Raw genomic sequence first — 215,242 nt, forward strand, 5'->3', positions numbered from 1 at the left:
AACTTACACAAATGCTTGTCTAGCTTTGGCTGTAAAGCATATTTTGAAAATCTGAGATGACAGGGTGATTAACAAAAGGCTAAGCTGTGTCACAATATATTTCACTTGTGATTTTCATGAATAGGAATATTTTCTAGGAATATTTATGTCCGTTGCGTTATGCTAATTAGTGTCAGTCAATGATTATGCTCCCGGACCCGGGATGGGGAATTACTAGAGGAGGTACCACGTTCATCTGTACAAACAATAGTACGCAAGTATAAACAACATGTGACCACGCAGCCGTCATACCGCTCAGGAAGGAGATGCGTTCTGTCTCCTAGAGTTGAACGTACTTTGGTGCGTTAAGTGCAAATCAATCCCGACTACGTGCAGACTAAGGTTTGCAACTGCACATGGGGACAAAGTCTCATAGCAAAAGGTCTGAATACCTATCAAAATAAGTAATCGCTTTTAGATTTTTAATAAATGTGCAAACATTTCTAAAACCCTGTTTTCGCTTTGTCATTATGGGGTATTGTGTGTAGATTGATGATTATTTTAAATCAATTTTAGAATAAGGCTGTAAAGTAACAAAATGTGGAAAAAGTCAAGGGGTCAGAATACTTTCCAAATGCACTGTATATTTCCCTAATCTAGTCCAAATAGAACAATAGGTTTTTCTCTGGGTCTAAATGGGACAGTGCCAGTCTACATACATCCTCTCAGGACAGACCATCTGCTACACCTGCAGCTCAGTAGATTCACTGGAGTATGCTAGTATTCAATGTCACTTGTTAAATCTACTTTTCTCCTCAATGTCTTCACGGACACAATTATTAAGTTATCGAACTTCCCTCAATCAGCCAGTGGTTCACGCCTCTCCACTACAGTCAATGTATCCACCTAGACCAAATCACACACAAATAATTACACTTGGTGATCAATTGGCAATAAAATAAAGAGCCACCGCGTACTGCAGGGTTCCTCAACTGGCGGCCCGCAGATGATTTTATTTGGCTTTTATTTATTTAGTTTTCTGAGCAATTTTTAGATTTATTTTGGAAATCTGTTCCAAAGTATTGTCACGCATAATATATACGCTTAGTCTACAAAACATTAGGAACACCTGCTCTTTCCATGAAATAGACTGACCAGGTGAATCCAGGTGAAAGCTATGATCCCTTATTGATGTCACTTGTTAAATCTACTTCAAATCAGTGTAGCTGAAGAGGAGACAGGTTATTAAAGAAGAATTTTAAAGCCTTGAGACAATTTAGACATTAATTGGGTATATGTGCCATTCAGAGGGAGAATGGTCAAGACAAAAGACTGAAGTGCCTTTGAACAGGGTATGGTCGTAGGTGCCAGACGGACCGGTTTGTGTGTGTCAGGAACTGGCAAGGCTGCTGTGTTTGTCACCGTCATCAGTTTCCTGTGTGTATCAAGAACGGTCCACCACCTAAAGGACGTCCAGCCAACTTGACATGGGAAACTATGGGAAGCATTGGAGTCAACATTGGTCAGCATCCCTGTGGAACGCCTTCTACACCTTGTAAATGCCATGCCCCGACAAACTGAGGCTGTTCCGTAGGTGGAGGGAGCAACTCAATATTAGGAAGGTGTTCCTAATGCTTTTTACACTCACTATATGTGGTTATATGCAAATGTAGGCAAGGTAAAAAAAAATGATTGTGTTTAGTAAAATATCTGTTTGGGCTTCTTGCGGTCAATTTGCAATCTCCAAATGTTTTATAATTATGTTCCGGTCCCCTGACCAGCCGCTCAAGGAAAACAAATCTGGGGAAAATATACATAGTTGATGATCCCTGGCATACTGTATGGCTGGGTAGTGGAATATTTCTGACAGGGCTTTACTACCCCTAGTGGTAAAATATTAAAGTACAGTACCATCACTCCTCCAGCCCTGCATGCAGTATAATAAATAATCCCCCAAGGACCTGTCTCACTGAACTGATTTTTCTGGAGTTGCTTTTTATTGGAGATGAATTTAGATCTGGGGAAACCAGGTACAGATGGGTTCCCAATTCCAAATAGATGCCAAGCTTGGCTTAGCTAAAGCAGAACACGGACCCCCAGTGAGGACAGGGTCAGGTTTAGCTTGAGCATCGCTGTGAACTACCTGTAGCTAACTTTCTGTCTTTTGACCATTAACAGCTGTGCTGGTGTGCATTGGGACAGGAGAGGCTGCAGCAGTCCTATTAGCCTTGGAACAGGCCCAAGCCCCTTTATGACAGGGCAGGTGGGCTATTGAGAGGTTTTTAGGAGGAATGGAGGAGAGGATGATTCAGTGTCTGTTTGGGGAGCGAGTCATGACAGCAAAGCCCGGCCCCGGAGCATTTTTATGGGGTACTTACTTACCCTCCCGGGCAGTAAAGATAGATCATGTATTTCTACATCATTACTGTACCCCACTCCCCATGCATGTCAAAGTGACAGGATCATTAATTATGCTATTAAAGCACTATTAGTGGGTGGATGAGAACAGGAGGATAATATAGATGCTTTGACAAGATTCAATTCTGCTCGCTTGTGCCTGCCATCCAAATGTAAGTCTTCATCTGGGAGTGGATTTGAGTCATGCCTGCTGTGCTATTGAAGGATATAATTACCGCATACTTCTCCAGATCTGGTCTGTGGAATAACATGGATAATTGAATAAAGTTGAATAGTGTCATTAGCAACTTCCTAAAAATCTGAGTATTATTGCAGGAAAGTAACAATTCACATTGCTGAGGGGGTTTCCTACATTGAAACGTGCAACCGACTATTTGATTATATCAACAGACATTCTACTAACCGGTGGTCATGAATGTCAGTTCACTCCATTCCAAGTCCACCAGAACGAAGTCATCCAATTAATTGCAGTACAAAGAGTGCCACACAATCAATAATGTTTAATAAGGACCTACTACTGGCAGATGGAAGTCTCACAGCAGGAAAGACACAGTACTGTACACAGAATGTCTGGCTAAACAGTGCCACAGCCATAGAGTGTCTAAGGTATGGAGGGATTTTAGGGTATTGGTAGCTGGGTTTCTCAATTCCACGGTACGTACAGTGCCTAGAGAAAGTATTCACACCCTTTTACTTTTTCATATTTGGTTGTGTTAGAGCCTACATCTAAAATGGATTCATTGAGATTGTGTCATTGGAATTATGTATTTAGAAATACTTACAAATTAAATTAAACTGAACAAAAATATAAATGCAACATGTAAAGTGTAAAGTCCCATGTTCCATGAGCTGAAATAAAAAGATCCCAGAAATATTCCATACGCATGAAAATCATATTTCTGTCAAATGATTTGCTTTTCTCTTTTCCCAAGATAATCCATCCACCTGAAAGGTATGGTGTCTGAAGAAGCTGAAACAGCATGATCATTACACAGGTGCATGTTGTGCTGGGGACAATAAACAGCCAAATGTGCAGTTCTCTCACACAACACAATGCCACCGATGTCTCAACTTTTTAGGGAGTATGCAATTAGCATGCTGACTGCAAGAATGTCAACCAGAGCTGTATCCACAGAATTGAATGTTAATTTCTCTACCATAAGCCTCCTTCAGTACGTTCAACCGACCTCACAACCGCAGACCATTTCTAACGCGCCTTCCCAGAACCTCCACAGCCGGCTTATTCCCCTGTGACCAGCCAGGTGTGGGTTTGCACAACCAAACATTTCTGCACAAACTATCAGAAATAGTCTCAAGGAAGCACATCTGCATGCTCGTTGTTCTCACCAGAGTCTTAACCTGACTGCAGTTCGGCATCATAACCAACTTCAGTGGGCAAATGCTCACCTTCGATGGCCACTGGTACGTTGGAGAATTCTGCTCTTCAAGGATGAATCCCGGTTTCAACTGTACGGCGGGGCGTGTGGGTGAGCAGTTTGCTGATGTCAACGTTGTGAACAGAGTGCCCCATGGTGGTGGTGGGGTTTTGGTATGGGCAGGCATAAGCTAGACAACAAACATAATTGCATTTTATAGATGGCAATTAGGATGCACAGAGATACTGTGACAAGATCCTGAGACCCATTGTAGTGCGATTCATCCACCACCATCACCTCATGCTTCAGGATGATAATGCATGGCCCCATGTCACAAGGATCTGTACACTATTCCATGAAACTGAAAATGTTCTTCAATGGCCTGCATACTCACCAGACATGTCACCCATTGAGCATGTGTGGGATGCTCTGGATCGATGTGTACAACAGCGGGTTCCAGTTTCCGGAAATATCCAGCAATTTCGCACAGACATTGAAGAGGAGTGGGACAACATTTCACAGGCTGCAATCAACAGACTGATCAACTCTATGTGAAGGAGATGTGTCACGCTGCATGAGGCAAATGGTGGTCACACCAGATACTGACTGGTTTTCTGATCCACGTTTCTTTTTTAGGCATCTGTGACCAACAGATGCATATCTGTATTAACAGTCAAGTGAAATCCATAGATTGACCTAATGCATTTATTTCAATTGAAATTATTTTAATTCCTTATATGAACTGTAACTCAGCAAAACCTTTGAAATTGTTGCATGTTGAGTTTATATTTTTGTTCAGTGTAATAAAAAAATGGAAAAGCTGAAACGTCTTAAGTCAATAAGTATTCAACCCCTTTGTTATGGCAAGCTTAAATAAGTTCATGTGTAAAAATGTGATTAACAAGTTACATAACTTGCATGGACTCACTGTGTGCAATACTAGTGTTTTAACATTAATTTTTGAATGACTCCCTAATTTCTGTACCCCACACATACAATTATCGGTAAGGTCACTCAGTCGAGCAGTGAATTTCAAACACAGATTTAACCACAAAGACCAGAGAGGACTTCCAATGCCCTGCAAAGAATGGCACATATTGGTAGATTGGTAAAAATAAAAACGCCAACACTGAATATCCATTTGAGCACAGTGACATTATTAATTACACTTTGGATGGTGTATTAACACACCCAGTCACTACAAAGATACAGGCGTCCTTACTAACTCGGTTCCCGGAGAGGAAAGAAACAACTCTGGGATATTAACATGAAGCCAACGGTGACTTTAAAACAGTTAGAGTTTAATGGCAGTGATAGGAGAACACTGAGGATGGATCAACAACATTGTCATTTAGGTTAGTTTTGTGGAGTACCTACAGAGTGGAAAGAATGAAGCCTGTACAGAATAACAAATATTCCAAAACATGCACCCTGTTTGCAATGAGGCACTAAAGTAAAACTGTATAAAATGTGGCAAAGAAATGAACTTTATGTCCTGAATACAAAGCATTATGTTTGTGGCAAATCCAACACATCACTGAGTACCACTCTTCATATTGCCAAGCATGATGGTGGCTGCATCATGCTCGTCACCTGCAAGGACTAGGGAGTTTTTTTAGGATAAAAAGAAACAGAATAGAGCTCAGCACAGGCAAAATCCTAGATGAAAATCTGGTTCAGTCTGCGTTCCAACAGACGCTGGGAGACAAATCCTCTTTCAGCAGGACTATAACCTAAAACACAAGGCCAAATATACATTGGAGTTGCTTAGCAAGAAGATTTTGAATGTTCTCGAGTGGCCTAGTTCCAGTTTTGGAAGGAATTGGCTTGAAAATGTATGGCAAGACCTGAAAATGGCAGGCTAGCAATAATTAACAGCCAACTTGACAGAGCTTGAAGAATTCTTTAAAGACTAATGCAAATATTGTACAATCCATGTGTGCAAAGCTCTTAAGAGATTTACCAAGAAAGATGCACAGCTGTAATCACTGTCAAAGGTAATTATAATTTGCAGGGGCATCGATACACTGTAAGGGTTAAGAACTTACATTCTTAAAAGTATCAACTGACAGCGACTCGATGGAGTCGGAGGTTCAGTCCGCCCACCATCATCTCCTCAACTCCATGGAAAAAACTTGAGAACTTTGATATAGGAATAAGGGTTAGACAAGAAAACATATGTTGACCTAGTGGAGGAGCTTTAAAGAACCGGACACCTTTACCCCACCTCCAAAAAAAAAAAATCAACAAGTTGTAGCAACAGAAAGAATAGTTTGGCATGCTAGGGTCCACTGTACACACCTGCTGTCCCTACAGTACGCCTATAACCGGTGAACATGAAATGGCACAAATACAATACAAACATTAAGTTAACTTAAGACTTGAACCTCACAAGAACATTCATATATGTATTTGGGATGAATATATGAACTCAAATGTATTGAAGGTTCACAAAAGACATACTTGTTTGCACTTGCATCGCCATCTGTTGGGGAATTTGAGAAAAGCAGTACCTGTGATATGTCAAATATATACTGAAGAAAAATATAAAACATGCAACAATTTCAAAGATTTTGCAGAGTTACCATTCATATAAGGAAATCAGCCAATTGAAATAACTTAATTAGGCCTTTATCTATTGATTTCCCGTGACTGGGCAGGAGCGCAGCAAGGGGTGTGCCTGGGAGGGAGGGCATAGGCAAGCTCACCCACTTGGGAGCCAGGCCCAGCCAATTAGAATGAGTTTTTCCACACAAAACAGCTTTATTACAGACTGAAATATTTCCACACCCAGACAATCCCGCAGGTGAAGAAGCCAGATGTGGAGGAGGTCCTAGGCTGGTGTGGTTACATGTGGTCAGCACCTGAGGCCGGTTGGACATACTGCCAAATTCTCTAAAGCGTGACATTGGAGGCGACTTATGGTAGAAAAATTAACATTCAATTCTCTGGCAACAGTTTGTGGATATTCCCGCAGTCAGCATGCCAACACTTGAGACATCTGTGGCATTGTCAAAACTGCATATTTTAGTGGGCTTTTGTCCCCAGCACAAGGTGCACCTGTGTAATGACCATGCTGTTTAATCATCTTCTTGATATGCCACACCTGTCAGGTGCATGAATTATCTTGACAAAGAATAAAATGCTCACTAACAGATGTAAACAAATGTGTGCACAACATTGAGAAATAAGCTTTGGAATTTCAGGAATCTTTTATTTCAATTCATGAAACATGGGACCAACACTTTACATGTTGAGTCTATTTTTTTTCAGTTTAGATGTTTAGACATAAGCCTGCACACATGCTGTGTCATTGTGATAATGTTAGCTCTTACAAAAAGGGACCCCAGTAAAGCAGTGGATTACAGGATATGACCTACAGTATATAGCATTGGAGAAGTAACTCTGAAAATATAGTTATCAGAAAATATACCAAGCACTTCACACTGGAAGAAGCTAAGGTACACTAAAGCTACCCTTAATACAAATATAGTTTAGTTAACTAAAGAAAGTGACTTTGAAAAAGTAGTTCAATACATTCAAACTACTTTGATATATTGACCATCTAAATCTGAAATTTCAGACTACAAAATGCAAGTTCACTCTGGAGTCAGTGGTTAAGTGAATGTGTCATTTAGCCTATTATACACTACGTATGTTTCCAGTGATTAGGCAGGTCTGATGAAAGAAACAAAATGCTTGGCTACTTTAAATACATTTTATTTCTTGCAAAAAAAAAAGTATTGTGTAGTTCCATTAGTTAACTACACCACTATATAGCAAACAAGTAATGAAAACACTAAAAACACTACCAAGATTTGAATTTAGTTCAACTACCACCAAGCTACTGCAAAATGTAGTTAAATTACTAGTTGAACTACATGGAGTTCACTACTCCTTACCACTACCTATACATATCTTGCCTTTCCCATGACTTTAGTCTATTGGCCTAGTTGTGAAATGCACCCCCTCACACAAAAAAACATTGTAAAATTTTTAGACTTGAGACAATTTCTATTTCGATAATATGCAATCGGATATAGACAACGAGACGGATGTTTTGAAATAACTCAATATGTTACATTCAAACTAAAACGTATTGGTCTGTTTAATTGAAAATAATGGTGTTTTTCTGTATTAGATTGAACTAGTATTGAGACCTTCTGTAATAACCACCTATTCATTCTGTAATAACCACCTATTCATTCTGTAATAACCACCTATTCGTACTGTAATAACCACCTATTCGTTCTGTAATAACCACCTATTCATTCTGTAATAACCACCTATTCATTCTGTAATAACCACCTATTCATTCTGTAATAACCACCTATTCATTCTGTAATAACCACCTATTCAGCCTTTTCTTCTTCTGTATTCCTCATACAATTCACTTCCAACAAGCACCATACATCTTAAGCAAGACCCTCTTTCAAACCTGGTACAAAACATACTTTACTTTCTCCCTTTGGTTATCAATATAGCAAGGCACTGTTCGCCCGGGTTACCACTGTTAACACAGACTCCTCAAGTTAAACCACATGCTGTTGAAGAACTAATGAAAGACTCTTTAAAAAGGCACCAATATAGAACCATTGCACTTTGTTTAGGGACCTCATCTGGTCCTATGAAAAGTGAAGGATAATAACGTATTTACTGAGACCAACTAAGGGGCTTGTACTCGCAAAAACCCCAAAAAACTTTCATAACCATAATACATAGTTTCAATATTTTTATTAAAAACAATGAATATCCAAAATGTTAGGACTAAAGCAGACTAGAAGTTGAGGCAACGAGAATTTCATTAAGAACTTAACAGTGCTCTGCAAGGTAAGGTTGTCCGTGCACTGTAACAGCAAGACATATAGAATCTAAAAGTAATAAACATACCCACACTGTGGGTGGTTACTTGTTTGTGATGAAGCCACGGTTACACAGTCAGTGAATGGACGCAAATACTGTACAATGCCGCTAGTGAAGACGTGTTAGTCAGCGGTTTTACAGAAAACATTTAATAAACCCCAATTAAACAAGAATTACAAGATGTGACCAAGTTAGAATGGAAATATTATTTTCAGAGATTGTGGTAGAATGAATTTACAGGTTTATAAGCTTGTTAACAACAGTTGAAGCTAATTTACAATGGCACTGTAGTCTTTCACCTTACAATAAACAGTCTGATCTTGTCCTCACAACCAAGTGCTTCAATAACCCTTCGGAAATGTTACCAAAAGTAAAGCCTAAATGCTCGTCTTTACTCTGTAGGTTTCATTCAACCTTTTGACAGAGACCATGCACCTGAACACTTGGTCACTCAGACTTTTTAGTTGGAAAACAGCACATTTCATACCATCTTAGTTGAAATATAGTCTTCCAGCAGGAGGTTTTTGAAGCAACATGTCCGTCACACATTTGGCTAGTACTATGTCTGCAATGAATGAATGCACCAATGAGCCTTTACAACAGTGTGATGCCAAATAGTCAAATGGCAAAAGAGATCTAACATTTTTTAACAAGTTAATGTTCACATACAGGGATGTACATTGTTGTCTCCAAGTACAGGAAATAGCCATCATGTGATACGCATGTGTCACGTCATCCAATCTCTTCTGTCTTGTTAAATTCTCCTTTTCCAGCACTGTATATATAAAGTTACTTCTTTGAGAGAGACAGCGGAGTTGAAGAGCTGCTCCTTTTTTTTTGGGGGGGGGGGGGGGAAGAGAGATCTGGAATGTGTGTGTGTGTGTGTGTGTTTGTCTAGGTTGGGGATGGCAGTGACCATTTCCATGGTTTGCCTACGTAAAGTCATGGAGTACTTTGGGGGCAATGGAGGCAGTGAAAGAGGAGTTAAGCTGTGAAACCTTTGCTCTTAACTGCCTGAGCTCTCCCCCCTCAACATCATCATATATTCTTCATTAGAAACAAGGTAGCTACACAACAACACAAAATGTAAATGTTACCGTTGTTAACAAGACTAAGCATGTTAAAAGTTGTAAGAATAATAAAATCAGAAATCCGTCCTTAATGGCGTCTGGCGCTCTTGGCGGACCCCTACTCCCGAAGGCTTAGCAATGGTTTAACACTTGTGCTTCATGGCCAGCTGTGGAGAGGGGAGGGAGAGAGAGAGGGGACAAAAAGTAGGCTACATGTCAACAATAGTAAGCTGTGGGGATATATAAACATTATACAGTGACTAAACCAAATGAGAAAGCTATTTAACTAAACATTTCTTCAACTGCCCCTCTGAATAGATGTCTTGGTGTTGCCACAAATCATTCAAAAATATGCCTAAAAAAGTATCAAAACAAAGTGAGATGCAAAATCTATTAATCCGTCAATTAACCAGTCAATTCTTAAGTTAGCTAGCACATTCAAAACCAACCACCAACTAAGTCAAATAATCTAATTGATGCCGCTTTGTTTTCCCAACTCGTGGAAGCAACATGGTTGGCATGGTGAGTAAAACAACAGGATCTATTCTCTAGGCAGAGAGGAATGATAGCTATTAGAGTGGTGCTATTCCTCAGGCTTGGTAAGAGGCCCAGGCCCCAGTGTTTTCATCACCCTGGCTCATTAACAAGGGTTCTAATAGGCCTGGCTGGAGGTTCATTAGAGAAAAGGCCAGGGCCACCAATCTAATTCAAACACAGAGACGTGCGCGCGCGCACACACACACACACACACACACACACTTTACTCGCCTACAGTTAAAAATAGAGGTGGTTGAAATCCCCAGAGCTAACAAGTGGGGGCAGCAGAGCTGCAGCACAGACCAGACAGCCGTGCTGTGGGGATGGTGAGAGCACAACAGTGCTGCAATTGGGACTGTCACAGAGCCTAAGCAGGTGGGAGACACTGCAGAGACGGACTAACAGAACCTGCAGTGCGGTTTCTTGCTCCAGGTCACCTTGACACAGAACTTCTTCCTTGTTACGAAGTCCTGCACAAGATACCGTATGGTCTCAGCTTCAACCAAAAGAAAACTGGATCACAGGTAGAAATGATATCTTGTTCAATGGCATGACAAGGGGGAAAGGTTTACAAGATTCTAACAGCAAACCTGCCTTCTTAATGTACAATAGTTGGCAGATATACAACGTTCCCAACTCTTACTTAACATCAAGACTCAAGAGGGGGAAAGATTATTTACTTCATGTTTTGAAGGATTTTAGTTTAAAGTTATCCCCAGGCAGAAAAGACATTGCAGAATGCATTTACTGTAGCTAGCTAACACCAAATGACAGTTGTTATCATAAGTATAGGGCTGCAATTTAACAAAGTCACATACTGTACATGCTTAAGTGAGTCTTAACTTTTCAAAAAAGTGCAAGACAACCAATTAATTAAATAGCCCGTACAATTAAACATCTAATAGCGGGAGCCGAATAGGGAAGTGGATGACTGGGCCTGTATGGCATGGGGAGTTAAAGGGCCATTCTCTGAGTTAAAGAGTGTTCCCATGAGCTTGATTCATTTCACACCACAGGGTCTTTATCTGTTAACAGTGAGAGGCTGACCATGACCCATCAAATGGCTTTCAATTAGACCGCCATTGCAGTAATGTGTTCAAAATTTTATAAAGAAATGAATTGGCGTTCCAGTCCAGAGTGGATAGAACAGTGGGTCAACCGAAGTGGGAAGAATCCGTTTTTACAGGAGATGACAGAAGCAGGCTCGAAAAAAATGCTAGCTACTTAAAAAGTTATTGGAATTGATCACAGTCGTGGGCGCGTGCTAGAAGCAGAGAATGATTCATTTCTCATTATATTTCTGCCTCCCGTTTTTGTAGCAAAACCATATTATGCTGCAACATTAAGCAGCAGGTGATTTGTTTTACTTGTGTGAGGGATACAGTTGGATGGAGAGGATGAGAGAAGCCCATGGAGAAGAGCTGGGATGGACAGAATAGAGGAACGCACTGTGGAGAGGGGGACTCCTAACAAGAACATCAAGCTATAGTGAACCAGAAGCAACAAACACCACTTCAACTGAATCACCTCAAGAAGTAGAACACCGTTAGATCTTTCTTCTACAGAGTTTACATTTTCATGATAGATGGGATGAATTGTTAGTCAAATACAAATTGGGAAATGTGGGTTACATGGTATCACTATGTGGTAATGTTTGATTATGTTTTAGCAATGTTATAGCGTATACCTACTGTAGGGCCTACATTTGATCTGTTCAGTTCATGTGGTGAGGAAAAATTCCCCAAGCCCTTGTAATGATCTGATGTGACGTGTGTCACCTTGTGTGCGGTGACTGAGAACTGCTCAGCACTGTTCTTCATCTCCCCTGTTTTCTCCTCCGCCCGGCTTAACCGCTCCCCTCGCTCGTTCAGAGCCTGGCTGGCCTTCTGTACAGCACTGGTCACACTGTCTGCTGCAGAGTGGAGTATACTGTTACCTGGAGGAGAGAGAAATGGGGAGCAGGGGGGAGAAGAAATGGGAGAAATATAATAAATTATACCGTGCCTTGGTAGAGAAGAGGGTGAGGTGCCGCAGTTGCAACAGAGTATGAATCACTATCAACAAAATAACTCAATGCAGCAGTGACATGAGCCTTACAGAAATGCTCTGCATTAGTAGTTAATGTTAATGTTTCATTCAGCATCCCTGGCCGGACTTTGATTATTGACAAGGAACAGGTGAAAAACAGGGTTACTCCAATCAGGGACGTTCTAGGAAGCCAGCGAATGAGTTTTTCATTACAGAGGTTGGTTTCCTGTAAGAAATGAGCCAATGAAATAAACGTGTCACACTCCTCGTTTACCAAGCTTAGATCTGTCTATCACGCCATTTCTCTCAAATGAAATGAAACAACCAACTCGCTAACTAAAAGCATTCCAAATAGCTCCAGGTGTTTCAAGGGTTATTATTCTGATTTTCTTTAGTAAAACTTTAGTGGCAGCTTCTCTTTTCCTCTTCTCAGACGGTGTGATAATAGCAGAGCGGGAACGAGTGTTCGACTTTGAACCCCTTGCGCTGGCGGCACAGCTGTGTGGATGAGAGGAAATAACAGAACACAGTCTTCCTCCGATAGCACCGACCCTGCGGATGTTTCAAACTGGCAAGCTATTCATCTACGGCTTTGGGGAGCGCCGCCTGCCGTCGACTAGCACTACGCTAACAATCCTTGCTTTAGGTTGGGGACCGCCGTCTGCCCAAAACTTTCACTTCAGAGCCATTACCCTGGCGCAGTGCCAGTACTTTATAATCATTGCTTTATGTGGCGATATATCCAAGGGCAGCGTGCCACTTTGAATAGTTTTGAGCATTGCTTTTCCTTTGAAGTGTCTAATGTTGACCTGGCTGGGGTTATTTGGTTGCCTGGGAAAGAAGACAATGGGGAGGTTTTTCGATCAGTTGTTCCAAAGTTGTGAACAAACCATTCTTTCAACGAAACTGGGGACTGGTACTGCAATTTTCTGTATGAACAATGGACAACAAAAAGGCAAAAAAAAAAGAGAGTTGATAATGTGCTCCTCTCAACTGGCAAGTTGTGGAAGGAATAAGAAGTAGAGCGGAACTCAATGTAAATGAGGCCTTCAGTGTTAGATGAGAAATATGGGGTTAGAGTTCAGTTCCAAACAGCCCATGAGATCAAAGCCAATCATAAACAAATCAAAGAGCCAGTTCTATAACGGGGCTTTAACAATATAACAAATCATCCAATATGTCCCCTTTCCCCACTTCTTTGAAGGGTCTCTAGTTAGAAGACTATTGCTTCCATTTCTTCTTTGAGATAATTGAATAGGAAGACCGAGGACATCCAGGTTCTGCTGCAGGAGTGTGAAGACACTAAAGATATTGAACACAGCCAGTCATTTTAACATGTCCTCCCAAAGGGAATCCATACTGTAGAGTGTAGGCTATGCGGTGCTGTCCTGTGGCGCCCAGGCAGGTACGCTGACTGATAAATAATTGGAGTTGTGGCGCAGCGGGTTAAATGACAGCCCGAAGCAGACGGGATGCCAGCTGGTGTTCCTCTTCTCCTCTGCTTTCCTTCAAAGGAAGTTAACTTGATCAAGTAAAATCCATTTCATGCAAAGCTAGCTAGTGGTAAAGCAACACATTGGATTCCACAACACTTCCGGTAGATACTCACCCCAAAGCTAGATGCCACATTTTCATGGATAATGGAATAAATTAGGCGTACAGAGACTCTACACATTTGAGCCAAACCCAGCGCCATCACCGCAGTTCCAACATTTTTCCATGGAAACGTTTCAACTTGTAGAAGATCTCCAAGTCGAAAGGTTTTTGGCTAGGCTCTGGGTTTAACAGTGTAGGGAAGGAGAAGTGTGTTTCATCTATCTTTGCTGTGGCCTCCATCTTCTTCACAGTATTGAAATAAAGACTTGTATTGGGACACAAGTGACATGTCTCCCTCTAAGTCACCCTTTCCATCCTTTAATAAGTAAAACCCCCTCCTTCCCCTGAGAGCAGAGATGGGATGAGACCTCTTCACCCCCGTCCACATCCCTTTAATCCCCTCTCTCCGCTAAGAGAGGGCCCAGAGATCAACACTCCCCTCATCCCACACACTCTTCCCTCTTTCCCGACTCTCACTCCTGGGCTGGGCAATATCAGCCAGCTGCTGGTTGAGTCCCCTCCAATGGTGAATGTAATTTTAAAAAAAGAGTAGCAGGGAGGCAGGTTGTGTGGTCACAAAGGCCCTGGGTCTTTACTCTGTAGAGTTGATGAAGGTGCAGTCATTCTGTAACTGAGATTTGGAAGGAGTGACGGAGCGCATGGTGATTCAACTCTCTGTCCTCTGGTGGTTCTATTGAGGTTTCTCTTTACAAGAACATGGGGGAGTGATGTCTTGCTTTTAACAAGCACCTCTGGGTTGGTTTTTCAGGAAACCAAAGAAATCTCTGCTCAGAGAAAAATGTAACATCAGTGTTACAAAAAGGGTTGAGAGCTGGCACATTCTTGGGGGGAGAAATTTGTTACGATCACGTATGTGTTTGGCTGGTGAGTTTTTCCTGAAATGGTTCGCAGACTATCCCTGTAAAGGAATCTAACCTTCCTGAAGCTGTGTCCTATGACCAGGGAACTCCTACTTCAACAATGGAGGGAGAATGCGTTTCTACATCCCCATGATATCAATATAGTCAGGGCGCGCCTGTAAAACAAAAAAGGCAAAACCTTGTTTCTGCAACTAAAGTTAAAAGAAAAGTGAAATGACCCACAATGAACCCAGTAGAGAGAAAGATGATCCAAAAACACGATTCCAGGGTGATTCTATTCCTTGAGCCTTTGACCTCAATAATGAAGTGACCACAAGTCAGGCAGACACAATGTAATGTTGTGGTTGTGAACATTTTGAATGTGCAGGAACATGACGATGACTGTCAATCGACACTTTCTCTCAAAGCCTGCTTGATTGGTTATGCCACTCAGAGCTTCCCAAACTCTGTCCTAGCCCCCACCATCTCACCTCAGGTGCACGTTTTGGTTTTTGCTCAAACACCACACAGTTGATTCAAATAATCAAAGCTTGATAAGTTAGTTATATGAATCAGCTGTATAGTGCTAGGGCAAAAAAAAACAAAAAGGTGCACCCAGGGGAGGTCCCAGGACAGAGTTTGGGAAAACCGGACTGGAAATCACCCAATTAATACATCTACACTCAGACCAATGCAAGCATACACTCAGGCATACATTCTTAGAGGCACATGCATGCTTGCTAGCACAAACACACCCTTGCATAGGCCAGCTATCTTAAAGAGGTAAGCTCAAGCGGAGTCAATTACCATCCAGTATGAATAGTGTACCAGTATGCTGCCCCGAGGCAGTCTCTGTGTGGGTGTGGTAGGACAGGGGGTAGAGACCAGAGATGGGTTCTATATCTATGGTAGAGAGACTCTCCTGTAGAGTACAGCCCCACCTACTAATCTGTACATTACACATTTCATCAAAAGCTTTCCATATTAGTTATGACCAAAGGGCCTTTGTTGTTCCCCTTAAAGCAGAGTTACTGGAAAATGGAACAGCTGTAGCATTGTGTAGCTACAGTAACTCACTCCCCTGTCATCCTTAGTTTGTCAGTAAGAATTTCACACCCTGCAGCTCAACATGGTGCTGCACATGCTGTGCACAGCGACAGGGATGGGGAGAGGAGGAGAGACGAGAGTTGAGAGAGCTGTAGTGCTCAAGAGAAGGCAAAACAGATAGTGAGAAAGGGAGAGTGAGAAGGATACACAGCAGTCAATAGAGACTGACGTAGGCAACACAGGATGAACTCAATATGTCACCCACCCAGAGCTCCCCAAAAGGATGGCATCACACCGGGCATACTGCTGTACCCACCGACTCCCCCCCCCCCCAAGGAGACAAATCCATTGAACGTTCCCCAACTCCCCCCTCCACTTTTCTGCTGTCTAATTCATGCAAATCTTGACATTAACTTCTAACCTAAGCCCCCGTTTTCTTCTTAATACAGTGTTAATCCACTTTTTTAAAGTCATTAGGAGAAAGGGTAATATTCTTCTGACATTCTCAGCATGGTTACAGTAGAGTTGTGCATTCATTTTGGCACTTCTCTGCTAATAGGGTTGCAGCAGTCAGGGAGTGGGGATGCTAATGGAGACAAACATGGAACATTCTGTCCCTGACCCCAAGAGACACTGTAGGTCTAATGGAGCAAATTGCTACTAGGTATTCAAGTACCGTACCTTCCATGAAAGTTTAAAGAGATAAACGTCAGGGTTGCATATTATACTGAAAAACCATAACCCTGTTCATAATAATGGCCTTGTTTATATTAGTTCAAGGAGAGTTTGAGGATGAATCGGTATTGAGGTGACTATTGTAGGTAATGCTCATTTTGTCATTTACTGTCCTTGTGCTTGAGGTGGAGAGAAGGTAAGACTTAAAGTTGATGACATGGTTCCTCGGAGTCAATGAGCTGGTTTAATCTGAAAGGCTGTCAGTGAGGTGATCGTCCATCTACACAACTCACATAAGCTGTGCATCTTAAAGGGGAGTCCTTTATGTACACCGGTCCCTCAAAATGACAGTATCACACTTGGAAGTCTACTCTGTGTGCATACAGATGTTCTAGAACACACACTGTACATTCTCTAAGCCATCAAATGTTATATAATACATTGAAGATCGAAGATTTAGGAGCTTAACTGCCTTGTTAGTAAAATGATGAATTATTTTAGTTGAATGTAAAATTTGTTTCCTGCTTACCTTCTAAGAGTAGCCGGCGACCTTGGCGTCGACTGTTTAAAACAACTTCTTTCCTCATTCTGCTCAAAAAGACCTTGCAACGGAAAACGACTGAATCTACAGTTTCATCGTCTGTGACAAGAGGAAAAGGAATGTCTTCATTTGGGTTTGTTTTTGTTATTTTATCTGTTAGACAGAATACATGACTATGTTGGATAATACTTATTACAACACACTACAGTTTGTTCTAATATGGTCATTTTTGTTAACTTTGGTTAAATAATGTAATAGACTTACTGTTTTACGATATTAAAAGGGTTATTAAAAGGGTTTTGTTCAAACAGTGAAGTAGGAAAGAAATCAAATATTTTAATTTGGGGTAACTGGAATAGATTAGGGAAGTTAAGGTACCGTTCAAGTAGAAATGAAGCATTGTTTGTTATTAACTTGATGAAAGGTAGCCTATATTCTAACACGTTTTCACTTGAGTTGGGGCGGCAGGGTAGCCTAGTGGTTAGAGCGTTGGACTAGTAACCGGAAGGTTGCAAGTTCAAACCCCCGAGCTGACAAGGTACAAATCTGTCGTTCTGCCCCTGAACAGGCAGTTAATCCACTGTTCCTAGGCAGTCATTGAAAATAAGAATTTGTTCTTAACTGACATGCCTAGTTAAATAAATGTAAAAAAAATTGACTGCATAATCAGGTAATCTATTTCCCATAAGAAATCTCACAACAGTTTAAAATGGTGTAAAGAAGTCTTCTTGAAGTGCCCTCCTGACAGTAAGCATTTGCATGATAGTTTCCAAAATGATTCAATAGCTCATAAAAAGGAGTGTATAATAGCATTTAGCATCCTAGAATTCAAAAACTGATGAAAGCAAGCAACCAATATTTTATACTCCCTCTCACTATTCTAAGACACGCTCTGCCACTTAAGCAGAGGTCCATGAGAGTCTGTGGGGAAGAGTGCGTGCTGCAGCCTCAGTCGATCCTGATAACATGGCATTAACAAAATGAGTCCAGCAACGCTGCTTTAATCAGGCCCTATTACACGGCCCATCAGGTATCACTACACAGGTTCCTGGCTGCACATCTCCTCCACACGGCTCTAAAGGGAGTTCACAGTCTCTGGATGAGGGATGCTTTTCGTGCATCACCTACACATAACTAGTGAGGCGACAACCAAAAGACATGACCAAGATGGAAGTCTGATGAGAAAATAATGATTGTCATTATTTAACCACATGCATTAAAAAAAGGTGCACTCCGTAGTTTAACATTTCAGTCAATAAAGGATAGGACCAGGTGTCCTACTTATGTGTATTTCGGTCTAAACCTCCATTATGTGGAATTCATACCGTTACCACAAGGGGAAGTACAGCAATGGAGAGTGCCTTCACCCTCACCTTAAAGCCCACCTCTGTATTATAATTCCAGACCTTTCTTCAGATGAAGTAGATCTGCCAGAGTGAACCGGCAGTCCTCTTCAATAAAGGATGAATAAAGTTTGCATAAGCTAACAGAATCCACAGTAAGCCTGACGACCTTGTCCTGTCAAACCTTTACAATCTCTCAACGCATAAGAACAACCGTCCCGGAGTCCGGCCTGCCAATTAATATCATGTTCTCTAACACAGAACTCTGCCTCACTAAAACGGTGGCAAAGTGACAAGCCATTTCTTTGTGTTTGCCCAGCTAACAAAGATGAGCTCTTGTGTAGAATAGATAATTGCCTGTCAGGGTGACCCAGCGTAGAGTAAGCGCCTCTGTTCTGTGTTAAAGGCAAATCTAACCAGCAAGAAAGGGCAATATCCCAGAATCCTCGTGGGTCATTAGGCCCTGTGTGTTCTAGCAGTGTAGTAAAAAGTATGTTATCAAAGGCACCTCAATTACGACAACTGGTCTATTAAAGCCTTCAACACACAAACACAGCCACCACAATAGTGATAGTGTCAACCACAACAAGGTAGTGTGTAAACAACATGGTTTCTGACCCTTTGACTCAATGTGTTCTTGGTGACAGTTCAACGGGACAAACCATGTTCATTGTTACATTGACAGCAGGATGTTATTTTTATCTGGGAAGTTAACGAGTCCAGTAAAGCATTACAATACTGTACATTGTGGTTACACTAAAGACATTCAAGCTATATCTATAACAAACTATCTAATAGTGTATGTGACTTTTGAATAGGGTCCTATACTCCAGAGGTAGTTGCTTCGTCATCCCTATTCCCCATGCTGGTCAGTCAGAAGAGGGGCGACCCACACAGTTATTGTCCCACACCGGAGCAGCGTCATGATATTTGTTTTGCACTGGTGTGAGACTTAAACTGGAGGGGACAGTGGTGGCAGCACTCTGACATTCTCTTCTTTCTACCGTCACTAGGTCTCTGGCTGTGTGGTGATTGAACAGGCATGGCGTTGACAGGTCAATGTCTTTCTATGGTCTATATCCAATCTAAGTCTATTAGATTGAAAGCATTAGCAGATTTGGGGATTGGATATGGATAGTAAAACTAATATTTTGAGTCAATTACTGTTTGAGCTGGTGGTAACATAAATAAACTAAAAACTGATGCCAAAATACTGGAATAAAGCGTGCTTTGTGTTGGTGTTTAAGTATGTATGTGTGTTGTTGCATAAGTGAGACACTACACAACATCCCATTACACCCAGTATGCAGATGACCATTTATCTGGAGGTGTCTGAGAGTGAATGAGAGTTAGGCCACAGATGTTCTCTGTTTTGTCATATTCTTCAGCCCCCTGGAGGACAATACAATAACCTCTGCCCACACTATAACACCAGCCCAGCCAGCAATACACTACTGTATTTGTCAGGGGTTACACTGTACAAGTTAAATAAGGAAGAAAAACATACAAGCTGTGGTTTATGATGTAGGAGGGAGACGATCAGGGCAGAGGCATATAGCAATGAGGAGGAGAGGGAACCTTAACAGCAGGAGTAGCTGGGAAAGGAAAGGAACTGTCCTCCACTCAATAGAAATTGGCTAATACAGCTTTTTCTATAGAGGGAATGATCTATTTTTAAATGCATTGTTACAATAATGATCAAGCAGTACTACGTCTATAAAGAAAAAATGATCAGTGTGCAATATTCCTCTCAAAGTAGCTGTTTATGAATGTTAATACAAAAAGCTTTTCTGGAGTACGCCCTTTGAATCACATTTGATCAAACACATCTCTCCACGATAGCTCCCCTCTCAGGTCTCTAGAACAGGTTTACAGCTGATTAAGAACAGGGTTTCCACAACCCACTCTCTGGCTCAGGAACACAGAGGAAGCCTTCCCTCTCTACCAGTAGGCTACCTACTACCTCCCCTGTAAGGATAACATGCTACAACATGGAAATTACATCATATTGCTTACCTAGGTGACCAATTCATATAGGAATTGGTTGTGTTGTGAACGTGTGTTATTTTGAATAGAAGCTTGTGTATATTGTTTAGTTAGAGTGTGGGAGTGAGTTAATATTCCTTATGACTAAAGGTTAGTTCTCAGTGGACTGGTTCTTCCAACATCTCAGGAGTAACTGGATTAAATGATGTATCAGTACAGTTAAATATCATTAGGTAGGTTTAATGATGTATCAGTACAGTTAAAAATCATTAGGTAGGTTTAATGATGTATCAGTACAGTTAAATATCATTAGGTAGGTTTAATGATGTATCAGTACAGTTAAATATCATTAGGTAGGTTTAATGATGTATCAGTACAGTTAAATATCAATATGTATGTTTAATGATGTATCAGTACAGTTAAATATCATTAGGTAGGTTTAATGATGTATCAGTACAGTTACATATCATTAGGTAGGTTTAATGATGTATCAGTACAGTTAAATATCATTAGGTAGGTTTAATGATGTATCAGTACAGTTAAATATCATTGGGTAGATTTAATGATGTATCAGTACAGTTAAATATCATTAGGTAGGTTTAATGATGTATCAGTACAGTTAAATATCATTAGGTAGATTTAATGAGGTTGTATCAGTACAGTTAAATATCATTAGGTAGATTTAATGATGTATCATAGTACAGTTAAACATCATTAGGTAGATTTAATGAGGTTGTATCAGTACAGTTAAATATCATTAGGTAGATTTAATGATGTTGTATCAGTACAGTTAAATATCATTAGGTAGGTTTAATGATGTATCAGTACAGTTACATATCATTAGGTAGGTTTAATGATGTATCAGTACAGTTAAATATCATTAGGTAGGTTTAATGATGTATCAGTACAGTTAAATATCATTAGGTAGGTTTAATGATGTATCAGTACAGTTAAATATCATTAGGTAGATTTAATGAGGTTGTATCAGTACAGTTAAATATCATTAGGTAGATTTAATGATGTATCATAGTACAGTTAAACATCATTAGGTAGATTTAATGAGGTTGTATCAGTACAGTTAAATATCATTAGGTAGATTTAATGATGTTGTATCAGTACAGTTAAATATCATTAGGTAGATTTAATGATGTTGTATCAGTACAGTTAAATATCATTAGGTAGATTTAATGATGATGTATCATAGTACAGTTAAATATCATTAGGTAGATTTAATGATGATGTATCAGTACAGTTAAATATCATTAGGTAGATTTAATGATGTATCATAGTACAGTTAAATATATTTAGGTATATTTAATGGTGTATCATAGTACAGTTAAATATCATTAGGTAGATTTAATGATGTATCAGCAGAGTTAAATATAATTAGGTACATTTAATGATAATGTATCATAGTACAGTTAAATATCATTAGGTAGGTTTAATGATGTATCAGCAGAGTTAAATATAATTAGGTACATTTAATGATAATGTATCATAGTACAGTTAAATATCATTAGGTAGGTTTAATGATGTATCAGTACAGTTAAATATCATTAGGTAGATTTAATGAGGTTGTATCAGTACAGTTAAATATCATTAGGTAGATTTAATGATGTTGTATCAGTACAGTTAAATATCATTAGGTAGATTTAATGATGTTGTATCAGTACAGTTAAATATCATTAGGTAGATTTAATGATGTTGTATCAGTACAGTTAAACATCATTAGGTAGATTTAATGATAATGTATCATAGTACAGTTAAATATCATGAGGTAGATTTAATGATGTATCATAGTACAGTTAAATATCATGAGGTAGATTTGATGTATCAGTACAGTTAAATATCATTAAGTAGATTTAATGATGTATCATAGTACAGTTAAATATCATTAGGTAGATTTAATGTTGTATCAGTACAGTTAAATATCATTAGGTAGATTTAATGATAATGTATCATAGTACAGTTAAATATCATTAGGTAGATTTAATGATGATGTATCATAGTACAGTTAAATATCATTAGGTAGATTTAATGATGATGTATCAGTACAGTTAAATATCATTAGGTAGATTTAATGATGTATCATAGTACAGTTAAATATATTTAGGTATATTTAATGATGGTGTATCATAGTACAGTTAAATATCATTAGGTAGATTTAATGATGTATCAGCAGAGTTAAATATAATTAGGTACATTTAATGATAATGTATCATAGTACAGTTAAATATCATTAGGTAGATTTAATGATGTATCATATGATATTTAACTGTACTTAGGTAGATTTAATGATGGTGTATCATAGTACAGTTAAATATCATTAGGTAGATTTAATGATAATGTATCATAGTACAGTTAAACATCATTAGGAAGGTTTAATGATGTATCACCACAGTTAAATATCATTAGGTACATTTAATGATGATGTATCATAGTACAGTTAAATATCATTAGGTAGATTTAAAGATGCCTTTAGGGAGGGCAATCCTTAAAATGAAAAGTCCTCAAAGTAAATGGGAATAATAACTCAGTCTCATTATACAACCAATCAGATCTGAACATGTAAGTGCCATTCTCGACATACAGAATGAAGGACTTTTCAGTTGAAAGACAAAACAGACCTTGGAGTGAGAACACTAGATCTGACTAAGAGCTTTTTCTGGATCAAAAGGGGGCTTAGGTGGTGGGCGTGGCCAATGGTGCAGTCGCAGTGACAAAACGTCACTGGCTAATTTCCTGCAATTATATTCATTTTGCCATGTGGTGGAGATGCAATTTTGCAGTTTTAATGCAAATATACTGAAATTCTACACATTATTGTTCCTATTTTCACCCCTTTTTCGTGGTATCCAATTGGTAATTAGAGTCTTGTCTCATCGCTGCAAGTCCCGTACGGACTCGGGACAGGCAAAGGTCGAGAGCCATACGTCCTCCGAAACACAACCAAACCAAGCCACACTGCTTCTTGACACAATGCCCACTTAACCCAGATGCACCAACCAACGCGTCGGGGGAAACACCGTATACCTGGCAACCTTGTCAGCGTGCACTGTGCCTGGCCCGCCACAGGAGTCGCTAGTGCGTGATGGGACAACATCCCTGCCGGCCAAACCCTCCCCTAACCCTGACGACCCTGGGCCAATTGTGCGCTGCCCCATGTGTCTCGCGGCCGGCTGTGACAGAGCCTGGACTTGAACCAAGATCTCTAGTGGCACAGCTAGCACTGTGATGCAGTCTTAGACCACTGCACCACTCGGGAGGCCCCCACATTATCTTTCCTACATACTTAATACCTGGTTTTAGTCGTTTAAATTATTGTTTGGACATAGGCGGCATGAAAAAAACGGAAAAGGCAGAAAAAAACCCAGACTTTCATACAGTTGATGAGAGCAAGAGAGAGAGGTGGTGTGTCTTGTCACTGTGTCTCTTACCTCCCAGCAGTTTGGACTGACAGTTGACAAATTCTGGCTTGCTCTGAGAGCTGTAGCGCTGGCAGGTGTGGTGGAGGATCTGGATAAAGGTGCACTTTTCACCGGCCGAGCCAGCCACCCACTGGTCAAAGGCATTGTCAAATGCCAAGTCAAACTCTGGACAGTCCTTATAGAGAGAGATACAGAAACAGAGCAAGAGAGAGAACAAGCATGACCCAGGCAGTAGGTGTTGATATGGGATTTGCCCTAATGAAATGGGTCAGGTCATGTAGGTCAGGAAAAACTCAGCCCTCGGCAGGGAGGTTCAGTGAACTGTAAACTCACTTTGTTGGGGTCACAGCCGTTGACCTGTCTCAGCTGGTCGATGGTCCACATTGACCTCTTGGCGAAGGACGATGAACCTGGGAACTGCTTCACCTTGGTGATGGACACATGGGAAGGCTTCTTATTAGTCACTGGGGAGAAGAAATGAAGTAACATTTAGTTCAAAACTAAAATAAACGATCTGTTAACAATAGTAAGGGATTCAACTTAAATTGAACAAAGTTAAGATGCCAAATGTTCATATAATGAAGGTGTTTTATTTTGAACAGACAATGTGAGAACACACTACGGTCACCACAAGCAATGAGAGTGACAAGCTTCCTCCATAGCAGCTGTGTTCAGGAATACAGAGGTCATTGGTGCCAAAAAACAACATAGGCTTATCAGCAAAAGCAACAGAAAATAAAAAGCATTTTTTTCCTGAGAGACAGCCTGGCCTAATGTTGACCAGACCTCCCTGTGGCCGGCCTTAGACATAGTTATCCAGTCAAAATATGCCTACTAATCTTTAATTTACTTCCAATGGGAGCTATCGTCTTTAACCCAACCACAGTGTCTGACAGTACGATAAGGTGCAGTGTGACAAAGAAAATTAAAAGTTGACTTCATTGGTCTTGTCAGAGTCTGCGGTTATGGCACCTTTTACACTTCACCAGATGCAATTCGCACAAAAGAAAAGCACCCGTTTGTATTGATAAAGATGATGCTTTGCATCCAGTCCTCTGTCGACTAAATCTAAGTGAATATCAAGAACGGCTAAAGCCTTGTGGTAGATAATCTACTCTCAGTATCTGGAGGAAGAGGGAAAGTATAAATCAACATGTGTGGTTGAACCAAAGAGGAGCACTCATATTAGTGAGTATGGCCTGAGGCCTACTGTAGTATCTAGTATCCACATCCTGCCCTGTGACATCACCAGAATATCACCACACCTCCCTGTAGCCCAGACTCTTTCCATGGATCAAAGCGCTGTGTTTACAGATCATCCTGTTCAGGGTTCCGTCATGTGTCAGAACCACTGCATGCATGCACAGCTGGATCCAGGCACGCCAATATCTTTTGGAAGGGCCAACGTGCTCCTGTGTTGTTTCTGCTGGCTCAAATACCAGGCCACTGTTTCTGCCGTTATGTCTTTCTGGATAGACAGATAGGCATTGTGTAGGTCACTCGTATTCTGTTCCGAGTTAGATTTCCAAAACACAGTCCCATCTGGGCAGGTTGTTATCAGTTACCGACATGTTTTTGAGGCCTAGTGTCCGACCAAGCCCTTCTCGTTTTTCACATTCTTTTTAATAACATAGGTAGGGCTACATCCCTGACTGTTTTTTTGCATCATCCTGTTTGTTGTGATTGTATCTCTTTGGCGAGGGGAGATGTTTTGATATATTGTACATTTATACAGCTGTATCTAACAGCGGAAGTTGTTGACTTTGATCTCAGGATGTGACAGTCAGGGGCTTGGTGTGAAGAGTCCCGTTTTCTACCTGAGCCGCGTGGTGCTTCTGGTAAGATCTACTCTGTTCATTTTGATATTACAGACGTCCAGTGAGCACTGGAAGCCCTTTCTGTTTAACCAGTAAAATTACGCATCTACAAAGTGGAAATGGTTCTTCTTGACTAGCACGCCTACAGAGAACAGCGAGAACGAGTCAGTCAGCCATGACAGGAGGCATGAAGGGATCCGATGACAGCAATGACCGCGACTCGTCAGTGAAGAGCACTTTTTGCCAGTCCTGTCAGGTCCAGTGACAGTGTGTTTGTGCCCATAGGCAACATTGTTGCCAGTGATGTCTGGTGAGGACCTGCCTTATGACAGGCCTACAAGTCCTCAGTCCAGCCTCTCTCAGCCTATTGCAGACAGTCTGAGCACTGATGGAGGGATTGTGCATTTCTGGTGTAACTCGGGAAGTTGCCATCCTGTACCCATCCCGCAGGTGCGATGTTCGGATGTACCGATCCTGTGCAGGTGTTGTTACACGTGGTCTGCAACTGTGAGGACGATCAGCTGTCCATCCTGTCTCCCCGTAGCACTGTCTTAGGCGTCTCACAGTATGGAGATTGCAATTTATTGTCCTGGACACATCTGCAGTCCTCATGCCTCCTTGCATCTTTCTGCTGGATTTTTTCAGAGTCAGTAGAAAGGCCTCTTTAGTGTCGTAAGTTTTCAAAACTGATCTTAATTGCTTACAATCTGTAAGGTGTTAATGTCTTCATGACTGTTCCACAGGTGCATGTTAAAACCCTTTGCAAAGAAGATCTGTGAAATTATTTGGATTTTTACAAATTATCTGAAAGACAGGGACCTGAAAAAGGGCTGTTTCTTTTTTTCCCTCCTGAGTTTAGGTATTTGAAGTTGTCCACATATTGTATGGCATTGAAGCTCGTCTGGAGGTTTGTTAACATAGTGTCCAAAGATGGACCAGAAGTATACAGAATGGTGTCGTCTGAGTAGAGGTGAATCAGAGAATAACCAGCAGCAAGAGCGACATCACTGATGTTTACAGAGAAAATAGTTGGTCCGAGAATTGAGCCCTGTGAACCTGGCGAGGCAGTCATTTGAGAAACCAAGGCTGTTTAGTCTGCTGATAAGAATGCTGTGATTGACAGAGTCGAAAGCCTTGGCCAGGTCGATGAATACGGCTGCACAGTATTGTCTTTTATCAATGGCGGTTATGATATCGTTTAGGACCTTGAGCGTGGCTGAGGTGCACCCATGACCAGCTCGGAAACCAGATTGTGGAGAAGGTACGGTGGGATTCTAAATGGTAGGTGATCTGTTTGTTAACTTGGCTTTCGAAAGACATTAGAAAGGCAGGGCAGAATAGATATGTCTAACATACAATGCCGACCGCAAAGCAATTCTCCCAAAATGGATTAAACAGCCAAATGGTTCTACTGTACAGTGGTTCTCCTGCAAGTTGGGAGAGGCGGTGGAGAAGGAGTGTCTTCTACAAAATATCCGAGAGTGAGAGAGTAGACTACTCTGCTGAGACCATAATATTGAATTGCCATCATCCCAACCCTATCTTCCCCATCCCTTTGGCACCGATGCCAAATGAAAAGTGTGAGCTGCCTGCTGATCATAAGACAATACCAAACTGTATACAGAAATTAAGAGGCAGAAATAAAAAATGGACCTGTAAGTAAAGTAAGAGCTCTATAGAATGAAGTACTGTAGGCCTGGTTTTAAAGAATCACTTAGGAAGAGAGGCTGCGGTAAGATAAGTTTGACATTTTATGTCATCGCTCAAAATAACGGTGCGTGCAAATCAATAAAGTCATGGAGATTGACAACAAGAAGTGTTATGATTCTTCCCCTTTGGGACCGAACAGCCTTGACTAACAAATCCATCATTAGCATATTCCTCTGCTCAATGGGAAGGCAGCAAATTACAGGCTTCGTGGAGAGCTCGCTCTCAAAACAATCTGCTTGATGCCAGAATGGTGAATAACAGTTATGTAAAGCTTGGGGAAACAACGGGAGAAATGCATCTGAAATGATCCGTTACAGAAGTGAAGTAAAAATACACCTAGAACTGTTTGGGGAAGACATGTTTGTTTTGCTCTTTCGTTGGAGAAATATGATTGGCATTGTCTCAAGAAATAGGATGGGTTTCTCTGTTAGAGGACAAGGCTCATCAGTTAATGAGTGCTAAAATCTCAGGGCCACTCGGCTGTACTCTCAACACTCTGAATTAAACAAGCAGACATCTGAGCTGATCCAATCAGTTTCTTATGTTGCTGTTGACTCCTACCTTGTAGTAATTGTCTGAAGACATGGAGACAAACTCAGACATTCCATCAGAGACCTTGGCTCCAATGTCAGAGAAAGGATTGTGAGAAAACAAAGGTGTCCCTCAAAGGAAGTTCACACTGTAATCATGATTCTGTTTTCACTCACTCGAGACTCTAGGGTGTTCCAGTAGATAATGAACATTTGAGATAATGGTTAACATTATATGCAGTAAATACCCATTTCAAAGTAGAATTAAGAAGAAGCAACTCAGACATTCGTGTAAATCATTACTTGAAGTCAATGGCAGACTCTCAAAGACCTATCTGTACCATGAATGAATGAGCATACGTACACACGCATGCATGCACACAGCCACGCCAGGAGGTTCTGAAACATGATTACCCCTCATGCCTGGACCAGAGACCCCTTCAGAACTTAATATCACTTCACATTATAGGTGTGGACACTTCTGTAGCTCCGCATTTGTCCACCCTCTTTCCATAAAGCACTAAAGTGGATGGGAAAATAAAGCACTCATCAAGCTTGGAAGATGTAAGAGCTTTTTGACGTGCACCGTTTGACTCACTCTTCCTCTATATGATCAATTTCAAAGCTTTCTCCAGAACAGGTGGGTGAAACCCTGTTAAGAATTAAAATCCTTCAGTCAGATCTGTTCGGCCAGAGTGGCACCGTGGAGAGAGGGAGAGTTACCATGGCAATCTAATCTGCATGGTACAAAAACTACTGATTTCACAGGAGGGGTGCCATCTGTAGCCGGTTAATTTAGGGCAGCGGTGTCACTCATTAGGCCCTGGGGGCCGCATTGGGTCCGGAGGGTTGCCCTTAAAATGTGTTATATTGCCTCCTGAGTGGCGCAGCGTTCTAAGGCACTGCATCACATTGCTAAAGGTGTCACTACAGAGTGAGCCAAGGTCATCCGACAATAGACACTGATATCAAGGCCATCCCTGTAGAGATTGCATGTTAAGGTAAATTCTGCAGATAGTTTGGACTCATTCACTTGGCACGGACCCACGTTCTTGTAGGCTAGTTAACATGGTCCGCTGTGATGTTTAAACAGAATGAAAAAGTGAAAGTTCAGAAACAGTGTGGTGAGTGTGGTCAAATGAATTTCAAAAATGTCTATGGCCAATCACAGCTTTAAAAGGTAGGCTAATGTTTCAAGACTCAAACAGCTCTTTTGATTCACTGGAAACCATGTATACAGAGGGATAAACAAACAAGCGAGCTGACTGGTTTCTGAGTCAGTGAAGAAGAGATGCCTTCACCATGCTCTAACTTGTCATTACAGTGCTGGAACGACCCATCTAACGCTGCTCTCTGTCTGGGCCTACTGCATCATTACTGGTCTATTTAAACCTGCCCCGCTCAGGCTGAACTGGAACACATTGTTACACTCCAACAGAGCCTGTCACTGTGACATGCGCTAGGCTAATACTGGCTAGACAGACCACAGCAGCCCACAACAATCCCGTCCACAGTCAATTCATGGGCTCAGGGACAAGGACCTGCTGTGTGGCCCATGTTAGTGCAGAGTGGAGGCCATGCCATGGCCAGACACTGTGGTAGTGTGGAGAGGACACACCATGGTACCTAACAACTGAGCAATGGAGCGCAGCTTGGTTCAATGCTATGTGAGACGCTTAATCAATCACCCAGCAGATGCAGAAGACATCATTTATTTACACGTGGGAGAAACAGAGAAGTGATCGTCTGTGTTGTCATGTGCATTCTCTTAAACAGTGAAATCTTTATCATGCCAAAGACAATGTTGAAGTGGTTATTGTGCAAGCTCTGTCGGCTCAAATCAAATAAAGTTTGATGTGTCACATGCTTTGTAAACAGGTGTAGACTAACAGTGAAATGCTTACTTAAAGGCCCTTCCCAACAATGAAGAGAAACAATTTGAAGTAATAGAAAAATATTAACAACAAATACACATTCAGTAATGATAACTTGGCTATATACACGGTGTACCAGTACCGAGTCGATGTGTATGGGTATGAGGTAATTGAGGTAGATATGTACATATAGGTAGGGATAAAAGTAACTAAGCAACAGAATAGATAATATATAGTAGCAGCAGCATATGTGATGACTCAAAAGAATTAGTGCAAAAACGGTCAATGCAGATAGTTAAAGGGATAATCCACCACAAACCACTAATTCCTATTATTAACCATGTTAAGTAACACTAAAAGTGAAAACATTGTAATAACAAGACAAACATGGGAAAATAATTTAAGGAAATCCATTGCATCTCAAGTCTACTACAAAACTCACAATGCAATGTTCTCCATTTCCCTGGGCTGGCTGGTTAGCTAAGTAGCTTGCCACAAAACATAGCTACACACAATCACACCAAACTCACAATCATACCAAACTCAATATCAACATGTGGAGTAGCTAGCTAGCTGTAAAATCGCCTAAACATACTGCGCTGTCAATTTAGGAGTCTCTCACAGAGTTCAACTTGCAGCTCGTCTCTGCCACTGAGCTATAAATGGCGTCTCTGCCCAGAGCGAGAGCAGCATTATGTTGCTTTCCCACAGAGCTAATTTTGAGATGGGAAACGTCATTAGAATCGGATTGTGTGACGATTAGCTTAGCAACCAAGTGACGCAGCATGACATGTGAATGCAATTGGTCGACAGTCAGTTGGGTGGGGCATTTATCCATTAATTGCCCAATGGGATTGCCATATCCTTCTTTCTCTAATATATCTGTTTCCTACAGACACGGTGCATTACAACATGGTACTTGAAGGAGAAACGGTTGTTAATAATTTGGTAGACTGTTTAGACTGAGCACATCTATGTGAAATCTGTACTTAGTCATGACGATATAAACAGATGAATGTGTTATAGACAAGTATGACCATACCATCTATTGGCGATCTAGTGTATGTATGTCATTGTTTTAAAAGCGTTATGAAATGTGATAGGGGATTACACTAATCTCCAGTGACAAGAATTGTATACCAATTCCTACACAATTTGCTATTTTACCCACTGATAGAACATAGGCTTTCACCAAATTGACAGGAGTATCATGATTTTTATTTCTGGGGGTGGATTATACCTTTAAATCAAATAGCTACCTGTACTAACTGTTTAGCACTTTTATGGCTTGGGGATAGAAGCTGTTCAAAGTTCTGTTAGTTCCAGAGTTGGTGCATCGGTACCGCTTGCCGTGTGGTAGCAGAGAGAACCGCCTATGACTTGGGTGGCTGGAGTCTTTGAAAATATTTATGGCCTTCCTCTGACACCGCCTGGTATAGAGGTCCTGGATGGCAGGGAGCTCGGCCCCAGCGATGAACTGGGCCGTACTCACTATCCTCTGTAGCGTCTTGCAGTCGGATAGTACGCGGTGATGCAGCCAGTCAAGATGTTGTCAATGGTCCAGCTGTATAACTTTGAGGATCCAAGGGCCAAATCTTTTCAGCCTCCTGAGGGGGAAGAGTCGTTGTTGTGCCTTCTCCCCCACTGTATTAGTGTGTGGGGACCATAATTCCTTAGTGATGTTGACACCGAGGAACTTGTTCACGACCCACTCCACTACAGCCCCCTCAGGTCCCCATAGTCCATCAGCTTCTTTGTCTTGCTGATGTTGAGGGAGAGGTTGTTGTCCTGTCACACAATTTCTGGACAGAGTTTGAATACATGAAACTCCTGTTCTTTGAGAGTTTACACCCTTCCATTTTTATATCTCAATGACAGGGATAAATCCCAGGCAGTTTTTCTTTTAAATGGGTTGTAGATATTTTTCATCTCCCTTTAATCCCATATTCAGAGAGTATTTTCATAATATGAAAGGGTCTTTGCTGTGGAGGGGAAAAGAACAGTCTGATCAATGAAAAATGGAGATTAGCTGACAGAAGACGACCAAAATTCCTTTTCATCTGCCGACAGTAACACTTCCCTTTGTAATTTAAATCAGGGACACATCACTACCCAGAACACAGTATCTGTGCATTCTGAAAAGAGATACAATTATTCTCTGCTTCAATATTTGAACAGCTCCAACTATCTGGGTGGACAAGGATGAAATAAAACCCTTTGAAACAGGACACTGGAGAGAGAAAAAGTTATTCATGTCAGTTTGACAGTTGGATGGAGAAATAGGGATACTATTTTCTTTCCAGTCACTTTTTCCAGGTGTTTTTAGCCATGTTTGAATATATTTTGAATTTAACGTCTCATTACCTTCAAGCACAACATCAATTCCGCTGTGATGCAAATGGCTCTGAGTGTGTAGCATATGCGCATGGGGTAACCTAATGATCATTACTATGACAACACCACAAAATGAGGATGGATTGTCATGGCATGTTTACTCGAACTGTGTGAGAAGTTAGATAGGCTGATGTTACTCCCAACATTGGGAGTAATTCAACATATTTTAAAGACAACTACACAAGAGACTTGCACTTTTTATTAGCATTAAATGGTCAGAGGCTTTTGGATAATGAAAACATATGTTCTACCTAGTGCTGGGAGGGGGTTGTTTATTAAACAGCTAATTGACCAATATTGGTTCAGTTACTTCAATTATTTTTTAAGTTCCTTTTTTTGTGAGCCCAGAGGCATTTTTTTTTAGCTCGGCAACACCCTTAAGCAGACAAGCCTAGCTAAATAGGATGACTAAAGTCATCAAATAAAAAAGTAGTAATACACAAGTAAAATATTTTATTCTGTCAGTCATTTCCTATCGATGTGTACCCAATGTGGACCTAACAGACAACGGACTATTGGCAGTTGAATGTTCACTATTTTTGGCTTTGGAATTTGCATTAAAAAGCTCTAAAATCATTTCACATCGTTATTTCCTAATGCATTTAATTTTTTTTAAATAATTGAAACCTGAAATAAAAAAAATAAAATAAAAAAACTTTTTCAATAATCCTCAACCTCAAAAGCACTAATCGCTCAGCCCTAGTTCTACCTTATCAATGGGAGTTCTAGGCCTATCTCCTAGCCAAATTATTGCCACAAACTTCAAGCTTGCCTTTATATTTTTTTAATTCAACATTTATGTAACTAGGCTAGTCAGCTAAGAACAAATTCTTATTAACAATGACGGCCTACCGCGGTCAAACCCAGACGACGCTGGGCCAATTGTGCACCGCCCTATGGTACTCCCAATCACGGCCGGATGTGATACTGCCTGGATTCGAACCAGGGACTGTAGTGACGCCTCTTGTGCTGGGATGCAGTGCCTTAGACCGCTGTGTCACTCGGGAGCCAGCCCATTCCTCTTCCATGTTCTGAAGGTAATTTCTTCTCTTCTTCTGTCCTTGTGATGCTGAATGTTTTACACCCTAATGAGCGATTTAAAATAAAAGCTCCCCTTGCCTTCAGTCACTTCTGTAATACATTCCATCTAAAACACTCGGCAAGAGACCGCTAAATCGGGCGGTAGGATGCCTTATTAAAACAGGAAGGTCCCTACATGCATTACTGGGAGTACAGCAATTTATTGAAAGATGTGGAAGTTAATTTGTCTGGATTCTGCTGACAGTTTGTAATAGTGCCAGGGAGATGTTGCTGATTAGTGGTTAAATGAGAGATGAAGAGGATGGGAGTCAGTACGCTGTTCCCCACAGACATGAGTGATGAGAAGATTTGACAACAGACATAACGGTCATAATGAGGGTCGTTTGGAAGAGTAAAGTTATTGTGTGAGAGAGAAAGTAAAGAGTGAGTAAGAGAGAGTGAGAGATCTTTTCTTATGACCGACATATCAGGTCAAAGATATTGAGAACACTATTCTGAATGGTGTAACTGCATAGAGTACAAGAAGAGTTTCAGAGTTGTAGCCAGTTAGAGAGGAAAGGGACATTCAGAAGAAGTGGGACGAAGTCACAATCTCTCACGGAAGGAAACCAGGAACACATTCATCACCAAATACAGGGGAAATAAAATACTTCCAGCCTCCATATAGTGGCATCTCATTCCTTCCCTTCTCATTTCTCCTACCGGTCAAGGGGAATTGGAGAGGGTGTGCTGTGAGGCCCTGACTACACACTCTGAGCCCCTCTGCTCATTTACCACACTGAGCTCTGTTAATGACATTCTCCAGCCCATTCAGCCTGGGCCCTGCTGTGCACATACTAAGAATTCCTCAGGAGCCGGAGGAGTAAGAGAAGTCTTTAATTACACAGGGGCAGAGACCTGGTACCTGCCAAGGGGCTTCTCTCCTATTGACTATGTGGTGGAGTGGACCTGGTCTGCTCTGCTATCTGATGAAGTCGGAAGTTTACATACACCTTAGCCCAAGTACATTTGAACTCAGTGTTACACATTTCCTGACATTTAATCCCTGTAAAAAATTCCCTGTTTTAGGATCACCAATTTATTTAAGAATGTGAAATGTCAGAAAGTTGAGTGATTTCTTTCATCACATTTGCAGTGGGTCAGAAGTTTACATACACTCAATTAGTATTTGGTAGCATTGCCTTTAAATTGTTTGGGTCAAACGTTTTGGATAGCCTTCCACAAGCTTCCCACAATAAGTTGGGTGAATTGTGGCCCATTCCTCCTGACAGAGCTGGTGTAACTGAGTCAGATTTGTAGGTCTCCTTGCTCACACTCACACTTTTTCAGTTCTGCTCACAAATTTTCTATAGGATTGAGGTTGGGGCTGTGTGATGGCCACTCCAAAGGCTTTTTTATGGCGGGTTTGAAGCAGTGGCTTCTTCCTTGCTGAGCGGCCTTTCAGGTTATGTGGATATAGGACTAATTTTATGGTGGAAAGATACTTCTGTACCCGTTTCCTCGAGCATCTTCACAAGGTCCTTTGTTGTTGTTCTGGGATTGATTTGCACTTTTCGCACCAAACTACGTTCATCTCTAGGAGACAGAACACGTCTCCTTCCTGAGCAGTATGATGGCTGCGTGGTCCCATGGTGTTTATATTGGCGTACTATTGTTTGTGCAGAAGAAGGTACCTTCAGGCATTTGGAAATGGCTCCCAAGGATGAACCAGACTTGGAGGTCTACAATTTTTTTTTCCTGAAGTCTTGGCTGATTTCTTTTGATTATCCCATGATGTCAAGCAAAGAGGCACTGATTTTGAAGGTAGACCTTGAAATACATCAACAGGTACACCTCCAATTGACTCAAATGATGTCAATTAGCCTATCAGAAACTTCTAAGGCCATGACATAATTTTCTGGAATTTTCCAAGCTGTTTAAAGGCACAATCAACTTAGTGTATGTAAACGTCTGACCCACTGGAATTGTGATAGTGAAATAATCTGTATCACAATCAAAAAGTGAAATAATCTGTCTGTAAACAATTGTTGGAAAATGACTTGTCATGCAAAGTAGATGTCCTAACCGACTTGCCAAAACTATAGTTTGTTATCAAGAAATTTGTGGAGTGGTTGAAAAACGAGTTAACCTGTTGGTACTAGGGAGCAGTATTTTCATTTTTGGAAAAATAACGTTCCCAAATTAAACAGGATATTTTGTCAGGACAAGATGCTAGAATATGCATATAATTGACAGCTTAGGATAGAAAACACTAAAGTTTCCAAAACTGTAAAAATATTGTCTGTGAGTATAACAGAACTGGTGTTGCAGGCGAAAGCCCGAGAAAAATCCAATCCGGAAGTGACTCATCTTTAGAAAGCCCTGCGTTCCGATGCATCCCTATTGAGCTGTGAATGCCCTTTCAACCAGATTACGCGTTCTACGTATTCCCCAAGGTGTCTACAACATTGTGACGTAGTTTTACGCATTTATGTTGAAGAATACCCGTAGGCAGCTTCATTGCGCAAGTGGTCACCTGATGCTCCCAGAGAAATTCTCGCGTAAAATACAGTGTTAGCCATTATTTCAATCACTTCTACTGAGAAACCAATTGTCCCGGTTGATATATTATCGAATAGAAATTTGAAAAACACCTTGAGGATTGATAATAAACAACGTTTGCCATGTTTGACGATATTATGGAGCTAATTTGGAATATTTTTTGGCGTTGTCGTGACAGCAATTTCCGGTTGATTTCTTAGCCACACGTGAAGAACAAACAGAGCTATTTCGCCTACAAAAATAATCTTTTGGGAAAAAATTTACTTTGGCTATCTACCTGGGAGTCTCGTGAGTGAAAACAGCCGAAGTTCAAAGGTAAATGATTTAATTTGATTGCTTTTCTGATTTGTGACAAGGTTGCCTGCTGCTAGCAAGGCATAATGCTATGCTAGGCTATCGATAAACTTACACAAATGCTTGTCTAGCTTTGGCTGTAAAGTATATTTTGAAAATCTGAGATGACAGGGTGATTAACAAAAGGCTAAGCTGTGTTCCAATATATTTCACTTGTGATTTTCATGAATAGGAATATTTTCTAGGAAGATTTATGTCCGTTGCGTTATGGTAATTTGTGTCAGATGATGACAACGGTCCCGTTCACGGGATGGGGTGTCACTCGAGGTTAATGACTCCAACCTAAGTGTATGTAAACTTCTGACTTCAACTGTATGTTAGCACAGCTGAAAACTTGTAATGATTAAAGTTTTGACTTCAACTGTAATTGCAGAAGGGTTTTCTAATGATCAATTAGCCTTTTTAAAATTCTAAACTTGCCATTGGAACACAGAAGTGATGGTTGCTGATAATGGGCCTCTGTACACTGACGTAGATATTCCATTTATTTATTTTTAAAATCAGCCGTTTCCAGCTACAAGTCATTTACAACATTAACAATGTCTACACTGTATTTCTGAACAATTGAATGTTATTTTAAAATGGTCCAAAAAGGTGTTTCTTTAAAAAACAAGGACATTTCCTTTTTTTGTATTTTATTAAAATTTTACCTGCTTTTCTCCCCAATTTCGTGGTATCCAATTATTAGTAGTTACCATCTTGTCTCATCGCTACAACTCCCGTACGGGATCGGGAGAGACGAACGCCGAAAGCCATGCGTCCTCCGAAACACAACCCAACCAAGCCGCACTGCTTCTTAACACAGCGTGCATCCAACCCGGAAGCCAGCCACAATGTGTCCGAGGAAACACCGCGCCTGGTTAGCATGCACTGCACCCGGCCTGCCACAGGAGTCGCTAGTGCGCGATGAGAACGATATCCCTACCGGCCAAACCCTCCTGAACCCGGATGACGCTAGGCCAATTGTGCATCGCCCAACGGACCTCCCGGTCACGGCAGGCTGCGACAGAGCCTGGGTGCAAACCCAGAGTCTCTGGTGGCACAGCTAGCACTGCGATGCAGTGCCCTAGACCACTGCACCACCTGGAAGGCCCTACAAGAACATTTCTAAAGTGACCCCAAACTTTTGAAGGGGTGGTGTACATTTAGGAAAATTAGACAATTAATTGGCAACAGCCTCTATATCCTCCCACCTATCCATTTCCTGTCTCAGGTAGCCCACAAAAGTCAGCATGGATAGAACTTAAGAATTGACAAATATTTGCCATATTCTAATAAATCTCATGTGCCAACATATGGCCACAGTCTGTGGTGAAATCTGAAATCCTTTAGATCTGGGAAGGGATCACTACCGCTAACTCACTTTCCAACCAAGGTGCATGAATTGAGGAGGAAACAGATTCAGCAACACTTGAAGGACAAATGGAATTAAATACAAAAAAAGCTTCTTTATTGCAAAGCGTAGAAACGCCGCATTTTGGCCTTCAGGGTCTTCTAAAGTAATTGGATGGAGAGTAATTGTATCTGAAATAATTGGATGGTGAAACTTGCTTCCAGCCAAGGTGGCCAACCAGAAAAGCAAGAAGAAAACATTCTTTAGCTGAAAAATAGATTTAGCAAGAAGTAGGCATTTAGAATTAAATGCGGTTAAACTCAGATACTGCCTGCCTCTAAGAAAAGTCAGAAATCTCACCAATTCAATATTTGGCGAAGTTCTGAAGAAGGCATCTCAGTATGAAAACATCTCTGTGATCACCCTGTTCCATTAGTATTCTGTCAGGGACTCCATTCCACTCTTGCCCAGTCTGGAGACATTATTTCCACTTTCCCTAAAAGATAAAATGAGTACTTTGTCATCAGCAATCCTGTCATTGTTGTTTTCTCTATGATTCATTGTTGTTCTATGATGGGGACAAGGATAACTTGACTTTTGTCTTGGAGGATAATGTTTGTTTTCCGTTATCGTCACAACTACTTTTGAGAATGCGGGGCATGACAAGTGTAATCCTCCCTCATGCTAAGGCATTGTTTTCCATGACCAGACAGGATAAGAGCCCAATTTGAAATACCTTCAGGATTTCAAAGAAGAAGGTAGACATTTCAGGTGAGGATAATACAACAGAGACAACAGAAAAACAACTCCATGGGGAATTGAGTGCATGGTTAGGTAACTTGATAAGGTTGGATCTCAACTTACTCCTCCAATACTCCACATCTAACAGGTATAGTAAACAGAGCCTTATGTGTTGAGATTTTCAACTTAAACATTTAGGTACCAATCACTCAATCATTCATGCTTCACCGTATCTTGCATCACACAACAAAACACTCGCATGTCTGTAAACTAACGTCAACTTTAGTCCATTAAGAATTCATCACATTTCAGGTGCATAGCATCTTAAACTCGTCCACCTTTGACCATTCTCCTCCTTCCTACAGAGTAAATGATGGATGGTCTCTCTGTTAAATAGCATCAATGGATCTCCCCTCCTCACATCTAGTCAATCAGAAAGGTACCGGGGTCGGTCGGTGGCATTGTGTGGAATCCATCTTTAGAAAGGACTGATGGAGCCTAGGAGTTGTTAAACAAGCACTTAAAAACGATATCTCAGATGGTTCTCCTACACCTGGGACAAAGTGGACTATAATTAGAACCCAATGGGCAGTCATTTCAGAGGATATCCTGCATGAAATCCATCTATCAGAATCAAAGCCCGTTTCACAGATTGGATCAGTGTTCACGAGGAGAGCTTATACAAAATCATTACTAGTTAATACATTATACCTTATAAAAATTATGACAATATAGCCAATTTTGACTGCAGCTGGCATATCTAAGGGGAAAACAAAGTTAGCCTTGTAAACCTATAGTTTATTTGTCGTCATTAAAGAGGGGGTCTGGGATCACTCAATGACAGACTCAAGCAGGGGTCTATAAATATTGAACACGTTTGTAAAGGAATATATACACACACACAGAACAAAAATATAAACGCAACATGCAACAATTTAAAATATTTGACAAAATTACAGTTCATAAGGAAATCAGTCATTTGAAATACATTCATTATGCCCTAATCTATGGATTTCACACATCAGAAATAGATGCATCTGTTGGGCACAGAAGATCAGTATCTGGTGTGAGCTCCATTTGCCTCATGCATCGTGATAGAGTTGACCAGCATAGAGATGATCAGGCTGTTCATTGTGGCTTGTGGAATGTTGTCCCACTCCTCTTCAATGGCTGTGCAGAGTTTCTGGATATTGGCGGAAACTGGAACACGTAGACCCAGAACATCCCAAATGTGCTCAATGGGTGACATGTCTGGTGAGTATGCAGGACATGGAAGAACTTGGACATTTTCAGCTTCCAGGAATTGTATACAGATCCTTGCGACATGGGGCCGTGCATTATCATTTTTGATTTAACCACTGTTTTACCAGGTAAGTTGACAGAACACATTCTCATTTACAGCAATGACCTGGAGAATAGTTATAGGGGAGAGGTGTGGGGATGAATGAGCCAATGGGATGATTAGGTGGCCATGATGGTATGAAGTCAGATTGGGAATTGAGCCAGGACATGGGGGTTAAAACCCCTACTCTTACAATAAGTACCATGAGCTCATCAGGTCAACCGTTTAACATCCCATGCTGAAACATGAGATGGAGTGGAGGAATGGCAAGGCAATGGGCCTCAGGATCTCATCATGGTATCTCTGTGGATTCAAATAGCAAATCAATGAAATGCAAGTGTGTACGTTGTCTGTAGCTTATGCCTGCCCTATATGTCTCCTAGAGATGAACGTACTTTGGTGTGAAAAGTGCTTATTTCATCTTTATTTAACCAGGTAGAGTAGAAAAAATAAAACAAAAAGTCTACATACAGTGAGTGCAAATGAGGTAAGATAAGGAAGTTAAGGCAATAAATAGGCCATGGTCACGAAGTAATTACATTATAGCAATTAAACACTGGAATGGTAGATGTGCAGAAGATGAATCTGCAAGTAGAGATACTGGGGTGCAAAGGAGCAAGATAATAAAAAAATACAGTATGGGGATGAGGTAGATAGATGGGCTGTTTACAGATGGGCTATGTACAGGTGCAGTGATCTGCTCTGACAGCTGGTACTTAAAGCCAGTGAGGGAGATATGAGTCTCTAGCTTCAGTGATTTTTGCAGTTCGTTCCAGCCATTCGCAGCAGAGAACTGGAAGGAAAAGCGAACAAAGTAGGAATTGGCTTTGGGGGTGACCAGTGAGATATACCTGCTGGAGTTCGTGTGCTGAGATAAGGCGGGACTTTACCTAACAGAGACTTGTAGATAGCCAGTGGGTTTGACGACGCCTATGAAGCGAGGGCCAACCAACGAGAGCATACAGGTCGCAGGGGTGGGTAGTGTATGGGGCTTTGGTGACAAAACAGATGGCACTGTGATAGACTGCATCCAATTTGTTGAGTAGTGTTGGAGGCTGTTTTATAGACGACATCTCCGAAGTCGAGGATCAGTAGGGTGGTCAGTTTTACAAGGGTATATTTGGCAGCATGAGTGAAGGATGCTTTGTTGTGATATAGGAAGCTGATTCTAAATTTTATTTTGGATTGGAGATGCTTAATGTGAGTCTGGAAGGAGAGTTTAGTCTAACCAGACACCTAGGTCAGAACCGTCCAGAGTAATGATGCTAGTCGGGCCGGAGGGTGTAGGCAGCAATCGGTTGAAGAGCATGCATTTAGTTTTACTAGCAGTTGGAGGAAGGAGTGCTGTATGGCCTTGAAGCTCATTGGAGGTATGTTAGCACAGTGTCCAAAGAAGGGCCAGATGTATACAGAATGGTGTCGTCTGCGTAGAGGTGGATCAGAGAATCACTAGCAGCAAGAGCGACATCATTGATATATACAGAGAAAAGTTGCACACAGTGGCCATACACACAGCCCCGTCTCCTCTGCTAAGTTTTCAGGATAAAAACTTTTAACTTGATGGATAGACAGCGTGGTGATGAGTGAGATCAGGCCAGGGGTTATAAAGGTTAGACAGGATGAGGACTGGCATCTTGGTATGTCTCTCTCCAGGCATCTCCTCTCTGAATGGGCTTGGTGACAGGGCTCTCTGCTGGAAAGCAGGCAGGGAGCAGGCAGGGGCTTCATCTGTGTCCCTGTGTGGGTTCCGCTGTGGTATTTGTCTTAAGGGTCATGGAATGGCACTCCTGCCGATTGCCTGACAGCACACACCCACACACAAAGCACTTGCACTCATACAGAACACACACATCAGCTGGAAGAGGAGATTACGTTTTTGATCATTTTGAAATGAATTTCACTCATTTCAAATTGCTGTAGAAAATGATACATCTATTTGTCTCACACTCCAAAAAGAACTCAAAACAGGAATTTATGTTCTGATCTTTAAGGCTCTGTTTCAATCCCAGGATGGAAAACCATATTGCTTCATATCATTCAGGGCTCAACAATTAATGCTTGTCCTCTTGTCTGGAACAAGTTTAAAAAAAAAGTTGGACAAGAAGAATATAGATTTGTTAAATATATGCTAAATGCCAGTCATGTTTGCCAAACATATTGAAGGATAATTAACATGAACATCTAAAGTCTTGATTCTGTCGAAGTACTCGGCATCGTTCGTTCAGATCAAAATGGTCACAAGACCGGCGAGTGAAGGACCGTGCCTGTTGCGCACAGCACATCATCCACCATGAATCTGAGTGGAGGCGCTCAGCATTTTTAAACTATTTAACTATTTATATTTATTACTCTTCCTGGGGCCCAAACACATTAAAGCACTTACATCACACATAAAACTGAACATTATTACACCACTACATATCCATACAACAATATTACAATGTACGTGTGTGCAGAGTGCTCACACATAAAACTGAACATTATTACACCACTACATATCCATACAACAATATTACAATGTACGTGTGTGCAGAGTGCGTGTGCTAGCGTGTGTGCATATGCATGCATCTATTCCTCTGTGTGTGTGTGTGTCTCTTCACAGTCCCCGCTGTTCCATAAGGTTATTTGTATCTGTTCCTTAAAGTATTCCGCATACATAGACGCACTGGCTTTACTCAAAGGAGAATGTCATTAGTATAGATTGAAAAAAGTAAAGGGCCTCGACAGCTGCCCTGGGGAATTCCTGGATTATGTTGGAGGCTTCCATTAAAAAGACACCCTCATAGCAGGGTGTGTAAAGTCATAACACAAGTTTTACCAGCAGCAGACGATGATCAATAATGTCAAAAGCCGCACTGAAGTCTAACAAAAATCCCCCCCAATCTTTTTACCATCAACTTCTCTCAGCCAATCAGTCATTTATGTATGTGCCATGCTTGTTGAAAGAGCAGGCAGCTTGATGAAAGCCAGTCAATATTTAAATCACTCAGAAAATATACATCTTTGTTGATATCACATACATTATCAAGCATATCACACGTTATCCAGATACTGACTGTTAGCACTCGGTGGTCTATAGCAACTTCACACAAGAATGGGCTTCAGGTGAGGCAGGTGAACCTGTAGCCATATTACTTCAACATTCTATCTCCTCTTAAGCTTTACAGGAATGTAATTCTGAATAAACAGCAACACCTTCACCATTGGCAGTTCTGTCTTTTCTGTAGATGGTATAACCATGTATTTCTTCTGCTATCATCAACAGTATTATCTAAGTGAGTTTCAGAATTTGAATGTCATCTGTTACTAAAAAGTTATTGATTTCATGAACCTTGTTTCTTAAACTACATATGTTAACGTGGGCTGTTTTTAGCACTTCTGGGATGCTTGATTGTTTTCATTGTTTTACTGGGAAGCTTAGCAGAAGTAGACATGCTCTTGTTATTTATGTTAGCTGCACACAGTGCACTTCCTACTAGGGCACACCACCTCAGTGCTAACAGTACAACTCCAGATCATAGGCACATGATTACTGCATACAATATCTGTCGGATCAGTAGAGGCATGCAGGTCAGTTAGAGGGAGATATATTAGGTTACTTACATTGTCTGCTAACGCCCCTGGGATAATGTACATCTGCTGAAGCAATATGACAACTCAGCAACACAATGGTAGGGGTTAACTGAGCTGGGCTTGGGTCATTGATAAGTCATTGTCTCAACGCAGCATTATAAGGCCGTGAGAGGATCCAGGAACACAAATAAAATATTTTATTTCCAAAATGTATCAAAATTGTCAACAAAAGCTACACCCATTGAGCTGCAATAATCACATAGCCAATTGTGAAGCGTAAGAATCCTGCTAAAGCGTTCAATGCCACGATTCAGAAGGCATAGGGCCAGATATGGGTATTTTATTAGTGTCTAGCAGAGAATCAAGCAGTTTTTAAAATTCAGTGTCAACAGTTCAGAGCTGCCCTTCATAATGTCCTTAAAACCAAACTGGACTACGATAGAATCGATTCCATGTCCTTGTGTAGAACATTAGGGAGAAGCTTAGTAATGTATCATACTCAAACTCTGGGATAGCACAGTGTTTTTGCACCAGGAACGGGGACATTTCTTACAACGGAGCTGCCCAAAATTATGGCTGACGAGAAGGAAATCCATCCACTCGCACGCATCACAGGATTCGGAGAACTCTTTAAGGATGGGCGAGAGTCAAGATAGTTTGAGCCAGTAGCTCCCGGCGTCTGGTGCAGGCCTCCGACAGATGGAGAAGCCCCGCCTGATCCAGAGAAGGGATGAAAGGTTGTCGACTTCGAAATCGAAGGGGAAGGAGTAGGCACAGCGGCCGCAGACACAGGTACCCCCAGCGACGAAGGTGCAGGAAGATCTGGATCCAGGGAGGGGATGTTTTCATCTCTGTCACATGAAACCGCTTGCATGTGCGCTGCACTTTTGAGAACAATGTTTTCCCGCTAATTGCATTTTGGAAAATTCAAGCATAGCCTACAGCTATGTGCGGATAGTTGAGTTTTAAGAAATCATTTTAAGAAATAAAACCTCCAACATTAAGCTAAACTGTCTGGTCTGTTGCATCAGCTCATTGCTTTAAAAAAAATATATCTGCCGTGGTTATATGAATTTTGGATATTTTGTCCCAGAATCTGTTTTGATTCTTAGACACATTTTTTTTCGTCCCAGGGACGACAGGACTCCCTTAATTTTGATCCCTGGAGGGAATTATTTTATAAAGACACAAAAGTGTCTGGTTATAATTTTGCAATATTTTCTAGGCTACTAAGGGGCTATCCGCTGGCTCTCACTCCATAATCATTACACTGCAACTGACTGATCTACAGGGGCTGAGCTAATGTCTGAGGGGAAAAGAGAGAGAGTTTGCAGAGTAGATGCTGGAATGTGTGTCTGAGTGATTGCCAGACTAATGGTGAGTGGGTATCCTGTCCTTATCAGCAGGCCCTTTGTGTGGGATTCAGATGGATAGACATGCCAGACTGTGGGTGTTTGTGTACACCTGTTTTTCCTCTGACCTTGGTGATAAGACTAGAAATACCTGTGTGTGTAGTATCGAGGATGGCAGGCTCAAACATTGTGGCCCATGGAGGGACTGTAGAGGAGGATAAATAGATATCTTATACCTCTAAATAAGCTTTGTTGTATAATTAAAGGTAAAATACACTGCATTTAAAACAGTCTGCGATAATGTAATGTAATTTACAAAATAGCCTCCAATACACTACTCTCCAAATTGGATGCAGTCTATCACAGTGCCATCCGTTTTGTCACCAAAGCCCCATATACTACCCATCACTGCGACCTGTACGCTCTCGTTGGCTGGCCCTCGCATCATACTCGTGGCCAAACCCACTGGCTCCAGGTCATCTACAAGACCCTGCTAGGTAAAGCCCTGCCTTATCTCAGTTCGCTGGTCACTATAGTAGCACCCACCTGTAGCACGCGCTCCAGCAGGTATATCACTCTGGGCACCCCCAAAACCAATTCTTCCTTTGGCCGCCTCTCCTTCCAGTTCTCTGCTGCCAATGATTGGAACGAAGCACAACAATCTCTGAAACTGGAGACTCATATCTCGCTCACTGGCTTTAAGTACCAGCTGTCAGAGCAGCACACAGATTACTGCACCTGTACACAGCCCATCTATAATTTAGCCCAAACAACTACCTCTCCCCCTACTGTATTTATTTATTTTGCTCGTTTGCACCCCATTATTTCTCTCTACTTTGCACTTTCTTAACTTGCACTTTCTTCCATTGTAAATCTACCATTCCAGTGTTTTACTTGCTACATTTGATTCACTTCGCCACCATGGCCTTTTTTTTGTTGCCTTTACCTCCCTTCTCACTTCATTTGCTCACATTGTATATAGACTTATTTTTCTACTGTATTATTGACTGTATGTTTTACTCTATGTGTAACTCTGTTGTCGTATGTGTCGAACTGCTTTGCTTTATCTTGGCCAGGTCGCAATTGTAAATGAGAACTTGGTCTCAACTTGCCTACCTGGTTAAATAAAAGGTGAAATAAAATAAAATAAATGAATTCAAAGCTTGGTAAATGATACCTTGGCTGAATATATGCCTTCCACAAACCATAAGACCACTAATAATTTAACCACTAATAAAATAATTCAATTATCAAAATAGTTGTACCTGCTTTTTTGTTGTTGTTGCAATAATTACTGGTCTGGTTTTCAGGTCTGTCTATAAAAATGCCCTTTTTTGTTACAAATGTAACCAGAACTGCACAATGCGCATTCACTAATAATGCAGCAGGCATTATTGAAAACAAACAATCACTCAAGCCCACCTGCTAGTGAGTAGTCAGCTAATATTTATATTTCAAGTTTAGCAAATTTCACAAGCTATAAATTAAGCTAACAAGGCAAAAGTTCAATTGTCATGAACATAACCTTTAGTCCGTCTCCAACTGTTTGAACAGCATGCCAGCCTGTCCACTTTGTTCAGATGTTGGATTAAAAAGAGCCAATTTCTTATATAAAATAGTTTGATGCTTATCGCACATTTTATACAGTTGAAGTAGGAAGCCTTCCACAAGCTTCCCAAAATAACTTAGGAGGAATGGGCCTAAATTCACCCTGACAGAGCTGGTGTAATTGAGTCAGGTTTGTTGCTCGCACACGCCTTTTCAGTTCTGCCCACACATTTTCTATAGGATTGAGGTCAGGGCTTTGTGATGGCCACTCCAATACCTGGACTTTGAAAATGTCCTTAAGCCACTTTGCAAGTATGCTTGGGGTCATTGTCCATTTGGAAGACCCATTTGTGACCAAGCTTTAACTTCCTGACTGATGTCTTGAGATGTTGCTTCAATATATCCACATCATTTTCCTACCTCATGATGCCATCTATTATGTGAAGAGCACCAGACCCTTCTGCAACAAAGCACCCCCACAACATGATGCTGCCACCCCTGTGCTTAACGGTTGGGATGGTGTTCTTCGGGCTTGCAAGCCTCCTCCTTTTTTCTCCAAATATAACGGTCATTATGGCTAAACAATTCTATTTTTGTTTCATCAGAACAGAGGACATTTCTCCAAAAAGTATGATCTTTGTCCCCATGTGCAGTTGCAAACAGTGGTCTGGCTTTTTTAATGGAGGTTTTGGAGCAGTGGCTTCTTCCTTGCTGAGCGGCCTTTAAGGTTATGTCGATATAGGACTCGCTTTACTGTGGATATAGATACTTTTGTACCGGTTTCCTCCAGCATCTTCACAAGGTCCTTTGCTGTTCTGGGATTTATTTGCACTTGTCGAACCAAAGTACATTCATCTCGAGGAGACAGAATGCGTCTCCTTCCTGAGCGGTATGACGGCTGTGTGGTCCCATGGTGTTTATACTTGCATACTACTGTTTGTACAGTTGAACGTGGAACCTTCAGGCATTTGGAAACTGCTCCTAAGGATGAAACAAACTTGGAGGTCAACAATTTATTTTCTGAAGTCTTGGCTGATTTCTTTTGATCTCCCCATGATGTCAAGCAAAGAGGCACTGAGTTTGAAGGTAGGCCTTGAAATACATCCACAGGTACACCTCCAATTGACTCAAATGTCAATTAGCCTATCAGACGCTTCTAAAGCCATGACAATTTCTGGAATTTTCCAAGCTGTTTAAAGGCACAGTTAACTTAGTGTATGTAAACTTCTGACCCACTGGAATTGTGATAGTGAATTATAAGTGAAATAATCTGTCTGTAAACAATGGTTAGGAAAATAACTTGTCATACACAAAGCCGATGTCCTAACCGAATAGCAAAAACTATAGTTTGTTAATTAATAAGATATTTGTGGAGTGGTTGAAAAAGTTAATGACTCCAACCTAAGTGTATGTAAACCGCCGACTTCAACTAAAGCACACCCGACTACCTCATCCCCATATTATTACTTACACTCTTGCTCTTTTTCACCCCAGTATCTCTACTTGCACATCATCATCTGCACATCTATCACTCCAGTATTAATGCTAAATTGTAATTATTTGCACCTCTAGGGCCTATTTATTGCCTAACCTCACTACATTTGCACACACTGTACACAGATTTTTCTATTTTTCCTTTCTGTTATTGACTGTACGTTTGTTTATGTGTATCTCTGTGTTGTTTGTGTCGCAATGCTTTGCTCCATCTTGGCCAAGTCGCAGTTGTAAATGAGAACTTGTTCTCAACTGGCCTACCTGGTTAAATAAAGGTTAAATAAAAATAAATATTTTTTTAAACTTGTGCAAATAATGATCCACGTGTATGGTTGACTTTTGCTGTAAACTGAGCATCACTATTCACTATTAGTAAATTCTCTAGGTTCTCCTGTATTCAGAGTTGGGGTCAGGGTTGCTGTAATGCAGTGTGGGTGGGGTAATGGGTGTGGGTGGTTGAGGGGTGGGGTCATTCCATATGCATTCCATTCTGCCCCACCACTGATTTCAACCTTTCCTTCACCCAAAATGAAGGCTGTGTGCCCTGCAGTTTCATAACAAATCCATGCGCTTTGTGTGAAAGGTCTTTGTTCTCATATCAATGTATCATAATAGAATGCTTGTTTGAATCTCAATGATTCAGGCAGTGGGAAAAAAAACAAGAGTATCTATTTAGAGGTGAATAATGTTGTTTTCAAGAGTTCTAAATACTTGCAGAGCTATGGTAATGAGTATGCAGTAGAAACAAACTAATCCTTGTAGTTTTGTGTTGGAGTATTTTCTACGGGCACGGGGTGTTCACTCCTCTCACTTTCCTAGAGCCTGGAGGGTCTTTCAAAGTAGAGGTACTGTGAAAGGTGATGGGTGGGGAGCATTTGGTGGTTTGCAGGGTCCTGGTGAGACCCATACGGCAGGTCCGTACTCCTGCAGTGTGTGTTGTGGGGACAGGGAGAGGGACTCCAGCTGCTCCTTGGGGTGACCTTCATTAGCACGTGTGTCACTCAGAGACTGACTGTGCTGGGTATGATACTGTACTGCAGCCTTGCAGTGGAAGATCCGTGCTGGATAGGCTTAATGTGCTGGCCTTCAGAATTTCCCTGACCATATTAGCGTGTATGGACAATTGACTGTCGTATTGCCCTGCTGCAGAGGCAGTGCAGGGGAGATCTTCAGGTTATAAAAGCATACCAACTACTCTGAAGGACACACGGTTATTTAGTTGACCTGGCTGACTGATTAAAGAGATGACAGAGAAATCACTCCACCACCCACAAAAGTGTGAATGTGTACACAATAAGCATATCTAAACGCAGCACTAACACAGCAGATTCAGCTAATCAAAGTCATGATAATTAGTTGACTGAATTGGAATTCTGCACAGAAAATGGGCAATTTCCCATTTGTGAATTAAATCCAATTCCACGTCTTAAAATACTGAGCTGAGACGGAATGGACACCAACCCATTGTCTGAATAGAGCAATCCTCAATCTTCTTCCAGTAACCTCCTCCCACACCAGTAACCCCTGATAGGAAAACTATCACACTCTGGATCACATTACAGCTAATGAGCACTTTATTCAGTCCCTTTGGTTGGAGATTAGTCTGGGGGCTAATCGATTCCTCTCCATGCTTAGAAAGAAAAACCAAGAGGCCAAGCAAGGTGAGCAAGGCTGAGACCATCATCTCCCTGCTCTAATCTGGTCTAGTAGAACACAATCTTTGTCTTCTGCATCTAAACAGGTCCCTGGGGAAGAAGCAGGGAACACAAAAACACAGGGCAGCCTAACTGGGAAGTGAAAGGAGCCGGATCTGTTTTTTATTTTACTAGGCAAGTCAGTTTTCAATGACGGCCTAGGAACAGTGGGTTAACTGCCTGTTCAGGGGCAGAACGACAGATATGAACTTGCAACCTTTCGGTTACTAGTCCAATGCTCTAACCACTAGGCTACCCTGCCACCCTGTAACGTCAGAACAGAGCAGATGTATTGGCCGTAGTGATGTCACGATATCAACACTTACTTCAATACCAGGTTCAGTACCACGGTACTTGATAGCAAAACAATATAATCCAGTCACAGAATGCCACTTAATTCAGACAGATCTTTTGAGGTCAATATTATTACATAAATGTAAGCTTTTTGAATGTATGCATTCATTAATCAATACAATCATTTAAATCAATTTGACGAAGTTTTTTACCAACCTAACTACATAAAATAATGGTAATCATTTATTTGAACATAAATATCTATTGATAAACTGGGTAAATCAAGATGTAGTCTAGGCCTATTCACAATATAGGTGAATGCATATTCAATAGGAGTGTGTGCGTGCAGAGTAATCAAGCTGGTTTTGGCTGATTTCATAAGACTACAGACAAAAAACAATCTTTCACTTTGATTTGAGACTAATGTTATTGTACTGATCAACAAGATTAACATAGAAGCAATCTCTTTTATAAAAGTAAGCGCCGTCTAAGTCTCATAACATCATTCACACACTCAGTTCGAGGCTCGAGCAAAGATGATCTCGACTGGGAGAAACACGAGGTAGGGAAGACGAAGTAAATTAATAACGTTTTTGGTGACAATCAGATTTGAAATAAGCAATAGTTTCCATTGCGATTTGCATATTATCACAAACGAGGTACTAGGGTAGTGAATTGATGTTGGCTTCGCCTTCAGCCGTAAGCTAGCAAGGAAAGTTAGCCTTCCAAGCTGAAAGCTACCAGTATCTTCATGCATTGTGAAGTGTTTTAGTCTTTAATGGACATTGTTTTCCAAACAGTAATTAACAGTTTCAACATTTCTAAATACTGTACATACCGTATTGCATTATTGATGTGTGTTCCATTTGTGCAGCATAAGTGGTGATGCAGCCCAGACTCCCAGTGAGTGCAGTGGCTCCTCTGGACAGGTTAGAGCTGGCAATGAGTAAGTGGAGCAGGCGAGGAGCAGACACGGCGGAGGCGCGGAGCAGACACGGCGGAGGCGCGGAGCAGACACGGCGGAGACAGAGCAGACACGGCGGAGACAGAGCAGACACGGCGGAGACAGAGCAGACACGGCGGAGACAGAGCAGACACGGCGGAGACAGAGCAGACACGGCGGAGACAGAGCAGACACGGCGGAGACACGGAGCAGACACGGCAGAGACAGAGCAGACACGGCAGAGACAGAGCAGACACGGCGGAGACACGGCAGAGACACGGAGCAGGCACGGAGCAGACACGGCGGAGACACGGCGGAGACACAGTGGAGACACAGTGGAGGCAGTGAGGCACAGAGCACGGTTGTTTAGCCAACAAAAGGCAGGCATTATATGCATAGAAATAGTGCATTTAAAATAAGGCCATTGCAAATAACTGCAAGCATCAGGTCTTTGGTTCCCTGCGTTTGTTTTTTATGCAAATGACAATAGATTTCTCAGTGGAGTAAATTATCCAAATGGTTTGCCACAAGGTCAGACAATACACCGTTTCCACATAGCGTACAGTGTTCGTATTCCACAATGTCTTGACCTGCACTGAGCTCTATTGAAATGCACTTGGCTGCGGAGCCAGAGTACTGCAGAACTGTTTGTTACTGTAGAGAGTAGCTTGACATCCTGACAAGCAGAGCACTTAAAAGAATTAAGTGGAAGGCTTAATTCTGCCTGGCTTTCAGAGGTCTAAGGAAAATAAACTGATGGCTCAGGTTGAATATTCATAGAAAGTTCATTCCATAATCAGTGGGAATGCAATTATAAAATGACAGAGTAATATGAAGAGGACTTAAGCAGTAACACTGTAGCATTGCGAGGTGAAAAACAGATTGTCATTTCTAATCATTCTTGTTTTCCAAAATTTTGGCAAGTATATTTGACAAATAATTGAGAGATGTTTCAATGTGCATTGCAAGCTGTAGTGTAGAATTCCTTTCCCCAAAGTCATAGAAGACAAGCCATGATCAGAGAGAAAGAGAGAGAGATCAGACGCATTTCATAACTTCTACTCAGCCTTTGTCAGCTTGATAATCTTCACGCCACCATCAATAGAGACACCACTAGACTCACACAAATGCACGTACAAACCCACTTTCACTCCCCCATAAATTCAGAGTCCTTCACTGTGCCCCTCATCCAGGGCTGCACTTCCTGTAATGGAAGCAGCATTTATCTTCCTCACCCCTGCTATTCATCATTCTAGAGCAGCCTGGCACTGAAGAGGAAGAATGAAGAAAATAGTTTGTTTTCTTCTGTTTCCTCATGTGTCCCACTTATAGCAGAGGACCATTCACATTGAGTCTTCTGAAAATCCTCAAAGGCCAGTTCATATCAGTGCAATGGCAAAATACATGATTAGAACATGTTCTTCACATCATCTCTCTCTCCCTCAATCCAAAGCACAAGACATTGTTTTCATATAACAGTGTGATGAGGATGTCCTGTACAGGAAAACACATACTAGAACACCTACATCTTGGCCAATATTTTGATACAGCCCCGCTCTCAATTATTTTGAGAGGTCACATTGTTTTCTACTGTATCAAACGCCTCATGAGGTCGTGACTCAAGGGAGATTGTTGTTAGAGTCTGAATCATCTCTGAATATTACTCCTTTTTAGCAATAACCAGATCGTCCTAGGTACCAGTGGGAGTAGTGATGGACGGTATATTCTCGGAATCGCCTTTCACTGATCTGCAGTCAGCTAATAATCACATTCTCTACAGTGGAGACGCTAGGGGCAAGAGAGGTCACTGTCAGGTAAACATATTCCAAAGATGGCCTGTCTGCACCAGGGTTTCCATTAGCTGGATTTTAGCGCATATATATATATATATATATATATATATATATATATATATATATATATATATATATATATATATATATATATATATATATATATATATATATATATATATATATATATATATATATATATGTGTGTGTGTATGTGTGTGTATGTATGTATATATTTTTTTTTTAAAGCCAATGAATAAAATTGCCAATTGTCCGGGAGAAGAAGGAAAAATTCCATTGCGAAATAAAGCTTTTTAGCCTAGCCATTGATGGGAATACCAGTCCATGTAAATAGATTTAACTGGTCAAGCTTATCGTCTATAGGTTAATTTGCATAATTTAGTGGAATTAAATTGGTGTGTACAGTATATTCGTTATGTAGGCTCTTATTTATCACATCGTACAGCATACAGATACAGAGCCTTTGAGGGGAAATCTATCAAACAGCGCGAGAGCTGCTGCTACAGCATCTCAAACAGCAAATGCACAGGGAACTGAAGGCAGGCTTCATCAGCACGTCACACACCACTTTGCAATGAGCTGGAGGCATTATGCATTTTGAAAACATGCACTTCATTGTTTGAGCGCTGAATGTTTTGCTATATATGAGGGATGTCTTACCTTGCTTCAACATAGCCTAGCCAAAATCCAACCAGAGGCAATTATTTTATTATATCAATTATAAATCGCCCCTTTTTCTAAATTTCTAATAGATATTTTCATCTGTTAAATAAAACCGCTGGCATCTGCTGACAGTGTTTTCCGCTAATTGCATTATGGAACAAACATCCGCGCGTAACCTACTACCTTGCGCACATTGCTGCGCTTATAATGTGAATAATTTGCTGTTTAACTTATTTTTTTATATATACACTGCTCAAAAAAATAAAGGGAACACTAAAATAACACATCCTAGATCTGAATGAATGAAATATTTTTATTAAATACTTTTTCTTTACATAGTTGAATGTGCTGACAACAAAATCACACAAAAATGATCAAGGGACATCACATTTATCAACCTATGGAGGTCTGGATTTGGAGTCACACAAAATTTAAATGGAAAACCACACTACAGGCTGATCCAACTTTGATGTAATGTCCTTAAAACAAGTCAAAATGAGGCTCAGTAGTGTGGCCTCCACGTGCCTGTATGACCTCCCTACAAAGACTGGGCATGCTCCTGATGGTCTCCTGAGGGATCTCCTTCCAGACCTGGCCTAAAGCATCCGCCAACTCCTGGACAGTCTGTGGTGCAACGTGGCATTGGTGGATGAGTGAGACATGATGTCCCAGATGTGCTCAATTGGATTCAGGTCTGGGGAACGGGCGGGCCAGTCCATAGCGTCAATGCCTTCCTCTTGCAGGAACTGCTGACACACTCCAGCCACATGAGGTCTAGCATCGTCTTGCATTAGCAGGAACCCAGGGCCAACCACACGAGCATATGGTCTGACAAGGGGTCTGAGGATCTCATCTCGGTACCTAATGGCAGTCAGGCTACCTCTGGCGAGCACATGGAGGGCTGTGCGGCCCCCCAAAGAAATGCCACACCACACCATGACTGACCCACCGCTAAACCGGTCATGCTGGAGGATGTTGCAGGCAGCAGAATGTTCACCAAGGCATCTCCAGATTGTCACGTCTTTCACATGCTCAGTGTGAACCTGCTTTCATCTGTGAAGAGCACAGGGCACCAGTGGCAAATTTGCCAATCTTGGTGTTCTCTGGCAAATGCCAAACGTCCTGCACGGTGTTGGGCTGTAAGCACAACCCCCACCTGTGGACATCGGGCCCTCATACCACCCTCATGGAGTCTGTTTCTGATCGTTTGAGCAGACACATGCACATTTGTGGCCTGCTGGAGGTCATTTTGCAGGGCTCTGGCAGTGCTCCTCCTTCTCTTCCTTGCAAAGGCGGAGGTAGCGGTCCTGCTGCTGGGTTGTTGCCCTCCTACGGCCTCCTCCACGTCTCCTGATGTACTGGCCTGTCTCTTGATAGCGCCTCCCATGCTCTGGACACTACGCTGACAGACACAGCAAACCTTCTTGCCACAGCTCGCATTGATGTCCCATCCTGGATGAGCTGCACTACCTGAGCCACTTGTGTGGGTTGCAGACTCCATCTCATGCTACCACTAGAGTGAAAGCACCGCCAGCATTCAAAAGTGACCAAAACATCAGCCAGGAAGCATAGGAACTGAGAAGTGGTCTGTGGTCACCCCCTGCAGAACCACTCCTTTATTGGGGGTGTCTTGCTAATTGCCTATAAATTTCCACCTGAATTTTGGATCTATCGTCCCACAACTGTCCCAGAGTCTATTTGGAATAGGCCATTTCTTTCTCGACAAACTGAGCAATAAAATAGGTAAACGTCTCTACTATGGGGGATAGTAGATTGACATAGGCTAGTGATTTTGCTGTTCGTTACTAGTCTTGTTGGATGAGGAATAGTACATCTGTTAATATGAATTACCATAATCTATAATGAACAAAAATATAAAACGCAACCATTAACAATTTTACTGAGTTACAGTTCATAAGGAAATCAGTCAATTGAAATAAATGTATTAAGCCCTAACCTATGGATTTCACATGACTGGGCAGGGGCGCAGCCATGGGAGGGCATAGGCCCACCCACTGGGGAGTCTGGCCCAGCCAATCAGATTGAGTTTTTCCACACAAAGGAACTTTATTACAGGCAGAAATACTCCTCAGTTTCATCAGTTGTCTGGGTGGCTGGTCTCAAACAATCCTGCAGGTAAAGAAGCTGGATATGGAGGTCCCGGGTTAGCATAGTTACACACGTTCTGTGGTTGAGGCTGGTTGGACATACTGCCAAAATATCTGAAATGACGTTGAGGCGGCTTATGGTAGAGAATTAACATTTAATTGTCAGTTGGCGAATTGCATGCTCCCTCAACTTGGAGACATCGGTGTCATTGTGTTGTGACAAAACTGCACAATTTAGACTGGCCTTTTATTGTCCCCAGCACAAAGTACATCTGTGTAATGATCATGCTGTTTAATCAGCTTCTTGATATGCCACATCTGTCAGGTGGATGGGTTATCTTGGCAAAGGAGAAATACTCACTAACAGGGATGTAAACAAATTTGTGCACAACATTTGAGAGAAATGTTTTTTTGTGCACGTGGATATACTCAGGGAACTTTTATTTCAGCTCATGAAACCAACACTTTACATGTTGCGTTAATATTTTTTTGTATAAATGTGATTTCTGTCATTCTGAGCACCGTGGGTGGACGCCCTAATCAGGTTACGCACCCAAAGCATCTCGGTCTGATACATTTTTCAAAATGTTTGGAAAATTAAAATGCTGCCAGTCAAATGTCAGGCACTATATTTTCCTAAAGGGAACCCTGATCTGGTAGACAGACCTGCGCACACATTCTCTAAATAGTAGGGTCAAAATATTATTAATACAATGGAGAGAAGTCAGTCAACAGAGGCCTTCTCTAAACCACACACACATATACTGTAGTAGCCTAAAAGCCCACGGACATTGAGAGTGACATACAGCCATAACACTTACTGTATTGTCATTCTCTGACGTCAGTGCTTAGAATTAGTGTCTGATCCATGTTACAATTGATATTGATGATGAATAAGAAACTTCTGTTTCTAATTAGGTTTCTCAATGCTTACTCATTGTTCCTTTCAGATGTAGATCAGCTGCTAGAAAATGGCAAAAGAGGTTCATAAAGGAAACCACGTAGAAATATGTTTAACCATTTATTAATCTTTAAGAGTCCAAGCAGTTGGGGGGGATCATTTAGCTATTTGATTTGGAATTTTAGGACACCTTAAAGTGTGTATGTGTACACGCACAACCAGTCAAAAGTTGACACACTCAAGGGTTTTTATTTACTTACTATTTTCTAGTAAAAATATAATTTTAGATTCTTCACAAAGTAAGAACCACACAAGCAGAGATCATCCGTTCACGTACTCTGCGTCAGACATGCCGGTTGGAACCAAAAATCTAAAATTTTGACTCAGCAGACCAAAGGACAGATTTCCACCAGTCGAATGTCCAGTGCTTGTGTTACTTGGTCCACGCAAGTTCTCTTCTTATTGGTGTTTTATTTGTGGTTTCTTTGCAGCAGATCGACCAGAGGGCTGATTCACGCAGCCTCCTCTGAACAGTTGATATGTGTCTGTTACTTGAACTCTGAAGCATTTATTTGGGCTGCAATTTCTGAGGTTGGTAACTCTAATGAACTTATCTTCTGCAGCAGAGGTAATGCAGGGTATTTCTTTCCTGTGACAGTCCTCGTCAGAGCCAGTTTCATCCTAACTCTTGATGGTTTTTGCAAGAAATTGCCAATAAACTGAAGATCTCGTACAGCGCTGTGTACTACTCACTTCACAGAACAGCGCAAACTGTCTATCACCAGAATAGAAGGAGTGGGAGGCCCCGGTGCACAACTGAGCAAGAGGACCAGTACATGAGTGTGTCTTGTTTGAGAAACAGACGCCTCACAAATCCTCAACTGGCAGCTTCATTAAATAGTACCCACAAAACACCAGTCTCAACGTCAAAAGTGAAGACGCGACTCCGGGATGCTGGCCTTCTAGGCAGATTTACAAAGAAAAAGACATCTCAGACTGGCCAATAAAAAGAAAAGATTAAGATGGGCAAAAGAACACGGAAACTGGAAAGAGGAACTCTGCCTAGATTGCCAGCATCCCGGAGTCACCTCTTCACTGTTGACGTTGAGACTGGTGTTTTGCGGGTACTATTTAAAGAAGCTGCCATTCACTCCATATTTCCAGCTACAATAGTCATTTACAATATGTACACATTTCTAAGAAATTTGATTTTATTTGGACAAATAAAAGTGCTTTTCTTTCAAAATCAAGGACGTGACTAACTTTTGAATGGTAGTGTGTGTATGCATGCACGTATGCATGTATGTATATATTTTTTTTTTTATGATTTGATTGAATATTGAATTTGGCCTAATATTCATAAACGGTAAAAAATTGTCAAAAACAAAATCATAAGGAATAAGGTTTTGAATGGTCTGTCCTATCTCTAGGAGATATAATTATTTGTTTCCCGAAGAGCAAAAAGGAGAACACCATCATGTTTGTGACAGTTTCATCTTTCCATAGAGTGCTCATTATAGTCAAACTGTTTGGATGCTACAGAAGACCAATTTTTGGGATGTCTAATGGTCTGACAACCACCGCTCTCGCTCTACCACCTTTCACCGCAGATGCCGAAGTGCAACATCTGTGGATGCGGTGGATTGAGACGCATTCAATACAACAAAAAACATCTCTAGCTTGAACTGATGGGGATTTTTTATTATGTTACTTGGACTAACACACCGGTTCATCAATCGACTCCTGGGGGTTAACGAATGAATAATGCAAGTCTTGGCAATACAGGCTCTGCAAACACACATGAGCAGTAGTAGCAAAAAGCAGCAGGATGAGTGAGCAGAACAGGTCATCTTAAATAGGCCGCCAAATAAGGTAAGCATGATAATTACTAGCATCTAATTGGTGCAATCTAAGCTGATGCGTCAGCTGAGGCGGGCAGTCGGGGTTCCCTTTCTGAACTGGATTCACTTTATTAAGAGAACAATGAAGAGAAACAAGCAAGACAAACAGGGTTAACTTAGGTAAAACTAGAATAACTACAAAATAGGAAAACATGTTGCAAAAACAACAGGTTAGACACTGAAACAAAATAAAAGGGCAGGAGCTTAAGTGGTTAACGTTTTCCTGTCAAATATCACATTTGACAAAAAAAATCCATGAAAACATTTGACAGACGAAGTGTCCACCTGTGACATCACAGCGCTCTCTGGCAAGAGCTTCTCATACTGTAAGGCCCTTAATCTGACTACCTTGACGCTGCACAATATTTCCAAATAATACTTTTTCATAAAAACCTCACCCAAAAGACCATTGACTCCAGCCTCAATGAGCATTTGAGGGGCTTTTTTGATCTTATAACCATAATAATGAGTACTGTGATGCAATTATTATATTTTCCAAAGGGGCTATACATTTGGGTGAGTTTTTCCCCCACCCGAGTAGCCTCGTTTCACTGCCAAAAACAAAATAAAACCATCTAGTGTTCAGAAAATTAACAATGTCAAATACAGGTAACCTACTCAAATAATGAACATCCTATCACATTAACCGTTACTCTTTCGCGGGAATTCCACTAGCAGTCCGTATGTAGCCAAAACATAGCTGCTGCTCATGTTGGTATCTGTACTGATGGCGCAAAAGCCATGACAGGGAGACATAGTGGAGTGGTAATGCGAGTGCAAGCAGTTGGGTACACAGCAGCATCCACCGAGAGTCTTCCTGCCAAGGGAATGCCTGACAGCTTGAAAGACTGGACACGACAGTGAAAGTGGTTAACTTTGTTAAAGCAAGGCCCCTGAACTCTCGTGTATATTCTGCACTATGCAATGATATGGGCAACGACCATGTAACTATTTTACAACATACAGAAGAAGTTCGCTGGTCATGGGGGAAAGTAGACACTTTTTACTGACCATAATTTTGACCGCTTGCATGATGAGTTTCTCATACGACTGGTCTATCTGGGTGACGTTTTTTCTCACCTTAATTATCTGATTCTTGGAATAGGGGATTCTCCAACTATATTCAATGTGCAGGACAAAATTGAGGCTATGATTAAGAAATTGGAGCTCTTCTCTGTCTGTATTAACAAGGACAACCACAGGTATTTCCATCATTGTAGGATTTTTTTTGTGTGCAAATGAACTCAAGCTACCGGACAATGTCAAATGTGATATAGCGAAACACCTGAGTGAGTTGGGTGCGCAATTACGCAGGTACTTTCCCAAAATGGACGACAAACTGGATTCGTTATCCCTTTCAAGCCCTGCCTCCAGTGCACTTACCGATGTCTGAACAAGAGAGCCTCATCAAAATTGCAACAAGTGCTTCGGTGTAAATTTAATTGAATTACATGCCACTGCCGGATTTGTGGATGGGCTGTGCTCAGAGTACCTGCCATGGCAAATCGCGCTGTTAAGACACTGATGCCCTTTGCAACCACGTACCTATGTGAGAGTGGATTCTTGGCCCTCACTAGTATGAAAACTAAATACAGGCACAGACTGGAAAATTATTTAAGCCAGACTCTCTCCAACATAACCCAACATTTGCAGAGTCATGTGAATTATGTGCATGCATTTCAAGCACCTCCTTCTCGTTAACCTGTGGTGGGTTATTCACCATTTTGATGAATAGATAAGGTTATAGATGTAAGATGGTTAAATAAAGACAAAAATTCTATTATTATTTGTGCCCTGGTCCTATAAGAGCTCTTTGCCACTTCCCACGAGCCAGGTTGTGACAAACTCTCACTCAATCTTATGTTTAATAAATGTATCGTATAGTGTGTGTGTGTGGGTGGCGGGGGGGGCTTACAATGATGGCAAAAAACAACATTTGAGAGTACACTAACCCTGGTGCTTGAGGGGGTACGCAGATAGAGGTTGAATGTTTGAAGGGGTACTGGACTAAAAAAGAGTTTGGAGGGGGGGTTATAAAGTGAGAGTCTAAAACAGGGATCTAGAGGCTTGTTTGGAACCCTGCCCAGCTCCAAATGTAAGCACTAACGTTTTCGGAGGGGTGGCTCCTGTAGGTTTATCCAAGAGTGCAGGAATCTATGGGAACAGAAACACTTCCATTCTTTACCTCACCAAAAGATGCAGCCTATTGCAAGTCCTATATTAATGAATCAGCTTAATAAAACCTCTTAGTGTTCCATAGGGATAACTTTAAAAAAAGATGTTTTTTTAAATAAGCTGAACCAGTCTTTATCCGAGGCTGTGAAGATCTTGATTAATTCACTCTTGCAAATGATAGTTTACTCCAGAAGCACTAGACTCCGTCAAATCTGTGCACCTTCAAAAATCAATACGGCTTTAAAAATGATAATGCTAGCGCGCTGGCACATCAGGCTGGAATCAGATATGTTGGGAATTCATTAAGTCTGTAGATATCGGTCGTGGTGCGGCTTGTTAGAACATTCCCTCTGAAGCCGCTCCCTCAGTCCTCCTAAATATCTGTCATCTCAAACAGCTGCAGTCTGGCAGGTCGTTGACAGGGAAGGTGAGGGAACGACATTAAAAAGTCAATTGAAATTGCTAGGGATATATCAATGCTAGAGGAGTCCTCTTAGTGATGAAGCGATAGGCCTAAGCACAGGAAACAAGTGCTGGACTCTAGAGTGGGGCCACCAGGTTAGGCATGTTTTATGGACTATTGCATATGCGTAATGTAGCCCATTTGGTGTGTGTGACTTCAGTGTTTTCACGCCAAGTAAGTAGACTCCGAGAGAAACAAATATACTTTGTCAAACTTGCGTCATCACAACATTAACGGTTCATGAACATTTATCCCAATGAGTGTAAAGGACTTACTATCGTTTATCCCAATGAGTGTAAAGGACTTAGTCTATCGTTGATTGACTGTATTTTGGCCCAATGACCACTGATCATCTTGAAATCTAGCTTGGAAGATTGCCAATGAGCTGAGCTAAACGGCAATATGTAAATGGTTATACGTTCAAAGACCAGCCTTTGTCGTAAACTCTGGCGTAAAAAAGGTTAATTCGCCATTGCAAATCCTAGTTGACGGAGCCACAAGTGTTACGCATAGCAGTACTTTTTCAACAGCATTTTCAACAAGTTTATATATTTAAATTATGGCAAATAAATCAGGAAAAGCTAAAACAAAGTCTAGGTATACAGATTTAACCCAAATTAGAGGAAATTGATCGAGACAGTTTCTTCAGGAAGATGAATCTTGACTCTCAGGCGGAAGTAATGTTTCTGCACGCCGAGGATGCCATGCTGGATTGGTAAATTCTAATGCTAATGTCATTGTTTGAAATTAATATGAAATATTATTCATTTGAGATTGTTTTGAATTTTCATATTTTATTTGCAATATATAAAAATATCATCTGTAATGAAATGTGTAAAGAACACATTGGCAATACTGTGTGTGTGATATATTTTTTAAATTCATTTTACACAAACTTGGAATGGAACAGCACTTCACCATAGTGATTATGTTCCCTGTACTCTATATACATGTATATCTGTTTATTTTACGTGTTGATACAGGGCTCATACGTGAAAGTATTGTTACTGATTTTTTAAAATCTTTCACAGTGACAGTGATTCTGATTGAGCCGCCAATGTCTAGGTGTCAATCTCCCTCTAAAGCTGGTTCATCCAGCCGGACCCCCGCTGTCTCCGGCTCCACACCTAACCGGCCGTCTAGAGTTGAAGTCAGTGACAAAGAAGAAGTGGGGAAGAGAGAAACCTGCAGACAGAGGGCCAGAGGGTTGTTGGCACTCTGTGTTAGAAGATGATATGGAACCAAATCCACCAGTTTTTAGACCCAAAAAGGCAGCCAGGACCTCAACTAGACATGACTGCCAAGTACAGCCCCTTTCAACTTTTTTCAACTGTTTTTCACCTCGTCAGTTGTTGATTCCCTGGTGGCGAACACCAATAAGTATGGGACTAAGAAGCAGGCAGGAAAGAAAGAGGCATGGAAGACCATTTCCATGTTAGACATTTTCAGCTACTTTTCAATGGTCATTTACATGGGGCTGGTGAAGTTGAAAACTCTAAGGGACTACTGGAAAACGTCAGCTCTCTATCAACTGCCTTTCATGTCTTGTAAGAGGCTTCTGACTATCTCACGGGCGCTTCACATGAGTGACCCAGAAGTTGATGGGGAGAATGACAAGAAGAGAGGCACACCAAGGTTTGATAGGCTATGTAAAATAAAACCTCTACCCCAGCATCGTTGATGCCTGCAAGACTTATTTTCAGCCCGCCCAGAACCTGTCCATTGATGAGGGGATGGTAGCCTCAAAGGCCAGAATCAGCCTCAAACAATACATGTGTAACAAACCAACCAAATGGGGTTGCAAGCTGTTTGTTTTGGCTGATTCTGTGTGTACACTTGCAATTTTTTTGTTTGAAGGGAAATACAGTTTTGCTACCGGTAATGGACCGAGTTATGATTCCGTTATGGAGTTATTGGATTTTCAACTGCTGGGGAAGGGCTACAAACTGTTTGTGGACAACTTCTACAAAGCCCTACCCTGTTTACAGAGCTGAGGAAGCCGGAGGTGTCGGCTTGTGGCACCATTCGTACCAACAGGATGGGATTTCCAAAGACAAAGGTGAACAACATGCTTAAACGAGCTGAGCGGGGTACCATGCGATGGATCCGTGAAGATGGTCTGCTGTTTGTGAAGTGGATGGATACCAGAGAAGTGGTGTGCTCCAGTATCCACAAGTCCTTCAGTGGAGATCGCGTCGTCAGGCATGTGAAGGATGGTGAAGGGGCATGGACCACAAAAAATGTCCCCATTCCAGCTGCTGTAAATGACTACAACAAGAGCATGGGAGGTGTGGACCTGTCAGATGCACTGATAGGATACTACAATGTTCTTCACAAGACCATGAAATGGTACAAAACATTTTTCTATCATTTCATTGACATTGGTGTAGTGAATTCCTTCATCCTCCAGAAGGAAAATGGCCAAGAGCTGTGGACAGCCCCCCCATCTCACAGCTAGCCTTCAGGGACTGCTCATCTAGGAGCTTGCTAGCTACAGCAAGTCCACTGCAGCACCTTCTGCTCCAACCAGTGGTGTTCACCTGCCCAGATTCATCTCTGCAGGCATGAATGTGCCACAGGGCAAAAAGGGCACAGTAGGGAGACGTCGTTGTGCCCTTTGTCACAGGAAACGCTCCATTACCTGCACCACCTGTTCAGTAAGCCTCTGCTTTACAGCAGAATGAGACTGCTATGGGCCATGGCACCAGCAGCACAATATTGTGTAGAGGACTGAGGGTTTTCACAATATTGTAAATAGAAAATGTGTAAATAGTTACCCTTGTTATTTGTTTGTTTATTATTATTTATTTTTGTAATTATTTTCTTCATATATATATAAATAAATAATTTTGGGGGTGTTTGTTAGTAAAGCATTTATGTATATTGTTCTTTCCTTCAAAATGTATCACTCTACCAATTCAGCCACTTGGGTACATTGTGTGGGACACCTGGGTGACTTCATGCTCAATATCATGTAGTTCGCTCATTTTTGAAGTTCAGTCTAAAACTTTGCTCAGCTATTGTTGCCATCTTATGTTCTTCATTCAAACTATCCCCAGCATCCTATCTGTATGTTTGGCTGTTCTTGGTCATTTGAAAGATGCAGCAACAATAACAGAAAATTGTGTTTATTTCCTTGCATTTTCTTCTACCAGATCTATTGTGTTATATTATCCTACATTCAATTCACATTTCCACAAAATTCAGAGTGTTTCCTTTCAAATGATACCAAGAATATGCATATCCTTGCCTCTGGGCCTGAGCTACAGGCAGTTAGATTAGGGTATGTCTTTAGGCGGAAACTGAGAAGAAGCGGGGGATACCCCAAAGATTAAAGTTGATCTGCGCTTTCTTTCCTAACAGTAGTCAAGCACCCAAGCTAACTGGCTAACGTTGGCTAGCTTGCTAGCTACTTCCAGACACAAATGAGAGAACAGCTCACTGACCATTTTACTCGCCCTCGCAGAGTTGGTTAGGATGTTATTTATTCAGAGCATTGGTGACTGCAACTGTGCTGCTGGAAACAATGAAATCGAAGTAGATAGACGTAGCTGGTAAATTCGCTCTTGCTATCAACAGTTGTCGCAGTGACATTCTATTGAAATGGGAACCTGCATAGTGGAGTCTGTTAAGAAATGTAGCTAGCTAGCTAGGTAAACAATGAACCATAATCCCAACTCATGATGTTACTACCCTAGCTAACCAACCAGGTTCAATGTTAGCTAGCTAACATTAGGTTGTAACAATCAAAGCAAATGGCTCCGATACAAATATCATAAACGTAACGTTAGCTAGCGAGTCAGGTAACGTCAGCTAGCTAGTTAACAGTACACTAACTTGAAAAGGAAGATAGCTTTGTCAAAATTAGAAGTGTGACATATTTGAAAACGTAGCTAGCTAGACTATCTTACCCGTGCTCTGAAATTGAAGTAGATAGCCAGAAAGAATTTACCAGCTACATCGATCAGCAGTTGTTGCAGTGACATTCTATTGAAATGGATACTTGCATAGTGGAGTCTTTTGTGAAGACATGTAGCTAGCTAGTTAAAGAATCAACCATAATCCAAACTCATGACTTTACTACCCTGCATGAATCTGCAGGTAGCTAACCAACCAGGTACAATGTTAACATTCGGCTATAATGAAGTCACTGAAACCCTTAACAAAGCTGTTGCAGTCTGTTTTAGAATCGGTGGCCAGTAATAGACTGGTCCTGAACATGTCTAAAACTAAGAGCATTGTATTTGGTACAAATCATTCCTTAAGTTCTAGTCCCCAACTGAATCTGGTAATGAATGGTGTAGCTGTTGAACAAGTTGAGCAAACTAAATTACTTGGTGTAACCTTAGATTGTAAACTGTCATGGTCAAAACATATAGATTCAATGGTTGTAAAGATGGAGGTCTGGCTGTAATAAAGACATGCTCTGCTTTTTTGACACCACACTCCAAAAAGCAAGTTCTGCAGGCTCTGGTTTTGTCTAATCTTGATTATTGTCCAATTGTGTGGTCCAGTGCTGCAAGGAAATACCTATTTAAGCTGCAGCTGGCCCAGAACAGAGTGGCACATTCTGCTCTTAATTGTAATCAGAGGGCTGATGTAAATACTATGCATGCCAGTCTCTCTTGGCAAAGAATTGAGGAGAGTGTCACTTCTTTTCAGAAGAAACATTATGTTGAAATTCCTCAATTGTTTGCATAGTCAACTTACACACAGCTCTGACACACACACACACACACACTTGTCCCACTAGACATCCCACCAGGGGTCTTTTCCACAGTCCCTAAATCCAGAACAAATTCAAGAAAGCTTACAGTATTATATAAAGCTCTTATTGCATGGAACTTCCTTCTCATATTGCTCAAATAAACAGCAAATCTGGTTTCAAAAAACAGAATAAAGCAACACCTCATGTCACAATGCCTCTCCCTTATTTGACTAGATAGTTTGTGTGTATGCATTGATATGTAAGCTAGGTGTGCCTTATTTAAATGTATGTAGTTCGGTCCTTGAGCTGTTCTTGTCTATTGATGTTCTGTATCATGGCATTCTGTATTATGTTTAGTGTTTTGCGTGGACCCCAGGAGTAGCTGCTGCTTTTGCAACAGCTAATGGGGATCCTAATAAGATACCAATACCAAACTAGCTAGATAGGAATAATAAGATCATACACGTAACGTTAGCTAGCTAACAGTACACTAACTTGAACTTTAAACGTCTGTCAAAATTAGAAACGTGTAATATCGTAAAATGTAGTAAACTAGATTATCTTACCCGTATACATAATTGATGGACGTCTCTCCCTGTCAGAGACCATGGTTGCCCTTAATTTGAAGATGTATCCGGATACAGGTGTTTCTCTCCTTAGCTATCATACTCGAATTCCACTGATTTCAAAACTCGGTCCTCCAGAAAGTGGAAAGCAACACTTAACGATAAAACATTTTTTTAAAGCAGCGTTAGACAGGATTACTTACAGTGCACATACTGACCATCTCAAATAGATGCGTGCTATATGGCAGACCATACCAAACTCATCTCTTGGCATGCCCACCCCTCTCATGATCTCAGCCAATCATGGTTAGCGGGAAGGTTGCTGTTTTTGCTGTGGGCAAACCAACTAGGCTCGTAATTTAACAATTTTATTCGTATTTACAGATGGCATACAAGTCTGTTGTTATCAAGGCACATGAAAGTTCACATGTTCCAGAAGGCATTTCTGCCCCCCAAAAAGTTGACGTTCAAATTGCTCTCCTATGACGCAGTGACCCAAGACATAAGCCTAGTTTCCTGAAACAAGTCACAAATTATATACAGAAATATAATTTACATAAGTATTCACACCCCGGAGTCATGTCAAAATCCCCTTTAGCAGCGATTACAGTTGAGTATTTCTGGTTAGGTCTCTAAGAGCTTTGCACACCTGGATTGTACACTATTTGCACATGATCATTTTTAAAATGATTCAAGCTCAGTTTAGTTGGTTGTTGATCATTGCTAGACAGCCATGTTCAAATCTTGCAATACATTTTCAAGCCGATTTAAGTGAACTGTAACACCACTCCAGAACATTCAACGAAGCCTTGGTAAACAACTCCAGTGTATATTTGGCCTTGTGTTTTAAGTAATTGTCCTGCTGAAAGGTGAATTAATCTCCCAGTGTCTGTTGGAAAGCAGACTGAACCAGGTTTTTCCTCTAGGATTTTGCCTGTGCTTAGCTCTATTCTGTTTATTTTTATCCCCCAAAAACGCCCTGATCCTTGCCGATGACCACCATACCCATACGATGATGCAGTCACCACTATCCTTGAAAATATGAAGAGCGGTACACAGTGATGTGTTGGATTTGCCCCAAACATAACACTTTCTATTCAGGACAAGTTAATTTGCCAATTCTTTTTGCAGTTTTACTCTAGTGCCTTATTGCAAACAGGATGCATGTTTTGGAATATTTGTATTCTGTACCGGCTTCCCTTTTTTTCACTCTGTCATTTAAGTTTGTATTGTGGAGTAACTACAATGTTGTTGATCCAACCTCAGCTTTCTCCCATCACTGCCATTAAACTTTAAAATAGTTCAAGGTCACCATTTGCCTCGTGGTGAAATCCCTGAGCGGTTTCCTTACTCTCCGGCATCTGAGTTAGGAAGGACGCCTTTATTTTTAGTGACTGGGTGTATTGATACACCATCCAAAGCGTAATTAAGAACTTCACCATGCTCAAAGGGATATTCAATGTTGCTTTTTAAATTTTTTTAACCCATCTACCAATAGGTGCCCTTCTTTGCAAGGCCTTGGAAAACCTCACTGGTCTTTGTGGTCGAGTCTGTTTAAAACTCACTGCTGACTGAGGGACGTTACCGATCATTGTGTGTGTGGGGTACAGGTGAGGTAGTCATTCAAAAATAATTTTCAAACACTGGCTAAATTTGTACTCCTGAACTTAGTCTTGCCATAACAAAGAGGTTGCATACTTACTGACTCAAGATATTTCAGCATTCCATTTCAATACATTTGTAAAAATGTATAAAAATATATATATAATTCCACTTTAACGTTATTGGCCAGTGGCACAAAATCTCAATTGAATCAATTTTAATTTCGGTCTGTAACAAAATGTGGGTAAAGTTGAGGGGTGTGAATACTCTGAAGGCACTGTATATGTAAGTGTGTTTGCTACATTTACACAGGCCCTTGGGCTAGATGCTATGTGCATTCCTCATTGAGCATGTCACCCGTGTGAAAGTGTGGATTATTCACGGTATACCGCACTCAGAGATGACAAATGAAAGCAATAAACGTGCAGCATTCACTTAAAATCGCCCCCCTTTCAGAAATAATCTTCAATGAATATGCAGTGAAGGGAAGTGGACTCCTGAAGACCATTCTCCCTCCATGCAATAAGATGAATGTGTATAGGCAGACTGAGCATACTGCAAGACTACGTTGAGGGATTGCGGCTGAGAAACTCCTTTGGCAGTTTAGGGTAATAAAATGGACAGGAACCAACGACCTATGAGTTTGAGGAATGTCATTAATCCAAAATTACTTTAGGGGCAAATGCTGCTCCTGCTGTAGAGTGGGAGCAAATGGATCAAGTGCCAAAGATAAAATGTGACAGGCAAGAGGAATACACCTTGATGTGTGAAAATGGAAATGAGTAACGAGACAACGCCACCAATCTGAAGGTTCCAAAAGTGCATCTTTATTTATGTGCCAGGGTAAAGGAGCATTGTATTTGTTATTCCCCGTTACCAACCCACAAGGCCGGAGAGAGAGCAGAACAAATATTTGCTTTTGCGAAAGAGAAAAGTGCAGACTGTTCTGCAAAAAGCTGATCGATAATTCTCTGACACTGACAATAAGTTACAACCTGCCAATGAGCCAATTCATCGTCCTGAGGAATTGGCTTGGGTTGACAACGACCCTAAGCAACATTTTGTTAAGACAGATAGGGTAGTTTTCCCCCCAATGTAATCTATATTCAGAGGCACTAGGAGACCATACTCGTGGGACTGGTTCAGCGGACTTTGGTTGCAGTGCAAACGGAAGAGAGTGTAAAGGGGCAAAACCCTCACTGAAAGAAAGGAAAGCATGAGGGCTGAATTCCATTTAATCATTCTTAGTGTATCATGAAGAAACTTCATTTCAAATCAATCATTCTAGTTTCCAATGACGTTATTCCCTCATGGGGAAACCAGTGGGGTGAAGATGCTGATACTGAGAGGAGTACTACATCAGAAAACACCCTGCCACTTTGGCCTAGTAAGACAAGAGCACAATATCACTACAAAAGGGCTTCTCTGTGGGTCAGTGAAATGTATATATTCCTGAGTCCTTTGTACCAGAGAGACACAGATTTTTGTAGGGAGATAGTAGCCTCCTGCCTACTGCCTCTGTAGTGTGACAGACAGTTCAATCTGAGATCTATTGCGTGGCGGAAACTAGATCTGCCTCAACTGGGAGCATCCGAAAGCAACAGAGGCTTCTCTAAAACAGGCAGGAGGCACTGAGAAACATGAGCCCTGGAGCGATCCCAAAGAGAGGGAAAGACAGGGACAGCACCGGGAGCCATAATCATCCAGAGGTTGTGACTAATTCATGATGGCGTCTCTCTCAATGTTTTATTAATGCAGCACTGGGGGTCTCGGATGGCACCCCTCTGTTGGACAAGGGGGGGGGGGTGTATATCAGTCCACGGCACAAATTACACTCCCACCGCCGCTTGGGAAGATTGAGAGCCATATATGAGTGTGTGTGTGGAATTAAGAGTTGTGGAATAAGCATTTGGCTCATGTAACATCCTGAGATAGGGCAAACTTTGTGATTTACTGTGAGCTGGATCCACAGTCTTTGTTTTGCATTGTTCCTAGCATGGCATATTCATGCACAGCATGGCTTAAAATTATAAACCTATTTGAAAACAGGGGGAACTTGAGCTGCTGCCTCAATGACCTTTCTGCTCCTACTGGAAATAAATTTAAAATGTGTTAATGCTTACACTATGTAGTACAGTCAAAAAAAAGTTGAGTTTGGAACGATAGAAGTCATGGCGTTGTCTTTTACCATATAGCCAACTCTGAAGGCTACGCCTTAAAAAATTAACTCTGAAGGCTATAGAATACGAAATCTGTATCAATATTTGTAATGTAACATTATATATATTCTCTCCTCAAATGGTCAGGATTTTGTAAAAACCAAAGACCTATTAAAAGCGTTTGGGTAAACCACACCACTCATTTTCCACATCTTCGAAGCCTCTTTTTCCAGTAAGGCCTATCAGATGCTAAGTCCCTGGAAAACTCCCTCTCCAAAGACATCCTCCTATCCTGCAGGAGCATGGAATTGTCACTAAGCATACCAGACAAATGAATGAACCAGACCCAAACCATTCAGACCGCATGGCTGTGGTCTCCTGTTGTTTTTTTATTTTTAGAAAGACCAAATCAAGGGCAGGGAAACTTTAAAACCTCTACAGGATCGGTGTCCCTATAATGGGACGGTTAAGCTCACATGCGCTAATGTGATTAGCATGATTTTGTAAGTAACAGAAAACTTCCCAGGACATAGACATGTCTTACTTGGGCAGAAAGCTTAAATCTGTGCTAATCTAACTGCACTGTCCAACTAACAGTAGCTATTACAAAGAAAAGATACCATGCTATTGTTTGAGGAGAGTGTACAACAACTAAAAAGATTTATCATGGCAACTGGTTTGATACATTCACCTCTGAAGTTAAATAATGTACTTACATTCAGTAATGTTGCTCTAATTTGTCACCCTGAGGATCCGGGAAATAAAATGTAGCATAGTTTGATAAAAATCCCATTTTATATACAAATGTACAGTTTAATGCGTTGAAGTCTCTGGCTCTACACACAACCCGCACAGCCATTTAGATGTGTGAAAGTTAGAGTATAAGCAAATGATCCAGCATGTACGACATTCCTAGGAGTGTGTAAACTTTTAAAAAATATATATGGTAATACAAAATATATGTTCTCTATAGTTACGCACTTGAAAATGTATCAATTGATTAACATTTGGGCAGACTTGATACAAAATATTGTTCAGTATTGCAATGCTTCACTGGATCAATCTGAAACTTTGCACACACACTGCTGCCATTTAATGTGCAAAATCTAAATTGCACCTAAACTGCAATATTATATTAAAGGACTTTCTCTAGCATTTCAAAGATGGAAAAAAATTAAAAAAAATTTGTATCATCTTTTTCCAGCTCTAATGTGTTACATTCTCCTACATTAATTTCACATTTCCACAAACTTCAAAGTGTATCCTTTCAAATGGTATCAAGAATATACATATCCTTGCTTCAGGTCCTGAGCTACATGCAGTTAGATATGGGTATGTCATTTTAGGCAAAAATGTAAAAAATGGGTCTGATCCCAAGGTTTAAATAAGACATTGGTTTTGTTGGCTTATTTTGAGTGGACTCGAGGGAAAGGGTCACTATGATTACTACATTCTACAACAGTCTCACGTAGCACTAGATACTTTGCTCTAGAATATTAATATGAACTAATGAATGAATAAATAAAAATACTACATGTGGTCAAAAGCTGGCATTAAATATTGGTCCATCATTGGCCAGCCTTAATTCTCAAAATTATATTTCCAAACATCTGAGGCAGTTTAATACTGCTGAAGTAGAAAGTGGTTGGAAGTAACTGAGAAGCTGTAAATAAAGCAGGCTATTAAGTGTTAAGTGTTAAGTCATGAAGGCTTTCCGTTTGACAAGTACAGGGCACTGGCCAATTATATGCATGGCTGCCTTTTACAACAGCCACTACAGAGACTTTGTATAGGACTGTTTTTTTCATCCTCCCTACATTTTCAATGCTGTCAGTTTATTTTAACCCACTGCACACCTCACAGATGAAGCTCTGGTACCACCAAACAGCCGAAAACATCCTGAGGACTGCTATGTCAGTTTCAAATGCAAAGAGGAAATGTACCTTTGGTTCAACTCTGGTCATGATACAGCACTTTGGCTGAGCGGTTGCCCTTATGTATCTAACTATCCAATCACATCATTGTTATCCTCTGTGCCGGTGTCCCCTAAGAGCATCAGCTCAACACAAGCTGTGAAACATTAACCACCATGACGTTCAATCATTTAGAAAGTAACTACATATCTCAGCAGAGAAAAGACATCCAAACTCGAGTTTGTCTGGCTCCAAACGCCTCCGTCAGATGCATCCTCTGCTACATGTTAAGAGTTTGGAATCAGCCGACTCCACTTGTTGTTACTGTAAGTCAAACATGGGCATTGGTGAGCACTCCAAAGCTACAGGACATGAGGGAAAAGGGGATACCTAGTCAGTTGTCCAACAATGTATTCACCTAAAATGTGTCTTCCGCATTTAACCCAACCCCTCTAAATCAGAGGTGCGGCAGGCTACCTTAATCAACATCCACGTCTTTGGCGCCCAGGGAACAGTTGCTGCCTTGCTCAGGGGCAGAACGACAATTTTCCCTTGTCAGCTCGGGGATTCGGCCAAAACACTCTAACCACTAGGCTATCTGCCTCCCCAGGAGCTTGTTTACTAGTCTCATGGAGAAGATTGTGAACATATTCTTATTTGGCCTTGAGCCAAGCTGTTAAAAGCCTCACTCAGACTTGGGTGCAATAAAACGTATACAATTCATTTTTGTGGCATCTACAAGAAAGCATGCTGAGTTTTCCACTGCAGTGAAGACAAGCAACAAACATCCTCATGGCATCAAGAATTTTACATTTTGTAAACATAAGCTTATTAGCTCTGATCCATTACACCACACAAGTACACAACATTGGCACACTAACTCAAATATATAGCAGTATGCCATCTCCAGATCATTTGTCTGATGCATAGATATTCAATAAAAGTCTGCCCCATTATAGATTTAAAATCTTGGAAGGAACTCAAAGCACTAACTCCTTGTCCAAATATCCCCTCTCCTCTGTTCCCCTCCAGTGTGAGAAGAGACCCTCACAGGCTCCATGCAGCCTTAAATCAGGAGCTGAGGAGAGGTAGCAGCCAAAGGGCAAGGTGGGGAGGAGAGAGGAATGTAAAAGAAAAAAATCTAAATAACACACCACCTCCTCTTCTCCTCAACTATCAGAGTTCAAGTCATAAAGAGATGGGATCCCTACTGCTAAACAAAAACATGTTACTTCTACACAGCCAAAGAAATGACCACAGTAAAGTCACTGGGCTGCCAAGTGGCTCGAGCTGTAATGGAGGAGTTTATATACATGTCAAACTAACCCGAATTCAGATGACCATACTACCCATGCTAGATTACAGACACATCATTTGGGGTGGCAGGGTAGCCTAGTGGTTAGAGCATTCGACTTGTAACCGGAAGGTTGCAAGTTCAAACCCCCGAGCTGAAAAGGTACAAATCTGTTGTTCTGCCCTTCAACAGGAAGTTAACCCACTGTTCCTAGGCCGTCATTGAAAATAAGAATTTGTTCTTAACTGACTTGCCTGGTAAAATAAAGAAATAAAAATTTATAGATCGGCAGATAAGGGTGCTCTCGAGTGGCTAGATGTTTTTTTTTACCATTCGGCCACCAATGCTCCTTACAGGACACATAACTGCACTCTATACTCCTCTGTAAACGGGTTCTCTCTGTATTCGTCACAACACCTACTGGTTGATGCTTATTTATAAAACCCTCTTAGGTCTCACTCCCCCCTATCTGAGATACCTACTGCAGTCCTCATCCTCCACATACAACACCCATTCTGCAAGTCACATTCTGTTAAATGTCCCCAAAGCACACACATCCCTGGATCGCTCCTCTTTTCAGTTCGCTGCAGCTAGCGACTGGAAACAAACTGCGACAAACACTCAAACTGGACAGTTTTATCTCAATCTCTTCATTCAAAGACTCAATCGTGGACAGTCTTGAGAGTTGTGGCTGCTTTGTGTGATGTATTGTTGTCTCTACCTTCTTGCTCCTTGTGACATTTCGGTCATGCAGTGTATAAACGTGACATGGAATTTTGTCACAGAAAATAGGTTTGCAGTATGGATCAGATGAAATGGAGGTCATTACCACTAAATAAATTCATAGAGAAGTTTTAGGTGTGCCACAGAATGTTATATCCCATCAAGTTGTGCAACTGTTCAAAAAAAGGTTGGCAACCACTGGTGCATACAAATCTAACTAGACCCAGTTACTGGCATTGGCACACACTAAGCTTGGGCAGTATCCAGATTTTCATTACTGTCCTTCACTCATCCCAGGATTTATGGTATTTATATATTTATATATATTTATATATTTACCGGTATAGCACACAAGGGGGTACTAAAAACACAAGTAAAGGCCTTTATTACCAGAACGCTAACAGAATTAGCATAAAATAGTGAAATCACATCGACGATGTTCTAAAAAAATTAAGCTACAACAAACTAATTGCAGACAGGCAAATCCAGCTCATAAAGTTATCCAAGCATAGCTAGTAGCTACCCAATGTCATTTCAGTGAGTGTGGACATTTACAAGCGAAAGGGATTGAGATTTTTTTTTTTAAAGGAACAAAGTTGTGATGAATGTTTTTTTCCAAAGGAAGAGCAGGACGCGTACACTGAGCAGAGGGGAGAAGAATGGAGGGAAAAACTGCTAATAGGAAGCACAGGAAAAAAATACTAATAGGAAGCACAGGAAAAAAATACTAATAGGAAGCACAGGAAAAAAATACTAATAGGAAGCACAGGAAAAAAATACTAATAGGAAGCACAGGAAAAAAATACTAATAGGAAGCACAGGAAAAAAAACTCATCCAGAGCTCTTTGACTTTGAGCAGAAAGCCATAAGATATCTGATGTTAGTAGTGAATTGCATATAAGTGTAACTTAATCACTTCATGTGCACCGCACAACGGAGACTCTCCAATAGTTATAGAACACTATAGACTCACCAGCTCCTGCTTCCTCCCGTTGTGCTATTTACGAACACGTGACTGTTCTGGGGAACTACGCTAAGCTTCACAATGTGACAGGTGAAATGAAGAAGAACGCAATATGCTTCAGCTAACATATTGCACAAATTGACTGCAGGTATTAACTTAAGTAGCTACAAATATTCAAATCTATTGAAAAACTTCAAAACTATTTCTTTTGAAGGTATTTACAGTATTGAGAAACCATCCTATTGCTTTTTCCAAATACCCCGGTATACGGTATACCGCCCAAGCCTAGCTTGCACACACATACAGGCACATACAGTCCTACACACAGACACCATCCTGCTGATGTGGCTGACGGAGTCCTGCACTTTCTCTCCACTCTAAATACTGAAAGCAAAGTGCCGCATCAATCTGCAGTGGCTTACTGAATCATCAGCCTTGAGAAGAATACAGAACATTCCTCAAAACCAAGACCAGACCAACCAAGTCGCACCTCCACAAACACTTATTTGTCAAGACTTTGAGAACATTGTGACTGCATTTCAAGCTAAACACTCAGGAACATTTCTCAAATACTGGCAAAGAAATGTAAATCCAAGTTTGACTTTCTCGTCACGACTACTTTCCCGAGGTAAGATGCCTGAAAACACTTTCATACAGCAACGACCTGGGAGAGAGTTAGAGAGGAGAAGTACAATGATCCAATATTTCTTAAGTTAACTATATGCGACTTTGAAGTGCTGAGAGATTCCGTGTAACCTTTCCTGATGGATACCTGCCTTTAAAAGCACTGTCATCCATCTTGTAGCGCAGATGGTGTCAATGCTTTTCATCTCTCTCTCTCTAAATAAATATGCATCCATCCTCGTTCCATCTGGACCGTGTGGGTTACACTGACCTCTCTGCAAAATCACATGTGAATACATAATCATGGTGGGGAGGATTTCTGCTGTGATTCAGACTTGATAACTAAGTTCAGACAGCTTTCTTGACCTACCTATTCACTACAGCTAAGAAGCTTAGTCTACAAATATGCCTGTGGGGCTACACACCAATCCATCTCCCTACATAATAAATCATCTATGAAGGTGAAGGGGGAGGCGGCTAACGTTCATAAAATCAGTGACAGATTGGTCCCAATTCAAGTTTGAGATCAATTCGTTCATGTTTGTCAGGCCTTCTTTTCTTGGTGGAGTATTTATTTATTTTATTTCACCTTTATTTAACCAGGTAGGCAAGTTGAGAACAAGTTCTCATTTACAATTGCGACCTGGCCAGGATAAAGCAAAGCAGTTCGACACATACAACGACACAGAGTTACACATGGAGCAAAACAAACATACAGTCAATAATACAGTATAAACAAGTCTATATACGATGTGAGCAAATGAGGTAAGGGAGGTAAAGGCAAAAAAAGGCCATGGTGGCAAAGTAAATACAATATGGCAAGTAAAACACTGGAATGGTAGATTTGCAATGGAAGAATGTGCAAAGTAGAAATAAAAATAATGGGGTGCAAAGGAGCAAACTAAATTAATTAATTAAATACAGTAGGGAAAGAGGTAGTTGTTTGGGCTGAAATATAGGTGGGCTATGTACAGGTGCAGTAATCTGTGAGCTGCTCTGACAGTTGGTGCTTAAAGCTAGTGAGGGAGATAAGTGTTTCCAGTTTCAGTGCTTTTTGTAGTTCGTTCCAGTCATTGGCAGCAGAGAACTGGAAGGAGAGGCGGCCAAAGAAAGAATTGGTTTTGGGGGTGACTAGAGATATACCTGCTGGAGCGTGTGCTACAGGTGGGAGATGCTATGGTGACCAGCGAGCTGAGATAAGGGGGGACTTTACCTAGCAGGGTCTTGTAGATGACATGGAGCCAGTGGGTTTGGCGACGAGTATGAAGCGAGGGCCAGCCAACGAGAGCGTACAGGTCGCAATGGTGGGTAGTATATGGGGCTTTGGTGACAAAACGGATTGCACTGTGATAGACTGCATCCAATTTGTTGAGTAGGGTATTGGAGGCCATTTTGTAAATGACATCGCCAAAGTCGAGGATTGGTAGGATGGTCAGTTTTACAAGGGTATGTTTGGCAGCATGAGTGAAGGATGCTTTGTTGCGAAATAGGAAGCCAATTCTAGATTTAACTTTGGATTGGAGATGTTTGATATGGGTCTGGAAGGAGAGTTTACAGTCTAACCAGACACCTAAGTATTTGTAGTTGTCCACATATTCTAAGTCAGAGCCGTCCAGAGTAGTGATGTTGGACAGGCGGGCAGGTGAGGGTAGCGATCGGTTGAAGAGCATGCATTTAGTTTTACTTGTATTTAAGAGCAATTGGAGGCCACGGAAGGAGAGTTGAATGGCATTGAAGCTTGCCTGGAGGGTTGTTAACACAGTGTCCAAAGGGCCAGAAGTATACAGAATGGTGTCGTCTGCGTAGAGGTGGATCAGAGACTCACCAGCAGCAAGAGCGACCTCATTGATGTATACGGAGAAGAGAGTCGGTCCAAGAATTGAACCCTGTGGCACCCACATAGAGACTGCCAGAGGTCCGGACAGCAGACCCTCCGATTTGACACACTGAACTCTTTCAGAGAAGTAGTTGGTGAACCAGGCGAGGCAATCATTTGAGAACACAAGGCTGTCGAGTCTGCCGATGAGGATGTGGTGATTGACAGAGTCGAAAGCCTTGGCCAGATCAATGAACACGGCTGCACAGTAATGTTTCCTATCGATGGCGGTTAAGATATCGTTTAGGACCTTGAGCGTGGCTGAGGTGCACCCATGACCAGCTCTGAAACCAGATTGCATAGCAGAGAAGGTATGGTGAGATTCGAAATGGTCGGTAATCTATTTGTTGACTTGGCTTTCGAAGACCTTAGAAAGGCATGGTAGGATAGATATGTCTGTAGCAGTTTGGGTCAAGAGTGTCCCCCCCTTTGAAGAGGGGGATGACCGCAGCTGCTTTCCAATCTTTGGGAATCTCAGACGAAACGAAAGAGAGGTTGAACATGCTAGTAATAGGGGTGGCAACAATTTCGGGCAGATAATTTTAGAAAGGAAGGGTCCAGATTGTCTAGCCCGGCTGATTTGTAGGGGTCCAGATTTTGCAGCTCTTTCAGAACATCAGCTGAACGGATTTGGGAGAAGGAGAAATGGGGAAGGTTTGGGCGAGTTGCTGTGGGGGGTGCAGTGCTGTTGACCGGGGTAGGAGTAGCCAGGTGGAAAGCATGGCCAGCCGTAGAAAAATGCTTATTGAAATTCTCAATTATGGTGGATTTATCAGTGGTGAGTGTTTCCCATCTTCAGTGCAGTGGGCAGCTGGGAGGAGGTGTTCTTGTTCTCCATGGACTTTACAGTGTCCGACAACTTTTGAGTTAGTGTTGCAGGAAGCAAATTTCTGCTTGAAAAAGCTAACCTTGGCTTTTCTAAATGCCTGTGTATAATGGTTTCTAGCTTCCCTGAACAGCTGCATATCACGGCGGCTGTTCGATGCTAATGCAGAACGCCATAGGATGTTTTTGTGTTGGTTAAGGGCAGTCAGGTCTGGGGAGAACCAAGGGCTATCTGTTCCTGGTTCTAAATTTCTTGAATGGGGCATGTTTATTTCAAATGGTTAGGAAGGCATTTAAAAAAAATATCCAGGCATCCTCTACTGACGGGATGAGATCAATATCCTTCCAGGATACCCCGGCCAGGTCGATTAGAAAGGCCTGCTCGCTGAAGTGTTTCAGGGAGCGTTTTACAGTGATGAGTGGAGGTCGTTTGACCGCTGACCCATTACGGATGCAGGCAATGATCGCTAAGATCTTGGTTGAAGATAGCAGAGGTGTATTTAGAGGGCAAGTTGGTTAGGATGATATCTATGAGGGTGCCCGTGTTTAAGGCTTTGGGGAGGTACCTGGTAGGTTCATTGATAATTTGTGTGAGATTGAGGGCATCAAGTTTAGATTGTAGGATGGTTGGGGTGTTAAGCATGTTCCAGTTTAGGTCGCCTAGCAGCACGAGCTCTGAAGATAGATGGGGGGGGGGGGGCAATCAGTTCACATATGGTGTCCAGAGCACAGCTGGGGGCAGAGGGTGGTCTATAGCAGGCTGCAACGGTGAGAGACTTGTTTTTAGAGAGGTGGATTTTTAAAAGTAGAAGTTCAAATTGTTTGGGTACAGACCTGGATAGTAGGACAGAACTCTGCAGGCTATCTTTGCAGTAGATTGCAACACCGCCCCCTTTGGCAGTTTTATCTTGACTGAAAATGTTGTAGTTTGGAATTAAAACGTCAGAATTTTTGGTAGTCTTCCTAAGCCAGGATTCAGACACAGCTAGAACATCCGGGTTGGCAGAGTGTGCTAAAGCAGTGAATAGAACAAACTAACGGAGGAGGCTTCTAATGTTAACATGCATGAAACCAAGGCTATTATGGTTACAGAAGTCGTCAAAAGAGAGCGCCTGGGAAACAGGAGTGGAGCTGGGCACTGTAGGGCCTGGATTCACCTCTACATCGCCAGAGGAACAGTAGAATAAGGGTGCGGCTAAAAGCAATAAGAATTGGTCGTCTAGAACAGAGAGTAAAAGGCGGTTTCTGGGGGCGATAAAATAGCATCAAGATATAATGTACAGACAAAGGTATGGTAGGATGTGAATACAGTGGAGGTAAACCTAGGTATTGAGTGATGAAGAGAGTTATTGTCTCTAGAAATATAATTGAAACCAGGAGATGTCATTGCATGTGTGGGTGGTGGAACTAATAGGTTGGATAAGGTATAGTGAGCAGGACGAGAGGCTCTACAGTGAAATAAGCCAATAAACACTAACCAGAACAGCAATGGATAAGGCATATGGACATTAAGGAGAGGCATGCTTAGTCGAGTGATCAAAAGGGTCTGGAGAGTGGAGAGGTTGGTTGGGGTCACGGCGATTTAGACAGCTAGCCAGGCCATCGGTAGCAAGCTAGCATAGGATGGACGTCTGTTATTAGCCACCTCTTGCGTTCCGTCAGTAGATTAGTGGGGTTCCGTGTGGTAGAGGGGATTAATCCAAATCACACAACAACAAAAATAAAAACAATAGATATAGTTAGAGGCCCAAGAAGAAAAAATAATGAATAATAAAAAATAAATAAATTGTCCGATTGTCTATTCAGATAGCAGCCGATAAGACAGCTAACGGTTCGCAGGCCGCAGATGGGCGTTCAGGTAACGTTGCGACGGAGGATGTCTCAGGTTCACATATACCTACAGGGAGATAGGCTGCTGGAATGTCAACACACACAAAGAGAGACACACACAGAGACCCTTTACACATGCAACCATGGTCATCCACACCAGGGTTAACACACAAGCACATGCATACAAAAGCATGTGCTCCCACACACAAACGTACACCTGCATAAGCACTTAGCATACAAAACACACAAAAAAAACACAGATTTGTTAGTGTGACATGACATGGTCTTGCTGTGTATTGATCAGACAGGAACGGCTCCATATCACTGCCTGCTCCTCATTTCCTGCTATTAACTCCCTTAAGCCCTGACCAGCCTCCGACACACAGACAGACAAACGGGCAAACGATACAAGAACATCCAAAACTGCAAAGGTGCTGGTTTACCCTTTGTTTATACTGTACTTTGTCAATATAGTCTTCAACACTTGTTTAGCTGTCCTGCCCAGTGTAAAAGCCCTGAGATTCAGTACTGGAGAGAGACAAACATGGGAACACAGCGATCAAAGTCTGATCCCACTGACTTGGCCCTGCCTGGGTTCCTGGCACTGCGCCAGCACTTTCCTTCTCTCTCATACGGAGTACGAAGCCCTGATGCACTATCCTTTAGGTTTGTGTTTGTGTGAGTGACAGAGACTGAGATCAATGTCCTTTTATACAAGCTTATAGAGCACACACACAGCAACAACAGCATCCACTGTACCACTGTTTATGTCCCAACTTCCTTCCAATGTCTGACTACATTTCCACCAATTCAAACCCATTTTATAAAAAGCAGTGCAAGAGTTTCCAGACATTAATCCAACAGTGTATACATTACACCCTGTTTAATGCATTCCTATAACACTGACAGTGCAGCGATAGTACATTTTAATAGCCAGCCCATTGATTTGAGGAAAATAATGCTCCAGGAAATGCCCTGTAGTGGAGTCATTTAAGTAACACTATTCTACTTGATGATCCCAGAGTACACTGACTCACTTGCTAGTTATGGCCCTCCTGGCCAAACAGTCAAGTCAGCGAGCGTTCGTGTGGTTCCTGCCGAGACAGAAGTGAAAGACAACAAGGAGAAGTGCAGTCGCAGCATCTTGTCCAGGCCTATAGGGTTCAGTGAAGAATGCACCGACCGCACATCTCCCTGAGAACAACAGAACATCCATCCCATTCACACCCACAACTCCCACTCAGTGAACAAAACACACACCTTTAAACTTTTAGCTTTCTTGTTGCTAGAAGTCAATTGTACAAAATCATGGCCTTGAGCGTGAATTGATTTAAGATCAACGCTGTAAAGAACACCTTGTCAAGACCAACATTGGCAGTAATTTAATTTCACTGTGCATTGAGCACCAATAAATTAAAATCAGGCTACTTGGTGACATTTATTCAATAACGGTTATGTGTCATGATAAAGTGCATTGTATGCAAACGTAACGAGACCATTCATGACAATGTTCTTTGAGAGATCTCTATGAAATGTAAATATAGTCTGAATGAAAGGATGCTCTACTCTCTGCTTGAGTAAAGACATGCAGTAGGGCATTATACCAGTAATGGACTGACTGGACCGATCTGAACGGCATCCATCTTGCCTGGGGTCACTGGCTGTAGCGGTACACTACGTTCAGTGGCCAGAGAAAGTGAAGTACAGTAGAGCGCTCTGGGCTCACTGATCCTAGGTCAGTATGGTGGCCATGTCAACACAGTAGCCTTACTGTACCAAAGGCGTGTCAATAGCTTCTTACATAATAAAAGTGCCTCTGTATTTTGATGGGCCTCACTGCCTACTGTTCTGTACCACTGGAGCAGCAGTCATGGGATTGTCAAATCATCCTTGAGGTTTTCCCACACACAAGGACGCACAGAAGTATGGCTGTCAATGACAACAAAAGAAATCATAAATGGTGGTCGACCAAGAATCAGCTGTTCTTTCGATTGGTCGTCATTTTCAACAACAAAAAATCCGGCTGTTGAAATCAGGTTCATTTTCAGTTCTGAATGAAAGTTGAAAACAAGTCATTTATAGAGGTCAAAGTTTGGACCAAATCAAGTCTGGTCCTGACAACAGCTAAACCAAACATAAACATCGATCATTGGTTCAGATTTGGTCTGGACCAATGTCCGTGGAGGTGACAGCCAAAAGGCAGCGGTCCGTGCGGACTGTGCTTACACAACGGAATTTTATGAATGCCCATCCACGTGGTAACCGACTGTTTGTAAAACAGGCCATTGCACTGGCTTAATTAGTCCTGATACCTATGACTAATAAAGTTGGCTATTTAAGCACTGAATATCAGCTACCCAACCTTATCAGGAGTTATCGTGAGTCTATTTGCAATGTGTTTACACAGCTGGAAAAGCAGAAGTATTTTATTTTTCACTATGATGAGCTTTTCAATTGTTTTTACAGATACAAACATGAAACCACTGATCAGGACAATGGGGTGAAACTCCTTCTCCAATCCATAAAGTCCATTTAGGATATTTGATCGGAGAAACCTGCATTATGTAAAAAATGTCTGTCGAATTACATTGTCATACAGTTTATCTCCAGCCTGTCGATTACAGAAAAGGCCACTTTCTACCTATCCTATATCTGCTACTTGAGTTATGTTAGTTTATTTTATTGACCGAACGTTGGTGGAGCGCCAATCTGAAGTGGTAGATTGCCGAGTATCAACTGCAAGATAAAGAATGGTTGGCTGTTTTTACCTTCACCGTGGACATCATGGTCCCCATGAATGAACTGATCAGCCTCATCAGCCTTGTCAAAACCTTCAAGGGAAAATTAATCCTCCTGACCAGCTAAGTAGAAGCCAACAATCTCACCCACCTTCCGACACTACTAGTCTGTTCCCTATCAGGTGACCAGCGGGAGAAGTATACATCGCTAAGTAGAAGCCAACAATCTCACCCACCTTCCGACACTACTAGTCTGTTCCCTATCAGGTGACCAGCGGGAGAAGTATACATCGCTGCTGCGTGCTTTGAACAGCGAGTTTCCTCGTCGTTTTGAGGATTTCAAAGTCTTGGAAAATGACCAGCTGTTGGTTTCCTCTCCTTTCACCTTCAATGTGGACAACGCTCCCACTGATCTGCAACTTGAGGTTCGATCGTCAGTCTGATGCAGTGTATGGAGAACTATTTAAACTATTTAAAACAATTTAAAACAATGTCACTGACGAGGTTCTATGCATCTCTTGATGAAAAAAAAGAGAGTCATGCCCAGACTCTGTTTGTACTGTTTGGGTCAACCTATGTATGTGAACAGACATGTTCAGTGATGAAATATAACAAGTCAAGGCACAGATCATCTCTTACTGACTCACCACTCAGCAATCCTGCTCATAGCGACGTCAGAAACTATACCCGATTTCACCGATCTAGTCAATGCCCATCAGAGACTTCACTCCTCACACTGAGTAGTTTAAATTTAAATGTTGAGCTCTTGGTGTTTTTGTTCATACCCAATAACAAGAGCTCTGTCCGTGGTGCTGAATGCAGTGTACATTTCCCTCTGTGTAGTTCATTGCATGTTTAATAATGAAATTACCAACAAAAATCAGAACATGGGTGTGGTTTATATATGTGCATGTTAAAAAAGTAAAATAAGCAGCATATCTGGATGTGATTTACAGTAGATATATCTGTCAACAGTCATACACATGACGTATAGTCCCGTAATATGATCCTGGCACCCGATGGCAAAAATATATTCTTATGTGGCCCTCCATGGAAAATTATTGCCTAGTCGGTAGTGAATGTGTACAGCTCCTACAAGCTGATGAGCCATATAGAGGGACAGAATCTGTGCTGTCCCACAAAGCACAACCCTTACAAGATGTAGTAGTAGACCTACATGTACAAGGAACCCAGAATGGAATTGTGAATGTGCATCCATTCACATAGCAGTCAGTGGGACAAACGGAGGATTCTTCTTCCCCATCCAACAAATTCCACCAACAGTCTTTGCATCACAAATTTACAGTGATATTTAAAGCGACGCTATAGAGGTTTTGAATAATTTCAGCCAGTAGTTTTGAAAGTAGTGTTCACAAGCCAAAATGTCTTATTTCTTCCACTCGATGTTGGAACATTGTTGAGGGGATTTGCATCCATTTAGCCACAAGAACATTAGTGAGGTTGGGCACTGATGTTGGGCGATTCATTCCGAGGGTGTTAAATGGGGTTGAGGTCAGGGCTCTGTACAGGCCAGTCAAGTTCTTACACACCGATCGACAAACCATTTCTGTATGGACCTCGCTTTGTGCACAGGGGCATAGTCATGCTGAAACGGGAAAGGGCTTTACCCAAACTCCAGCCCCAGACCATTATTCCTCCTCCGCCAAACTTTACAGTTAGCACTACGCAGTCGGGCAGGTAGCGTTCTCCTGGCATTCACCAAACCCAGATTCATCCGTTGGACTGCCAGATGGTTAAGTGTGATTCATCACTCAAGAGAACGTGCTTCCACTGCTCTAGAGTCCAACTGTGGCGAGCTTTACACCACTCCAGCTGACACTTGGCATTACTCTTGGTGATCTTAGGCTTGTGCCCTGCTGCTTGGCCAGTTCTTGTGCTGACGTTGCTTCCAGAGGAACTTTGGAACGAGGTAGTGAGTGTTGCAACTGAGGACAGACGATTTTCAGCAATCAGCGGCCCCGTTCTGTGAGCTTGTGTGGCCTACCACTTTGCGGCTCAAACATTGTTGCTCCTAGACGTTTCTATTTCACAATAACAGCACTTACAGTTGACCAGGACAACTCTAGCAGAGCAGAAATGTGACGAACTGACTTGTTGTAAAGGTGGCATCTTATGACAGTGCCATGTTGAAAGTCACTGAGCGCTTCAGTAAGTCCATTCTACTGCCAATGTTTGTCTATGGAGATTGCATGGCTGCATATATCAATATTTATTTTTCTTCTTGCAATTCGTATATGTTACAAATCCACTTCGTACAACATGTTACGAATTTGTAGGTGCTTTAAGTTCTAAGAAAAAGGTGCACAAGAATTTAAAAAATAATAATAATCTGACCAATATGGAAATGGTGAAGAGGAGTGCTGTGCAGTACTACAGACATCAGGGTAAAAAGAGTGTCAACTGTCATATTGCACCATGTTGTAATTACTTACTGGAAGACTACACTGAGTCTTGACGCGGTGGCACCAGCAAGGTAGTTTTGGCCTTCAAGGTTAAGGTTTACAGCAGTAAACAGGCTCTTCAGAGAGCGTATTAGTAGGTGAATTGAAGGGGACGTGTGTTGCAATGTGGCTGTGGTCTCTCTAGCATGTTACCTCAAGTCCAGGCTGATAACACTGACAGTGAGGATAATCACTCTGGGCACACGTTGGATCAGATGCAGTACAGCCCCCTCTAGTTGGTCCACCAACACACACACACCCATACAAATAAACACACACACACACACACTCATACCACTGCCATCTAGAAACCTGTCAATAGCAGGGACAATAGCACAGACAATGCTACAGGGAAACCTGTCAGTCTGGAGTAGTCATCAGCAGAGGAGCCCCAGCACTCACAGATATGAAGAGAGGAAAGGAACACAAGACTGTAAAGAGAGGAACGGCAAAACAACGAGAGAAAAAAACTAGGAAAGGTTAGGAGGTAAAAAGAGGAAAGACAAATAAATGAAAAAGGTGAAAAATGAAGGTTGTAGTACCCGAAAGGCAGATGAAGGTCATGTAGTCTCCCTGTCCTCCAGTAGCCAGGAAGGGGATCTTCTTCTTGGTCCTCCTCTTCACCTGCACGGCTGCAAGCATCTTCTCATCGTGGGGCGTGAACACCACCTTGTTGATGGCTGACTTGGCACTCATCTTGGGGAGGGGGAGAGTCGCAGAGAGAGAGAGGGTAGATGGAGAGGAGTTCGTCAGCTCTCCTCTGTGGATGGAAAGAGATAAGATCATTGGTGAGTGTTACTTTGGTGGAAGGGGTTAGGTTATAGGGTTTAATATTTTCCCAGTATTTTACAAATGTTGCATCCTGAGAATAAACCTCTTCTCCCGGGTAGCCCGGTATTTCCTGACAAAACCAGAAGTGTAATTCAAAACTATATGAAGCATATAAATATATATATATTTTTTAAATCAAGCCTGATGCTTCCTGAGCCTGATAAGCTATACATTATATAGTGGGGCAAAAAAGTATTTAGTCAGCCACCAATTGTGCAAGTCCTCCCAATAAATAAGATGAGGCCTGTAATTTTCACAGGTACACTTCAACTACGACAGACAAAATGAGAAGAATAAAAAAAAAAAATCACATTGTAGAATTTTTAATGAATTTATTTTCAAATTATGGTGGAAAATAAGTATTTGGTCAATAACAAAAGTTTCTCAATACTTTGTTTTATACCCTTTGATGGCAATGACAGAGGTCAAACGTTTTCTGTAAGTCTTCACACACTGTTGCGGGTATTTTGGCCCATTCCTCCATGCAGATCTCCTCTAGAGTAGTGATGTTTTGGGGCTGTTGCTGGAAAACACGGACTTTCAACTCCCTCCAAAGATCTATGGGTTTGAGAACTTCAGACGGGCCTGGACATGTACTGGCTTAAGCAGGGGGACACGTCTGGCACTGCAGGATTTGAGTCCCTGGCGGAGTAGTGTGTTACTGATGGTAACTACACGTTTTGACCGCACGGGGTGAGATCTTGTGTGGAGCCCCAGATCGAGGGAGATTATCAGTGGTCTTGTATGTCTTCCATTTCCTAATAATTGCTCCCACAGTTGATTTCTTCAAACCAAGCTGCTTACCTATTGCAGATTCAGTCTTCCAAGCCTGGTGCAGGTCTACAATTTTGTTTCTAGTGTCTATAATTTGCAAATAAATTCAGTAAAAATCCTACAATGTGATTTCTGGATTTTCTCTCTCATTTTGTCCGTCATAGTTGAAGTGGACCTATGATAAAAAGATGAGGCCTGTCATTTTCAAGTAGGAGAACTTGCACAATTGGTGGCTGACTAAATACTTTTTTGCCCCACTGTACATTTTATGAACCCAAGCCCCCCCAAAAAACTAAATGATTGTGTCATTATCCAATACATATGATTCATAGGCTTTATAGGCCAGATATGCTTTACGCACATCATAAAAACATAAAAGCCCATAGATGTAGCTAGCTATATGCTCTCTTGGGTAAATAAATGAAACAAGCTCCAGTTGGCTAATCTTTTTGAGTGTGAACTGTATTACATGGACTGGAATTATGCACCTCCAACTCATGATGAAGCTGGGACAGAACTTTCTGGTGCATCACGTGGATTCTGGTGCATTACATACGGCCTACAAAGTTAGAAGTATAGGCTAGAGAATTTGATTTTAAAATATAATAGGGCCTATTTGTATTAGTAGGGGACTGACTCATACATACATTTTATAATATATCCCCTAATGTTATAGCCTACCTCTTTCTATTGTTGCTTCATTCTTTCCTCACAACAGTTAAGTTACATTGTCCTCATTCATTATTTTAATGACATGCTTGTATAATAGGACTATAATTAGATTCAGACGGCTTTCACGAAGATTGAATTGTTATATGTCTGAATAAATAAATGCTATAGCCTACCGCCATTGCGTGTTCTCGCTTCTTTCAAATGACCCGTGAGTTCTATTGTCTGCAGTAATTAACAGTCAGCAAAGTCTATTGCTATGAGAAATACACACAAAAAAGTCCAGCAAACTATTCTAGTATAGCTTTCCTTGCATGGGACCCCAAGAGCTAAGGAGATTTTTTTAAGGAGAGAGGCCAGAGGAGCACAGGTGTGTGCATATTGCACAAGAGACAGAGGCTATAAGTTAGAAGCTTATTATGCATAACCCATCATTAATTAGCTAAATAGAAGGCTGCTTTGAATGCATTACCTGAAAGAGGTAAGCTAGGACATCTATATATGCATATATCAATCTTGAACAGGATGATCTATTTTGGATGCAATTTGTATCTAATTGAGAAAGACTGCGAGAGTGCTTGCGCATGCATTGATTTAATGCAACAACATCCGAGTGATAGGCTGTTTTAAAACTCTGCAGGTGCAAAAAAATACATCTTCACATTCTTCCAGAATCTCCCATAAGTGTTCAATTGGGTTGAGATCTGGTGACAGTCAGTCATGGCATATGGTTGACATTATGTTCATGCTCATCAAACCATTCAGTGACCACTCGTACCCTGTGGATGGGGGCATTGTCATCTTGTTGGGGCATAGCCATTGTAGCCAAAAGAATTCACTGCCCAGCATTTTTACAATTGACCCGAAGCACGATAGGATGCTAATTGCTTGATTAACTCAGGAACTCCACCTGTCTGGAAGCACCTGCTTTCAATATACTTTGTAGCCCTCATTTACTTAAGTGTTTCCATTATTTTGGCAGTTACCTGTAGCTCTCACTTTCACATAACTCATGCTTTGTCAATGAAAACTTTATCCAGAGCATTCTATCCTAAATCAAATCAGTCCAGCCAATATCACAGAATTATTCTTATAATGAAGGGAGGAAAAGACACACTGGTAGAAACAATGTCTTTGTTACATGTCAGAAGAAATCACATACCCAGAAATCACATTGCGAAAGCAGTGAGATCAGTCCCGGAAAAAATAAAATAAAAATGGCCATTACATCCGACAGCTCTGTGCTTTTCCAGTCCCCAGCGTCAGAAAGATCACTCCAATCTCATTTCAGAAACATTCTGCTCCCCAAAATAAATGGCCCTATAAAAGAATGTAATGACAGAATGAGTGACTGCCTCCAATATGGAAGACAGGCCATAGTTTGTGGAGTGGTGCAAATATCGACATCTCTTAATATTACACAGGCAATTTTCCTTCCAACATCTGCTGCAAAATTTTAATGACTTCAGTTAGGAAACTCTTCAGAAACATCTCATTGCCATTGAACAGTCATCCCATTTGACATTATTTGAAATACATATTTTAAATTTAACTTAGTTCACATTATAAACTGTCAGCTCCTCATCGAATGAGACAAAACACCCAGGTCCACAAACACAATGTGCTTTGCTGATCGTGTCAGTGCTGAGGCAGTGCAAATGTGGTTACAATAATGGAGGAGGTAGTCATAAACAATAGCGTTTAATTGTGTCCAAATGCTCTCCAGGGAACTATGGAGTTTAATCATTGTCTCAGCCAGACACACACACGGAGGTGGTGCACTGGTGATACAAAAATATAACTGTCCGTCACAAAAAATGGTACATGAATTAGGCGACTCAGAGGAGGCATAGCAACAATGCCATCGTCAATTTGGATTTCTAATAAGCAGGCCCAAAATACTTGTTTTTCCACACTGCATTGAGCTTCAGATAAGTGTTTGGCAGTTGAGGAGGAGAAGCAAGGAAACAAAATAGTTTCACAGAAACATAATCCGCAGCGTTCGAAGCAATGCCAAGACAAATTAATTGTAGGGAAAACACTAACAGCTTTTTGAAGTTTTGATGGAGCAAGAACAGTTGACTTATTAAACCAGATAAGCAAACTACTGTACATCAAGGTTAAGCTTCCAACACTGAGGATTATATTTGTGAAACTATTTTGTTTCTCCTACTCAACTGCCAAACACTTATTTGAAGCTCTGTTAGGAGAAACACTGAACACCCATGTCTCTTCATCTTCAACAGTCCAGCGAGAAAAACATTCTGGCCTTTCTTTGAGAACAATAAATACAACAGGTAATACGAAACGTCAAGAGACATCGAGATTCCATCCAGAAAAGCCAGGATTGTTTACTTTCAGACATTTTGATTTCTGAATCATGAATGGTGCTGCATCTGGCGAGATTAAGTTCTAAGCATTGGCACATTCACTGTTTCTACTGCTAGGTACACCTATCCACAGGGTAACGTTAGGTCACAGTGAACACTATGGGAGAGCACAATTCAACTAGCTTAAAAACCAAACAGTAAAACAATCCAGCTCAACAAATGGTATTTCAAAATATCAGCAGACTAGGCTCTAAAACAAATCTCAGAGTCTATCTCAGAGTATACATACAAGCCAAGATTTCTTCAAGAGCAATTAGCCAACAAAAATGTATTTCCTTGTAGTGTTTAAAACATCCAACACCTAAATCTACAGACATGTGCATACAGCAGTGGAAGCTACCCAGATGAGGAAAGGGAGGACCATCCTCCTCAGTGAATTTCATAAAAATCTGAATAGTTAAAGGTAAAAATAAATAAAACTATACTACATATTCACGTTAAATAATCAATAAAAACACATTTGAAGGTATACAGTAGCCTCAACAGCACTCCCTGGGGTAGCACCACGGGGTAGTGGGAGGACAGCTAGTTTCGGTCTTCCTCTGAGTACATTGAGCGAAATGTTTGTGCTTCTAGTTCCGACAATGCAGTAACAACTACCTTATACAAACACAAGTGTAAAGGGATGAAGAATATGTACATAAAGATGTATGAATGCGTGATGGTACAGAACGGCATAGGCAAGATGCAGTAGATGGTATCGAGTACAGTATATACATATGAGATGAGTAATGTTGGGTATGTAAACATATAAAAGTGGCATTGTTTAAATTGGCTAGTGATACATGTTTTACATAAAGATGGCAAGATGCAGTAGATGGAGGCTCATGGTTCTCACCCCCTTCCATAGACTTACACAGTAATTATGACAACTTCAGGAGGGTGCCCTCTTTGAAGCAAGAGCATTGTATTTTTCACTTACACAGCTAGCAAATGCAGCTAGCTAGTTTAGCCTACTCAAATAGAGAGGGATGCCTTGTTAGCTAGCTGGCTAAGGCTACCAAACACTGGAACTGGTTTTATTACATTTATTGCCACCGGGGCCACAAGTGTAACTGCTTACCTGTTTGCTGTACTGCATGATTGTAGTGAGTTTACTAACACGTTAGTTCTAGTAGCTATGTTGACTATGACTAGCTAATATGGTGACAACGATGTAAGCCGTGTGTAGCGGTTATCGGTTATAGTATGAAGGTTTGGCTTGGAAAGGTTTTGCCTGGTCACAGACAGCTGTTGTGTTGGGCACTGAAGTCCACAAGCAAAGAGAAAAGGAGAGGAGTGCGTGTAGATGCAATAACCTATTGATGTTACATTGAGCTGGGTGAATGAAATATGAATGACAGTCATTCAATATGCTGAAATAGAAATAAGGCCATGTTGGGGCCTCCCGAGTGGTGCAGCGGTCTACGGCACTGCATCGCTGGGATGTCCTTGTCCCATCGTGCTCTAGCAACTCCTTGTGACTTCAGTCGCCAGGTGTATGGTGTTTCCTCTGACACATTGGTGCGACTTGCTTCCGCGTAAATGAGCAGTGTGTCAAGGAGCAGTGTGGCTTGGCAGGGTTGTGTTTCGGAGGATGCGTGGCTCTCGACCTTCGCCTCTACAGAGTCAGTACGGGAGTTGCAGCTTTGGGACAAGGCTAACTACTGATTGGATATCACAAAATTGTGGAGAAAAATAAAATACAAATAATACTACCTTCAAAAAATAAAAGCCATGCTCATAAAAGTGCATTCTTTCATCACATGTGCAGTGCACTCTTCCATCACATGCACAGTTGATTCTCAAGAGCTTCCACACTAATGAGATGCTATTGAGGCTAGAGGTCGACCGATTAATCAGAATGGCCGACGAATTGGGGCCGATTTCAAGTTTTCATAACCGTAAATCGGTATTTTTGAGCGACGATGTGCCAATTTTTTTTTATATACCTTTATTTAACTAGGCAAGTCAGTTAAGGACCCATTCTTATTTTCAATGACGGCCTAGGAACGATGGGTTAACTGCCTCGTTCAGGGGTAGAACGACAGATTTTCACCTTGTCAGCTCGGGGGACCCATTCTTGCAACCTTACAGTTGACTAGTCTAACGCAATAACGACCTGCCTCTCTCTCGTTGCACTCCACAAGGAGACTGCCTGTTACGCGAATGCAGTAAGCCAAGGTAAGTTGCTAGCTAGCATTAAACTTGACTGAGCGGTGGTAGGCAGAAGCAGGCGCGTAAACATTCATTCAAATAGCACTTTTGTGCTTTTTGCCAGCAGCTCTTCGTTGTGCATCAAGCATTGCGCTGTTTATGACTTCAAGCCTATCAACTCCTGAGATGAGGCTGGTGTAACCGAAGTGAAATGGCTAGCTAGTTAGCGCGCGCTAATAGAGTTCCTAACATCACTCGATCTGAGTCTTCTAGTAGTTGTTCCCCTTGCTCTGCATGGGTAACGCTGCTTCGATGGTGGCTGTTGTCATTGTGTTGCTGGTTCGAGCCCAGGGAGGAGCGAGAAGAGGGACGGAAGCTATACTGTTACACTGGCAATACTAAAGTGCCTATAAGAACATCCAATAGTCAAAGGTTAAATGAAGTACAAATGGTATAGAGGGAAATAGTCCTATAATAACTACAACCTAAAGCTTCTTACCTGGGTATATTGAAGACTCACGTTAAAGGGAACCACCAGCTTTCAAATGTTCTCATGTTCTGAGCAAGGAACTGAAACATATTGCACTTTTACTTTCTTCTCCAACACTTTGTTTTTGCATTACTTAAACCAAAGTGAACATTTTTCATTATTTATTTTAGGCTAAATTGATTTTATTGATGTATTATATTAAGTTAAAATAAGTGTTCATTCAGTATTGTTGTAATTGTCATTATTACAAATAAATACGTTTTTATTTGTATTTTATAAAATAGCTTTTTTATATATTTAATTATTAGTAGTTAAAAAAGGTTTTATTTTTATTAAATCGGCCGATTAATCGGTATCGGCTTTTTTGGTCCTCCAATAAAATCGGTGTTGAAAAATCATAATCGGTCAACCTCTAATTGAGGCCACACTACTACAATGTCTGAGCCAAGGACTACATGCTTTCTGATAAGTTTTGATTACAATACTGGGTTGGGTGAATCTATTGCATATGACATACATGATTTATTGTCAACTAACAAATAGTAGCCTACAGCAAAGTGTGTTAAATCATTTCTAACTTGTTAATTTCTGCTAGTTAGTTTTTACCATGTGGGTTTTAGCTTGTTGAGCCTCCTACTGAAGAGTGTTAACTTCTTGCGTCGAGCAATCCCGGATCTGGGATTCTATTTATAGCCTCAACCTCATTAGCATAACGCAACGTTAACTATTCATGAAAATCGCAAATGAAATGAATATATTTGCTCTCAAGCTTAGACTTTTGTTAACAACACTGTCATCTCAGATTTTCAAAATATGCTTATGAACCATAGCAAATCAAGCTTTTGTGTATGAGTATTGCAAGCTAGCTTAGCATTTTGCGCAGCATTTAGCACGCAACATTTTCACAAAAACCAGAACCAAATAAATAAAATCATTTACCTTTGAAGAACTTCGGATGTTTTCAATGAGGAGACTCAGTTACATAGCAAATGTTCAGTTTTTCCTGAAAGAATCTTTGTGTAGGAGAAATCGCTTCGTTTTGTACATCACATTTGGCTACCGAAACGAACCGAAAATTCAGTCACCAAAACGTCAAACTTTTTCCGAATTAACTCCATAATATCGACCGAAACATGGCAAATGTTGTTTAGAATCAATCCTCAAGGTGTTTTTTCACATATCTCTTCATTGATATGCCGTTCGTGGAAGCCTGCTTTCCCCTCAGAATCCCATGGAAAAATACCAGCAGCTGAAAATGACGCACCAATTTCGACGGAGGACACCGGGCGGACACCTGGAAAATGTAGTCTCTTATGGTCAATCTTCCAATGATATGCCTACAAATACGTCACAATGCTGCAGACACCTTGGGGAAACGATAGATAAGGCAGGCTCATTCCTGTCGCATTCACAGCCATATAAGGAGACAATGGAAAACAGAGCCTCAAAAATCCTGCTCATTTCCTGGTTGCCGTTTCATCTTGGTTTTGCCTGTAGCTCCTGTTCTAGGGCACTCACAGACAATATCTTTGCAGTTCTGGAAAATTCAGAGTGTTTTCTTTCCAAAGCTATCAATTATATGCATAGTCGAGCATCTTTTTGTGACAAAATATCTCGTTTAAAACGGGAACGTTTTTCATCCAAAAATGAAATAGCGCCCCCAGAGTTTCAAGAGGTTAATTCACCGTTTTCCATACGTTTCATTTTAAAACATCTTACAAAATGAGTTGTTTAATCTGACTGCTTAACTAATCGTTACAAGAAAATGCCACGGGCACAATCTGATATGTGGAGACATTTCACATGGAGACATATACCACAATCTACCTCACCAAGCAGAGTGAGAAGAATAAGAGCACCACATCGAAGCTGCCCAGCAATACCAGTTGGGGTGGTGTTGTCATCATGTTTGACAGTCTCCTGGAGGGAAGGAGTCTCTCCAAGAAATGGCCATATCACAGTCTGCCGATATGGACAACCCCATCAAGAGGATCCTCCTGGATGATGTATCTTGGGAGAGAATGGTAAGCAGCCTGAAACCTATAGCAGTAGCCATTGCACGGATTGAGGGAGACAATGCCATTCTGTCTGATGTTCAGACTGCTTGCAGATGTAAGAGAAGAAATCCATACTGCCCTGCCCACTTCACTGTTACTCCAAGCAGAATTATGTCTACTTATTATAAGGTAAAAGGTTTGTCTCCATATGATATGGTAAATATATCCAATGCAAAAAACATCTACATTTAAATGCTATTAATAGTAATTCCCATGTATTCCCGTTAATTCCCACCTCTGAATATTCCCCAAAATGTGCAACCCTCGTCCTACTTAATCTTAAAATGGCACAGGCGTATACACAAACGGATAGGGCCGTGTTCAGTTTCCTATGAAAAACAGAAACACTTTGTTCTTCCACCATTTCAGCCCAGTGGTGCCCACCAATCTCTGTACAAATGATTCTCTAGTAATTCAGAACGTCGATGAAATTAATTGAAGTGGGAATAATACGTTTCATTATGCACCTACGCGTATGAATAAAACATACGAAAACCTCGATTTTGTTGAGAGATTGCCTCAAACACAAATCATATGAAGACACTAGTAAACCTGAACATCAAATGTCAATGGTCCTACTGTCACCTTAAGAAGGGGGTAGAGAGGCATAGAGAGAGGGAGAGAGATAGTAGCCCTAATCCTGGGTGTCCCTACCGATCCACTATCATCCTCCAGCTGAGCGAGAAGGCTCCACGTGTCTCTCAAAGCTGTCGGCAGATAGTGGTGAGTCTATATCCTGCCTCAGGTGGGCAACTGAAGCGTAAGGGATGGAAGGGAGGACCTTGGAGATTGAGGGTGGATTTCACTTTTCAGTGATGGTTTGAATTACATCAGCCTCACATTCCAACACTGCCTGGCAATGGTGAAAACAACCAGCTGTGGAAAAAGTACCCAATTGTCATACTATAGAAAAAGTAAATACATGTTAACAGAAAATGACTAAAGTAAAAGTCACTCAGTAAAATACTACTTGAGTAAAAGTCTAAAAGTATTTGGTTTTAAATATACTTAAGTAAATGTAATTGCTATAATATACTTCCTTATATTAAGCAAACCAGATGGCACCATTTTCATACATACATGAAGAGAGGGGCACACTCCTACACTAATTTACAAACAAAACATTTGTTTTTAGTGAGTCCGCCAGATCAAATCAAATTGTATTGGTCACACACACATGGTTAGCAGATGTTAATGTGAGTGTAGCGAAATGCTTGTGCTTTGAGTTCCGACTATGCAGTAAAATCTAACAAGTAATCTAACAAATTCACAACAACTACCTTATACACACAAATGTAAAGGGATGATTAATATGGACATATAAATATGAGAAATGGCAAGCGGCATAGGCAAGATGCAGTAGATGGTGTAGAATAAAGTATATACATATGAGTAATGTAGGATACGTAAACATTAAAGTGTCGTTATTTAAAGTGACTAGTGATACCTTTATTAAGTCTGTATTTAAGTGGCCGGAGATATGAGTCCGTTGGCAGCAGACTCTCTATGTTAGTGATGGCTGTTTAGAGGCAGTAGGGATGACCAGGGATGTTATCTTGATAAGTGTGTGAATTGGACCATTTTCCTATCCTGCTAAGCATTCAAAATATAGTGAGTACTTTTGGGTCTTAGGGAAAATGTATTATTTTCTTTAAAAACTTATGGCTGGGGGCAGTATTGAGAAGCTTGGATGAATAAGGTGCCCAGAGTAAACTGCCTGCTACTCAGTCCCAGTTGCTAATATATGCATATTATTAGTATATTTGGATAGAAAACACTGACGTTTCTAAAACGGTTTGAATTATGTCTGAGTATAACAGAACCTATATGGCAGGCAAAAACCTGAGAAAAAATCCAACCAGGAAATGGGAAATCTGAGGTTGGTTGTTTATCAACTCATTCCCTATTGAAGAAACAGTGGTATATTGGTCATGTTGCACTTCCTAAGGCTTCCACTCGATGTCAATAGTCTTTAGAACCTTGTTTGATGCTTCTACTGTGAAGTGGGGGCGAATGAGAGGGGAATGAGTCAGAGGTCTGCCAGAATGCCTTGAGCTCGTTACGCTCATTCACGCGAGAGCGAGCTCTGTTCCATTGCAATTCTACAGACAAAGGAATTCTCCGGTTGGAATATTATTGAAGATTTGTTAACATCCGAAAGATTGATTCTATACTTTGCTTGACATGTTTCTGCGGACTGTAACGGAACTTTTTGACTTTGTCTGCTCCTAATGAACGCGCTTTGTGAGTTTGTTTACCAAACGCGCTAACAAAAGGAGCTATTTGGACATAAATGGCAGACATCGAACAAAACAAACATTTATTGTGGAACTGGGATTCCTGGGAGTGCATTCTGATGAAGATCAAAGGTAAGTGAATATTTATAATGTTATTTCTGACTTCTGTTGACTGCACAATATGGCGGATATCTTTTTGGCTTGTTTGGGCTCTGAGCGCCGTACTCAGACTATTGCATGGTTTGCTTTTTTCGTAAAGCTTTTTTGAAATCTGACACAGCGGTTGCATTAAGGAGAAGTGTATCTAAAGTTCAATGTATAACACTTGTATTTTCATCAACATTTATGATGAGTATTTCTGTAAATTGATGTGGCTCTCTGCAAAATGACCGGAGGTTTTTGGAACTAGTGAACATAACGCGCCAATGTATATTGAGATTTTTTAAATATAAATATGAACTTTATCAAACAAAACATACATGTATTGTGTAACATGAAGTCCTATGAGTGTCATCTGATAAATTAATCACTAACCTTTGATCTTCATCTCAATTTCTTCTTTTTGTGACTCCTCTCTTTGGCTGGAAAAATGGCTGTGTTTTTTTGTGACTTGGCTCTGACCTAACAATCGTTTGTGGTGCTTTCGCCGTAAAGCCTATTTGAAATCGGACACTGGTGGGATTAACAAGAAGTGTATCATTAAAATGGTGTAAAATACTTGTATGTTTGAGGAATTTTAATTATGGGAATTCTGTCGTTTTGAATTTGGCGCCCTGCACTTTCACTGGCTGTTGTCATCAATTCCATTAGCGGGACCTCAGCCCTAAGAAGTTATTATGGAATGTAGTGAAGTAAAAGTTGTAAAAAATAAAGTAGATACTTTAAAGTACTAAAGTATTTTTGGGGGGTATTTTTACATAAATACTTTACAACACTGAAACTGAGACTCACGTTGTAACCCTGTTCGTCACCCCATTTTCCAGTGACAATCCCTCCCTTCCCAGAACACTTAATTCACTGTACCTCGCCAAGCGGTGAACGGAGGGAGCAGTGCCGAGTGCAGTCTCTCCTTTCGCTCAGCGTGTTAACGTGAAATCTGTTCAGCCAGAGCACACGGCTCTCAAGAGGCCTCTTGAGTAAGGGTGCTTTGCTTTAACCTACAGCCAAAACTTTCAGCACTCCCCACCACTCCTTTCCCTGCTTACTTCTTTACACAGGCCAATAGAATTCTGGCACAACAGCCAGGCTGAGAGAGCTTCACAACGATAGGACAGGTGCAGGATTTGCAAAAGCGTAGGCTACCACAAAGCCAATTCAATTAGTTTGACATCTTCCAGAATTGTCAAACACTGATTAAAAAAACCCAGAAAAATCAAGAAACAACTGATTCCTGATTGTTTATGTTTAATCTTTGGTAGAGTGAGAAATTTGGAATGCTGTTGTTACAGCTACTTTCCTCTGACATTTACAGTTAATGGTTAACAACCCTTTGAAGAATCCTTCAGAAAACAGAGGATCTGAAATAGGCTTGGGCGATATACCGGGGTATTTCGAAATACTGACGGTATGATATGGCAATGCTTATGACTATAAATTAAGTGTAACTACAAGAAATGTAGGAGGGGCCAAATAAAGTATATACACACAGCTCAGGACTCCAGTTATCCATTTGTTTTGCTAACTTGCTAGCGAAGTGGCTAAATCAAGCTTTTTGGTTACAGCAGAGACAGTCTAGCCTAAGTAAGAGTCTCTTTAGCTAACATTCCACTCCGAACCACTCCTCGTCATTGCCAAAGAAACTGGCCTGTCTGTCATCTTCAAATATGAACATTCAATCATTAATGAGCGGGGAGAACTGATGAGTTGATAACCCTCACAGGTTATCCTCCAATTACAACAATTATCCAAATATTGGAACTCACTTTTTTTCTCCACAGAATACGCTGGTATCCGGTTGCTAAGCAACTGTTTGTCCAGATGAAACTAATCTGTCAAGTTGCTTGCTCAGTCTAAATACATACGGCAAGTCCAACCACAAAACCTCTGCTTTGATTTTAAGCCTCAAAATACAATAACTTGCCTAGCTAACAGTTAAATGTTTTGACTTTGTCATAGTTCTAATTCTATATTCAAGGCTCCATGTTGTCGTGGAACATATTCATGTTATTTCCAACAACCAACGAGCAACTCCGCCTTAAATCCAGCTGCATATTGAACATTGAGACTGCTGAAAGGCCAGTCTCTTTGGCAATGAGATGGAGTGGCAAAGACTGGTACCAGACTACAGACATTCAATCTTCAATACCCTCCTGGATCAAGATCCCTGTTGCCTGAATTGTTTTGTGCGGTATGGTACAGAAACGGTATGAAAATCTAGATACCGCCCAACACTAATCTGTGCGCTAACCAACCCACAGTTGGAACACCGTGCCTGGTGTGATGCCAAGGTGTTATGTTTAACTTTCTTTGTGCCACATCCAGTGTTTTCAGATGGCAGTGTGCAGATTGAGCCAGCGATAAGCAGGGGGAAAGAAAATCATTCCTGGGGCTTATCTTCCATTCACATTCCTTAGAGAACGCTCCACACTCAACAGGAATAACAGCTACACTTCAGCTTTGCTCGAGTGTGAGTTTGTAGAGGGGTGGCCTCTAACAGAGTAGAATGCAGGGAGGATGATGAGAGGGAGCCTGCTCTGAAACAGCTTTCTTTCAGGGGAGGAATGAGAATCTTCATATTGGGAAAAATACTATTTCTAAAGGAATACAGTTGCATGGCGTATGGCAGGGAAAACACTGTGCTTGAAATGGATGCAGTATGGAGAAGATAGACTTACATTAAGTTGAAATGTTCCACAACAGGTGCACGAAAATTGTTCCAGAGGATTACTTACAGCAGAGAGATTGTACAATGGTCTCACTGTCTGCACAATGTTTTTAAAAAACGAGGTGACAACGTTCTTTATGCTATATTTATTTAAGGATCTAGGCCTAAGGTGAGAAATACAATGCAGAATAAAACATTCACTGAAAACAGTGGCATAGTTCCACATAAAACCAACAAGGTATTGTAGCAAACAATGAATAGAATGGACTTTGAACCTCTAACCCTGGCAATTTGACTGGTTATCTTACGTGTATACTGGCAATAGCTGCTTGGTATTATGATGCAATCATTTCCATGCCAATGTAGAATGTAAATTCAAATGATAACTGATATGGCTCATGCAATGGATTTTTTGTAATGTAAATGGAGTTGAATCAACAAAAATCACAGCACATATTGATGGGTACAATTCCTGCTTTGCACTAATGGGTACACTCGCAATGGCTGCCAGTCCACCCATTATGCCATCATTGACTTGAATGCGGACGCCCTTTCTATTCATTCTATTGAAGTGCCTTCAGAAAGTCCTGACTTATCCCACATTTTGTTGTGTTACAGCTTGAATTCAAAATGGATTAAATAGGTTTCTCTCTCACACACACACACTTTTAGAAAGGTGTAATAGTTTGTAGAAGCACCTTGGGCAACTATTACCTTTGAGTCGTGTTTTGTATGTCTATCAGCTTTGCAAATCTGGATTTGGGGATTTTTTTACTCATTCTTCCTTGAGGATTTTCAAGCTTTGTTAAGTTAGATGGGAAGTGGTGGTGAACAGCCATCTTCAAGTCTTTCCACAGATTTTCAATGGGATTGAAGTCTGGGCCACTCAAGGACTTTCACATTCTTCTTCTGAAGCCATTCCAGCTTTGCTTTGGTTGTATGCTTGGGGTCATTGTCTTGTTGGAATGTAAATCACACCCCCAGTCAAAGGTTGTTTACACTCTTTGGCAGGTTCTCATTAAGCATTTGCCTGTATTTGGCGCCATTCATTGTCCCCTCTAGCCTTACCAGTCCCTGCTGCTGAAAAGCATCCCCATAGCATGATGCTGCCACCACCATGCTTCACGGTAGGGATGGTGTTAGAAGGGTGATGAGTTGTGCCTGGTTTCCTCCAGACATTACACTTTGCATTCAGGCCAAATAGTTACATTTCTCTCAGACCACAGAATCTTTCACGTGCCTTTTTGAAAATTCCAGGCATGCTTTCATGAGCCTTTTTTTCTCAGGAATGGCTTCCATCTGGCACCTCTCCCATAAAGGACAGATTGGTGAAGTGCTGTAGAGACTTGTCCTTTTGGCAGGTTCTCCCATATTAGCCAATTAACTCTTTAGTACTGTCAGCGTGGTCATTGGGTTGTTGGTCACCTCCCTGATACAGGGCCTTCTTGCCTAGTTGCTCAGTTTAGTTGGTCAGCCAAGCTCTATGCAGAGTCTGGTTAGTTCCATATTTTCTCCATTTCCCAATGATAGACCACTGTGTTCTTGGAAACTTTCAAAACAAAATGTTTTATACATTTCCCCAGATATACCTCATGACAATTATATCTCTGAGATCTACAGACAGTTCCTTGGACTTGACGGTATAGTTTCTGCTCTGACATGCACCGTCAATTGTGGGACCTTATATTGACAGGTGTGTTGATTTCTAAATCATGTCCAAAGATTTTAATGTGGTTTCCTTCTGGCCACTCTACCATAAAGGCCTCATTGGTGGAGCGCTGCAGAGATGGGAGAACCTTCTAGAAGGACAACCATCTCAGTAGAGGAACTCTGGAGATCTGTCAGAATGACCATCGGGTTTTTGGTCACCTCACTGACCAAGGCCCTTCAACCTCAATTGCTCAGTTTGGCCGGGCCACCAGCTCTAGGAAGAGTCTTGATGGTTCCGAACTTCTTCCATTTAAGAATGGAAGCCATTGTGTTCTTGGGGACCTTCAATGCTGCAGAAATGTTTTGGTACCAGTCCATAGATCTTTGCCTCAGCACAATCTTGTCTTGGAGCTCCATGGACAATTCCATCCGCCTCTTGGCTTGTTTTTTGCTCTGACATGCATAATCAACTGTGGGACCTTATTGACAGGTGTGTGTGCCTTTCCAAATCATGTCCAATCAAGTGAATTTACCACAGGTGGACTCCAATGAATAATGAATAATGGAAACAGGATGCACTTGAGCTCAATTTCGAGTCTCATAGCAAAGGGTCTGAATAATTGTGTAAATAAGATATGTTTTCAATTTCCTAAAATGTCTAAAAACCTGTTTTTGCTTTGTCATTATGGGGTACTGTGAGTAGGTTGATGAGTCAAGAAGTTAATTTAATCAATTTTAGAATAAGGCAGTAACGTAACATAATGTGGGAAAGGGGTCTGAATACTTTCCAAATGCATTGCAAGTATTACAAGCAAAGTTACATAGTGTCAATAGATCCTCCTTACCTGTAAAACAAACAGATCCAAACTAGCTGAAGTATAACAAATTGGAAACCTGTTATTTAAGTATCACTTAACATGTCATGGCTGCAATCCCCCTATCAGGATAATTGTCATCAACAACCTCTGAATAGCATAGCGCTACATACAATAAATATTACTATAAATATTTCTATTCATGAAATCACAAGTGCAATATAGGAAAACACAGCTTAGCCTTTTGTTAATCCACCTGTCATGTCAGAGTTTGAAATTATGCTTTACAGTGAAAGCAATCCAGGCGTGTGTAAGTTTATCGATCGCACGATAAAACGTTAAGTACACTTAGCATCAGGTAGCTTGGTCACGAAAATCAGAAAAGCAATCAAATTAATCATTTACCTTTGATGATCTTCGGATGTTTTCACTCACGAGACTCCCAGTTACACAACAAATGTTCCGTTTGTTCCATAAAGATGATTTTTATATCCAAAATACCTCAGTTTGTTTGTTGCGTTATGTTCAGAAATACACAGGAAAGAGCGGTCACGACAACGCAGACGAAATTTCCAAATAGATTCCATAATGTCCACAGAAACATGTCAAACGTTTTTTTTATAATCAATCCTCAGGTTGTTTTTAAAATATATAATCGATAATATATCAACCGCAAATGTCTTTCACAGTAGGAGAGGGGAAAACAATGGCTGTCCAAATTCTGTTGCGCAAGCAAAACTCATGTGACCACTTGACGCGATGTTATCGTTCTGGCTCATTTTTCAAAATAAAAGCCTGAAACTATGTCTGAAGACTTGACACCTTGAGGAAGCGATAGGAAAAGGAATCTGGTTCATATCCCTTTAAATCCAGCAAAGGGAAGCAATGGAATATGGGGTTTTCAAAATAGAAGCCACTTGTTTTGATTTTCCTCAGGGTTTCACTTGCAATATCAGTTCTGTTATACTCACAGACAATATTTTCACAGTTTGGGAAACTTTAGTGTTTTCTATCCAATACTACTAATAATATGCATATATTAGCAACTGAGACTGAAGAGCTGTCCATTTACAATGGGCACATTTTCATCCAAGCTACTCAATACTGCCCCTGCAGCCATATGAAGTTAAAATTCCCTTAGCGGTGTTGGTTTGGCATGAATATGCTTTGTAATTTGTATAAAGTGTGTTAAGGTTGTTTGCCCATACACACTTGCCGAGTGATGTCATTTCATGTGTGCATCCTCCAGCCAAGTGGTGGGATGGGACAGTGTGTTCCCATGTTGAAGCTTCATCGGAAACTAGCAAGGATGTTTTTTTCTCCACTCTCCATTATATGAGCCACAGAAGACAGGAAACTGGCCTCGTTAGTTCGGCTATCTTCTCATTGCACAAAAAAGGAGTGTCTCCACTTTCCCTTCCAGCAAGCATGGCAGTGGACATTCAGAGAAAACCCAGTCAAAATCATCACACCATGTGTAATAGGTTAGATTTCATGGTGTACTCGAGCAGCCTAAATGTTGCAATTATATACTTCATGGGAGTGTGGTGTGCATTTGGAGTTAATTGGGTTGGTCAACAGCTAGGAGATAAGAAGTAGTATTAAGGAGAGCAAGAGATGAGGTGAATAAGGTGGAAACAGCAGCCCTGCATGGCCCCAACCTGTCAGAGACTTGGCAATGCAGAGATAGGATTTATCTGCAATGAGCAATTACCACCCAGCTAAAATGTATTGCATTTTCCAAATGGCTTTTTCCACCCTTTGGCTCCAATACAAACTCAAGCTCAGCATTGTAGCTTGCCTAAACACTATGGAACTGAGAAAAATAACAATGTTCAAAAATGTATTATTAACAGCCTGATTTTAGTGGGGTCACACCTTACATTACCTTCCACTCATGCCATTTCAGTAACCCTGAAGGCTACTGTAATTACCCTAGTAACAAAACAAACATGTTGTTAGACTTGTTACAATCATTTGGGGCTAGCCTAATTGCTTTGCAATGACATAAAATTAAGAGGTTTTTGATATTACTCAAGTCCAATATCAAAGCCACTAAGTTATGACAGAGTAATATTGTAGGTTAGCAAGGTTACAGCAACATGCACATTTGCATGAACTAATAACCAATGAATTGCTTTGATATGGTTTTGGAGTAGGGCCAATAGCCCTGCAAAATGATACAGTTTCCACAAGGGCTTCACTTCAGAACATGTGTTCCATAGATTCAGCAAGCCATGTCTTCCGCTGCGTTCTACATTCTCCTTCTTGTAATGTTCCATAGGATCACGTGGTACACGATTGTATTTATTAAAGTGAAAATGTGGAAAATGTTCTCTCTGTGTGCAGGTGTGAGAGAGCAGAAGTCAAGTACTAACCCCTTTTTAAATCAGCTGTCTGAGCATTGCATTGTTACACATACAGTAGTATCTGGCCATTAGCCTGGTAAATATTTATTTTTTCTCATGGAAAACCACCTTCCATTAGAGTTACTGCTTTCAACAAGAGTTTCATATGAACAGGACATCCTGGGTTTTTATAAACCATAAAAGTCCAACAAACTTATGATCAATGATAGTCATGTGACGTTTCCTTATTGCTGGGTGTGGTATTCAAACATCAAATCCCACGAATATAAATGACTTTCTCAATAGCCTGACCAATGACTATTTATGAATGGAAATTGATCACGTAATACAATTCGTTCCTATGAGAACACCAAATAGTGCATTTGAAGCCAAGGAAATCTTAAAATGTCGTTTCATGTTGGAGATTTACGTAGACATAACATGAGCAGCTTGAGCTACTCCAGGTAGTGACGTTGCAGGCTAGCTAAGTGCTGCCCCCTCTCATTGAGTATTTCAAGCAGCATTCCGACCGGGGTACTGCAGGCTGCCAATAGCTACTCCAGCGATTTCAGAATAACCGGTTCAAGGACATACATCAAGTGTAATATAAAATTGCCATTTTCCCATTCCCTATAAATGGGAGATCCGTTTTTTTTGCAAAGAATGCCTGCAGTACCGTGCTCGGCCTTGAACGTCGTGGCTTCAATGAGAGGGGTCAGTCGTTCTCCCCTGAGCCTGACTGACATTTTCTATTAAGTTCAACCCACAGTTAATGTCTTAATATACAGATGAGCACATAATAATGAGCTTCAGGTTATGAAAATGTAGCTCTTACAATAAAGCATCCTTATATGAAACTAGCAGGATGTATTATTATTATTATTAGGAGCATAGATGAAATATTTGCCATTCTATGAAGCTTGTGAGAAAATCCTCCCTGAAATCAGATCGGGGGCTATTTGAAGTTTGAACAATGTCTAGCTAGTGTTCAAAAACCATAGTCTCAGTTTGAAAATTATGAGCATGGGAAAAATCAGACTTCAAAATTAGGCGGCGTGGTTGCTGTGTAGTGTGAGTTGCGTGCCTTTGAAATACATATTTTGCAATAGTCGAATGTTCTGTACAATTTGAACAAACTTTACTTTCACAGTGTAGCACTGAAATGAACTTGGTGTCAGACTTAAATGACTTGTTTTGCATACATTTTACAAGATGTAAGTCTTCAAATCCTGAATAATCGATTGAAGGAATGTTTTGACGTGTGCAATAGGTCGTAAACTAATGTATAGCCTTTAACAGTAGCAACGTCGATGGGATATTTAGCTGAATCTTGCTACAGGCACCGTGAAGACAGAGTGACACAAACAGGACTCTGCGCTATAATGTTAATTGTTGAACGAAAGTCCAGTACAAACGTAGATAACTAACTCGTCACACAATTTGAACTTGCTATTGTGTGTATAACATTTTTCATAATGTGAAAAACTGAGAGTAAACAGAACAGTTAATATAAAAGTAACTCACTTCTTGTTAGGCGACTGTTTCACGTGTGGTTCAAGCGTCAAAGCCTCAAAGGATATCAACGTGAGTCCATGAACTTTCACTTGCAAAGTCGTTCCTGTTATCCAATCAAAGTAAAAGGTAGCATGTCCTTTTTGACATAGAAGTAGCCTAATTTCGTTCAACAGTCGTATTTCAAAGAAAGACAGAGCGCCTCAAACTCTCGCAGTACTAGACTACTAGCGCGCCACAGCTGCTGTCTCGATAGAAGAGCAGTAGCAGGTCCTCACAGCAACTTTTCCAAACCGCCAGTCACGTGGAGTAGGCGCTACGTAAACGCAATCTGGATTTTATTTGACTCTCAAAAACACTCCTCCAAAATAACAAGTATGTTTGCCATGATTTACAGTTGTTTCCTTCGAATGAGAAGGATTTATAGTTGTTGTCCTCTATATTTTCTTACTTTGCTTGCTATCAAATCTTAAATAGGCCTATGCATCCATGATAATGCATTCAATCTTTATTTTGGTTGGCCAACCAAAATTGTTTTTCAATTGTTGGCTATAAAGGTTCATGAAGCCAATATTTGCAACACATTTAATTGCCTGGAATTATTGCTTGGAAACGTACAGTATGTATATTTCCTTGATTAACTGCACAAAGTTCTGCACTAATTGACTAGTAGCCTATTGGGCTAAATAAATGTTGTCAATGTACACACCACATGCCTGCTGTTGCCACCCTTGCCTGCCAGTGTGTTCATTCCCATAGCCATGCCAACAGTGTGCTGTTCCATAGGAATTCCCACAGACTGTGCCCAGTTTAAGAAATCATAGACCTCATGACTTTGTTTTTTTTTATAGCGCCCCCCAGACCATAATTCCACCCACGGGATTTCTTGGGGGGCTGGGTCTGAAAATAAATCTGCCTTTTAAAAATGCATTTCATGCAATTCCACCTCATTTACATGATGGAAGACATTAGCTGAATCTTTTTTAATACCACACAAATGACTGAAACGAGTGGCTACTCTGACACTGACAAACTGAGATTAAACAGGTTTTGACTTCAAACCAACAATAGCCCAGGCCAATGAAATGACACACAGATTGTACAATATTAGGAGGAGTATATTATAGGCTACAGTAAGCTACTAATGATGAAGATGAAGCCATAGGCTACTCATGGTGATGGCCGATGTGCTTGTTGTGGCAATAGCTTACCAAATCTACACCAATGTGCCGGAGGAAACACAGTTCAACTGATGACTGAAGTCAGCCTGCAGGTGCCCGGCCCACCACAATGAGTCGCTAGAGTGCGATGAGCCAAGTAAAGCCACCCCCAGAAAAAACGTTCTATTTGTTCTACAGACAGCAGTGAGCATTTGCTTTCCAAACTGAATTTTTTTTCCGCGATTGTGTTTTGAAATCTGCAAAAAGCAAACCTACAGCCGCAACCAACCATGGAAATATAATCCATAGATGGCAGTTCCCATTCAAGTCAGGGCTGGCACCCACTGCTAGTTTACCCATGAGTTTAACAGTCACATTGCAAGGGTAAGAGGCTCCAAAACCTTTCTATGGATTATATGTCTATGGCCACAACGCAAAAAGCTGTATATTTTGCATGCATGCCGCCAAAACTGCGGACTCCCGACTGTAAGTACAGTTGAAGTCGGAAGTTTACATACACCTTAGCCAAATACATTTAAACTCACAATTCCTGACATTTAATCCTAGTAAAAATCCCTGTTTTAGGTCTCTAAGGATCACCACTTTGTTTTAAGAATGTGAAATGCCATAATAATAGTAGAGAGAATTATTTATTTCAGCTTTTATTTCTTTCATCACATTCGCAGTGGGTCAGAAGTTTACATACACTCAATTAGCATTTGGTAGCATTGCCTTTAAATTGTTTAACATGGGTCAAATATTTCAGGGAGCCTTCCACAATCTTCCCACAATGTGTTGGGTGAATTATGGCCCATTCCTCCTGACAGAGCTGGTGTAACAGAGTCAGGAATGTAGGCCTCCTTGCTCGCATGCGCTTTTTCAGTTCTGCCCACAAATTTTCTATAGGATTGAGGTCAGACTTTGTTGTCCTTAAGCCATTTTGCCACAACTTTGGAAGTATGCTTGGGGTCATTGTCCATTTGGAAGACCCATTTGCGACCAAGCTTTAACTTCCTGACTGTTGTCTTGAGATGTTGCTTCAATATATCCACATAATTTTCCTCCCTCATGATGCCACATATTTTGTGAAGTGCACCAGTCCCTCCTGCAGCAAAGCAGTCCCTCCTGCAGCAAAGCACCCCCACAACATGATGCTGCCACCCCCATGCTTCACAGTTGGGATGGTGTTCTACGGGTTGCAAGCCTCCCCCTTTTTCCTCCAAACATAATGAAGGTCATTATGGCCAAAAAGTTATATTTTTGTTTTAAATCAGTCCAGAGGACATTTCTCCAAAAACTGCGGTCTTTGTCCCCATGTGCAGTTGCAAACTGTAGTCTGGCTTATTTATGGTGTTTTTGGAGCAGTGGCTTCTTCCTTGCTGAGCGGTCTTTCAGGTTATGTCGATATAGGACTTGTTTTACTGTGGATATTGATACTTTTGTAGCTGTTTCCTCCAGCATCTTCACAAGGTCCTTTGCTGTTGTTCTGGGATTGATATGCACTTGTCGAACCAAAGTAAGTTCATCTCTAGGAGACAGAACGCGTCTCCTTCTTGAGCAGTTTGACGGCTGCGTGGTCCCATGGTGTTTATATTTGTGTACTATTGTTTGTTTGTACAGATGAACGTTGGTACCTTCAGGCATTTGGAAATTGCTCCCAGGGATGAACCAGACTTGTTGGGGTCTACAGTTTTTTTTCTGAGGTCTTGGCTGATTTCTTTTGATTTTCCCATGATGTCAAGGCACTGAGTTTGAAGGTAGGCCTTGAAATACATCCACAGGTACACCTCCAATTGACTCAAAAGATGTCAATTAACCTATCAGAAGCTTCTAAAGCCACAACATAATTTTCTAGAATTTTCCAAGCTGTTTAAAGTCACAGCGAACTTAGTGTATGTAAACTTCTGATCCACTGGAACTGTGATACAGTGAATTATAAGTGAAATAATCTGTCTGTAAACAATTGTTGGAAAAATGACTTGTGTCATGCACAAAGTAGATGTCCTAACCGGCTTAACAAGAAATTTGTGGAGTGGTTGAAAAACGAGTTTTAATGACTCCAACCTAAGTGTATGTAAACTTCCAACTTCAACTTCAACTGTATACTGTTAACTGCCAAAATAAAGGAAACACTTGAGTAAATGATGGTTATGGTGTGTGTTATGTTATGGTGTGAGGTGCATTTTCCTGGTATTGTTTAGGTCCACTTGTAGAATCTATGCCGAGGCGCATTGAAGCTGTTCTAGCAACTTGTGGGGGCCTAACACCCTTTTAAGACACTTTGTGTTAGTGTTTCCTTTATTTTGGCAATTACCTGTATGTGCTTGTGATAAAACTTCATCCACTGCTCATAATAATGTCTGGAACGGAGCAGATGGAATGGCATCAAACACCTGGAAACCATGTGTTTGCTGTATTTGATACCATTCCACTGGTTCCACTCCAGTCATTACCATCAGCCCATTCTCCCCAATTAAGGTGCCACCAACCTCCTGTGATCCACAGTAATTATTTTTTAGAAACTATTGATCCTCTGTGGATAAATTATGCTCTCTGGTGTGTTTTGAACATTGAGAACATTCCTGTGATTGGCAAAAAAAGTATCTTATTTGTATATGTATTTTTGGGGGGCCCAGCCCCTGAATGACACAATTGACCAGTCACATTTATTTGTTATGCAGTTTATCTTTATTTTTCTATGAATCAGTTACCCAATCAAGGCAGGGCCACCCACTTATCCATGTGGACCCCCTACCTTCTCTCCTCTCCCATCTGACAATTAGCATAGCAGCAGGCAGCAGCAGGCTATCCACACTCATTGTGGTTGGCAGTTGCAGTAAATATATATACACACACAAAAATATATATATACACATATATAATCTATACTGTATTTTTTTTTTTTTTTTTACTTTTTAGATCCAACGCCGATAAGCCCTGCATTAATCAGACCCTGAGTGTGCTGTGTCCAGTTTTCTGCTTGGTTGTGTGTGAGTCATCCAGTTTCTTTAGATACCTCTAACTCTTGTCCTGGCAGAGTTTCTCTTTTATACACCAAACACAGGGAGAACAGGTTTAATATGTCTCAGTAGTTTTAAAAAGGTTCTCCTCCTTTTCTTCTTTCATGACTGGTCACGAGGAAAATAAACTAGCAAACAAAATAATTGAAGACTATTTGGACATTATTGGGACACTTGGATGGGGATATGACAATGGTGATCCATGATTTTTGAATAAGAGATTATAAATCCTCTCGCTATCTATCACCTATTTTCTTGTTGCAGAAAGTACTGCACCAGCCATTGCTTCCTTGCTTTTGAGAAAACACTACACTCTTTGTAGTCCTGATGACTTGATCATAACATCAACCACTGGCATGAATCCACCATTCTGGAGAATTAGGGGTAAGGTCAGTTTAATTGCCCCATGAATATGAGTCATTTGGAGATCAGTATAAAATTCCCTAAGCACAAGCACTGATAGTCCAAGATATACAGTAGATTATGTTGGCAGTCATAGAAAATAGAACTGTTTCTCTGACCTTCAAAACTTCCTCTGGACCAATTTCCAATAGTTTGTGAAGTTCTGTGTTGTGTTTTCAATATCTCAAACCATGCAAGCATCTAGTTCAACATGTGGAGAGCGTTCATTGAAAGAATTTACATTTTGACTGTGATTCTTGGGACTCTTCTGGGACATACTTTTTTCCCCGTACCTCTGCAATGTGATTTACTGGGGCTTTATTATTGCTAGTACATTTGAACCTGTATGTTGTATGGTAGCAGTTTGCTGCTCTTACCAAGAGCCAACTGGGACAGGACAAGGTGGAGGCAGGGATTTCGTAGCATTACCGTCTCTACGGTACCCCACTCTGACAAACAGACTCAAACTAATGTCATATTTCCTCTTCAGTAGTTCCATGTGGAATGTGTGTGTGTGTGTGTGTGTGTGTGAGTGAGAGAGAGAAACAGAGAGGGTGAGAGAGAATCCAGGGGGTTAGAGAGGGCCATCAGGTATTTCCTGCCGGCTTGTCTGGGAATTTAGGCAGCTGTGTCTCTCTGAGGAGAGACTGGGAATTTGAGAAGCGGAGACGATGAAAGAAACTAAACGTTCAGCATGAAACTGAGTCAAGGTTACAAAGGCTCAACTCACCTCTCAAACTGCAGGAAAGGATTGCTCAATAAGTGGAAAAACAGAGTAGTTATTGCTCAATTCTGTAAGATCTTGTAAATAGGTGTTTTGTATACCACAGAGACTAGACAGATGCCACATATTCAGTTGGGCAGAAGAGGCTATGTGGACGTGCCAGATGGGTGGAACACTTTTTTTATGGTTGTTATCTACCTATGTATCTATCTACAGTGCCTGTCAAAAGTTTGGTCACACCTACTCATTCAAGGGTTTTCTTTATTTTTACTTTTTTCTACATTGTTGCATAATAGTGAAGACATCAACATTGTGAAATAACATATGGAATCATGTAGTAACCAAAAAAGTGTTCAACAAAACAAAATTTGAGATTCTTCATAGTAGCCACCCTTGATGAAAGCTTTGCACACTCTTGGCATTCTCTCAACCAGCTTCATGAGGCAGTCACCTGGAATGCATTTCAATTAACAGGTATACCTTGTTAAAAGTTCATTTGTGGAATTTCTTTCCTTCTTAATGTGTTTGAACCAATCAGTTGTGTTGTGATAAGGTAGGGGTGGTATACAGACGATAGCCCTATTTGGTAAAATATCAAGTCCATATTATGGCAAGAACAGCTCAAATAAGCAAAGAGAAACGGCAGTCCATCATTACGTTTAAGACATGAAGGTCAGTCAATGCGGAAATTTTCAAGAACTTTGAAAGTTTCTTCAAGTGCAGTCGCAAAAAACATTAAGCTCTAAGATGAAACTGGCTCTCATGAGGACCGCCACAGGAAAATAAGACCCAGAGTTACCTCTGCTGCGGAGGATAAGTTCATTGGAGTTACCAAATATTGTAGGCCAAATAAATGCTTTACAGAGTTCACAGCATTCTGACAGTACACAGCACTCTGTAGCAATAAGACATCCTATCTGGTATGCGCTTAATGGGACTATCATTTGTTTTTCAACAAGACAACGACCCAACACACCTCCAGGCTGTATAAGGGCTATTTGACCAAGGAGGAGAGTGATGGGAGTGCTGCATCAGATGACCTGGCCTCCACAATCACCCGAGCTTAACCCAATTGAGATGGTTTGGGATGAGTTGGACTGCAGAGTGAAGGAAAAGCAGCCAACAAGTGCTCAGCATATGTGAGAACTCCTTCAAGACTGTTGGAAAAGCATTTCAGGTTAAGCTGGTTGAGAGAATGCCAAGAGTGTGCAAAGCTGTCATCAAGGCAAAGGGTGGCTACTTTGAAGAATCTAAAATCTAAAATATTTTAATTTGTTTAACACTTTTTTGGTTACTACATGATTCAGTAAGTTATTTCATAGTTTTGATGTCTTCACTATTACTCTACAATGTAGAAAATAATAAAAATAGAGAAAAACCCTAGAATGAGTAGGTGTGTCCAAACTTTTGACTTGAACTGTATCTACACCGTATCTATCTATCTAATATAACTTTGTGATTGGTTGAGGAGCATTATTGCAGACCCTAGCACTCCCTCTCTCTGAGTTCCATCACCCTGAGGGCTGCTTTCACCCCTTCCAACCCTTGCAACACACACACACCTCTCGCAGTGGAAAACATAAACATCATTCCTGCCCATGACATCACTGTGGTGGAGCTGGAGTTGGGCTCCAGGAGAGGAGGGAGTGAGAACAAGGCGCCCTAGTCCCTGTGTAGAGAATAGGCAAAACAGGGGGATGAGAGGGGAGCGGAACGGCAAGGCCGGATCCTCTGCTCTTCTCCTAGCGCGGGCCGCTTCTCCTCCCCCCACGCGGACAGATGGCTGCCTCCTCTGATTCAGAGGGGTTGGGTTAAATGCGGAAGACACATTTCTGTTGAATGCATTCAGTTGTGCAACTGACTAGGTATCCCCCTTCCCTTCCTCTGACTGATCAAACACTCCTTTCAAACAGGGCATTCATGTAGCTTGTTTATGCAAATCAGTATGTTGAAGAGTTCATGCCCTGGTCATTACAGTGAAATAGGATTACATGAGAAATGTAGGAGAGAATTGGTCTTTTATTATCTGATGGGTGGGAAAGCAGGGCATGAGATCTGCATGTAAGATTAATATACATGTGTATAGTTTATAGAGGAGGACAAGGCTTCATTTCTAGCGTGTGTGTTTGGTTGTGTATCTCCTTGAACCAAACAGTGGGAGTAAATCAAACAACAAAGAGCATGTTTTATATTCTTTCATCAGAGTGATTTACTGGCTCTTGTTAAATCTTGTCTTATTTTTCAAATCAAACAAATGTTATTGGTCACATACACATTTTGCAGATGTTATTGCGGGTGTAGTGAAATGCTTGTGTTCCTAGCTCCAACAGTGCAGTAGTATCTTACAATTCACAACAAAACATACAAATCTAAAGTAAAATAATTGAATAAAGAAAATATATAAATATTAGGATAAGCAATGTCAAAGTAACATTGACTAAAATACAGTAGAATAGAATACAGTATATACATATGAAATGAGTAAAGCAGTATGTAAACATTAAAGTGATTAGTGATTCCATGTCTATGTATATGGAGCAGCAGCCTCGAAGATGCAGGGTTGAGTAAACGGGTTGTAGCCGGCAAACAATGGCTATTTAACAGTCTGATGGTCTTGAGATAGCTGTTCTTCAGTCTCTCTGTCCCAGCTTTGATGCACCTCTGCTGACCTCGACTTCTGGATGCTAGCGGGGTGAACAGGCCGTGGCTCGGGTGGTTGATATCCTAGATGAACTTTCTGGCCTTCCTGTGACATCGGGTTCTGTAGGTGTCCTGGAGGGCAGGCAGTGTGCCCCCAGTGATGCGTTGGGCAGACCGCACCAATAGTGGACATCTTGAAGCAAGTGGGGACAGTGCATACCCAAATTATTTTGTTCCAATTCGAGTAGATGTGTGAAGTCAAATGCTAATCGTCATTCATCTCACAACCTTTTATTAAACGTTAGACAGGAGAGGCAGGCTGAATTTCTGTGACACGTCACCCATAGCCAAACCATTTATTTGAGTCACACAGTTGGGTCGTGTCCTGACTCGCATTATAAATACCCTAACTTTTCTTGTGTTCTGCTTTATGTCTCCCGATTCCCTTGTTCAATTAAGTTGCTCTGCTCGAGTGTATCTCAGTTTAATACCTAATCATGCTTTATTCTACCACAATGCTCCACACAAGCGGAAGTAATTAAGCTCTGTTGAACATTCCGAATTGGATCAGATTCACTATGGTAATACGACTGAACATTTCTAAAGAAAACAATGAAACAGTGTTGAGAGTGAAGGTGCAGTATGCTTTATAATTCCAACTACTACTTCCTTGATGAGGTTCGGTCAGGCATAACGGATCGTCTTTAGAAAGACTTTCTCTGCTGTTGAACAATGTGTCACGTGACTAGGATTGTTCAACGACCTTTCAATCACAAGGTGAAAGCAGATCCACTCTACACTACAGCCTGGCCTGTGGTATACACCAGGAAGAAAAAAAAGAGTAGCCTGTACACAAACATACACTTGTTTTGTGCTTTCTGTATTTCCTTACAACACTTCCCGTTCAACAAATATGTTTGAACAACACAGTACTATGCAATTATTTCATCTCAGGGAACCCTAATTGAGTATTGCTGTGAATACATTATTTCCTATCCCGATATGTTATATAATGTTTATCAGCAAAGAAGAAGAATCTGCGCTCCAATATAAACTCATAAATTAGTTGGAACATTATCACAATAAACACAAGGGAGAATTGACATGTATTGCAGAGCAATTATATACTAAATAGTAGGCCGCCAACGATGCACTCTAGAACTGATGTTAAACTGGAAGGAAGCTTTACATGTTGCCAGTGCCTTTTATATGGAGTCTTCCCTGAGAAGCCATTTCAGCAGGAAAATATAATTGAAAAGACATTTACAGCATTTTGAATTTCTATATAAACTCTATAAAATCACTTTGATTAGACTTTGAGGCAATAAGTATGAATCAATTAAGGGCTTTCAAGCAGTCACAAGTAATGGATTTCGTGTCAAAATAAATAGTACTTGTACTGGGGCGGTAGGTAGCCTAGCGGTTAGAGCACTAGGCCAGTAACCAAAAGGTTGCTGGTTCAAATACCCGAGCTGACTGCGTGAAAATCTGACGATATGCCCTTGAGCAAGGCTCGTAACCCTTGCTCCAGGGGTGCTGTACTGCTTGCTATGACTGACCTGGTAAAACAACACATTACACTTAACCTCCCCAGTGTGTGACAATATGAAGTGCATTGTGCTAACACTGAGAAAACATTTCATCTCGCTCTTTGCCTAAAGGCAGCATCTTAACTTAGATGTGAAAGCAGGAATTTCAGAGGAATCCCTGTCTCAGTTAATATTCAGCCATGTGGAGTATGACTGCTACAATGCTAACTAAATGGGCTGTGATGCATCCAACATTAGTCATCACTAGGACCCTGACCAAGAAAAAAAAAACTGGCCATTAGTTATAGTTTATACAGCCAATATAGAACCTACAGTATAGCTTGGGTCTTTCTTCATCAGAACATTTCACACCACCTCACTTATCAGCACAACGCACTCTGCGAACAAGAAATAATGCATTATCACGGTCTGGGACAAATGAGATCCTTAGTGCAGTCTTCTATCTTTACATATACACTACAGTTCATATCATAGCTTCTCCTGTATCAACTGCAGAGACCTCATCTTCAACACATCCCACCCTTGTCTCCCCATGTCCCCAGCAGGCAGTAACCCAATCAGTGCCGACTCTTTGTTTTCCTGTCAGATAACTGTCAGCCGGCCAGCTAAATTAGCCAATCAATGGCCGGACAGCCCCTGGGTATGACAAGCAGCTGAGGATCCAATTCTATTTTCCAAAGTCCAATTTGGGCTTGAATACAGTCAGAGTGTCACATCGGGAAGTTCTCATATCTATACTGTAGAGGGCTTAATGTGGCGACATGTCGGCTGTCGGATCCCGGGGATGAATGGTGGAGACGGAGCTTATTGCCTATTACATTTCTATGGTGGGGGGTGTTAGAGATGTGAAGCAGCAGATATGGAATCAATAGATACCTGGAAACGGATGAGCTTACTTAGAAGAGGGTAGATTTGGACCCGGTGGGCGGCTCCTGTCACAGTGATCTGCCAAGGATAAGATCATTGATAATAATACATTTATAATTGATTGTGTTGAGGCGATGTCATTTGGCAACACGAGAGATCTCGCTGAGACCTCTCAGACAAGGCGGTTTCTTCCAAACATAACGAAATAGGCTACTGTATGTAATTCATTTGCATACATTTTTATTCCTCCCATGGCTATCGTTCTCAGTGGTTAAGTGTTGAGATTGATGTTTTTTTACAACTCTTACACAACATGTAATGTAGGCCTATGTCAATGGAGCACTTCTCCCACAACCCCCTTAGGACATGCAAGCCCCAGCACCCCTGACTTATTGTTGATCCTCACACCCGTTTCCCATGTTCTTAAATAAGGTCAATGCTCCAGACTGCATTAGCAGTCGTGTGAGAAACAAGATTTTACTGAATTAAAGAGGCTTTCGGGGGCGACGGTAATGCAAATGAGCCAATTTTGAGTCAGAATGCCTGAAGCTGCAACCTACCCTGGGAGAGAGGATTATACCTTGAGAGGTTCTGACTAAACACAACTAGAGAGATAATAAAATGTTTACCAAGATGTAGATTTGACTTGGGAAATTATATTTAAAATGTGATTATTTTGTGATTTGATCAAAATAAAAAAAATTGCAATATCCTTTGGGAGTGTGTAGAGGGATGTTCACAGTGTGCCTGTGCCTGTGAAAGTAACGACTGGCCGCAAATTATACAAACTTTGTTGGCTCCCATTACAGACACAGCTCATCTCTATAAAAACCATCTGACCTCATCAGAGAGGACACCCTTAAATCATGTGCCAAAGTCTTGATGACGTACAAGCTTCACACTTAAGGCGCATGCCCTGGCCCCAGCCAACAGGTCCATCACTGACATCTGTACATTGGTACGTATCAATGGTCCTTGCTAATCAAACAAGGCTGAGGACATTCAATACAAGTTGAGTGTTTAATGATTGACTTGACATGATTTGATGTGCGTGCACTAATGTACCTTAACCATGTGCGCCCCCATAGCACCTGAGGAAACGAGTACCCTCACAGGCAAGGAGAAATCCTACAAGGTGGACATAATACATCCATTGTCCAGAATGCAATCACTGGATTTACTAAGGCAGCATTTGAACACAAAGACAAACATGTTTCCCCAGTATGGGAAGATGCCTTAGTCCCGAAATAAATAAATATCCAGCTCCAGAGAATGACTGTTTAATTGCCCATTAGTTTATAGCCTATTGTGGTCTGCTTTCCTGGACAGCATTACACTATTCCAATGTGTAACATTCACTTTTCCGATAGACTGGGAGTATAGAGTTGCCTGCCAAATACAGTTGGCCTTTGATGCAGTCATGAGGAAATGTAAGCAGTGCACACATTTTAAACATCAATCTCAATGAGGATGAATGTGTACACGTACACACACACACACACACCAAACATTAGGAGCACCTTCCTAATAGTTGCACCCCCACTAACAAACAAAAATCCTCATTCAACCAATCAAGTTCAAATTAATCAACCCTCAGTTCCATTACCTTAACTAGGTATGAGGAAGACGAGGAAATATGCTTCCTAGAAATTAAAGCACTGTGGAAGACAGCTGGCACTTCAGTAGTTACAGGTGGTGTCAGATACCTTCCGTGTAATGCATGTCATTTAATTAAATCAGTTGAAACGCAATGTAATTCTATTCAAACTCAACGGGGTGGATTTTCTTTGAAGAGTTCTACTCCTTCTGCTCACATCTTGGTGGACGTCACCCTGTTGTACCATGAGGTCACAGGAATTCTGTGACACTAGGTGGAGTGGCGACGGGTTGAGGACAGGCACTTCCCCACTTCCCAGTCAGCATCACACACACAATGGGAATATTCCCTCTGGAGAAGACCCCGGGAAGGGAACGTGGGGAAAGGATGTGGCTGGCTGTGAGATGAGGAACTGACACAAAAGCACACTGAGGATACACACACACAGCTTTAGTTGGTTGAGTGACATCCTCCATGCAGATAGACATGTCTGAACCACTACCCCTAATAAAAATAAGGGTGTTTTACTGTGTAAATGCTACTGCAGAAGAATGCCTCGTTTTGAAGGGCAGGGTGTTTCTTGTAGATTTCATTGTACCCAGAGCTACACGACTAACACCTCATCTGACCTCAGGACAGGACTGGACTGAGGGTGGAGACGAGTGGACAAGCACTGAGTTCTATTCACATAGAGGGATACTGAATGTAATTGCCCAAGGCAGTAATCTTAAATAATCCTACATGCTCAGATGTCTCTGCGATTCCATGTACATGAATAGATTATACTACCCATTTTGTTTTCTAAACTGCACTGTGATGTGCATGTCAACATTTTCTCTCAGATAATGTAGCTATGATCACATATGTATAATCCAAAGAGACAGAATAAATCCAACTGTCTACACCTCTGACACACCTGCTGAGCATCCCTCCCATGACCCCCCCCCCCACCTCTGTCGCCTGTCTGAGTCACACCCCACCACCTCACCCTACAGGATGCAAAGACACTGCGGGCACCAGGTGGCCCGAGTGCCATCATTATGGCACCTCCACACCATAGCTGCTCCACAGGTGACAGACGGACGGTTGCCATGGCAGGACGGGGAGCCTGTAAACGAAGACGGTTGGTAACTCTGAGCTCATTTTAACTCCCCATCAATCTGCCACTCTGTTTGACAGATGCCAGATAACTTTGGAAGCTGCTTCAAGAACAGTGAGTGACCTTTAGAGAAGTTTGGATCCAGTCCTGGATATGATGTGAGTGCAGCAGTGGGTGGAAGATGGAGTGGTTACGTACTGCCCTCTGGTGGAGACAGGGTGGAATCACCCAAATTTCAATTGCAGATACAGAAAATTACACATTTTAGCTTTAAAGCGGTATCCTGAATGATTTCTGGTCCTCAGTAATCATTACTGCCTCGATGTTTGAATAAGTAGGAATATAATATTATAACTCAAACCTTAAATAAAAAGTATTTTTATTTTTTAAAATAAATGCATTTCTTTGCAGTCTGAAAACAGCAGGCCATGCACTGCTGCTCTGGACATTGGGGGCAAACAAAAAACATTATAGTAGGAAAAAAATAGGCTAAGCTTCCTTCTCTTCAGTTAATTTATGCTCGTTTGTCTCAAACACTAGGTTCCATCTCAACTAAAAGGGTCTCCTTCATACCAAAAACATTGTTCAAAGAAAAGCTATAATGGTGATCAAATCTGAAAATTAAGTGATATATTTTTTAAAGGCACTGAACAGAGTAAGAGTTTGATAGCCTAGGGAGGTGTCATTGGTGAAATTTTACAGAGCTAGAGCAGAAATTCAGTGCCAAAAAAAGGCAAGAATAGAAATTAGCAATGTAATTCTGCTTATAGGAGAGGCAAGAAGAAAAAAGTACATTGAAAAGCCTTTTTATCAATGTTTCTGAGTATAATAATAATAATAATAATAAGTAGTGTGAGACAAATCTTCATTAACTTTCTACCAACCTGGAGTTTGAGACTAGTGTTCTCTTCATATATAGATCATGTTAACTCAATAAGACCGTAACATTGGCAGGCACAAATCTTCATACTACACAATGTTGACTAATGCTCTTATCTGGAAGCAAAATACACCCCCCCCCCCTCAAAAAAAAAGCAGCAACAAAAGAACAACTGTACAATTCAATTAAACCTGTGTTTTTACATAAGTTACAAAAAACGAATACTTCATTTAATGTTCCTTCATACCGAGGAAAAAAGAAACCCGGACTTTGCATAATTCATTCTTCAAACTTGGTGACCTATTGCTGGTGCGTAACAACGAAAACGGTACTGAATAATAGTAATACTATACGGTGTAAGATAAAGAACGTCGATAACAGAAAGGAGGCGGCTGCATTTGGGAACGCTGTTATTGGTAATATCCCTCCAGCTGTACTATACATGCACAATGCAATGGCAAGGGTCGGAGTCTCAAGGCAGAGCTGAGGCCTTTCCTACATGCTGTGGGCATCTGACAACCCTATGTGGCTGGCAGCATGTACCTGAGCCACATCATTTGGCCAACAAGCCTTCATGGCACCACATGTTCCATGACAATAACATACTCATTCGCATTTTCAGTAATTACCTCAGGACTTGTCAACATAACCAGAAAAATAACTTCTCAAACAGAGTATCCTTGAGTGACCCCTTCTAGATGATGAAGCACCACACTGACATATTTTAGCTGTAAGAACTAGGCATGGTTATTCAGGTGTTTACAGAACACATTGTAGGACATTCACCCTGGTTGAGCTCTGTGTATATTCAGAACCGGTTTTTCTGACATACTAACTAATCAAGACAACAGGAAAACACGACTGTAGGTGTGCACCAAGGCTTGTTCCAACTCTTCAAGCACACTACTGAACACAGGGGAGAGGACACTGCCACTGGAGGTATGCTCAGAAAGAAAACACCATAATAAAAAACATTCATTTAACTACTACAGCTTATTCATAAAGGGATCATATGTACACTGGAGAAGTGCTTACATGTGACTTCATATGGACTAGTTAGATCAAATGAAAATCCTTCATTGGGTGGAGAGGACAGTCTCTCCATGAGCTATGCGTTCCTCAGCCTTTCCTTAATGACGGAAGGAAATTACCCCACATCACTTCCTGTCTCTGCCGAGGAAGTAAAAGTGTGTCGCCGTTTTGCTGATACTCTTACTTTGGTGATTGCTACTGCCTATATTGATACTAAAGGGAGTAAATATGTAGGTGTACAATACGTGAGAGTAAAGTGGCACTCCGCAGCATAAATTAGACAGAGTATCATATCACAGGAGTAGCATGTGAGGCAAACCACTGGCCACTTCAAAAACTAAGTTGAGCACCACATCTTACTAAAATGCCAGATTAAAACAGGAAAACAAAACATGGATAAATAAATAATGTGATTCTTCATTAACACATGATTTTGTGGTCTGGTCGGATTACGACGACGTAGTGGAGTTGCTGACGGGCCAATTTGATCAGTTCCTTCAGGTGAGTCGAAGTACAAGGGGGGAGATGTAGAAAAGGTATTTGTGAGGGAGAGGTCTCCTGACATGTGATACGTTCTCATGGACATAGCTTAGTGATAGCTGCTTGAGGAAGTAGACGATGTCCCCTGTGCATTGGAGAATGATGGGGGAGCCACAGGCAGGGTTTGGAGTTCAGAGATCATCTGGGCTGCAGCATTGCTCAAAATATTAGTGTTTACAAATACCTTTGTCAGCATTAACGCAACAAAAAATAAAGGGTGTCAGCTTCTTAACAGCAATAACGATAGTGGGCGGCCGTGTGAGCCTCTTCAGCACAGCTCCAAAATAAAACCAGCAAAAATATATAACAAATAAAATAAACTGATAAGATCTAGTCCCCACCCTCCCTCCCCTCTTGACCCCTAATCTCTGACCCCTGGCATAGGGTAGTCAGACTCAGACCCAGCCGCTGGTCAGCTTGTAGAACATCTCCTCATCCAGAGACTCGTTCTGGTCCTTGGCTCGTGTGGACAAGAAGATGTAGCCTCCGATGAACTCATGTACCACCTTACAGTCCACCTCCGCACAGATGAAGGCCAGGCTGGGCTCATCTGCAAACTCCACCGTCACCTAGGGCACAGGGTGATCACACAGTCAAAACCATAGGACTTTACTGAAAATTCATTTAGTAAAGATGTGAAAGATTTACATGTGAAATGGCATGTTAAGATGGTAAAGCGAAAACAAACTGACGGTGACTCTGTTTAGATTATTGAATGCGTCGTCTCAAACTGTTAATTTCGTGGTCTATAAACTGAAATTTGTACCATCTTGATCTCCCAGTTGACGTTCCACTGCTTCATGTTGGCGAACCTCCAAGTCTTGATGGCGTCTCCGGTGTTGGCGTCCATCCGGATCAGACGGTTGTAAGTGATGCCGATCAGCTCATCCCGCTTCCCACCCTGGAATCTGGGAATGACAGAGAATTCCAAGTGAGCACACTGCTTGGGATGTGGTTCTTGGAAGTAATATGATTATTGGATTTCAACCATGCATCTTTGTATCTGACAATAACATCTCTGTTAGCCATAAAACAACAAGTCCAAAAACACACAGACACAGAGAGGCAGACAGAGAGACATAGACTTGGGGAAAATGTCTATTATTTTCTGTATGAAGAAGAAGAGCGAGGGACTCACTTGGCCAGGAAGTGAGTGATGCCAAACTCGGGCAGGGACTGCCAAGCCTGGATGAAGCGCATCTTGGCCTCGATCAGACTCATCTGGGCCACGTTCTGGTGGGCCTCCAGGATCCGGGCTGAAATCTGATTAACACACATTGAAAGGCTGTTGAACACGTGACACACCAACACCACCTCCACTCTGAAACCAAGCCCCAGACCAGGGCTGTTCAATATTTGTCCTGGAGGGCTGAAACACTGGTTTTCATCCTCCCTTTTTAATAAGGGACTAATTCAGACATGGGACAGGTGAGTGCAATTAACTACCAGGTAGAAAAACAAAACAAAAGATGTTTTTCAGCCCTCTGGGACCTGAATTGAACAGCCCTGCCCTAGACACAAAGACATTGGGGTCTACTGTGCACACATGGCCCCACCCTCACCACACAAAAACCACGTTATAAACCCCTAAACCCAAAGACACCTTCCCGTAAATACAGGAAGGCACACAAGGTCACCGAACTAAAGTATGAACCAACAGTTGAGATCCCCAGAGGCCAGTCTAAGTGTAATGACCCATGAAGTGCCTCCCCGCCCCGGCGCGAGTGTATTTCTGTACAGCCCTAAAGTTGAGTTCGAAGCAGAGCAGCCCAAACCCATGGCGTATGAGTCAGTGGGAAGAGGAGTAGGACAGATGCTGACCTAGGTCTTCAGGACAGACTCACCACTTGACCATATTACTATCCCATTCAAAGAGTGTGTGTAGGAGAAATGGGGAAATGAGGCTTGAACAAAACTCAGTTAGCAATCACCCTTAGACTGGGAATTTTCAGTTTTGCTAAGACTAAAGGTGAAACAAACTAGCTATTGAGACTGTTAAACAACTACTACTATGGTAAATCAACCACGACCCCAAGACAAAGCCATTTCCACTTACCAGGTCCCTGATATAGCCTGGCTGAAGAGGGAGGGAGGGAGGTAGGGAAGAAGAGTGCAAAAGGAGGGGAGGTAGAGAGAAAACGGAAAGAAAGGAAGAAAGAAAAACAAGCAGGTGAGAACAAGGCCATCGAGCAAAGAAAATAGCTCCAAAACAAAGCAGCAGAATCCGAATCAGAACAGGGTAAATAAACAGGAGAGTTGAGGTCTGAATGATCATGCAGCAGTCTCCACGTGGAGAGAAAGCAGCAGCAGTCACAGTACAGTATCTGTCAGGGCAAGCAGAGGGTTTAGTTATTTGGACACAAATGATTACAAACTGATTTAATTGATTTACAAGTTTGAAACATTTAATTGGAGTAATTATTTCTTGAAAACACCTGGGTGACAGTTGAATATTATATTTTACAATTAACTAGCTTGAGTACTGTACTATAGGGCAGGCCAGTAGCCTTGTGTACGCAATTCCCATTATGTCCACAAGGTGGCAATACCTACCAAGGCATCACACAGCTGTAGTATAGAGAGCTCCAGCTCTCTGGATTTGCAGCAAAATCTAGCAAAATTCTAGCAAAATTCTGGTGTTTGTTATCTGGCTTCTGCAGTTTGCTTTCTCTTATGTAAAACTGTATGTTTGGCTAGGAAGTTAAGAAACCATCTAGCCCAACACTCTGCAATCCAAATTCCTGTGCGTATCTGCCGGGATTGGAGCACGAAATCCCTTGGGGAGGGGGGTTGAGAAGAGGAAGTCCAGTTTGGGGGGGGGGCAATACCCTGAAAACATCTCTCCCACAGCACAACTAGCTGACTGTCAGAGTGGCTTTTCTCAGCCTAGCTTCCCATTCTGCATTCCCAGGCAGAACTAATTTCCTCAAACTCCCCTCCCAAACACACACAAAAACTACAGAACAAATTCACAAAAAGCACACAATGCTCTTCAAAACTTCCCTTGCTAATCCCCCTACCAGTAGCCCTGTCCAGCCAGAGATGAAAGGAGTGTTTCATGAGGTGCCTTTGGGCCATCCCTTGCTTGCCTAGCTGGGCTCGGTTGGGTTAGAGCTCAGAGCCTCACACTGAGACAGAGACTGGAGACGGGCCAGGACCACAGCCCCGGGTAAAGAGGCTAGGAGGGGTGAGAATTTGAATGAGATCTGAGTAGGAGGCCCATCACACTACAGACTATACACACACTCCAATCCTGTTTTTAGGCAGCAATGCCAAATAAACAAGTTTGGCCTTTTCTCATTCCTTTTTTTAGAACAAAAACACAATTTCAATGTGATTCAGTGGACACAGTAATGACTGTTTTAGGATGTCCACCCAGGATAGACATTTCCTGTTTGATGAGCTCTCCCCTCCTCCCTTCTCACTCACACATCAGGAGTGGTCTTTCCCCATGCTCTTTTCCTAGACGACCCAGTAACACGCCAGGCTGAAGCTATGGTTACAGTCCAAACCCAGACTAGTATGGAGTCATCACTTAACCACCGAAACACACACACCCACACCAAAATAACGTCCCACTTTTCCTATACAGCTTAATCAGAACCACATTGAGTGAGTCAGCGAGGGAAGGCCACTCCCCCTCCCATCTGTGGAGGCATGTGCTCTGCAGGTCTAATGTACAGTATATACATCAGCCTGTTATTTACATGGGAATTTGCTAAGTACAGAGCACAATTATACTGCCCCTTAAACAAGTTAATCTAATGCATAAATGTGACTTATCATTGGTTGGCTTTTGGTGGTTTGCCTCCGAGTTCTCAGTGAGACAACTCCTTTAGGTTGTCTGGCTTTCTCTGGCTGCGTCTCTCAATAGTCTTCAGTATTATATTATTTCCTCTTCTCCTTTCCTTTCCTCCTTTCCTTGAGCACAGATCTGGCAGGGCATGGATGGGTGAAATTAACATTTTGGACCTCTTTCCAGTCAACTAGCTTCCTTGCTAGTCACCTTTCAGTTATAATTACAGAAAGGAGACGAGGGAAGGAAGCTAGTTTAGAGTAAGGAGATCGCCTTAGAGCTTCACTTGTGGTAATCCTCCCTTTTAGACTGCTGAGTGCATGGTCCGTTGTCCTGGGTTCCTCCTAGAGGGAAGGTGGGAGCGAGAGAGGGAGGGAGGTTGCATTCCTGTGCAGGACAACCCAGACGCCAGGAGGCGCCCAGCTGGGGTGCATCGGGTAGGGGGTAAACAACAAACTCCCCCTGGAACAATTATTTCCCCATTATCTCGCCAGGGTTGCTTTCTGCTGCTATAGCTTTGTCTGTTCACTTGCAGTGCATGTATCCACCTGCATGCATATTTGAATCCATGGCCATTCAGCTGTAGGCTACATAAATGGGGTCTCCTCTCCACACAGACCCTTGTTATTCCAGTTACCTGCTTGTTCTTGTACTTCTTCAGGTAGCGTGGAGACACCAGGCACTCAGAGTTGATGTCGTTGGTGACGGCTGGCTCCGCAATGAACTGGGGGTCAGGGTTCATGTGCTGCATCTTGAGGAAGGACAGAATGTTGTGGACCTCCAGATTGTAGGAGCTGTCTGCCATGGTCTTCCCCTTAGAGGCCAGGCGGCACGCTGCCATCCAGTGGGCATACTGCTTCTCCTGCATGGGGAGGGAGTAGACAGAGAGAAGGATGGTGGTTATGATTATAAGATGACTATATGGACTGCATTCACAGTATCAGTGTTTCCCCTGGGGGGGGCCAAAGAGCCGTACTCACAGCGTCACACCGCAGCCAGATCTCGTTCATGCCGTCAGCTACCGGGATAAGTAACTTGATGTTGAATTTCTGAGCGGAGATGTTGACATCTGGTGTCACCTCGCAACCTACAAAAACACGAACAGTTCAGAGAGAAAGGGGGCGGAGGTGGTCAAAGCCATCCATCACACACCATTGGGGATCACACAGACTCAGGTCATAAAGGAACTGTTGAATTCTTTAGTGTGTGTGTGTACCTCTTAGATTCATTTGGAGAGAGGGTGTCCCATGAGCCTCCTCTTTGCTCTTATAGCAGGAAATTGTGATGTCCTTGAACGTGCACCAGTACTGCTTGTAGCCTTTCAGTGTCAGTTTCTTTGGTCTGGAAAACACATAGAATAGAGAAAAAGAGCGACGGGGGGGTAAGTCAGTTCTGCTTGAATCACAAAACACATAGCTTAGCAACGCTAACCCAACCCCAGACACCAAGAGGAGAGCCGTCAAGCCACATAAAAAAGGGGGTGCTTTTTTCCACTTGAGAGGGGCCAAGTCTAACAGAAAAAAGACGAGAGAAAGAGACAGCGAGAGCTTTCTCAGCCTCCTTCTGTGGTCCATAACAGAGTCAGTAGCATGAATGGGAGAGGAGCCAACGTTGGACATGAGTTTTAATGGAGGACAATTACTGTGGAAATACCTCTCAGTAATAGACTACAGCTTATATTTTTACAACATTATTTAAGCTGCAAGAGCTACCTGCTTGTCAGCACGGCCTGTGGCCAAAAGGCTTTTATGACTAGAGCCAGGGGTTTTACTCACCACCTGACCAGACCAGGAAAAACTTTGTGTGCCTAGCTATGTATAAGATATTGCTCTGTGCCCTAGTTAGAGCCTATACTATAATACTAATATAACATATGCCATTTAGCTGATGCTTTTGTCAAAAGCAACTAATTAATGCGTGCATAGATTTTATTTATTGGTGGTTTCTTGAATCGAACCCACTATCCCGGTGTTACAAGGGCCATGCTCTACCAACTGAGCTACTGAGGACCACTATAACCCGCCATGAGCTAAAGAGGACCATTATAACTGGTCCTAGTCCTAACGTAACCCGAATCACTGCAGTAATCAGTGTTTTTGATACATCCTGAGCCCCACCAATAAGCTGGTCCTGGGAACAAGCCAGCCCACAAACCCAATCCATACAGACAAGTTTGATACTGAACAGACAACAGCTCTCCAATTTAGGCCCAAACCTTGTTTCCTGCTCCCATAGTATTAGATTTAACATCCCAGGGACAATGCTTTCTTTAAACGCGCATGGCCAGTCATTAGCAAACATCAAGAAAGGGCTAAAATGAATCAACGGAGGCAGTCTGGAGAGTTAGGAGGAACTGGCTAGTTGGCTCTTTGCCACTATTCTAAGGTCAGTTTAGAATTTCGCCATAATGGATTTCGGGATGATACACTGATCCTAGATCTGTGATTAAGACAACTTCTACCACCGAAGCAGTTGTTGAACTTACTTGAAGACTTTGACGTAGTCAGCCAGTTCGGGAATGGACGTGATATCACCCTGAGAGGAAGAGAGGAACAAACATGTTTAGTGCTGGTTGAATGGTTATTATTGAGAAAGCACAAGGACAGGATTATAAAGCACAACTTTAACAATGACCTCAAGTTTGACTTTCTATGTTTGCAATGTCATCGCTCAGAGTTGCATTATAAAAGAAACAGTTAATCAAGCTTCAACTTCCTCAGATAAGCTGTATAAACTTCAGTTGGTTGGGGCAGACAGTTTTAACAATGGCCAAATCATGTGATACCCACAACCCATACAGAATTGACCAATAATTTATATATATACACTAGATAACAGACAGGGGGTGCTGTTTTTAAGCCACCGTACCTCCATCTTGGCACTTCCCCACCGTTGTAAAAAACTATTTTGGAAGCTGTAGAAATGTCTACATGTGTTTATACCACATTTATTATATTACAGACACCTAATGCATACTTTTACATTATATGTGAGCTAAACGTATAAATAATATATATACATTCAAATATATAACATTCACTACAACAACAAAATACTTAAATACACGTAATTTTGTCCTTTAAATATTTAATTGAAATACTGTAGAATTCCATTCATTCTTGTGGAGGACCGCTATTACTGGGGAGTGCCAACATGGCTGACCGGTGGCTTCAAAGCCTCTCACTGACCAACACATAGCATCAGCATTCTAGCCTTTATATACATCATTAGAACGTACACCTTCTGAAGTAGCTTTTTGGCTTGCAGTGAAGTTCTCACCCAGACCCTAGTCAAACTTTTAAAAAAAAGTTAAGTGAGAAGTAGGCATTGGCCTGAAGCCGAAAAAGGAAATGTACACCACAATGTACTTCACCGATGCTCTAAGGTTTTCCAGCACACAGCTTTGACCTAATGTACTATAGTAGCTATGCTGGTCTATTGTACTACAAATAATGTGTAGGCAGGTTGCTTAGGATTCAAACCTTCTCATACAACCTGACTAATTGCCATGGTTTTTACACCAGAAGGTGCTTATACAACACTATTTCACAACATTATAATACAGCAAAACATAGCAATAAAAGTAAAGTAAAAGTACACAATAATGACAAATGGCAACTGAAATAATGTAGTTATTAGTATTTATTTTATATTAACAGCTGATTTTCCAGAGGGAAGCGAAAAACCAGAAACCCGTTTAAGCTAATATATGGTAGAAACTGAATTATTTTTCACTGATCTCTTGTAACAATAAAAACGAGAAAGCTACTGGAAAATACACAAAATAATCAACATGTACCTATTAACATGAAAATGTACTTTAAAGTCTACTGAAGAAAGGCCTAGTAGGATACTACATTACCTGTAAACAATATCGAGTTATTACAAAATATACAATACAGTATATTCATCAGATATAGTTCAGGGATGGCCATAATTGCTCTTTAAGCGCTACGGGGTTATGCAGGATTTATTGTTCAAGCACAGTTCTACCACACCTGACTGTACTATTCAAGGTCTCGATGAACAGCTGAGGTCTTGATCAACAGCAGAGCAGTAAAATCAGGTGTGGTAGCACGGGGCTTGAACAAAAAAAGCCTGTGGCTTGTCAATAGCAATCTTGGTAACTCCTGATACAAACACTGTGGCAAACTGCTGAGAAATACCTGTAAAATACAAAGTCAATAGACAAGAACAAAACACTTTTAAGAACACATATTTACAAATCTGACATTGGATAGGCACGCTAAATCTTTTAGCTTACAAATGCTCTTAACGGCAGTAAAAGAGCACACATTTGTAAATGGCAGTATAAATATGAAAACAGATGGGAGTACTCATTTGGAAGAGAACATAGGCTGCTTAAGTACTACTGATAGTGTACAATATGCTTCAGCTCCACCCAGGACAGCTTGGCAAATTTCTTAGCTTCTCAAAAGAAAGTGGCGTCAGAAAAGGAAACGTTTACAACCTGTGCAATTGATTGTGTGCATTTGTACTGTAGGGATGGAGTGTTCGTGTTTTGGGAAAGGGAGGGGGGTGTCAATCTATACACGACAGAGAATGGTCAAAATATCCCCTCCGGTAGGTGAACCCAGGACCTTCAAATCCCAGGGCAGTGATGCCAACCGTTATGCTACGAACCCTGTTATAGATCAACTTAACACTATTTAAATGGATATCCAGGTTCCCAGGTCAGCAGTTTACACAGATGATTTCAGCCATATGAAAAACCCTCCATAGCAAAATATACCTAGCTACCTTCCTTTTGCTTCTCATCCAACTGGTGTAAGCTAGCTAACTAGCTACAGCTGCTAGCTTTCTACTAGTCAAGTTGTCTATGTATATGAGATATATTATTATTCACCTACTGTATGATAGCTATCAAATTAAATAACGTTAGCCTGCCTAGCTGGAACTTCTGAAGAAGGAAAATGTTTTATTTCTACAATTTCCAAAAGTTTTCAAAAAATATATATTTACGCGACGTGTTTGTGCCGTCATGTGCATTAGTAGCACAATTTCAAACTTATTTGCATTCGTTTTTACTTACACTTGTAACGTAAACACACCCCATTCCGTGCAACTGCAACATTCAAACGAGGCTACAAAGAAAACTAATGGGACTGTAGCGACTGTGTTGACTTCAAAATCGGGGGTGTGAACTAGGTTTCTATTCAAGGGGTGATTGACATGGTAATGGCTCTAAAGTATTGGAGAAAAGTTGAAAAAAACTGACCCTCCGTTGCATCGTGACGTGTCATGTCGTAACGTACAGCACACACAAAGGAACTATTTCTGTCTTACAATCTCTCTCCACCAGGTGTAGAACTTCTATCATCCTTTAAAAAACAAGAAATGAACAGTGACGGTTGTAAGGGGGGGATACCTAGTAATTTATTTTGTCATCATTGCATGCGATCATCATTCTCAAAGCCGCTGTTAACTTCAAAGATCACTTAACCACCCTAAAAAACCCATTGAAATTCGACACAAACCTTCAAATAGGTATGTAATGACACATTATATAAACTCTTTGTGTTTTATTTACATTTTAGAGGCGATAAGATGATCATTTGGACAGATCGAGTGAAAAAAAACATACATCTCTCCTTCTCACTATCACGCATTAGTTTCGCTTCCCCACCTGCCATTTAAAAAAAAGGCCCGACGGGGCTCATTGCCTGTTTGAATTATGCAGAAATGGGCAGCGTTTAGGTCATGTAATTGATTCTGTTGGAAAGGGGAGAAATTGTGCTTTACAATGGTATGGACATTACCGTTGATCTGAAAGTATTACGTTTTGGGGTGCTAAAATAAGGGCAATTGTACGAGTTTACAGTATGTTGACTTCTCCATTGATGTTGTTTTTAAGCTTTCTGAGACTTTCCTTAGCGGATGTACAATCGTCGCAAATTGAATTATGGGGAGTTTCAGGCCCCGGAGTGAACATAATTGTACACTCACAAAGCCGACTAAAAACGAGGGCTGAGGGACTTACGTTGCAAACTTCCCTTGCTTGTCTAATCATTTGGACCACCCTCCAAGATGGCAACGGCAATTCCCCAAGGGCATAAGGAGGGTAAGTGGACGAGGGTGTGTCTTCTAAGTGTTTTGACCGCAGCCCGGTTTTAGAACTGAGATTTGGCAAAAAAATATTAGCATTGTCAGAAATGAATTGTCAGAAAAAAAGGTAGCACATTGATTTTTATTGGGCAGAAATGCGCATGTAGTGCCAATTAACTTATCCAGTCTAAATGGATCTAAGTCTAATGGTCACCATATGGACGCTGTAGCCTCGTTTTAATCTGACGTCTAGAATTTGAGCTAGGTTTGGGCAAAAATAATTCTGACAACCGTAATACGAACAAGACCCCGTCAACAATCCAGTATAGTGGCTCTCGGTAACGGCCGGATGGATTATGACGAGAGGTGTGTTGTATACCTCAAATTTTCATCTACATTGGCGTCATATTGGCATAAATATGATGGTTGAGAGATTTGAATGTAACATTCCGATTCAACCATAATATGCCACTCTGGATGTGACCAATAACATTTGCTCTAATTGAATGTACCACTAGAGTAGCAGTGAGGTAAAGTACAGTAAATTGCATAACTAGTGTGTTTTACGGTAAAGTGCAGTAATGGTACCAGTGTATTGAGGTCTTGCCTCCCTCCAGGGTGATCTCCAGGTCTGACAGGGTTGGGGTTAGTATAGGACAGTAAGGTGTAGTACCAGGGTGATCTCCAGGTCTGACAGGGTTAGGGTTAGTATAGGACAGTAAGGTGTAGTACCAGGGTGATCTCCAGGTCTGACAGAGTTACGGTTAGTATAGGACAGTAAGGTGTAGTACCAGAGTGTTGGAGGTCTTGCCTCCCTCCAGGGTGATCTCCAGGTCTGACAGGGTTAGGGTTAGTATAGGACAGTAAGGTGTAGTACCAGGGTGATCTCCAGGTCTGACAGGGTTAGGGTTAGTATAGGACAGTAAGGTGTAGTACCAGGGTGATCTCCAGGTCTGACAGGATTAGGGTTAGTATAGGACAGTAAGGTGTAGTACCAGGGTGATCTCCAGGTCTGACAGGGTTAGGGTTAGTATAGGACAGTAAGGTGTAGTACCAGGGTGTTCTCCAGGTCTGACAGGGTTAGGGTTAGTATAGGACAGTAAGGTGTAGTACCAGGGTGTTCTCCAGGTCTGACAGGGTTAGGGTTAGTATAGGACAGTAAGGTGTAGTACCAGAGTGTTGGAGGTCTTGCCTCCCTCCAGGGTGATCTCCAGGTCTGACAGGGCAGCGTCCACCTCGTCCACCTCCTTCTCACTGTTGTTCATGTGGTTGTCTGACGACATGATGGACAGCTTGTTGATGTGGTACTGGGGGAGAGAGATAGAGAAAAGGACTAATGTTGAGCCAACAGTCCTTTACATTATATGCCATGACTGTGAATAATGTGTCAACACCAGTCTCCTGTTTGATATTGTGAATGTCATTACTGGTAATGTAACTTTTCTGGTTTGCCCCACTGGCGTCCGTTTCTGTGTACATTGGTAGTGGTTTCCTCGTCCCTTTCATAGCATATAAAGTGGTAAAAACACTTTGGGTGTTGTAGAAGTGAGTACCATGAAGCACTAACTGTTGATTAACAACAATTACTTTGAATTCTTTGAAATTATTAAAGGGGGGGAGGGGGAGTATTTAGTTGGTGAAATTAGTGACTGTAAATGTGTCTTTACTTGGAGCACATGTGAGTAGTACAGACTTGGGACATTGTGTGCAGCATTTCTGCATTGATTCACAATGGAAATACCATCTAGTCTGGTCAGAATCCTATTTGTTATATTGGGACGAGTCTCTGGCCTGGCCATTCATTCACACTATCCTCTGGACCAACAGAGCCAGTCTCACCATGTTATATTCTGGTCTACCCCCCCTATGCCTCAACAACACTAAGACCAACTTGTTGACAAACTGTATTTATACTGTCAACCCCCCCACCTTCTACTCCTCCTCCTCAATATGAATGAACAGCTGCCTAGAGGGAGTGAGTGAGTTAGAGAGACAGTGTGGGGGTGAGAGAGAGAGGTAGAGGGAGAGGAAAAGAGGCATATTTCAGGACACACTGCACTTCTGTGGCCATAACCAGCTAGGGTTTCAGAATGTAGGACAAAGGCTTCTCCCTTCATGTCACCATCTCTGACGCCCACGCTCTACTGACACTGGGGAGAGGGGGATGGTGTGTGTGTGTGTTTCTGGTGCGTACGTGTGTATTTCTAGCGCATATGTTTTGTATGTGTAGGGTTGGAGTTGGGGGTAGTGGGCTAACAGGCATGCCCTGGGCCTTTATCCCCCAAATACAGTCATGTTTACTGTGCTGAACATGGCAGGCTAATCGCTATACTTAGCCACACGGACATATCCGGGTGATAGGCAGAATCCCTGGACACAGAGACCATTCAACTCTCACTGTAATAAACCCACCCCTTCTCTTCCTGCCTGATCTCCTCAGTGACACCTTAGCCATGACTGTCACAGCTACCATAAACTTGCAAGAGATAACGATAGATAGTGGTGCAAACAGACAGGTAGCGACATGCTAGCTGCTAATCCAAACACACTACAGATTAGCATCTTGAGCATCTCTTCGGTGGGGGATGAACCACTAAACCGACAACCAATGATGTATTAATAAACACCTCGGCTCCTGTTGAAGACCCTAGCAGTGTCACCTTTCAGTGTAATTGGGGATATTGAGTAATGTGTAGGAGATTACAGGTTGGGTTGGAGTGATCCCTCCAGTGGGGTGAGTCCGGTAGCTACTCTATAATTACCCGTTGGGGAGAGGACACACTGGCGTCCCCATGTCCTGTCCCTCAGGCTTTACAAGGATCAGAAATAGCAGGGCTCCCCTGGTCTCAGGGGGCAACCCAAAGGGACACAAGAGACTTGGATCCCCACACCCCCCAAAAATCATACCTTCACTGTCCTTCCCGCTCTTCACTATTCCTCTTATATTACACAACTTGTATAAAAGAAGCAGTGACATAATCAATACGTCCACAGCAGTTAACTATGGTGTTGAACAGCACTTGAACAAGTCTAAAGTGTCAGTGACGTGTCTAGTCTAACCATCTTCAATGACAGGTATCTGGAATGGGTTGTTTCTAGAGTCAAGGCATCACAGACAGGATCAGTTGGTTTAATTGTAGTTGCTCCATGCAAGCATACAGCCTTGCATACAGTTATCAGGGGGACCATGTTTCTGTGTACTGCTGCAAAGGTAGAAAGTTTTAAGTTTCTCAGTATACACATCACAGACACACTGAAATGGTCCACCCACACAGGGTGTTGAAGGAGGAGCAACAGTGCCTCTTCAACCTCAAGAGGCTGAAGACATTTGGCTTGTCACCTAAAACCCTCAAACTTTTACAGATGCACAATTGAGAGCATCCTGTCGGGCTGGTATGGCAACTGCACCGCCCACAACTGCAAGGCTCTCAAGAGGGTGGTGCAGTCAGCACAACGCATCACCGGGGGCAAACTACCTGATCTCCTGGACACCTACAGCACTCGATGTCACAGGAAGGCCAAAAAGAAAACAACCACCCGAGTCACTGCCTGTTCACCCCGCGACCATCCAGAAGGCGAGGTGGTCAGTACAGGTGCCTCAAAGCTGGGACCTTCTATCTCAAGGACATCAGACTGTTAAACAGCCATCACTGACACAGAGGCTGCTGCCTATATACAGGTCTCAAAATCATTGGCCACTTTAATAAATGGATCACTAGTCACTTTAATAATGTTTACATATCTTGCATTACTCATCTCATAAGTATATACTGTATTCTATACCATTTTGCCTATGCCGCTCGGTCATCCCTCATCCATATATTTATATGTACATATTCTTATTCCATCCCTTTAATTAAACTGGTCTGTATTAGGTAGTTGTTGTGGAATTGTTAGATTACCTGTTAGATATTACTGCACTGCACTGTCACCCACCACGTCAGTGTCAACACTGGACAACACGCCCATTCAAATAATTTGCTGTTCTTCTGTTCATCAAGCAGTGAGACCATGGAGAAGATAACTCCTGCAGTCCTCAATCAGGCCAATTAACATGATCCCTACACACACGCACAAACAGACAAACATACATTACAAAGGTCTCACCTGCAGGGCAGCAAACATCATCATCTCCTCCTCGGTGCACTCTATTTCCTCCAGCAGGATGGCCCACTTGGCCTGCTCATAGAGCTGGTTCACCCGGATGGCATCATACTGCAGGGGGAGAACAAATACTGTTAGCCCTGGCACCAAGCCTGTCTCTGCACAAGCACAGATCCACACACAAAGCACTCCGAGACAGTCCAGCTGAGAAAACAGGACAGCCCAGAGGGGTACTTCCTCCTCTCCACACCCCCCAAAATCTGTCAGCTGCAGATGCTGAAGGCTGGTGGGGAGTTGTGTGTGTGTGTGTGCGCGCATGTTTAAATGTGGCATTAACATGTTTTAACCACTCCTATAAAACAATTGTAGACTATCAGATACTCAGCAAGAAGCTATGATTTCTCCATTACTGAAACAGGACCCAGATGGTAAATATAAAGATCCAGTCAACCTAAAAAAGAAACTGGAGACACCTTACACTTGTGTTGTGATGCCAAACTCCTAGGAAAATGCATGGCGTATAGAATTAAAGGTATTGTCGGATATTATTAATCTATTGGACAGTTTCTTTTTTTTTTTTTTTACATGACAGTACATTGGAGATAATATACGACAAGTACCGGAAACAATAGAACACTATGAAAAATCTGTGAAACCAGGCCTGGTATTCAAAGCTGACTTTGAAAAGGCCTTTGATGAGGTATGACTGGAATTTATATATAAATGCCAGGACTATTTTAATTTTGGAGAATCTCTTATGCAATGGGTTAAAGTTATGTATAGTAACTCTAGGTGTAAAATAGTAAATAATGGCTACTTCTCAGAAAGTATCAAATTGTCAAGAGGAGTAAAACAAGGCTGTCCGCTAATCTATTTATTATGGCTATCGAATTTTTAGCTATTAAAATCAGATCCAACAATAATATCAAGGGACTAGAAGGCAGGGTTTAAAAACAAAAGGTGTCATTGTATGCTGACGATTCATTTTCTATTTTAAATCCCCAATTTGGATCCCAACACAGCCTCATTGAGGATCTAGATCATTTTCAAACCTCTGGATTAAAACCCAATTAACATAAATGCACCACATTACGTATTGTATCTAAAAAAATAAATACAACTTTGACATTACCGTGTAGTTTACCAATAAAATGGTCCGACGATGAAGTGGGCATACTTGGTATAAATATCCCAAAATAAGTAAATTCTCATTACAATAAATTTTTAAGAGCTTCTGGTCAGCGGGGTGGTGGCACCGGGATCCTCATCTCTCCTAAGTGGTCATTCTCTCTCTCTCCCCTTACCCATCTATCTATCGCCTCCTTTGAATTCCATGCTGTCACAGTTACCAGCCCTTTCAAGCTTAACATTCTTATCATTTATCGCCCTCCAGGTTCCCTCGGAGAGTTCATCAATGAGCTTGATGCCTTGATAAGCTCCTTTCCTGAGGACGGCTCACCTCTCACAGTCCTGGGCGACTTTAACCTCCCCACGTCTACCTTTGACTCATTCCTCTCTGCCTCCTTCTTTCCACTCCTCTCCTCTTTTGACCTCACCCTCTCACCTTCCCCCCTACTCACAAGGCAGGCAATACGCTCGACCTCATCTTTACTAGATGCTGTTCTTCCACTAACCTCACTGCAACTCCCCTCCAAGTCTCCGACCACTACCTTGTATCCTTTTCCCTCTCGCTCTCATCCAACACTTCCCACACTGCCCCTACTCGGATGGTATCGCGCCGTCCCAACCTTCGCTCTCTCTCCCCCGCTACTCTTTCCTCTTCCATCCTATCATCTCTTCCCTCTGCTCATACCTTCTCCAACCTTTCTCCTGACTCTGCCTCCTCAACCCTCCTCTCTTCCCTTTCTGCATCCTTTGACTCTCTATGTCCCCTATCCTCCAGGCCGGCTCGGTCCTCCCCTCCCGCTCCGTGGCTCGACGACTCATTGCGAGCTCACAGAACAGAGCTCCGGGCAGCCGAGCGGAAATGGAGGAAAACTCGCCTCCCTGCGGACCTGGCATCCTTTCACTCCCTCCTCTCTACATTTTCCTCCTCTGTCTCTGCTGCTAAAGCCACTTTCTACCACTCTAAATTCCAAGCATCTGCCTCTAACCCTAGGAAGCTCTTTGCCACCTTCTCCTCCCTCCTGAATCCTCCTCCCCCCCCCCCCTCCTCCTCCCTCTCTGCAGATGACTTCGTCAACCATTTTGAAAAGAAGGTCGACGACATCCGATCCTCGTTTGCTAAGTCAAACGACACCGCTGGTTCTGCTCACACTGCCCTACCCTGTGCTCTGACCTCTTTCTCCCCTCTCTCTCCAGATGAAATCTCGCTTCTTGTGACGGCCGGCCGCCCAACAACCTGCCCGCTCGACCCTATCCCCTCCTCTCTCCTCCAGACCATTTCCGGGGACCTTCTCCCTTACCTCACCTCGCTCATCAACTCATCCCTGACCGCTGGCTACGTCCCTTCCGTCTTCAAGAGAGCGAGAGTTGCACCCCTTCTGAAAAAACCTACACTCGATCCCTCCGATGTCAACAACTACAGACCAGTATCCCTTCTTTCTTTTCTCTCCAAAACTCTTGAACGTGCCGTCCTTGGCCAGCTCTCCCGCTATCTCTCTCAGAATGACCTTCTTGATCCAAATCAGTCAGGTTTCAAGACTAGTCATTCAACTGAGACTGCTCTTCTCTGTATCACGGAGGCGCTCCGCACTGCTAAAGCTAACTCTCTCTCCTCTGCTCTCATCCTTCTAGACCTATCGGCTGCCTTCGATACTGTGAACCATCAGATCCTCCTCTCCACCCTCACCGAGTTGAGCATCTCCGGCGCGGCCCACGCTTGGATTGCGTCCTACCTGACAGGTCGCTCCTACCAGGTGGCGTGGCGAGAATCTGTCTCCTCGCCACGCGCTCTCACCACTGGTGTCCCCCAGGGCTCTGTTCTAGGCCCTCTCCTATTCTCGCTATACACCAAGTCACTTGGCTCTGTCATAACCTCACATGGTCTCTCCTATCATTGCTATGCAGACGACACACAATTAATCTTCTCCTTTCCCCCTTCTGATGACCAGGTGGCGAATCGCATCTCTGCATGTCTGGCAGACATATCAGTGTGGATGACGGATCACCACCTCAAGCTGAACCTCGGCAAGACGGAGCTGCTCTTCCTCCCGGGGAAGGACTGCCCGTTCCATGATCTCGCCATCACGGTTGACAACTCCATTGTGTCCTCCTCCCAGAGCGCTAAGAACCTTGGCGTGATCCTGGACAACACCCTGTCGTTCTCAACCAACATCATGGCGGTGGCCCGTTCCTGTAGGTTCATGCTCTACAACATCCGCAGAGTACGACCCTGCCTCACACAGGAAGCGGCGCAGGTCCTAATCCAGGCACTTGTCATCTCCCGTCTGGATTACTGCAACTCGCTGTTGGCTGGACTCCCTGCCTGTGCCATTAAACCCCTACAACTCATCCAGAACGCCGCAGCCCGTCTGGTGTTCAACCTTCCCAAGTTCTCTCACGTCCCTCCGCTCTCTCCACTGGCTTCCAGTTGAAGCTCGCATCCGCTACAAGACCATGGTGCTTGCCTACGGAGCTGTGAGGGGAACGGCACCGCAGTACCTCCAGGCTCTGATCAGGCCCTACACCCAAGCAAGGGCACTGCGTTCATCCACCTCTGGCCTGCTCGCCTCCCTACCATTGAGGAAGTACAGTTCCCGCTCAGCCCAGTCAAAACTGTTCGCTGCTCTGGCCCCCCAATGGTGGAACAAACTCCCTCACGACGCCAGGACAGCGGAGTCAATCACCACCTTCCGGAGACACCTGAAACCCCACCTCTTCAAGGAATACCTAGGATAGGATAAGTAATCCTTCTCACCACCCCCCCTTAATGATTTAGATGCACTATTGTAAAGTGGCTGTTCCACTGGATGTCAGAAGGTGAATTCACCAATTTGTAAGTCGCTCTGGATAAGAGCGTCTGCTAAATGACTTAAATGTAAAATGTAAATGTAATAGAAAGTTAGCCAATTGGCTACCATGGAAAGGACAACACCTGTCTATTTGTGGAAAAACCACCCTGATTAATGATTTAGTCATATTTACTTTTGGCCCTGCCTACACCTAACGACCTGTCACATTTCTATTTTTTACAGTGAATTCATTAAGTATTCAGACCACTTTGCTTTATCCACAGCCTTATTCTAAAATGGACTTAAATTGCTTTCCCCTCTGATCCATCTCCACACAATACCCCATAATAAGAACACAAAAACAGATTTTTAGAAGTGTGCAATTTTTTATATGAAATATCACATTTACATAAGTATTGAGACCCTTTAATCAGTACTTTGTTGAAACACCTTTGGCAGCAATTACAGCCTTGGGTCTTCTTGGGTATGAAGCTACAATTTTGGCACACCTGTATTGGGGGAGTTTCTTCCATTCTTCTCTGCAGATCCTCTCAAGCTCTGCGAGGTTAAATGGGGAGCGTCGCTGCACAGCTATTTTCAGGTCACTCCAGAGATGTTTGATCAGGTTCAAATCCGGGCTCTGGGTGGGCCACTAAGGGACATTCAGACTTGTCCCGAAGCCACTCCTGCATTGTCTTGGCTGTGTGCTCAGGGTCATTGGCCTGTTGGAAGGAGAACCGTCACCCCAGTCTGAGGTCCTGAGTGCTCTGGAGCAGGTTTTCATCAAGGAGCTCGCTGTACTTTGCTCCGTGATGTGGTGTCCACATCACCAACGTACTATCAAGGGCCCAACACACCAACACAGTCGTAAAGAGGGCACGACAAAACCTTTTCCCCCTCAGGAGACAGAAAAGATTTGGCATGATCTTCAAAAAGTTCTACTGCACCATCGAGAGCATCCTGACAGGTTGCATCACCGCCTGGAATGGCAACTGCTCGGTATCCCCAAGCCATAAGACTGAGGAACAATTAATCAAATGGCCACTGGCCTTTTCACATTGACCCCCCCCCCCATTTGTTTTGTACACTGCTGCTACTCGCTGTTTAATATCTATGCAGTCACTTCACCCCTACCTACATGTACAAATTACCTTAACCAGTAACCCCACACTGACTCCGTACCCCCTGTATATAGCCTCTGTATTGTTATTTTATTGTGTTACTTTGTATAATTTCTTTTACTTTATTTGGTAAATATTTTCTTAACCAGCAGTACAGTTCAAGAAGAGTTAAGGGCTTGTAAGTAAGCATTTCACGGTAACTTCCCCACTTGTATTCAGCACATGTGACAAATAATTTGTCACATGGATAAGAGCGTCTGCTAAATGACTTAAATGTTAAATGTTAAATAAAGTTTGATTTGCTGCAGAGATGGTTCTTCTGGAAGGTTCTCCCATCTCCACAGAGGAACTCTTGTCAGAGTGATCATAGGGTTCTCGGTCACCTGCCTGACCAAGGCCCTTCTCCCGATTGCGCAGTTTGGCCGGGGGGCCAGCTCTAGGAAGAGTCTTGGTGGTTTCAAACTTCTTCCATTTAAGAATGATGGAGCCACTGTGTTCTTGAGGACTTTCAATGCTCCAGACATTTTTTGGCATTTTGGTACCCTTCCCCTGATCTGTTCCTCCACACAATCCTGCTCTCTGAGCTCTACGGACCATTCCCTCGACCACATGGCTTGGTTTTTGCTCCGACATCCACTGTCAACTGTGGGACCTTATATAGACAGGTGTGTGCCTTTCCAAATCATGTCAAATCAATTGACCACAGGTGGACTCCAGTCAAGTTGTAGAAACATCTGAAGGGTGATCAATGGAACCAGGATGCACATGAGCTCAATTTCGAGGTATAGGGTGTATGTTTTTCTAAAAACCTGTTAATGCTTTGTCATTATGGGGTATAGTGTGTAGATTGATGAGGGAAAACATGTATTTAATCAATTTTAAAATAATGCTGTAACATAACAATGCGGAAAAAGGGGTATGAATACTTTCCCGAATGGGGGATTGGAAATGATGCAGACAATTCCGTTGATAGAAGCCACAATCTACCCCCTAAACATTTTTTAATAAAAGACTCATTTGACGGGAAGAACGGGCCACATACTGTACCTTGGGGTTGAGGTCGAAGAAGCTATGGTATTTAAACCGCAGGAGGAGCACCTCATTCTCCTTGACATCCTGCTCCATCAGAGACCTGGATGAGTCCATCCAGCCCTGGTTAATCTTGGCCTTGTCCAGGAGGGATTGGGGCTTGTAGAGCTTGGCCAGGATATCGGGCGAGGAGATTGGCTGGCTGACAGCGAGGATGCTGGGATTGCCCTCGGACAGGGGGCTGTCTCCAAACCAGGCGGTAGTGGGGGATAAGGGGCTTCCGTCTCTGGAGTCATAAGTGGGAGTCATGGTCTTACTGTACAGGCCGGGACTGGAGTAGATGCTCCCTGCAAACCAGACAACACATGTTTAGTACCCTGGGGTAGACTGAGGAACATTGGGCTCAATTCCATTTCAGTTTGGGAGATTAAATGAAATTCCAATTTTAAAAAACTGAAAAGCACGATTCATTTTTATTTTTTATTCTTAGACTGGGATTTCAATTAACTTCCTGAATTGAAATTGATCCCAACTGTGTGACTGAGGTCCATGAAGACAAAGACATCACCATACCTGCAAAATATTGATCATGATTAAAAAACATGCTCACAATACTGTCCACTGCAAAACAATCTACAAGACACACATTTGGTACCAAGCACAAGAACCTCCAAAAATTAAGTGAACATGGTTCCACAACACACATTTGCAGCCTGCAATTGACAGCAATGTGTCTGGTAGCACCACCTATCTGATAGGCGGTCTTGATGCTCTGCTGTTGCTGCTGGGGAATTATGATGCGCTTTAGCATGCAGATGTTGCACACGATCGTGGTCACATGGTCCACAACCTGCGAGGTGCACATGGCAAACTATACAGCACAACCAGCAGCATATAGGGAGAGATATGGGAATAGGGATGGGGCAGTGGAGGGCAGTACACCAAAGTGAGACAGCATGGTACCAAAAGCTAGCGTTGCTCTGCTTTGTTTGTGTTCCATTTTTGGAGAAAAAGGTGGATGTGTTTGGAGGGAGGAGTGTAGAGGAGTGTATTCACGTGGATGTATGGTTGGGGAGTGTGTGTAGAGAGAGATGTGTATGTATGCAAAATGTTGTTCTATTCGGATTTAAGCCATTGCCAAAAAACAAACAAATAACCAATCTGAAACCATGAAATGTCCTGTTGGCTGGCTTTGGCCAGTATATTAGGGCATAGTAACAGTCCACACATTATGTAAGTCTATAAGTGACTTAATTCAGCCTTATATTCTAAACAGGCAAATGACAAATCAATATAATGTTTGCAATATCTATTCCTAAATGGGTATGCATATTTTGTGACAAAATTCTAATTTAAAAAGTTAATATATTGCATTATTATTTTCATGATTGAGTATGCATGACACCTGACAATTTGAAAAAGAAATAGCAGTGTGTTTAATATTTAATTTCCAATATACTGTCCAGTACAACACTAACACATTTAAAAATCAAATGTAAATGCTTAAAATGACAAATCATTACTCATGTTTGCCATTTCATTTCCTTGTCGTGACAAAAATAAAATTTCTTCTCAGTTGCTATTGGCAATTCTTTTCCATACTCTGGGTGGTTTAAGACTGTCAAAATTCTAATTATCAATATAATTTGATAAATCAATCGCATTGCTTCATTTTGCCATTTCGTTGCGCCTTTATTTTCGATATGTAGGTGTAACATATCGAAAATAAAAACAAAGGCTCAACGAAATAGCAAAAGTGTTTAATTTTTCAATGTGAGGTGGAAGAAAAAAGTGAAAAAATAATAATTACACACATAAAACATTAAGAACAGCAGCTCATTGCATGACAGACTGACCAGGTGAAAGCTGATGCCCGATGTCACTTGTTAAAGCCACTTCAAATCAGTGTAGATGAAGTGGAGGAGATAGGTTAAAGAAGTAATTTAAAGCCTTGAGACATGGATTGTGTATCTGTGCCATTCAGAGGGAGATTTAAGTGCCTTTGAACGGGGTATGGTAGTAGGTGCCAGTCGCACCTGTTTGTGTCAAGAACTGCAACGCTGCTGGGTTTTTCACGCTCAACAGTTGCCGTGTGAATCACCAACGGTCCACCACCCAAAAGACATCCAGCCAGCTTGACAACTGTGGGAATCATTGGAGTCAACATGGGCCAGCATCCCTGTGGAACGCTTTTGACACCTTGTAGAGTCCATGCCACGACCAATTGTGGCTGTTCGGAGGGCAAAAAGAAAAGGGGTGAAATTCAATATGAGGAAGGCATTCCTAATGTTTGGTATACTCAGTGTATATATTTTGAAGTTTGATTTTGTCACACTGCTTTGGCCAGGTCGCAGTTGTAAAATAGAACTTGTTCTCAACTAGCCTATCTGGTTGAATAAAGGTGAAAAAATGTTTAGGCCATTAGGGTAAATGCAGATAGACTTTGCTGCATCAGTCGGGCTCCAGGTGATAATGTTTATTGCTAATAGCATACCTGGTAATATGGACCATGCATAGGCTATATACATGGCCCAATCTGTTAAAATAATTGTAACAAATGTGTTATTGGGTTCATTCTGGAGGTGGAAACTATATTTGAGATGGTGCCCGCACAGTTGTAGTCGGAAGTTTACATACACCTTAGCCAAAAACATTTAAACTCAGTTTTTCACAATTCCTGCCATTTTAATCCTAGTAAAATGTACCCGTCTTAGGTCAGTTAGGATCACCACATTATTTTAAGAATGTGAAATGTCAGAATAATAGTAGAAATAATTATTTCTATCATCACATTCCCAGTGGGTCAAAAGTTTACAAACTCAATTAGTATTTGGTAGCATGGCTTTAAAATTGTTTAACTTGGGTCAAACGTTTTGGGTAGCATGGGTAGCCTGAGTCAGGATTGTAGGCCTCCTTGCACGAACACATTTTCTATGGGATTGATGTCAGGGATTTGCGATGGCCACTCCAATAACTTGATTTTGTTGTCCATAAGCCATTTTGCCACAACTTTGGAAGTATGCTTGGGGTCATTGTCCATTTGGAAGACCCATTTGCGACCAAGCTTTAACTTCCTGACTGATGTCTTGAGATGTTGCTTCAATATATCCACAGAGAATCATGAGGAAGGAAAATTATGTATTTTGTGAAGTGCACCAGTGCTCATGATGCCATCTCGATTGTGAAGTGCGCCAGTCCCTCCTAGAGCAAAGCACCCCCACAACATGATGCTGTCACCCCCGTGCTTCGCGGTTGGGATGGTGTTCTTCTTCGGCTTGCAAGCTTCCCCCTTTTCCCTCCAAACGTAACGATGGTCATTATGGCCAAACAGTTATATTTTTTGTTTCATCAGACCAGAGGACATTTCTTCAAAAAGTACAATATTTGTCCCCATGTGCAGATGCAAACTGCAGTCTGGCTTTTTTATGGCAGTTTTGGGGCAGTGGCTTCATCCTTGCTGAGCAGTCTTTCAGGTTATGTCAATATAGGACTCGTTTTACTGTGGATATAGATACTTTTGTACCCGTTTCCTCCAGCATCTTCTCAAGATCCGTTGCTGTTGTTCTGGGATTGATTTGCACTTGTCGCACCAAAATACATTCATCTCTAGGAGACAGAACGCGTCTCCTTCCTGAGCGGTATGACGGCTGCGTCATCCCATGGTGTTTATACTTGCATAATATTGTTTGTACAGATGAACGTGGTACCTTCAGGCATTTGGAATTTGCGCCCAAGGATGAACCAGACTTGTGGAAGTCTGCACATTATTTTCTGAGGTCTTGGCTGATTTCTTTTGATTTTCCCATGATGTCAAGCAAAGAGGCACTGAGTTTGAAGGTAGGCCTTGAAATACATCCACAGGTACACCTTCAATTGACTCAAGTGATATCAATTGGGGCGGCAGTGTAGCCTAGTGGTTAGAGCATTGGACTAGTAACTGAAAGGTTGCAAGTTCAAATCCCCGAGCTGACAAGGTACAAAATCTGTTGTTCTGCCCCTGAACAGGCAGTAAACCCACTGTTCCTAGGCAGTAAACCCACTGTTCCTAGGCTGTCATTGAAAATAAGAATTTGTTCTTAACTGACTTGCCTAGTAAAATAAAGGTTAAAAAAAAGAAAATTGCCTATCAGAAGCTTCTAAAGCTATGACATAAATTTCTGGAATTTTCCAAGCTGTTTAAAAGGCACAGTCAACTTAGTGTATGTAAACTTCTGACCCACTGGAATTGTGATACAGTGAATTATAAGCAAAATAATCTGTAAACAATTGTTGGAAAAATTACTTGTGTCATGAACAAAGTAGATGTCCTAACCGACTTGCCAAAACTATAGATGGTTAACAAGAAATATGTGGAGTGGTTGAAAAACGAGTTTTAAAGACTCCAACCGAAGTGTATGTAAACTTCAGACTTCAACTGTACATACATTTATTTATTTATTTTCATTCAGTTTGGAGTAGAATGTCCTTTTAGTGATGATAGTGATGTTTATTTCAATGGGCAAGGGAGTAATAACTTGTAGTATTGGTCACCATCTGGATTTGGTCACCATCTCCAATTTGTTCCATCCCACTTGATTTTATTTAGAGTCGGACAGCAGCCTTCACCATAAATAACTTGTAATATTGGTAGTAACCATGTGGATGTCATCGTGATACAGTCTACACTGCTCAATGGGGAGAACTTGCGCAGCAAGTTTAAAATATTTTCTGAAGTTTCTAGCCACAAGCATAAACTAGCTAGCTGGGAAGGGCTCATCAGAACGACTGACTAGCCTGAACCCATTCGTCTCCACATGTCCATGTAGCCTCCCCTGTTGTCAGGAAGCACAGACAACCTCTTACGCCTCACGTTACCGAAAACCCACCCATAATGGATCGACAATCAACATGTCGAAAACGATAACGCAAATGAGGAAATGAAATTGCAAAATAAAGAATTAGAATTGATTTATTGAATTTGCATTTTGACAGTCAACCACACAGAGTATGGAAAAGCATTGTCAATTGAGAATTTGTCACAATTCATACTAACACAACAAGGTAATTAAATGGCAAACATGAGAAATTATCATTAAGGATTTACATTTGATTTTTAAATGTGGTAGTGTTGCACTGGATGAAATATCAAACACTTGCTATTTATTTTTCAAAGTGGCAGATATTATGCATACTCAAACATGAAAATGATATTGCATTATCTTTTTTTGCATTTCAATTAGAATGTCAAAAAATGCACACCCATTTATGAAAAGGAATTGCAAACATGATACTGATTTATTATTGTACAAATTGCTTTTCCAGTAGATTTTCGGCAGCTAAATACTTCCATAACACACTGACCAGTCCCCACTGGCCTAAAAAAAGCAGGCAGGCCAAACCACTAACCAAAATCCAAACAGGAAATGGTGTGTGTAATACAGTAGAGGTCATGAGAACAGGGACCAGGCCACAACAACCCATCCCTAAGGGTTTATGGAGAGTTTCTTGAAGGGAGGGAGAAAAATAAGGTCAGCTTGAGTGCTGCTCTCCCATATGGTCGCAGGAGACATCCCAAATATCTAGAGAAAGCTGATTACAGCTTACCCCCATCTCCTCTAGAGAAGAAAAAGAGTCGTGCAGCCTCGTGTTTACTCCCAGCCTTTGACTTTCAGTGGGATAGTACCTTCCACAGGCTGGAAGGCACCGACTATGTTAACGTTTCCTAATCCCCTTTCACTGGGTTCTGGTATGGTCTGAACGGCTAGACCACCCTGCACTTTGTCGCCTAGATGTAAACTAGGAGGGCTCATTACCATATAAAAAAGTGTCACCACATGGCTTCTGTGTAGGTTTGGGATGGAGGCGGAGGTCCATCTGAAATGAGGTGAATGTGTTGTAGACATAGAATCCCCCTAATAGCCATTTATTCTGTTCCATTTTGATTCTTTAGGGCAGCGTTTCTCAAAGTTGGTCCTGGACATTTTGGTTTTTATCCTAACACTACACAGCTGATTCAAATGATCAAAGATTGATGATGAGTTGGTTATTTGAGTCAGCTGTGTAGTGCTAGGACAAAACTATACGTGCACCCAGGGGAGGTCCCAGGACAGACTTTGGGAAACCCTACTTTAGGGTACCTGTTGAGCAAAATGTGAACAGCTGAGCTTTCCAGCAGAACAAATACATAGTGTGCAAAGCTTTTTTATATTTTTCAAAAAAAGACAGGAGCGAGTTTGGTCCTGTTGGAGTGGGGCAAAGCCTATCACGTGACCTGAGTCAGCAGATATCCTCAAGTGACAAGGGCAGCAGCTGGCTTCCTTGGGATACAGCCTAGGCAGGTGACCAGAACATCACTCCAGCTGAGGGGTGAGTGGGTAAGGGAATGGGGAAGCAGCAAGAAAGGGGAGAGGAAGCAGTGCAGGAAGAGGGAGGACAGAAGACCAGGAGAAACCTTACCTTTGACCGGCCCGATGTAAATTATCTCAGAGGCTGGAGTGGAAAATGAGAAAGAGGGAGGGAAGGAAAGCAGAGGAAAAATAACAAAAACCAGAGGACAGATTAAAGAAATATTAAACGATAGATATTAAAAAGACGAGGGATAGGAGGGAGTAGGAGTTTTTTTTTAAAGAAAATGGACGAGAATGAGAACCAGGGAAGGGCTGTGCCAGTGTGCCAACCTAACCAACCCAAGATTAGATGAGTCACTTTGCCCTCTCAGCGACGGGAAAAGAAACATGGCATGACAAGCCCTGGTCAGTTCCCATCCATGCGCCCATTCATCAGGATCCAATGTCATTTCTAATTGAACAGCCAGGCAGGGTGTTGGTTGGAATGACCCAGCACTGCATAACAGTTCTAGTGAAATTAAAGTTATGGACAAATCAACTTTCCACCATGAGAATCCCATAGAGATAATTATCTGAGAGGAACAGTTCAGCAGAGTAGCAGACCCAATGGCCCTGAAGGAGTAGACAGGGCCATGGTCCTAGTTGTTATTCGTAGGCTACGGTTTGTAATATGGGCTATTCCATAGTAAACGACATGCATGTTTCTCTTAATGGAATGTGGGTGGGGGTCTGGGATTTCCCAGACATGTGGGTGGAAGTAGGTTGTGGTTTTAGACTCAGAAAAAGACTGATTCTAATCTAAAACACTTCTAACTGGACTTAGAGCACAGATCAAGCCCCCACATCCTCTTGGTCTTGGGTGAACTTCTAAACTAAAATCTTGCCAACTCAACCTCAGTATTGACCCGATACCCAGTTTCCCCTGTGGTCCAGTGAGTGTGTAAGGAAGGAGGTGAAGACTTATCAAGGGTTGACTCAGAGGCCACAGAGGGCCACATTCAGCAGGGTGGAATGGACTGAACTGTAGGGAGAGGCTGTGGCTGAGCCCCATACAGATTGCATCAAGTGTTAGGGAGAGGCTGTGTGTGTGTGTGTGTGTGTGTGTATGCGCGTGCGTGCAGACTGCAGCATATGCCCTTGTGAGTACCATCAGGCGGTGTGGTGCTGGAGACCCCAGCCTTTCCCTAGAGGGGAGGTAACACAACATCAGGAATAACTCCCAGCAGCTTGGCCGTGAAACACTGCACATTAAATACTCACTCCTACCTTGTGAGCTGGGGGAGGTGTGTGCAACTTCTGCACATTTATTATTTGTGCACTGTACACAACTTTATTATCTTAAAGCGATTCCGAATATTTGTACAGAGTTATGACTTGGCCTAATTTATTTTAGAAACCCCTGGTCAACAGCTCATTAGGATAACAAAGTGTGGATGTAGTTGGAGCAATACCAGTCATACATAAGGGTGTAACTCATGGAATTAGGGAAACTCTGGCTTTGTTCTAATAATCAGAAAGACTCCCAGCATTCCCATGGAGTCAAATGGCAATGGGAACCAACAAGCATATAATTGTCATAACATTGACGAGGGAGCCAAGAGTCAGAGCTGCTTGGCTTAATGTCCCTTCTCACACTCTCCCCTTTCCTGCCTCTCTACCCTTCTCACACTTTTCCCTTTCCTGCCTCTCTCTCCCTTCTCACATTCTCCCCCTCCTCACACACTCCCCTTTTCCCCTTTCCTGCCTCTCCCCCCCCACATCTGTCCCCTTCTCACACTCTCCCCTTTTCCCCTTTCCTGCCTCTCTACCCTTCTCACACTTTTCCCTTTCCTGCCTCTCTCCCCTTTCTCACACTCTCCCCCTTTTCCCTTTCCTGCCTCTCCCCCTTTTCCCTTTCCTCCCCCTCCACACACACTCCCCTTTTCCCCTTTCCTGCCTCTCCCCCCCCCCTTCTGTCCCCTTCTCACACTCTCCCCTTTTTCCCTTTCCTGCCCCCCCGAGCCTAAAGACTGTTTGCGTGTGTGCGTGATGCCGGGCCAAGTAGCTACAGGGTTGGGCTGGGTCTTTAGGACAATGAGGACCATTCACAGCGCCTTAGCTTTAGCGATTTTGGCTAACTAACGCTGCATAGATACCACAGCATGGCCCCAAGTGTTCCTCCTCCCTCACATCAGTGTAGCTAATTTATTGACAAGACTAGCAGGCGGGAGGAAGAGGGGCTGGTGTAGCTCAAGCTCTGCAGCCTGGTTTGGATATAAAATGGCATGGTGACCAACTACGCAAGGAATCCCAACCATTCCCTCTCTCCCTCCCTGAGTAAGGAGCCCAGAGTCCGCAAATCATATCATACCGCTGCTCCTCACTCACATTCTTATTTGGGCACATACAAAAACAATTGTTTTGGCACTGTCTCGACTTGTTTTTAAAACCCTATGGGCGGATATTGACAGAAGGGTAGATACAGTGGGGAGAACAAGTATTTGATAACCTGCAAAATTGGCAGTGTTTCCTACTAACAAAGCATGTGGAGGTCTATAATTTTTAATCATCGGTACACTTCAACTGTTGAGAGACGGAATCTAAAACAAAAATCCAGAAAATCACATTGTATGATTTTTAAGTAATTAATTTGCATTTTATTGCATGACATAAGTATTTGATACATCAGAAAAGCAGAACATAATATTTGGTACAGAAACCTTTGTTTGCAATTACAGAGATCATACGTTTCTTGTAGTTCTTGACCAGGTTTGCACACACTGCAGCAGGGATTTTGGCCCACTCCTCCATACAGACCTTCTCCAGATCCTTCAGGTTTCGGGTCTGTCGCTGGGCAATACGGACTTTCAGCTCCCTCCAAAGATGTTCTATTGGGTTTAGGTCTGGAGACTGGCTAGGCCACTCCAGGACCTTGAGATGCTTCTTACGGAGCCACTCCTTAGTTGCCCTGGATTTGTGTTTCGGGTCGTTGTCATGCTGGAAGACCCAGCCACGACCCATCTTCAATGCTCTTACTGAGGGAAGGAGGTTGTTGGCCAAGATCTCGCGATACATGGCCCCATCCATCCTCCCCTCAATACGGTGCAGTCGTCCTGTCCCCTTTGCAGAAAAGCATCCCCAAAGAATGATGTTTCCACCTCCATGCTTCACGATTGGAATGGTGTTCTTGCAGTTGTACTCATCCTTCTTCCTCCAAACACTGCGAGTGGAGTTTAGACCAAAAAGCTCTATTTTTGTCTCATCAGACCACATGACCTTCTCCCATTCTTCCTCTGGATCATCCAGATGGTCATTGGCAAACTTCAGACGGGCCTGGACATGCGCTGGCTAGAGCAGGGGGACCTTGCGTGCGTTGCAGGATTTTAATCCATGAGACGGCGTAGTGTGTTACAAATGTTTTTCTTTGAGACTGTGGTCCCAGCTCTCTTCAGGTCATTGACCAGGTCCTGTTGTGTAGTTCTGGGTGGATCTCTCACCTTCCTCATGATCATTGATGCCCCACGAGGTGAGATCTTGCATGGAGCCCCAGACTGAGGGTGAATGACCGTCATCTTGAACTTCTTCCATTTTCTAATAATTGCGCTAACAGTTGTTGCCTTCTCACCAAGCTGCTTGTCTTTGTCCTGTAGCCAATCCCAGCCTTGTGCAGGTCTACAATTGTATCCCCGATGTCCTTACACAGCTCTCTGGTCTTGGCCATTGTGGAAAGGTTGGAGTCTGTTTGAGTGTGTGGACAGGTGTCTTTTATACAGGTAATGAGTTCAAACGGGTGCAGTTAATACAGATCATGAGTGGAGAACAGGAGGGCTTCTTAAAGAAAAACTAACAGGTCTGTGAGAGCCGGAATTCTTACTGGTTGGTAGGTGATCAAATACTTATGTCATGCAATAAAATGCAAATTAATTACTATTGGACCGGGAAGAAGTTATGGCACCTTGGACATTCCAGGAGTAGAAGTGTTAACAGAATTCTCCAGAAGGCTCTTGGAGATGGGGTTCAGGGTAGGACTGCAAGGGGTGACTGAGTTTGAGGTAAATGAGTGGAACTTACTACCTGATCCTGGGGTGAGTAGTGGCCCCTCCAGCTCCAGAGCCTCCTCCTCAGCCTCTTCTAGCTTTTTCTTCTTCTTCTTGGGGTCGCGGGGCTTACGGAGTAGAGATGCCTCCTCTGGATGACGGATATCTGGAGAAAGAGAGAAAAGGGGGAGAGGGGAAGAGAGAGGGAGATGAGGGGGGAGAGGGAGTCAAGGAGTTGTCACATAATCCCAACACAGTGTAGCCCAACACTAACCAAACCCAGGGACCCCATGGAGAGGAAGACGGTGAGCAAGAGAGAGAACAAAAGATGGGGGAAAGTCAGAAATATAGTGAGAGAAAGAGGGGTAGAGAAACTGTAAAAGACAGCCCAAGAGTCAAGGGGGTTGTGAGAGTTCATCTTAAAAATCACTAAAATAAAACAGACTAGCAACTAGGCTAACCTAACCCTGACCCCAAGAGATGTGCTATTGTCTTGGTTTGCAGTTAGGAGTCTTTCAACTACAGACCTCACATAAACCACATTCATTCACCCTAACGCCTAGTTTAAAGAATTTGAATGTGGGAGAAGGCAAACCCAGTCAAAAGATGTGATGGAGAGACAGAGGCAGAGAGAAAGATCGAGAGGCGAAACAATGATAAACAGCGGTGCACATGCAAGGTGGAAAATGTATTATCCCATTTCTCAGGTCACCAAAACCCCCTCCCCCAACAACCCCCTCCCTAAACCGCCCTAACCCTCTCCTAACCCCCTCCCAACGAGAGGGGTGTGTGGTCGACTTAGTACACACACTAAATATTTCTGCAGAGTAACAGCTCCTCTGATACCACACAGTGTGTGTTTAGCTGCAGTCACTAAACAATGAGCTAGTGGTAATAACAAATACTGTATCTGTCATAACACCCTAGCGCCTCTTCACAACACACTGGATGAGAGACAAGCCTCTAACCTAGCGCTTCTTCACAACACACTGGATGAGAGACAAGCTTCTAACCTTGCGCTTCTTCACAACACACTGGATAAGACAAGCCTCTAACCTAGCACTTCTTCACAACACACTGGATGAAACACAAGCCTCTAACCTAGCGCCTCTTCACAACACACTGGATGAGAGACAAGCCTCTAACCTAGCGCTTCTTCACAACACACTGGATGAGAGACAAGCTTCTAACCTTGCGCTTCTTCACAACACACTGGATAAGACAAGCCTCTAACCTAGCACTTCTTCACAACACACTGGATGAAACACAAGCCTCTAACCTAGCGCCTCTTCACAACACACTGGATGAGAGAATAGCCTCTAACCTAGCGCCTCTTCACAGCACACTGGATGAGAGACTAGCCTCTAACCTAGCGCTTCTTCACAACACACTGGATGAGACACACACCTCTAAACTAGCACTTCTTCACAACACAATGGATGAGAGACTGGCGGAGTTGCAGCAGATGGCATAAACAACTACACATCAGCACCAATCTACACATAACCCATAATGACAAAATGTAGACTATACAAATGTATTGAAAATGAAATACCGAAATTTAATTCACACCCGAGTCAATACCTTGTAGAAGCACCTGTGTCAGCAATTACAGAGGTGAGTCTTTCTGAAATTCACTGCTTGACTTAGGGAGCTTACAGATAATTGTATTTGTGAGTCTAGTTGCGCACATTTTTACTCCTGACCTTTAGGTTTGCCATAACAATGGGTTTGAATACTTACTTATATTTCAGTTTATTTGAAAAAAAAAAACTATCCCACTTTAACATTATGCGCTATTGTGTTTCGGCCAGTGACAAAAAAAATCTCAATTGAATCCATTTTAAAATTCAGGTTGTGTGCATGTGTAAATGGAATGAAACTATGCTTGGGCGTTTGTTTAACGTCTCCTCTGACAGACATACTGCAGTCCTGATTTAGTGACTCAAACAGAGCTGCACCAACCCCCTCAACATCCCTCTTTCCTCCCGCTCTCCACGCCTCTGCTCTCTACTCCTCTCGCGACACTCCCCTCTGTGTTAGCTGGAGAGGCCAGGGAACCATCAGTCAACAATAATCTCCAGTGTTCAGGACGTTTTTGGAACGGTTCGGAGGAGCTGGCTGAATATGCCAGAATGTGTCTGGAAAAGATAGATGTGCACAATCTAGATTTTAAAAGCACAGCTGGGGTAAATGTCTGTGCTGTCTTTTATCTATGCTTCTACACTCATTTAAGAGATGTGTGGATGACTGGAATTTCAATTTCATAATATTAATTTGGCTATTGTCAAATTTTTGCATTTTAAAATCCCTCATGCCCTACAACTTTCACTCCCTCCATAGCTAGGGAGGACAATGTGTGAGAGACAGAAGACAAAGAAAAGAACGGCGGGAGAGAGAAAGCGAAAGAGTGCGAGAGAGAAAAAGAGAGCGAGAGCGACAGAAGAATAGCGAGAGAGAACTTCTTGGCTTGGTGAGAATTTCTTGTTTAGTTTGTGTTACTAAAGCAAGAAGCATTCCAGGGTTTAAGAACAACCAGATGGTAGCTCGCTCTCCCTCACTCCCTCCATCTCTCCATCTCTCCTCCTTCATCGCTCTTGCACAGCACAAGCCCTGTGCCCTTATACAGCCATGTAAGTGCAGGCATGCTGCCTGGCCTGAGCACAGAGGTGGAGCGAGTGTCTACGGTAGTTGCACCAAATGTCAAGTGCTGTTGTTATCCACAGACTAAAATCTGTGAGCAAAATACCATTTTACATGGCCATTTCAAATATCAAACAGTTAGGATTGCTACCTCCAACCCAGCAACTGCAAGAGATGGGCTGAAGAAAGAATGGACAGAGCCCTTCTTTTCATCAGTCACATGAAAGTGGGAGAAGAGCAGAGAGCGGGGCAGTAACATCAGGAATGTAGGCCCCTGATGTAGCCTGCCAATAATTAGAAGGAGTAGCGAGAGAAAGAGGACAGGGTGCAGGATGAAGTAACACTGTCATTCTATACAGAAACAGCAGGTGTTGTTGACGGAATAGGATTTGGGCCACGTGACCTGATCCTAGATCTGTGGGTAAGTGCAACGCTTCTACCCAATCAGATTCATGCAGAATCAAAGCAAAGGTCTACAAGTGGTTGATGTTCATTACAGAACATGATGCCCATAACATAAGAAGCAGCTTCATTCAAATCCTTTTGACATGATCCAGGCTCATAGCCAGGTGGACAGACAGACTGACTGACTGCCAGCCCCGCAGTACAATTGTAAGAGTAAGACATGATTCATTGCCATGGGAGTGAGACCCACCACACAGAACCATTCACATTTTACTCATTTAGCAGACACTTCTCCAGAGCGACATAGGCCCTTTCTGCATTATAACTAGAGGCAGGAGTTTTTGTGTATGGGAAAATACAATGTTAAAATATTTATCTTCTGGCTAACATGTTACTTGTGGAGTAGAAAATGAAACTGTGGTCAAACCACATTGACATTATCAAAAACCAAGCCTCGCCACTCTGGAACCAGGTCAGTGTGATGGTCAAGTATATTTGTGGACTGCAGTAAAAAACTGTTGATACATCGAACACCAACTACACTGACCATGGAGAACAGAACAAAGCCTGGGAACTGACCACATGTCCCATTTCTCTCAATCTCTATCCATCCATTTCTCTCTATACCTCACTCCATTTCCGTCTGTCCCCCTCCTATCTAGCCATCTGTCAGTCCCTATCCATTGCTCTCCCCTTCTATCCATCTGTTACTCCTTCTATTCATCTCGCTCTCGCCACATCTCCCCATCTTCCTTATAGGTTCACTTCAGGGCAGGGCTGACCAACAACACAGTCACAGGACAGTGTCACTCTCAGCAGCAGTCCCTATAAAATCAGGCAGGCCAGTGAAGCAGCAAGACTGACATTAGCACTAACTGGTCCTCTGGATCGCCTGATTGGCCAGAACAGACTGCTTCTCTAGACCGTCTCATTGATCACACCTGGTAGAGGCTAGAGGCCAGTTTTCCTCTAAGACCTGACTGCCAGGTCAGGTCCCACAGTCCTGCACAAGTCATAAGTGACGGCCAACATTTCCTGGCGGTCTCCCTTGGTGGAATGGAAGAGGCTTTATAGGGCCCTATAAGCAGCACTGTCTGTGTGCAACACCTCAGCTGTAAATTAAAAACATCAAGAGGGAAACAAATATCTTATTGAAGAGGACAGACTGTAATCCCATTCATAAGATTACATCAACAAAAAACACCAGACAAAACCTAGACTCCAGAAGACAAAGGTAGTCCACTTTCCCCACCCTAATGTACCACCCAAATTGGTTTTCCTTCTGCAGACAGTGTGGCAGGGCCGCGCCCCAACGTTTTCTTGGCGCGCTCTGGGATCAGGCCCTTTCTCATATGAGGAGACAGACGAGACGCAAGCTGCCAGCTGGTCGGAGTCGAGGCTTTGGGGGCCGGAGAAGGAAAAAGAACGTGGTGGTGAGGGTGTTCCGGATCACTGCACAACAATGTCATGGTTGACAGTCAGTCGCCCACTATAGATCAGTTTCACACATCTGTCCCAGGCCTGCCCTCCTGGGCTGTATGGGCTGGTACTACTGCCTTAACACAATACCAGCTTTAAAGAATCAAGAAAAAACATTTACTAGATTGGCTCCGAGTATGAAGGATAAACATGGCATTTCATTATCAAAGCGATCAAAACCAGGGAAATGTCTCCCCTCACTGACAGACAAGCCAAACACACATTGTCCAGGAACACAGAGCTGCCAGAAATTTGATGATAGTAGGACAGTTCAACGCTGGAGTGGAGTGAAGGGGAATTCTGACATTTTACTATTGTGTTCTGGGTCCCACTGCACTGCCCCATCCAGCCCCAGATGGACTGTGTGTGTGTGTGTGTGGGGGGGGGAGGGGGGGGGGGGCTCTAGCCAGCTGCTGTGGACATGGGAGAACAGCAGCACTGCAGTAATAATTAGATTGATCGCCCACACTAAATGTATGTGTGATTCACATGGCTAGAGAGACCCCAGCTCTGTTACACATCTGGTTAATGGTACGTAGGGAGGGAGGGGAGAGAGAGTGTAGGGGAAAGTCAAATAGAAAGCGAGAGAGAGAATGTGATGTTCGTGATGTGTGCTTGGATGTTAGTCTATTTTGTTTGTGAAGGGAAAGAGAGAGGGACAGAGAGACAGAAATCCCTGTAGTGGAGGAGTAAACTTGGTCTGCGCCAGGAAACAGATACTGCGTGACTCCCCAAAAAAATACTCTCCAAATCAATCACTATAAGGAAAGCGAGAGAAAGGGGAAGACGGAATGAAATGAGCGTGGGAGTCAATCTGAATGGTCACTGTCTCACACGGCTTCAGAGAATCCATCTCTTTCTGTCTGCAGTTTGAGCCAGTTGGACAGGCCTCCAGTCTTCTCTTCATGGCCAGGCTTATTCCCCATCTCATTCCCTATGCTGTGCAGCTCTATGTCAGTCACACAAACTGAAAGTCACCTAGATAATTACAAATGAAACCTAAAGAAAGTCCACACTACCTTGAACGTTTCATTTAGTTGTGTTAGAAAGTGGGATTGAAATGGATTTAATTGTAATTTCTTATCATTGATCTACACAAAATACTCCATGTTAAAGGTTCTACAAACTTTTATAAATTAATACAAATGAAATAACTAAAATAGTAATTGTATTAGTATTCATCGCCTTTGTTTAGGCAAGGCTAAATTAGTTCAGAAGTCAAATTTGGCTTAACAACAAATCAAATACATGATATGGCCTTACTGTGTGAAATAATAGGGGTTGGCATTTTTTTTTTAGGACTACCCTTCCTCTGTCCCCCATACATACAGTTGCAAGAAAAAGTATGTGAACCCTTTGGAATTACCTGCATAACTGCATAAATTGGTAAATTTATCTGATCTTCATCTAACTCACAATAGACAAACAGTGTACTTAAAAATATTAAACACACAAATTGTATTTTTCTTGTCTATACTGAATACATAATTTTAACATTCACAGTGTAGGTTGGAAACAGTATGTGAACCCCTAGGCTAATGACTTCTCCAAAAACTAAATTGGAGTCAGCTAACCTGGAGTCCAATCAATGAGACGAGATGTTGGTAAGAGCTGCCTTTGCTATTCATAAGAAGCATTGCCTGATGTGAACCATGCATCGAACAAAAGAGATCTCAGAAGACCTAACATTAAGAATTCTTGACTTGCATAAAGCTGGAAAGGGTTACAAAAGTATCTCTAAAAGCCTTGATGTTCATCAGTCCACGGTAAGACAAATTAAATTATAAATGGAGAAAGTTCAGCACTGTTGCTACTCTCCCTAGGAGTGTCCATCCTGCAACGATGACTGCAAGAGCACAGCGCAGAATGCTCAATGAGGTTAAGAAGAATCATAGTATCAGCTAAAGACTTACAGAAATCTCTGGAACATGCTAACCTCTTTGTTGACGAGTCTACGGTACGTAAAACACTAAACAAGAATGGTGATCATGGGAGGACACCACAGAAGAAGTCACTGATGTCCAGAAAAAAAACATGTCTGAAGTTTGCAAAGAGTGCACCTGGATATTCCACAGCGATACTGTTTGGAAAGAACACAACACTATGTGTGGTGAAAAAAAGGCATAGCACACCAACATCAAATCCTCATCCCAACCACTAAAGAATGGTGGAGGAGCATCATAGTTTGGGGCTGCTTTGCTGCCTCAGGGCCTGGACAGCTTGCTCTTATCAACATAAAAATGAATTCCCATTCAAGTGCAACAGAAGTTGGGTGATGCAACAGGACAATTCAGAAGTAAATCAACAAAAAGAATGGCTTCAACAGAAGAGAATACGCCTTCTGGAGTGGCCCAGTCAGAGTCCTGCCCTCAACCCGATTGAGATGCTGTGGCATGACCTCGAGAGAGCAGTTCACACCAGACATCCCAAGAATATTGCTGAACTGAAACAGTTTTGTAAAGAGGGATGGTCCAACATTCCTCCTGACCATCGTGCAGGTCTGATCCGCAACTACAGAAAACGTTTGGTGGAGGTTATTGCTGCCAAAGGAGGGTCAGCCAGTTATTAAATCCAAGGGTTCACATACTTTTCCCACCCTGCACTGTGAATGTTTACACGGTGTGTTCAATAAAGACATGAAAACAAATTGTTTTTGTTATTAGTTTAAAGGAGACGGTGTCCATTATTGTGACCTAGATGAAGATCAGATCAAATTTTATGACTAATTTCTGCAGAAATCCAGGTATTTCCAAAGGGTACAAATACTTTCTCTTGCCACTGTACATCTTTAAGGTCCCCAAAGCAAGTATTGAATGTCAAGTGCAGATTCAGCTACAAAGACCAGCAAGCTTCTTTTTTTTAAATACCTCAAAGAATTGCAGTGATTGGTAGATTTATTATTGTTACCAGACATTGAATATATCTTTAAGCATGTTTAAGTTAATTATGCTGTGAAGGTTGTACATTGAACAAAAATAAAAATGCGTTCATAGAAGGAAATTTGTCAATTGTACCAAAAAATGATTAGGTCCTATTCTATGGATTTCACGACTTGGAATACAGATATGCATCTGTTGGTCACAGATATCTTTAAAAATAAGTTACAGGCGTGGATCAGAAAACCAGTCCGTATCTGGTGTGACCACCATTTGCCTCATGCAGCACAACAACTCCTTTGCATAGAGTTGATCAGGCTGTTGATTGTGGCCCATGGTTGTCCCACTCCTCTTCAATGGCTGTGTGAAGTTGCTGGATATTGGCGGGAACTGGAACATGCTGTCGTACACGTTGATCCAAAGAGTCCCAAACGTGCTCAATGAGTAACATGTCTGGTGAGAATGAAGGACATGGAACTCGGACATTTTCTGCTTCCAGGAATTGTGTACAGATCCTTGTGACATGGGGCCGTGCATTATCATGCCGTGCATCATCATGAGGTGATGGCGGTGGATGAATGGCACGACAATGGGCCTCAGGATCTCGTTCACGGTATCTCTGTGCGTTCAAATTGCCATTGATAAAAAGTAAATTGTGCCACCATGCACCGGCACTCCGTTGACAACTTTGACATCAGCAAAAGGGTCGCCCACAGAACTCCATACACGTGGTCTGCGGTTGTGAGGCCGGTTGGAGGTACTGCCAAATTCTCTAAAACGATGTTCAAGGCGGCTCAAAAATGAACAGCTCTGATGGACATTCCTGCAGTCAGCATGCCAATTGCACACTCCATCAAAACATCAGACATCTGTGGCATTGTCTTGTGTGACAAAACCACACATTTTAGAGTGGCCTTTTATTGTCCCCAGCACAAGGTGCACCTGTTTGTAATGATAATGTTGTTTAATCAGCTTCTTGATATGCCACACCAGTCAGATGGATGGATTATCTTGGTAAAGGAAAAATGCTCACTAACAGGGATGTAAATGAATTGGTGCACAAACTTGAGAGAACTAAGCTTTGTGTGTGTTTGGAACATTTCTGGGATCTTTTATTTCAGCTCATGAAACATACACTTTATATGTAGAGTTTCTAGTTTTGTTCCGTGTATATACCAATCAATCAAGACGTCAAAGATTCAATTGTATTTCTGAACTGACAGGAAGGAAACTGCTGAGGAACGTCAGTGAGGCCATTGATGATTTTAGAACGGCTACAGAGTTCAATGGCTGTGAAGGGAGAAAACTGAAGATGGATCAAAAACATTGTAGTGACTACAATATTGAGAGTGAAAAGAAGAACAAAAATACTACAAAACATGCAACAAGGCACTAAAGTAATACTGCAAAACAAAAAAATGGCAAAGGAACACCCCCCCCCCAAATGGGCAAATATGGCACAATCCAGGTGTGGAAGGCTCAGACTTACCCAAGAAGACTCATAGCTGTAATGGCTGTCAAAGGTATTGATCAAGGGGGGGGGTGAATACTTATTTAATCAAGGTATAATAGTGTTTATTTTTCATTAAATCTTTAAGAAATAAATCAAATAAGATGTTTAGAAATCCAAGGGGCGTGTAGACTTTCTATAGGCACGGTAGTTCCAGAAGAGGCTAGGTCATTGTGAACATGTATGAAGGACATGATTGAAAACTTCAATGTTCTAGAATTTCCCTATAAATTCGCCTTCTAAAAGGCAACGAGGAAAGGGTGAGGTAAGTATGAGAGAGGCAGAGAGAGATGCACTGCGTGTTCCTTCCCAGCCACCGTAAGTCACTGTATGACACTTCGGCACGCGCCAAGCCAGCCAAGAGCAATTTGTCCTGAATTTCTCCAAAACTAAAATAGATTTATTACCGCAGAGGTAGACACATTCCTAACAAGGACTGAGCAGCATAGAGGAGAGGAGCCTGCTACTAGCCTGTTCATTTAGTTAGTCACCTCTCTCTGAAAAATAACAGTCATCCAGCACATTCAGTTTATTTAATACTACAGCAAAAATGTTATTTTTCCACTCTCATTTCAAAGAAAATAAACTCATACTAGTTCATTGTGGGCCTCTTTTCGCCTTTCTAAATAAAAGATCCCGTTTAGCTAAATAAGAAACAAAGTTCCAGTGTTACCAAGTAGAGCCAACCATAAGAGTAGAGTAGCCATAACTCCTGAGACATGACATGGGCCAGGGTAAAAAGAAGAAGAAAAGACCAACAGATGTCCTTGAAAGTGCCTGATGAATGTTTCATATAAAAAGCGTTTCCCCTCCTGCAGCTGCAATCTTCAGTGGCGACAGAGGGCTCTGGTTGGAGCCAACATGGAGGGGTAACAGAGATCCATGTTACAGGGTCAGGAGGGCATTGGTACACAGTTCAGACACTCACCCATACAAGACATGCAATCAGAGGTCTCTTCACAGTCCCCAGGTCCAGAACAGAGGCTGGGGAAACTACATGGAACTCTGACACAACTCAAGCTAGTAATAAAACCAGATTTAAGAAAATAGATAAAGAACACCTTACCGCACAACAGGGACTGAAGAGACTGCTATTTTTATTTATTTTGTATCGTAATTTGCACTGTATTATGTACTGTATTATGTAGGTAAGTGGCATTGCACAAGCCTTGGCCATCTCCTGTTTCTGAAGCGTGAGGCAGAAACAGAAGATTATGTAGTGTTATGTATATTACATATAGGGCCTTCAGAAAATATTCATACCCTTTGACTTATTCCACATTGTGTTACAGCCTGAATTCAAAATTGATTAAACCTATTTTTTTCTACACACAATATCCCATAATGACAAAGTGAAAACTTGTTTTAAGACATTTGTGCAAATGTATTGAAAATTAAATAAATATATTTTTACATAAGTATACACACCCCTGAATCAATACTTTGTAGAAGCACCTTTGGCAGCAATTACAGCTGCCAAAGGTGCTTACCCAGAGTATTACTTACCCAGAGTCTTACTGGGTAAGTCTCTAAGATAATTCCAGACCTGGATTGTGCAACATTGGCCCATTATTATTTTAAAAAATGTTCAAGCTCTGTCAAATTGGTTGTTGATCATTGCTAGAAAACCTTTTTCAGGTCTTGTGATAGATTTAAGTCGAAACTAACTCGGCCACTCAGGAACATTCACTGTCTTCTCGGTAAGCATAAGCAACTCTAGTGTAGATTTGGCTTTGTGTTTTAGGTTATTGTTCTGCTGAAAGTTGAATTCATCTCCAATTGTCTGGTGGAAAGCAGACAACCATATTTGTGGTAATCAATAATGTGTTGTATTGGATATGCCCCAAACATAACACTTTCTATTCAGGACAAAAAGTGTATTGCTTTGACACATTTTTAGCAGTATTACTTTAGTGCCTTATTGCAAACTGGTGCATGTTTTAGAATATGTTTTATTCTATACAGGCTTCATTTTCCCTTTGTCATTTAGGTTAGTATTGTGGAGTAACTACATTGTTGTTGATCCATCCTCAGTTCTCCCATCATAGCCATTAAACTAACTGCTTTAAAGTCAACATTGGCCTCGTGGTGAAATCCCTGAGTTAGGAAGGATGCCTGTATATTTGTAAAGATTGGGTGTATTGATACACCATCCAAAGTGTAATTAATAACTTCACCATGCTCAAAAGGATCATGTTAAGCAAAATCATGCACACAGTGTGAGTCCATCCAACTTACTATGTGACTTGTTAGGCACATTGTTACTGAACTTATTTAGGATTGTCATTACAAAAGGGGTTGAATACTTATTGACTCAAGACATGGCAGCTTTTATTAATTTGTAAACATTTAGAAAAACATAATTCCACTGACATTATGGTGTATTGGGTGTAGGCCAGCGACAAAAAAATCTAAATGTAATCCATTTTAAATTCAGGCTGTAACAACATAAAAGCCTTAAGGGTGTGAATACTTTCTGAAGGCACTGTATATTATGTATTTGTTGTGTTTTGTTCCCCGTTTGGACCCCAGGAAGCATAGCCGGGGACCCTAATAAATCAAATAAAATGAGACTGGTGTTTTCCTCTGAACTCTAGCTGACAGGGCCAGGGGCAGATATCGATAGAGGGGTGTCTGACCTCAGTGCTCGTCAGGGGGCAGGGCCTCGAGGGCTAAACCTGGACACGGTAATGTGTGTGTGTGAGATAATATCCATCTCAGAACGTGTGAGTCATTACGCTGTGCTAGATTGATAAAGTCTGCTAAACCTGTCTCAATCCTGTTTAGTCAACAGACAGCGCTATTCCAAGGACAGGTCGAGCAGAGTCAAGGTGCCTGAACAGTCACCTGTCAGAAGTGGTGGTGAAGTGAGAGCTGATATCTGATAGCTCAGCCTCTGTTGGATAAACACAAAAGGCTGAAAGGGAAAAACAGCAGCAGACTAGATTGGAGGTAGAGAACACTTCCGGTAGTTCATCTAAAAAATAGCAAGAGTATTATGGCAAGGTTAGAGTGGACGAAAGGAGGTACCATCATGCTCAACCAACCTTATAGAAAGAGTATACACTGTAGACTATACAGGACCTTTGGTAGGATAGGTGCATTATAGTTAGAGTTGACAAAACATCTGACTTACTGAAAGTCTTGCAGATGTCGGACACGGCCTTGAAGACGCGGTCAGAAAAGTTGACCTTGACCTTCATGTGCTTCATGTTGGGCAGCTGCAGGCGCAGTAGCTTGTGCTGGGGGGTGAAGAGGAGCCGGGCATCTGCCTGGATACCATACTTGTCCAGGGTCCAGTGGGTCTTCAGCAGCCACGTCTTCTTCTTCTCCCACCACAGGGCGTGGTCCGACCAGTCCTTCTTCACATCTGATGGGAGGAGAGAGTATTAGTTTGTCAGTCAGTAACCATCACTACATTTATTAGTTTGATACAGTGGCCAGAACAAAAAATAAACTGGATGTCAGTGACCAGAAACAAACTGGATGTCAGTTTAGTTGTCTGTTTCATAATATAATAATAATAATAATAATATAATATATCCCATTTAGCAGACGCTTTTGTCCAAAGCGACTTACAAGTCGGCTGGGGCCACTACTTTTACATATGGGTGGTCCCAGCGGGAATCGAACCCACGACGCTTGGCGTTGCAAGCGCCATGCTCTACCGACTGAGCCACACAGGACCCCATAACTATCAAAAGAGTTGAGTAACACAAATCTGTACTGTGTATGGAATTCATTCATGTCACTGCAATGACGGTTTTATGTCCTATGGCCAAACTACTAGATTCATACTAAACCTTTGACGCTAAAGCCAACAATCCTCATTAATTGAATTATGGTACAACTAAAATCAAGACAATGCAAATGAAAGGAGAAACATCTGTGTGTCACTCTGACAGATTGATGGAACACGTTTAGGACCAGGTGGGTGAGGTTGAGAGAGTGAAGGCTCCTGGATTATTTCAAGAGGGAACTCAAAGAGAGGACAAGAGTGTGAAAGAAGCCTGCTGTTTACGTGACACTGTGGGGATATCAGGTTCAAAACTCCCTCTTTGTTCCGGAGTCACACAGTGATCCCAGTAATGCCAGACACATGCCACCCAAAACCCCTCACCTCCCAGTAGACTGTTTGACGGGTTCAAAACAATGACATTGGACCTGGGTGTGTGCATTTTTCTGTAATACTGCTTTCACATAGGATTTATGAATTTGAATAAATCCATTGAGAATATACACCATCAAAAATAAATGTATTAATTTATGCATGTCCTAAGAAACATAAGAATACAAAACATTTTCAAAATAATAAGATATCATATTTTGAGTTTAATTAGACCTGTTCAGGGCCTGTGCAGTCATTGCTGCGCCATCCAAATGAAATCAATAGGCCTACAGTACACTTGATTTAGGCTACATTATTGCATGCTAAATGTTTCTGATCAGTGATCGATGAGCTATACCTCCTCACAACTTATTTTCCCAGTCAAGAAACCAATTAACCAAATAGCCTATAAAGACAGAGATTCAGTTTAACAAAATCACATTGATTGATTATCAGACCAGGGTAGCCTAGTGGTTAGAGCGTTGGACTAGTGAATTGAAGGCTGCAAGTTCAAACCCCTGAGCTGACAAGGTACAAATCTGTCGTTCTGCCCCTGAACAGGCAGTTAACCCACTGTTCCTAGGCAGTCATTGAAAATAAGAATTTGTAAGTCGCTCTGGATAAGAGCGTCTGCCAAATGACTTAAATGTAAATGTAAGAATTTGTTCTTAACTGACTTGCCTGGTAAAATTAAAAAAGTCACATGCTTTTGGTTGGGAGTAGGTCTAGGCTACGAAACGACTGAGTGAAAAGCAAAATAATCTACTTGTTAAACTAAATAACATGGAAAAATGTTTATCAGCCCACTCGACAAGATGACCATGGGCAGCTCTCACCTCAACTAACATTTCCCCAACCTAATTGTAGCCTAACCAATATCCAAACAAAAATCTGACATTTATTGATTTATCAAGACGAGTCCCCACAATTGTCTCAAAGCAGTGTGATGGCGCTGTCCCAATCAAAACAGTGCTGAAATCATCCTCGAGTTGACCACACACACCGGTAGGCTATTGCTTTAAATATATTACAAGGATTGGATGACTTTGGGAGTTTCAGTAAGCAACAATTGAATACATGCCTTCAATTGCCATTCACCATTATGTATTACCACAGTAAATCTTTAAGGATCCATCCAGGTGTGGTTAAGGAAACATGCTTAGTGGTGGGCTATGTGAAGTGCTTGCAAAATTTAGAACTGGCAGAAGGATGGTTAACTGGCGCTGCCTAGCAACCATCAAGAGTTTAAGAGCATAGTGCTTGCCAATGTCGCCTCAGCATTGCTCCTACCTTCCATACTAAGCCGTAGGCAGAACGTTAACGAAATTATTACTAGGTCGTTTGGGGGAAATAAAAGTTTTGGCTTTGATGCCGGCAATAGTTTTCAAATATAAGGAAGAGAGAAAAAAGTTAGTGGAAAAAAGTAATAGTATGAAGGGATATAAGTGTGTCTCCCCTTTGAGCGCTGTCTTCATAGAGAACGTGAAAAGCCCAGGGATTTGAGGGAACTGAAAGCAGCTGGTTAAGAGATTACTTTGCTTTCTATTCCAAATGCAGTATTGTGATGACCTGCTTTCTGAGGCTATTTTCCCTTTGAACCTCTAATACTTTAGAGCCCAGGAGCAGAGAAAATATGTTTTCATGCTACCACTCACAGGTGAAAGATGGACAGCCTGTACTGTTCCTTAAGACCCACATATTGGCAGTGGAAGAATGGATATCATATCTGATGGCACTGGGATACATGGGGAATATAGCACAGTTTACACTTCTGATGCATACATATCGGGGATCAAGCACTTCAAGTATCTACTGATTTTTGCAGATTCAAATGGATGTCATACCACTAAGAGTACGTGTGTGTGTGTAAGACAAGTAATCATGACGTAACCATTGTGAGATTGTCGTGGAAAAAAGCACAGACAACATTAACGGGCGTATCAGCGGATGTTCCCCATAGCAACAACATAATCTCTGGCACACGTCCAGAAAGACACTCTCCTGAGTGGTGTCCCATCCCATCCCCCACCCCTCTCCCCCTCCTTTCACCCACCCCCTTCTCTCCTGGAAGCATTGAGTGAAGCACTGAGTCACTGTTTCTAGTGGACTATGACATTGATCCAGTCAGTCTTTCCAGGGGCCACACCTCCACGTTCTTCCTATTTCTAGAATATCACTGAGTCATCATCATCGACCCTTAAGATGACTCAATTCTGCCGTTTTAGAGCAGTATGACCCTATATAGTAGGTTGGGACCCACTGCTGTGTTGTGGCATTCTAATCCCTCTTCGATTAATAAAAGGTGGTTGTGGTTAGAAACATGGTTTTGTCCGTTGAGAGGGAATAGCCTAGACTTTGGGAGGGTCATTGTTTTAGAGCACGCCTCTGTGTAGGAAAGCTACCATTATAATTATGACTACCTGAAGGGAGTCATCTGTATGATGCTCATTTAGAGTACTTACAGTGCATTTGGAAAGTATTCCGACCTAGACATTTTCCCACGTTTTGTTACGTTAAGAGCTGTTGCAGTGACCGTATTACCACCACACCGACAGTCACAAGTCATGAAGGCAGTTAAATTCCACGTGACCATTTAGTCACTGTAATTAGGCTTCTCCAAGCTCCGGGATGCTGTTGCTGGTCATTAGTAGCCTACCAAACTTGCCAACTGCCTGGTACTCAGCATTCTATTGTCTCTCTAATCACTGACATCAATGCAAACATCTAATCAAACACTCCATGAGTGCCCATGAGCTCATGTTGCGCAACATTTCTATAGGTTATGCAATAACCATCAGCTTTAGGATACCATCAGCTTTCTATAGGCAGGGCCTAGTATATTTATTTCTCAACTTTCCTGATATTAAGCACATTGCTTATATTTACAACATTTATTTATTTTTATTTCACCTTTATTTAACCAGGTAGGCAAGTCGAGAACAAGTTCTCATTTACAATTGTGACCTGGCCAAGATAAAGCAAAGCAGTTGGACACATACAACGACACAGAGTTACACATGGAGTAAAACAAACATACAATCAATAATACAGTATACACAAGTCTATATGCGATGTGAGCAAATGAGGTGAGATAAGGGAGGTAAAGGCAAAAAAAGGCCATGGTGGCAAAGTAAATACAATATAGCAAGTAAAACACTGGAATGGTAGATTTGCAATGGAAGAATGTACAAAGTAGAAATAAAAATAATGGGGTGCAAAGGAGCAAAATAAATAAATAAATTAAATACAGTAGGGAAAGAGGTAGTTGTTTGGGCTAAAATATAGGCGGGCTATGTACAGGTGCAGTAATCTGTGAGCTGCTCTGACAGTTGGTGCTTAAAGCTAGTGAGGGAGATAAGTGTTTCCAGTTTCAGTGGTTTTTGTAGTTCGTTCCAGTCATTGGCAGCAGAGAACTGGAAGGAGAGGCGGCCAAAGAAAGAATTGGTTTTGGGGGTGACTAGAGAGATATACCTGCTGGAGCGTGAGCTAAAGGTGGGAGATGCTATGGTGACCAGCGACCTGAGATAAGAGGGGACTTTACCTAGCAGGGTCTTGTAGATGACATGGAGCCAGTGGGTTTGGCGACGAGTATGAAGCGAGGGCCAGCCAACGAGCGTACAAGTCGCAATGGTGGGTAGTATATGGGGCTTTGGTGACAAAACGGATTGCACTGTGATCGACTGCATCCAATTTGTTGAGTAGGGTATTGGAGGCTATTTTGTAAATGACATCGCCAAAGTCGAGGATTGGTAGGATGGTCAGTTTTACAAGGGTATGTTTGGCAGCATGAGTGAAGGATGCTATGTTGCGAAATAGGAAGCCAATTCTAGATTTAACTTTGGATTGGAGATGTTTGATATGGGTCTGGAAGGAGAGTTTACAGTCTAACCAGACACCTAAGTATTTGTAGTTGTCCACATATTCTAAGTCAGAGCCGTCCAGAGTAGTGATGTTGGACAGGCGGGTAGGTGCGGGTAGCGATCGGTTGAAGAGCATGCATTTAGTTTTACTTGTATTAAAGAGCAATTGGAGGCCACGGAAGGAGAGTTGTATGGCTTTGAAGCTTGCCTGGAGGGTTGTTAACACAGTGTCCAAAGAAGGGCCAGAAGTATACAGAATGGTGTCGTCTGCGTAGAGGTGGATCAGAGACTCACCAGCAGCAAGAGCGACCTCATTGATGTATACAGAGAAGAGAGTCGGTCCAAGAATTGAACCCTGTGGCACCCCCATAGAGACTGCCAGAGGTCCGGAGAGCAGACCCTCCAATTTGACACACTGAACTCTATCAGAGAAGTAGTTGGTGAACCAGGCGAGGCAATCATTTGAGAAACCAAGGCTGTCGAGTCTGCCGATGAGGATGTGGTGATTGACAGAGTCGAAAGCCTTGGTCAGATCAATTAATACGGCTGCACAGTAATGTTTCTTATCGATGGCAGTTAAGATATCGTTTAGGACCTTGAGCGTGGCTGAGGTGCACCCATGACCAGCTCTGAAACCAGATTGCATAGCAGAGAAGGTATGGTGAGATTCGAAATGGTCGGTAATCTGTTTGTTGACTTGGCTTTCGAAGACCTTAGAAAGGCATGGTAGGATAGATATAGGTCTGTAGCAGTTTGGGTCAAGAGTGTCCCCCCCTTTGAAGAGGGGTAGACTGCAGCTGCTTTCCAATCTTTGGGAATCTCAGACGACACGAAAGAGCGGTTGAACAGCCTAGTAATAGGGGTGGCAACAATTTCGGCAGATAATTTTAGAAAGGGTCCAGATTGTCTAGCCCGGTTGATTTGTAGGGGGTCCAGATTTGCAGCTCTTTCAGAACATCAGCTGAACGGATTTGGGAGAAGGAGAAATGGGGAAGGCTTGGGCAAGTTGCTGTGGGGGGGTGCAGTGCTGTTGACCGGGGTAGGAGTAGCCAGGTGGAAAGCATGGCCAGCCGTAGAAAAATGCTTTTGAAATTCTCAATTATGGTGGATTTATCATTGGTGACAGTGTTTCCTATTTTCAGTGCAGTGGGCAGCTGGGAGGAGGTGTTCTTGTTCTCCATGGACGTTAGTGTCCCAGAACTTTTTTGAGTTAGTGTTACAGGAAGCAAATTTCTGCTTGAAAAAGCTAGCCTTGGCTTTTCTAACTGCCTGTGTATAATGGTTTCTAGCTTCCCTGAACAGCTGCATATCACGGGGGCTGTTCGATGCTAATGCAGAACGCCATAGGATGTTTGTGTGTTGGTTAAGGGCAGTCAGGTCTGGGGAGAACCAAGGGCTATCTGTTCCTGGTTCTACATTTCTTGAATGGGGCATGTTTATTTAAGATGGTTAGGAAGGCATTTAAAAAAAATATCCAGGCATCCTCTACTGACGGGATGAGATCAATACCCTTCCAGGATACCCCGGCCAGGTCGATTCGAAAGGCCTGCTCGCTGAAGTGTGTCAGGGAGCGTTTTACAGTGATGAGTGGAGGTTGTTTGACCGCTGACCCATTACGGATGCAGGCAATGAGGCAGTGATCGCTGAGATCTTGGTTGAAGACAGCAGAGGTGTATTTAGAGGGCAAGTTGGTTAGGATGATATCTATGAGGGTGCCCGTGTTTTAGGCCTTGGGGATGTACCTGGTAGGATCATTGATAATTTGTGTGAGATTGAGGGCATCAAGTTTAGATTGTAGGATGGCTGGGGTGTTAAGCATGTTCCAGTTTAGGTCGCCTAGCAGCACGAGCTCTGAAGGTAGATGGGGGGCAATCAGTTCACATATGGTGTCCAGAGCACAGCTGGGGGCAGAGGGTGGTCTATAGCAGGCGGCAACGGTGAGAGACTTGTTTTTAGAGAGGTGGATTTTTAAAAGTAGAAGTTCAAATTGTTTGGGTACAGACCTGGATAGTAGGACAGAACTCTGCAGGCTATCTTGTCTGAAAATGTTGTAGTTTGGAATTAAAATTTCAGAATTTTTGGTGGTCTTCCTAAGCCAGGATTCAGACACAGCTAGAACATCTGGGTTGGCAGAGTGTGCTAAAGCAGTGAATAGAACAAACTTAGGGAGGAGGCTTCTAATGTTAACATGCATCAAACCAAGGCTATTACGGTTACAGAAGTCGTCAAAAGAGAGCGGCTGGGGAATAGGAGTGGAGCTAGGCACTGCAGGGCCTGGATTCACCTCTACATCGCCAGAGGAACAGAGGAGGAGTAGAATAAGGGTGCGGCTAAAAGCAATAAGAATTGGTCGTCTGGAACGTCTGGAACAGAGAGTAAAAGGAGGTTTCTGGGGGGCGATAAAAAAGCATCAAGGTATAATGTAAAGACAAAGGTATGGTAGGTGTGAATACAGTGGAGGTAAACCTAGGTATTGAGTGATGAAGAGAGAGATAGTCTCTAGAAACATCATTGAAACCAGGAAATGTCATTGCATGTGTGGGTGGTGGAACTAATAGGTTGGTTAAGGTATAGTGAGCAGGACTAAAGGCTTGACAGTGAAATAAGCCAATTAACACCGACCAGAACAGCAATGGACAAGGCACATTGACATTAAGGAGAGGCATGCTTAGTCGAGTGATCAAAAGGGTCTGAAGAGTGGAGAGGTTGGTTGGGGGTCACGGCGATTTAGACAGCTAGCCAGGCCATCGGTAGTAAGCTAGCATAGGATGGAGGTCTGATATTAGCCACCTCTTGTGTTCCTTAGCCACATCTTGTGTTCCGTCAGTAGATTAGTGGAGTTCCGTGTGGTAGAGGGGATTAATCCAAATCACACAATAACAAAAAAAAGATAGTTATAGAGGCCCAAGAAGAAAAAAATATAGAATAATAATAATAAATAAAAAGTCTGATTGTCTATTCAGATAGCAGCCGATAAGACAGCTAACGGTTAGCAGGCAGCAGACGGGCGTTCAGGTAACGTCGCAACGGAGGAGCCAGCCGGATAACTCCTTCGGGTAGATAACGTCGGCAGTCCAGTTGTGAAGGCCCGGTGGGGCTCCGCGTAGGCAGTAAAACGGGTCTGGATAAGTGACTGCAGCCCAGGAGTGATTGATGGACCTCTTCAGCTGGTTAGCTCCGGAATAATTGATGTTGTCTCCGGAATCGACGAAATCCGATAGTCACACGGATAGCAGCTAGCTAGCTGTGAGATCCAGGTATGAATGTCCAGAGTTAGCGGTTGAAATCCAGGGACATGGAGAGAAAAATTGGTCCGGTATGTTCCGTTCCGAGCCGCACAAAACTGGCGATATATTTTCGAGCTAAAGGATAGCTGATGACCACAAACCGTGGTTAGCTGAATACTAACGATTTGCCAGTAAAGAAGCTAACTAGCTTCTTGGAGGATTACAGATTTGAGGTAAATAATACTTTTTTATAAATATAAATTGGTAAGGCGGGTTGCAGGAGAGTGTTTTGAAGAAGAAATTTATGTGAAAAAAGTTGTGTGATATATATATATATATATATATGACACGACAAGATGAGGACCAAAGACGTCTGAACTGCTATGCCAACTTGGAACATGAGTATAGACTACCAGGCTGGCATGAAAATGAACCACAGAGAAAAGTCCCCCATTCGCTATTTAAGTGCATAGATTACATGTATTTTTTCCCGCTGCCCTGTTTTGATTCATGTGCATGATCATGTTTGTATCACACCTCATGTAGCCTAGCCCATAGGCCTATATGTTTTAATAAGGTTTGTATCAACTAGTGGCCAAATAACTTCAAATTAAATTAAGCCTAATTGGCATACATAAGCAGCGGTGAGTTTCAAGGTTGGGGAAGATAATTTACCATAAAAATGCACCTTTATAATAAAAGCATTATATGCATAATTGCATTTGTGGTCACTTTTGATAATGGCGTTTTCTGCTAATGGAACATTCACGCTTATAGCCTACTACCATGTGCACATGGCTGTGCTTATAATTAGAATAATAATAATAATTAAGTAAGCAAGCATATTGAAAATCGGCCGATATTAGCTAAAAATGGCAACATCGCCATCGGCCAGATGTCTAGTTTAACGCCGACGTGCATACCTATATGACGTAGGTAGATGGACGTGCATACCTATATGACGTAGGTAGATGACGTGCATGCCTATATGACGTAGGTAGATGACGTGCATGCCTATATGACGTAGGTAGATGACGTGCATGCCTATATGACGTAGGTAGATGACGTGCATGCCTATATGACGTAGGTAGATGACGTGCATGCCTATATGACGTAGGTAGATGACGTGCATGCCTATATGACGTGCATACCTATGACGTAGGTAGATGACGTGCATGCCTATATGACGTAGGTAGATGACGTGCATGCCTATATGACGTGCATACCTATGACGTAGGTAGATGACGTGCATACCTAGATGACGTGCATGCCTATATGACGTAGGTAGATGACGTGCATGCCTATATGTCGTAGGTAGATGACGTGCCTGCCTATATGACGTAGGTAGATGACGTGCCTACCTATATGACGTAGGTAGATGACGTGCATGCCTATATGACGTGCATGCCTATGACGTAGGTAGATGACGTGCATACCTAGATGACGTGCATGCCTATATGACGTAGGTAGATGACGTGCCTGCCTATATGACGTAGGTAGATGACGTGCCTGCCTATATGACGTAGGTAGATGACGTGCCTGCCTATATGACGTAGGTAGATGACGTGCCTGCCTATATGACGTAGGTAGATGACGTGCCTGCCTATATGACGTAGGTAGATGACGTGCATGCCTATATGACGTAGGTAGATGACGTGCATGCCTATATGACGTAGGTAGATGACGTGCCTGCCTATATGACGTAGGTAGATGACGTGCCTGCCTATATGACGTAGGTAGATGACGTGCATGCCTATATGACGTAGGTAGATGACGTGCATGCCTATATGACGTAGGTAGATGACGTGCATACCTATATGACGTAGATAGATGACGTGCCTGCCTATATGACGTAGGTAGATGACGTGCCTGCCTATATGACGTAGATAGATGACGTGCCTACCTATATGACGTAGGTAGATGACGTGCCTACCTATATGACGTAGGTAGATGACGTGCCTACCTATATGACGTAGGTAGATGACGTGCCTACCTATATGACGTAGGTAGATGACGTGCCTACCTATATGACGTAGGTAGATGACGTGCCTACCTATATGACGTAGGTAGATGACGTGCCTACCTATATGACGTAGGTAGATGACGTGCCTACCTATATGACGTAGGTAGATGACGTGCCTGCCTCTATGACGTAGGTAGATGACGTGCCTGCCTCTATGACGTAGGTAGATGACGTGCCTGCCTATATGACGTAGGTAGATGACGTGCCTACCTATATGACGTAGGTAGATGACGTGCCTACCTATATGACGTAGGTAGATGACGTGCCTACCTATATGACGTAGGTAGATGACGTGCCTACCTATATGACGTAGGTAGATGACGTGCCTACCTATATGACGTAGGTAGATGACGTGCCTACCTATATGACGTAGGTAGATGACGTGCATACCTATATGACGTAGGTAGATGACGTGCATGCCTATATAACGTAGGTAGATGACGTGCCTGCCTATATGACGTAGGTAGATGACGTGCCTACCTATATGACGTAGGTAGATGACGTGCCTACCTATATGACGTAGGTAGATGACGTGCCTGCCTATATAACGTAGGTAGATGACGTGCCTACCTATATGACGTAGGTAGATGACGTAATGATGCCACGAAAAATACAGCGCTACACAGAACAAAAGCAGAAAAATACTAAGCGCGCACTTCCAACAACTAAACAAGTTCAAGTCCAGCAGTCATTTGAAAGAGTAAGAACATTTCAGATAGACAACTCAAAAGGCAAAATCCATTAAAGCCAAGATAATGGAATTCATTGCCCTTGACAATCAACCACTCTCGGTCGTGATGATGTTGGCTTTCGCCGACTGGTCGATCCCCGATATGCACTACGAAGTAGGCACTGTTTTTCAGATGTTGACCTACCGGAGTTACACAATATTGTTGAAACGCACATTCATGAGCTACTTGCTATGAGCGTCACTGCTATTAGCATCATGACGGACATTTGGACAAGCGATGTCAGCCCCATGAGCGTGCAGAGTCTGACAGCAGTGGGTCGACAAGGATTTCCTACTGAGGAAAGCTGTATTGCATGTTCAAGAATATGCTGGTTCTCATACCGCTGCTGCCATTTTAATGGCATTTGAGAATATGTTTGAAACTTCTAGCGCCATTCAAACAACTGACTGGATAAATAAGCTCAACTGCATCTGCAGCAGAACTGATACCCTCTGTCATGGCATTGAAAAACCTGCTCAACAAAACTTCCGACACATACCGTGGGGTTAAAACTCAAATGTTCTCTACAAGAGGCTGTGAACAAGCAATTCGGTGGCATTCTCTCTGTGCCTCTTTACTGTGTCGCTACCATGCTCGATGCTAGGTATAAGGGCCGCTACTTTGATGCAGACAAGAAACAGGGTTAACTTGACATTCATCTTTCCCTTGATTCTGACTAGTCTCCCAGTCCCTACTGCTGAAAAACATCCCCACAGCATGATGCTGCCACCACAATGCTTCACCGTAGGGATGGTGCCAGGCTTCCTCCAGACTTGATGCTTGGCATTCAGGCCAATGAAATCAATCTTGGTTTCATCAGACCATCTCCACAGATGAACTCTGTCAGAGTAACCATCAGGTTCTTGGTCACCATCTTGACCAAGGCCCTCCTCCCCCGATTGCTCAGTTTGACCGGTCGGCCAGCTCTAGGAAGTTGGGGGGGTTCCAAACTTTTTCCATGTAAGAATGATGGAGGCCACTGTGTTCTTGGGGAACTTCAATGCTGCATATATTTTTTGCTACCCTTCCCCAGATCTGTGCCTCGACACAATCCTGTCTTTTCTATGGACAATTCATTTGACCTCATGGCTTGTTTTTTGCTCTGACATGCACTGTCAACTGTGGGACCTTATGTAGACAGGTGTGTGCCTTTCCAAATAATTTCTAATCAATTGAATTTACCACAGGTGGACTCCAATCAAGTTGTCTGAATACTTTCCAAGTGCACTATAATCTACTTAATATTCAGGATTCGTAGGCTAGTCCATCAGCGAATATAATTTCCAATCCAAACTACCAAGGGAGAGTCCGGAAATATTTGTTCTGTATGACACGAGCTAACTGGTTATGGCTAAGCAGTCTCATACATCGGAGGCACATTCAACAAGAACCTGCTTCTGATTAATTCTGCACAGCTTCTGCCTTTCAAATCCAGAGTTGGGTGCCATGGCAACCTCAGGCAAGGTAGTGGGCATACTGTGCTTTGTTGACAACCTTAAAATCACTCTTACAGGTGAGTGACATGGGTGAATTTACAGTGTGCACTGAACCCAACTACTGACTGTTAGCAAACCTAACCAAACTGGCTGAGGTCTAGTGATTTCAGATGAGGCAAAAAGAGAGAGAAAACAGCATCTCAGTGTAAACTGGTTTAGATACTATAATATTGTGTAGGATAATATTGTGATAGGTCTGGGTCAGGTATTCCCAAACTGGTGTACAAATAAAAATGTGATTGAAATGTAAAAAAAAAAAAAAAAAAAACATTACAGAAATTCTTTATTTTCAAACAGTCCATTTATATTTTCCAACGGGGTTATACATTTGGGTGAGGTTTTATTCCTCGCCTGAGTAGCCTTGTTTCACTGCCAAACATAAAATTAAACCATCTAATGTTCAGCGAAATAACAATGTCAAATACAGATAAGCCTTGTCAAATAAGTAACATCCAATCACATTAACCGTTACTCTCACGGGAAACTTACACTCTTCTGCAGACATTTACAAACATGACAATTTGAAAAACAAGCCATGGGAGTTTGAGTGAGAATAAAGATGACATTCGAGTAGTAAGACATGTATAAAAGCAACAGATACCATTAATTAGAAGGGGCTACAAGCGTCTTATATGGTGAGCTACCGAGTGGCTCGGACAGGCATGCCCCATACTATTGTGGAGGGCTTAATTATTCTTGCTGCTGTGGATTTGGCTGGGACAATGCTGGGGGGAAAGGACCAAAAAACGAGAGAGACAGGGCCTTCATCAAACAACACTTTCACGATGCATCAGTTGCATGACAGGAGATGTTTTGAGTCAATTACTGCTTCGCATACAAGCCAGTGAATTATATGCGTTACAGCTGGATGAGTCAACAGACATGGCGGGCCAGGCACAGCTCCTGGTATATGTCCGTTACGTTTATGGGGTGTCAATTAAGGAAGACATCCTTTTAAGTACTGGACAGCTTTGTGACATCAAATGGACTTTGATGGTCAAGATGTGTTGGTATCTGTACTGATGCCGCAAAAGCCATGACAGGGAGACATAGTGGAGTGGTAACGCGCGTTACATGCAGTTGCACTGTAGCATCCACCAAGAGGCTCTTTCTGCCAAAGGAATGCCTGAAAGCTTGAAATACGTTTTGGACACTATAGTGAAAGTGGTTAGCTTTGTTAAAGCAAGGCCCCTGAACTCTCATGTATTTTCTGCACTTTGCAATGATATGGGGAGCGACCATGTAACGTTTTTACAACATACAGAAGTGCGTTGGTTATCAAAGTATTGACATTTCTTTTAAATTGAGAGATGAGCTTAAATTTCTCTTTACTGACCATCATTTTCACTTGTCTGACCGCTTGCATGATGATGAGTTTCTCACACGACTGGCCTATCTGGGTGATGTTTTTTCTCGCCTGAATGATCTGAATCTAGGATTACAGGGACTCTCCGCAACTATATTCAATGTGCAGGACAAAATTGAAGCTGTGATTAAGAAGTTGGAGCTCTTCTCTGTCTGCATTAACAACACACAAGTCTTTATATCATTGTAGGATTTTTTTTGTGTGGAAATGAATTCTAGCTTACGGACAATGTCAAATGCGATATAGCAAAATTATTGATTATTATTATTTGTGCTCTGGTCCTATAAGAGCTCTCCCCACGAGCCGGGTTGTCACAAACTCACTCTAGGCAAAAAAACAACATTTGAGAGTGCGCCGACTCTGGTGCTTGAGGGGGTTCGCAGCTGGAGGTTGAATTATGGAAGGGGTACGGGACTATAAAAAGTTTGGGAACCACTGGTCTGGATGAATGGATGACAGTGTTTTGCAGGTAAGGGAGTTGTTTGTCAAGCTGTTGCTTTGGAGTGTTTATCTATGTGGGTTATCTTGGCACTTGACTGTAAAACATTACACGCTTTCTATTCAGGAGAGTGTATATGTGGGGTCTAGTTGTTACCAGCATGTTCTAATGCCTCCGCTGTGTGGCATACAACTTCATTGCCCCAAACAAACTTATCTAGTATATTTCTGAAGTCTGGTTATGGCTGAACTGAGGAAAGAGGGAGAAAGGGATATTGAAAATAGACATGTGTATTTTCATAGCTATCCTCAGAATTTCCCTCATGCAACCTAGCAATTTCTGGTGTTTTTGCACCAAGAGTACTATGCATTGGGCAATGTAGGTCTTAACCACAGTCCAATGTGTAGCTATAGCGGTTCTCCTTGGCTCTACATGTATACAACATACAACAGTCGTTCTCCCTCGCCAGATGGAGTCAGTTTCTTTCCACTTCCCAGAGGGCTGTGCTGCTGATGAGGTTCTGTCCCAACCTCCCCGCCCATTGCCAAACCCCATTGGCCAGCATTTTCATGATTATTTTATGACATCACTGCGTTGTGCTTGGGAGAGGGCTGGTCCTATAAATATCCGTCAAGCAGCCTCAATAAAAACCTGGTAATTCAATCTGTAAAGAGGAGAGGGAAGAGAGTGGGCCAATGACATCTCCCAGATAAAAATGCTACCTGCTTGCTTGCCAGGTCTGACGTAATGGGGGGGGGGGGGCTAAGTAATTGGGTGTATTAAATGCAGACCGAGTCCTTGGGAAGAGTGGTGAGGGATGGAGAGGTTTTAGCGTGGTAGAAATGTGTTTTATGAACTCTGTGGACACATGTTCTGAAAGGAGGTGAGTGTGTGCGCGCGCATATCAATCTATCATCTTTCTGTACAGTGAGTGCATAGTCTGCGTACTAATGTGAGTAATTTGAATTGTAAGTGCTGTCAAACAGTGCTTTTCATTCACCATCACGACCATGGAATTGCCGCGGTTAACACAAACAGTTTATAAACCAACCAAGCCCATCCCTTTCTCACTTTCAGGTCTATATTTTAACAAGCCTAACGCAACAATCAGTCAATCTAAGCACTGGGCAGTAGTGCTATAGGTTCGAGGGTGTGTTGCTATTTTCACAAGCACAATTATCGGCGCAGTTGCTGGGTGGGTGGAGGCTTGGCCCCTCTCTGGCCAATCAGAACGTGCTCTATGGCTAAATGTGTGGTTTCCTCAAGTTGTGTATTAAAGGTTTTTGGGTATTGTCTTGGAATCAACTCCAATTCTAATGTTAGTCCCTTATAGGTTTGTTAAAAAAGCTTAAATAAAAAGTAAATGTAAACTTATCCCATGTTTGCTAATTGTGTCCCATTTCAGGAAGCTAGGCATATGACGCACCTCACTAATTCACAGGAGAGGTATTTGAATGTAAATAAAAATTCAAAATAAATGCCTGCTGGAACATGTGATCTTATGTGCTTTAATAACAAACCTGTATCTGTAAATATCAATAAAATTGTCAAATTACGAGCCTAGTTAGTTTAGCCACAGAAAAAGGCAGGAACCTTCCCGCTAGCCATTATTGGCTGAGATAAGAGATGAGTCCAGATTGGTCTGCCATGTATGCTTCAGGCAATAACATGAGCTGCTTGGTATGTGTAGATAACCCTTTAGTACCACAGTTTTTTCTAAGACATAACGTTATCCATGGAGAACGGCAAAAGTCTTGCTACTGCTCTGAAAATTGCTGCCCTGAATTTAGCAGGCGCTATCGACAAAGTTCAGTGGGAAAAAGTTGTGATTGACAACCGGAGTAATTTCACACGACGGGCCGAGCAGTACAAATAAAAAATGGAAACGACACAGGACGTCATAGTTAATAAACAGGGCACCAGCCTGCCGTGAAGCATTCAACCATGTATACGAGTTTACCTACATTTTCAGACATTACAAGTTTCTAATTTTGTCAAAAAGTAATTCGTTGCAAGTTAAAGTGTACTGTTAGCTAACTACTGTTAGCTTGCTAGCTAATGTTGTGTCTGATTGGTAATATTATTAATATCTCACAAAGCCGTTTGATTTGCTAGTTATCCTAATCTTAGCTAGCTAACATTGAACCTAGTTTTTTAGCTTTAGCTAAGTGCAGATTCCTACTACAGAATGCCATGCATGGTGGCTAGCTATGACAATCTGTTTGTATTGCTACTGTGTGGGTTGGGAATATGGTTCATTGTTTAGCTCGCTAGCTACAGGTCTAAACTAAAGCCAGGTGTGTTTGGGGGTGATTACGGCCATCTATTGTATTTCATGAACATGTGTAGCTAACATGTCTACACAACAGTGACCCATCCACTTAGCTTGATGTGGCTAGCGGTGGTTATAGCATATCTTTCAAATGAAGTGTGTCTGGGTAAGTGTCATCTAATAATTACACAATGTTTTTAAAATCGGGACAATTTTTTTCATATTGTTACTATGTAAATATGCAAGTAACCATTTCACTGTAGCATTCCTTCTGTATCCTTTGCATGTGACAAATAAACTTAGATTTTATTTGATATAGTGGGTGTTGACCAGAGACGGTAATGTGAAGAACAACATGACCTGCACCAGTCAGATTTGGATATAGGCCAAGGACTAGTTAGTGTACTTTTACCTGGAGTTTTTCCTTCATCTTCTCATACGTCGCCCCAGCGTAAGTTGTTTTTATTCACGTTATGTCAGAATGCACTCACTGTTCCAAAATGTTATTGTTACACAACAGGACAATAAACACGTGCTGCCTGTTAATTATCTATAGGCAAGTTGTATTTTCTAACAGTTTAACATTTATCAATGTTTCCTCAGATCAAGTATGTAGACATTTAAGTCCAGCACGAATTGGCCAATTTTCTGGTTGGTGCTAGCATCGCCTTCCTGGTTGTTTTCCTTACAAATAATAACTTTGGACGTGTGTGCATTCCTATCAAATGTGCATTCCTATCAAATATTGTGTTGTCGTTGCTACTAAAGCATACAGTATGTATGGAGCATAATGTATTTACAGCTTTATTTATGTTTTGAAGATTGTAATGGACACCTATGACGTGTGTAAAATACTTTTTAAAGGTTGTACTGATTATAAATGAGCTAATGCTAAGCTATTTGCCAGCTAAGTGTGATGCCATGTTTGTTGACATTATACAAGGCATTCTGGGTGTCATGTAAACATCTGTCAGACCAAGGATGTTATGAGGTGAAGGAATAGTTCACATTTTTCGGGTAAAATTCCGGTAGTGAATTAGGTGAAGTGAATGATCATAGACGACACAGCCCCTTCAACATGCATACTGCAAACAGACCAATCTCACCCAGCTTTGTTTGATGCGAAAAACAAAAATGGCGGTGTGCACAAACTACAATCAGATTACTTACGAATTTTACAAAGTGTTTTACAAAATTATTTTGGTCAATGTTGAGCTCACATATGACGCAATTACGAATAGTAATTGCTATTAACATATTCATATTGTGGTTTCTAAATATGACCGCTTGTGTTACGTTAATATTTCCTCAGTTAGCGCTAGGACTAACGTAGCTTACAATTTCTGGTTTGGATGATTGTGTATGCTGTTGCTACTTCTGTGAATGTCCGAACATTGCATCCAAAAAATATACTGGTCACATTCAGGACATAACTTTGTAAGGACTGTGTTTGTGCAAAATGTTTGTGAAAAACAGTGTGGCTAGCTCAAAATTCAGACTGTTGCGTCAATCGAAACATTATAAGTGTTCTGATCAAATCGGAATGATCATACACTTTTGTTGGTACATGTGAAAAGGTTCACGTAGGCTACTACTTTCATCACAGCCTTTTTTTACTACACTACCTTACACTCAGTTTAGCACATGGTCTCACATGTGAATCCTTAAATATATGGGTGGGGCTAAGGCTTAAGGGAGTGTGAACGATGCTGAATAGGTGTAAACAAAGAGCTCTCTAATAGGTGCAGCAAAACATTCAAGGGACATTTTCTCAAGTGGGGCCACACCAGCAGTCACAAGTCATGACTGCAGTCAAATTCCACGTGACCACTTAGTCACGGTAACTACGCATCTCTAAGCTCCGATGCAGCTGGTGGTCATAAGTATCCTACCAAACTTGCTATCTATTGTCCACCTAATCATACTGACATAAATGCAAATGTAGTCAAAAATCAAATCAAACACTCCATGAGTGCCTCCAGAGCATCCCATCAGCTTTCTATAGGCTAGGCCTACTATATTTATTTCTCAACTTTCCTAATATTAAGCACATTAAGGAGCTTTACAACAGGAGTATAGCCTACCTGGCTGGCATGAAATCTATCCTCTATTCGAGTACATAGATGACATGTATTTTTTTCCCCTGCCCCTGTTCTGGAGACTGGTGCATGATAATGGTCCACACTAAATCAAAACTAATTTCATACATACAGTGGGAAACAAGCTGGTTGAGAGAATACCAAGAGAGTGCAAAGCTGTCATCAAGGCAAAGGGTGGCTACTTTGTTTAACACTTTGGGTTCCTACATGATTCCATGTGCTATTTCATAGTTTTGATGTCTTCCCTATTATTCTACAATGTAGAAAATAGTAAAAATAAAGAAATCCTGGAATGAGTAGGTGTGTCCAAACTTGACTGGTACTGTACATATTGGAATCATCTTACCGATCGCATTCACACATCTTCAGAAGTTGCATTGCATGCGCACCACGGACGTTCTCACGATAAAACCAGAATGATTCATTCTAAGAAAAAAATAATAAAAAACAAGTACTGTTTTTTCAACAATAAATAAAATGTGATGATATCATAAAATTGGCAGGATAAAAAAAAAGATATCGCATTGTTGTTGATTCAGACTTCGTTATAGTAGGCCGAGGGTAAGGGTAGCATACGGAGTGCATGGGTTTAAAAAAATATGGAAAGGAAAAACAAACAAGTGTTACAGGAAAATAACTTTAAATACAAGGTTCTCTCTTGTTTCATGACAGGTCTAGACACATAATGGAGGGGGTTTTATGCACATCCAAAGCATGGGTAAAATTATATAGGCATGCCTTCAAAACATATATCAAAAATAAGTAACGTCAGCTCACTGTTTTGCGCTTCTCAAAAATGATATTTTAATAAAGCTTTGGTGATTAAGGTTAATTTCCAAACAGTCTCACGAGCAAAACACTATCAATGGTCTTATTTTGCCTACTTGATTACATTGGGCAGGACAAAAAGAAAAAACAGTCTTCATTAAGAGGGGAGGCCATGCTTGTTTTTTACTAAAAAAAGGGGAGAAAAAAACACTAATGATATGTTTCTAGATACAGTACTAAGTATAGAGGCACCAAAATCTTGTTCCATGATCATATGCCGATGGCATTGAGGAGTACACCACATCAGTCACTGGCTTCATCAAAAAGAGAATCGATGACGTGGTCCCCACACTGAAATGGATTACTTCCATTACTTTTAAACAGGGCAAGGATAGGCAGTAAGCGACAGTATGGAGACAAAGTAGAGTCGCAATTCAACGGCTCAGACACGAGGTATGTAGCAGGGTCTACAGTCAATCACAGATTACAAAAAGAAAATCAGCCCCGTTGCAGACCAGGTTGTCTTGCTCCCATACAGACTAAACAACTTCTTTGCTAGCTTTGAGGACAATACAGTGCCACGGCCTGCTACCAAAACCTGCGGACTCTCCTTCACTGCATCCGACGTGAGTAAAACATTTAAACGTGTTAACCCTCGCAAGGCTGCAGGCCCAGACGGCGTCACCAGCCGCGTCCTCAGATCATGCGCAGACCAGCTGGCTGGTGTGTTTAAGGACATATTCAATCAATCCTTATCCCAGTCTGCTATCCCCACACACTTCAAGAGGGCCACCATTGCTCCTGTTCCCAAGAAAGCTAAGGTAACTGAGCTAAACGACTGCCGCCCCGTAGCACTCACTTCCGTCATCATGAAGTGCTTTGAGAGACTCGTCAAAGACCATATCACCTCCACCCTACCTGACACCGTAGACCCACTCCAATTTGCTTACTGCCCCAATAGGTCCACAGACGACACAATTGCAACCACACTGCACACTGCCCTACCCATCTGGACAAGAGGAATACTTATGTGAGAATGCTGTTCGTCGACTACAGCTCAGCATTTAACACCATAGTACCATGCAAACTAGTCATCAAGCTCGAGACCCTGGGTCTCGACCCCGCCCTGTGCAACTGGGTACTGGACTTCCTGACGGACCGCCCCCAGGTGGTGAGGGTAGATAACAACATCCCCACCCTGCTGATCCTCAACACTGAGCCCTCTCCTGTACTCCCTGTTCACCCACGACTGTTTGGCCATGCACGCCTCCAACTCAATCAAGTTTGCAGACGACACTACAGTAGTAGGCTTGATTACCAACAATGACAAGACGGCCTACAGGGAGGAGGGGAGGGCCCTCGGAGTGTGGTGTCAGGAAAATAACCTCACACTCACCATCAACAAAACAAAGTAGATGATCGTGGACTTCAGGAAACAGCAGAGGGAGCCCCCCCTATCCACGGGACAGTAGTGGAGAGGGTAGTAAGTTAAGTTTGTCGGCATAAACATCGCGGACAAACTGAATTGGTCCACCCACACAGACAGTGTGGTGAAGGCGGCGCAGCAGCGCCTCTTCAAACCCAGGAGGCTGAAGAAATTTGGCTTGTCACCAAAAGCACTCACAAGCTTTTACAGATGCACAATCGAGAGCATCCTGTCGGGCTGTATCACCGACTGGTACGGCAACTGCTCCGCCCACAACCGTAAGGCTCTCCAGAAGGTAGTGAGGTATGCACAACGCATCACCGGGGGCAAACTACCTGCCCTCCAGGACACCTACACCACCCGATGTCACAGGAAGGCCATCAAGATCATCAAGGACAACAACCACCCGAGCCTGTTCACCCCGCTATCATCCAGAAGGCGAGGTCAGTACAGGTGCATCAAAGCAGGGACCGAAAGACTGAAAAACAGCTTCTATCTCAAGGCCATCAGTTAAACAGCCACCACTAACATTGAGTGGCTGCTGCCAACATACTGACTCAACTCCAGCCACTTTAATAATGGAAATATTTATGTAAAAAAAATGTAATCACTAGCCACTTTAAACAATGCTTACATACCCTACATTACTCATCTCATATGTATATACTGTACTCTATACCATCTACTGCATCTTCCTATGCCGTTCTGTACCATCACTCATTCATATATTTTTATGTACATACAGTGGGGCAGAAAAGTATTTAGTCAGCCACCAATTGTGCAAGTTCTCCAAAGTGTGGGCCTGTGCCCAAGAATACTAAGGTAACCTTGCCTAAATGACTACCGACCAGTATCACTCACGTCTGTAGCCAAGAAGGCTGGAAGGCTTGCTTTGAAAGGCTGGTCATGGCTCACATCAACACCATCATCCCATAAACCCTAGACCAGCTCCAATTTGCATACCGCCCCAACAGATCCAAAGATGATACAATCTCTATTGCACTCCACACTGCCCATTTCCACCTGGACAAAAGGAACACTTATGTGAGAATGCTATTCATTGACTACATCTCAGCATTCAACACCATAGTGCCCTCAAAGCTCACCAATATGCTAAGGACCCTGGGACTGAACACCTCCCTCTGCAACTGGATCCGGGACTTGCTGACAGGCCACCCCCAAGTGGTAAGGGTAGGTAACAAGAGATCCGCCATGATGATCCTCAACACGGGGGCCCCTCAGGGGTGCGTGCTCAGTCCTCTTCTGCACTCCCTGTTCACTCATGACTGCACAGCCAGGCACAACTCCAACACCATCATTAAGTTTGCCGATGACATAAGGGTGGTAGGCCTGATCACTGACAACAACAAGACAGCCTATAGGGAAGTGGTCAGAGACCTGGCCGTGTGGTGCCAGGACAACAACCTCTCACTCTCTCTCTCTCTCTCAACGTGATCAAGACAAAGGAGTTGATTGTGAACTACAGGAAAAAGAGGACCGAGCACACCCCCATCAACGAGGCTGCAGTGGAGCAGGTTGTGAGCTTCAAGTTCCTTGGTGTCCAAATCACCAACATGGTCCAAGCACACCAAGACGGTCATGAAGAGGGCACAACAAAACCTATTCCCCTTCAAGAGAAAAGATTTGGCATGGGTCCTCAAAAGGTTCTACAGCTGTACCATCGAGAGCATCCTGACTGTTTGCATCCCTGCCTTGTATGGCAACTGCTCGGCCTCCGACCGCAAGGCACTACAGAGGGTAGTGCGAACGGCCCTGTACATCACTGGGGCCAAGCTTCCTGCCATCCAGGACCTCTATACCAGGCAGTGTCAGAGGAAGGCCCTAAAAATTGTCAAAGACTCCAGCCACCCTAGTCATAGAATGTTCTCTCTGCTACCCCACAGCAAGCGGTAGCGGAGCACCAAGTCTAGGTCCAAGAGGCTTCTTAACAGCTTCAACCCCAAAGTCATAAGACTCCTGAACACCTAATCAAAAGGCTACCCAGAGTATTTGCATTGCGCCCCCCCTCCCCCTATCCACACAAGAACAAACAAAATTGGTCATATCGACACCGAAACGCTATTATTTTACTGAAATAAACAAGAACTTCAAAAAAGGGTGTTATTAGAAAGGTTGTCTCAACTCAAATGTTTTACAGAGCAGATCCTACTAAATGAAATAATCATCTTGATTTCAATATCTTAAAGTGAACATGCTATGCTGTTCAAACAGTTGGAGACTATTCAAACGATATGGTATATATTGAGAATAGTTTCATTGTTCTACCTTGTCAGCAAGTAAATAGATTCAAGTAGACTTGACATATAAAGATTAGCTGTCTTCTCACTACCACGTGGGCTTGAGCATGAATGATAGTTTATGAGACCTGTGATAATGTTCTATAATGCCTGCAACAACAAGTTGGTCATTATTAGTGGATGTGCATTGTTCTGGTAAAAATTTTAACAAAATGGCATTTTTTCATAGACTTGAAAGCCAGATCAGTAATTATTGCAAAAAAGGTTAAACTATTTTGATAAAATCATTTTAATTTTTTTATTATTACATTATTAGTGGGTCTTGCGGTTCTAGGCTTATATTTAGCCTAGGTAAATGCAGTGAATTGAGCTTTAAAATTGTGCAACAAAGCTTGTTTAGAGAAAACGTAATAAGATTCCGTATATCGTGAATCACCCATAAGTGTGAAAAAAAAAGATCTATATATAGTTTAGGCCATATTGCCCAGCCTTATGACAGGAGAGAGAGAGGGAGGGAGAGCGAAAGTGAGAAAGGAGTGGGATAGAGGGAAGTACATTATCCTGTCACATGTTGGCAGCTGCCAAGCTAGAAGTCACACGCTTTCTGTTGGAGTTTACAATGCCCATAAAAGTAGACATAAGCTATTCTGACATTTGTGACAAGCCAGATATTTCCATTTCAAAACATAGCCTACACATTGACCATTTCAGCCTGTGTCATGTCAGAAGGGTCAAAGCCAAGTGGCAAAAACATTCAAATTAACATTGAACAACCTCAAGTAGAACCACCTCCCATTTTGTGCCTATTGACTGATGCAACCCTAGCTGACCGTCACAAACTACATTATAACTTAGTGGTTAAAGAATAGCAACAACAGTCTCATGTCTGTAGAAGACTGATCAAGAACCAGAGATCAACTTGATAAGAAGCCTTAGAGTAAGGCCCAGAATCAGGCCCAGTGTACCCAATGGCCTTAAATGATCTGAATCTCCTCATGGCAAACCAAGAGCTCGAGTATTATTCTGCCTCTCCAGAGAAACATGACTGCTCTGTTCTATTCCTGATGGCTCTGTAATGGATTACGCCTTTCCAAGACAGTTTCTTACACACACATTATATTCATAGCAACAAACATATTCATGTGCATCTTACAAACACACAGGTTTGTAGTTGGCCGATGACACCATTACACCCTGGGTGAGGTTTGGTTACATCACGCTGTGCCCTGGCGTGCGTTTCTCTGGCGACTGACTTCTCAGGTGTAGACTAGTGGTGTGAGGCGAGCAGAATGTTATCACATACGTTTTTTTTTTACCTTTATTTAACTAGGCAAGTCAGTTAATTAAGAACAAATTCTTATTTTCAATGACGGCCTAGGAAATGTGGGTTAACTGCCTGTTCAGGGGCAGAACGACAGATTTGTACCTTGTCAGCTCGGGGATATGAACTTGAAACCATTCGGTTACTAGTCCAACACTCTAACCACTAGGCTACCCTGCCGCCCCAACATGGCTGTCCTCCCCTCATGGCCTCCAGCTCACTGACTTCCTTGACAACACTTCACATCCAGAACACAGGTAGAATGTATTTTACTGTATATTCATTTTTAAAGCAGCCATTTGAGTCACATATAAAATGGCCAAATGGTATCATAATGTACCACTAGTGTGGCAATGTGCAAAGTTGCAACATAAAATTCATTATTGAATCAAGTAAATAGATATTATGGCAACATTCAATCGCATTGCCTGCTATAACATGAGCTCCTTTTTGTAAATATACCCTGACTGTCTTTGGAGTAGGGGGAGGGAACAGAGTAGGTCAATGTTGACCAGCTGAGAGACAGTCATTCCATTAGCTTAACTGTACTTCGTATGTAGTAGTATGGCATTTTGCATTTTATTGTACTCCTAGTTGCTGATACTATCTATAGCATAAATAGTGCTATGATTTTCATGTCACAAAAGTTATATGATACGAGGAAGCTGATTAGGGAGGTGGTGACTAGGGGTGTTAACGATTAAATGTTAACAAAATTGTGACAATGTTAAGAAAAAAGGGATTAACTTTTATTCTTTCAAACTAAGTTACAGTGCAGTTATCACAAAACTACCACTAACAGGTCCCGATCATCATCAAGGAAAACATTTCAATTAAACCAATGACTAACGCAACAATACTGTAACGTATTTCAAATTATTTACGCAATGCGGAAACGCGGACAGCTTCGCGGAATTTGGTAATAAAAATGGAATCAACTGTAAAACTTGGAATATTGCAGAATTTTCCATCATTTGGCAGATATTTAAAAAAAAATCTAAAGTAGGCCAAATTATTGTAGTAACGTAAATTATAACATTACAGACGAGTAGGCCTAGATAAATAATTCAGTTTTTGATTGGGGTGTTTTGAGGGGGGCTGTTTGAAATAACACTTATTGTCACAATTTATTTTAGGCTAAAACAAAGTTTATCCTCATCTTTCATTGCGGGTGTTGAAAACCAGTACTTTCTGGTGGATGTCATTTTCATGGACGGATGCAACTACTCAACGTTTTCCCAAGCTATACTAGCCTCCCTCCACAGCAACCATCTGAACCTGAAAGATGCGTGGGCAGTGGTCACAGATAATGCCTCCTACTGCCTGAAGGCATACAAGGAGGTTCTGAAAGGAGTGATGCCCAACAATGTCCATGTAACCGGTCTCTGCCATGTCATCAATCTGGTGTGTGAGACCTGGCAGCACTACAAATACTTCTCTGAAGTTGCATCACTTGTGACATGGATGAGATCTGCCTTATTCAAGAAGCCTGCCAGAAAGAGAAGATGGGTGAGCTTACAGAAAAGTCATCCCAGGCAGTCAAACATCCTCAGTCAGCTGGAAACAGAGAAGGTGCTGGCCCTCACTGTTAAGCTAACCATCTCGGAGGGATGCTCCAAACTGATGACAGCTATGTCAATCCTGGAAGGAACCCACTGTCCAACAGCAGTGTCTGCATACAATGTCTAGTGAATGGAATAGCAAAAACATGTGGATATGGTGCCAAGACAGATGAGCTATTGAGAAAGATGGGGATTGGAGAGAGGAAGGTGTTGCTTGACCATCTCCATGATGCATTCCACTTGGCCTTCAAAGTTCTTAAAGCACTGGGACACATATCCAGCCAGAAAGGACTACAAGCTGGCTAGTGTGTTTGATCCTAGGCAGGCCCCAGCCATGAAAAAGCAGATTGAAGCCTACACACAACTGAAACCCATGGCAAGCCCATCAACAGAGCTCAGTGAAGAATGGATTGCCTATCAGCTGTGTCCAGGGAGCCCTCACCTGCTTGCCAAGTGGAACTTGCCGATTGCTGGAGGGGCCTGAGTGCAAGATTCCCAAGAGTTGCAGAAGTGGCCGTGCCCTACATCTACTTCCCAGACAACTGTGAGAGGAGTTTCAGCAAAAACAAGACTCCACTCATAGACAAGTGAAAGGCACTCACTGAGCTCAACAGAAAAGAGGCTGACAATCATGTACTTGAATGGAGATGTCTGTGATAGATGGAAACCTTACAATGGACAGACATAGGCGCTCATAAGTTAGTTTCATAGGTTTTGCATATTGCTGCATTATTGCCTAGATTCTTGCATTACTTTTTTCATTTATAATGAAACTCTAATGAAGCACTTGCCTTTATAAAAAAAAGTGCAATGTGTGGCATCACTACAGATTTACTGTTATATCTTATTACATTTGACCTTTAATTTATAAAATACTAAATTAAAATGGAAAAAACTGAATTTGGGAGAGAATTTTTCCTAGTCCCTAGATAAACTCAGCAAAAAAAGAAACCGCCTCACTGTCAACTGCTTTTATTTTCAGCAAACTTAACATGTGTAAATATTTGTATGAACATAAGATTCAACAACTGAAACTGAACAAGTTCCACAGACATGTGGCTAACAGAAATTGAATAATGTGTCCCTGGATAAGGGGGGAGGGGGGTTAAAATCAAAAGTAAGTCTATCTGGTGTGGCCACCAGCTGCATTAAGTACTGCAGTGCATCATCTCCTCATGGACTGCACCAGATTTGCCAGTTCTTGCTGTGAGATGTTAACTCTTCCACCAAGGCACCTGCAAGTTCCCGGACATTTCGGGAATGTCCGATCCAACAGGTCCCAGACGTGCTCAATTGGATTGAGATCCGGGCTCTTCTCTGGCCATGGCAGAACACTGTTTTGACATTCCTGTTTTGGGGGAAATCATGCACAGAACGAGCAGTGTGGCTGGTGGCATTGTCATGCTGGAGGGTCACGTCAAGATACCACGAGGGAGGAGGATGTCTTCCCTGTAACGCACAGCATTGAGATTGCCTGCAATGACAACAAGCTCAGTCCGATGATGCTGTGCTACACTGCCCCAGACCATGACGGACCCTCTACCTGCAAAAATCGACCCCACTCAAGAGTACAGGCCTTGGTGTAACACTCATTCCTTCAACGATAAATGCGATTTTGACCACCACCCCTAGTGAGACAAAACCGCGACTCGTCAGTGAAGAGCACTTTGACAGTCCTGCCTGGTCCAGCGACAGTGGGTTTGTGCCCATAGGTGATGTTGCCAGTGATGTCTGGTGAGGACCTGCCTTACAACAGGCCTGCAAGCCCTCAGTCCAGCCTCTCAGCCTATTGCAGACAGTCTGAGCACTGATGGAGGGATTGTGCGTTTCTGGTCTGACTCGGCCAGTTGTTGCCATCCTGTACCGATCCTGTGCAGGTGTTACACGTGCTCTGCCACTGCGAGGATGATCAGCTGTATGTCCCGTCTCCCTGCAGCACCGTCTTAGGCATCTCACAGTACGGACATTGCAATTTATTGCCCTGGCCACATCTGCAGTCCTCATGCCTCTTTGCAGCATGCCTAATGCATGTTCACGCAGATGAGAAGGGACCCTGGGCATCGTTCTTTTGGTGTTTTTCAGAGTCAGTAGAAAGGCTTCTTTAGTGTCCTAAATTTTCATAACTGTGACCTTAATTGCCTACCGTCTGTAAGCTGTTAGTGTTTTAACGACCGTTCCACAGGTGTATGTTCATTAATTGTTTACGGTTCATTGAACAAGCATGGGAAACTTTACAATGAAGATCTACAAATGAAGATCTGTGAAGTTATTTGGATTTTTACAAATTCTCTTTGAAAGACAGGGTACTGAAAAAGGGCAGTTTCTTTTTTTTGCTGAGTTCATAAAGCACTCTGCATGTAATCGTCGTTAAGTTGGAAAAATTACAGAAAGACAAGCGACAGCAGCAAACAGCCAGCTCTGCAGGTCTGCTGTGCTTTTAGCCGACAATGTTACAACGTAGCGATTGGTGCTTTGGAAACATGCTCAAGTACCGATTGTCTGCACGGAACAGTAAGCGGTCAAACTATCGTAAATAAGTGATAAGCTACACTGGACTATGTGCAAACTGATAACAGCATATCAAGGCCACATTTATTGTAGATAGGAAGTTTATTAAAGGAAATCTGAGGTAAACGCAGCCAAAATGCTATCTCTGCTATTCACGCAACACAGACCCTGGATCATTGCAACTCTCCCCTCAGGGACAGATACAAGGTCCTCCCCCATGCCCTCCCTTCAGCAAATCAGATCACCCCTTAATTCTTCTCCTCCCCACCTATACGCAGAAACTTAAACAGGAATCTCCCGTGGTAAGGACTGTTCAACATTGGTCTGACCACCTGATTGTTTTGATCATGTGGACTGGGATATGTTCCATGTTGCCTCAGAAATGCAAGGCATCGCATGAATATTTACAAAATAGAGTTTGAACTTCACCGAGTTCACCCCATTAGTTTGCACTGCATAAATCAACATATCAGTCCCTTGTCAATGCAACAAACCAAAACAAATCTAACTTTGAAAGATGGAGTATGTGATTTTGTGGTAGGCAGAGCCAGAGCTCAAAGGAATCTAATTCTATTGGCTGGGGTAGCCCACGAGAGGCTTTTCAGATAAACACAGGTTGATATTCTTTGCTAGTTAGCGATTTATTAACCCAGTTTTAGCTAAGTATAGGTCAGCAATGGGGAGTCACTGCTTTCTACAAGAGAAAAAAAAGGTGAAGGCTAGATTTCAAGCTGTCTTTGAAAAGACAGTCAGGTAAAAAGCTTAATGTCTTAAAGGGGTAGTGTTGTATTTTGAGACAATGTGTTGAAATGTGCAAATAAGCCAATAGGCAGAGGGGTAGCCTATATTGTCTAATTCGCTGTATGGTAATAATTACTTTTATTTTGTAAAGTGGTTTCTTGCATCATATAGCACAATACAGTTTAGTCACCTATTTGGCCCATGGCTCAATCATCAATTAACGCCAAGCCATTCATAATGTAAAAACGTTATTAAAACAAAAGTCTCATGCAATGTTGGCCTGCATTGAACGCCACATATTGGCTACTGTAGGCTATATCATAGAAATCAAAAGCTAGTTTCACAAGCCACTGCTAACTAGCGTTAGTGCAAGGACTGGAAGTCTATGGTATCTACTAGCATGCTAGCGGCAATTTGGACAGCAAGTGTGCATCGTCTCAATGCTTATTTTAGCCAAAACCCTTTCCCTCAAATGATCACTATCAGACACACACAACAGCAAGTGGCCACTCAACTGCAGTAGATTGAACTTCATTTCCCCGAGCAGTCATACTGAAATAGGATCATATTCTGCATTGTGAATTCACATGAAACTTTATCAAACTTCCTTATAGTTTAACAGAAACGCAAAAACAAATTTGCGGTTTAAATGTTAAGTAGTGACAAACTGTGGCATGCATGTAAAATTTCATTACATGGTGTTGCAGTGTGAGATGCTACTGTGATAGATTGCGTTCAGCCTGGGGATGCACAATCCAGAGCTATTTTGTAAATATCCATGTACATCAGAAAAGGCTTTGGTGAAAAGATTGGAGCAAAGCACGCAGGAAAACCTGTTATGGTAAGACTAGGAGAGATCTTTAGATATTGACTGAAGAGTTCTGATAAAACTGAGCAACACTTTGTACACATTCGTCACCACTCAAGATAGTTTTCCCAAGACCACATTTCCTGAGCTCGGTCCTCAGGATCCCAAGGGATGCACGTTTTGGTTTTTGCCCTAGCACTACTCAGCTGATTCAAAGGCTTGATGATTAGTTGATTATTTCAATCAGCTGTGTAGTGTTAGGGCAAAAACCAAAACATGCACCCATTGGGGTCCTGAGGACAGAGTTTGGGAAACCCTGGTCTAATATTCTGAGCAAAGTAGGGCTGTAGATTTATAGAGTCTCGTATAAATCTTCCCTCAATGAAGGAAGGATGCATTCTGAAGTATTCCTAGAAAGCCAAAGAGTACATCAACAACACATACAATAAACAACAAACAGCTGATGACTGGAACAGATCTATTCTTACCATCTCCCTCTGGAGTTTCCTTTGTACTAATGCTATACAACATTCAAACTATTTCTAAATGTGTCTATAGTTTAACCTGGGGTGAATTTAGAATTATACTTCTGAAGAGCAGGCCAGAGTTGCCAATAACCAATCAGTGTTCTGTAGTAGTGTATCATGCACTAACATATGGTATAGCCTTTGTATCCCTTTTCTCAGACGCTGAAGTTTTTAATGCTTTCTGATCATGGCTATAAGGGATCCAGCTTTTTTATTTTTGCATTTTAGCTAACTCTAACCCTTTTCCTAACCTTAACCTAATTCTCCTAACCTGCTTCGGAAAGTCAAAACTGACTAAATGTGGTTTCTTTCTAGCCATGAACATGGAATCTAGTGTAAACCAGATGGGCGGCAAAGGAAGACGAAGAAGTGAATGAGTTTGATGGCGAGGGAAGACTAAGTGAATTAATGATGTTTTTGGTGTCAATCAGCTTTAACTTCAGCATATTTTGCAGTAAGTACTAGGGTAGTGAATTAATCTGTAAACTAGCAAGGAAACTTAGCCTACAATTAAAGCTGGAAGCTACCGGTATCGTGTTGCATTGGGGAGAAAAAAAAAAAAAAAAAAAGCCTGTATGGACATTGTTTTGCGAAAAGTAAGGAACAGTTTTGACATTTCTACATGCAGTGTTATATTATTCAAGTGTTAACTTCTGTGCATGAGTGGCAACTGGGGAGCTAATGCAGCCCAGACAGCTCTAGCAATGAATTAGGCGGAGAAGGCTCTATGTGCTATAATGGGGCTGCATTGATAGACAGACAGACTTGATCCTCTCAATCACGTGAGACAGTTGACATAAGTCCTCTGAGACACAGAATAAAAATATTCCAAAACATGCATCATGTTGTTTTCAAAAAGGCACTAAAGTCACACAGAAAAAGATTATCCTGAATACAAAGTGTTTGGGGCAAATCCAATACAACACATTACTGGCTACCACTCTCCATATTCTCAAGCATAGGGGTTGCTTGCATCAGGTTATGGGCATGCCTGTAATCATTAAACTCCTCAGTCCTTTTCAGGATAAAACAATAACATCTACTTTAAGCACAGGCAAAATCCTAGAGGAAATGCTGGTTCAGTCTGCTTTCCACCAGACACGGAGATTAATTAACCTAAAACAAAAGGCCAAATCTATACGGGAGTTGTTTACCAAGAAGACAGTGAAGGTTCCAGAGTGGCGAGTTACAATTTTGACTTAAATCTGCAAAAACAATCTATGCCAATACATGAAAATGTTTGTCTAGCAATAAACAATCAATTTGGCAGAGCTTGAATAATGTTTAAAAGAATTATGGGCACAATCCAGGTGTGGAAAGCTCGTAGAGACAAATCTCTGCCACGGGTGATTCTAACATGTATTGACTCAGGAGTATTTTGTGTATTGTTGAAAAAAATTAAGAAAAAAACATTTTAATGCCACTTTGTAACAACAAAATGTGGAGAAAGTCAAGAGGTGTGAACACATTCTGAAGACAGGCATCCAGACAGAAAAGACAGGCCATTCGATAGTTATTAATCCTGATGATCTTATTGCCAGGCACACTAACCCTTCCTCTGGGACACCAGCTAAAAAGACCCTGCTCAACAGGACCAGGTCAGGAGGACAGACAGACAAGTTCCAGTTAAAGGCCCTAGCTACTGTCCATGGTTAAGCATGCTCCTGATGCTACGAGATGCTTGCACAGAGCCCATGCTCAGCATTCAGCCAGGCAGCAGTTTGTGGATTAGAGGTGGAGCTAGGAGTATCCTGGAGGATTTCCCTCGCAGGCTCATCCAGGCTTTCCCCAAAGATGCAGTGTGTTATGGTGAGGGAGAATCAGTGTAGAAGACCCATGAGCTACATGAGTCCCAGGATAAGCTCAGAGCTAGGGTTAGAGCTGAGAGTGAGAGAAACAGACCGAGAGAGAAATAGGGAGAGAGAGAGGAGGACCAAGAGGTCCATTTGGTAATTACGATAAGCATTGGGAGAAAAAACACCCAGTATAAAATCCACATACAGAATTCTGCAGATATATCCTAAATATCCAAAAGAAAGTACAAAATAATGCATGCAGAGCGGAACTCAGAAGATTACCTTTAAATGTAAATATAAAAAGAGAAGGACACCAACATTTTGGCACCATTTGAAATTAAGCACCAAAACAATTGGAAACCCAAAACAACCCTAATATAATCCAAACACATGGGGAAATTAAGCAAATTGTTACAGAAATGAAAACCTATTTGAGAAAATGAAACAAAAAACACAGAATAAAGTAAATTGCTATTTTTCCCTCAAAAGAGAATACAAATTAGCAGAATATCTCTCATCTCAGACACAAAACAGAGATAGTGGTCTTAGCCTGTACATAGCGAGAATCTAATTGGCTATAAGAAAGGGAAACCCAAAAAGGAGTGTGTGGTCACGACACAACAGAGGTGAAGACAGAAATGCACTTTTTCCTCTTCTGTGAGAAATCCTCCCAAATATCCCAATCAATTACCAACTTCTGTTAATTTACTAATTACATAAAGCTGGGAATTATTCTGGGTAAGGGAGAAACCAAACATTACTGCCAGTATATGAAAGCCATAGCCAGTATATGAGTACCATTAATTCCCTGAAGACAGCAATAGATAGCGAGCGCGACACAGCGAGCGAGCGCGACACAGCGAGCGAGCGAGCGCGACACAGCGAGCGAGCGAGCACGACACAGCGAGCGAGCGAGCACGACACAGCGAGCGAGCGAGCACGACACAGCGAGCGAGCGAGCACGACACAGCGAGCGAGCGAGCACGACACAGCGAGCGAGAGATCCAAAACATCCAATCAAAATAATTCTGAATAAATCAAATTACAACAGGGGGCGGCAGATAGCCCTGTGGTTAGAGTGTTGGACTGGTAAGAGAAAGGTTGCAAGATCGAATCCCCGAGCTGACAAGATAAACATCTTTTGTTCTGCCTCTGAACACGGCTGTCCAGGGGCAGAACCCACTATTCCTAGGCTGTCATTGAAAATAAGAATTTGTTCTTAACTGACTTGCGTAGTTAAATAAAAGTCCAAACAAAACTACATTGCTTATTGGGAAACACAAGCAACAGTACACCGTGGCTAACTATTGGACCATAGTTATTGATCAAAACCTTAGAAAAACCTTGACAAAGTACAGGCTCAGTGAGCACAGCCTTGCCATTGAGAAGGGTAGACACGGGAAAACCTGGCTCCCTGTAGAGGAAAGGCTGTGCAACCATTGCACAACAGCAGAACTCGAGACAGAGCTGCATTTCCTGACAAAATGTAAAAAATATAAAACAATTAGAGTGTAATTTCCCCAAATTTGAAACCCTTATTAAAGGTTTCAAAACCTCTGATGAGAGTAGACTACCCGTCCTGTTGGGGGAGGACGCAGAGAGCTGTAGGTTGGCAGCACACTACATTGCTGCCTGACATAAGATGAGGGACAATGTGTGACAGACCAATCAACCTACACATGTCCTTTACTGTATGCTTATTGTATGGTTATTTTGACCCTTGGTTATTGTTATTACTGTTCCTCCGTTTAACAATTTTGATTCTTACTATTTTCATATTGTAAATATCCAAAGCAAGCTTTGGCAATATGTACATTGCTACGTCATGCAAATAAAGCAAATTGAGAGTGCGAGCGAGACAGGTCCGTAAGGGGAGAGGTCTGGCCTTACCTACTGAACATGACCCCTAGGATTTACTGAGAGTCAGGTCTGTATCAGAGAGATGGGGGTGATGGAGAGATGTGCTGCTATGGGGGTTATTAGATAACAAGAGGCTCACTCACTCCTCCGAGACTGATTGTTTGGATTATGACACCAATGGACAAACTCAAAAAAACAATGGGGGTGCATCACACTGAAAACCACTTTATGCAATTACACCGCTGGGTTCAGAGTCAGGCCCCACAGTCCAGTCAGTTTTCTAGCCCAGGATAAACATAGTAGAGCGAGAGAGAAGACATCCATACATCCCAAGGCATCGGCGATGGGAGATCTGCCATAGTCACGGACAATCCATCATGCTAATGTGATGTCCCCCCAATCTCTGACCAGTATAATTTTCAGAGAAACCATAACCTTGCTTCGCGCACACCCGCCTTCGCAAAAGTATCAAAACCCCCATAGCCTTGGCCGCCATCTCGAAAGTAGGCCTTGCGCTTTCCAATAGGCCCTAGGTTTCCTGGTGTTAACAGGCTAAGGAGTTGCTTGCATAACAAAAGTGTTCTCTGACAGAAGGAAACAGCTGAGTGGGATGGCTAGTTTGGCTACCCAGGTAAACCAGTGACTGCTCCTTGCCACACCTCACTCAAATAAGAGGGACAGGGAATAGGCAGACTGTAGGTACATAGCTAGTCCATGAATTTGAAAGTTGTTTCTCCAGCCAAATCTCGCAGCATTTTACCAAAACAGTGGTGGGGTGGCTGCTGTGTTATTGTTTCACCTGTGGATTGACGCTTTAATGCTTAGCCAGTTGTTTCTGATCAGTAAAAGAGATTAAATGAGGATAGAGGGGGAGGAGACAGGGTTTTGGAATGGAATTTAGGCTAGGCACCAAAATAATAACAATATCAGTTTACTCCATTGACCCACAGGTGCTTGGTGTTTCTCCGACAATGTGGCCGGCAGACAGCTTCCTCCTTGGGCGTAAGGACAGAAGACAGCCAAGCCACCAGGCAGCACTGGGAGAGGACAGAGGTCGGAGACAACAAAAACAACAGTATCAGATTCCAAAAGGAGGAGCCATGAAAGGCCTATCCACTGCATGTTTGAGTTGCCAAACATAATTAAAAGTAGTCTATTGTCCCCGGGGGGGGCAATTCATTTTTCAGCATGTAGTAAAAACACATGACAATAATTACACAAAAAAACAATAAATTCAGCAATATGTACACAGCTAACTGTACTACTACAGCTTGTTGAGAAAGTTGCTGGATTTTTAACAGCAAGCAGAACAGTCCAAGAACCGGCAATTCGCTAGCTTAAGGGAGGGAGAGAAGGGAACTGAGTTCTTGATCTCTGCCATCTTTGGAAACATTTTTCATTTAGATTTAGTCTCGATATGGGGAATTCAAGACAATTTGTAGTGTCGTGCTCAGCTTTTGACAAGGTGGTGGTTGTGCAACATTTTTGTGATTGTGGGAGTAGACCACCACCTCTTGGGGATGGTGGAGGCCGCAAAGTGTGTGTGTGTGGAGGGGGGGGGGGGATTTGGAGACTGAATCCCAGCAGGATCTTGCTACTGTAACAGGAAAGCTCTGAGCAGGCCAGGGTTGCTACTTAGCCTAACTACTTCCTGTATGATAGATTAGAGCAGAGTGGGGCTATCGCCTGGCTCAGTCAGGCCATCTCTCCCTCTATGGTTGTGAAGGGTTCTGACCAATGGACAAGGCTGCTTCAGTCACGACTCAATCCATGTGCTACCTCTGATTTGTCATGGTAACACGATAGGGAAGATGAAGCATGAACAGCTAACAATGCGGGATATTAGAGACATTTCCTTCTCTTTAGGGAGAAAGGGAGACCATCTGATCAGCTTTCTCTTTGTAGGCAGCAAAGACCCTTATTCCAAACCAAAGACAATTCTGGGAAGGCTCTGCATCCGTCCAGAAAGCCCCTAAACACAAGGAGAGCAGAGTGGAGGGGAGGTTAAGAAGCAAAATTACACAGGAAGTCACATCCTGTGATTAATCGCATCCGTTTCCTCACAAACCCCCTGTCCATGCCATTGTCAAACACAGACCATCTTTCTCTGGGGCCTCATTATAAACATTGCATACCCACAAAATACAGTTGAATTCGGAAGTTTACATACACCTTAGCCAACTACATTTAAACTCAGTTTCACAATTACTGACATTTTATCCTAGTAATATGTCCCCGTCTTAGGTCAGTTAGGATCACCACTTTATTTTAAGAATGTGAAATGTCAGAATAATAGTAGAAATAATTATTTATTTCAGCTTTTATTTCTTTTATCACATTCGCAGTGGGTCAGAAGTTTACATACACTCAATTAGTGTTTGATAGCGTTGCCTTTAAATTGTTTAACTTGGGTCAAACGTCTCAGCCTTCCACAAGCTTCCCACAATAGGTTGGGTGATTTTTGGCCCATTCCTCCTAACAAAGCTGGTGTAACTGAGTCAAGTTTGTAGGCCTCATTGCACGAACACGCTTTTTCAGTTCTGCCCACAAATTTTCTATAGGACAGGGCTTTGTGATGGCCACTCCAATACCTTGACTTTGTTGTCCTTAATAAGCCATTTTGCCACAACTTTGAATGTATGCTTGGGGTCATTGTCCATTTGGAAGACCCATTTGCGACCAAGCTTTAACTTGCTGGCTGATCTCTTGAGATGTTGCCTCAATATATCCACATAATTTTCCTGCCTCATGATGACATCCATTTTGTGAAGTGCAACAGTCCTTCCTGCAGCAAAGCACCCCCACAACATGATGCTGTCACCACCATGCTTCACAGTTGTGATGGTGTTCTTCGGCTTGCAGGCTTCCCCTTTATCATCCAAACATAACGATGGTCATTATGGCAAAACAGTTCTAGACCAGAGGACATTTCTCCAAAAAAGTACAATCTTTGTCCCCATGTGCAGTTGCAAACCATAGTCTGGCTTTTTTATAGCAGTTTTGGAGCAGTGGTTTCTTCCTTGCTGAGCAGCCTTTCAGGTTATTTCGATAAAGGACTCATTTTACTGTGGATATAGATACTTTTGTACCGGTTTCCTCCAGCATCTTCACAAGGTCCTTTGCTGTTGTTCTGGGATTGATTTGCACTTGTCGAACCAAAGTACGTTCATCTCTAGGGGACAGAACTGAGCGGTATGGCGGCTGCGTGGTCCCATGGTGTTTATACTTGTGTACTATTGTTTGTACAGATGAACGTGGTACCTTCAGGCGTTTGGAAATTGCTCCCAAGGATGAACCAGAATTGTGAAGGTTTACAATTTTTTTCCTGAGGTCTTGGCTGATTTCTTTTGATTTTCCCATGATGTCAAGCAAAGAGGCACTGAGTTTGAAGGTAGGCCTTGAAATACATCCACAGGTACACCTCCAATTGATTCAAATTATGTAAATTTGCCTATCAGAAGCTTCTAAAGCCATTACATAATTTTCTGGAATTTTCCAAGCTGTTTAAAGGCACAGTGAACTTCGTGTGTGTAAATTTCTGACACACTGGAACTGTGATACAGTGAAATAATCTGTCTGTAAACAATTACTTGCACAAAGTAGATGTCCTAACCGACTTGCGAAAACTATAACTTGTTAACAAGACATGTGTGGAGTGGTTGAAAAAATGAGTTAATGACTCCAACCTAAGTGTATGTAAACTTCCGACTTCAACTGTATACATGTGCCAGTTCGTTGCCTTGTGCAAATGTATTTGACATTTTGCAGGATGAAATCTCAAGATGCACTATTTCATTTTCAAGAGTACACTTTTTCCGGCAATGATGAGTTCATATTCCCCAAGTAGCCATACAACAAATTACCACGCACATCTCATTTAATTGGGCCTATTATATAGGCTAATATAATTTCAAGTGTTTGCTCTATACATCCGAAAGGGAGCACAGTTGACAACACAGTAGAATTTAACAGGCTACCACTGTAGTTTAAAAAAAAATCTGAGTAGAAAATGTTTCAGAATTCAGGGACAGTGCAGCATATTTAGGTTCGGGAAACAGTAAATGCAAAACATTGAATTCAAACAATCCGTTTACAGGTCCACAACAATTTGCTATCGTTTTTGTCTTTCAAATTGCCATTTCCTTTAGACAGCCTACCGTCTTGGCCTAATTCCAATACTTCCGAAGTATATAGCAAATAAGGGCGTTATTGTCACCATAAAAAGGTGAATAATGGGCGTTATTCATGCAGAGTTATAATGCTCGTTCACAGTTTTTCTGATTTATAACGGGAGACGTGTATGTATGGCGTGTGCCAAGTTTATGAATCTCAATATTTTTGTGCATGCAGTCTTTTCAGAAACAGCGCATGCAGACATTTAGTTTAAAAATGTACCCAACGTTTATAAATGAAGCACCGAATTGGACAGACTTGTCAGGGGGGAAACTGTCCAAAACACAACAATGTAATTGACCACTCAAACCTCCCATTCTGATTGGAGTACTGGGAAAACCTAGTCACCGCTTTTTAAAGGAAATGTCAGTTGGTTAAGGCCAATACATCTCAAATCGCTAACTAACGCCCCCATACTACAAACATACCCAGGCAGACCTTTGCTCCCACATTCAAATCCAAAATAAATGCACCCGACTTTTAAATTGTCTACTCATTAAAAAGACGTCAAAGTAGTTTTTTTATTTTGATATTGCATACATGGCTTATAAATCCCCCCCCCCCCCAAAAAAAATGTTTTTAGGGCGCAGGCTCCTCATACGCAATATATTTTCCAAGAAGGGAGTAGTCAATGGCAGGCACAGAGAAAGAAAGCGAACTAAAGACGGAAAGAGAAAAAGAGAGGGTTAGAGCTGAAGCAGGCAGCAGGAGGTATTGGAATGACGGCACTGCAGTGTCCACATGCCAAACCCTGGAAGTCATTTCCTGCTCCCCAGAAGACTTTTATGGAATTCTAGAGCAGTGGCTCACATCATACACATCCCCACCTCCCTTCTATCCCCCCACCTCCCTTCTATCCCCCCACCTCCCCTTCCTCTGAGCCAGCCCTGCGCCACTATCCCTTACAACACAGCTCTAGGATCAGCTTAACCCCCTCAAATACTAGCCATATGCATTAGGAAGGGAAAACAAAAAATGTCTAGGTGCAGTTGAATCCTACTCACCTCTCCTCCAAGCTTTCCACCTCCCTCAGAAATCACTCAGATTACTGTGTATTAGTAAAGGAACTTCCTCACAACCCCTAAATCAAATGTTTGGCTTTTCTAACAAACCCTATTCCTGGATCTCTGATACACAACCCAAATACATTGTGCAGGATAAATCTACAGTGTGTTTGCATACACTTGGAAATGCCCACATTTGTCTATATAAAAAGGTCCCACAGTTGACAGTGCATGTCAGAGCAAAAACCAAGCCATGAGGTCGAAGGAATTGTCCGTAGAACTCCGGGACAAGATTGTGTTGAGGCAGAGATCTGGGGAAGGGTACCAAAAAATGTCTGCAGGATTGAAGGTCCCCAAGAACAGTGGCCTCCACCATTCTTAAATGGAAAAAGACTGGAACCACCAAGACTATTCCTAGAGCAGCCCGCCCAGCCAAACTGAGCAATTGGGGTTGAAGGGCCTTGGTATGGGAGGTGACCAAGAACTGATGGTCATGCTGACAGAGCTCCTCTGTGGAGATGGGAGAACCTTCCTGACAGACAACCATCTCTGCAGCACTCCAATCAGGCCGTTATGGTCGAGTGGCCAGATGAAAGCCACTCCTCAGTAAAAGGAACGGCAGCCCGCTTGGAGTTTGCCAAAAGGCACCTAAAGACTCTCAGACCATGAGAAACAAGATTCTCTGGTATGATGAAACCAAGATTGAACTCTTTGGCCTGAATGCCAAGTGTCACAGCTGGAAGAAACCTGTCACCATCCCTATAGTGAAGCATGGTGGTGGCAGAAATCATGCTGTTGGGATGTTTTTCAACGGCAGGGACAGGGCGACTAGTCAGGATTGAGGGAAAGATGAACGGAGCAAAGTACAGAGAGATCCTTGAAGTCCTGAGCGCTCTGGACCAGGTTCAGGGACAAAGGTTCACCTTCTAATAGGACAACGACTCTAAGCACACACCCAAGACAAAACACGGGACTCAGAATGTCCTTGAGTGGTCCAGCCAGAGCCAGGACTTGAACCCAATCGAACATCTCTGGAGAGTCCTGAAAATAGCTGTGCAGCTATGCTGCCCATCCAACCTGACAGAGCTTGAAAGGATCTGCAGAGAAGAATGGGAGAAACTCCCCAAATACCTGTGTGCCTAGCTTAAAGGGTCATACCCAAGAAGACGAGGCTGTAATCACTACCAAAGGTGCTTCAACAAAGTACTGAGGAAAGGGTCTGAATACTTACAGAACTAGTCAAAAGTTTGGACACACCTCCTCATTCAAGTTTTTTTTATTATTTTTTTTTACTATTTTCTACATTGTAGAATAATAGTGACAACATCAAAACTATCACACATGGAATCATGTAATAACCAAAAATTGTTAAAGTCAAAATATATTTTAAATTTGAGATTCTTCAAAGTAGCCACCATTTGCCTTGATGATAGCGTCGCACACTCTTGGCATTCTCTCAATCAGCTTCACCTGTAATTATTTTCAAACAGTCTTTGAGATCCCACATATGCTGAGCACTTGTTTTCTGATTTTCCTTCACTCTGCGATCCAACTCATCCCAAACCATCTCAACTAGGTTGAGGTCGGGTGATTGTGGAGGCCAGGTCATCTGGAGGTGTGTTGGGTCGTTGTCCTGTTAAAAAAAAAAACGATAGTAGGACTAAGTTTAAACCAGATGGGATGCAGGATGCTGTGGTACCCATGCTGATTAAGTGTGTCTTGAATTCTAAATAAAATCACAAACAGTGTAACCAACATAGCACCCCCACACCTCCTCCTCACTTCCCAGTGGAAACCTCACATGCGGAGATCATCTGTTCACATACTCTGAGTCTCACAAAGACACAGCGATTGGAATCAAAAATCTCAAATTTGGTCTCATCGGATCAAAGGACAGATTTCCACTGGTCTGATGTATATTGCTGTTTCTTGGCCCAGGCAAGTCTCATCTTATTATTGGTGTCCTTTAGTGGTGGTTTCTTTGTATCAGGCCTTCATGGTTGAATTGCTGCACACAGTCTACTCTGAACAGTTGATGTTGAGATGTGTCTGTTACTTGAACTCTGTGAAGCATTTATTGGGCTGCAATTTCTGAGGCTGGTAACTCTAATGAACTAATCCTCTGCAGCAGAGGTAACTCTGGGTCTTCCTTTCCTGTGGCGGTCCTCATGAGAGCTAGTTTCATCATAGCGCTTGATGGTTTTTGCAACTGCACTTGAAGAAACTTTCAAAGTTCTTGAAATTTTCTAGATTGGCTGACCTTCATGTCTTAACGTAATGATGGACTGTTGTTTCTCTTTGCTTATTTGAGCTGTTCTTGCCATAATATGGACTTGGTCTTTTACTGAGTGGGTCTATCTTCTGTATTCCACCCCTACCTTGTCACGACAACTGATTGGCTCAAACGCATTAAGGAAAGAAATTCCAGAAATGAACTTTATAGACACAAATGTCTTGGGCGTGGCGTAGCATTTGGACTGAGCAAGGAGTCTGTGACCATGGCTGGCAAGCGAGCTGCATCACATATGCCAAAAATAACATTGCGGGACTGTGGTTGGGTTCTAGACCAGTTCTTGCGGGACCTGGTGGGAGTCGGACAGAAAGCCAGCGGGACCTGGTGGGAGTCGGACAGAAAGCCAGCGGGACCTGGTGGGAGTCGGACAGAAGGCCAGCGGGACCTGGTGGGAGTCGGACAGAAGGCCAGCGGGACCTGGTGGGAGTCGGACAGAAGGCCAGCGGGACCTGGTGGGAGTCGGACAGAAAGCCAGCGGGACCTGGTGGGAGTCGGACAGAAAGCCAGCGGGACCTGGTGGGAGTCGGACAGAAGGCCAGAGGGACCTGGTGGGAGTCGGACAGAAGGCCAGCGGGATCTGGTGGGAGTCGGACAGAAAGCCAGCGGGAGCGGGCGGGCACGGTATGAAAAGCTGCGGGATGAAGAAATCCGTCCCTCACAGACCTCTAGATGGAGGCGATGTCTGGTGTTGAAATGTTCTCACGATGTGGCAAACGATGGTTTACGGTGTGAAACTGAGTAATTGATGAAGAGAATGGCAACTGATGCAGCAGCTCATGGTTGAGTGTAAAATCAAGTTGGACCAAGTTGGACAGTTAGTGCAACTCATTAACCCGAAGTTGATAGTGAACCATAATCTAATAGAAGTTCTACAGATAAAGCTAGACTTTCTACAATGGTTTATATAATACAGTATGACAATTGTTCTATCTTCATCAAATAAAGCTGACTGCTAATGTTGTTATGTTGGATGTTTGTTTCCCCTTCTTCGATTCCAACAGAATGCTTTCAAAGGAAGCACTCTATTACTCTGTTATTTTTCAATGTCCAAAGCCAGCAGACACAAACAAGTAGTGAGTGAGGGGGCAATCAGAGGGGGGTGATCAATTATGCAGCCTTAAATACAGCTCTCCTCTCTGCAGGCTGAAGGAGAATGAAGGCTGTAATCAATAGCAAAGTGCTTTCCTGGCATTTCAGTTGAATCCATCATCCTGGAGCTCCTGCTCTCCATCTGAGACTCAGAGATAGGAGGAAGGCCACTGCTTATAGAAGGAGATGGAGGGCTGAGGGATAAGACATAGAACACACACACACACGGACAGCACTCGCAAATGGAAATGAACAGCACACACTCGGACATGCATGATGCAGACATGCCACGGCCCACTATATATCAAAACAAACACAAATAAGACAACTGCTGGTAAAAAAAAAATAAGTGCTGTGCTTTGAATGTGAGCTTTGAACAATAACTGAACAATAGCAGTGAAAGCATCATGAGAGGTCCTGGGATCTTAATTTAGTATGTGTGTGTGACACAATGCAGCGTAAGGCATGCCAAGGATTGTCCCACAAACAGAAACACAAGGGCGTCCTTTGTGTCTGTGACAGAGGACATGCATGCCAGAAGTATGTGGCACCTAAGTGTCCCCCAGCATGTGTGTGTGTTCACTACCTTCAAAAAGTGCCCTACAAAAGAGCCTGCATACTACAAGACAACTACATGACTCGCATCACATCCAACCAAACAGTGAATCCATATGTGTACATGTAACTAGAGCACTTGAGCACAGTTCAGAGGGGTCTGTTCTGAACTATTCAACAATGTCACGAGTGAGAAAGGTGGGTGGACTTCGAGGCATGAAAGCAGGTCACTTACAGTTGGGGAAAAGCACAAAGAGGTGGCGCCTACACCAGTATCACATGAGAGGGGAGTGGGATGCCCATGTCAGTTTCATCATGTGAGGGTCCCATGCTCCCACTCAAGTTCAAAGCCAACCTGTTGATTTCCACCCAAAACTCTGATCATACTTGATCATCACATTGATGCAACTGACTAACCGGTTTCTCTGTTGGTCATAGGTACAGTATTCCGAGCAACAGGCCAATGTACTGTACCTGAAAAAGGTAGTGAGTAATGGTGACTGGAGTGACTAGTCATGTGTGAAGTCTACAGAGGGGCTTGGTTAATGATTACAATCAAAAACAACCTGACTAAACCCATTTTAATGTGAAAACAACCAACTAACCAGTAAACTGTGGGGAGTGTTTTAAGACAGTCATGGCAGCAACTTTAAACTTCTCAACTTGCCAACCCTCACATGAGAGTAATTAAAACAAATAGTTTAAGAAGTCAATATGACTGGAGTGACTAGTAACTAGTTAGCCCAGCGGCAGTGCTTTTACTGTAAACAAGAGATAATGAAGACACTGGTGATGTTGCCAATGCGGAGTCTTGCGTGCGTCTCCTCACATACAAACTAGACCTACTCCACTCACATAGTGTTGTTTTGGTTCAGTGTGACCAGAACAACCACCAGTCATGGTCAGCCGAACCAAGCTATTCTAATCCATGGCCATCAAACCACTGGAATCTACTGGTGATAACTCACAAGACCAACAGGTAGCCAGAGGTAGTCAGGACCATGTATAATATGATTCCTGCAGACTGAGAAAAGTACCATGAACACACAACCTATTGACTAATATTAAAGAGCAGTGAAAGAGTTCAATATTTCAACAAGCTGGACAACCCCCTTCAAACACACACACCCTTGTCCTGAAACAAAGAATCCAGGCCTTCAGAAGAGTGAGGATTGCATACACAGCTTCATACAACCACACACATTCATGTCTTCCCACATGGTGCAGCAGCAATGAAGATTATGAGCCTGGTTTAAATGCAGCACAGACGACCACAGGGAACAAAGGCCCCAATTATCCTGAGCTTTAACAGGAGGGCTAAACAGGGAAACGGGCAGGCCAGGGAATAAAACTTTGTGCAATGGAGGAAAGTTGGGTATTCTGGCGCATTCGACATGCTGTCAAGACCCAAACTGCACTGCCACCATGACCCTTTTCCACCATGAAACAAGTCAGTGTTCCACCGCCTCATAGAGAGCTCTTATGCCCACTCTCCATTCAGTCTCTCTCACTCAGGATCTTGTGACATGGCAGCATAATTCCATTGGAAGTGGTTGACTTGATGCTGCTTCTCGTGTGCTAGAATATTTGAGAAGTTATAGTGTGTCCATATAAAACATTACTGGCTTGATAGATTCTGAATTCCCACTTAAGCCTGTATCTTTCATACATGTCACTCACTGGTTACAGGTTGCTATTATCTGTTAATATGTTTACCGGAACTGGCATTCCAGTGGTCAGTTGAGTAACAATGTTTCAAACAAAGATATTTACTGTTCCACAAATATGACAAGGTAACTGCCATAGAGAACCCATCTGCAGATGGGCGGTAAAGGGGATAGGGGCTAAAGAACATTGCCCCATGACCAACTATGGCCTTCCTCCTCCTTGGTCAACCACAGAAGGAAAACAAATGTTGAATAGAAGCATAAAACAACATGGGGAAATAAAAAACATTGACATAAATCAAAAGGGACAAAACATTATTTATATTCCCAAAAGGTTAGAATGATATGGGACATAACAGAACATCTTGGCACATTTCTTTCAGCAGATCTGTACTATAAGGAGTGTGACACCATTAAACAGATCTCACCGAGTTTCTCTGCGAGTTTGAGCATGACCCCACCAACGTGGATCTCGCCAGTGACCCTCAAAGACACATCCCTGTGGAGGTCTGTCACGTGCATCTTCAGTTCCCACGTCCCGTCGGCATAGCAGCCATCGGGCATCCGTATACCGTCCAGCGCCATCCTGCCACAAATGACAACAATTAGGAAAAATTGCCCAATAATAAACATTGTTCCATTCAACTTGTAGGAAAAATGCAACCCTGTTACCCTGGTGCGTGCCATAGGCTACATTCATTTAGTTTGTCATATGCCGGCTGAAAGTGACTTGAGGACGCACAGGACCCTCACCACCATAGCCGATCAGTGTTAGTGTTTTGATTTGGGAAAATGTTGCGCTTCCATAACTTCAACAGTGTGTTTCATTGAATCTAAGTCAAATGTATAAGTTATCTTATATAAGCCATTTGAAGAATGCTTGTGATATCACTATGCTTGTTTGGAATTAACAGAGGACGCAGTCAATTATTCAATAACCAAATGAGAACAAAGGGTAGGCTTCAGGCCTAGTTATGGCAAACAATAACACTTCCCATTTGTGTGTTCACCTGCTTTTTCTAACGGTAAAGAGAGCCATTCAAAATATTACGTTGATTACGTAAGCAACCCCATGCAAGAACTTCTGAGCACACAATATGGTCAACCAGTAAAACATGCCCATAAATTAACTAAATTAAGTTTCTTGAAGTAAAAAGGAAGTTAAAACACATGAATCCTAATTTATTTACCAGATATAACCAGTCTTTTAATGCGCAGTAGGTGTACAAAACTCAATTCCTAGCAGCAGTGAGCAAAATACTGACTAGGCTACATTTATTGCGAGCTGGGAGGACGAACATTTAAATCAGTTTGTGTCCACTCACCTTCTCAAATACACCAAGACAAATCCAAAAAGCCACTAAAACTTCCGAGGATTCGATAGTCAACACGTTTTTTTCTTCTAAATCATGTATCTAGGTCTGTTCAAAGAGAAAATCCCAAAGAACTCGTCCAAGTGAAGTATCCCAAAGGGTCTCCTCAGGCTTCAGCTAATGGAGTCCAGCCGTCTCTTTTTCGCCCTCCCTCTTTCCACCAGATAACGTCACTCATTGCTCCAGCTCCAATCCGTCTTTTCCTTTCAAATAGTGCAGCAGGGACTCTCTCCCAGCACGATCAGTGCTATCTGGGATCCTTGGAACGTCCCTATGCCACTGAAGTTTAAATATAAAATGGTAAGGGTAGGAGTTAGGGAAGGGACGGCCCAAGGAATCCGGATAGCACGACCCGACCGGTCATCCCCCCTGCTCCTACTATACTTTCTTTATCAGTCATTGGAAGGGAAATGTTACAATGTGACGCGGGAAATTATTAATTTATAATTTTCATTACGATCGGGTCCTTTTCTCGCTGGTATTTTCTTGCCACTAGGCTTGGAGTTTCAAGTATGTCCCCAAATACAAACTCTTATTTAGAAATACATTGGAACAATTAAAACTATGATATTGTCTGTCGTTTTATTCCATGCTTTCATTCATAACTGACTAATTTGAGGAAATGTCAACAGTTTGGTAGGGAATAACAAGGGCATATCCGCTGCTGCATGCCTTTTATGGAAATAGTACGGAGCTTGCGGTGGTACATCCGGTGACCGCTATGGGGCCTACAGAATTGCACACAATTACTCATTTAAAAAACACGTTCTAAAGTCCCATCCAACTATCAAATCCAGAGACGGAGCCCACTGGCCTAAAATACAATTTTGCACTATGTCGCTCTCACTGTAAATATGTTACAAAGTGTCCAGTGTCCAGTCTTAAATACGATTTGGATAGGCCTAGCTACTACTCATTAATTTTAATTAATAAGGTGTAGTGCTATTCATGTGTAATTACATTATTCTGACATGCAAACATTTGGAAAGAAGACATCTGGGAGACTATGAGGAAATGATCAAAAGATAGGAGTTACATAGCTTAGAATACACAAGATCAAGCACACACAAAATAACATTTTTTTATTTAATTTTGAAAGTCATCTTTTATTGACAAGCTATACGTGAATTATTGATGACTAGAGCTGGAAACACATCAGATGGCTTCCACACCGTGAACAATATCAGAAAAAAATAGAATGATAGATCTACAACAAGAAATGGGCAGCTGTTTTAGTAAGTGTGGTGACGGGACGTTTCCAAATGTCCCTTAACCTCTCCAAAGGGGCATATGTCTGTAAATGAGATAATCCCAGTGCTATTACATATTTGCCATCCCTAAATGTTATTTGTTCTGTATAAAAACACAATTTCTACCATATCAACCTCACGGGTGTTATGGGTATCCAGGGTACATTCAAGTGTCCTTTCAATCTCTCCAAAGTGTCCCGAATGTGGTAATTGCACTTTTTTTTGCACACTGGATGTTAAAAGGTTCTAGCCCTTGCTTTGTCCCACCCAGGTCAACTGCATAGCCCTGGAAAGCATATTTCATTGACTACAATTCTGTCAAGGTGCCAAAGTAGCCACTCCCGTGGAATGGATGCCTACAGCGCATAAGAGGGCAACGTCATATTTTTGATGCGCAAAGATATATAGTCACTCCGTGGACATTCGATGTTGCCACTAAGTCATACACCAATAGCATTGGTAATAGGCTAGATCTGTTCCAACCAGCCTCAGGATTAATTTAATAGCTCCCCTGTAGCTATTGCTCAAACACAGACTAAATCGCCGTTTACTGTACCTTGTAAGATGTTTGTAGATAACGTAGCATAAAATACACATTTTTACTCTGGGGACTGGTGATCAATAACAGTAGGTCACAGGCAGACAAATAAAATATCCTCATGATCTGTGGAGTCCCGGCTTTCGGTGAGTATCAACGTATTCAGTGTTTATTTAGTTTATGCTTCACAACGAAAACCGAAATGTAGGTAGCAATCATCTTGAAATGAAGTAATCGGCTCAGCCTGCCCATATTTGGTAGTAAGTCACAACAAAGATTTGAAGGCACCGATCAATAGCCAAGATACTCAGCTTTCCGCAGACACCCTGCTTTTGCAGATGGGGGGGGGGGGCTACCGTTCTCATACCAGAATGAATCGTATTTAAAAAAAAACATCTAATAGGGTCCCCAAATATGGGGAATATACATTTAAGAGGTTTTGAATCAAATGTGAACTGTTTATCATAACAGGAATTGTATTTGTTTTCCTGAAATTATGTTCTACCCTCTCCTCTTATCAGACTGACATTTTCTGTTCATTATTTTTCTTGAAGCATAGCTAAATCAAATAAAGAGAGAAACTCTCGCCCCTGTATTTTCATTTCTGATACATCATTCCAAGACCAACATGAGTGTATTGCACACCGTGGGCCTACAGTTCGAGTCTTTAGCCTAAATGATGAGAAGATTAACAGGCACGAGTAATGGACGATTGAAGGGCAGAAGAATCAACCCCCTATTGAAATAAAACCCTGTTGAGTCTGTATGGATATCTAGCCATTAGTCATTATAAACAAAATAAATCACATATCAATGTGTGGAATTTGTGTTTTTCTATCCACCACTCTAGAGAATGACATTTATCCAAACTACTTGTTGATGTGCATTCAAAGCCATAGACAGACAAATGGCTAGTTTGGCAAAGATGGAGTTGGTATCCTTTTTTCCCCATTGCATCTGCTCTTCTGCACAGCAGCATGCACTCCTGCTCCAAGTGGGCAGGGACAAGGCATGAATCATCTGGGTTTCTGGCTCTCTAGTGTTCTGCTCTTACTAGCTCCAGCAAAGGAATTTGGGCCTCAGACTATGGTCTGCATCAAAGCGATTTATAACCTCTCTCCTGCTGCTCTGAACCCCTAGTCAGAGTCTGGCAGCCAACCCATTGCCTTTTATAGGCTCTGTTTAATTGCAGAGTAAACATTTGGAATCAGATGCAGCGCAGCCAGGAGTGGGGACTGGTGCTGCAGAGCAGGAGATAGTATAAGAGTACTAACTGTACTGTCTGCGTCAGGTTTCTCTGTACAGTGTCTGACTTTCACACAACACTGGTCTAGTGTCGGTCTTGAATTGTGGCATTTACGCCCCTTGCTTTTGTAAACATGAAAAACCCTTTCAAATGATTAAGTCGAATATATACAGTCGAATATATACAAAAAAAAGTGTATCAAAGATATAACCGTTACATTTTTTTTAAACCTTTATTGAAGTCAGTTAAGAACATTCTTATTTACAATGACAGCCTACCGGGGAACATTGTGTTAACTGCCTTGTTCAGGGGCAGAACGGCAGATTTTTACCTTGGCAGCTCGGGGATTCGATCCAGCAACCTTTCGGTTACTGGCAAAAAGCTCTAACCACTAGGCTACAACGCACAACCTTCATACCGCAAAACTTTCTATTTATGCATTTTTAAAGTACTTAGTGTAAGCGTATTGGCTTGTCCCAGTAGTGATGTAGTAGTGACAAGTTTGGGGATTTAAAGAACCCTAAAATGTCTCACTGGTGTTACCATAATCAGTGTTAATACTCCTACGGGTGGCAAACTGCTATCATAATGGTAAACATGATTTAAAGTCATTAAGCTGCCATATTAGTTGATTTAGACAAGAAGACATACCCAAATACAAATAGAGAAAAAAAGTTACATTTTTCAAAAATGCCATGCCCAAATGCCAAAGCAATTCAGGAACGACCCGTCACGAAAATAATCTCAATCAAATCCAGACAGTCAATTACTGATGTGGAACTTGTACTGTATCCTCTAATGAAGTTCACAACAGTGTCTGTAATCAAGTGGATATGGCAGTGTCCAATGGAAATGTGTAACTTTGTACTTAAATGACACAATCCTGGCAAACAGTCCTAGATATGGACATAAGCATTTAGCTAGAAAGTATATTACAGCGTTATAGAATGGTGTACAGACAGTCTTAATATTCACTGGCAAAGTATTTGCATGTTATCGTCTGAGATCCCCAAGGATTGGAAATCTGCCGCAGTCATCCCCCTCTTCAAAGGGGGAGACACCCTGGACCCAAACTGTTACAGACCTATATCCATCCTGCCCTGCCTATCTAAGGTCTTCGAAAGCCAAGTCAACAAACAGGTCACTGACCATCTTGAATCACACCGTACCTTCTCGGCTGTGCAATCTGGTTTCCGAGCCGGTCACGGGTGCACCTCAGCCACGCTCAAGGTACTAAACGATATCATAACGGCCATCAATAAAAGACAGTACTGTGCAGCAGTCTTCATCGACCTTGCCAAGGCTTTCGACTCTGTCAATCACCATATTCTTATCGGCAGACTCAGTAGCCTCGGTTTTTCGGATGACTGCCTTGCCTGGTTCACCAACTACTTTGCAGACAGAGTTCAGTGTGTCAAATCGGAGGACATGCTGTCCGGTCCTCTGGCAGTCTCTATGGGGGTGCCACAGGGTTCAATTCTCGGGCCGACTCTTTTCTCTGTATATATCAATGATGTTGCTCTTGCTGCGGGCGATTCCATGATCCATCTCTACGCAGACGATACCATTCTATATACTTCCGGCCCGTCCTTGGACACTGTGCTATCTAACCTCCAAACGAGCTTCAATGCCATACAACACTCCTTCCATGGCCTCCAAGTGCTCTTAAACGCTAGTAAAACCAAATGCATGCTTTTCAACCGTTCGCTGCCTGCACCCGCATGCCTGACTAGTATCACCACCCTGGATGGTTCCGACCTAGAATATGTGGACATCTATATGTACCTAGGTGTCTTGCTAGACTGTAAACTCTCCTTCCAGACTCATATCAAACATCTCCAGTCGAAAATCAAATCTCGAGTCGGCTTTCTATTCCGCAACAAAGCCTCCTTCACTCACGCCGCCAAACTTACCCTAGTAAAACTGACTATCCTACCGATCCTCGACTTCGGCGACGTCATCTACAAAATAGCTTCCAACACTCTACTCAGCAAACTGGATGCAGTTTATCACAGTGCCATCCATTTTGTCACTAAAGCACCTTATGCCACTCACCACTGCGACCTGTATGCTCTAGTCGGCTGGCCCTCACTACATATTCGTCGCCAGACCCACTGGTTCCAGGTCATCTACAAGTCCATGCTAGGTAAAGCTCCGCCTTATCTCAGTTCACTGGTCACGATGGCAACACCCACCCGTAGCACGCGCTCCAGCAGGTGTATCTCACTGATCATCCCTAAAGCCAACACCTCATTTGGCCACCTTTTGTTCCAGTTCTCTGCTGCCTGTGACTGGAACGAATTGCAAAAATCGCTGAAGTTGGAGACTTTTTTCTCCCTCACCAACTTCAAACATCTGCCATCTGAGCAGCTAACTGATCGCTGCAGCTGTACATAAGTCTTATCGGTAAATAGCCCACCCAATTTTACCTACCTCATCCCCATACTGTTTTTATTTATTTACTTTTCTGCTCTTTTGCACACCAATATCTCTACCTGGACATGACCATCTGATCATTTATCACTCCAGTGTTAATCTGCAAAATTGTAATTATTGGCCTACCTCCTCATGCCTTTTGCACACATTGTATATAGACTCCCCTTTTTTTCTATTGTGTTATTGACTTGTTAATTGTTTACTCCATGTGTAACTCTGTTGTCTGTTCACACTGCTATGCTTCATCTTGGCCAGGTCGCAG

At 42.2% G+C, this 215,242-nt stretch overlaps 2 protein-coding genes across 8 annotated transcripts; both read right to left on the bottom strand.

The window, feature by feature from the left end:
- Positions 1-8,492: 8,492 nt before the first annotated feature.
- LOC135508061 (syntaxin-binding protein 6-like) lies at positions 8,493-105,656 on the bottom strand. 3 transcript variants are annotated; one of them, XM_064927982.1, is made up of 8 exons: positions 105,377-105,656; positions 88,068-88,225; positions 85,174-85,391; positions 24,081-24,211; positions 23,757-23,922; positions 16,979-17,089; positions 12,022-12,179; positions 8,493-9,873 (listed from the first exon to the last, which is right to left on the bottom strand). In XM_064927982.1, the coding sequence occupies exons 3-8, from the start codon at positions 85,325-85,327 to the stop codon at positions 9,850-9,852; spliced, it is 744 nt and encodes a 247-aa protein (XP_064784054.1). In that variant the 5' UTR covers positions 85,328-85,391; positions 88,068-88,225; positions 105,377-105,656; the 3' UTR covers positions 8,493-9,849. The 3 variants fall into 3 exon arrangements, with proteins under 3 accessions (XP_064784054.1, XP_064784053.1, XP_064784055.1); XM_064927981.1 differs by lacking the exon at positions 88,068-88,225; XM_064927983.1 differs by lacking the exons at positions 16,979-17,089; positions 88,068-88,225.
- Positions 105,657-118,785: 13,129 nt separating this feature from the next.
- LOC135508062 (fermitin family homolog 2) lies at positions 118,786-209,814 on the bottom strand. 5 transcript variants are annotated; one of them, XM_064927984.1, is made up of 16 exons: positions 209,463-209,814; positions 208,566-208,723; positions 163,297-163,530; positions 151,285-151,413; positions 147,341-147,373; positions 140,924-141,252; positions 134,845-134,952; positions 131,910-132,044; positions 127,157-127,206; positions 125,888-126,012; positions 125,652-125,758; positions 125,309-125,533; positions 122,932-122,952; positions 122,014-122,138; positions 121,642-121,783; positions 118,786-121,444 (listed from the first exon to the last, which is right to left on the bottom strand). In XM_064927984.1, the coding sequence occupies exons 2-16, from the start codon at positions 208,720-208,722 to the stop codon at positions 121,271-121,273; spliced, it is 2,094 nt and encodes a 697-aa protein (XP_064784056.1). In that variant the 5' UTR covers position 208,723; positions 209,463-209,814; the 3' UTR covers positions 118,786-121,270. The 5 variants fall into 5 exon arrangements, with proteins under 5 accessions (XP_064784056.1, XP_064784059.1, XP_064784057.1 ...); XM_064927987.1 differs by lacking the exon at positions 147,341-147,373 and having other exon boundaries at positions 209,463-209,811; XM_064927985.1 differs by lacking the exon at positions 122,932-122,952 and having other exon boundaries at positions 209,463-209,811.
- Between the last annotated feature and the right edge of the window lie 5,428 nt (positions 209,815-215,242).

Source organism: Oncorhynchus masou, chromosome 21, assembly GCF_036934945.1.
Source record: "Oncorhynchus masou masou isolate Uvic2021 chromosome 21, UVic_Omas_1.1, whole genome shotgun sequence".
NCBI lineage: Eukaryota > Metazoa > Chordata > Actinopteri > Salmoniformes > Salmonidae > Oncorhynchus > Oncorhynchus masou.

Coding starts and splice junctions, on each gene's coding strand:
- LOC135508061 (XM_064927981.1), bottom strand. CDS start 85,327: ATGAGTGCCAAGTCAGCCATCAACAAGGTGGTGTTCACGCCCCACGAT. Junction 24,212..85,173: donor GACCTTCATCTGCCTTTCGG/GTACTACAACCT, acceptor TCTTCTCCCCAG/TGACTAATAAGAAGCCTTCC. Junction 23,923..24,080: donor ACGGCTGTGACCCCAACAAA/GTGAGTTTACAG, acceptor TCTCTCTATAAG/GACTGTCCAGAGTTTGACTT.
- LOC135508062 (XM_064927984.1), bottom strand. CDS start 208,722: ATGGCGCTGGACGGTATACGGATGCCCGATGGCTGCTATGCCGACGGG. Junction 127,207..131,909: donor GCAAGACCTCCAACACTCTG/GTACTACACCTT, acceptor TCTTCCTCTCAG/GGTGATATCACGTCCATTCC. Junction 121,784..122,013: donor ATCACTCACTTCCTGGCCAA/GTGAGTCCCTCG, acceptor TGTCATTCCCAG/ATTCCAGGGTGGGAAGCGGG.